This window comes from Trachinotus anak, unplaced genomic scaffold (assembly GCF_046630095.1).
Source record: "Trachinotus anak isolate AG129_WGS33_773 ecotype Australia unplaced genomic scaffold, CSIRO_AGI_Tana_v1 ptg000001l, whole genome shotgun sequence".
In the NCBI taxonomy this organism is placed as follows: Eukaryota; Metazoa; Chordata; class Actinopteri; order Carangiformes; family Carangidae; genus Trachinotus; species Trachinotus anak.
The window spans coordinates 7,552,614-7,772,494 of NW_027273852.1; the positions used below are offsets into that span (position 1 = coordinate 7,552,614).

The 219,881-nt window shown below is 40.3% G+C and overlaps 7 protein-coding genes and 2 long non-coding RNA genes across 16 annotated transcripts; 3 read left to right on the top strand and 6 right to left on the bottom strand.

The window, feature by feature from the left end:
- The first annotated feature begins 249 nt into the window (after window positions 1–249).
- On the top strand, window positions 250–88,491 carry LOC139613581 (uncharacterized). 5 transcript variants are annotated; one of them, XR_011686794.1, is made up of 3 exons: window positions 250–980; window positions 4,916–5,071; window positions 88,265–88,491. It is a non-coding gene; the product is annotated as an uncharacterized lncRNA (long non-coding RNA). The 5 variants fall into 5 exon arrangements; XR_011686801.1 differs by lacking the exon at window positions 88,265–88,491 and adding an exon at window positions 82,709–83,821; XR_011686805.1 differs by lacking the exon at window positions 88,265–88,491 and adding an exon at window positions 59,184–59,591.
- nr4a2a (nuclear receptor subfamily 4, group A, member 2a) lies at window positions 75,311–80,636 on the bottom strand. The gene is made up of 8 exons (XM_071470273.1): window positions 80,342–80,636; window positions 79,727–79,828; window positions 78,664–79,535; window positions 78,064–78,193; window positions 77,705–77,868; window positions 77,112–77,314; window positions 76,775–76,953; window positions 75,311–76,652 (listed from the first exon to the last, which is right to left on the bottom strand). Exons 3-8 carry the CDS (start codon window positions 79,531–79,533, stop codon window positions 76,396–76,398), a joined length of 1,803 nt encoding a protein of 600 aa, XP_071326374.1. The 5' UTR covers window positions 79,534–79,535; window positions 79,727–79,828; window positions 80,342–80,636; the 3' UTR covers window positions 75,311–76,395.
- A 4,437-nt stretch (window positions 88,492–92,928) lies between the features above and the next one.
- LOC139613743 (glycerol-3-phosphate dehydrogenase, mitochondrial-like) lies at window positions 92,929–102,211 on the top strand. Of its 2 annotated transcripts, XR_011686826.1 has the most exons (5): window positions 92,929–94,154; window positions 94,938–94,997; window positions 95,163–95,307; window positions 96,026–96,217; window positions 102,078–102,211. XR_011686826.1 is itself a non-coding variant. In XM_071470631.1 (4 exons), exons 1-3 carry the CDS (start codon window positions 93,707–93,709, stop codon window positions 96,171–96,173), a joined length of 741 nt encoding a protein of 246 aa, XP_071326732.1. In that variant the 5' UTR covers window positions 92,929–93,706; the 3' UTR covers window positions 96,174–96,217; window positions 102,078–102,211. The 2 variants fall into 2 exon arrangements, 1 of the variants encoding a protein (XP_071326732.1); XM_071470631.1 differs by lacking the exon at window positions 94,938–94,997.
- Window positions 96,052–158,894, bottom strand: LOC139613832 (uncharacterized). Of its 3 annotated transcripts, none has more exons than XR_011686840.1 (6): window positions 158,858–158,894; window positions 154,589–154,648; window positions 142,528–142,592; window positions 142,315–142,427; window positions 96,251–96,290; window positions 96,052–96,143 (listed from the first exon to the last, which is right to left on the bottom strand). It is a non-coding gene; the product is annotated as an uncharacterized lncRNA (long non-coding RNA). The 3 variants fall into 3 exon arrangements; XR_011686838.1 differs by lacking the exons at window positions 96,052–96,143; window positions 96,251–96,290 and adding exons at window positions 102,100–102,907; window positions 103,224–103,339; XR_011686833.1 differs by lacking the exons at window positions 96,052–96,143; window positions 96,251–96,290 and having other exon boundaries at window positions 135,530–142,427.
- A 1,285-nt stretch (window positions 158,895–160,179) lies between these two features.
- LOC139613915 (polypeptide N-acetylgalactosaminyltransferase 5) lies at window positions 160,180–167,136 on the top strand. Its single transcript, XM_071470971.1, has 10 exons — window positions 160,180–161,762; window positions 161,852–162,018; window positions 162,915–163,034; window positions 163,814–163,949; window positions 164,079–164,198; window positions 164,328–164,445; window positions 164,553–164,882; window positions 165,222–165,302; window positions 165,801–165,953; window positions 166,168–167,136. Exons 1-10 carry the CDS (start codon window positions 160,621–160,623, stop codon window positions 166,306–166,308), a joined length of 2,508 nt encoding a protein of 835 aa, XP_071327072.1. The 5' UTR covers window positions 160,180–160,620; the 3' UTR covers window positions 166,309–167,136.
- Window positions 167,137–169,040, bottom strand: LOC139613991 (uncharacterized). The gene is made up of 2 exons (XM_071471078.1): window positions 168,230–169,040; window positions 167,137–168,116 (listed from the first exon to the last, which is right to left on the bottom strand). Exons 1-2 carry the CDS (start codon window positions 168,792–168,794, stop codon window positions 167,707–167,709), a joined length of 975 nt encoding a protein of 324 aa, XP_071327179.1. The 5' UTR covers window positions 168,795–169,040; the 3' UTR covers window positions 167,137–167,706.
- Window positions 169,041–170,130: 1,090 nt separating this feature from the next.
- On the bottom strand, window positions 170,131–173,539 carry cytip (cytohesin 1 interacting protein). The gene is made up of 8 exons (XM_071471417.1): window positions 173,276–173,539; window positions 172,861–172,910; window positions 172,619–172,673; window positions 172,335–172,437; window positions 171,995–172,088; window positions 171,812–171,878; window positions 171,556–171,622; window positions 170,131–171,329 (listed from the first exon to the last, which is right to left on the bottom strand). Exons 1-8 carry the CDS (start codon window positions 173,441–173,443, stop codon window positions 170,854–170,856), a joined length of 1,080 nt encoding a protein of 359 aa, XP_071327518.1. The 5' UTR covers window positions 173,444–173,539; the 3' UTR covers window positions 170,131–170,853.
- A 1,498-nt stretch (window positions 173,540–175,037) lies between these two features.
- On the bottom strand, window positions 175,038–191,514 carry LOC139614122 (activin receptor type-1C). The gene is made up of 9 exons (XM_071471316.1): window positions 190,966–191,514; window positions 185,172–185,402; window positions 181,395–181,637; window positions 180,958–181,188; window positions 180,676–180,843; window positions 179,898–180,054; window positions 179,398–179,522; window positions 178,983–179,113; window positions 175,038–177,559 (listed from the first exon to the last, which is right to left on the bottom strand). Exons 1-9 carry the CDS (start codon window positions 191,033–191,035, stop codon window positions 177,434–177,436), a joined length of 1,482 nt encoding a protein of 493 aa, XP_071327417.1. The 5' UTR covers window positions 191,036–191,514; the 3' UTR covers window positions 175,038–177,433.
- A 2,450-nt stretch (window positions 191,515–193,964) lies between these two features.
- LOC139614058 (activin receptor type-1-like) lies at window positions 193,965–219,556 on the bottom strand. The gene is made up of 12 exons (XM_071471193.1): window positions 219,212–219,556; window positions 207,364–207,437; window positions 206,204–206,458; window positions 205,095–205,367; window positions 203,792–204,058; window positions 202,188–202,393; window positions 199,567–199,666; window positions 197,795–197,941; window positions 197,155–197,430; window positions 195,793–195,990; window positions 195,137–195,267; window positions 193,965–194,992 (listed from the first exon to the last, which is right to left on the bottom strand). Exons 2-12 carry the CDS (start codon window positions 207,428–207,430, stop codon window positions 194,858–194,860), a joined length of 2,055 nt encoding a protein of 684 aa, XP_071327294.1. The 5' UTR covers window positions 207,431–207,437; window positions 219,212–219,556; the 3' UTR covers window positions 193,965–194,857.
- Window positions 219,557–219,881: the final 325 nt, after the last annotated feature.

Genomic DNA, 219,881 nt, shown 5'->3' on the forward strand with positions numbered 1-219,881 from the left:
AAGATTTTCAAGATTTTACCTCAAATTTAACCTGTGAAAGAGGTGTTGGAAAGATTTAAGATTAATATAGACTCAACACAGAAATAACATTTCATTATTTTTTTTCACTGTGATCAATCAAATTTATTCTAGAAATATATGCAAAACTTTGTAAATGGAAAGGAAATTGGTATTAAAGTACAGATTCATATATTTGATAAGATATTTTGTGTTCAGTGGGATGGATAGTCGCGACTGTATAATTCACCTTCGAATCATTCTTGGTAAAGTCTACATCCAAACACTGAAATAGTCTGTCTCCAAACTCGCTTTAATCAGTTTGCTGTTGAACCCAAATGTAAAGTATGGCACTTTAATAGAATATGTGGAGAACAAAAAAGCAACAGACTTTCAATATCTTAAAGAACACAGATTTTATTTGAACTTTAAAAGGACTCAAAACGAATGGACTTTGGACTCCTTTTTTTTTTTTTCCTAATGTTTTGGAAAGAGGAAAGGTCGAGGGGTTAGCTGATGTGAAAGCAGTTAGAGACACTGAGTTAGTGAAGCCGGAGTACCTGCGGTTCAATAATCGATGTGAAAGATTGATTACCTCTGTATGACCCCAGCACAGCGAAGCACACACACATGCAAACCAAGAAAGTTAAGCAGAAAATAAACGATAATATAAAATGTAAGTAAAAAATTAGTCAGGAGGTGACCTTTCCATTGATTTCTCTAATATATAAAAAAAAAAAATCGCCAATTTAAATGTTCGGTGACGCATTTTACAACAACAGCGAGGGTATATGTCACTTCCGGATCATATATTGAAAGCTGGGGTCGAAATCATAGACTCAAATAAAAGGCTTAGATTTATAGCTTTTATGTTCCTCTGATGCAACCTGTCGTCAAAATATTCCTTAGTCACACTTTTCCCAGCTGGATGAGCGCTTGACAGAGGAGTGCCTGAGTGGTCTGGAAATGCCTTAAAAACAGCGGTAAGAGATGTGATGACCTGCCCTGCTTTTCAAAGTGAGCCAGATTCGTGTTTGACTCTGTGACTGTGAATTCAACAGCCTCCAAATGGGATAACGCTGCCAGCCAAAGTCAGCCAAGCCGGTGAGGTGGTGGGTTTTAGTTAGTTACAGCCTTCTCTAGTCCATAACTAGGCCCATTCCCCCCCTGTCTTTATGCAAACTTTAAAGCTACATGTTTTACCCATGTAAGATGAAAATAGTTTGCTTTTGTGAACAATTTACAGCGATTTCGATTTGATGTTATTGGTGTTATTGGTAGCCTATATAATTTTCTAAGTGATGATGAGAGTCACAGAATTGTTAAAAAAAAAAAAACGTTTTACAACGTTTTACATTGCGTTTTACAACGTTTTTAACAAAACATCAGTGCTTTCTAATTAAGTACAAATGGCTATGCCACCTGAATATTCAACTTGAACTCCTTAGGTGATATGGCACCTTTTTATTTCACTGCTTACAAGTGTACTATAGCCAAGGCCTTCACCTGCCTCTTTGATACTGTGCCTCTGAGCTTTTTAAAACAATGTTTTTTATCTGCTTGGCAGGCAGCAGCTCTAGTCTCTTCTCCTAGGTCATTTTCAAAAGGCTGTGAAAACTACATTTATTAAGCCTATAATCTGAATGGCTCAGTAATTAACAATTATTGGCCCATACTGTATAAACCAACCTCCACTTAGCAACTTCTCGGCCTCATTTGCTTTCACAATTTTCGATCCTCCAAAACTCCGCAGCTCTTATATTGATCTAAACATTGATTCTGACAAACTTTCAGTTTTAGTGCTACTGGACGAGCCTGCAGAGCCGTGTTCAATATTGATGACTGTAACGTAGTCCTTTATGATGTCTCTGAGTGTAGTATATTGCTGAGTGGATTGGAAAAGTTTGGACTTTGTGGCACTGTGGTAAATTAATTTAGGTTCTCTTAAGCTGTTTGTTAGTTAAAGATGTGGACAGAAGAAAGCAGCATTTGTACGATATACAATCCATACCGTAAGTAGCTCAGCTTCGGTCTTAGCTTTATTTTCAGTAGGTTTACAACAGTATTGAATGAACTGTGTGGGAAATACAGCCCTTTTAACACACAGTGCCCAAATTGCAAGAGTTCCAAGTTAATTAGACACTTGGCTACTTCTTGGACAGCTCAGTGTCTTTTCAACAGTAGTTCATGCAGAAGGTAGGATAATATAATGTTTGTCTATATGGAACTCTTGGTTATTCAAAGCAAAGCAAAGCTATCTGTGTTTGAAAACTGTGGGTCCAGAAGAAGATTCATAAATCCATAATCTAAAAAAAACATGGAGTATATGAAGTGTACCATGTGGATACTGTAGACTACTGCTTGATATATCTGAATTCCATTTAAGCAGCTGTTTATCCAAATCACACGAAAACTCATATTTGAACTCTTTGTGATGGCGATAGTCCATAAGAATATTTGATTCATACCATATGTACTGAAAATGCTAACTTCAGATGGGCCTTTTAAACTCAGCACAAGGAGCCTAGCAGACCTGTGCTGCTTCAGAGGCAGTCTAGAGTTTGTCCACTAGATGTCAGGGAGCTCCCAGACTTCAGAATGAACTTACCTGCTTACAGCTCTCAGTGAAATCACATCTCCAACTTTAGTTTATCCATGATTTAACATGATCAAGCTCAAGAAAATGATGACATCCCATCACATGTTAAATCAAAATGCCCCCATCTCCCAGTGATTTTTGGTGACAATTCAATACCTGAATTCAGTTTTCACTGCTTACACTTAAAATAATATGTAAAAACACTGAGATTTAAAGAATCTCAGGAACAGTTTTTAATCAGCATTCAAATAAAGGTCTGCTATGATGAAAATCCTCCTGTTTTGGACTTCTGATCCAAAGGTTACCTGTCTTTATAAATTGCTCTCTCCAGCTTTCATTCAACAGCGTCCACCAAAAGAGGGAGACATTACATCAAAAATAAAGAAAAATATTATTCCCAAATATGAAGCCTCTACATATGCCTCTCATACGATGTCTCAATTCACATCACTTCAAACTCCATTTGACACAAAGTTTATAAACCCCAGATTATTGGATATGTTCAAATTTTATTTTCTTATTTATTTATTTATTTATCTATCTTTATTTTATTTTATTCATTTTTTTTTGTGCATAGTTCACTTGACACTGGTGCTTGCAGCCCTTTTAAATTGTGCCTTTGCTTTATGTTCTTGTCAATCTCTCAGCAAACGTAATGCCTTGTAACTTTGTACGGGTCCTCAAAAGCTGACACAAAGAGCCGTGTGCGAATACAGTCAGAAGATGGCAATGGTGTCAGGTTATTGCTTGGCTGTCAGTGTTGGTGGGCTGGACAGGCAGCAGCTCCGCGGTGAGCAGGGCTCCTTTCTGCCTGCTGGAGATCTTGTACTGGCTGCTTGAGTCAGCCCTAAGCCGCTCTCCCCACGCAGGGCTCCCTTCACCAGCGTTCACCTAAATCTGTCACACAGATTTGACACTGCGTCACTTGGAGTGCACTCTGAAATGACATGTATATAATGTGGAATATTGTGCACATTTACAGCCTGGACTTCCCTTAGAGCATTAACCGTTTTCTTGTTTTTTGTGATTTTTTTTTTTTTTTTCTTGTGGGGAAAACACAACTGAAGTTTAACAATTTTTTAAATAATAATACAAGTAAACAATTTTTTTTTTTAATGTTGAAATCTAACATATTAAAATACAGGTTAGTATTTTAAGTGTTAACCTATTTGCTTTTTCTAAAATTTTGCATTGATTTTAATTGTTAAATAAAAACATTCAGATTATCATAAAGAACCTACTGTTTAACAGAAAGTGAGATGGAGTAAGATGTTAATTGTTTGTGTAGGTTTTATAAGATTTAATGTTTACTGTGTTGCCATGTGGAGACTTTTACCAATCGTAGTGACCTCTTTACATTTCTGTGCACAGTCAAAATTTTACTGTCGAACAATCGGCATGTTTAGGCCATAAACCTAACAACCCAAATCATCTCAAATTAGGCTCACAGCTATTTATGCATGAGAAATTACCCTAAATACTGTCTTGTATCTATTTCCCTGTGGAAAAATGATTTACACTGATCCTGATTTCAGAATAAATTCATTTCAGCTTCCTATTTAAGATCAGTACTGTAAAGAAATGCAAACTATGAGACTGAAATGTTAAATGAACAATATTAATAATACCTGCAAATCATGTTAACATGTTAATCCATGTAAATGATTAATGTACAATGAACTCAACATTTAAGTCTTTGTGTATTTTATCTTTTTAATCACTGTTTTTGTTGAATCATATTTTCACAGTTAACATACAGGTGTAATCTGAATTATATGCTTGGTTTTGTTGCCTGACAACATTCTCCACTCAGCAACATGTCTTTACACACTGCTTCCTATTGACAGCTTAGTATTTTGAAGATATCTGCAGTAGTGATTGTCTAATATATTTACAATGCATAAAAAGCTCTCTGCTTATTCAGGCCCATGTATCAAACCGTCTGCCTCTGCCTGTCATCACCATGCTTCCTCAATAAGACGCTCCTGCCTGGAGAAAGTTCTGCATTAGGAACAGACAGAAGACAGTGCACTGAGTGCCTATCACTTCTTCCCCTTGTACGGCTTTCGCTCTGTCGCTTTCTTCTGCAGTATTTACTGGATAAAGTGGTAGCAACTGGCCTTGGTGGCCAGTAAGGAGGATTTTCTCTCCCCAGCTGGTGTGGCTTTGTCTGTTTGTGCTGCACAAAGTGGCTTGAAACTGGGTTGTGGTTGAGGGTTCTTGAGGCATATAAAGTCTCAGGTTTAAAAATAATGTAATACAGGATTTAACCGAGTTCTGCTTGATAAAATGATGTTTTCCTGATGTTTGTATCTCCAGCAGGTGTAGGAGGATCAGTATGACTCACTTATCCAGTTGTAAATGAGGAGTCATGGACTTCTGCTCCTTTGGGAATCTCCAGCCCTTTGAAAAGAAAATAGAGGTTAAAAATCTGCTAAACGAGTTAGCAGCAACCTGGATCCTTGTCTTCCACAGGTAATGAGTTTGATTAATTTTTGACCTTTGGAAACTTTTCACTCCTTTTTAAGCCACCTTTTTTATTTTTCCTACCCTGGGATAATAAGGAACTGTGTTCTACACACAGGACCTGGAATGGGCACATTGTTTGCACATGAATTACATAGCTACGTAGAGGGCATAGTGAAAATGGTAATTATATTGCATATATGATCAGCATTTTTCTGTATTTATTGAATATAAGCCATTCATTGTAAAAAAAATAAATATTTATGTATGTTTTAGATACTTTCTTAACTAAAAAAACTTTTTGGCCTATAAATAATAATGCAGGGGATGCTTATTTTCTCACACAGGTGTTTAGAGGTCCTCTCTTTGATAAATCATGATTTGTAAACTTTCCCATAGACAGCAGTGACAGGTTTCCTCTGATAATGTAGAAAAATGGGGAAAGAGAGGGCCGGGCTTAAGTAGAGCTGTGATTTAGAGCAGAGCGATGCAGCATCTCTCCTTTCCAGTGGAGGCCCTCCTGGGTTTGATTTAATTCTCTCCTTGCACTATTAAAAAGGCCTTCCACTCTCTTCACTGCATGCACCTTGCTGTCATAACTGGCACAAAATCATTTATCAATGCCGCTTGTAGGCAGTGCGACTAAGGCCTTTCGCAGTGTATATTTTTCCATTATTGATTGTGTGTGTAATGCATGAAGAAGTACAAAGACGTGTCTCCTCCTGTGTTGGAATGACCATATTAGGCCAGTAGATGAGGGAACTTTTTCTGCCTCATCTACGAATCCATATAGCAGTCATCAGTCCTGCTGGGAAGGGAACTTTGTTTTTGAAATGTTTCTTCATTTCACTGTTGTCTAACTGGCCGCTGAACTCAACAATGATCCTGTGCTGGACGTATGACAAGCAGTTATTTGGTGCAATAAACTGAAAGGCAGTGAATGTCACTGTCCCCCTTTGTTGTTTAATTTATTTTCTTTTCAAAGTGAAGGGAGGTGTCCTTGCTGTGAGAGTTAGTCATTGATGTGGCTATAGTTAGTCCGTCCCCTGCTGTGACTGTCTGTAGGAGATGCTACTTCCTCTTTCCTGCTCGTTCATTGCTTCGTTTGCCTGGGATGATCGCTTTGCTCAGTCTGTTTGGCTGCATTTTGTATGGGGATGGGTGCACTTGATCAAGAACAAAAGATATAAGTGTGAAGTACAGCACAGCCACAGTTCCAAGAGTCTCACTGCTCTGGGGTCAAAAAAAGTCCCGTAACCTTCTCAACAATGCTGTCACTCTTGAGACTTGCACACTGTTGGAAGGCTGCTGAGATCAGTGTGTCTGCATCTTTTTAAAAGGGCTGAATTTAATAAGTGTTGTGTACCATAGCATGTTGCATAACAACCCTTTAGCCCAGAATATTTCCAGAGATTGAATCATTTATATTACACTTTAATGGGCTTAACAGTAGAATAAAGACACCTGTGATTCTTGTATCCAGATTTCAGATTAGTTGAGAAAAAGTTAAATGCTAGGTTTCTTAGATAATGTGGTGTCTGATGCTGATTTTTCATGCATGAAAGTTCCAGCTCCACTTATGATATTGGGGTTGTAAGATTTACAGAGTAGGATGCTGGATAAGAAATAACTCAACATGCTTAAATCTTCGCGATGGTCGGCTCTAGGAATTACACTGAAGTTATTGTGAAATTGAAGGGCAAAGAGGCTATTCAGAGAACATACTGTAAAAAATAGGCAGTGTAATTGCTGGATGTTGATCTTATCTGTTAACATCCCCCATTTGTTTTATTTAGAGTTATAATGATACTAAATTGTTTTATCAACAACTAACTAATGGTTTTATCAGCAATTTACGACCCCCCCCTGCTCAATAAGCTTAAGGTGAATGGGAAGAATCTATTATGGGCTGAGAGCCCTTTATCTCAGCTGTCTTAAATATTGGCACTTACAACAATTTGTCCCCATTTTGTATTGATTTCTTGTTTTGCTTTCAGGTTATGCTGTAAACAGGGTAAATTATGACAGATTTCAGCGTCAGAGATGGTCCTCACCCAGCTGGCTGTGTTGCTGACATAGTTCACTCATCGGCTGTGTGACTAATGAAGGTTCTGTGGAGCGGCCTTCGCAGTCATTTCAGCTTTTCAGTGGAGTCTAGGTCAGTGGTGACATCTCTCAGAAACAGATCAGGCATGTTGTCGATGCTGCAGGAAATATGGCTGAAACCTGAAGATGCTGATCAGAGCTGGCAGGGGATGTGTTGGTGTGCTAATTGTAATTCATAAGTCAGATGAAAGGAGGTGTGGCTTTTGCGGGAGTTTGTTGAGTTCAGAGGAAAAAAGCAACTGGCAGCAACAGAAAACAATGAGTCAGAGGTACAGAGGTATGTTTGTAGAATTTTGCAGCGACAGTAAGCAGGTTTGTAATTATTTTCATTACCCTAAGAGCAACATTTTTCATAGATGTTCTGTGAGGTTAAGTGGAAAGGCTTGCTTAACCATCTTATGTATCCTCTTACGACTGTAACATGCATTTTCTTACACCATAAAAGAACTATTCTTCTAGAGTAAAACTGGAAAGTTTTCAACTTCCTTATTTATTTTGAAGATCTGTGCCTGTGATGTCTTTCCTGGGTTTTATCACGTCTATATCGCCGTCTGGAATGCATTGGTAAGCCTGGCCTCCAAGGGCTAGCATATAGCTCTCTCTGCAGGCTTTGTACAGGATGAAGAAGTCATAATCCTCAAACAGACTTAAATTCCTCCAGAAAGGCTCTTGATCCTGAATCCACTCATTTTCTTCAAACAACTCGGCCCAAAAGAGAAGGGGTATTTGGGCATGGCTGAAATCCTTGATTGAAATCTGCTACAAGTGGGCACAGACACACATGTGCATCGATGCACATGCACGTGCGCGTGCAGGCACAAATAACCCTAAAACGTCTAAGTACACACATATACACCTCCCCAGCCATAGCCTACTGTCGGTGAGAGTCTGGGCCAGGTTGTTGAGAGGGCCTCTCTGAGCTCTTATTAAAAGGTAAACTTCTCTAAGGCCAGGGAATCATGTCAATCACGGGTTGTGTTTTCGCACTGAGCCCAAAGCCTGCTCTCTCCACCCTGTCAGATGCTGTTATCACCCTCAAAGCCATATCAGAATGCTGTTTGTTCTGCGCTTTAGTTTCACCCACACAGCGGATTCAAAAAGGTACAGGTCTATTTGATAGTGTATATTTCATTGCCGGAGAGAGACTGTGTTTGTCTTGCTGTGTTTGTCAGCTCATATTTGAGCTGAGGGTTCCTATTAAAACTAAACACCATATCAGAGGAATATTGCCACCGCCAGGCTCTTTTAAATCGCATATTGAGCCCATGGAGTGTGGAAGCAATTTAGTTGTAGCGTAGTTTATAAGTGAGTCTGTGCTTGTGATGTTTCTGTTTACTCTCCATTCTCATTTATTTAGCGGCAGTAGCCGCCCTCCACATACTTCATATACTTTAATGATTATTTTAGTTATACTGTCGTTTCTAATTTCATAAAAATATTAACTTGTTTGCAGTTTCACTTATTTAATAAATCTCTTTGAGGATATGGCTGTTTTCATTGAGCAGAATTTCTCAAGTCGTCAAGTCAGCTAAGACTTGAAAACTTTATGTGCCTTTACCAATATACTTAATCTTCAATATATATATCTTAGATGACGGAGGAAGGTTGTGTCGTACCAGTTAGACCAGATGCAGGTAAAATAGCAGCACTACCCAAGGTGTCAGGTGATGTTTTTTTTTTGTTTTTTTTTTTGTTTTTTTTTATCTTTTTTGTGGCAGACGCTTAATCCTCCCACTTAACTGCTAACTGAGCTATGAGTGGATGGATAATGCTTTATTTAAGCTTGGGCATTCTGTCAAGACATTTGCATCAGATTTGGGCAAAAATTCAGTCTTATAGTTCACTGCCCTTCACTTGAATCATGCCGTGAGGACATGATCATATTGTGTTGTGTTTACAAATTGCTGTTGTCCAAACTGTTGAAAAACTGTAGTTCAAAAAACAAAGCAAACAAACAAAACAAAAAAAAGAGTTAGTGATGTTTTTGGTTTCCACATTTGAAGAGGTGTGTGAGATGTAATGCATAATAGCAGAGCACAGTTCATCTCATGGGACACCAGTTTGATTATATTATGATTTTTGTATATGCAAAATCATTCATTTTGATGTTATGAATCCTAGTTCTGAAATTACAGTGCACTTCATTTGTTGATATTTAATTATAAAATACTTTATGAGGGAGAAGAACGGTCATTTTCTTTCAAATATGGTCTTACCGTTTGGTAATGATTTTTTTTCTAAGAGAGATGTGTATCTTTGGAAGCTTGGAATATAAATTTCAATTATTTAAATTTTATTTAACCGAAGACCAAACCTTCTGGGAAGGAACACAGATTTTAAGGCTCTTTAAACTTAAATATTGATTTTCTTACCTAGATATTAGGCCACAGATCATGTATGTATTCTCATAAATTTGTCAGTTATTTTAAATACCTCCTAGATCCTCCACATTCACCCACCTATGGATAAGGAAAACAATAGCGAGGCAGTAGGGCTATTCCAGCCATTAGTAAGTTTGCTGGAGGATCTAACACTGTGGGCGGCTGGGGAAATAAAAAAGGTACTTGCGCTAGTGTTGACCTTGTTGCTGGACCTACTGCTGTTTGCTCTGTGGCCAACCTACCACAACACACACACATCCCCATATATACATATACATGTACATTATGAAGATGCTTTGAGGTTCCCAATATTGTCAGGGAGCAGCAGTTGCCTTACATAGACTGTGTAACAACAACAATAACATGCAGGCAGATTTAAACACTGTACTTAGAATCGCATTAACAAACTCAATTATTTTTTCATTGTAGATATGTTGGATTTTGTACATCCAGTGAATGCATTTATATTCCTATGCTGCTGGAAAACAACAAAAAATAAAAAGAACAACAACAAAAAAAAAAAAAAGTTGAATCTGTTCATTAGCATTCTGAACAGTAGTGTACTCCTGTCTGCTCAAGAACCCATATCTGTATATGAGAAAACAGTCCAAGAAGGTTTGTGATGGAACGCCGTGTAAACAACCCATTACTGCAACTCCAGCTGATTAACATATGATTGTAATTCATCATATCATGTGCAGCTGGTGACATCTTGCAGTAGCATTTATTCCATGTTGATACATGCCTTTGGTTCCTTTTTGACAACTCAAAACAAACAGATTGCAAGCTGTCGCTACATTTGCTCAAGATGAATGGAGAAAATGAATCGGGAAATCAGGTGTGTCAGGTGATTAGCACAATCATGCATGAGATCCTTGTGGAATCATAGGAACTTGGTATATTTGGATAAACACTGACAGCGAAACAGACTGTGGCAAGAGCTGGAACCGAGTGAACAAGCTAGAGTCTCGCTTTACAACTGTTATAATACAACTATTATACTGCATATTCTATGGTACATAACCAAGTGATACCCTGATACTATTAACCTTACACAGCAGTATTAAATTCACAGTCTGTGGCCATCTATAAATAAAACGGCCTCCCCACCGCTACAATAAAAACATTGGACTGTAATCTGTTGTGACTCTCTATTTCCCTAACTAAATCTAGGTCCTTAATGTTTACTGTTGCTTTTAAAGGTTTATATATAGAAGTAATATTTATAAGAACAGAATTTAAACTATAGCATCACAGCATCAAGATTTAAAAAGTGATAGTGATAATTGAGAGTTTGTAGAATCCAATAATGATAAACCAGCTGGTATTCTTCTTCTTCTTCTTCTTCTTCTTCCTCTTCTTCTTCTTCTTCACAAACCAACTGTACTCAAGATACTGAGTGTGACTTTTTTGCAGTTGAAAACCATGTAAGTTGCTCTTTGGTGCTCAAAAAATGTAATGAGTTTTTCCTCTGACATAACTTTGGTGTTTTTGTACTGTTATTAATTAAATGCCTATACTGATACGTCTGCAAAAAGCCAGTATTAGCCCCGAATTCAAACGGTACGTTGAAGTATAATGAACTAGGGAATAATAAAAGAGCTTCTTCAATCCACAGAACTCTGTCAATTGTATACTTATATACTGTATGTACTTATGGAACTTAAATAAAATGAGAAAGAAAAAAAAACACTTGGTATTTCATTAAGCTTTGCTCTGCAAGATACATTGAGAATTGCTGCTGAAATGAAAGATGTCTAACATGATGACTTTGAAGGCAACTGTGAAGGTGTTTACTACCCTGTAATTTACATGATTAAACAATTTTTAAGGGTTTTCTCATCCCATCAGTAGCTTTACATATACTGAATGATGGGTCTCGTATCAGTGTGAGTGAAATTTTTGGCCCCTTGAATAACTATTCAGCTATGTTTAGATTGTCATCCAAAGACAGAGCCATATGGACCTTTTAGGTAGTAATGCACTTATGTCGCTTTTACAGCTTAAAACCGTGCTGGCACTTCAAACACCAAACCCTGTTCGTCCTGCGCTCTACTTGACTGGGGAATGTGGGGAACTGAGTGCTATCACTGGGGACATTGAGCTCTGTTGTGCAGCCGTCTCAGGGTAGTAATGGGACGCAGTCACCAGGGAACCCCTTGTGTGTGTGTGTGTGTGTGTGTGTGTGTGTGTGTGTGTGTGTGTGTGTGTGTGTGTGTGTGTGTGTGTGTGTGTGTGTGTGTGTGTGTGTGTGTGTGTGTGTGTGTGTGTGTGTGTGTGTGCTGAGGGAAAACTGACAGGAGCAGAAGAGGGAGAGGAGAGGGATTCAAACGAGTGAGCAATAGTGAGGGAAATAGAGGAGCATTTGTATGGTCTTCTCTGCCACTGAAGTTGTAAAATGGAAACCTATTTCTCCCCTGACAGCTGCAGTAGATTTAACCCCCTGAGTTCAGCTGCTTATGATGTTGTGCGGTGTAGAGGTGGACCGCGGGGGTGTCCCAAAGGCTTGTTGTTTCTTGTCAAAGATTAGATTGAACCAAGCGGCTGTGGTTCACTCTCATGCCTGAGAGAAGCCAAGACTCCCTGTCAGTAACCACAACCTCTGAGCTTTGCTCTGTAGCACTGCATCCAAATTTCTTTCTTATTGCAGAATAATGTATTTGTCACTTTCAAATAGACTCAAGCTTCCTTGGTGGTTTCCATGCTGCTGAATATTTGACTGCACCACACTGTGCACTGAGGCATCACTACATGCATGTTTCTCAGTTTTCTGATTTTATGATGTCAGTGCTGATTTCCAACCTCACGCATTTTCTTATTTCATATATTCATACATTTCTAATTAGTTGGCTGGGTAATTTTAAACCTATACTTCACCAACCACTGAAGACACTGAAAGACTGACAACTGACTATGTTTATTCACCAAACACAATTAGAGAAGGTGACGACAAACTTAAGTTAAAATGGCTCTAAATCATTTTGCCTCATTTATTATAGATTGTATCAGGAAGTAAGTCTGGGTGCTGGATGTGTGTTAAAATATTAGTTGAAATGTAGATTTTTTTTTTTTTTTTCATGTGTTGTGAACTTCTCGCAGTCTGGACAAAGCACGGAGTAAGCACTTAGTCATCATGTCAATTTCAGCCACAACAATGTGACAGGAGCACAGTGATTTGACAAAGTAATTGATTTTCCTTCATCAGCTGGGGGAGGTGTTTTAAAGACCATTAGGGATGTTAGAAAGAGGGGTACAGATTCAGTGTTTTTCAAAGTTTAAGCTAATGAGCAAAAAAAAAAAAAAAAGTAGTATATTGTTCTTATACTGTAGTATGTGTATCATTTATGAATAAATCAAATTTACAATTATCTTCCCCTAATTATTCTCATCATAGATTCAGTGTTTATTAATTTTTAGTTTCCCTATGTAGTATCACTCTGAAGGGTTTTGGGGAATTGTATTTCATGATTGCCTTTAGTCTATACTTGAGTAAATTGCACTGTAATTGTCTGGTAATAAAGATTTTTAGAAATCACCCCCTTTGCAGCAATAATCAGTTTGATGCATGCTTGTCTGCTCTGTGAGGGAAGAGGTTAGCTGTCCCCCTTAGTTTTAGAGAGAAGGTTTAAGGAGGGATCCACTGAAGGCATCTGTCAGTGAGGTAAAGAGCACTGACAGCCATACGTCATCTCTGCCTGGTGCAGGCCCCTGTATTTAAAAGAGTACGGCAGTCAAAAGCCCATAAAAGTGAGTGACTCCTCAGGAGCATCTGCCACTGCATGCAGGGAGGAGATTCAATGTGAAAAAGGGGAGATAATGTGCTCACTCACTAATGGGCACCCGACTAGACACAGGCTCATTTTTCACATCATGTCATCTGTAAGGTTTGAATAAAAGTAATGGCCACAATGAGCCTGGATCTCTCCCAGCCATTATAGCTTTTGCTTCCTCACTTTTATTTGTGTTGACTTGTACAGTCGGAGGAGATGACAGTCTCTGGGCCTGTGGATCAGTCAGAGTGATGATCTGCACTGCTCCCCTCTGCTGCTGACAGGTCCCTTCTCCTCTGGCAGGCATGTGAGGCCAGAATGCCGCACTACGTCATATCAAATGCTGTAATCTGACAGAATAAAGGGATTTGCACACTGGGGACATCACAAACTCTGTCTTTTGTAATTTTCTGACAGAGACAGAAGGGGGAAATGAAAGGGTTTCTACAGTTTCATGTAGTAAGAATTAGTGTCAGTCAAAGTTAAGTGGCTATTTTAAGATAAATAGGGGAGAATTTCTGTGGCATGTTTTGGGGCACTGGGCTTTAAAAGACTATGCTAATGTGAGAAGATACTGATTGGTCTTTGGATGTTTTCATTTCCTGAACATTCACAGTTGCAGGACACAGCTTGTCTAAATATCCATTCTGAAAAGGTTAGTATGTAATTAACGCTTAAATTCACTGCCACTGTCAGCCATGTTCAGTTCAGAGTAACAATAGATGCTCAGATGTTCATCTTTTCATTTTTATGATACACTGTGAACACTAGCTTATATAACTGTATAATAATTTAAAAAAAATAATAATAATAATAATTCTGTCGTATTAGTGCTTCAGACCTCTTGCGTAATGGTCATTTTATGTATGTAAAACAGATAAGGAAAAGCCTCAATATTATATAACACATATTTTCTGCTTCATCAATTACTTTTCAAATAAAGAACTGTTTTGTGTCAGGCCCTATAAAAATAGGAAGACGGATGAGAAAACAAGTGATTTCCTTATTAGGTTCAGGAGTCAAAGGCCTTCTTCCAGAGCTGTGGGCTTCAAGAGCCCAGAAGATTAAGACATATATTGGATTCATGATGGGGGCCACAAAGTTCATTTTCAAAATAAAACAGAATATTATTCACAGTCCTTTTAAAATTCAGATTGCCAGCTGACCTGTGACTTGGAAGTAGTGTATTACATTTTCAATGAGCTGGCGCTATGTCACTAGAAGGAAAAATCCCATTTCTTGCTCCTTTGCCAGGGGAATTATGGGATTAGACCAACCATAGTTTAAGGAACTATGAGAGAAACAAATATATTGTAAATTGTATTGTACATTTTGACATCTCAGATTTCCTTTGTTTTCCTTTCAGATGTATGTATCCCTTTTTACTGCAAGGCGTTAATTCTTTAAAGCATTGGAACTGAGATCTCATATCTCATTTTGAGTCGTACTGAGACAACACTGTAGTGAGGAAAAACGAAAACAGTCCTGCTTTGTAAGGCAGTGAAAATCTCCCACTGGTGATATTATAAGAGACACTTGCACACAGCTCTGGCTGATTTTCATATATATTAAAATCACTACCTACTGTGGCATATGAAATTGTGCAAACCGCTAAGGCCTAAGCTTACCATTCAAACTTCCGCTTCTCTTTGATTCAGATTTTCCTCTCGATTCTTTGACCCTAAAAAAAGGTGGCTAGTAATCTCATTCACACACTGTTTCCATCACAGACCCCCAGTACCCTACATAAGACCATAGAAGTAATATTGACATTGTTCAGCTGCATAAAAAGTTGTCATACACAAACATTATGAAAAGTTAACGCATCCCTCCAAGCTATACACACTCACAGCTCCCAGTATAATAGAAATCTTCATTTAAACCCTCTCCCAGGACAATGGAAATCTGTACTGGCAGAGAGATGAAAATATAATACTCAGTCAAAATTCTAATTTTACCGTTACAGTACTGAGAGCTTTAAGATATTGAGGAAATATGCTAAACATAATCAGTCAACACACCTGGTAGAGGGCTGCACCACACGGTAAGAAAGCCACAACTTCAGCATGGTGAGCTCATTCCTACAGTACCCCCCATCCAACCCCCATCTCCCTGCACCAATGCCTGCCTCATCACTCCACACAAAATATCCCACCCTTAATTGGTCTGTGCTCCTCCAACATGTTTGTAATGAAAAAAGCAGCACATAATTCTTAGTTTGTTGGCTGGCAGAGCCCAATTTACAAAAGTGGAGGTTGGTGATAAGCAGAGACAGTACGGCTGTGGAGTGCTCAGAACAATGAATCACCCCGCTGCCAGGGTTGAGCAGAATATAATTGAGTCCAACATCTCTGAGCACTTTCACCATAATTAATGATAATCTGTAACAGAGGAATCTGAGATTCCAGTTCACAGAACTGTTTAATTAGGCCCAGTAATGAAAGCACAGGCACTACAAGAATATGGCCGGCCTCATGATTAATGATTTGTGCTACTGAACACAAAAGTGCTGCACCGTTAACTCCAACGGATGCTGCTGTGTTTCCCTGGCATTTACAGAACACAAAAATACATATGGAGCTGTTTGCATCCCCTATATAAAACAGGATAAATACTGTGTTATTTTTCTACATGCATATGCTTCTGTTTTTATTGTTCAATCATCTGGTTTAGACAAAACATTGTCAACTCTAGTGGAATTACTAAATTTCAAAATGTACTGATAGATAGGATTTTTACATGATAATGAGGACAGTCTTTCCACGGGTATTAATGTACACTGATCAGTGCTCACAGTTTGGTTTAGTACAATATAAATGGCCGTCTGTGCTCCCTCTAATTGAGATATAAATAAATCCTCAGTCCTATGACAGGATGTAGATTTGTTGATACGCAGCTCATGACAGTCTAATAGTAGGTATGTTTATGACGAGAGGAAATATTTTTATGTTTGATGAAAGGTTACATCAAATCCAATGCAAACCTTAAAATACGTTTAAATGGTAGCAGTAATTGTGTCGTGGGAGGTGCCTTTTCAAACTGAATATAGTGACTATGTAATTTCTTGGCTACACATCCAGTAAAATCACTACTTATTTATACCGTTGTGTGCCAAAAAGATTGGCATGTGGCGGAAAAATAATGTGGTACCATTCACTCAAGTAATAAAAAAGGGACATAAGATTTGAGGTCTTTTACTTAAAAGTATGGATTACATTATTGAATGAAATGCTCCAGCTCCTGTTTGTGCCTCGCAGGCATCTTTGTGGTTATTTCCTGGTGGTATAGCCAGAGTTCTGCGACTTCATAACACAGCAGCAAGCAGGGATCTGCAGTGGCTATGTGCTAGAGTGGCTCCACCTTTTAAATGGATCTCATGAAATGCACAGTAATACAGTCATACCATTACAGAAACAAAATACGATTTTTGTTTGGCATGAATTGGATTTCTACCCAGGAAAAAAAAAAAGCTATTAGTCACTCCCTGTCAGTTTGTTGACTGCTCTGAGTTTGATGTTCTGGTGTGCTAGACCTCTGAAGTTAAATTTCACACTTAGTTGCATATTTTAAACTTAATGCTTCCTTTGGTGAAAATATGGTTCGGCAAATCAAGAGTCATGCTAAGAGACTTAATAGAAAGATCAGACTGTTATGAAATGATAGGAACAATATGCTGTGCAGGAACCTACTATTCATTTTATTCATCACACCTTTCAGTAAAATGCTGTCTCCATCAAGCAGACACATGCCTTAGGAAACGACAGTGTGAAAGGCAATAAGCGCAGAAAACCAGCCACAGGAGCTCAACCCTCATAAATCTATGACAAAACTTTCCAAAAATGAGAAAAGAGGACATAAAGAAAGAGAGAAAAATAGATGTATTCCTGTGAAAGAAATGACTGAAACCGCCCACCCCCTTGCCCTACCATTCCCCATGTCTAAAGCTTGTTTAGTTCTTTAATTCTACAGTTTCTGACCTGGATCTGGCCATCGCTGCACATGAAAGAAATTACAAAAGCCTCTCAGTCACAGCAGCCCAGCTTCCTCCTGCACCACAGCATTTGTCATTGCCAAAACAGCAGAGTTTAATTAAGTGTTGTGAGCAGCCTAGTGAGAAACACACTTTAAATTAAACCTCTGAACATGCTGCTATTGGTTCTTTACCTTCTCAACAATCAGCGGGGTATACGGCATAAATTTCTATCTCTCAAGGGGGAAGGCAGCTGCTGCACCTCTAGCAATTCATAAACGGCTTGCCTCCCCAAGAGCAATCTCTATTACAGCACATTTCATTATAGCCCAGTTTGGAAACAGCAAGCAGATGAACGTGATAATTAATGTCCCTTCCCAACTAAACATTTTATTTACTCTTGATGAATTAACGGTCGTTATCAGGGTTAAAAAAAAACAAAACTGTATGTCGGTGCAGTTGTATAGGTGAAAAGAATTACATGGCAGATTATCTTCTGAGGCATCAAGCAATTCCTGGTGCAAGTGAAGGAATGAATTCAGCCCCCTCTATAATAATGGATTGTTTCAAGTTGGTAAGCATTTTGATTCAGTAATGAATTTATAACGATGTCTACGATATCACAAGATACATCAGAAGAAGAAGACACCAGAGCCACTGGCGGTTACATCTGTAGCAAAGACAGTCCTTTTGTTAAATGGCATTAAATTGGCCCTGGAGATTTTAAGATGCTTATTATTGGATGATTTTAAGTCCACTTAAGCAAAAAGGAGCATTTATACACAGTGATGGCAAAAATTAAAATTAATCTGCAGGTGAAACTTATTCTAGTAATATGCAAATAATAGACTGTTGCATTATTGATGATATTTCATTATGGTGTGTCTCATAAATGTTATGCCACAAAAGCCTAACCAGAAAGGCATTTCAAAGTTACAGCAGATGATATTCAACGTTTTGTTTTTAAAATGACAAAAACAACAACGTTATTGATCCTCCTAACGACAAGTAAAGCCTGATATAGCTTATCCCTCTGTGACAACTTTCATTGTTGTCCCAAAACTACTGAGTGACATGTTTACTTCATTATGATGAACATGGCAAGTTTATTTTGAATTTCTCCCACATAGGTATACATCCTGTAAATACTCATTAGCATACCAAATCTGTGATTAAAATGATACCTAGCTGTTTTGCATTCTGTTGAGTAGTTAGGAGTACTTCTGTGCAACTTCACATACTATTCCTTTGCTCAAGTTGGGTGCAGCACGGCATCTTGGTAATTGTATAGTTTCATGTATAAATGCAGTCTGTATTGGAGAACCAGATTCCTAAGTATGCCAAGTGGTTTAAAAAAAAAAAACAGTCAAGTCTTATGCCCATATAACATCTAACAAGCTAGGCCCTGGCACAAACACAGAAACCAATCAAACTCAGCCCACATGAACCTTAAACAAAGGTGGAGGTACATTTTCTATCCATGTTGGATGACATTTCCTTGTCCTCCCGTTGCTGCTGCTCCTACGTTTGAGTGATCAGACAGCCATTACAAGGTCCAGGTTTATTAGCGAGACCATATAGGCCCAAAGCTCATTGTGGTAGAGGTGTAATTCTCTACAAAGTGTGTCACGTTAACTCTGTTGACTGATCCACACAACAGCTGGTTGAGAAGACCTCTCACACCTCTGTTCAGCAGCCCTGTAAAGGAGCAGCGATGTCTGTAGCTCTCTGCAGGGAAACCAGAAAGAAGCCTTGACATGCTTTTCATCGCTGGCTTGTTCATACTGGAGCCGGCAGTCACTTATACATGGCAATTTCCAAGTGCTAAATTGGATGAAGCGTCTTGTCTGAAGTGTCTCCACTTCACCTACAGTATGTTTAATATATACTGTATGTTTAAAAAAAAAAACTTATTCTTGGAGAAAGGCTTTGATCTCTGTTTACAATTCAAATAAAGTTTGAACAAAGTCCTGTCGTTCTTACCGTTTTTGCATTTGTCATGTTTTTGCATTGACATGTTTCAGCAGCTGATTGTGGCTAATTTGATAGGAACTGTATAATCAGTCCTATATAATACATCTGAGATTAAAGGAAGCTTGGCTTACATTGAATCCTGGTGGTAGATAACTTCCTCTTGTTTCACAGTAACAACGTCATGCAAAATGTATTGGGACCTATTAAGGTCAGAGTTGGATCTCTTTCATCGCTGATCATTTAAGGATGCTCCTCTTTGCAGTGCCAAATGATATATGACCACTTCTACGCCGCTAGTTAATGTACACTATTAGCTCTGTATTTAAACATGATAATGTAATTGATTCACAAATTGATTTATTGATGTTAATTCAAGTGTTTCATGTATTAATCACAGTAAAGAAATTAATTTAGTATATTTTATGAGCTGTTGTGCGATCAACTAATGGTATGAATTAATCAACTTTAATAAGAATTCAAACACTATTGTTAAGCTAATTTGTCACTTTGTTAGAGGGAGAATGAACAAGAGGCTCTTGCTTTACAACACATAACTCTACTGGACCATTTTGGGGAATTACACTCCTTATTTTAGAGGTCTTGGATAAGAAACGTAGCTATCAGTCTATCAGATAAACCTATACAATCTATTACACTCCACAAGAGCAGCCCTGGAATTATTTCAACCTTTTTTTTGCCTAACTGAGTTTGGACCAAATTACATTCAGGTCACTTGTCCCGATGTGGATACTGACCCTAACATACAGCTTAATGCAAAAAATATTTTATCACAAGGATTTTGTTTAAAATGTCAGTTTTTACTGACATTGTTGAACTCAAAGGAAACCCAAAGACCCAAACTCTGCACCTTTTGTGTCTTTTTGTTTGCAGTGTATCATTTGAAGTAGTGGTAGTGCAATAAAACTGTTTCCACTCTTTGCTTTGAGTAAACACAGCAATTGTTTTGCACTCCAGAGAGCCATTTAAGTAGTTCATTAGTGGCTATGTCATGTCTTTAAAGTATTGATCTCTCCAGTCAATGGAAAAATAACAACCTGGTTATAAGCTACTTGTCCATAGCGGTGGGCAACATAAATTATTTAAAAAGGGCAGATTCACTGCGGCCATGGAGCCATCAATCATAAGATATGGCAATGACAAAAAAGCTGTGCTTCACAGGTCCCTCCTATCTCCCCCCAGAACAATTCTATCAGCCAGGTGACTGTGAGGAGGCAGGATGACCTGATGTCACTCACATTGTTGCCTCTGCCTTTGAAGGGCCCAGCTCTTCCCTCAGCCCTGGAATGGGATGGCTAAATAGATTCTCTGTGTTTACCGCTGGCCTCCCTCCCAGTGCACACTTCAATTTGTCTAATAATAAAAGGTGGACAGAAGAGTTGGAGTTTCCCCAAACAATGGATGAATTTTTTATCAAATGGTAGAATTGAGTTGCAAGTGGCGCAATATTTATTCATAGGTGTTTATTCAGAGATGTTCTATTGAAAAGTGAATGATACAACAAGTATGGAGGTTTCTGTGAGTTAGATTTTCCTGACCCTGTGCTAGCTAAGGTAATTAATAAACTAATTAGTGTATTTTGATTTACATGTCAGATTTTCCATCTTGATTTTTTACTCTTTGCACAATATATGCTTAGTGTGGATCTTTACACATTCAGCAATATCAGTGTTATTAATGTAGCAAATATTCAAGCCCTTGTCTGGTCTTTTTTTCCCAAATCAATTATCTGGTTTTGTTTTGTTTTTTCATTTTCTCAAAACTATGCTCATTCACAGATATATGTGATTTATTTCTTTCTTTTTTTTTTGATGTTACTGCAACACAAAAATTCACATTTCTAGTTAGCAGTATGAATGTAGTTCTAGAATATTTTTTATTTTTTATTAAAACATTGTATGTTTGTTGCTGTGTATGCACCTTTCTTGCAATTGTATATTGTAGTAGTAGACACCGCATCTCAATTGTTGATCTAAATTGTTGTGAAAGGCGGAACTTTTTCACATGCCTAAGTTAAATTGCAAATATTGCATATAAAGTACAGAGTTAAAATAGAAACTTAAGTGACTGTATATTTCAGTTTTATTTGTAGCATATTGTCTATGTGGTATGCAGCAGACATTGGCTTTATAGTATTAATAACCAGAACAACCTTTCATTGGAAGCCTGATAATCTGATTGGATGTCCTCTATAGATTAATTTAAACTGCAGTAATTCATGGTCATAATGTGTGTCCTTTGTCTAGTATAAATCACTACCCCAAAAAATGAACCCACCACTGCATGAATATATACCCTAATAGCAACTCATCAGAAACACATAAGAGCATCATAAATAAAGCCATGAAAAGGCGGCCAAGCAAATAAAAAACACAGGGAGATACTTAAGTGTGGCAGGCGTGTCTTTGAGTTTGAGTTTCAAAACGCGACTTTGATTAATAATTGATTATATAAACCCATGCTACATGAAAGGCAGGAAGAGCTGCCATTCTTGTGAACGGCCAGCCAGTCAAACGGCACTTTGTTGTTTCAAATGCTCCCCTGCATATCAGTACCATGGTCAGTCCTCCCACCAACCCAGAGCTGTGCAACAAAGACAGCCTGACAAAGTGCCAGTGCTGCCCTGATGAAACGAGACATGCAGGGATATGAATGACTACATCTAAGGGGTAATTGCTGCAGAGCAGGAGCCTCCTACCTCGTTTCATTTAGTCTATTAGCAATTTATGGCTGGTCTCACTCAGCTCTACGCAGGAGGGGTTTGATCTAAATTCTCATGAGCTTTTAGGTGAGACTGGGACCCAGTAGAGAGCCTTGGGGGGAAGAAAAGGGTTTCACTTACTACTGTTTTAATTCTCTTTGGCTTATCATTAATTTGTTGTCACAGAAGAAAGGTGAGCATTACATAAATCTAATTAAAGTTAATGGGATTATGATGCCATTCTCGGAGTCTCTGAAGTCTGGTGTATAGTTGTTTAGACAACAGAAGGGTTGTCCTTCTTGGTGCCTCTTCACTCTGTTTTCCCTCTATGCTTGAAATATATATATATATATATATATATATATATATATATATATAAATAGAATTAGATAATCCCCTGAACTCTGAGACTGATTATTGTAGAGAATAATGCAGCTGTAACACCAGTATAGTGAGTGTCTCAGCAATAGCAAATTGCTAAAATTTGATATAGCAGTCTGTAAAGATTTAGAGCTGCTCGCACTGGCTGTGGATGTTTGTGGTAGGGCTTTGGCCCAAAGGTGTTGGTGCTATCAGAGGCCCCACTGGCTAATGCCTGGTGTCAGCCCCCCACTGACAAGGATGCAGATCTGTATGTATTGGGGTGGGGGGTTCTGACTGGTCCAACAACAACAGGCAGGCAGAGTGAGCAGGCTAACTCTGTGTGATGGCTTCATGCCGTTCTGGCCCAGTGGCCAGCACACCAAGACATGGTGTTCGTGTTAACTGAGACTTGGATATGTTTTGGAGTCAGCAGTGTTTAGAATTAGAGGTTGTTTGGGTTTAACAGCAGAGTAGATTAAAGGTGTCTGTGCAGCCACACAGCTCAACAATGACTTCATTTTATAAGGTTGAGTGCTGTGAAAACCATCTTAAAAAGTCTCTCATCACCTTTCCATGTAACTAAATAAGCTGCACCACAAATTTGACATTGTATTTTTCTTATTCAACTACTTAATTTTCATTATCTAGCTACTATTTTTATCAACCATACACTGTGTTCCTACTTTAAGTGATTATTTTGGATACTGTACTGAAAACACATAGTCCTATTAAATTAAGTAAAACATGAAAATGATTTGTAATTTGAGAAATACATCTAAATCTAAATCTATCTAAAAAATAAATGACGAAGTTATGTTACATGATATGAGAACATTGTTACATATTTAATCAACAACATGAAAACAGAGAATGAAAAATAGCCCGAGCTATATTCTCCATCCATGCCACTCCCCTCCAGCTGTGCAGGACCATGTGGCTCTGGTGAATGACAGGTCTGGTGTTTGCTCTGAAACTCTCTGTGGCACCTCCCTCCACAGGGGACACTGAACCACCAGCCCACAGGAGAGACTCCCACTGGGAGGGCCAGGGCCTTGCGCTTCCTCTCCTGGATGACCTCTGACACACCCAGTTTGTGCTTGGTGGCCTTGAAGAGACAGTGGTGGGGATTTCTCCCCAGCCAAGCAGCGGGTTGTAATTGATGTGGCAGAGACGTCAGCACTAATCTTTTGCTCTCTGACGGCCTCTCTGTAAGCCCCTCATCCACTCGACTCCGAGACCTGCCGCACCAACCTCTGCAAACTGCTACCTAGTCAATTAGATCTACTCTGTCTGTTCCCTGTTTTGTGTAAATATATCTCCTGTAGACACCCAACATGTTCAGTTATCTACCGCGGCACATTCAGGGTGATTTCTTAATGCCGCCGCATGCCACTATCAGCAAATGGAAAGCTAGGCTGATATCTCTTCCCGCAGTGGGCTGACTGATTATATATGGAACAGGAGGACACTGTTGATTTTCATATTTGTATGGAGGATTCCTATCTTCCTCTACATACCTTGGGCCCCACAGTGCATATGGATATTGTAATCACACACAGTTGTATATTGTGTGCTGCACCTGGGGATACCATTACTAATTTCTTTAAAGTGGTGTGAATAGAGTCCAATGTGAAGCATATCACAAGCACTGGTCTGTTATGTGTTCACTTATCCCTCAACAATGTCAGCAACTTTGCTTTGGAGGACAAACCATGTCATGGGAAGAGGTGCTACTTGTTACTGTCAGGGACGCATAGATGCTCTTTTTAAACAGGAGCAAGAGACACATGGCTGTACCATGTATCAAACATTAGCATGCAAAGCTCATTGAGCAGAGAAGTCGCATTTAAAGATGAACATGATTAAAACAGAGAAAATACTACTTTCTGAAAAGAGAAGGTGATGTCTCAGATCTCATGTTAAAAACACTGAAAATTGTTTTTGATTGCAGGTTTGCTCACTTAAAAGAATGTTGCTCAAGTCTCAAGTGGACATCTATCGAGGGAAAAAGCAATCTGTCACAGTTTTGTTTAAGGTTAACAACAGTACATTTTTGTACATTTGTCCAGTGGGGTTTTAAAAGGTATCCTAGCACCAATGGTGATCTAGCTTTTGTAGTTAGAGGACAAGTCCATCCTAAAATTTAAGGGAAGTGTAACAATTTGGGAAAAATACTTACTTGCTTTCTTGCTGTGAGTTTGAGGAGATTGATAGCACACTCAGGTCGGTATGGTGAATAGGAAGCTACAGCCAGTTAGCTTAGCATAAAAACTTGAAATGATAACAAGCCTGGTTCTGTCTAAAGGTAACAAAATCCACCCATCAACCAACACCAACACATTAAAAATTGTTTGGTTAATCCATACAAAAAACAAAGTGAAAAACCTTTTTGTGAACTATTTCTTGGCCAAGATTATTTTTGGTGAGTTTAGGTACAATCATCTGTAATGGCAGTGGAAAAAGTGGGATTTGTTCCATTCCTGCCTTTTAGTTTTGACGTCAGTATCTATTGTACAAACATGGCTGACTCTTAGCTGAGCAGCACTTTATTAAGTGATGAAATCACACATGAAGTTGGTGTATTATGTATCTTTGTGCTGATAGAATGTTTATTTGAGACATTACACACAGGTCTACATTTTACTCAAATATAAGGCTTACAGTTCAGAAATAGAAATATGTAGTTATATCCCTGTAAAAAGGCTTTGGTTTCATCAGCTTCCATCCATATGGAGTCAAGTCTATGATGATTACCATGAAAAGGTTTAGAGATTGCTTCCTGTTTACATGCTCCACTCTAGGTTATCAGAAAAAAAAGGGTTCTGACGTAAGCAATACGTCAACATCAGCTGTTAATAATAGGCAAACTTTTGAAAAGGATAGACTGCCATGAAGAACATTTATTGCTGTGATATTTGTGGAGTCAACATCTTTATCAGAATCTGCTTCTCAGAACCCCTGTCACTGCACCCCATGATTCAGTCTTCTGGAAAATAGCAAATGTCATATATTTATTTTTTCATTGAGATTTGACTTAGAATCTCATAGTTATTATGAATTATGGACAAAGTATCTCACAATTATGTGGAAACATTATCTTGTAAGTGCAGGAAAAAGATCCTATCATTATCAACATTAATTAATAAGTCAAAATAATGTTGGAGACAGGAGTCTGGGACTGAGAGACTGGAGGAACCTTAAATGGCACTACCTCAGGTAGTGTGGTTTTTACTTGAATGATTCCAATGATTTATTCCTGCACAGTTAATCACACACGCCAAATATAATGCCATCATTATTTACTGAGAAAGAAATACAAGCAAATGCTGTCTTTTAAATATTCATAAATGACAAAGATTGGTAAAACTACATAACAGTTGCATTTTTCTCTTAATTTTGATATGGATTTTTCATATAATTTCTTTTTAAATTTTTTTTTTTCTGAAAAAAAAGAGGTTATGGTTGAAACATCCTTCTATATCTTTCTTTTTACTCTTTTTACTCGTCTTTAGATGACTGTCTGCTGAAAAGTCTATAATATTACATATAACCTATAGTAGAATATATTATTTGTTACTACAACTATGATATTCAGTTTATAAATCTATACAACATTAATTTAGGACTAATGTAGGACTCTCTTTTGAAAGTGTGAGTTTCACCAACTCTGCAGTTATGACATTTTCACACCACAACACTGCAACAAACCTTTCACGTCCCATCACAGTGGGAGCGATTTCAGGCTGAAAATACCCATTTCTCTTATTTAGTGCTACCTCATATGACCTTCTAGTTGTGATTCTTCCTCAACACTGTGGATATGAAGCCCGTACTGTGCAGTATCTTACTAGACAGGTGGCAGACATGCTCCTTGAACATGGTCCACTGAGAATACTCCAACCTCAAGGGATTCATTATTTATATAATTACTATGACTAAATATTCCAACATAACAGTCGTGATTATTTTGCAAGAAGAAGGTCAAGATGGTGAGAGAAAGAGGGAAATGCAATAATTCGCCAAACAGAGTTCTGATCAGGATGCATGTAAATGTATCAAAGAGAGGCCCATAGAAAGCACACACAAGGTTAATCTGCTATGACTGTTGAAATTTCCATGATATGCCAGTTGAATAAAGAATTACGTTGGAATGAACCATGCTGTTTATCCAAACTCTTCTTCCAGAATAACAGCATGAATTATAGACCTTTTGTCAATGCACAAATGCAAGCAAGACTTCAAGGTTTATTCTTGAAATAATGCATTATTGAAGGGGGGTGTAGAATGGATATATCAAAGTAATGTTTGCTCCCACCCTCTTTACCACATAATAAACAATTTATCATTTGGAAGTTGCATTTTATATTTTGGGGGCTTTACAGAAATGCAGCACACTGGGACAAAGTTGAAAGGTTGTGCAATGTGATGCTTTTTATAGTGAATTAAAATCAGCTGCATATAGAGAATTGAAATGTTCATCACAGTCTCATCCATGAGCAAACCCACTGGCAAACATTGACAACCTCTCCCCATGGCTTCACTCATATTAGACAAACTCTGTCAGAGAAGTCTGCTTCATTTAAGTCCTGTTGATTAAACTGAGTCATATTATGTGAAATGGTATTATGCATAAACACAGATATGAATGATAAGCAGAGGATATGAATCTTTTCAGTCGTGAAGGTGTCTGCCAGTTCAACCCATAGGCGCTTTCCCAACATAAATTCACATCTCTTGTTTACTGTGTTTGCATATTTCATGCTCTGGGTTGAAAGCAATGTTCTCAACAATTCAGTGTAAATGTGAGAAATGAAAACTAATAATCTCACTCAAGCATTTTACAGCAAAATATAGCATTCATAGCAATTTCTCTTTCTCTTATGTTATTTATATATTTAGTTATTTATTGTTTGCCTTGGAAATAAAAAACACACAACCTGCTTTTGACACACCACAAGTTTCTTTGGTCTGTAAAGTTGGACCCAAAGTCATAAACAGTGCCTTCTTAATTAAATAGATAATTGTCATAATTATTCTACAATTGATTATTGGTTTATTAGATAATGATGTCTTACAAATTCTGACAAACTTTAGAACTGGTTCCTTTGTAAGCCTCCAACTATGTGAAATACAAGGTGTTTCAAATAGAGACATGCACGCGGTTACCTTGTCTCAGTCTTGTCCATGTCAGTGTTTATCAAAATGTCCAAGTATGTGTCGAGAACATCATCAAATGTCTGAAAATATAATAGGTGCAAAATGTCAGGGGAAATGGCCTGGTGCTAGAGGAAGCGATGCCATTTCCATAAATGTTTAATTGATTGTAATCCTTTGTTGAGGAGACATTTGCACAATGCATTGGGTTCACACAGAGCAGGATATTGAAATATTGAAGTTAAATAATAATTTTGATCCATCTGTGGCTTAATTGTCAGAAAATGCCTGATAATGGCCTTTTATTTAGTGTGATTATCTAGCATACATTTAAAGTGGCAGGAGAAATGAAAGTTGGAACTGGAAGTTGTCAGCGCCCAGAGTCAGCTCCTGTGTTTGTAATTGTACTTTCTCAGATATGCTAAAGCAGCTGCGAAAAAAAGCTTGAATTGTTAACAGCAGAATACCTGCCATGGCCACTCTGATAGCCTTAATTGTTTTCATATGGCCATTCATTAGAGCACATGTGGTTGATTAAGTCGCATGTCAGCAGTGAGCAGGCGGGTGAATTGCTCCTGAGCTGTCAGGCCAGGGGGAGGCTTGTGAGAGGGATGTAGTGATGGTAGTCATTCCCCTTTCCCAGCCGGCCAGCCCAGCCACCTCCACACGGAGCCACAAACTGCCTCCCAGTCAGGTTTGCGGGCAACCATCTTTGCTTGAGCTGCTCCGCTCGCTGCAGCCATGACAAGATTCACAATTCTCTCCCTTTATTTACACACCATCGCCCCGGCTCCACGTCACGTCAGAGTGGAGTGGTTGCGCGGTCGCGGCTGACCCCAGGGTAGGGTCTGTCTCCACTGATCCAAGCTCAGCCTGCTGGGGGACCAGGTCCTGGTCATGTAATACGCAATGTAACAGCAGCAGCTTTTCATGCCTCCATATGGACGTCCTCCAAGAAATTAACAAATCTATAGCATTTCAGCCCGTGCCATAGTGCTCTATCAAAAGGTGATGTTCTTTATTTCTAATAATGTATAAAGTTATATTTAAAATATACTTGTCCTACATATCTGAGGATATTTGGCCTTTTATCATCTTATCCTTTAAAACAGTGGCATCAGGATCATCAGCAAGTGAACGGAAATACAATGCACCTTTATATAGTGATTGCATGGATGTTGGTTACTTTTGTCACAGCTCTACCCACAAGCAAATGTATTATTAAACCAAAAAGCTGCTGGAGGTGTCATGTAAATACCTAACCATAGTTAAAGTAATAGGCTATAAAGTGATCTTTAAGTGGAGTTTTAAGCACCCCCATAATGGCTTTGGCTGCCTTTTAGCAGACCATGTGACTCCTCCAGAGTAGTGATTATGAGTCACGGATGAAGAGGTCTTGTGTGTAGGTCAGCCTGTAAGCATCACTTTCACCTGCCAATCTTTACTTTCCTCAATACTCAGAGAGCCTTTTTCTTTATACTGTTAACTGTCTTACAGCAGGTGGTATCTGGTAAATTATGTCCACAAAACACTTCTACAAAACTTGAGTATAGCCTTGTGGAATTCCTACTGTGGAGAAAAACCTCCAAAATTGAGAGACAGAGGGGAAAAAAAAAACATAAATTAAACATCCATCTTATTTGGCATATTGCAGCCCAGTAAGAGGAATGTACTGTATTATATAATGTAGATAGTCCTAAGAAATCTCCAACAATGTTAGAAGAAGAAAATTCCTGGCTCTGCTCTGGCTAGTTTCTCCTTCTTGCATTACACAAGGACACTGATGCATGGTGCTTTTTGAATTTTGTATTATGTTAGAGGTCAGGGGGGCCGAGTTTCAGGAAGTGTTCTTAATTTCACAGGGTTAAGGAACAGCAGATTCACAGGGAATACAGATCACTTAGCACAAGCCTGCGACCGCCCTGAAGTTGGCGAGCTCTCTCCCCATTTGTTAACCACATCCTTGGGGCCGCTGAACCGTTGAGACTGCCAAGGTGAACGTGCAGTCCCAGAAGGAGGCTTTGCTGTCATAGATCAGCGAAACGGTGATTCAGCTTCACCCGTCTGTTTATGTGAGTTCACTTGTGCACCTTCCTTTAGTGTATTAACCCTTGGCAGTGTGTGCATGTACATGTATGAAACATATTCTGCCTCTCCAGTGCTGCTGAGGTCCGTGAGTCTTCAGGCCCCCGTGATCAAAGCAGGGCCATCTGAACTGTGCAAAAATCAGATGTCAACATCAAATATCCTCATGACAACAGACAGAAATGTTTAAAAAAAAAAAGGGAAAAAAAAGAAAGGGAGGTGGTTTAAACATGGAAATCATCTATGAGACTCAAAATCAAGCCATTATGTCAACTATGTGAGAGAACATTAGCTAGAATAAATAAAATGTAAACTGGGGTAATTTTTGATAAGACACAAGAACAGGGATTCTTCTTTTTTTTCCCCCTCCAAACCATGGACTTCCAAAACAAACAACAGAGAGTTAAGCCACTGGATAGATTGTACCAGAATCCACCCATTATTTGCCCAAACTAAAAGGAATTGTACATGTATCAGTGATAATCCGATAATCATGCTGCTCCTAAGCTTTTAATTTGATTAAGTGTGTGAAAATTGAGGGCAGAGAGTCTCTTGGAGGATAACATCACAGACAGCATCTCCTAATTGGTGCTGTAAATTTACATATGGATTCCTGTTTAATGTTTAACCAGTCTTTAATCCACCCAGCTCTGTGATGTCTGCGGTCGGAAATATCCGCATCTGTCACATGATGTGTGATTATTCCAAATACGCTCAGGCTGCTTTTGATGAGATGGTAACAATTACTGGAGCTTTCTAACAGTTAGATTTAGGAAGCGTTTTAGTCATGGTGGACAAAACCTTCTCAGTGTCCTCCAGGAACTGAATAGAGCGCTGCTTTTAAAGGGATTTTTAGCTGGAATCCACACTGGCTAGATTAACAACAGACAATCATTATCTCCATTATTGTCTCTTTGCAGCACACAGTCTTCCCTATTGAAATCAATCGCCGTCTCCCTTGTGCTGTGCTGAAAAATGACAGATTAAAGTGATCATGTAGTTTATTGTAAAATAAAGATAATCAAGATGCTGCACATCTTTTTCTTTTTTTTTTGTGTCCATTTCTGCTTGAGGATCTATCGACTTAAGTCATATGTGACAATGGTGCTACAGTATTTATTGGAAAACAACCAACACCTCACCTTGCACGGTTCAATTTACGGATATTCTGCAAGCTTACACACATCAGTCAATCAATAGTTTTGGATTAAGTGTTACTGGTGAGTTATATGAGGTAATATAGAGGTGAGAGATTTTTCATTACTGTACATTGTCTATAAAGTTTTTTCTTTCGCTTTTCGTTTTATTTTCTCTAATCCTCATCTCCCCTTTGTTTGTTTTTCCAAAGCCTTATTTTCTTTCCATTTTTAATAAGCTGAACCAAACCATTTTCACTTTTTACAGGCGGTTTCACTCTTTCGGCTCTGAATAAATGGTGACTTTATTTCCATGAAATTCTCAAATGACATAGATTTTACTTTTGCATAAAAGCATGAAGAATGTGCCTAATATCGGCGGCATTCATCTGCTAAGTGGACATTTGCATGGGTGCGAGGGGAAGGGGAGAGGGAGAGAACCGCTAGCCTCCTGGGGTGACAGCAGTGCAGGGGGATGACATGTGACAGCTGTGACAGTACTGAAGGGGGGTGGGCAGGCGACTTGCTGCGCCCCCTGATCCAATTACGCCACACGGCCCCCTGTCAGACCCAGCAGCTTGACTCCAGCCACTCTGAGGACGGTATTGATCTCTTGTCAGGAGGACCAGTTGCCCTCCCTTACAATCCAGCACCGCTGAACTTTCCAACCACCCCGCCATCACACCCCCACTTACACCCGCCATCTGAGCTGCTATCCGCTCTCCTGCCAACCACCCTCTTAAATGACTGGTAAAATCGGGTTATGGCATTCAGGTGAGGAGAGATGCTCTCATAGCTAGTGAGGGAGAGTGCGTAACATCCTGCGAACAGTGGCTGTGGTGGTGGTGGTGGTGGTGGGTCAGTACAGCTCTGAGCTCGCCGCTATACTTACAGTACTTCACTAATGGTCTGAGAGGATGCTGCCTCTCCTGGATTGTATGAAAGCGTTTGATTTGAGATGATGAAAAGGCCATTGCAATTAGCAGCCCCTGGTTCGTTTTGCCGGAGCTAGGACGGAGTGGTTGAGACAGTGGCAGCTGCCAATAACTTCAGCTTACAAAGAACAGACAATTAGGCCGGGGCCTGTTACCACTGCTAGTCCCACATCTCCAGACCTTTGCACCGGCCCTACCTCTAAGCACCTGCGGGTCAATAGGCAATGATATTGTGTGGTGCAACAGCTTGGAGCAGAGGTTAATCAAACCACAACTACACACATCACTTGCATTCAGCTTATTATTCTCACCACAAAGGCCAAGAGCAGGAGAGGGGGAAAGGGAGGGAATATCTGCTTTTTTTCTGCATCACTGGGGGAGATGATCTCACCTACAAGCTTCTCAGGTTCTCATCAAATATGTACATAGACACTCCCATATTGCCTTAAAACACAAAACATATATGTGAGGAATGATGCTTTACTGTTGTCTTCATTTACGTATATTGGTTGGTTCAATAAGTCCTGCTCACAGAACTCACTGTTTAACTTAAAATGCAAAATGCTCCATTGTATTGTTGGCACTGCTATCCATGGGAAGGCAGGCAGTAGACAGTCTCTTACAGTAGTACAGAAAACACTCAGTATCTACTAAATCAGTGTGATCAACTGATGCTGTGTGTGTATATCACCATGAAATTGGGCACAATCTGGAAAGAAGCTCATAGTCACTTTCATGGTACATGCAATGTGTATCCAATGCAGAGTGTGAACATTAGCCTGGTCACTCATGCATTCAGTTGTGACACCAAAAAGGTTTGGTCAGAGGTTATGCAGAGGTAGAGCACCCATGTCTTACTGGGTAAGGAAAACAAAAACAAGGCTTTGCAGTAGAGTAGCTCTAGATTCCGTCATCTTTTTCTATGTAAAGTATCTGGCTGTTTAACTGTTGTGCAAGTGAACAGAGTATAGCTGCACTGTAATTTAAAAAGAAAAATGTTACAGCTTACTTTATTTGATTTTATTTTTTTGTAATGCCTGTCAGCTGAAAACTGATGATCTCTTTGCTTAAGCCACCCAGACTTGCACTTACAACTGAATTATTCAAATTAAACATTTAAAAGAAATGCACACTATTTACATTAGTTTCAACAAACTTCTTGACAATTGATTAACCACCCTATTATATAATCAATAAATCAGTTATTATTTTTGGCTGTTGAAAGGGAACAAGAGAAATGACTCGGTCTTCTACTAATGGTCTTTCAATTTCAGCATCAAATTTCCATGTTTCCCTCTAATGCAAAACTTGCATGGTGAGCAAAAATAGGCTGTGTCTGCACCAGTGAGTTGTGATAGGCTGTTGTGTTACTGCCAGACTTATGTTCAGAAGGAGTGCTGCTGTTTCGAACAAGGTAATCATTCATGTAATTAATGTAGAAGAAACTAGTGAGCAAAATAACCCAGATGTATCGTAGAAACACCAAGTCGCTCCTCTGTGATATTTGATTTAATGCATTCTGGGACAGAGAGAAGGATATGGGCACACTGCTTCTTTGGACTCACAACATAAATCAAGAGTAGTGCTTCATGGAAATGTTGTGCAGAACAGAGCTGGCAGGCAGTTGTAGCTGCTGATATTGTCTTATAGATCATGGTTGTACCATAGACAGTTTAAACCCACTCTGGTTTGCAGTGGTCAGTTTGAAGACATGCAAAGGTGCACTTTCAGTGGTGTTGCACTGAAAGAGTGCATTACTACAGTTTAATGGGTAACAAGGCGATAAAGTCGAACTGAAATTTGGATTTTCCTCACATTTTATGAAAGAAAAGATTAACTATAATGATACTGCACCTACATTATTGTGCCTAATTTTCCATTTTTCAAACAAGGATGACATATTTGTGGAAACGGCATCTGAGGTTCAGACCTCTGGGTGGACATCTCCTATGGCAGCAGTTAATGGACATTTTAGGGGTGGCTTTTTTTCATAGTGCACTACTGAGTGTCATATCCTGCAAACACTGACGGATAAAGTTTTTCAACAAGCCCACATAGCACTGGTTATGCACAGGACCAAACCGGACACTTTATAACATCCCACATTTGAGAGGACTCATTGCACAGTTCGCTCGACTAGATGTTACTTTCATACATTTGTACATGTTATTTCAGCACCTGCTGAGTCATTGGCAGCTCTCACACACTGCCCCCTATTATAGAAAGGAGTGTATGTATGTGATAGTCTAAAATAGTTAAGATGAGATTTCAGTTTGATATTACTCAGGAATGAGCTGACTATAGTCCACACTGTTCTGTAAATTTGGCATATAGTTGTTAATGGCAACATTTAACATTTTCAGCAGAGCTTCAAAAGCAACACTCTGTTTGAATTTCTTTCATCAAAGTGAAATCTGTTCTTCTGGTATGATGCCTCACATATAACAAGGATAACGATATCAGACACAGAGTAGCCTCCTCTCAGGGACACATCATTGCAGCATGGACCAAACTGGGACACTGTTTCCCTTTTGGAAAGTGCAATTATGAGTGTTTTCAGACATCCCAGTGACATGTCATCTGTGAACCAACATACCACTAGCACTTCTAAACCAAAGATATTTGTCACACCTACTGTAATGCACCATCAAGTCGCTGAAGCATTGGGTCCTCCGCAGGGCCCCAGGAGGGGAATCAAGGAATCTGTCGAATTAATACATGCAGTGAAGATTCCCCCTGTCATCTCAGCTCTCTTTTACCACTGGCTTTTAAAAGCCATTTAAAGGCAGCAAACTGAACGGGACAGACAAGCTTGACAGGGACTCTTGAAAGAGCATCTGTCTCCTTTAACACTTAAATAAACTATGATACCGTCTCTTACATATGAGCTTAATTTTAATTAGTGAATTGATTTATTTTGTCAGTGACAAAGCCAAATTGTTCAAAAGATGCCAGAAGCAATCTATATATTTCTTCCTGTAAGGAACATGCCAGGCTTTACATCAATCTGCATAATCCTTTTCTTAATTAGACATGTGCTAGCAATTACAAAGCATCAGTGTAGGTGTTGATCTACGTTGCATTGAGAATCATTTTTACCTCTTCAGAAACAATACACAGTGCTTCCTAAATCGCTGCATTTGCTCTATGTTGTCTGATAGCTACATTCCTTGAAGCAGTGACAGAGCTGTGATAGACATCTGATACATCATGGTTTACACTGGGCAAGACTGAAAGTGAAATGATAAAGTTTCATGTTGATAAGAGCATGGTTCTACTAAGAAACTGTGATGTGCAATCACAGCAGGATTTATCCCGATAAACAAGCTGCTGATGGCTGCTCCTTATTTATCTACTTTAATTGTGCCTATTTCTATACTAAAAAAAAATGTTCTCCAGTTAGAATTGCTTGCTGTGTTTCATATACCAAGACTTCTCTGAAAGGATGTGCTCAAAAAGAATAAAATAATTTTCTCAGATAAGGAGAGAGATCTACATTTATTCCATCTTCCCTGCCTGCTGTAAACTACCTGACAATTGTTCATTAATGATTCCCAGTAAATTCCTTAAAATGGTAATTTGTCATCCTGTCACTTCATTTGTGACCTAAAATTCCTCACTAGAGGCATCATCAAATAAATTAATCACTACCCAGGATCCATTTCTCCCTTGTGTGTGCTATTATACCCGGCTCTCTTGTGTTTCTCTTCATTTACATATATTTAATGGCCCAGTTGTGGCTGGTTGTGCCACGCGACTTGCACAGCTCAAGTCAGGTGAAATATTCCGACTGCCACAGTCTTTAACAGTGCAAACCATGTCTTGTTCATTTTCCTTGAATACCTGAAAACACAGGAGAATAAAGAGAATTAGTGACATTTTAGGGAACTGTAAAAGCAAAAGCACTCGTTTTGCAGGCTTCTGGGGAGACGCATTTTCAGATGCACACATTTGATATTTATAAAGTTTGATGTAAAATTGTGTAGAGAAAAAATTATTAGAAAATTAGATACAGCAAGTTGTTTACACAGTTTGGTTTGATTCAATTTTGTCTTATTACAATAGAAAATGTGTACAGTAGATTACCCATCAGACAGATCAGTTTGCGGTGTTGCTCATTGGAATTCTGAAGTTGAGTGTTGTCCAGTAAAGACAGAGAAGGTTTCATCTGCTCTTTGTTTAACATGAAACTTCAGTTTTCACATTGTACAGTGTATTAAAGACAGATGGATCAAAAACCAAAATCTTAAAGTACAATTTATGTGTTTCTGCCCTTTGTCAGCCATTAAAACATTAAAATAGCCATTGATTCATTTGTCATATAGGATAACTTCAACTAATTTCCAATGGAATGGAATGGAAAAAGTTATTGAGGTATATTGTATTTTTTCCCATACTTAGAACTACATTGAACTCGTTTGCTGCCTATGTTTCAAACACCTTAAACATGTGCTGACAGACATGGCTGCTCCTGTGTTTTGTGTTAAAAATGTAATGTTTTAAAGTGCTCTTGTAAATTTAGTTAGGAATGCATGCAAATGAATTACACTCTTTTCTAGATTTTTTTTTTTTTTTTGACAGATAAAAAAACAGCCCAATTATTTTTATGAGCCGAGAGCATGTCATGTTTGAACTTCCATCCTCATTAAGGGTCCCTAACACCAGAGGACATGTGAACGTGCTAGCAGCGTTACCAGAGAAAACAACAACCTCATGTCGCCAAAGGATCCTCTCTCACCCAGCCACCCTGTTAGAACCTCACAGCCCATTTCAAATGAAATTAGCATAATTAAGAATTAACATGCATTAATTGTTGTGCTTAATGCAAACTGAAACCAAATGTGTCACTTACTGTAGAGGAGCTGCTAAATGCTTTGTCACCTCCTGCTTAGGGGTGTGGGAACATCCCATGTGCTCAGAAAAAAGGAGTCACTTGCACAGTGTACATGAAGCACCATCGGTGATGGATACATAAACGAATATCCCTTCAGCTGTAAAGCTTGTCTGACATGTAGACTGATGAGTTAAAGGAGAAACCGAGGAGTGTATTGATCAAGGAAGTTTGTGATGTTGGAATGATGGATTTATGACAAAGGAAGTAGGGACAGGAGATACAAGAAGTGCAGGAGATTGGTCTAACCAGGCCTCAACCTGGCAATAAAGGATGGCATTTGGAGAGAGCAGAGCACACAGAGGGTTATACTGTCCTGTGCCACTTTGGCTGGTGGAAGAGCTGTGCTTTTTTGCTTTTACTTTGTGCTCTGTCAGATGGAGGGATGATCAAAGGAGATCAAACACACGTTGTTTAAAACCTCAGAAGATGGCTGTCGTAGCAAGCCTACATAACTTCAGCGCAGTTGTCAGTGGGATTTTTGTATGAAAATTCTGTGTGTTGCAGCAAAGGCAGAGTTTGGGGAAAAACTACCCAGGTGGTTGCTATATGTTGTATTATGACATGGATGGCACTGATATGGATGTACTGTTGGAATTAACTTTTAGAATCTGGTCTAGTCTTTGTGTTTGTGAATCATTGTATTACTGATTTCTCTGTAGTTTATTTTTTTTAACTAAGTTATTTATTATTTAGTCTATAAATCCCCTAAAAGTTATTAAAAACCCTCATCACAAGTATTTTTTTGCCATGCTAGCAACATGTCCCCGAACCCCAATGAAAGTTCAACAAAAGAAGTCAACTCAACAACTCAATCAATCTCAGCAACTATTGGACAGATCGCCATTAAATTTTGTACAGATATTTATGGTCCCCAGAGGATGAATCCTCATGACTCTGGTGAGCATCACTTGTACTTTGTGTTTAGTTTTAGCATGCTAACACACTAAACTAGGATGGCGACCATTGTAAACATTCTGGGCTCTATTTTAACCATCCAAAGAGCATGGTCTGAAGCACGTGGCGCAAGTGCATTGCTGTTTTAACGGTGGAAAAAAACAAAAAGCCAGGCGAGCTTGCACCTTGGCGAATTGCTATTATAATGGCGCATTGTTTCACACAGAGTTAGATTCTATTTGCGGTCAGTCGATAACATATTGTTACTGTATTTTACAATTGTTGCCAGTGAGCCCAGTCCTGGCACAGGCACGTACCAGCTCTGTGCAAAGAAGGGGCAAAGAAGAGCCGAGTGAATCCACGCACTGCGCACAGCCCTACGGTGAAGTAACAGCACAAATCAAACATTAGAAATATTTTATGTTATATGATGAGAAGTGTGAATAAATCTTTGGTTCATTATGAAACTGTGGAGGACAAATTAATGTGATGAATGGGAAACACTGTGGCGGATTTACCAGCCAGTAAGAAAGAACACTTCTCTGCAGAGCCTCATGTAAGAGACATCTATGACACAAGACAACATTATACAACACACAACATGTCACAGCGAATGCTCCGACCTTCTGAGGCTGTATTGTAGTGTTCCACCTGACTTATCCCAACATCTAAGTGCACTTTGAGTACACTCTGCTTGTGCGCAACCGGCAGAGTGTGTGTACTCCTTTAAAATAACAGTGAAACACTGCGCCACTGACTTAAGACCAGGTTTTTGCTTGTCATCACGCAATCATAGCAATGCACCAACAATGCACCTGACCACACCTCATTTAAAGACCGACACACTTATGGGCCCAAAGAAAAGCCGGGTGAATTTGCTATTTAACCAATGTGGGCGCTGGTTGGGGAAATGACAACTGCATCGCTCTGAAACTAGCAAAGACACATGCATTGTACTTTGCAGCGGGTGTAAGATGGGGCCCTTTAACTGTCATTGCTGTGAGCATGTTAGCATGCTGAAGTTAGCATTTAGCTCAAAGCATCACTGTGCATAGGTACAGCCTTCTCGGCTTGAACATTTTTTTTAATTGCTGCATGACTTTTCTCTGCTGTCCAGATAACCATGCTCACCATTTATTTTGCCAAAAAAAATAAACTTGTGATCTCCCATTGTTCCATTTAACAATTTCACGCCTCTTGAATTTAGATTTTTTTTCCCCCCCTCAAGTGGACTGCTTTTGCTGTTTTCCCTGTGCATTTACAAAGAGCTGGGAGGTTTTCCACATTAATCTAGATTTAATATTAATTTCAAAATACGTTTTCCCTATTAATTAAAACTAAACCATGTATTGTATGGTACATTATCCCTCTAACGGCCCCATGTGGAGATTATGAAGTGGAAAACTAATGGTGTAGACTTTAGCATTTGGGTTTTGCCTGAATCATTTACATATCTGTAAGGGGATGTCGATGTATGTGCAAATAAGCAGAACTCTGTGTGTCCCATGCTTTCTCTGCCACCACCCCCGTCCCTTCCCTCCCCCTCCCCAGTTTACAGAGGAAGTCAAAGAAGAAGTGTTGCCTCTCTCCCCTCAGCTAGAGAAGGTAATGAGATTCTGTGCACCCTCTATTACGAGGAGGATGAGAAATCTGATTATTAAGGAGAGGCATGTGGCAGTAAGAAAAATCTGTTTGTTTTTTTTCTTATTGTATCACCCCAAGAAACAAAGGTGACCCCCATGTTCCGTTCATTAAATCTTGCCTCCTCTAATTTATCAAGGTAAACTATCACAGTTTCTGCTGAGCTAATCAGAAATGGGCAAACTTGTTAGGTGTGCCTCAAAAGGACACATCACAGGATTTGGATATCACTTCTACATACTGAGTGGGGCCTAATTCATGCTCCCCACTGCACAATGAATGCTTTATGGACATTAGCATGAGTGTGCTGTGATTTTTTTTTTTTGTTTTTTTTTTTTTTTTTTTCTGTACAGCAAAGTTCAGGACAATGAGGATGAATTATGACCTCCATGGCAGCGCAAGTGTAATTATTTCAAGGACACAGAGTTGCTGCAGGTGTGGCTTTCTGATGCAAATATCACAGGAAACATAATTTGTACTGTATATTTTGAGCCCCGAGTTATTATTCTGTATAGTATAAAATTTGAATGGATAAGCATTACTGCCTTACATTAGAAATACAAAAAAATCACCTGTATATCACATGAGAAGACCAATCAACCCTGTGAAGACCACTTTCTCGTGTGTGTTTGTTTCAATAATTTGAGCAATTTCAATCATAAATACAGAGAGACAGTAATGATGTTTGGTTATTTGATTATTGGTTTATACTTATAGAAGTTTGTCAGGAATCATAACACAAGATACATTTTACTTCAAACCCAATACAATACAGCACAGCGCACATGAAATTCATTTTTAAAACTTGTGGCACTTTACAGTTAATAGGAAGAGAATCCCCTTTCTTGTGGTCTGGGAGTTGTTAAGAGCTATTTGGAGCTGTTTGGTGTGAGGGGGTGGGGAAGGGGGTGGGGGGGGTGGGGGGGGTTGCCTAGAGAGATGTGAGAAATGTCCCACACATCGGCAAGCTGAGTCACTGCTGTATGCCTAACCAGCCACGACTCGTGCCCGTCCCTCCTCCCAAATGTCACATGAGCTCATGTCAAAGCGGCACTTGTGGCAAAGGCACCGCACAGGAAACAAATTAAACTGATTGGTTTTCACAACACAGTGACGTATTTTTTTTTTTTTTTTCAAAGAACAGGTTGCAGAGTTACAAAAATGGAAACAAGTGGTGCTACATTAACCCTAGTGCATGTTTTATAAGCATAATTTTCATCCATTTTCACTCCCTTTCTAGTGCAAAATCAGTTTGTATGATATTCTTTTCACTAAATAAAAAAATTAAAAAAAAACATAGGTTTGTGGTATAAGTGGTCAGAATAATTGGGTGTTCTAACTTGCTAATCTGTAATAAACACAGTCTAATAGGCGTAATTTTAATCCTATTGTGAACTGCTTAGACGCATGAGTTCTGCAGGTGCCGACGCGAAATTGGTATTTATTACTGAACTGGTAATCACACCAGCAACCTATCTCTGCAGCCCTTTGCCTTCTAACTGAGACCATGATGTGCACAGCAGGCTCACAAAACTGCACTCCCAGTTCAAATGACCCAGCTAAGCTAGCACGGCTGCTGTGACCCTCACATGACAAAGCCCCTGTGTAATTAATATGCACAGTGAAATGCTCCCTGCACAGCCACTAAAGCGATTGGAATCATGCACAGGAAAAATGTAATCGTGGATTCTGCATGGTGAACATTTTAGTCAAGTGGCATCTGATTGCGAGCAAGTTTTTTTTTTCTTTCTTTCTTTTAATGTTCCTTAAGATTGAGATTAAGACTTTCCCCTCAAAGATGCAAATTAATCTTTAAAACTGGACATTTCCCAACATGGGGAGCTCAGTGGGGTGACACTACAGCCCACCGAGTTCATTTTAATCCCTATGGGCAATTATACTTTCAAATGATATCCTGAAGTTAAATCATGTTCACACTTAATTAATTTTAACCCTAGATTTTAGGCATGAAAGTCTCCTTGTCCTCCTCAAGACAAAACTGTTGTTTAATAGGATACAGTAGCCTCGGTGATAAGGAGAGTTGCGCTTTGTGCTGTTTATTAATTATGTAGTCTTTCTATTTAGTTGGTTATGCTCATATCTGTGTACATATGAGGGGGGTGGGGGGTGATTTAGATAAGACAAATGATCAGACAGTAATACACTCTGATGGCATTTCTTTGTCTTTTCTTACTTAGCTGATGGGATCTCATGTGTGGGCTTTGGCTTTATAAGATCATTGCCATCAGAGAAATGGTTAAATCAAAGACAAGTGGGGTCAGCAAACCTCAGTATCAGTCAACAACTCTTCTCTGAAATCTATATTTGCACTTTTCAGGTGCAACAAAGCACATTTGTCCTCTTTTGGACAGAATATTCAACAATGAACTGACTCTGTGTGTAGTTTATTGTTTATTGACATGGGGACCATAGTATTTGCAGAAATGCTGTCGCTGTGTATTTGTCTTTTCTAAATGCTGAGTTAATTAATGGTATGTGTGGACTATTGTTTCTCATTTTTATAATGAATGCATTACTGTACTGTCACTGAGTCCATTTTGACAAATAGGTGGGTGGATGGATATAAAAAAAACATACATTGGTGGCTGCCAAGGGGTTAGATTTTGAATTAATTGAGGGAAATGAATTCAGCAGTAATAGGCCCTGACAGCAGACTGTGGCAATTCTGATGGCAATGATTGATGGTTGATGCACACACAAGCTTATGACAAATAATGCTTATTTTGCTCCTGGTGTATTTTAAATCCTGTTTGTGTGTTCATTAAAAATAAATACATCAAGCAGGAAATAAATAAGTAGATTAATGGAAATAAATGAATGAATGACATTCTGAAAAGAAATTCTTTTGTCTGATTCTGTGGGTCTTTTCATATATATCAAGCGAGAAGGTAGTGTGCAGTGCTGACTTCTTTCAGGGAGGTGGACCGGCCACCTCCATCTTTGACCCATATGAGAGAGGGGGCCCTATCACAGCTCTCATCACGCTCCTGTAGTCAGAGCCTTCTGACAGTGGCATAATGCTGATCAGATAGCTGTGTGGAGTCATTGCTTACATGTGTCACAACCGCCGTCCATGATCATGTCAGAGTCATGCTGGGCGCCAGAGCCAGGCTCAGGGCTCAGTGGACCTGGCTGGTTTCGCGGCTGACATTTCCCCAGCATGACCAGGCTAGTGGAGCTCCAGTCGCAGCCCCGGCTAATGTGCCTCTCCTGGGCCCCGCAGCACAGCGCTGGCAGCTGGAACGTGGGGGCACAGGTGCTGCCAGTCCCTGTTAGCTTTACAGTACCTCCTGGTGAGTCACAAACAATCCCAGCATGTGTCTGCTCTGATACCTCAGCTTATTAAAAGTGTAATGAATAAACAAGTCTTTTGTGTGCATGACCGCGGAGGTGATAGTGGAAACTTGTATTCTCTTAGCTGTCTCTGATCGTTTTTATCAAGCAGCAATAACAGTTGTGTGGCATCATCAGTAATGACAAATTCATCATTTTCTAATTGGCTCGAAGACAGAGAAATGTTCAAAACATATTAAGATTAGGTACGTTATATAGTGAGATATAACAAAGGCTTGTTTTGAAGGCACATACTGATGTTTTTTGTTGATAGAGCTAAACGGAGGTCTGTAAAACGTGGTTGTTAAACCAGATTGATTTATTGGTTCTTTGGGCTGGACATGATTATCTTCTGACTCTGGGGATCAGCCTGCTTCCCAAACAGGACTGGGTCCTGCCACACAGTCATGACAGCTAAATTGTTATACTCAAGAGGTTGTCCCCTTGTCCCCCTTACCTAAGCCACTTGTTACTAGAGAGATATGGTATAATTGTACCCAGAGGAACTTGTAAGCCTATATTGTGAGTCTGTTTCTCTTCAAGAGCAGGGTCCTTTGTGGCACCTAAAACTGAGAGGTGGAGGAGGGTAGGATCTGTATTCCCTCTTTGTTAGAGGCAATATTGGATCATGGTTTCATAAAGTAGAGCACCGTTTAGAATCACTTATTTCCTCTGGAGGTTTGATTTTTCTCTCGTGGCAAATCTACCGCACTTGCTGTGTTGATTGTATTTAAGCTAACGTGGATCGTATTTCACGTGCATGATGAATGTTTTGTGCTGTGGAATACAAAGCTCAGATTTTCTTGTAATTAGGAGTAAAAACTTGGCCTAATTTTATTCTGAATCACAAGGTTTTATGCCCTTTCTGTGAGAAAATATCACCACTTAGAGCGGTATCTTTGGCAAGTAGAGCTGCACATACCTGAGCATTTCTAAGTGCAGGTGAACATGTTGGCAAGAGGAGACAAGAGGAGGAAGGATCTATAAATTGCTCCTTTGGTGTCTGCAGTGGTGGTGTCGGAGTGGGGAGTGGGGGGGGGGGCTACTCACTGACCATTAGTGCGCTCAAGTGCAGTACATTCTATGGCCTGTCAACTCCTCTACTAATGTGTGAGGAAATAACTCTATTTCCTACCCCAGTGAAAATCACCTGCTCTGACATGACTTGGAGTACACATTGTTCAGAAGATTTTTTTCTTTTTTTTATGGTGAATTTGTTACAAAAGCGTCAGGAAAATACTGTGGAGTTAATATGCTGTAAAAGATGCATGAACTTAATACCCACTGAAAAAATAACATGAAAGGATTAATGCCATGTTATTAATTTTGTTTTTTTCGTAGAGCACCTTTCAAAACAGTCTAACAAAGTGTTGCAAAAAACAAGTGCTAACAACAACATAAGAGGGAGAGAAGCAAGTTTAGGTAAAAATATTAAATAAAGTCACCATTAGTCTTCAGATAAAACCCTCAGAACAATCTTCAAATCCACACTAAAAATGCATAAGTAACCAGTGTAAACATAGTAAAGTGAGGTGTATTTGTCTTAAGGAAAAATAGTAATAATAATAATGATAATAATAATAATAATAATAATAATAATGCATATGTATATATATAAGCGCCTTTCAAGAGACCCAAGGGCATTATTCAAAACAAATAAACCATTCAGAAGCATAAACAAGATAAAACATAGACAAGTAAAAACAGTATATGAATGAATGAAATAGATTTGATATGTATATACATACATATACACATATATATTCACACAAACATACATACACATACGTAAACATTCAAGCGAACATATCAACCACATGAATAGTGACCATAAAGTAAATGATATATGCATAGGATCCTCTTCTCTTCATTTTTGTTTTATTAATATTGGATATATTACATACTCCTATATTCTAGATAAGCACAAAAACTGTGTATTGTCACTGTTTTAGTGCTTATTACTGTGTTGGTACCCACTTATGACATTTACATTGAAAGCACAATTAGGGAGGTTAGTGAAAAGAAACACTGTACAGTGATCTCCATGAACAATCATTTTCTTTAAGTAATGCTGAGTGGTATAGAACTAACAAATGAGCCTTCCGATGCCCGCATGTTGCGTTAAGAGGTGCTGAGAAGAGGTGTGTGTGTTGAGGGGTTAACCCCTGCTGTTTCTGTCTGTCCAACACCCCACCACCACCACCACCACCACCACCAACCACCTCCCACCTCACCCCCCCACCCCAGCCTCCTCCTCTCTTCTCTCCGCGCTCCACTCCTGCATCTGGCCAATACAAACAGCATTATTTATGCTCGGCAAAACACCCCTTAATTACTCATGAACTGGCGCACGCTCCTGAGTCCGCCGCTCCCTACCACCCACCAACAGCCATTAAACACTCCCTAAAAGCTTGCTATTTGATATTAGCACACTTGAGCCTTTGAGAAGGAATTAAAAAATAAATAAATCCGGGGAGTGATTTACATATGCTCAGCAGCTGATATTTATACTCGGCAGTGCGTCCCTGAAGGGCTTGTCTTATTACCTCTGTCCTCAGGTCCTAGCACAGAGACCAGGAAGGCAGGCAGGTGATTAATTCTGTGCTCATGAGACGCCAACAATTCCACAACAAGGAGCAGAGGAGGATTTCTATAGGGCTTTTTGTAGAGAACATTCAGTCTCTTTACTTTATGGTTTTTCTCGGCTGTTTATTTTCATATCCAGTTTTATTGTTCCCTATTAGGGGTAGCTTACTTGTGATTAAGTGATAATGTTGAGCAGGGTACATACAGTATGTACATGCCATGATGGTTTGCACACTGTGTTTTATCTGGTAACGAACAGCAGATTTACTGTACATCGGACACGCTTTATGCCTGAGGATTTACCTGCTCTGTGAATCTCTGCGAACATTATTGCATCTTTACATGTTGCAGAGCATCACTGAGTTCTTGTTGAGGAAGATGCTCTTGAGCAGCTGTGATAAGCGCCAGATGTCTTTTTTTTTTTTTTTTAATTTAAGTTGTGTGTGGAGCTGGTTGTTGTATTCCTATCACACACCACACGTGTCATTTCACCATCTTAGAAATAAGCATCACATTCAGTTTGAAAAAAAAAAAAAAGCGTGTGTAACACTGTATCATTTAACTTCAAAGTTTATGAATTGACTGTACAGGCATCACATGTAAGGATGTTAAAGGCTCACTCCTTACAGTCTTTGGTCCAGACCTTACCCAACAAACACAAGTGCTGTTTTTTTTTTTTTGTTTGTTTTCACTTACCGTCAGAAAAACATTAATTACTTTTACATCTTGCTGGCTAAACCTCCAGCTAGACCTTCATTAGTTGAACCAGCAAAAACACTGTGTTCAACTTCGTCTCTAATTACATCATCAGATTCAAACAGTAGAGCCATCAGCTGCTCGCTCGGCGGGTACTATTTAAAATCCCTCTGTCTAATTACTGCTTTAGTCCCATATCCCTATGACATGGCAGTGATAGATCATTATTTTTCCCTGCAATTTGTTATATTCTTTGCAATATAATTGGATCAGATTAATTATTATGATTAATGAATTCTTGGGTGTAACAATGAATATTAGGGGTTTGAGGCAGGCAACATAGAAAAAAAATGAAGGTGCCAAAGCAATATAAGCTGTTAAGTTAAGGGTTCTTGAATGTCTCACTTAAGCATTTTCATCAGATGTATGAGAGAAAAGTCTGTGTTTCTGTTTAGTTATCTTGCATGTGGCGAAATCATATCACAGTTTTATTCTTAATTTGTTAAATTGCTTCAATACTCTAGAGTAGTTACACTTTGTCCTAATATTTGACTACTAGACTGTACATAATATATAAAATGAAATACATTTTATTGAAATTAACTAAATCGCTGAATTTCTATTTCTTATCTAAATAATTTTCCTGCCACATGTGAAAAACAGCTTCTTCTTATCATGTCTACAAGCATTATAGTAATGTCACTTTCACAATCAGCGCCTCTCTGTTTACTGCTGCAGACATGACCAATCAGTTCAATTTCAAGTTTATAACATGATAGTTTATTAATGAGAAGTGAGACTGTTATCCGACACCCTCAATCTATACCACGGCTGCAATTTAGCTCTTCCAAAAAATACTGTCCAGCTATGGTGGATGGACACTAGTCAATTCCCTGTGCATGGGAATGGCTCATTAACGGGGCGAGGCGAGTGGTGTGCGTTTGTATATGGCTGCCGTTGGTCGACATGTAGAATGGATTTATGGTGTCACTCAGCCCTGGAGAACGACTAATGAGGGTGTGCAGGCTAGCAGCGTCCGAGTGGGGTAATTCCACCCACCATCCATCCAGCAGAGGGGGGTTGGAGCGAGGGAGAAGGGGTGGTGGTGGTGGTGGGGGGGGTTTGTGGAAGGAGGACACATCCCTCATTACGTGAGAGTGTCTCAGGAGGTTCCTTTAATATTTTAATAAATAACATCAGCCCAACAAGAAATTAATGAATAGTATCATTAATAATGAGCCTGAGCCTTGTAGTGATAGGACAGATATTAAATTGAACCACTGTGGGGAGATCTCCTGAGACTCTGGATTTTTCCAGCAGCAAACAAGGCCAGTGAATGAGGCAGCCGTCCCTCCGTGCCAACAGCTTTTACAACAGGTTGAAAGTAATAAAGGAGGATTTTCCCAGCGATAAAGTTAAGCCCTAGGAAATCTGCTCATGTAGATCGCTATGAAAGGCACAGCCAAATGTGATCCTTAATTAAACTTTAATCAAGATAATGCTGTTTGCAGGAGAAGTAGTTTAAAAAAGGTGTCCCCAGCCCCCTTTTCCATCCAGTCAACCTCCCTGCTTCATATTGTAGCGGTCATAACCCCACTTATCAGCTCCTTAAACTTGTGTGTGTTTGTTTGTTTGTGTTTGTTTTGCTTGTTTTCATTTGCAAAGCCTGGCGTTCTTTCGTTGTATGGTTTTGATTCAGGTTTACATTTGTCAGGATTTCTCTGTATTGTCCTCCTTTATCTGCTTTTAGTAAGTTTTGCCCTCCAGATTATGCTGAAGAATACTTATGTACCAGAACGAGCCAATTTCATCATAACACAATGCATCTCAGTAACATTAAGTGATGTAATTCTGTCAAGTTGACATTTTTGAAGGTAAAGGTAAATGAACACTAAGATCCTATCTCTCCTAAATGTTATCACATCAAACAAATAACGTTTAAAAAAAACTATTTTTACCATAGTCGAAATAAAATAAAGAAAAAATGCCATAGAAAATATAAACGCCCCCTTTGGTGTGCTGTGTTTGTACTTGAACTAAGATTATCTCAACGTTAACCGAGGTCTGACTGACCCAGAACTAAATTACTGAGCAGGTTAGTGAAGCTGCTGCACCAGTATTGTGGCACAGAGACCACAGATGAGTAATGACATTTGTTTTGCTCCTTGAAAATACTATTATTACTAATAGAATAATATGAATGTTTTTTTATGGAAATCGTTTAGTAGGAGAATTGCTCAGCAGCTTCATCTTACAGTAATTTATGCCACTTTTTATCTGCTAAATCTCAGCTCTACCTTCTTGTTAACATAATACAAAACCAGCTTTGTGGATGTGCACTTATCTTAAAGGTAAAATACATTAATTTACACAGAGCAGATTTGGGTCATGTCATGTTCATTTACATAATAGTATGCATTATCAAAGCAGGTAAACTATAGTATGAGGCAAAGTGCTTACACTTAATCATCGGTGTGTTACCTTATTACATGAAAAGTTAATGTATGTCTCTGGGTTTCTGAATCATTTCCAGTATAAATAGTTTTCTGCCCTGCCAGCTAACACAAGATGTTATTACACACTTTGAAACTTAACTGTGGCAGTTGGCCTCACTTAATTTGTTAGTTGTACAATCATACAGACTGTGCCTGTGAGATATCTTAAGTTGTCATACATTTATTGGTCCAAATGTGGTTATTGCATTCAAATCTGAGAGCAGTAAAGCTGAAATAAGATGAAAGAGTATTTTTTAAATAAATATAATAAATAATATACTATAATACTAAGAATAAAATTGAACTTAGAATTTCAGCTCAATGCAATTGTGTCTTCCTTACAAAACAAATATCTTGATACTTTATATTGATTAAACAAATATATCCATGAATCCATGAAACTGTTTTGGCTTTATTAACTTAATCATTTGTGTAGTACACAAGAAGTGCTCAATTCTGCCCCTGAAATGTGGCTTGTAATTTCTGTTCTGTTTAGACCATATGTCCCTGCCACGTATAATATTTATTCATTCCCCACTGTATAAAAAAATACCAGTATTTTCTTCATAATAAAAAGTGGATTACTGTGAATCACAGGAAAGCATCACCAGCTGTCACAGAGAAATGAGACCATGCTGGCCCATGTCTATGATGATTAAAAAAACACATTTAGAAATTAATGGTTAATTAGCCGTTATTCTTTTCTTTGCAGGGCAGTAGTTATTATTCAGTTCTTTTACAAAGTTATTTTGAACACATGATTATATGATTATTAGAAGTAGTTGTATTTTTGAGATTGAAACATTTTATGGTTCTTAAAATTTGTTCAACAGGTGGTAGAAATAGCTGGAACAGCAATATAACATTTCTACATTGGTCCATATGCTATAACCGTTAATTCTACAATAGCACATTCACTTAATTGTATTTAACATAAGGCATTTACATATATATATATATATATATATATATATATATATATTAAATGCGATAACATTTATTTATTTATTTATTTGTCTATAATTTCCAAGGACAAATGAATAAAGTTGTGTTGTAACTTTTAGGTCAGAGAGAGGGGTGAGAGATATGAATGAGAGGCTCTCCTACTCTACTTTGTGTAAGAAAAGGACACTGGGACACTACGGAGGTAGAAGTGCTGCACCACCTGAAGAAGTAGTAGTCGGCTTTGACTGATTACAGCACCACCATAGCTTGTTTGGTTGCCTCCTCTAAAAGCAATACTCAGCAGAACATGGCTTTTTCTCTTTCGCGTTGTGCTTTCTGCATGAGTAATTACATCCGTGATTTCTGAGGTGCAGTAGTATCGCTCCCACGGAAGAAAAATCCAAAGATTGATAGAGTCTCCTCCAGTAACTAAATAGTTTTTAAAACAGCCAAATACTGAAAATGCGCTCATCGGACAGTGAACCATAGGACCAAAAACAGTAAGGAGGGTATCACATCTTCATATACATTATTTGTTGTTTTAAAGACCAGAGCTTCCTTGAGCTATAGCTCTACAACTGGCACAGAATACTGTAGGAGGCTGACCAGACAAAGACAAATCACAAGCTCTCCAATTTCCATAGTGCTGTACATCTTTTAATCATAACGACTAAACAATGAACAACACTGGGCTTGTGGCATTGGATGGACAAGAGCAGTGAGGCCCCCCCCCCCACCCCTTCAATGCTGCTGGTGGAATGACTAATGCACAGAGGGTCATGGTGTAAAACCGTTGCCCCAAGGTCAGCGTACTGACACTTAATTGTTTGTCCTGTCATCTGTCACTTCCTTGAAATTTCATATCTGACCCTTGTTAGCCCTGTGTTTCTGTTTTAATCCCCAGTGTGACAGAAAGATCAGGACTGTGCTGTGATCAAGATGTGTCAGATTACTTGTGTTGTGTCCTGTCATTTTGATGCAATACAGACCGAAGATGCTTGTCTGTCCTGTGCAGACTGAGGCATTGTCTCAGTCTGTAATGATATTTTCACAGATTGGTTCCAAGGTATTTGTTGTAGATTATTAACAATTTAACTGAAGAGAGCAGATAGTCTAATGTAGAATCTCTAATTGCTCAGAGGTCACTGAGGAAACCGAATCTCTTTGCTATTCTGATCATTCTAACTCTTTAAAGGAATTACCCACATGTTTAAGAGTTCCACTATATAGAATAAACTATGGTAATGAAATTCACGAAGTATATAATGTAGGTGTGAAACTGCCTTTGCGTCATGTCTGTATAGTTTCTCTTTGTTCATACAGTATGTCTTATTGCTGCACCGGCTGTTGTGCACCTTACCTTTTATCATTTTGAGGCGCTTTGGGAATAAGTGAAAGCCGATACAAATTAGATTATAAATGTGAAGGTACATCAATCACAGCACACATGTAATATAGCTGGTTTTCACTCAACGGGCTGCTGAATTTGAATCAATTTATATGCGTGCAACAGAATTTTGTGAAAAAGTACAGTACATACAGTGCAAAGTGCAGTATTACACAGTGCATGTCTGCGACTGAGTAATACAGCATGAATCAGCATCACAGGCCCTCTGATGCCCTGCCCTTCTCAGTTTCACCTTTTCTTTTTATCTTACCTTACACTAACATCTTACTCACTAAGTGCATTGGAAAAGCTACAACACTGCTTAAAAAAATAGAATGGGGAAAAAAAAAAAAAAAAAATATATATATATATATATATATATATATATATATATATATATATATATATATATCACTATACTGTTGTCACCGCATTCCCATATCTTAACAATTAGCTGTTGAGTATAAAATGTTTTTATAACCCCTAGAAACAATGGCCAAAACTGTGAACACATTGTAATGACCAGCAATTATTGTTTAAAAGAGTTTTAGAACTTTGAGTCCTTTTCTTTCCTGGACACACTCATGTTTGACCTATTTGAATATACTCTCCCAAATCAACTGCATGTATTATTAAAGCTTAACAAACACACTGAATGCTTTTCAAACCAACTTTTATGGTGCATTACCATCTGCACGCAGCAGAAATATTTATCATGTCACGTCTATGCTCATACATGTGAGTCCTTGTATGTTAGAACAGCGGATACGAACAACATACGGACTGGTTCAGCAGAACACCGCTCCTCAGATTTCATCATTTAAAAAAACTCCACAGGTTACCATCTTCTATCTGTTGTGATGGAAGTTGTAACAAACAGAGATTATTGTTTAAAAGAGTTGCAGAACTTTGTGGCCTTCTCTTTCCCAGACACACTCATGTTTGACCCATTTGAATTTACCCTGTTGAGTTCATTGTATGAAAAACACACTCCATTTCCCCAGTCATATACTACAAATTATTCTATTATCTGTAATTTATGGTGTCTTTTTTCTCACTCCTGCAGTTTCCCATGCACAACCGTGTGAGGTTATCACCCAAGACTTAACAAATGATGTGCTTGTGTTTGTATGAATGTATTGATCAGTGCTCTATTTGGGCAGATATCTTTCTTTATTTGGGCTGGCAGGCTTGCAGGCAGGAACGCTGTCTCTCTCCCTCACGCCATGTCTTCTGTTTTTTGCCTCACTGGCTTTCCTAACCGCTCCGCTTTATTGAATAAATTCAAGCTGTCACTTCCCATGCTGGTAGAATAACTCAAACTCAACATATAGTGATACAGGAAAAGTAGGATAAAATAATCTTGTCATGGCTGTAAAAGTGATCGCTTGAAGCCATAGTCGGCAATCAATACACTAATTCCATAATTTATACTCGCAGCAATTGAGGAGGAAGGAAGCTCTGATATGGTATTTCTTGGCTCACTGACCAACTTTGACCTTCAATAGAAGTGAGACTGGGATTATTGTGTTGTTCGGCTTAAAGAAATCACCTGCAAGAGTTGAGAGGCAATGTCTGACATTTTATGTTCAGGACCAAAACCTAAACTGATTAATTCTTGGTAAGCACCAGCTCTTGAGCTTTCACTATCTTTATGACAGCAAATCCCTGACACTCAGCTGACAGCGAAACATAAAAGCTGGTCAGTGATTGTCTGTAACTTATTTTTTTTATCCTTTCTTTTTTATAGAAAGTGGGGGGCGGGGTCCTTCCTTTTTCAACCTTGAGCAAAAGAATTTTTTTCAACAGTGCCAGAATTCATTATCAGTTCCTTATTCTGTCTGCTTCACTTTTCAGTACTTGCCCATCACAGGCTATCCTATTTTCTATTAATCATGCCTTTTTATGGGTCATTCCTGCCTGCACTTTATGAGTGAGGCTGTACCTAAGTAGCTCTCGCTGTAAACTACAATATTCACCTGGATATCCTCAAACATGTTTCAGCAGATCCACTCTCTCAGTGGCCAACAACACTGTTTTTTTAGACGAGATCCATGAAGCTTCGCGTGTAATCCATGAGGAGCAGAATACCAGGAGGCATCAGAAGTTTCTCTGAAAGGAAGAAATTGATTGCAATTAGCAGAGAGATTTTTTTCAAGTGTTTTTCTGCCCCCTCTAGTGATGCTAATAACTTAATGATCCCTAAAAATGCATGCAATTTGCCTCAGTTGGATTTAACCATATTGTATACTTATGTGCTAGAGATTTCCAATCACTGAAGGTCTGATTGAGCGTCAGACATTGTATGGTAAATAATGGCATCAACTGGCTCGAAATACCACAGCCATTCTATAATGGCTGAATATTATGTCATAAAACTCAAGATTAGCCTTGTCAAACTTAGGCCAAACTTTTTGCACTGTTGCTACAAGTTTCGCAGGTTAAGTTGTCAAATAAAGGTAAATAAATTGTGTTTGGCCATAAAAATTTCTTAAGGCTAATTTTAACCCTTAATATTAAGACTCAGTTTTTGCCCTCTCATCTGCTCAGCCCAGTATCCCAGAGATTATGTCTATATTGGATAATTCCACATGATTTAAAGCCAATGCAAACATTTGCCTGTTTATTAATAGTAACCACAATCTTTTCCTAACCTTCATCACACCATAGCTGCAATTCAGAGATACAAATTGAGAATTTTAAATTTGTTGACACTGCTCATGAATAAATTCTTGTCACTTCACATAATCTTGGAATTTGCAGAATCATCCAATATTGACATTTTTGCCTGGTCATAAAATGTGTCTGGTGTATCAGAAATATTTCTGGTTTTCTTTTGCTGTAAAAATGTTGAATTAACTCGGGACAACAAGGGTCTAATAAAGATCCTCTTAGCATGGTAGGGCTACCCTGTCTCCTAGAAATTGCTTTTATATGTAACTAAGCTGCAACAGCATATATATTTTGTAGGAAACACAATTGTGACCGGATTACATTTTCTATTAACGTAATAAGAATATATTGGTAATTTAACATGGTTTGTAAGTTATGGTACGTTGATACTGAATATATCAGTAAAATGTTCTCATTTTAAAACTTTTATGAATATGTTTAGGCAATTACAGCACTTGGGTAAGGTGTGGAAAAGATTGTGGTTTAATACAGGAAAAGCCAAAACCCAACTTCAGACCGGACTGTAGATGTGTACCCTGGTCTCCGGTGAGAAAGCTTTGCCCTTTGTACGCTCACCATCCACCCCAGCAACATCCTGGAGACTCGGCTTCAGTGAAATGTAAATGTAACGCTTTATTCATTTAAAAAAAAAAACAGAAAAGAAACATAGCCTCTGAACGTAACCTAGTCAGCAATCATGTTACCGCCACTTTGTAAATGGGAATTTAGTAGTAGTTGTGACCAAGTGTGATCAACCACCTTACTAAGAAAATAAAAAACCCCTTAAACCTCAAGATCAACCCCCAGTAACCCTACACCAAACCTCAGTGTCGCTGCATCATTGTGAAGCCAATAATCGAACCCAGTGCAATTATAAACCACACACAAACAGTGACTATACAGTCTGTATGATGTCTGTATGTTGGTAGATAGAAGGTGGTCTAACTCAGCAGGGGGGCAGTGACCAGTGAGACCCCTGCCAAGTTATTGGGGACAGAAGGAACTGGGAGTGTCATAATGATCACTAAATGTGTGCGGTGTTCAGTTGCAGCAGGAGATTGGTAAGGAGGTGCATGACCTTTGCTATATTGACCTATTAGTTGACTCCTAGTGGGGAGCTGCAACAACCCAAGAAACAACATTCAACAAGGGAAGAGCGGAAAAAAGCAAGAAAAAGTTTGTTAAATGTATCTACAGATAAACCACATAAACAGATGTATTTATTCACTAAGCATAGCTGCATCTTTGTACATGGATGTGCTCATGCACGTGAGCCTTTTACCGCACATGTGTGCATCGAACTGCAAACCCATGAAGAGTGTGTATGTGGTTTTTGGGCGAGGTGGTGTGGCGGTGGAGTGGAGCGGGGGTTGTGACAGACAGAGGTCTCACCTCACACTTCACGTCCTAAATAAATTAAAGGAATTTCTCCCAGATTCTGCCTTTCCCACTGCTGCCTGAAGCAGAATGAGCACTTGTGAGGATAATTAAAATTGATGATATAGAATGACAGAGACATGATTTCTGCCTGCAGCAAGAGGTCTCCGAAGACAGTCTAACCAAACTGTCATGCCACTGCTATTCTGTTTTACATGACTGTTTCACCTTACTAAATTGATCGCAAGTAAATACTCTCTATTGAATTAAAGTGTGATGTATCAGTCTGGGGACTCGGGGTTACTGTCTTTTGATGGCAGTTGTCCTTTCATGACCCTTTATCATGGTTAGGTTAATGGGAGTGATTTCTTTTGCACCAGTGTGGATTTTAGCCTCTAGTCTGAAGAGTTCACCAGTGTAGATGGGAATATACAGTAAATGAGGGTAACACTATTTTAATCCCACTGATTCCAGCATTTATAAGCAGGGAATAAACATTTTATTAGTTTTTTTTAACATACTTTAATGTATCAACATTGTCAGCAGAAATGTAGAAAGACCTAATGTACTGTATATTTGTAACTGTTAGTGGGGTATAGATACATTATGATTGACAACAGAACACACATATAATCTTACAAAGATATTCCACATGAATATATATGTATTCATTGTATCCTATTTATTGATTATATGATTATTCTGCTGATGTGGCTGAAAGCTGTGGAAAAATCAAGTTAACGGACCTTGAGTTAAGATTTTTTATTTTGGTAAAACTACTATTTTGAGGGTTGTTATACAGTGTTATAAATCATTCATTAACTGTTGATTCACCAGTTGATTCACTGAGTTGCTGCTTCAGAGGGGAAGGGGTGTAAACATCTAAACATATTCTTTTGGGATCATCTAAAAGGAATTATGTTCCAAATTTCAGCTGCTTAAAACCATTTGTGTCCATAATATCAGTTTTCTATTTTGAATAGTTGTAGAACTTGTGATTTAAAAAAAATATATATATATCTGAATATCATTCTAGGAGTACGTGTTGCTCTGCTTCTTCCACTTGTGCACAGGTGAGAGGATAATGTCAAACTAATTATCTGAGTGCAGAGTATCAAAAGAGGAGAGTGCTCAGCTTTTGATTATTCATGAGTTTTGAAAGTTTCATAATATCCAAATGTGTTAGTTTGTGACCAAATTGTGAATGGGCTGTTTTAGGATACTAGTTAATTATTGCAATAATTACACAATGAAGGCCAAGTTAGATAGACTCCCCAGCAAACTGATCTACGTGGTAGTCTGCTGAACTTGCTCAACATGTAATACGCTGGGCTACATGTTAGGGTCATTTGATTATTCACAACACATGTCATTTGAGTCCTGAGTGGGAACAGCTTGCTCCTGTCTCTGGTTTGTTTAAAGGAGGTGAACAGCTGTCAATGAGAGGTGCATGGGGACATGGGGCTAGACATGGGGCAGGGTGGGGGATGGTGAGGCGCTAAACCCCCACCAGGGTCCTTCTAAAGATAAATATTGATTGCGGACAGTTTTAATTACTTCTTTAAATTGAGCAATTTTGGTTTTCCCAGTTGGCTCCCTGTGAAAAATCCATGCAGGATTCTACATTGAGGGAGAGGGACAGGGTTGAGCATGGCGCACCATAAATCACAGCAGATACATAATTCATTGGAAGCATGTGAAAAGGACAAGACAAGATGCTTTGGATCATTGAAAACAGCATTTCCACAGGTCTTTCCATGTAGTGAGATCTCCTTCTTTGTTTGTATTGGAATTTGTTACCTTCTTCAACTTGCTCTGAATAATACCGAATGATAAATGTGCATCCTTCCAGTTTCATTCTGATGCATTTTATTATCAGATTTGATCAATATGAAAAGATACTTGAGAAGAACAAATGTCAATATTTTCATTTAACACAGAAAATGGGTAAAATGAAAGGAACAGCAGTGAAGATTTCACTGCAGTGATAGTGTCACCGCAGTGTTTTTTGTCCCCTCATCTTTAGAAGGGCAAGGTCAGTGCTAATCTCAACACTACTCTTGATCTTTGGTCATCATTTGGCATGTCATTTCTATTACAGCATAAGAAACATTCCCTCTGCCGCTTTTCCAGTATCTCAATGCAGAAAGGGAATCATGTCCTTGACATGTAGGAAGCATTATTGCCCTGCTACTCAAATGGCTGGCTGCTAATAGGTTCAGTGTCAGCCTGGAGGATGTCAGTTCTTTCAGATAAGATATGTATCATAGGATGAAGACTCTGAATCACTCTGAATTACTGTTGGAATCATGATTGGAATTTATCAATTATATTTGGGTTATCTGTATCGCCAGAGAACTTAACTTTATTAACTCTGCCAAGGAGGTTATGTGTTCACCCATGTCTGTTTAATTGTCAGCAGGATTATACAAGAAGTACTGAACCGATTTGCAGGGAACTTGGAGGGATGGGGCAGGGCAGAACCTATTAAATTTTGGTGCTGAGCCTGTTAAAGGGGTGAATTCAGGCATTTTTATTCTTTATTTTTTGACAAATAAATAATTTATGTTTTCAGACCATTTTCTTTTTTCCTCTAATTTATCATAAGAGATAGACAGACATGTGTAGGATTGTTTGGCCTCAGCAGAGGTCTGCATTCTACTGAATGCCATTCTAGTATTTTTTACTGTGATGACTTCATCTTGACCATAACGTGCCGTGTTTTTCCTTTTACCTTCTTATCCTCCGAGAAGTAGTTTAGGTCATGGGGACTGGGCAGAAAAAAAATTTGATTTGTCTGTTTCATTTGTTGTCTTGCTCAATGACACATCAGCAGCTAAAGGAACTTGGCGAGATGCTGGTAGCTTAACTTTTCTTAAGCAGTTGACCACAAGAGCCATGCTAGCAGCTCTGTGAGGCTAAGCACAATGGTGCTTTGAGCTAAATGTTAATGACATCATGCTAACACAGTCACACACTCACAATGCGTACATGCTGAAGTTTAGGAGGTATAATCTTTATTGTGGTCACCATTTTAGTTAAGCATGCTAACACTGGCTATTTAGCGTTGAACACAATGTACAGCAGAGGCGGACGAGAATGTCAATACATTTGTATTTGTATTTACCTGTAAAGTGCCAAAGAAGTGTTCAATGTGTGACGAGTAAAAAATCTAACCTGATGATGGTGCCAGATGAAAAGTCAGGGGATCACTAAAATTATCACAATTCATCCTGAGAGGGCCATGAATGTCTGCACCAAATATTGCGGCAGTCTATCCAACAGTTGTTGAGTCATTTCACTAAAAGCCATAAATGTCAACCTCATGGTGGCGCTAGATTAGAAGTCAGGAGATCACCAAAGTCATTTGAGTTTATCCTCTGGGGACCATGAATGTCTGTGCAAAATCTCATGTCAATCAAGCTAATGGTTGTTGAGATAATTCAGTCTGGACCAAAGTGGTGCCCCAGCTGACCAAGAAATGGTCAATGCCATTCATAAATTCAAAATTCAAAAACAATCTCACTACAGTGTCCATTAGTGGTTGTTTTGGAGTTTTTAATTGCATTACATCAGGTGGAGTTTGCCGAGTTGTTGTGGAAATGTAAGTGTTCCCATGCCCATTTTTCTGAGCACATTAAGGACTTTTGGTCCTAAAACTAAAAGCCTAAAACTTGAAACTGAAAGCAGCAGCACTGGTCTTGTTGTTCTTTCTTTCTTAGGACTGACCTGCAGCATCTCTCTCTCTTACCTGTGGGAGAGGCAGCACACCCCCCCCCCCCGAGACCTAGCTTTCCATATGTCCAAATAGATTGGTCACTAGAATTACACGATTGAGGTTTTCTGAGCAAGGCGTTGTTCTGTTGTATTGTAAAGACCCCTATTCTGACCTGTGCATGGAGGCATAGGAAGACGGATTTTTACACTCTGTTCATCAGAGGTGCCACTAACAATTGGCTCTGAGTTTTTCCTGTCCCTCTTCTGGTATTAAAGAGAGGAGAGTGAGAGGTAGCTGGCTCGAGCACTGACCTTAATCTGAAGGGATGTGCTGTTATAAGCAGAGGTGAGTCTGGTCAGCTGTGCTACACCAGCCTATTGTCCATCTATAACATGATGGAGGCTGGAGAATGCATAGAGTGAAGGATTAAATGTAGATACTCCAACTGTAGCGTCAGTCTCCCTCAGGAGTCAGTAGAACAGTTTCAGACTGATATGGTTTTTTTGGGTACCTAGTCATATTTCACAGTGGTCCCATTTGTTTTTAACACAGACATGTGAAAAAGGTAAAATAATAATAAAAAAAAAAAATTCCATGGGGCAGATATTGCACAAGCAACAACATTACAGCCTGACCGGCCTGAGCACATTTCTCATGCCTTATCCTATGTTATTAGAATACTGCAAACAAAAAAGGAGGGGAATCTTGTGTGGTGTGTGTTGCAGTCACTCATTGTTGTTTGATGTGTCTGATGTGATGTTTTGTGCTACCTTGGCCTGTTTCACATTCTTATTCATGTGAGTGCATCAGCATATATACCATACATCAATAGTGTAAACACCACTCAACACTTTGCCTCACCCTGCAGATGACGAGGAATGTTCTAAAACAAACTCAAATGAATAAATAATATGTCAAGGAAGTGCTGCTTCTACTCGGATCCATAAATTACCTCTGCAGGCCCCACACTGTCCTCCATGACATCAGAGTGAGTGAGAGTCCTGCCTGTGATTACATCCCTCTCCTTCTTATGCACCAGACTGACAAGCCCATGTCGCACAGACAAGCCCCTCGCCTCTGAGCGCTAATGGATGATTGGTGGCAGGATAGGAGGCTTCAGTTCTCTCTTTTATCCTTGCCTGCTTTTGACCCGGAGAGCCAGCAGTAATCGGCCCGGCAGAGGGGTAATCATTCCCCGTGTGCCGACTCTGATAAGTTGGAACACCTTCCCCCGGCAGCGGAGGGAGCTCCTGCAGCCTCCCCGGTTATCGCTGTCCCCGGCACCCCTTCAAGAGGCTGCATTGCCTCCTCTTCCAGGCTCAAAGGCTCCATCAAGAGCGGCTCTCTGCTCCGCTTTCATCTGACAGAGCACATAAGCCGCTGAAAGGGAGGAAAAATAAACTGGGTTCTATCTCTCAAACTGTGATCTTATGAATTCGATTTGGTCACTTTTAAAATGTAACTGCACAATTTGTTATTTTCTCCTGTTTCCATTTCTCTGTTAATATCTGTGGTGATAAATTGCTTCGATTGACAGGCTCATTTTTTTTGTTGTGTGCTTCTGTATTTGTGATAAGGCAGCAAACCGTGGTCACCTGAAGGGGCTGAGAAGTTCTCTGAGGCTTGTGTGCCGCTGCTGAACACCTTTCATGTAAGCCACTGTGAAAATTGTTTGGCTTATTTTGTTGAGGAAAATCCCCATGTTTTGCTTGATTACATTTTGTTATGGTTTTCCTCCCATTTTTCAGAGAACTTCTTAAGCCTGCCGAGATTACTGTTTAATAGGGATGATATTGTGCTGGCTTTATTGGCTATTTGCAGCTGCACCGCCGGTTCATTTAATAGCCCCGTTGGTTGTTAAAGGGATTACACAGCTGCCACACTCTAGTGTGTACAGTTGGCCTCTGGAGGGAAAAAAAAGACTATTGCCTGAAATGGAAAGACAGAAGAGGAAATAATTTTCCGTAGTTTTTCAGAAATGTGTGATCATACATGCAAAGTTTGCCTGCCACATTCAAATTACCTGCTCGCCCCTTTGTGATCTGACTCTGATGATATCCCATTCCATATCTAAGTGACCTTTAGAAGGCCAGAGGCACTACCCAACATTGATTAAATAAATTGATCCCCACACATTCAAAGGATATTAATTAGACATGGAAAACAATTGAATGAACACAAATAGCTCTTAGTTTAAATGCAATAGCAAATAAAACAATGAAGGGGGTGTGAGAAAGCACAGTAACACATAAAGACCTGAGGTCTTTTGATATCATTTAAAACTGTGAAGCGTGTGCAGAAACTTCACTTTGTGGATTGAAAAACTAGTTGGACTGACCATAAAATCATTTTTTAAATGGCATCGTTTTTCTCAATTAATATGATAATTTCATGGCTTCATGTAAATTCCTTTTTTGGGAAATCTTTTTTTTTTTTGTCACACCAAAACAAATCAGTGTGATTACTGATACTTCCTAGTGTTAAGATCAATATGTGGCCGGACTGAATCTGTCATCTTTGAACCAGGATGCATGCTGAGATGTCGTACTTTTGTGGCCTGTGACTTGTCCATGTCAGCAGCAGCTGCCAAATAGGTTTCAGTCGAGAGGGCAGAGTCATACAATATGTGCCAAAGCTAACAGCTGTTAACCACACAACCTGCAGGCTATGAACTGCAGCTCTGTCCATTGTCAGTCTTTCCACAGTTAAATATTCCAGGAGGAATTTGTTACAACAAGGCCATACATAACGGGTGAAAACCCTTTACACCAATATTGCTCTCAAAATTGGCAGCATGAGAAGGAGGGACATGAGGGATGCTTGAGAATGGTAACCTATCCCTCTCAGCCCCCTGGGAGCCACTTGGCCAGCTTTCATCCACATAATTATAATAAATTTGACATTTCATAGATAATATTGATTTCTTTATTTTAGCATTTCACCATAGGTGACAGTCTAGTGTCAAGAATGAAATTTCTATTGATCTTCTGCGCATTAATCCCTCATGTGTATGTGATCATTTTTATAAGACCTTTTACTGCACATAAATCAATATTTCATATTTCCAGCCATGCCAGAGGAGATGTCATATTTGTAAACTGTGTCTTGACACTAGCAATTCCTTTCTTGTTCAGCTGCAACTGTGCAAGACCAGTCAATTTGGGGTAGTGGGAGCAGAGGCACAAGGGAGGAGGGGTGGAGGACGAGGGGCGAGAATTTGCAGTCTGCGGCTTTGGTCTGGCTGGGAGGAGCTGAGCCCTCCTTGAGATACATACTGCAGCACTGATGATGAAATATCATTTTTAGAATTAATTAGCTTCTAAAGTGATGGGGGGCTGTTAATAATGAAAATAAACTGGCAAATCATTTCACATTGATTAGCTCAGTGCGAGGAACAGGATATTGAACACTTCTTTAAATTGTCTGTTAATTTCCCTAATTTCTGGCTATATTTTTTCAAATTTTTTTAAAGAGTATGATTAAATCCCAGCAGTGTGCTAATGGAAATGCACCGTAGATCTGACTGTGCTTAACTTTTGATGAGGTATACAATAAAAGAGAAGGACTTTGCAGTACCATTTTCCCTTAATCAATAAATTTTATTTTTAGTGACATATCTACACTTACTGGCATACAGATTTCAAAGTTAACATTAAAAAAATACAGCCACATGGAATATTTTAAACACGGTAGGAATTTACCTGTCCAGTATCTTGGAAGTGTCAGAATGAGTGACTTGTTTTCCACAATAATTTAAAATAAAATTTCCCCTTATGCAGGAATGTTGCTCTCAGCTGCAGTATAACATGACAATAGCCATGGAGAATGCACAACTGTTTGGTGAAAAATATGATCACCTGAATGGTGCAGACACCTGACCTTTTCTCAGTCTCCCTTAACATGTCCCTTCCATACAATCAGTGTGAGAGCGCCGCACAAGAAAGGCCAGTCCATTAAGAGAATATGCTAATTTTGCTATCCGCTCCTAATTGATGCCATTTTACCAAGTAAACAAGACTTCTGTCTACAATGGATGTGTTTCTGCCAGTTAAAAGGAAATTTCAGATCGGCTTTTTCCTGTAATTTTCTCTCCGAGAGCTATTGGTGTGCCATTATTGCAAATTATAAGTCTCTCCTTTTGAAGAGAGGTGCTATGCTTGCCGTGTTTTTTTTTTTCTTCCTCTCCTTAAAGGCCATCCACTATTTTTTGTCAGTCACTGGAGAATCTTCATTCACGTGAAAAGGTGTCAGTGCCTGACTGTTTGAGCATGATGACAGACACCCAGTAGAAGTGTGAGTGACTGCCTGACACCATAGAGGTTTGTCAATGATGTCAACGGCACTCTGGCAGCTAACACAGTATTGTCCCAGACACTCTACAGGACAGCACCATAATATAGGACGTAGACAGGGCGTGATGTGTTATCTCCACAACCTCTCTCCCATCCTTCAGTCTTTACCACAGGCCATGACTGAAGGTCTGTGAGGATCCTCGATGCGGCCAGTTGCCTAGATTCATCTTCCCTGTCAGCCACGTAATGCTGTATGAGCTTGTTCCTCCATTCAAGTAATGCTGATGAATCTGCTGTCCAGATGCCTCGTGCTCCACTTTGTTGAAACAGGGGGATAGACCCATCACAATGTACCTTTGGGTTTGACCATATACAATCATTTCTCCCCTTCTGCCAAATAGTTCTTTAGCAAAGAGGCTATCAAAGTGTGTGTGTTTGTGTGTGTGTGTGTGTGTGTGTGTGTGTGAGTGTGAGAGCGAGGGGGGTGCAGCTGCATGGCCGTGCAGGCGATGTTGACTGGCATTCAGTGCTAAGCTGTCTCTCTGAGGAAAGGGCTGTTTAAAAGGCAGGAGCTGGCAGTGGAGCAGACCTCTCAGCTCCCTGTCTAAATACTGCCTCTGTGTGACTGACAGCAAAGCAACAGCACACTGGCATTCTCCTTTCAGCCACTCAGCAACCCTTTAACAGAAACCACAGGATTTAACATAAAACTCAGAGCAGAGTGTCACCTAATGCAGCATTGCTGCCTTCCCAGCTCTTTAAATTATTTAACATGACAAGCTGTCCTTTTGTTGTTACTGTTGTGCGTGTGATATGACCCTGTCAGTTACAAAAAAGTGCCGTGGTAACATCACTTAATTAGGATGATTTGAATAATCATGATTTTAATACCTTGTGTAATTTAAAAATCATTCTCCAGAGTAAAATGCTGATTTTTTTTTTTTTTTGAGCTTACGAAAACTCCTTTAGACCTCTCCTTAGACCTCTCCTTAGAAATGATACAAGCTTCATCTTTGATTTATTATTTGTTTAGAGATTGACCTTTGTAAATTCAATTTTTAGATATATAAAATGTTCTTTTCCCATACAAGGGGACAAACAAGAGTCATCAACAGGCAAAAAGAAGACATTGCAAATGTTGCAAAAGCTTAATAGCACAAAATTAACAATCTATGTGGTTTTGCTGGATTCAATTAGAGGGATATCTTGCTATTTCATGATGCACTTAGGAATGACAAAGCACAGATATAAGTATTGATTTTTTTGTATCCATAACCAGATAAACAATATGTATATGTATGTATTTGCAGGACAAATTGAATCAAAATGCACATATTACATTGACCTGCCCTGGTAGACTGACAGCAATTGAATTTGTCAGTCAAGAATTTAGTTAAAGAGTTAAAGACCTTTGATCTACCAGTGGGCAAAATGATATGACCGTCCAGAGTAAGAGATATTTATGGCATCTTGGCTTTGTTACCGTTGTCCTGTCCTGGCTTTTTTTTTTTTTTTTTTTTTTTTTTTTTTTTTTTTTTACTATGAATTATTTTTTTGATGCTCATTTTCACTCACTTTCTGGGGTATGCTGGGTGTGTGGTTGTGTGCATGTTTGTTTGCAATTGTGCATTAGTGGATGTGCATGTGCATGTTGGTGTGTGCCAACAGGTAAATGTCTACATGTATGCATGTATTCTTTATACTGGTATGTGTATGTCTGTGCATGCAGTAGAAGTGTATGTGCGGGTGCGGCGGGGCAAGTGTGAAGGAGATTGTCTCCAAGTGGCAGAGAGGTAGCAGGGAGAACGATAGCTATGTTTGTGGATTAATAACTATTAATTCTCCTTTTGACTGTAATTGATGCTTAAATCTCCGCTCCCCTCCTCCTCTCAGCAGACCTCTTGTCCCCCCGTCAATTCTGTCCTTCTAATAAGGGCATTATTCCAAGGGATTTCATGCATTCTGATAAATCAAATTAGAAGGCCAGTGACTTAGATAGATTGCAGCGAGTAATTAGAGAATCCTCAATGCCTTCCTCGCTGCCACTCATTTACAAGAGTCTGTTATCTACCTATCTGTGCGCAGCATGAGGCGGTGTGGGTTTGCATCACTTTTCCCTCTTAAAATTCCTTCCTTATGTCACTGGAGAGACAGATCCCAGACCATATCTTGTCACCCAGGCTAGCACAGCGCACAACGGACAGCGCAGTGGGACAGCCATTAATTGGAGCAACTTGGGTTGGTAAGTACCCACGTGTGTGTCAGTGACATGCAAGAACAAGGAGATGGGCTGACACATGGAGACAGGGGACACCCTGGGCTGGGCTGCCCCCCCCCCCCTCCCCCGCCCAAACCCCTTAACCCCCCCCACACACACACACACACACACACACACACATGCAGACACACCTTCACATGCCCTCCCCTCCTTTGCCCCTCACACTCTCTCCTTGCCCTCTGGAAACAACACCATGTTCTTGATACTGAGTCAGTGGTCACTATCCATGTCAGCGGAGCAGCCCTGTTCACATGCCGCAAATGTTGCGTGTGCAAATCTGTGACTATGTGTGCATCTGTTTGGAACATTATTACAGTTATTGTGGTTTTTGATGATTAAATATGATTTCCAGCTGTACGGAGCTGCTGTTTTTAAAATGGTATTTATAAATAAATAATAATAAAAATGGGCACTTTGACATAAGTGGCGGAAAAGTAACATTATCAGTGCATTTACACAAGTCCTGTACTTCCACTCCCACTGTTTTATACCTCCACTACATTTATTCGGGAGCTATAGGTACAAATTGCTTTGTCGATTGACCCTTTACATAAAAAACACATAGTGAGCTTATGGGATATAACATAGAGTTATAGGTCAAACTACGCAATAATATATAAAATTGTTAGAGCTAATTCTAACTCCACCAGCTATAGTAAAATGCCACTGATACATCTGATTCTTTAACTTATAATAATACATACATATCTTGACTTAATATTATCAGTGCAGGACTTTTCATGGTGTGATTTTATAGTGTGGTATTGCTACTGTTACTTTAGTTAAGGATCTGAATGCTTTTTCCACATCACTTTGAAATTAGAATAAAATATTTGTCGAACCAAAAACAGAAATCGCTCAATAGAGAGCACCATCTGTGTACCTTACAATCATCTTCCAGTCCAAAGTCCTGACAGCTGCACTCCCTCCTGATCTACCGAATCCCCTCTCTGGCATTTTTCTTCCTTTCTATTCCACTTCCCCTGCACCCTTATCACAAAGCAGTCTGACAGAGTTCACTTTTCTCCTTTAAGAGGATGAATGAAGATAAAAAGCAAAGCAAAATGGAGCACGAGAGGCATCACTTGCTTTGATTCATGATGGCTGGGAGTTTGGCGCTCCTCTGCAGCCTGCCTGCTTGGCTGCCTGCCTGCCTGCCTGCCTGCCTGCCTGTCTGCCTGCCTGCCTGCTCAGCTCCCCGTCTGCTCCTTCACAGGCACTCTAATGGAGAGCCGCAGTCTTCTCACAGTGACACCGTCAAGCCATCAGGAATGGCTGATTATGGTACTAAATATTGATCTCTGCCTTCACATGTGTCAAAATTCCCCCCACCCTTTAATTAGAATTTCCCCTCCGCGCCATACAGGAACTAACTGAATATATTAGAGGACTTCATGAGGAGGAGGGGAGTGCAGCTAGTGGGGCATAATTGTGACCTCTTGTCTTGCCTCTTCCCTCCTGAGTTTTGAGATGACTCCCAACTGTCTGTCTAATGCTCCCAGCTTCTGTGATAATCAGACTTATTTTCCTCATCTTATCACTGGATGATCGGCCTGGCGCTCCTGTTCTCTGCTCCCCCTCTCCCCATGTCTTGTCCCTTCTTTCACACCTCCTCCGTTCTACCGTCTTTCCCTTGTCCTGTCCAGCTCATTGTTAGAGAAGGCTGTCTTGAAACACAATTGTGTCAAGGTTATTTTTGGCTTTGGTAATACAGTACAGAAAAAAGGAGTACAGAAAAAAAACACATTTATAGTGTGTTTCATTTTAGAAGAAAAAAAAAGAGTAGCAGTGCACTCCTATAACACTGTCCGACTCATGATTCAGCAGAATCAGAGATAGTCTTTTTCTATTCCACGCATTCTCCTTCCTCATGCAAAGTGCCTACATTACCCACAATACAACTCAACTGCTGACAGTTTTGTTTGAGATTTGGGTGAATTATGCTAGTCGCAGCTAATATAGCCTTGAGCCAGGCTGTAGGGGTTTGGTCAGCTCTAACTCCAAACCCCCAAATTTTTTTTTTCATTTTCAAACTTGTAGTCATCAGACCCGACCAACACTGACTCAAGTGACATCACTGGAGGCAGATTTTGCACAGCTCTCTCCAGAGACAAAGACGGCTTTATGCAACTTTTTTTATTCACATATGTCTTAGTGCTTCTCAAGATCTGTAAACAGACAGATCTGTTTACAGATCCAAGGCAGTTTTACAGAGCATATAGGTCATCTGTGCAAACAGCTTATTAAGACCCGTAGCTCCATTTTATAGTTAGGCGGCCTCTATCGGCTGTAGTAATAATGACAGGAGCAAAGGAGGAAGTCAAGTGGCGGAGTACACAGAACAACAAAGTTAGTGCTAGGAGAAGGACTGGATCAACAAAACACAGGACTAAACCAAGGGTTTATTATTGTTACCATGAGAACAAAGGCCCAGCACACCTGCTGCTGGTACGGGCCTATGGGTCATATCCGAAGGTAGCAGCAAGCGACGTATTTGGTCATTTAAGATGAAGGACTTGTTGACGTACACTTGTGTAGAATCAGTGGAGTTCCCCTTAAAAGCCTTCTTTTTAATTCACAGTATGTGTGTCTTTGTATTTCTGCTGATTAATATGAAATAAATATAGTTCGGAAGCAGCTGAGTGGCTTTACAGTAAGAGAAAACACCCAGAGATTCGGTGGTTTGAATTTTATTTTCAGTCAGGTCACAGTGTTAACAACCACCATCATAAAGTTGCCCAGAGAGAGAAGCTGTGAGTGCCACAGCAAAGCAGCGATCACGCACTGTTAGTAGATAGTCACAGATTTTTAAAAACGTCATCTCTGCCAGGATTCATCATTTATATTTCTCCTCTCTCTGTACTCTTACACACTTTTACTGTTCAATATTAAATCTATTTTTCACAGGTGGGCTCAGTTGTCACCTCTTCCCAGATTTCAGAGCACTAACATGCTACCTTCTTTCCTAACACTCACCAGCTCTTAATCCATCTTCCCCCCCCCCCCTTTCCCCAGCCCTCTCCTCCCCCTGCCCTCAACCCCTCCTCTCATCTCTCTCTCTCCCCCTCTCTCATACTTTGGATTGGAGGCACTGGTCGTTATTACAGGACGCTGGCAGGCTTGCCGTCAGTTGCATTCTGGCGAGAGTCAAGTGACACAAGGTGCCTTTTTCTATTTGTTTGTTTCATGCTACACTGCACCAGCCACTGACCTGTGCTAGCCATGTCGTGCAAGAGGGAGGCAGGTTCATCCAATCAAAGACCGGCTCAAAATTAACACTGATCTTTCCATTCCTGAAGAGGGACTGTGGCAAAAGGCAATTTCATGACCATCCAATTTTTATTTTTTTATACACTTTTATTAACTGTGCTATACTTTTTTCTGTCTTTGCATTTTAGATGATTTAAATGTTTACACCAAAGGGATCAGGTTTGTGTTACAAATAAAACCATTTTTTCAATTCCTGACTCTGATAGTGTTCACAAACTGAAAATGTTTTCACTCAAAACCTAATTTTGAGTCTCAGTCTTGAGATATGATTTTCTGATATCACTGATTTATTTTTTTTCACAGTGAATTCAATCTGATCCCCTGCAATTCAGTACATGCAATATTCATAGTTGATCCATTGACTGCAATTCAAGCGGGAACTATTTGAAGAGGGAAAGTTCATGTGCATTTTTGATGGATTGTGCATGTCTTCCCCTACTCTATATGGATAGAGAGCTTGTTTGAAGGTCAGTGATTCTCTTCAGTCAGAGTCTTCCCTCCACACTCCTTTTTTTTTTTTTTTTTTTTTGGAGGTGGGAGCATATCTCCAGTCTTCACTCCATATTTTTCAAGTGCTTCTAGGATGACTAGGTTGGATGACCTTGAATCCTGGTCGAGATGAATCTCTTTGAGCCTCCACTCTGTCCTTTTTCTCAGGGAACTGAAGAAAGACAACGACCTTCTCCCATCATGTAAAATATCCACTTTTCCCAGCTCCCAACCTTTCCACGTCTTTGATATTTTCTGCATTTTTTTCACTCTTTGTGCGTTGAAGTATGTGTTCCCTTAACATACTTCAATACTCAAGTTGCATTTGATTTATTCCTCTATTGTCTGACAAGTTAAAATGCTGTTTTCAATTCATTCCTTTTCCTCTAATCAATATCTAGAAATTTGTGTTAACATGTAGAGACGAGGGGTTGAACAAGGGTTGAGTGGATCTCGAGAGCTGGCAGGTGCATTATTGCAGCAGGCTCTGCCTAGCTTGACATGTGTGTGTTCCTAATCTCCCAGTGATATGACAAAGCTGTGTGAGAGCCTGGGCTGGATCTCTTCTGTCTGTTGTGACACAGACACACTGTCACCCCCTCCCCCCTTCCCTTTTGTCCCACACACACACACACACACACACACACACACACACATACACACACACCATATTCCCCTCTTGACCCTTCAAGAATCCACCTCTCTACTATCTACTGGCGCTCTCTTGGAGCACATGTGTACTTGTATGTGCTGTGGAAGATTTGTAAAACCATCACTGCGTGCATCTATTTTGCACTGTATGTATTCATGCACACAGAGTAAAGGCCTCAGACACCCTATAGATGCAGACTAGTGTGAGCGCATTTCAGCCTTGTTTGTTAGTCAACGCGCGGGAGGTTGAGGTAAAAGATGTGGTGAAGCTGTTGAATTGTTTGACCTGAACTTGTTTGAAAAGTCACATTAAACAAATCTCTTTGGCTTTTCGCAAGTTGATTTGACCGCTTTTGAGATTCGGCTCGGGAAGCACAAAATACACTGAGGGGAGGACTTTGGAGCTGAAGCAACATTTTTCCACGTCTGCTTGTTCAATCGAGGGGTGACACTACAGAGGTCTTGGGCTTGACCCTTGTAAGAATTAATTTCCTTGTTGAACTTTCAATCATCTATCAATAGACATAAATTTGTTGTTTATCTCTATGATTGTCCAAATGAAGTACATATCTTCTGCTATTCCTGAATTCTTCCCAATGAATAAAACGATGATTGTAATTTCTATTTAATTCCCAGGAGAATAATGCATCTGCTTTTCAAAGTATTTTGGTGCCTCTCAGGTTCTTTATTTAGAGATGGACAGAAGAGACAAACGTGAAATGAGTGGGGAAGCGAGATGGGTGAATGACATGCAGCATTGTTCCCCAGTTGGAATCAAACCAGCGACGTTATGATTGCGTGGGGAACGTCTTAATCTGCCAGGCTACCAGGCCACCCATGTACCTGCTTTTTAATCCACACTGCAGATGATAGAAGAGCACACATGCACTCACACACACACACATGATTTGACTCAAAGACATGAGCAGATTACATGTGCATGGGTGTGTTTTTATATGTTTCACTTCACATGGTGCAGCGCCACAAACCGTAACACAGGATGAGGGCATATTCATGTGGGAACTGAGCCAGTACATCTGACCATGTTGACATTTTACACACTGACATAAGACGAAGGGATAGTTTGCATCCCTGCACTCAGTCACTATGTCACAGTGGGAGGTGTAAATGAGGGGGAGAGAAAAACAAAAAGCAGGTGATGAGCAGCATTTTCTTCAGACTGGTGTTATTGTGTGATACGACTACGTTTTAAATCCTTGCAGTCTAAGAATAAATGAATGTATGTATAATGTATAGTGATAAAATTATGCAGATAAGACTGTTAGATAAGCAGTGTTGTTAGATGCCGATACCCCCATGTGCGTCATCAAAACTATATTCATCTCCGGTGTGTTTTTACAGTTTGCTCCTCAGTCTCCTCCAGCCTCGCCCCAGAGACCTAATGCATCATTTGAGGCTCATACAATTCATTGCTTCCCAAGCCACTGGCTCCTACCAGCCTGATAGAGGCATTTTTCGCCACTTAGAAACACGCACTGTGTGTCCGATCCCTTCCTCCTTAATATGTCCTCTATTACCATCAGGCATTTATGCCTGTTTTTTCTACTTCAGTGACCACTGAGCACCGGCTTCATTAAAACTAATTGAATCGGAAACACGTCTGCCCGAGGAAACATTAACTCTTTCTATAAGGGAAATTTCCGATTTCATTTTGTCAATAAGGTCAAAGGACTGAGTCCATGTGTTCAATACTGATACATGCTGCGCCCATAAACTTAAACTGCAAGGCTATTTAATTTGGATAGACAGAGTGCTATCTGTCAGCACTGGATGTACTATTTGAACTGCTTTCTGGTGATTTATACAAGATAATTTAAAAAAAAAAAAAAAAAAATTTTTTTAAATCATCATTCTTTTTTTTTCTCCAAATGTATAGTTCACTGCAGAAACCTGAAGAAACCCCACTCCAACATAACGTCCTGTCAATTTCATTGCATTATTAATTTCTTGTGGTTAGCATAATTGAGTCTTGGTACAAGCATTGCATTAATGGTTTTTACTGACCACACTTGAAACAATAATTTGATGGCATCCGTCAGAAATCAATGTGCAATAACAGAGCATACACAGCTGTTTAATATGAAGTAAATATTTATGAGTGATCTGACTGGGCATCAAGTTCAGTCAGTCTTCTTTGAAAGGATCTGTGCGAATGATTAACCTCATTTTACTGGTGCTGTCTTGGCTGGTAATGGCCATTAGAGCTAAGAAGGAGTGAGGCCTTTGATTTTTGGCTCCTCATCATTCACAGCTTGTCGCATCCCTTCATCCTTCATACATGGCTGCTGAATTGATTGTCTGTTTAGTCCTATGAATGATAAAGCTGCTCTGGGCCACAGGCTGAGAGGGACAGGCACGGCTCACTTCCATCTATATGCAAGGTGGATTTCTTTTCCTGCCTCGCCACTTGGAAATCAGCTTTTTGCATTATTTATTGGACAATCATCAGCATTTCAATATGGTAAATCAAATAGTCACAGTAATATAACTATAGACAGTCGTATCCAAAGGGCCATCATTCTCCTCATTATTCATTCATTTTGTTTAGAGCTATAGTCGGCGGGATTCATAAGTTGTGTAATCAACATGTTTTACTGCAGGCTTACACAGCAGCCTGCCTGAGCGGCCAGAAAGGTAGCACAAGAGGAGGCGACTCTAAATGTAAGAGTGGAGCCTGAATGCACTGGATGAATGGAAAGTAGCAGAATTATTGAAAAGCAGTACATAACCGAGGGCAGCAGGAGAGATGGGTGCAATGTAACTTCTGTTGCGTGGGGGGTTGGGGGCTCTTTGAATCACTAAAGAAAGTCAGGTACTGAAGAGCATGGTCTGAAGTTTAGTTATATGGATATATTTCACAAGATTCTCGCCTAATACCTCAAATTAACATTTAATGCCAAGGTAAAACTTTACTCTAATTTACTCTCAGCTTCATTTTATCCAAAGCAGAAAAAAACTGCTGTGTCCTGTAAAGTGTAGATGTACAGATTCTCATCACCGGGCAGCATCTAAACATCTATGTTTGTACAAAGTAGCACAGAATTTTGTAGCATGTGTATTTTGCATCCTCATAATTATTCTCCCACTGTATTCCCCAGTGACTGCTGCTACTCTACTCTACTCTACTCTACTCTTTGCTGCTGCAGCTGAAAAAAAAACAACACATACTTCTCTTTCGAACTGTAACTTCAGTTTGAGCAGCTGTGAGGTTTCCTCTCCAGATGTCTACCAACTTGTCATGTAGTACAAAGGTGAAAGGTCAATTGCTCTCCCACCACAGGGATCAGATGAAGCAAAGGTCCAGCTTATCTCTCCAACATGCTAATTCACACATCAGACCTCCAGTCTAAACTTAAGTCACGACCAATGCCGCCAACTTATGAAATCTTTTTCACCTTATCCCGGTCAAAATAAAGTACACTTTGTTATTCAGCTTTGTTGTTGTGGGAATGGCTCCTGTCCATAACTGTTGATGCTAATGGTCAGTTCACACATCCTCCCGTGGACGGTCACCACACTAAACACACCTACAACACTCCTCACCTCAACTCCACCAAGCACCACGCACGTGAACCTGTCGGATTGCATCACAGAATTAGACAAAAGCGCAGAAATGTGCAGCTGTGCATGCAACACAACCCACCGCAGTCTCAGCGTGCAGCATGCGTCTAATAGTGGTACTGTGCGGATGTGATGGAGCATTCTCTGAAGAAAATGGCTCAGGCTTATAATTTGATGCCTATTCTCACTTTGTGGACAAGCCCCTCTAGCAGCAGACACACAGGGCCGCCCTCACCTGCTGCCTGTGGCCTGTTGTTCTCGGTGCAGGAGCCAAAGACAAGCCAGAACAACTGGGAAATGATTTCTTTTCTTTCCTCCAGTCCAGCTTATGCTGACACCATCACGTCTAACCTTCCACTGATGTCAAGTGTGGGGAGGAAATTAAGTCTTAGACTCTTAATGAATTTAGACTCAAAGTCCTCCAGCATATATAATCATACACAAACACTGGCAGAAGTCTCAGCTACATGTGTCATGTTTTATTGTGTCGAGAATAGACATGTTTAAAAGCTAACTGTACTTTGAGTCAATAGAAGGAACTTGTGACATTGTAATGCACCCTTTCAACAGATCTGCTAAATGTCAGCAAACTGGTTCTGAATGTAATCCCAATTTGCCTTGGAATTAGCACTTTACAGTGACGATCTAATTATTTAGACAATTTATTGCCTGCCGCTAATATCTCTCAAAATACGCTGTTCCCTTCATCTTGATCGTGTGATAAATGTGGAATCACTGAGGATAAGTCCCAGACATGCCTCAGAGCCTGGCGTCACTTCTCCCCCCTGACAGACAAAAGCAAAGGCTTTGTGACAGCGGCGCCGCTCCACTTGGTGCAGGCCACTCACTGGCGCTCCACGCACGTTTCTAAACGACTTTCATTATCCGCAATCACGGGCTATAACATGCAGGCGCGATGCGCAGCAGCATCTCGACGTAGCGAACGGGAGCCTGACTGTAACCTGTGGGGTCCAGCGGTCGGTAAGGCGAGAGCACAGGCTGCAGGAAATCAGAGGCGCGGAGCAGGACTCCCCGGGGGCGGGGGGGGGGACGGTAATAACAAGCTTACTGTTAAACTGCAGTAAAACAAACTAGGTTACTTTATCTTTTCATCAATCGCCGGCTCCGGTGCAAAACTTTAAAATGTGCAGAGGGCTGCGGAGAAAAGTGTGTCATCCTCGTATGTTTCTTGTTCTCGCAAAGTTCAAAGATGTACACACAGGGAAAACGCAGCAGTGGAAAGCTGCGCCACCTGAGCCCAAGCGGGTCTCACATTTCACAATAAAGGCGCTCTCCTCAGCCGCACACTGAACGCGTCATCCTCTTGTTTGCAGCGGCAGGTTGCAGCTATTCGGCCTTTTTCACTTCGGAAAATGTGAAATAGGTGAGTTGTGGTTCCTGCTCTGACTTGTCTTCAGGGTGAAAAGCAGCTTGGGTTAACAGTGCGTTTACACAGTGAAGGCAAACGCAGCGGTTTGGAAAAGGCGCTAATGCGAAATCATATAAAAGTGGATATTGTATTTTGAATCCTTTGACGAACAAGGAAAGTTTATCCAGAAAGACAACCCTCAGCTTTCATTCGCATCAAGAACATTCAGTGGGAAACTCTGATTTATAAAACCCGATGTTCTCTTTTAAATTCAAAAAAAAAAAAAAAAAAAATCTAGTCTGTGTGGGATCCAAACGAAAAATGAAGATTCCTATATTTAATCCGATGTAACCTTTTCATTTGTCAAATGCAAATAGACGTTAGAAAATGGAGAAGGTGTTAACAGCCAGGGATGGACTAATAAAAACGCTTTTTTTTTTAAGACAGTGTTGAAATATTAGAAATATATAGACACGCGAACAGGGAGAAACTTTGAGGTGCTCACCAAATTAAAAAAAAAAGTACTGAAATGACACTTTGATGACTGAAACATTCATACCAGTACAGGCTTAAATAAGAACTTGAAATGATCAAAAAATGAATACGTGCATTTAGGAAGCAACTTCTTTTTTTTTGTCTAAACAAAATAGAGAATTCAAACTTAAACATGAAGAGGCCTGCCCAGTATTTTCGCCATATTTAAAGTCTTCAAAGGCAATAACTTACTTTAGTCATCTGAACTAAACAGCTCTATGCAAGTTCACACGGTGTGTTGGAAATGTTTGCTTTTGCGCACACACGCAGGCCTGTGAGCGCTGACGGCAAAATAAAGTTTGAACTCGTAAATAGCATTTTAGCATCAGCAGCCTATTCCAATCAGGTGGGCCTACATTTAAAGAATAAAATCATTTCAGAGAAATTATTTAGCAAAGAATTGATTTAAAAGTTTTATTTGTAAACATTAAATATTTCTTTCTCTCTAAAGTTTTTGAATTCGGCACCAAATGCGTTACAGAAGTTGTTAAGTACATCATGATGTCAAAGATGTGGGCCTTGATCACACACTCATGAACCTCTTGATATAAGATGGAGCTTTTTTTTTTTTTTTTTTTCCCCCCCCTCATTTCCAAACGTGTTAAAATCATAACTATACCTAGACGTTTATAAGACATAAAACATAGACAACGTGCTCAGCATGAACTTGGATGGTTTGAAATCGTTTAAATTGCACCATGCTTAGTGTAGCTCTTGGCAATAGAAATAATAAATATATAGAAACGTTTATATTCAACAGCAACAATACTTACAGCACATACAAACAAGGAATGTCTGACAGTTTTACAAACACCATGGGTCCCTCATTTTCTATACAGATGAGATATTTTTCCACATATGCGTTATACATAAAAGGAGTGCCATAACTACGAATCTGTATCAAATCTAGCAGACTACATAGTGTCCGGTATATATTATATATAGACATCACCTCAGCAAGTGCCTATAAAAGAAAAGGAAAAAGAAAAAGAAAGTAAACTAGAACATGCGTTGTCTTTTCTGGATACTTTTTGGGATCCTGTCAGAAACACATAGGCACGAGTCAGAAAAGAAAAGAAAATTAACTCTTTTCATTATAACAAACTTTGTACACGTTATAAACAGATGCACTGGAGGCATCACATAATCTATCATAATATACAGTGTGAGTGCGTGTGTGTGTGTGTGTGTGTGCGCGTGTGTATGTGTGCGTGTGTGGTCATATATATAAATGGATATATTACATCTGGGTATGCTGAATCAGTAGAGCCGATGTTAAATAAACAGTAAGTGATTGCAAGACCGGATTAACTCTGTTGACAATTTGTCCACTGGAGAGAAATTCCCAGCGATGATTCACTCGTTTGGCACTCGTAAAAAAAAAAATTAAAAAAAAGAATAAAAAATCTGAATTAAAAGGCCTACACAGCAATCACACGTTCTGTCTCTTATCCTCCTGTTTATCTTTTTTTTTTCTTGAATCATAATAGAGTACTGTTGTTCTATTAGCCTACCGAGCTTGCAAATATTCAGAAATAATAACGTTAAAAATCTGTCAAGTCTGACTCAAAACAGTCTTTTGGAAGTTCTTTGAGGTCTCGCCATGGAGTCAGACTCAGAAAGGTAGGGTGTCGAGGAAAAGTTTGTCAATTATTGCTGGCGGAGGGACTAGATCTTCTAGTTTTAGGTAAAATATACGCTGCAGACCTTGGGTACATAGTGTGCGCAGTTCAGGGAGCTTTCCCAAGAGTTTTGACAAGTAGTTGGGACGATTCATTCCACCGCCATTGAACGTCACTTGATCTTTGAGGCAGTTGACGATCTTGTTTTGAAGATCCTCGACTCTTTTGGGTTCCTTAAGCCCGTGTCGTTCTGAAATAGAGGAAAGAAATGAGCGAGAGAGAGGGATTATTTCCGATGCGTGGGGCTTTCTGGGTTTTGCATGCATTGTGAGGCAGGCAGAGTTTCCAAAGGGGCAGCCGCCCTTTACGCACCTGTTACCATGGCCAGAGCTGCGATGCAGGAGAAAGCTGAGATGTCTATGTTCATGCTCTGCAAGTTCGAGGAAAAGTCCACGATAGCGTCCACCCACTCGCCAAATCCGCGGACGCACTGTAGCCTGTGTAACACCACTCCATTACAAAAAATAAGTTTGCCTTCCACTGGGTTGGACCTGCAATTAATAAGAAAACGCCATTAATTACGCTTGGAAATAAATGGGAATTTAAGAGCCATCTAATTATTGAGCAGCTAATAAAACACTAAGCAATGAAGCTTGAAGGAGGAGCTGATAAAGCCCAGATTGTTTTGTTTAATAATTACGCAGCTTACCTGTACGCCAGCCGCAGGACAAAAAGTTCAAGGAAGGCGGATTCAAAGAGGAGATCTTGATCTTGCTTCGGTAGATCAGAAAAGCCAGGGATCTTCTCCGCCCAGCCCCGGATGATCTCCATGGAGCCCGTCAGGAGATCATAGAACTGCTGGATGTGCTGAGTGTTGTCTCCAGTCATTTGGTAGTCAGGGTTAGCCTGGAACTGGAATTTAATTTAAACAGCGCCTTAATGAGGTCCTTTAAAATATATAATGCGTGAAATTGCAAATGCGCAATTTCCAAGAGAGAGGGTGATTTTTACTGTTAAATTCATGTCTTCTTTTTATTAAGTTCTCTATTTCAGTGCGATTTACTCAGGGAAAAAAACTATGCCACATTAAAAGCCTGGCAAAGTTAGGAATTGAGCGACATATTAAAAAACTTTCAAAGCAATAAATTGTTACCTAAAAGCAGGATTAAATTAAAAAGGTCGTCAATCTTGTTGTTCTTTCCGCTTTCAACCAAAGTAATGGTTACTGCCTTTTTTTTCTTTTTAAGTATTGTGTGTGTGTGTGTGTATGTTTTATTTCTAGGATTGTGGCACTCTACTTACTCTGGAATAGTCCAAAGCAGACATGGAGGGGTTGGAGTCCACATGGGCCCTAACAAGTGCGCTTATGAGGCTCACCGGCGGCGAGGGTGGGGAGGGCTCCTGGGGACTTTTGGGTTTGGATGGTAGGCGTCCTCTCCGACCTTTGAGGTTATCCGTTCGGACAACTGCGTTTGGAGAAATATATGACACATGTAAGTCAACAATATATCAACAATATATACCCTGCTGTCGTGCGTAAATGCTTAAATATGCAAAGGATAACATTCCAACACTCTATTACGCGCAGGGTTTTCCCGGTGTATCAGTGTGGAAATATAAACTACTAGTCTAAAATAATTTAATGCATGGCCTAAACATACCTTCTCTCACCATTCCGACGACAAGGCACTTCTGGAAACGGCAGAACTGGCAACGATTTCTTCGGCGTTTGTCAACAGGACAGTTTTTATTTGCTAAACACACGTATTTTGCATTTTTCTGGACGGTGCGCTGGAAAGAAAAGAAACATAATGTCACTCTGTGGGCCTATTTCTAAAAGCTATATAACATGTAGTACACGGGCTGTGGATTGCTGTGCAATGTGGAGAGAAAAAAAATGAAAAGATGAAAACGATAAAATATCTGCTTCATCTCCTGTTTGGGACTCTGCTGTATGAAGCAACAAGAGGGAATAGACTGTCAGCAAATACACATTCGTGGTCTTTCATATTTTACTTATTCCTTTGAGATCTATGTGTGGATAAGTAGGAGTGGTGCATAAAGTTATTCCATGTTGTAGGTTGAGCTGTTGATAATGATATTTTTGTGTGGCGTGCAGCCTAAATGCTTAGGCTGCGTCATTATTATTTTGAATAAATTGGACAGAAGTTAACACCGGTGCGCAGAGGATAAGGGACACCCTATTTTTTTTAATCTGAAAACAATATGACTGATTCATGATTTCTGTCATGTGAGCCCACCTTGAAAAATCCTTTGCAGCCCTCGCAGGTTCTCACTCCATAATGCTGGCAGGCTGCGTTGTCTCCACATACCGCGCACAGACCCTCGTTTGACGGAGATCCTCGGGACGGGGGCGATGGCACTTGGCTGTCCACCAGCTGGTGCCCGTGGCCGAGCTGCAGGGAGTGGGGGAAGGCCAGGCCAGCCTGTTTCCGGATGGCGCTGGGCACCGCAAAGCTCTGGCCGTCCAGGCCGCGGTGCGCGCCCGGGTTGTCGTGGTTCATGGAGACGTGCAGCGGCCCGTCGAACCGCATCTGACAGCTGGAAACAGGAGTGCCGGGCGGGGACTGCTTGAAGGAGAAGAGCGAAAGCCTTGACACCGGGTTCTTGCGCTGGTCTATCATATGAGACGTGGCCGCAACATAGTTCTGGTGGAAACTGTGGAGGGAGCCAGGGTCCTCCCACATGTGATTAGGCTGAACTTGGAAGTTTGGTGTACTCGGGGCATGAGGCGACGAGGGTTTGAAGTACATAGGCCCAGAGTGAGCCATCATTTCTTCTGACTGAGGTGGCAGGTGGCTCTGCTGATGGTAGTTGTGCATCTGGACGTCCTCCACCTTGATAGAGGACTGCTCTCCAGAGTGGGGCATCTGATACAGACAGGGCGGTTTAACGTCGTAACTGGTGTTATAGTTGTCCATGAATGTACTGAAACTCGGGAGAGAAGTAGTAGCTGTGATCTCAGTGTTGGTCAAGTCCATGCTAAACTTCACAAACTCGGGTGTTAAGAAGTCGCAGCTGTATTCTCCTGCGGTGTGGTAGCTGTAGCTCTGGGAAGCAGGACTAGCTCCTTGAGGTGATGATCCATACTGAGCCTGAACGCAGGGCATGGCTGAAAACCAGACCGGTAAAAATCACATCAGAATTTCTCCAGTAAATGTCCAAACTGTCAATAAAGTCTCACAGTCTAGTCAGTGTAATCTCATTTTATTCTCAATGAAAATCTTATTCGCAGTACTTCATATTAGTGAGTCATTTCAAAATAAAATAACACTCATTTGTAAATAATTTTCCATATCATACCTCAAGTCTTCTGACAGTTTTTCGGTGACACTTGAAATGGGTAATGTCAGGAGTTGTATGGGTGTCAGGATTCAAAAAGGCGGCTCTGTTCTGGATCGTCCCCTAATAAAAGACACAACTCTGACATTTACTAGATGATAAAATAAAACAATATATAAAAAAACCAATGATCAGATTAAGATATAATCAACCTATACAATTGCGCACAAACTATAATCGGTTTCTTAATACGCACCGCTTTTTGGAAAATTTCATGAACATGTTTAATGGATACCGACAAAATACGTGTGTATAGATATTTGACAGCATAAGTGCTCTTTCTCTTTTGTTAATATAGAGTGTAGAAATGTTCAGGATGAGCAGACCAACTTCGCGCACTGGACACTCCTAACAACTTGTCTGCAAAGCGGGACGCTTTAAAAAAAAAAATTATCCTGAAATATCGGTCAGTTGCACAAACCTGAACAGTCTGAGTCAGACTCACTTTTCGTGTAAATTCTGCTGAAGTGGAAAAATGGGTTAAAAGAAAAGATTGAAATGTCTCGGAGAAGTCGGTGGAAGTGAAGCACAGACGCGGATTACGCTGCGAAAAGAGAAGGGACGAGAGAACCTTACCTCTTTCACATCAGGATCGTGGCTTTCAATCCATGCGATAAGCATGCAGGGGGTCTTCATCAATTTCGGTAAAAGCTCCAAATCATGAGCGTCGGTCCCCAACAATGCCAGGCAGGCAAACCGTGTGACTCCGCGCACTGACAGCGACACCAGCTTCGACTACCCAGTCTGGCCAATGTGGCTTTGTTTATGTGAGCTCTGGATACCGTGGCCCACGTGTTTCGCAGCGCGACGTCATCGGCGTCGACACCGACATGGACCAATCCGCATGGGAACTTTCTCAAGCCCCAATTTTTCTGGTGAGTGTGTTTGGCTTGTGCTATGTGTCCTATGTTGCTTCCCACATGGACATTAGCAGAGATGTAGTGGAGGGTAAACCCGCCTAAACTCAGTTCAGACACCTTTGTGTTTGCGGGGACTTAAGTCAGACTTGTTCTAAGCTGACATTAATCTCTGTGATGTAATTTCACTGTGTTTTTTTGTTTTGTTTTGTTTTGTTTTTTTATCACAGGCCTGCAAAGTTAATGATGCAGGTTATGGCGATTGCTCATTTCTGTTCATATAGTTGTTTTTTTTTTTGTTTTTTTTTTTTTATACTGATGGATATTTCTCTTCATGTCATGGTGTCATCACTTTTTTTTCCAGCACTATATCAGCACACAGGACATTCATCTGATACAATAACCTCTATAGGTTGCAGCTGCCAACATGTGGTGATCTTGTGCCACACAGGTGCATTTTTGAAGTTATTTTTTAGAACAGGTGCCACAGGTAGAAACATTTCCACTGACAACTATTGCGTTTATTCATTCCCTGATTGTGGTTGTTTTACTGTAAAACTGGGTGTACACTGGCACATCTGGGCTTAGTTAGGGTATGTCACAATGGGGCTGATATGCCAGACTCACTGCACTTGTATGAAACAGGCCTAATGAAGCGGGGGTCAATATTATTCTTCGTTATCTTCTGACAGGATTTCTGTATTTCAATTGTGTTCCAAATTTAGACCTCAGATGGGGTGGGGTCTGCGGGGTGGCCTGCCTATTCATAGAGCTGGTAGTGTATGTGAGCTTGCTAGAGGAGGAAGGGGGGATAATTAGTGGGCCTGTAGCCAGTTGTCATGGGGGAACCAATTTAGTCCCCAGAGAGGGAAACGTGATAGGAGCGGGTAGAATGGAGAGTGACGCAGAAAACGCTCAAGTTGACGCAGTCGCCAAAATAATCTTCCAGCCTTATTGTTCTGCAGCGATGGAATTACTGATCTCGGTGTTAATCTTACACCAGCACCTTGTAGCCAATCGCGTCGCCCTAAATTTTTCTAGATGCATATTGGCGTGGGCAGCAAGCCAAGGGGAGAGCATACACCAGCTACATGCGTGGAGACTTGGCCCCACATGCGTAAAACAGCAGCCAGAATCGCGCAGCACGCAGAGCCATGTGTTATTTCTAGAGGACTGATGCTTTATTATACGAACCACAGAACAGCCATCAGTCTCAGCAGTTTTTTTTTTTTTCACTGCCCTGCACTCAGAGCACACAAGGACACGGTGTGCAAGGAGGGGGGGGAAAGGAAAACTGTATATCATGGTTGCACTCACCTCTAGAGGACACTATTGTTCACCAGCCATACATCAAACAGCCCCTGTTTCTCACAATTAACCTTTTAATTAACCTAACCCCATTAAGGCTGTGTGGTCCCGCCCAGTCGTTTTCAGGTGGGCTGTGTGGCAGGATGCACTGCACTGTGAATATTCAGAGGCGAAATATTCTGTATGTATGTTGGGAAAGTTTTTGATAAGTTGACCCCACCCCACCCCCTTCACCCCCTGCCTTCATGGCTGCTGCTGCTAATTACAACACCTTTGGCTTGCATCTGTTACAGGGGGCTTCTAGTTTGACAGCATTGCACGTGTGTGTTGAGATCTGCTGACCAGCGTACAGTGTGTATGACGCTCGTCTGCATAACAAAGCACTTTGTGTGAGAGCGGTGCAGTCAGGGCGCTGCATGGTCACACTGCGCGTATTTACCGTTCTCCATTTACCATTTAGAATGAAAATGAAAACACAATTAGCAGTTTAATTGGCCATTTTACTGGAGAATAATTAACTTCCCATTTATATGCACAATTAATTGACAGTCATTTGAAAGTGAGGAGTTAGTTTTAATCACACACAAGTTATTTCCTCAGCTAATATTTTTTAACTTTGTTGATGTTTACTGACATTACCAGTTGTGTGTGGGAGCCAGACCATGCGCCTTTGTTTGTGTGTGTGTGTTACAGAGAGAGAGAGAGAGAGAGAGAGGCAGACATGTTTTTAAATTGGCTTACAGACCGTCACATATCTCTGTTATTAATGTCTCTTCAGGTAGAATCCAGGAATCTGCAGGAAATGCACTTTATTAATGGAGGAGACACTCATCTCAAGGTCACAGAATGTTCATGGATCGCTGTCCTCTGCCTGACTGGTCGAGCCAGGGTGACAGCACCACTTCTAATTTGCACCACTAGCCTCCAGTTTGCAAGTAGTCCATAGATTCTGGGCCTCCATCAGCACCACTTTGATTCTGGCCCACATGAAATGCTCCATTTTCTCTATTTCATCTGGATACAAAGAGATCTGACCATGATGTGAGTTATAAGATTACACCAGAGTGTCTCACTCACAGACCATGTGCCTACCCATGATGCAGCCTCAGCCTTTTGACACCTGGCAGCTGTATCCTAACTTTTTTGTGATTATTTTTTGTGGTAGTGGAGCAAGACTGGAGCTGTAAAGTTGCAGATGATGGAAATATTCAAGCACATTATGTGACAAAATTATGAAAATACTTGAGAAAACTGAGAAAATGTGTTTTATTAAAAGGCTCTCCACTTCTTGTAAAGCCATAATATGTAACTTTCCACATTAAAAGGTCTAAAAACCACTGCACCTATATTTTGGAGAGTTGTGTATTTAAATTATTCAAAATGTTTCAAACTCAGAAAAATCCAGATTTTAAACAAGGTAACTGTCTGTTTCATTTGCATCATATCCCCTTATCTGTATCTGTAACAGTGGTGTGATTTTCTGCCAGAAGCTCAAAAGTGAATAATTTTTTTTCTGTCCAACTTTAAGCCATATACCATTCACTTAGTAGGTCTTGGTGGTTTTAAACTGTATATTTTAACTGGATAAAGGACTCAAGTCATTAGACGTCTGGATCTTAAGTTATCAGAGAAACAAGTTGACAAGCAAACGTCAGTGCCAGCTTGGCTCGCAGCCCCTCCGAGATGTCTCCTGTCCGCCAAACAGCATCACAGAAACACTGACGTCTAATGTAAAACAGCTTTATTCAATGTTTTTAGCAGATTTAGGGGCTAGCAGAGTGCAATGATGGCAGTGATGCTGAACTGGTGAACAGTAACTCCCATGATCTCATGCCAGTTCACAACGTAACCAAAGTCCGTCCCTTGTTTTGATTGCGAGACCCCAAGTGACCCCTTGGAAAATTACATATTGTGTGTTTAATTCCTTAATGAGTAATCCACATATTACCTTACATTAGTTTTATTAGTCTCATTTAGACGTTTTTTTTTTTACCGGATAAAAGCAAGGAAGGAGTTTTTCCATCCTCCTTAAATTGTAGCCTAAGTAGTTTGCAAAATCTGCACCCACAAACCTCATTTCATCTCTAAGCACCAGCAGGTATCAAACTTTCTGAGAATTGAACAGCCCAACCCTGAAGGCATCCCTTTGCTCAGTGTCTTCTTTCCATTTCTAGATTCCTACTTTACAAGCTTAAATGTCTACTTAATATGCTTTAATGCCTGCTCTTTAGAGCCAGGGAGCACTTCATCACTTTTATACACCTTTATATAACACACTGTTAACTAGCAATGCCTTATGGAACAGCTTGTCTTGCAGCTGGAAGGCGCCTCCATGGCATGATGGAGGTACCTGTTCACCATTCACAATGAGACAGTAAAATGGGAATAGAGGCCTCTGCATACTGCTGCTGTCTATATCAGTCAACGATGAATATTCATGAATCACAGTGTCATGACATGCTCTGTAATTGGCAGCAACATTAGCAATGACACTGCTGGTATCAAGTTCCTGCATATTCATGTGGTGGGGCAATATTTCCTCGTGGTGCTGTTTTTTTCTCTCCTCTTGAAAGTGAAAATGTATTCTGAAGCTGCAGGTGTCCTTGGTGCCACAATCAATTGCTGGCTGGATTGTGCCTCAGTGAAAATCAGACAAACCATTAGTTTCTTTGTCAATCTCTTTGATTAATAACATATCTGAATTATAAAAGGCAGAGAGGACTCTAAATCGTGTAAAGTGAATCTCTTTGTAATAGTTATGAATGTGGACCTTAAGGACTCCTCTATACCCTGTCTTTGCCATTGGCTAGTGGGCTTCAATCACTATTAAAATGTATTGATTACTTTAAAAAGTATTGGATTGTTTAAGTATTTTAGTCAGACAGGAATGTGCTTGTGCGTCTTAATGAAATATCATACAGTTTGTCTTTTATCAAAGTTGTTTGAGGTGTGAGTAGATTTTGCAGCTAGCACAGACACAAGCCTGTTCACTGCTCGTCGGCACACTGTGGCAGATTACTTTTGTACTGGAATTTTCTGCGACTCCATTTCGGCCCCACTAAAGTGTCCTAGAATGGATAATGAGGGAATTGGATGAAGCTTTGCCTAAGCTGCAAAGCTTTCTCCTCAAAGCGGCTGGAAGGGAGGATTTCTCTCCTCGTGGCTTCAGTTTAGTGCAGTGCACCATCCAAGCTGTGGTGTAAGGAGGTAGACCTGGTTCTAGACCAATAGAAGAGGCAGCACTGAGATGGTAACACTGTGTACGACAAGGTGAATTTCATAAGCACAGCATTAGACATGTTTCCAGTGTGCTCCATTACAAGTAAAAGTCCTGCATTCAAAATCGTACAGAACTAAAAACACAAAATTTTCTTCAGAACAATGTATTCGAATTCTCAAAGTGCTCGTTCTGCAGTAATATGCTTTAAATTTGGACTGAGGTACAGTACATGAGTTACTTAGTTACTTTCCACCACCACGTTTCCTTTGTAGAGGCCTGAAAACTTTGGAAAAACTAAGAAAATAAAAACTACAATCCATAAATTCTGAATGCAACTTAATTGCCACACAAGACCCACTGTATGCAGTTTGTTTCAGCAATGGACACTGCAATCTCTGCTGTTTCCTCTTTTTTTCTTGTTGATCACCAGCTGAGCTGTGTCTGCACATTTCAGTGGGAGGCATGGCATTCCACGAGGAGGTAATAGAAACTGCTGTCACTGCTAAGGGAGGATTTTTTTTTTTCATTTTATATCCAAATCCAACAATACAAGAGAAGTCAGGTGAGATTCTCTTAAGTGCTGCAGATGAACGCTCAGTGATCTGCTGTGTTGTTGACAAAGTGTTAAAATAATTAGGAGGCCTCAGATTGTGTGTGTTGAATAAAACTTCAGTAAGCAGGGTAATAGCTTTCATATCAATCCTACCTAATCAACATTTGTAAATGAGACTAAGCCTATTGATATGCGTGATATTTGTAACTTAGTTTCATTATATGGATCCTTAAGCATGGGGCAAAAAAATAAGGTCAACTTGGGAAGTAATTTTGGTCACACTGCATCCTGTTTACTACTTCCTCTTCTTTCTAACAGACGGTAGATCATATGGTGCCTCTGTAGTGTGCACATGACTAACAGCTGCAGTGAACTTGAGAATGGGTGTCATTTGTCTTTCTCTGCTTTGCTTATTTTAGATAATCCTGTGCCGTCATCTTCTTTACTAACTACAAGTCTCGCAATTAGTCAACACTGCTTGTTAACATGTCTCTGGACCGTTCGCCTGCGTGCCACATGCAGATTTCGTGATTAATCTAGAAAGACAATATTTTGAAATGTTATTGGGTGTGGAATATAAACAAGCATGTGATGTATTGTTTTTATTGCTTGATGGTGTCTGACAGCTTTGTCACAGAAAATGCATGGCTTCTTTTTTCCTGAATCCATCATGAGGAATATAAAGACATATGCATAATAATGAAACACATTTATTAATATGCACTGTCCCCTGGAGTCATATGACAATGAAATGGATGACTGGTTTTCTTTTGCATGGATGCTATAGGTCTGTGTATGGCATGTGTGGAGGCAGCCGAACAGGTAACAGCGGTCCGCATGGATGAGCTCTCACCCAGACAAGCTCAGACAGTGGCCTTATGAAGCTCACAGGAGTCTGATGGGCTCATTGTTGGAGGAGGAGCCGCTGAGTCAGGTTGTACTTAGATGTACTCACAGGCAGTAAGTTGCTTTTGTGGTTAGAGCAAAAAAAAAAAGATGAAGTTCAGTGTTCCTAATGGTATTTCGTATAAGTCCACTGGTCTACTGGGACCTTGCTTGATAAATACAACCTCATACTTGTACTAACAGAGACCGGAAAGACTCTTTTTTTTATTTAAACTGTACACTTTGCCAGCTTATGTAGAGATTGTGAGTGGACAGTAGCAAATGTTTATTCAGCTCCTTTAAAGATGCATTTAGTGAAATAATTTTTTTTCTTTTCTTTTCTTCTTCTGCAAAACTCATGAAAATCTGAAAATTCTTCCAACACATCAGTGAACCACGCACAGTAGCAGCAGGCGACAAGTTCCTTCATTATGATAAACATGGGCACTGTTGTTTATTTTGACTCCACATAACTCCACATATACCATCCTGCTGTAAATGCTCATTACAGCACCAAAAGTATGTTAGTCCACAACTGAAAATAGTCCCCAACAAATGCGCAGTGCTGTTTATCAAAACGACACTTGTTTTAGGAAATGACCCAGAATTGTTTTAAATGAAGCTGTATATCTGTGACTTGTTCTTCAGTAGGAATGAATGGCCTTGAGCTCCATGGATGAATGTTGGCTTTATTCATTAAGCCACTATTTGTTTTTCCAAATTAATTATGAGGTCATCACCTCATGTAAAAGGAATGTATTTGGGTTTCATGAGCAAACGAGCTGATAAATTACTGTTTTTCTTACAACACAAGCACCATCGGTTTTTGTGAACAGTTTTTTTGAGAGGATCTTTCATGGCAGACTCTTGTTCAGCTCTTGCTTACAACAAATGTGCAGTCTCCATCCTGATGTTGCATAACCTCCTTGCCATTGTGATGGAGCTGCTTCCAAGCTGTCTCTCTGGGGCTTGATCTGTAAGTCTAGAGCAGCAGCATGTTTGGACTGGGAGGATTTCTCTCCTTAACAAGTCTATGGGCTTTAGTCCAATCACCAAAACAACAACAAAAAAAAGATAACTCTTTTATTCTCCTCCAATAAGGGAGAGCATCCTCTCGTGGTTACCATTACATACCAAATCAATTATCTATGCTGCTGGTTGGAGGCTTCTTAAATGTGTTTTGCCCCTTTATTTACTCGGGTTGTCTAATGGTGGTGTAGAGGGGGTTTTCAAACCCTTTCTTCTAATCCTCAGTTATTCTTCCTTTCTTCTTTTCAAAACTGGGATTTACAGACCATCTGGGACAGCAAAGAAGCTTCTAATAGGCAAAGTAAAGAGCAATTTCAGTGTTAAAAAAGCTATGAAAGTCATGTGATTCCTCTCAAATACATTTATTAAAATGTGCTGAAGAAAACTGATGTTTTCTAGATCTCTTTTTGCTTTAGTTTGGTTTAGTTTTCTGAACATGCAGTTCCTTTTTGAGATTCATGCTGTCATACTGGTGGAAATGATTGTTGTTTTTAACCAATGGAATATGTATGGCCTCACAATATTGTTCTCGTCATGAATATTACAGTGGAAGGTTGTGCATATGTGAATAGTATCTTGATCCATTCTAAAGATTTGGGACAATAAGTATCCAAATGTTGATGTGTTTCCTTGGTTCCCATTGTCAGATCTCAAAACTGCCCCCATGCCAGGGAGACAATTTCTCATCAGGCACCAGCAGCCGCAGCACCAAGCTCATTCACGGAGGAGTCCGATATCTACAGAAAGCCATCATGAAATTGGATTACAAACAGGTAAATGCTTCATTTTTTCTCCGCAGCTGACACTTATCCGCAGAATTCCTGGTCCCTCTGGTCATATTGCTTTATTTACCCTCCCATGTTCATTTTTCATTCGTGGAAAGCAGTGACATGTTTGCCTTGAATGACTGCCTGCCTGGAATTTTCCGAAGTTGTTTTAAAGAAATCTTACAACTTAGCAGACCCCTGTTGTTATCATATTGTGAATTAATTCATGAAATTATCGCTCAATAATAGGTAGAATGACGCCTATGTGTCCTCCTTTGTCTGTGAATTGTTTAAGACGAGTCACCAAGGTTCAAACTGAAATGTCACCATCTTCTGTTACATTTCACAGTATTTGAGAAATCTCATTATTCTCAGCTTGTGTTTTCTTTAGGAGCCTTATTTTGCTATCTGTATGAACATACGAGGGTCCTGGAGGTGAGCAGCAGAGGAGACCAATTAGTGTGATTGCAGGAATCGCAACTGCCTAGTCAGCAGCTCGACAGTAAAATGTAGGCTGTACTACATGTCTTGGATGAAACACAGGGCAAATTAAAGCAACAGTGTTTGAGGCAGGGAACTTCATACTTCTAGTCACAATAATATTTACCCCCAAAACCTATATAATCTCATTCAGGTCTCAGAGTCAACTAATAAGTAACAAAACAGTGGGAAATTAAATTTTGGTTGTTTATTACTGAAATAAAATGTTCTGATACCAGCAGGACAAGGTAAACTATAATAGGTCACTGCTGTCATTCAAATATGCACACAGATTTTTTTTAATACTTTAACTGCTATAGGCTGAATTAAAGTTGGAATCAAAAGTAGACCTGAAACAATTAAATCAATTAAATCATTTTTTAAGCAAAAAGCCAAAAATTCACTTGCAACCACTTCCAAAGTGTGAATTATTGGTGTTTTCTTATTCTTCTACTCTAGTAAATTGAATATCTTTGGGTTTTCTACAAAAAAAGAAAAAAGAATGACCTTGGACTTTCATGGTTTTCTCACATTTTATGGATCAATAATTAACAGATTGATTCAATAATGAAAATAATTGTTATTTCAGCCCCAATTAAAACATATTTTATCTCTGAGAAATTATCCATTTCAACTCTCCTCTCCTCCAATACATGATAGTGAAAGGAGCCCATGTCTAGTCTACTTTGTTGTACAAGTAGAACCTATGTTTTTCCCTCATTTTACCTTTTTCTCTGATCATTTTTCACCTCATATACCAGAGAAAGCAGTAAACCTTTCCCTTGATAAAGCCATGGAGTTGGGAAGATGGAGAAGTTCAGCCGAATGGTAGTAAACTTTACAATCACCTTTAGGCTGAGAGGCCCATTGAAGTGTAAGGTAAAGGAAGAGTGGTCCATGGCATCTCTGCACCATCTCGCCTTTGCTCTCTCAGACATGGGTGAACTCAGGGGCCTTGATTTGATTGGTGCAGCCTTGAATCATAAGCTTTAATTGCACCTGACATTTAAAGCTTCTCTCTGGTATTTAAAGCAGTGTACAGGTGTGGCTCATTACTGAGAGGGGGATAGGAGATTTTCTGATTTCTCTCTCATTGCTGAGCTGTGGCAGCGTCTTAAGTCATCATGCTGCCTGTCACCGTCCCAGAACCCCTCCCTCACTCGCACGAAGCAGTATCTGACCCAGCTATCATCAGTCAAAGCAGAGTTCAAGCCTATCATAAAATGATAGGCACCTTTTTAGTGCCGCAAACTCTGCCATAGAGGAGGGAGCTGCAGACAGTATCATGGGGAATAAAAGAGCGTGACTGTGGTAACGTGTGATCCACAGCACATATTACCAGCCCTTCAGGTGTAGAATTTTTCATGGTATTGCAAGGTGGTGACTCACGAGCTCTGCCATGCTGATGAAAGACAAACTGGTGAGAGCCGTTGTTTATTATGATGCTCAAAGCCTCAAACCATGAAATCCTTTCTTGAACAGCATATGGTGTTCTGTGCACATTTATAATGCAGCATGAAAGTGTACAGTATAAATCACTTTGCGCAGTGTTAAAAATTATAGCACTTATCACAGCTGGAGATGCTGGTAGCAGCAATCCGACTGCAAATTGTAGAAATCTAAATCTGTCCTTTTATCTGTGTTGTGTGACTGCAAAACTTGTTTTCTCTTGTCTTTTGTGAACAAGTGTGAGGAATACATGTGAAGTGTTTTAACTTTGAGAACTACAGATATATTGACCACAGTAAGTGCAAAACGTAACACATCTATGGAGCTGCGTTGCGCACTTGAAGGCCTGTGTGTGTTGCCGTTAACACTTGTAACACCCAAACAGAGCAGAAACACTTTTAAATTTAAATGAATGAGGTGTTATTAAATTGAGAGCACTGCAGAACAGATGTCTAGATCACAGTGTTTTTTACCAAAAAGAAAAAATATAATTAAATGCAGGTTTTGAACTGTTATTTGTCTGTTTCTTTTCAGAGTAAAGTATCTTGTGTCTCACACAGCCATGTAATTGCTGTCTATGTGAGCGTAAATAAATTAGAAACAATGTTTTTTTTTAAACAGACAACAGCCAGTGGGCGTCGCGTTCCAACCAGTCCCAGGATCCATTTATCTCGGGGCTATACGTGCCTCGTGTTGGCATCAGAAAAACAAAGCATATGTTGATTGTTAGCCAGGGTGTACATAGCATGTCCTGTTCACTCAAGGTCTCCCTTGTAGCTGCAAACTCCCAACTTTGTTTCTCTAGGCTATCTGTCAGCCTTCATTTAGCATTTGAGGATATGTGGATTCCCATGTAGGCTACCGCAAAAAGGCAACATACTTCTGAGGGAATACGGCCACTATCTGAGCAGTGATCTGTCAACCTTATTCATTTAGCAGAAGTAAGTAGGAGAGGGGGGTATTTTTCATGAGCTATTTATATTTGTTCAGTTTTATACCAGCAGATTTTTTTATTATATTTTTTTTTACCTCTAGAAAGCAGCAAAATCTGAAAAAAATGCATAGAAAACTATGAGTAGAATTTTATAGTATTAATAAAATAATGAATACTATCATAATTAGTGTAGAAAGAACAAAGGGATAAAAAAAAAAACATTAGACCACTTACATGTATTTAATATTTCCTCAAGCTGTCTTTTCCACCCCTTTCCCATACGCAACTGGGTACATTATGGCAGTGACATTTTCTGTCCTGACCTTCTTTACTGGGGATCGGGCTTTGACTGCTCGGGTTCATCTCCTCAGGATTTTTCAAGCCATCATGGTCAGATAGTTTCAACATGTAGACATCCTTTAGTCCTAGAAAACATAGTCTTTGCAAACATATAATTTAGTGAGAAATGACAAACAGATTGTCAGACTCCGTACACATAAATCACACAGACAAATGCTCCATAAAGGGACCGGTGCTATTATATATATGTTAGAAATGCTAAGTTTAATGAGTTTCGCAATTTTGCTCCGTATTTAAACTTTTATACTTTAAAGGCAATATTGCCTCTTGTTGTGTCTTTATATATCATTCAACTGTGCCCTTCATCTTTGTGCTAGAGGAGTAATTGACAAAAGCATCTGGGATAATAACTCCATCTCCCGCTGTACCTGTAACAATTTAATTGGACAAGTCAGCCCAGCCAAGCATCTCTGGCTCTATGACTGGGAGACATGAAATTCATTGTCATTATTGTCCCTGTCATTTTGCAGCATTTTGTCCAGCCGCAGAGTTCCTCTCACTCCACTGAGTTTTGTACCTCCAGGAGGCTGGAACGAGTGGTGGTGTGAGCCGAAACAGAGGTAGGGGCTGGATGGGAGGGAGGGTAGGCAAGAGGAGGAGGATTGGGGGGGTAGTGGGGGGTTGGGGGGGGCTGTTCCTCCAGGGAGCTTTGATGCTCATTTAGCTCTGGTCTGTCATTCGGCCATTTTGGCTTTTAATTGCTGATGATAATTATCATCATCATTATTGTTATCTTCATCAGTGTGTCAGGTTATTATAGCCGTGCTATGCTGTTCATTCATAAATCCTGGTCCCCGCGATCTGACTAATCCTTGAATTCCTGACATTTAATGTAGTATTAATGCTCCTGTTCTTTGCCCAGTGCCAATCTGTGACAGGCTCACAACAGAGAGCTGTGAATCACAGGGTCAGAGGTCATTAGGAGGCTCAGCAATCACCGAGGATCAGACACTGCCTACTGGTGCCGAGCCCCTCTCAAGTCTGAGCAGCTTGTGTGTTCATGCCTGTGTGTGTGTATGCATGTGCGCACACACCACCGGTGGCATAACTTTGCTAACCATATACTATAATGGTCACATTCACCCTACAGAGATGAAGAAGTGGATTCCATGGTCTTCCTAATACATCATGGCAGGGTGCATACTCTTGTATGTGATTCATTCTAAAATGTGGCCTTTAAATCTGTTGTTTTCGTGTTTTTTCTTTTTTTTTACTTTTTGCTTTCAATTTTTTTATTTATTTTCCGTAGTGAAGGAATGGCTTCGAGCATGCCGTAGCATTAAGCAGAGCCCACCAGCTAGCTAGCCTCAAGTCGCTCAAACGTAAAATAAATCAGGGCACAAAGGACCCCGCTCATTCCTGCAAAGTAGCAACATTTTCCCTGGCCAACAATGAGGACTTGAACTTCCCTGGCAATAACAAATAGAAAGAAAGTCACCCGAGACACCAACATTAAAAGTGATTAATCATCTCTATTCTCTCTTTACTTTTGAACCAAGGGATTGTCCAGCAATAAATCTTCAAAGATGTACATAAGAATCACTTCCTAATGAAACCAGGCTTTGTTCATTTGTCACCTTTTAGACCCTTTCATTTAAATTACAAAACTTGTGACCTTGTGACTCTGAATATAGATCTCTGGTATTTTAGAGCTGAAGAGGGATTAATCCATAAATCTTGATACTAGATTTCTCTGTTCATTAAGAGGATTCTGCTGAGGGATCTTCAGCTGGAAAAGCAGATCAGCCGCTGTCAAGAGCGATTTCCTGTCATATTGACAGACTAGTGAATGTGGAGAGGAAGTGATTGTTTTCAGTGATCACGTTTTGTGGTTTTATTTTTGCAACATAGGGTGTCACTGTTTTATTTATTCATTTTTTAATTCTCATTTAACTTTGTAAAATGTGTAAAAAACAATTGGGTTATGTGAACATGTTGGTAAAAGCCCATACAAAAAAAAAAAAAAAAAAGTAAAAATATCTTACTGAGTGTCATCTAAAGGCAGGAATAACACACAATCACATAAGGGCAAAAAACAGCTGTCAAACAGCAGGTTCGTCAGCTCCTACCTCTGCACTCCTGGTATATTTAAAGCTTTGATGCATTTATTCCTTATCCCCACATTCCCTGCCTTTTCCCGAGGACCAGTTCTCCTTCCCAGTGCAGGAGAGGGGAGGGGCGAGGTGGTCGGGGGCCCCACACTCAGGCCAAAGGGCCACTGTGGCTTTAAGTGTGCTCCTTGTGTGGCCGGAGCAGCCATCGCGCTGATGCAAAGTGACAGGGACAGATGTGACATATCGGTTCCGACACACTTCCATACCACCAGTCACAGGCTCGGGGTGAGTCACATCCCCCTGCTCTGGTCCTGTCCCCCCGCTGCAGGACAACACAACGATGCTCGAATGAACCTCGCCATCGCCCTCACTGCTGCCAGGTATGGGGCTGCCATAGCCAATTACACTGAAGTGGTGCACCTACTGAAGAGGGCAGACCCTCAGACGGGGAAGGAGAGGGTCTGCGGAGCACACTGCAGGGATGTGATCACAGGTAAATCCAACAAAAGCCGCTTCCTTCCTTCCTTCCTGCCTCACTCTGTTCCCGCTCTCTCTAGCCCTCACAACAGGGGCCCTCCCAGCACCTCTTACTCAGTGCTAGTTTGCACATAGTCATTGCACATCTAATGCAGGGGCTTTTAATATTTTATAAGCATTTTATGGTGTAGAGGGCTGCTTCAGATCTTGTAGGGAGGAACATAAGACGGAATTAGCGTACTCCAAATGGCCTTACTTACCTTTTAAATGTCATGCATAGGGCCGGCTTTGGAAGAATAAAGCAGTTAAGGGTAAAAGATGGTATTCTGAAACATTTCATGAATAACCAAGATTTGAGGATCTCAACACATGACCACCCCCTGATGTTTTAAAAGATGGAAGTGTGCTCTTGGAGGAGATGTCTCACTTTAATAATGTGAGAGGACGGCCTCACATAGGGAGGGCTTAGACTGAAAGGATAATAGAAACAGTTTTGACATCACTTCTTTTTTCTTTTTGTGGTTTTTTTTTTTGCTTTCTTTTTTTTTCTTTTTCTTTCTGTGCGAAAACATGAATTTCAGTCTTACGGACCTCGTGATTCCATTGCTCCTCTTCCTCTCTCCTATCAGTGGCAGCGTCACACGTCAAATTAGAAAGGGTAGTCCGTCAGTCACCTTGTTGTCAAAACAAATCATTTGCTATCCTCCTGGTATCTTTTGATATGTGTCCCATTATATACTGTAGCTCGTCAACATCAAGCATCACATTAACAAACATTTCCCTTCCACAATTTCAAAAGGCTCCCTCAGTCACTGCCACCGAGCTACTCTGTGACACAAAGAAGCAAGAGGGAAATTAGGTATGTCTGTTTCCTATTAATTACAATCCTGGGAAGTCTCCCATGGACACACTCGAGCCACTCTATTACGGAGAGAGGGGGGCGTTCGCTGATAAATTAATAATCCAGCTTGTCACCAGCCACAGATGAATAGCCCCTGGTGATTGATGCTGTTTTCTTTCATAGGGCAGGAATTTGATGTCAGAGCCAAATGTGTTATCAATGCCACGGGACCTTTTACGGACGTGCTGCGGAAAATGGATGATCAGAAGAACCCCGACATCTGTCAGCCCAGTGCCGGGGTGCACATCGTCATCCCGGGCTATTACAGGTAACGAACGGTGGGCCGCTACGTCTCTGTCACTGTATCACCTGCTCCTTAGCGCTGCCGTCTCATCAGTTCATTAGCCAGCACCAGCAGAGACTCCTCAGCCTCTGGCCACACAAACCAGGCTCTCTCTGGCAGCTCTGTTGGTTTGTTTGGCTCAGAGCAGGTGTTTGGTAGAAATTCAACCACAGCTGAGGAGTGTCATGAAATCATTTTGTTAAGCGGAAGGGAAGATTTACATCTTCTGTGTGTAATTTAGTGGTCCAGCCTGATCAAACATCATTTCATCTTGTGGAGGTTGCAGCTGCTTGGATTTCTCTGCCTCAACCAGAGCTGGGATTTCTGGTTTCTTGTTGATGCATGTTATTTGTGTTTGCAAGGGAGGAAGGCTACTCCCGTGACCCAGCCTTCCCCCTCAGCTATGCCTGTGTTAAATTGAGTCAGAGCCACGTGCATGTGTTTTAAACAGGACAATATGTGCACCCTGGGTTGAGGCTAGGGGAACGGTGGCTGGAATTGAAACCAGCTGAATTAATCTCCTGGAAACAGTGCTGACAGGAGCCTGATTATGGGGTGTCCCTTCAACCAGCCCGGCCCGCTCGTGCCCTCCCCTCCCCAGCAGACCAAAGGTTAATGCAGTCTTCTTGTTTGTCCCCCACCCCCCCCCCCCCCCCCCCACCCCCCACCCCCCCCAACCCTTGCACCCGCCCATGGACATAAGGCGCACACAGACGCACACACACACCTCCACTGCTCGAGCTCCTGGATCTCGTCACGTCATCATCTCACTGACCTGGGAGAGGATGCCCCAACACACCCACACACAGCGAGAGTCATCCCTGTGGAGGAGGAGGACATGGACTTTATAGTGACTCAAGTGCACAACCACCCAGCTGCCACGGCCTGGACATAGGTGATTATCACACAGACATACACACAAACTTACCTGGTAGTGATTGTTCTGCAGATGTGTTTATTTTTGCTGCCTGTGGAATCACAAAACTGAACTTTAGTCAAATTACTAAATATGTTCAGATCAGCATCAAGTTGTCCCATCCCATATATGACTGTGTCTCTGTGTGTTGGTGTATGCAGAGAGCAGCTGTGATGCTAAGGTATAACTAGTACAACGACATCAACATAACATTTCTCACGGGAAAAAAAAATGAGTCATCACTCTGCACTTACACTTGCGGCACTATAGCCTGGATGTTTGAATCAGACCTAATTCATAACAGCCATTTATGATAATAAATACACGTCCAACAATCTCAACACCCCCCAATCCACCCACCCACCCTCTCTGATTTACAAATAGCTGATAGAGCAAGCAGCTGACAGAAATAAATGAGCTAATCTGATGGCTGTGTAGGACTTCCACCAGATATTAATTCATCAGGAGGCCACAGAGTGCAGACAGATACAAATTCCTGCTTTAATTATGTATGGGAGCTGTGCTGGAAACAGGAGACACCTCTACTACCAGGACTATTTCTCAGAGCAACTTTATGAACCCCTCTGATTCCATCGTTATTTTGTTTTCCTTTAGATATAATACATGTCCCTCCTGTTTTCCCCAAACACTCAAGACAAAATAGATTTCTTCCCCTTTATAGCAATGCTTTCACATGAGACATTTGATAATGAACAAGTGGAAAAATAACCTTTGCCACATTAAATTATATTGTTTTCGATTTGCAATTTTTATGAGGCCTTCCTGGAGCCTGTTTGATGTATTTTGTGCCCACTCGGAGCCTCAAATGGCCCTTGTCGACTGGCAGGCTTATCAAAACCCACGGAGGCTTTATTGAATGAGTGACCAGTGGGTATCTAAACAGAATGCAGGGCTATTGATTTTGGAGAAGTGGTCTAATTGTTTCTAGTAGACAAGGGCTTGTCCCGATTATTTGATTGATTAGCTTGATACTGGTCTGCCTCCTCATCCTCCCCCTCTGGCCAGTTAATAGCACTGTAATCCCAATACACTGCTGTATTTCTAATCCATCATCATTATCATGGCTGTACTCAGCACAAGATTAGTCCACAAGGGTTTTTTCTTTTTTTCTTTTTTTTTGCATTCCACAATATTAGCTCTGCCTTCTATATGCTAAAGGTAAAAACTGCCAGCTGATACAATCAGTTGGATCTACTGGGATCTGTGGGGGAGAAATCAGGAGTTATAGATTGATACACACCAGAGAGAAACATGGCAGCAGTGGAAAGTAACTCAGTACTCAGGTACTGTACTTAAGAACAAGATCTACCTAAGAACAACTTAACTGCATGTTGACTTCATTTATCTAACATCTATAACTACTACACACTTTTCAGATTAATTGCAAACAATATTGCAACATTGCAAATTACGTAGAGCGGTTCCCAACATTTTTGGCTTTCTAGCCCTTGTCACATTTCAGATGTCTGAGTTGTTATATAGTCCATCAAAGAGAGATTACCTTCTAAACTTCTCAGATGGTTTAAGTGAAATGACTGTTTAAGGCCCAAAGAGGTGAAAGGATTCAATATTTCACAAATAAAAGCAATGATTAGAGGTAAGACAAAAAAAAAAAATGAATACAAACTTCCATCAAGACTGAAATATGCCAAAAACTACAAGATGGATTTCCTTTCAAGTTTGTACAAACATTCATGGTGCCCAGAGGATGAACCATAAGATTTTGGTGAATCTCTGACTATTCATCTAGCATCACCATGGTTGACATGAATGATTTTAATGGAAATAATCTGGCACGCTCACGTCCCTCTAACGATGAAGTATAATCACTTTGGTAACCCTTAGCTGTTCCCCCTGCGTTATCATCAGCTCAGTTTGTCAAATATGTTGGTTTATGACCCAATAAGTGCAAAACGAATGACATTATAGCATGCTAAACTAAGATGCTGAACATGGCCAACTTCAATACTTCTAAAAAATACAGATACAAGAGAGATCAACCAAAAGCATCCATTTAGCTCAAAACACCAGTGTGCCTATATACAGTCTCACAGAGCTGCTAACATGGCTGTAGACTCTCCTTAATACCTCACAGATTTATCTTGTGGCACTTTGGAGAGGCCCGACTTCTAGGTTGGGAACCATAGAACTAAACAATGTATAATTGTACCTTTATACAGGAGGTAAAACTAGGTACAACACAACTAACTACAGCAATAAAATGCTACTTTCATGTTGATGCATTATGTAATATATATTAATATACCACTGTTTTATTTTTTGTGTATATTTAAGTATATTTTGTCAATAGTATGTGTGTACTTAAGCAGGATTCTGAATGCAGGAATTTTACTCAGGAGTATTTTTTACAGTGCTGTACTGGTACTCATACTCAGGGAAAGGATCTGAGTACTTCTTCCTCCTCTATAAGAGATACAGAATAAGACAGAGAAATGGTTGTTGGGGATGTGTCACAGTAGTTCTCCAGTTCAAGCCTCAGACTACATCTGGCTTTAGGCAGTGTGGCCGCGGATGGCAGGGTGACATGTGGCGTATGTCTGGGCGAGACCCTGGTAAAAGTCCTGTAGTCACAAAATGAGCAGAGAGAGCCTGAAGCCTGAGAAAAAAAAAAGATAAAGGAATGGGACGGAGGAGAGTGCGGGGGATTTAAGTGTGAAGTGATGGAGCGAGAAGCTGTGACTGGTGGAGTCCACGCGGTCTCTGTCCTTGCCTGTGGTAGCGCCTGGGCCAGGGTCTTCACTCATTTGTCTAGGAACATGGAAGGAAGGGGATGGGGGAGTGTGAAGAAGGGTCATACCAGAGGCGTTTGTCACATTGTGTGGAGGTGACACCTCAGAAGACCTACTGGCCTCCATAGTGGACAGCTAGTGTCTCCTGCAGTCCTTCCCTTAAGGGAGCGGGGGTCTCCATGGCTTCTCACAGTCACACCAGAGTCTCTGCATGTCTAGCAGCACATCTCTACTCCACTGTACTCAGTTTGACTTACTGGACTCTCGACTGACTGGACTGGCATATTTAAAGACTCTCTTTGTTCAGTTCCTGCTGCCTGAAGTGGACTCTCTTCTCTGTTTTTGTGGTGAAATCTTTCCACACCACACAACAGTTCCATTCCCCAACCATGAGTCAGCCGAACAAAGGAGGCATCAGTGTCACTGACTCTGCCTCTGGAATTAAAGAATGAAAAAGGTTTTTTTCACTCAATATTTCCAGTCCAATCTCTTAGTCCTCACATCCAAAGCAACTTCTCTTTTTGTTCACTGTTACAATTTACATTAAAATTCTACAAGATGTGTTTAAATGTCTTCATCCAGCAGCAGCTACACACCATACTGACTTGTAAGTATTCAGCAGATGTGTTAGTTGAACCTTTTCACCCATTAAAATAATCAATTGGACTGTTGAATCCATGGTACCAGATCCTCCAGGTTAATACAGCTCAGGAGACATTGTTAATCATGCATAAGTTTCATTTTGAACAACTATAAATGGGCATTGTCTTCATCTGCATGCTTTTTATTGCCCATGTGAGGCCTTCTGCTCCACAGCTACTCAGCTGTCATAAATGTTTAAAAAATGCCCTTTGATAACGAGTTTGTCATTGTTTTATTCAGAAATATCAACCGGCCCATTATAGTGGCAGGTATTTTTTCAATCGATACACAATAGCGTATTAATATTTAATTCTTTATATGTCACTGCAATATAAGAAAAAGTGGATTGTTGAGAAGCAGCAGCTGGAACTCGTTTATTTTCCTGCTGCAGCAGTGAAAAAGACAAGACAGACAACTCACTTAAGGGGTGTGCATGTGCACACAGACACACACACACACACACACACACACACAAAGTGCATATATCTGCAGATACTGTAAGTGTCCACATATTTATGTTTGCCAACACTCCTGTTTGTGCTGCCTTTGAGACAGAAGAGGAGATTCCTGACTACCCTGCGGTGTTTATTGTCCTCTAGTCCTAAGGCCCAACTCCATCTGCAGGAAGAACATACATGACACTGGTGACAGTGGACCTCATTTGTTAATGCAGGACTGAAATATCTACGAGCCAACAACAGTGTGTGGCTGGTGTTGTTCTTACCTTGTAAGTCTGTGTGTGTCATCGTGGCACAATGTGGTGCCGGAGACACCTACTGCAGCAGGAACTGCCACAGAAGTGGTTTTGAATACTTTGGCATCTGTCTGTCTGTGTTCAGATTTTTTGTCATGCATTTTTGGAGTGGCAAAACTTTCCAGGTGTGTAGTTGAGATAAACATGAATTCTGTTTGAAGATGTGTCACAACGTTCCCATGCTGACGAGTGTCATGGCTGGTGTGATCCCATTGCAAGGTGGTCTCTAGTTTGCTGATTATTTTGTTTCAAAATCAGTAATAATATATTAATGTAATTATGATAATGTCAGTCTTCAATTTCACCTGTAAATGTATCAAAGAAAGAAAATTAAAAAATACAAATATAGGTTAAGAAAATTAAATTTTTAGGCTAAATTTCAAGTTCTCTGTTTGACCATTCCGACTATACCCAGGATTCAACACCAACCAAATAATTTGTTCAACTTCATTTGCTAGTACAATTTGCAGAGCTCGGACTGATTTTGACTGAGACTGTGGATATTTTCCTACCTGCTCAGGTGAGAACACATATTATCTGCAAACTATTTTCTGAGCACAAAAATCTGAGAAAAATAAAAATTTCTGACATGTTATCAAATGTCTAATTGCACATTCACTTATTCAGGTCTCTTTTTTTCTGTCAGCACTGTTTTTTTCCTTAAGATTGTTTTTGAACAAACTAGTGTTTGGGCTTCTGTGTGGCACAAGGCTCACCCACCACCACAGAGATGCAGCTCATACAACCCCATCAAACACAAATGTTCGCCAGTGAGGAATCCTGTCCTTCTATACCAGGAACTCCTGCTGTGTAGGAATGAGTCTGACAGCGTAAAATGTGTGCAACGCTCTAGTCTGTTGTGTGTGTTCATTTTTTGTCTCAAGGAGTAATTGAGTGCAAAAAGAATATAACGTTAAGGAGAAAAGCGTTTAAAATGGACCGACGTGGGTCCTGTAACATTATGTGTACAAATCTGGGTGTGGGGGAGGTTGGTTAAAAAATACAAAAAGATGAAAATATTTGGCAGGTTTTAGAGTTGGACAGCAAACATGGGTGATTAGACGTGTGTAGGTGTTGGACTGTGAGTGAATGAGCCACTGGTGTGTGAGAAGTGAACAGATCTACTGAAGTAGTAACAGAGCCTGCTGTCATCCTGCACAGTGTCTCTGTCCTCCTGACAATACACCCATATCACCAGGACAGTCCATGCCATGTTAGACTTCAAATGAACTGTACAATGACCTGCAAATGACAAGCACAGAGAGTTGCAGCCCCCTGCGACTTTGGTGTGAATGAGTTTTAACCCTTTGTTAGCAAGAAAGAGGGGAAGAAAGCATAATCTATGATCCCAATGTTTCTGGAATGTTTAAAAAGGTCAATATGCTGATATTTTTGACAGCGCTTGACCTTTTGTGAAAAAAGTAACAAAACCATTGGAATTGAAATAACTTCTTTGTTTAGTTCTGGCACATAATGTATCACAGTCAAAGCATGCTGTCTCCCCACAGCATCTGCCCATGAGTGACTTGACTGTTAATCCAGTGTATTGATCTAATATCAAAAGGTGCTATTTAAATGCAGCATAACTCCCCAGGAACCATGATCTGTCAGTAGGCTCTGTTTGGAGTCTGGCTGAATAACTAATGCCTGTTTTGTCTGTCGCTGTGTCCAGGTGGCCCAACATCTGGCCCCTACCTACAGAATCATTGCCTGCAAAGTGCTCAGGACAGGGCTCATATAACATCAGGAAGAGTAAGTAAGTTTATTTACACGTTGATCAGACACTGACTGGTGGTGTAGGGCTGCAGCACTGTAGCCATTAATTCACCAGTCAGGTGAATTTGAAGACAAGACTTGGAAATAACATTGCAACAGCATTCTCATCCACTTGTAAGCAATCCAGAGATTTCTTGCTAAGGGAGGGGAGAAGGTGGCCCACTGTTGAAACACAGCTTGGATCAAAACTTCCTTGCAAAGAGAAAGGTAGGCATATTGATACTGGCATTAGAATATATATTCACAATATATATTCATAATACATCTCTGTACCGTCTCACTCTCACACTGTTGATTATGATTGGTCAGGCAGAGATATTTTTAACTTTGCATTGCTCCCCACAACTTAAACTGTTAATTTGTGCATATGTACTTGATAAAGCAGCTGTGAGTCACCAGTGCAACTCCTGATTTGCAGAGGCACAGCATATTAAAGCAGGGTATGTGTTAAGCTAAGCAGACTGTGATTTAATACATAGTGGTTTTGTTGCCTTGTGGTTAAACACAGTGTAATAGAACATACTGAATCTCACACTGCTTCCCACAGTCTGCATCAGACTCTTCACCTGTGTCCATCCTCTGATTCCTCCGATTCTTCAGGCCACAATAAACCGAGCAGTTTTGTTTGATAGTATAGAGCAGGAAAGGGCGTAACCAGCAGCCGGCCTGTCCAGGAGGACACACCCAGCACTGGAGAGCTGGTGTGGTTCCCATCCATTCTGTCCTCTGATGCAGGTGGGAAAGGAAAATAGCCATAGTGTTGTAAGGAGCCTCAATGCATCACACACATACATCCTTTTATTAATTTAGTCACACTGATGTTTTAAAAGTAATAACTTCTAAATGTAAAAGAAATTCTATTTAAATATTATCACCTCTTATTCTGCTCTTGTGTGTTCCTTAACTGCACACTCCAACTAATGAGTTGCTGTACATACAAAATGTTGTGGTTTGTAAAAACACAGTAGAAACACAGGGCAGGGCAGCCTCACAGGTTCAGGTTGTGAGTCATTCAAGTTCCCGCAGTAGAAACAAGGCTTACTGTGTGCTATGCAGGAGTATGTCTGCCACAGCTATTGTGGCAGACACTGCTGGGCTTCCTGAGCATGCAGGCAACAGAGGAGGCTCTTCCTTGAATTGTGGAGCTCATGGGAAGGCCTGCAAAATAAAGCGAGCAGATGACTCGGGTTTCATATTGAAAAACTGGAATATTCAATCTTGAGCACAGGCAGGCCGACTCAAAACTACCCAAAAACAACAAAACTCATTTTTTTTTCTGTCTGGTTTTATAACCTTTGGTGAGCTAAAAAGACGACAATTACTTAGTGCACAAATGTGATCACATTATGTACTGTTACTGTGTCAAATGAAACCTGACACCAGCTTGTGCTACACTGTCTATTTAGGATGGATGTTTTTGACAGCACCATTCACACTGGCAGTAATCCCAGTACACCTCTCCCCGACCAGCTATTTCAATTCCAGCACTGGTATTCCCGCACATGCATTAGATTGACCTCACATTAACCCAGATACATTTGATCTTTAAGATCCATAAATTGGCTTTTGTCATTACCATAGGTTAATTACTGAGATTTGCTCTGTATCGTTGCTACACTGAGATTGCAATAATAAGCACCACACAAAAGCCATTCACACTGCCTGCGTGAGCACTAAATAGGCATTGTTTTGATCTTTCTATTTCTGTCAGGAGTTTTGTTTGTATTGGTCTATTATTAGCACTATAACTAGCAGTACTTTTGATACAGTTTGATTCTGCTGAGCTTGGTTGAAACCTTGCCCTTCCTGTCATTCTCTCCTTAATAAGTCATTGGACGTGCTGCCCAGACGTGGATCTGATCGCTGAATGCTGTGCATTCCTCACAGCACCTTTGCCTGTGAACTTTAAAGTATGCACTGCAAAAGGTATTTCTAAGATCGGAGTTTCACACTGAATTATTATTTATTTATTTATTTATTTTGTATTAGGCTTTTAAAATTCCTCTGATTTTCCCATATTAATTTGTGAGCATTTTATTTAAAATAAGTCCCAGATTCTTTCAAATAAAATCTGAAATAATGAGCCTCATATGTCTGCCATGGTACTAACACTGCTCAGATTAAGATCTCAGTTCCCATTGATCGTGGAAACTTCATAAAGTGTCTTGTTTATATTTAGCTGTATAGTATGTGTTCATGTCCTGAGGGTCATTAGCATTGTCACAGGTTGATAATGCTTTCATGTACTGTGTGCACAGTTCAAGGCCTTTATCCTCTTAATTAACACCCACACTGATGTTAACGTTGTTTAAAGTTACACCAACCTGACTGGATATAGTCATATAAATATGCCACATTCATGTCATATAGAGAGTGCGACAATAAATCAGCCAGCCTGATATTAGCCTGTCACAAGTGTATTGATGTTAGTGTACGGGTGGGCTGATAATTATCAAGAAATTGCAGCACAGAAGAGAGAAACACTGTCACCATTATATAGATATTTTTACCAGAGGGCTCTTACAAGCTAAATTTTCACGTGCAAAATGTCCCACTCAGTAAAGATCTTAGTCATGATTCTTTAATAATCCAATTTTAGCGTCCTCATCAAAAAAAAAAAAAATTTCCATGAAAAAAATAATTACCAGTTCATATATCGTTATCAGATTGTGGAAAATGTAAAATGTAAAATACTGATATCAGTATTCTTTAAAAAATATGAATTTGTTCTTAAAAAATTATTTGAAAACAGTATCCATCAGGCTTTAGACATGCATTTCCAACTTGTGAATACCTTTCAAGATAACACTTTTCTGTAAAATCACAATATATCCCACTTGCTACTTAATAATCATAAGTGAGTGTCTGAGAGTCTCTCCCATCGCCACCAGCCATCACATACGATGTTTCTCTGAGGGCAGGTGTACAGGTGTTCCTCTTTACTCTTCTGACAGGTGCATGAAAAGAGTCTACACATTATTTTCAATAAATCAAAGGTTTGATCAACCATGAATGTCCACAGACTATAACAGGGGAAGATCTGTGTGTGTGCATGTGCGTGCATGGGCTTGTACCTGATTATTACCTGTAGACGATTCTCTGGTCCGTTTCGCACAGTTTTATAGATTTCCAGATGCCAAAAGTTAGTAGCAAATAAATTAATTAATAAATAATAAATTAATTAATTTCAGGCCAAAACCTTTGGTCAGTCTTTGTCAGTCTCACACCATCTAAGCCTTGAAAGTTTGGAACCTTACAAACCTATCTCAGCTAGCAATACCACTATGCAAATTGATATTTGTATAAAACAGTATAACATTACTATTTTGTCAGTCAACTTGGTTCTTTGGCTTTGTTCTACACTGTCTTTGGTTGGTTCTGAATCCTTCAGCTTGTCAGCAAGTACAAATGTACATCAAGACACAATTCGTATTTATGACAGTGGTATAAATGTGAATCGCACTCTGAAACTGTGGGGGCACCCAGACGCAAATAAAAACATAAAAGCATGATAGGGCTTTAATAGAAGCCCTGTGCTGATGATCCTCCTTTAGCTCAGTAACCATGACACTCAAATTCTCTCAGTCTGATGTGCAACACTCCAGATGTTGACTGGAACAGTGCATCCATATTGCCTTATTCATCCATATTTTATGCCGTCTATGATGTGTTTTGTCTCTCCACTGAACTCTGTGATTATGGCCAAACCTGATGTCAACTATAGAATTTGTTCACGAAATTTACACTGTCCTGAAAAAGTCTTTTAAATGTCTGCTTTGCATTGTACTATTGTGTAGTAGTTTACTCAAACAACTTTCAGTGGAAACCAATCAGTTCTGTTCCCAAGCCACAGGGGTGCAACAAAAATTTCAGTCCTGTTGTTAATCCAGGCCAATTTCTCCCAGTTAGACAGAAAACATATGGATTGGCTGTAAACAGAGATTCAGCTGGTGACAGGTCTCTCAAAGTGAACCCTGCTACACGACTAATTGACTCGTGGGTTTGCTGTAGGGGCTTGTGTGGGAGTTTCTGTCAACACAATTTCTAAATTAAACACATTTCAGTAACAGCAAATACGGAAGAGACATATTCATAAGAATTTTTCATCATTTCTGATATGAAATGCCTATATTATTCTGCATTTAACCTGCAGGGAAGGATTTCTTTGACTTGTTGAGATGCGCTCAAGTGTAAAAGACAACCACGCAGCCTCTCCTCTCATTTTCACCTCTTCAGATCTAACTATAGACTTAGATCATTCGAGGTCTACAGACAACAATCAATGAAAAATGTTTTTAGGGTATCGGTGAAAAGACAGTCATCAGCAGCTGTAAATATGTTGCAGCTTGCTGTAGTGAGGATGGTGTGGTTGTAAATGAGACCAAAAGAAAGTTCATGAAGATCAGCGCAAACTGATCTTGGTTCCTTTTTGTGTTGGTGTTACCTTCACTGTACTGACATTGATGGAATTACCTGAAGAAGAAAACAGCTCACCGTCATCTTTTAGCTACACTTATGATGCCCCATTTAGTGTGAAAAAGAGGCACATAGTGTATGAGAGTGAGGCCGGGCTCCATTGAGAGCCTCAAAATGGCCACAGTTAAAGTTTTGCTTGGAGCAAAGGCCATTACGCCAAACCTGACCTTTCAGTTGGAGGCTGTACAGTGTTTAGTTTTTCTGTCTCCAACTTGGTATCATTTACCAGATGCAGGAGGTAGCAGTTTTCTCAAAAGCCCATTGGACACTACCCGACCTACATGAAACTGCAGACAAAGTTACCAGTGACTTGCTGATGAATGCAGTGAAGCCTTTATCGAGTCAGACTTCTGCCGGGGTTTTGGTGCAGACCAAAACAGAGCTAAAATAGAGAGTGGATATTGAACAGGTGACCAGAGACACAACTTCAAATAAATGCTAATGTTGCTACATATCTGCTAGACATGGAAATAAGCACATAACTGTCTGCTAACAAGTTTGTCATAACAACAACACAAAAAGTTATAATATGTCAGTGTTGTGTTTACACCTTGTTTTCTCTTTTCTCAATCCCTGCAATCATTGGAATATTTACATTCAAATACTGATTAATGTCTCCAATAAAAACATGCAAATACAATGGCTTATGTGTTCAAGTAAAATAAAAAAATAACAATATCATGAACTTTGCTCAAGTGAACATAGTGACATATTAGATCAGAAGTGACCAAGAAGGAATAATATAAAGTAAAGTACGAGTAAAGGAAAGAAGCAGGTATGAGACATACTGTGAACTGAACCATGAATTAGCTGTCCACGCACTGGACCAGTAGATTCTATATTAAGAACTGTCTGAGAATTACATTTACAGGTTTTCACCATTCATCTCACAAGTGGAACTGTACACTTCCCGAACAACACCTGTGCTATTATTCTTAACCCGCAAAAAATGTAGAATTTCAGTATAACTCTAATTACTTTAATTCACTTTATATAGGCACAGACATGTACATTGCACACCCAGCTGAAAGCATGCAACACGACCATGTGGTTTGTTATATAATTTACTTAATGTGGTGGGAAGGCTGAATTGTAGAACAGTGTTTGGACAGTGTAATTTGGGCATTTGGGAAGTAATAATTTAACATTTTTATAGAGAATTTCTTTGATTCTTTGTCCACAGGGTTAAAGTTGTGACTTATCTTTTATTATTTTCTACCACAGCATCTGTGCTCAGACTGATGAAAAAACAGTGTGTGAAAAGAAAAAGTGGTAAATTCTTATGGACAAGAAAATAATTTTTATTATTGCTGTCATTATTATTATAATTATTATTACCCACCTCCACACACACATCTTTTTCTCCAGCTGGCTCTCTATACAACACACGCACACAAACACAGCCTCTTTCCTGTCCTCGTGTGATGCTGGCAGTCTTCTCCAGCTCGGTGACAATGATGAATGCAGAACATGAAACACATTAATGCAGCAGATTCTGGTCAATGTCAGCCCTTTCTTCACTGTGTCAAGTTAAACAAACAAGACCAAGCAAAAGCGAATGGTAATTGACCCTCCAGAGATAAGGCCCTTGCTACTGAAGCGGGAGGTCATGGCAATCTCAAGCCACTGTCAAACCTGAGATGGACACACATTCAAAAATATAATCTGCTCACTGTCCAAATGGTCACACTTTCATATAATGCTTTAAGCTTCTCATCGCCCTTCCAGAGGTGAATTATTATGAGAAGGCGGCCTGTGTTATATACTTTCTCTGCACAGTGCTTCATCAGCAATAAGCTGTCATTGTAATAAGTGGATCCTACTTGTATGAGATGTCTAAAGCCTTAGCGAGACGTGTTTAAAGTGTGAGGACTTCTGACATTTTGATGACACATTCTAGTGAAATCGAACTAATTAGGAGAGTTTTTGATTTTGAACTTCTGGTCTTAAATGATGAACCTTGTATACTTACTGTATGTCCCTCAGTGTTACAAAGTAACATGCTGATGCTGTATAATTGGGAGAGCGAAGAAGTGGAGGAGGTTTGCCACGTTGTGAAAGTGATGCATTTAAGGCCAACAGAGAGTTTCATTCTCCACTCCTTTTTCTTATGATGTAAGAAAGTCCTGCAGACAATTTGAAACTCAGGAGGAATGTCTGTTTGTAATAGTTTTTTTTATGTCCTAACCTGGTCCTAACCCTAACACAGGGACAAATTCAGTGAGTGTGACTGGTGTTTGTGTTTGTGTGTGAGCCTTTCATTCAACATGTGATTTTAAATACATGCATATTTCTTGTGAGTCAGGTAAGAAAGGACCAGGTGTTTGTTGAGACCCACTCAGCATTGGGTCGAGTCTGTTCAGCCTTCACCTAAAACTACACTTAGCACTGAGCAACAAACTGAAGTGAGAAGGCAGCAGGTGTACTGGATGTATGAATTTGGTGCCTACATCAAACTGGAATCAAGTTGTAAAAGAGCAGCTCTGCCAAAATGCACACGCACATCACCTGGTCTGTGTATGTGCATGTGTCCAACATAAATAAATGTGTTTGTCAATAGTTTGCCAGTTAAGATGTTTAACAAGTTAATGTTGCAAAATTCTTATATGAGTGAGTCAGTACCTCTGGGCAAGACTGTACTTGTTTTCCATTGGTTGTATTTCTGCTTTGTTTTGCTATTGTTCCAGCTGATAAAGTAAATGCTGAAAACAATAAGTCATGTTTGTAAGCTCACATTGCATCGATTTATTTTTTTTTTAATCTATAAAAAATGGAAACACAAAAAAAAATGTTGCAGTAATGGCAACAAAAGCAGATGAGATTGACGTAGCTGTACAAATGCTAAATCGACAGACTAACAACTAAATCTACAAACTTTTTAGATTATTATAAAAAATGCCCCTTGCTACCACTACCACAGCCTCCATGTCAACTGAAAATGATGTCATAAGGCTGATGCTTCTGATTGGTTGGGACAAAATGAAATAAATGAAACTCTCCAAATTGGCGCAGTTTGCTCAATGTGTTCATGTTCATGTTCAGCAAAATTACAACTCAGTCTGAAGATCAGTGTTTGGTGGCTGTAGTGATTTTAATTACTCTTAAAGCTATAGCCTAGTTTATCTGTAGTAAATTTGCAGGGTTCAGCCAAATTTTTCCCATTTACCCCTGGTATTAACTATCCCAAGTTTTCTGAACACTGTTCCACTACACAAACATTTAATCTGGAATCACTTAAATGACTTTAGGGAAAGTAGATTTTAATGTTATTAGTGTATCATAGTGGTGGGATAGTGGTACAGTAGATATTTCAAATATGTCAAAACCCAACACAAAGCTAAAACATCTGTGTGGCTAAATGCAGCTAGGAGCAAGTGAGGAAAATGTGTTTCTTGCGATTTGTGTGAACTGGCCCTTCAATACAATTGGCCTTTAAGGTGTAATTACAAAATGATAGCTGTCTTCACTCACCGGCATCAAAATCTGTGCAGCATCCTCCCCAAAAGGACCCTAAATGCTCAGTATTTATTAGCTTCATTTAGTCAGTGCTGAGAGAGATACAAATCAACATTAAATGTGTTTAAATATCCTACAGTAGGTGCATGTGATTGGTTCCAAGAAATGTTATTGTCTTGCATTTTATTAAGCTGAATGGTTTGTTGTATTTGATGCTGGCTTTTAATTTCTGTATCTGTCCGTGCAGTTGGTATTTTTATTACTATTAATTTATTACTTGGGTTTTGTCTGCTTGGCCACTTGCATTTATAGAGTAATAAGGGAAAGTGTTTAATGCGCCCTGCTTTCAGCTGCAGTGTGAATTGTTAGCATGAATCAAAGGGGTTGATTAAACCATACTGTCCCAGGCTTTTAAGTGTGCTTAATTTCACGCCATCTATAAATAAAGCAATTATTTTCTTATGCACACTGTCGAATTGAAGGCTTCATATGTTTGGTTCTGCCGTGACAATTGTATATGAAGGCTCTTTCAAAGACTTATTGTGCATCTCGAGCTCTCTTCTGGTTAATCCATTTCTAATGTCGACTATGGGTGTTTTCATCAAGAAACCAGTGCTGTTTTTTTGTTTTTACAAAGCTCAAATTATGAGGGAATTGTATTTTGAATGCACTCATGAAACTGTTAAAGCCAGGGGGTTCTAATGCATAGTTTTGTTGGGCTTAATCTACAGATTGTTGTGTTTAGCCATGTGGGAATTATGCAATGCACACTGCTCAAAAGAACACAAACAGAGAATTTCTCAAGACTGAGTATGTGGGAGGGCTTATCCGAGCGTCTGCTGCCAGTTTCACTGGACACTGGAGGATACTTCATGTTGAATGGATTTATGCTTTTATTTCTAATCGTCATTGTCTCTCTCTTGCAGTTGGGCAGAGTCTTGTCTTGATCCTGACCAAAGCAAAGAGAAATAAAGTAAGCTGCTGTGTTCACTTTTAGCCTCAAACTGTCTTTGGAACAAATTAATAGTGATCATTAGTATTAGTATACTACTAGTTTTCCATATTTCAACCTTTATCTCTTCATCTCTTTTTGGTAAAACACATAAGGACACAAGGCTGCTAACAGAATGCTATTTGGCTTCAAAACTGCTTTGAAAATAACCCCTTTGTGTACACATTCAAATGGAGCTGTGTATAATCATGCATGCTGGAGGACCTAAATGCATTGTAATTAGAAAATAATGGGCTGGTGTTCATGGATGGGAGGTTTCTACTTAACATTTTCACTCGAAGTAAATGGGCTAAAGTCAAAATCAACCTGGACAGAGGCCCGTCAGACTCCAGTATAAAAGTTGATCTAGCCTGTTAAAAGAGGGGGACTGTGCGCACAGAGGTGTAATGGCCACGCTGTCTCTATTAAGGCTAACAGCTCCCGTCTCCTTAAAGGCGGTCATTTAGTAGTGCTGCTCATTCAGCCTAATCAATGGTTGAAGCCGCAGCGAACCATTAAATAAAAAAAAGGGGCCAGAGATGAGGTGCTTCTGATTGGGGTTAATTGGATGTAATTGGAATTTATACTGTACAGTGGACGACTCATTAAGAACACATTTAAAAATAATGTCATTTGAGCTCAGGTCATTTAACCATTTTTACATTGAAAAAGTAGGAAGCAGGACTTGGAAAAAAAAATTGGCATAGCTGGTGTAATTCTCTGAGCATAAATGCCTGCAGACTGTGTACAGCTGCAAAATGTCACTTATTGATTTGTCAGTTTGTGCTTCTTTCTTGGTTCGGTTTCACACAGAAATACAATTAGATTTATTTACATAAGATAATATGTGCTAACACTTACTGTATGTTGCCCTATTTGGCTTTTATAAGCAGCATTGACACTTAACAATGGTTTATAACACATTATAATATAGTTGTAAGAAGGTATAAGGTATTTCTCAATAACTGATGCTCCTCCTGTGGGCGACAATATCTGGAGGTTGCAGACAGTAAATGATAATATCATAAAATATAGTTGTTATACACTGCTTATAAAGGATAAATAGGGCATTTAAAGTAAAGTCTTACCAAACTATGTTTAATTTATGTTTAATTTCTTTCTTTCTTTTTTTTTTATTTTCAGAGTTTTGTCCAGCTAGCATCCTGTGTTGGACAGCTACTTGAAGCCCTGTGCCATGAGACAAGCTCAGACGGATGGATTTCAACACTAATCCGTTTGATGTAAGTGAATTTAGGTTCTAATTCATGGGCTTGTGCACTGTATAACAAGCCAGAATCAGCAACACACGGTCCATAAATTCAAGAGGAGAGAGAGGCAGAGTGTGGGATGAGAGAAGGGGGTAGAAGAATATGGTGTTTAACTGGAAGGCAGTATGTTTTATCAGTCACTGGCACCATTTAGCTGACAAAAATGAGCAGACCCAGCTCTGGGAATAGGGCCTAGGCACCGGGTGTTCACCAAATCCTCACAAGAAGAATATCAGCACTTCTCACATGCTGCTGCCTGATATCCACTGCTGTAGCTGAAAACTATCTCCATTGTCCAGTTTGATTGCCTGAATCAAACTGATTTACTGCAAATCCATCTGAGCTTTGATAAATCTATTACAGTTTCATTTCGCTGATTTCATTAACGTGAATAAAACCAGCCATGCTTTCTGCATAACTGCCTTTTAATGGCTTGGCCCTGTCACCTGCCTCAGTATTAATCCCTCTGACTTATTGCTCCGCAGAGGGAATGAGTAATGGGTATTTGAATGTGATCAGCACAGTACAATGCAATTAAGGAACCAGTACTGTTCTGTGCCTTTAATCCTGAACTAATTTGAATTGCAGTTTGATAGCACTGTGAATCCTGCATAATTATGTAGGGTGCATATTAAACTCTGTGACAAACCGAAGAGGCCTTTAACTAGCCCTGCCATGAGGAGAGCAGCCAGGAGAGCCACAGTAAGGTAGCCAGCCACAGCACTCTGGAAGTCTCAATTACCACCATCTTGGCTGACAGGTGGAAGCTGGGGGTGTGTGTTGGGGGTGGGGGGTGGGAGGGGGGGTGGGGGGGATAAAGCCTTCATCTGAAAATGGTTGACACTGACGCCTGTCTTTATTTTTTCCATCCCCAACCTCAACAATTATGTACTAGTGTCATTTTAGCCTCAAAGAACAGATACATGAAGTTTGAATCTGAGAGGGTTCAGGTTCGGTCAGTGGGGATAAGCTCTGAGGGGACAGTACTTTTCATCAAGGGTCCCATATTCACCACCTCTCCACTGGTACTTCTGCTTAATTTGAAATACTTTTTTTTCTCTCAGAAGTATAAATATGATATAAAATGCCCTGCCTTTCGTGTATTGCCATTACAGTCAGGTCACAAATAATAGTGAACAGCAATTCACACTAACATGTACATGTCATTCATCAGTGCCAAATATAAAGCTTGTTGTTGTACATAGATGTGTAAAAATCCATATATTGTACATAAACACTGTATGTATATAAATTAACTCTCTCTCTCTAACAACACCCACTACTACTGCACTATTGGTATACTTATAATTTTCAGTTTACAGTTTTTGACTTACACACAGACACTGTCATGTGCTGTCCATTGCTGTTTTTTCATTCATGTATTTATATGTGTGTCTGTTTTTGGTTTTTTTTTTCACATACCTGTATGTACAACCTGAGAGCTACCAGAACCTGGAATCAAATTTTCTATATACATAAACAGACTTGCTCCATGCAGCCGATTCCAATTCAGATTCTCCTGAATCCTCAAAGACTCTACGAGCCACCTGGATGAAAAAATATTCCACCCGCTGCATTATCAAAAAGATTTCTAACTCATCTCTAAATTGTGCCACTTTTATCTAATCCAATCAAAATGGTAGCTAGAAATGGTAAATGCTTAAATTAAATTATCTTGTCAGTCATATAGGTATATATTGACATTTTTTTCCAATATTTTATATTTTCACACAAAATAATGGAATGATATATTACTTGTGTATGGGCAAGGACATATGTCATTTCCTGCTTCCTGGCTTCGACAGTCTTTCTTTCATGCAACAGACATAATATTTGTTTATCCAGATGATTAGAAAAGTCTTTAACACCTTCACCAACAGCTCTACGTGCTTTTAAACCACACCTCAAAGCTTTTAAAGCTTTCCAGGTAATTATTTCTTGGGAAAATCAGGTTCTTAGCTCTTTGATTTGAAACTAATGGTAAAACATGAGAGGCATAAACTCATTACAAGGGTTTATAAAGATTGTCATGTCTTTAAAAGAGAACAAGATGTGACTGTTTCTCCATGCGGCAATGGTGGAAAAAAGTAATGCACTTTGAAATCTGCAATAAATACTTCTATCAGGAGTTACCTTGTGCCATGTACCACATGGGGTCTGACTTGGGCATATTTCACACTGCCTTAAAATATTCGTAACAGTGAGCTATTCTGCTTCACACAAGATTGAACCGCAGAGCGAAGAAAAGAGGGATGAGGTGAGGAGTGAGAAAGAGATGCAGAAACAGAGGGGAGAGGAGGAAGAAGACACAGAGGGGGCTGCTGGCTAAATTAAGCCATTGTGACTCAAAATCCTCCTTTAATAAGGTTCATGCTGTCTACAACTTCATCATTTTCTCCTGAATGATAATTACTTTATTCAATCATGTTCAAGGTTTTAGTGAAAGCTAGCATTGATTGATTAACTTCAATTACCATGCTTGCATTTGCATAGATAAAAACTGCTTTTCAATTTGTGAGTGGCACGCGGGTGGAAACCCTGCCTTGATATTTGCATTTCAATGTGAACGGTGAAGGATAAAGGTGGGAGTGGGGTCTGATCACTGCTAAGCCCTTTCTGGTCGGCTGCGCCAGCATCTATTTTTCCATAAACACCCTTTGTTATGATGTTGGTTTGTTCCCTCCATGCAGAGAGAGCCAGCAGTGAGCTCTGTTTGCAGGCTGGCTTGACGGCTCTGTTGGGGGATTAGGCTGCGCTGCACTACAACTCAGTCGAGAGCTTAGGTGAGCTCAGGCTGCAGCAGCAGTGCACTGCTCTCACAACAGTCATACACCCAGCAGATGAATAGACAACTGTTGGGAAATTTCACACTCCAAGGAACTGTACATGGCCATACTATATGTATAGGCTGACTGAGCTAATGAAGCTGCACATGTGTACAGAGCAAGAGGCAGCGGGAGATAATTACAATTATCACATGTCTATATCAGTCATCATTAACCACACTGAAAAACATATATGAAACCGCACACTTTATCTTCACAGATGTCTGCTGCTTTTAATTCATTTGAATTCCCTCAACTTTTGTCGGGCACTTTATATCTTATCTCAGCTACAAAAGCACATGCTCATTTTCAAGTAACAAAATTTCCTCTCACTTGACAAGCTGATTTTTTTTTTCTGCTTCTTGCCAACTTTAAGTGATAATGGAAAAAGCAACAGATACTTGTAATTGCGTTTTTGTAATTGGAAGGCATGAGCACCTTAGTGTGAATTTTTTTTTTTTTTTTTTTTTTTTTTTTTGAAGCCCATAGCCACTTGATCACTGTGAGCTAAAATAAAAATAATGAGAGGAGGTGCTTTCATCTTAATGTATAGAATTTCCATTTTTGCTCCAGTCCACGCAGGTACTGTACAACTATACAGTGAGCGAAATCACAGCTGTGCCACTTATGCATGAGTATTGGGATTACTGTCACCTTTGTCTGCATATTTTTCTTTGATTAATGTCACCCAAATGCTGTGTCTTCCAATTGAGAACCCAGTTCATTTGCATGATTTTTTGTACATGGTGCAAATTTGGGGATAAATTAGTCAGTCTCCCATCTTTGTTGGCATGGCACTGAGTGATTTTTACTGAAGGGAAGGAGTCTCAGAGCAATACTCCCAGAGAATTACACCTGTGAGATATGCTAATCATTAACACAGCCATAATGACCTTATTTACCTTCATATAAAAGACAGAAATTAGCATTAGGTGCCCTAAATGAACGAGGAGTTAATAATCAAGGCACTCACTTTTACCCCCTATTTGTTAGCTGGAGAGGCTAAACGGCAGCTTCAATATGTTTAGTTGCAGGCAACCATAAGTCGATGTCTTTAAAACGTATTATGGTGCCATCTCCTATTGCTGCCTCGGAGGGGAATTCCCAGATGGTGGGCTATGATTAGGTAGTTCACTTAGCTGTTTAGAAATGAGCATCTGGAAACACAGGTTGAATTAACACCACTGGGTCCCTCATTCTCTCTAAATGAGTGTCATTCAATTAATCTAATTATTAGGCATGCAAAAACTGAAGGACTAATAGATTCTTATTATCCCATCATTATCATCTCTTACTCACAAGTGCTTACATTTGTGAACAGGCTCACATGTGCGTGGCGCCAAACGAAACAGCCTCCAGCTTCTCTCTTATGCCTTCAGCATACCCACGGACAAGTTTTAAAAATTGACAAACTTGGTTACTTTTTAAATGATCTCATTTGCATTTTGCTTTCTACTGCGCTGTGAGTTTTAGTTGTTCTCATTCCTGGTCCTCTCGGATGCAGAGCCCTGCTGGTTTTCATTTTTGTCATGTAATCAGGGGCTGATTTAGACCTAGAACACCAGCTGAATGAAATTAGGTATCTAGTAGAACTGAAAACAAGTAGCGCTATGGGTACTAAGGAGGAGGACTGAGAGCCACTTAATTACAACACTGTATCTATGACAAAATAAAATGCACCTCAGAGGCATCATTAGCAAAAAATACACAGATATACTGCTTTGGACAAATCAATGGTATAGGTTTAAAAGTCAAAGAATCAGCTCTTAAAGCAATTAGAAGTGAGAAAACTGGCAATCACATCGGAGGAGAGCTATTTCAGAACAACTTAGCCATTTCCTGTCTGGGACTCCTGCGGCTATTTCTGCTACATTTGTTGCAAACAAAAAGAGGTTGATCTACTGGATTTTGAAGACGTCGTCCTCCTGTCACTTTGCACTATCTGACATAATGGACGGGTGGAACAGAAGATCAGTGTCAGCTCCTCATCAGCCACCTCCTTTCACATGGATCATGTGATGCAAGCCTAAAGTGGCCCATGTCGTGTCTCTCTCTGTGCACCCTCCCCTCCCCTCCAGAGCCCCCGCTGCCCGGAAGGACCCTCTCCCCAGGCTGGAGTGGCTCCTGCTGGGACTGCTGAGCCTCTGGCGAGGGAGGGAAGGAAGGAGGAGGGGTTACACAGACCTGGAGAACATTGTCAACAGCCCCCAACCTCCCCCATCACCCTCCACCCTCTAGCCCATCCCACTCTCCCATCCTCTGTCCCTGCTTACCCTCCCCCACGTATAGACAGACTCTCTACTGGCTGTATGTGTGTGTATATGTGTGTGTGTACATGTCATTTGTCTCCATATGGGCCTCTCTGGTGGATGTATGTGACACAGAGAAAGACAGAGAGAGATAGCGTGTGTGTGTTTTCATACAGGCCTGCTTGTGTGGTTGTGTATGAACGTTTTTTTGTGTGTACTGTATGTCTGTGTGGGTGTGTGAGTGAATGACGGAGTGAGTAAACATGTCCCATGAAAGGATTAACCTCATGAGCTGAAACATCGGGGGAAGACATCAACAATAAATGTCAAATACTGCACAACGATAATCATACAGGAGATACTTGGTGGTAAATTTCAACCAGATGTCAATTTAATCACCAGCTTCTTAGAATAAAACCACTTCAGTTGTAATAAAGCTGTTTGGTTCTAAAAACCAACATCCAAAAAAAAATAAAAAATGGCTTCCGCCTCTCTTCTGTTTCCAACTCTCCAAACAGCATCATTTTATTTTCCCAGTTTCGTGCACTTTTTTTTTTTTTTTTTATATCTTTTTTTTTTTTTTAACCATTCATCTAAACACACTTCAGCCGCCCTCAACAGGCCCTCTATCAGCCACTCTTCAGTCTAGCCCTAGCCCCTCTATAATGTAAACACCCAGGCAACTTAATTCACAAGGAAGAGATACCAATTTCTTCTCAGCAAGAGATATATCAAGGACGTTAAACAAAGCAAACAGCTGCATCGAATTCTGATGGCGCAAAGCTAAGCCTTCAATTTGAGCCTCCTCTCAGAAGAAAGCAGAACTTAGCTTAAAATATTCTCCTGGTAGAAAAGAGAGCGTATTGTGTTATCATGAGAGTCTGTTTACCTAGTGAATCTACATATGGCTATCTAATATCTTTGTGCCATTGAGCAGGTTGGAGGCTGGAGTCCCAGGGGTTTCAAGGCTGGGATTATGCATGGCGGGGGTTGAACTATTGCCCCTGTGTGATTGAAAGACCTCCACCAGCTTAGACCCTGTTTATTGTACATTTGCATTGCTCAGTTCCACGAGGCTGCGGGGAACTATCAGTGGCCAGGCAGCTCATATCTGGGCTGCTATAATTCGGTTTCCTCCGGATCCCCCCTCATGCCTTCCAGCCAGCAGGAGAGGCCGGGTGTTTATAGGCAATCATTTAGTCTGATTGACCAGGATATGCTCTGATCAATATCTCGCACCAGGCCCCACATGGTGAGAGAAAACAAATAAAGTGTTTGTGTATTTCGAGCCACTATTTACACTGGCACTCGGGACGAAATACCAAAACACTTCTCATTAATTTGGAGTAATGAGAGGACACTTACTATGCGCCATGTTGTGCACATGAAAAAAAAAAAAAAAGTGTGATCTGAGATGTTTTGAGACAACTTTTAAATGTGTCACATGTTTTGTGTCAATCAGTTGCTTTCTGAATCATCTTCTACCTCTGAAGAGCAGATCTATTAACAAAGATAATTGCATTTGGATCCATGCCCTGAAGTGGTCAACTATGCAATTTCACTAATTCATCCTGGTGAAAGGTTGACCTTAAGAAATGTAATTACACACACACCTGAGTTACACAAGAGCCCAAGAGGTCCGCAAAACGTTTACTGGTGAAGAAGGTATAATTACCAGAAAACAATTAGCCCATTGTCATGGCAGTTGGCAAGAGAGTTCTTCCAGTGCAGCTTCTGGCTTTACACAAACAGATGATTATGAAAATGCAGTTGCTAAATCACATGCTGTCAATGGTGAAGCAAAACAAAGGTAGTCTGATTTGTTAAGTTGTTTTTAAAATGTAATATTACAAATCAAGAGATTAAAATTTGCGAGGAGCACAATGCCCCTGCCTCTTTTTAAGGTATACAGTGGGGAGCAGCATTAGTTCTACATGACCACGTGGAATTAAGTGGTTTAGAGTAACCTGGTATAAACACAAATCATTTATGAATTTTAATAGGCCCGCCCATGCCTCATAACTATGCATGACTTCATACTTTCATAATTGACAGGAAATATGAACTAGGCCAAGGGTCGCCTATTAGAATGACTTTTCATTTAATTTTTTGACAGCCCAATACACAAATGCAGGGTGGATTTCTTGAGCATATTCATGTAGTGCACAGGAACCTTTCTGGTGAAATCTAGCAGCAATCCCCCGAGGCCCGGACCACCTCTCTTATAATTACACAGTACTACACTTTGTACTAGTGAAGTAGATCTCCCTGAGAGTCGCACAACGTCTGAACTGTTCAAACGGGAATTCAATTTGTCCATTGCAGTATAACACTGCAGATACATTTCAGTGATTAAGAACAAAACTCACAGAGCCTCCAATGCACCCGCCACATTCAGACAGCAGCGAGAGCCTTACAGACAAAACAGTGGCGTGTTGACAGGTGTGTTGTGCACAGTTACATCACTTCTGATCAAGTCAACCATACAGACTGAGCACATATAGAGTGTTGCCTTTTGCCCAAGTTCAGCTGTAGGTCAGGATGACCCCCCCCCCCACCCCACCCCACCCCCCCCACGCCCTTCATCTTCAACACCTACCCTGACCAGGGCTGTTCTGCCGCAGAGAGGTGTTCATATACAATAGAACAATATGCAGTAGGAGGTAGAGGAATGTGGGCCTCTATCACCCCCCTTTTTGCACAAGCTAAAACTCATTGTATTCCTAAGATGTAAATCTACACCTCTGGGCTATAAAAGTGCTACAAAGAGGGTTCTTGACTGAGTAAATTAACATTCATCCCACTCTCAATTAAGCAGACAGACTGACATTGTAGCTCCTACATCACGGCAACACTGGGGGCTTTGTTGACATGGCGTCTGGACAGAGGAAAAACCAGAGGAAAATATTTTGAACTGAGTCATCGACTGGACATTGGTATCTGGAGACTGGAGTCTGAGTACAAAACAAGGCGCTTTAAAACCGTACAAGCAGTTCAGCTTTCGGCTCTCTTGTGGGATACTGTTGACCATTACTAAGATCATCCTCACACCAAAGGGCCCAGAAAGTGTCAACTCCAGTTTGTTATTTTACTGTACGCCATTAACCAATTATGGACTGTACATCAAACAGTTTTTCTATATTGGCAAGCAGAAAAACTGATTTATATCAATGTGCACATGTACCCACAGTTGGACCTAATATGAAAACTGAATTGGTCTAATTCTACAACAGATGGTGCTGGCTGTTTGTGCCATTTATAGCTCACAAAATGGGTCCATAACAAGCACTGAGACACAACATCTTCACATCAAGCTAATAAAATAAAACCTATATACCAAAGACAAAAAGGTAAAATGCCCTCTAAATAAAAAAAAACTATTACAACAATGCATCATATTAAAAACCAACTCTGGTTAACACTGGATGAAGAATACTGAAAGCATGAATACATTACCATCTGCTGCTTTTAATCCCAGATAGTTACAGTAGTGGCATGTTTTGGTAAAAGGATATCATTAATCATGGGTATAATCAGATGACATCAGGTCATGGCCCACTAAGTGTGTTTTCCTCATTATGGTAATATGGAGGAGAGGGGTGTGTTTCCGCTCTTTTTTTTTTTTTACTTTGACACTTTTCATGACAACCTACTCCTGATTGAGAAGGAAGGAAAAGATTTGGAGCTTGGACACAATGCCCATCTCTTTCAAGAACTATCTGATAAATGGCAGCTAAAATCTGTGATTATTAAAGTAAATATCAGATTTAAATACCAGATTTTAGCTGTTGCTACAAATAGATAACAAAGCAAATGCACAAACATGCAGTAGTAAGAATATCTAGAATTATTTATGACTTCTGAATGACTCAGTTAAAAAAAAGGCAAGTTTGCTCATCTCTAAAATGTATTTTTATGTGTCATGTTTATGAGGCATCAGATCTTAATTCAACTCACCACAGCTTGAGCTTATGAACAGACCAAATGCATTTCTGTGGCAGTAGAAAATAAACCTTCAGGCTATTTACTGTCTCCTTGATATATGAAGTTTGTGGTTTTGATTGTGTGTGATTATGTTCTGGGAGAATGACCTTTAGTGGCAACCGTATTGTAATATAATGAGGATGTGTCAGTCGGCGGGAGTACAGTGATGAGACGAGGCCAGGCAAGCGGTGTTTAGAGCATCGATCCACCGGCACCATGAGTGTCGTGGAGAATCTGAAATATTTCAACGCCCTCTTCTCCCAGTATACAGGTGGATATGAGATCTCATCGAGCTGCTCGGAGGCACTTGAGGCAGTCTGAGCCATCGAGTACAATGAGAAACAAGACAGAGGTATATGGACCCTCCTGTCTGTGATTAATGATGAGCAATATATCTGCCTGTTTTTCCTGAATCATACCCAATATCAGCAATCACATTAAGATCAACAGTGTGCTGTGAAGTAATTGCTTTCATTAAAAAAAGTATTTTCTTTATTTATTAGTTTACTCAGTAAAACACATAAAATCTGTATTGTAGATTTTATTATTATGTGTAGGAAAGAATATGACAATATTATATCATACTAATGATGATTAATGTGGAAAAGATTAAAAAAAGATGGAGCGGAGGTGAAAGGAGAGGTGGTGCAGATTGATATGGTGATGGATCCTCTTACCTCTACCTTCTCATTAACTCTGAACTGGGTAATATGACCTGGGAGAGATTTTCTCCTCCTACTTCAGCCCTAACACAGAGTCTCTAAGCCCTGCTTGGTAAGCCCTATCTCATAAAGCACAATTAAGTGGGCCAATCACACAGGCTTAAAGTCACTCCTCTAGTGCCTTAATTCCATAATTAACCAAAATACATCATCAGCAATGAATCAGCCCCATGGATTTCAATCGTAATCACAGTCAATCATAATGTTGTAATTTACTGTGACTTTTTCTTCAAGGAGTACTTGGTGTGATTTGAACTAATAGGATTAAAAATCAATATTTTTTTGTCAAAAAAAAAAAAAATCAAAATTACACAAATAACAAATCTGATTTAGAGTTGAATGCAACTCTCTGGTTGAATGTGATTTAAGTGTGTAGTGAATAGTTTATCTCTGGGGTCTGAACCCTAACTATGGAAGCAGAGCGCCAGTGAAACATTAATCACCAAAGTATTATAGCTCATATCCTTGGACAGCACATTAATTCAGGTGGCTATTAGGCTGCCTCGCAGCCAACCTTCGAAAAAGGTCCGCATTGAAATTCAGTTGACAGTCTACAGTGCGCAGAAAGCTAACTATGGTGTTACTGAATCCCAACTATAAGCAAAACAAATTGCAGATATGAATATAACCAGTATGTAAGTATATTTGTTGGAGCGGGTGCTGCCACATAATGTGAACAGTGGACTTCTGTGGGCAGCAGGTGTAATCACTCTGGACTGGCACAACAGTCTTCCCTGTATTCCATGTCAATAGAGACAGACACTCTACCTGTCGATGGAAAATAAAAAAAAAAAAAGGCTGAAGAAACACCAATTAGAAAGGCTCTCTCTCCCGCACTCCCTCAGAAAAGCCAGGCTCCGCTAAAGGTCAGCCTGAAATTTGAATGACAGGGCCAAAGTCTTTTACTCATAATTTTTGTGTTTGCAATAGATTTCGGAGCAATTCACAGCCTTAAAGGCCTTAAGTGGAACAGCAATTAATTGTAATGAATAATCTGACAAATCTGGTTGACATATGGCCGCTAATACTCCTCCTTTCTAGAGGGAGCAGTGGAGGGATTAGATTACCTCAAATGAAATCTGGGAGCGCTGTGCCATCTGCATGTACAGGGAAAGGCAGCACACGTAAAACAGGACGTGGGTGGAACCGGGGTCTGCTCCCTGCCGCTCCAGTTCCCTCAACCTCATGAGCAACTGATTTGGGAATAGGGCCTGTGTTTTTTTTCTCATCTTATTGAACCAGCTGCCTCTCATGAAGTGAAACGCAATAATGCTGCGGCATTGCCAAAATCGAACACACTGAGAAAAGTAAACAAACATGACAGAAGTGATAAGTGTTGTGCAAACATATCAACAACACCACCACGTCGAGCCATCTGAGCGCAGGGAAGCCGTAACTTTATTAAAAGCATTTAAAAGTATGATGAATTACCATGCCACACAGAGCTTCACATCTGTTCATCATTATATGTGTGAATCTACACAAAGTATCCTGTGGCTTTTGGACATGACAGATGTATGTAGTGAGTGGCCACTTTACCAATGATAGTAAGACATGAAAAGCCTGATACACGGGGAGTGAAACAGGCATTTTTTGCAGAATGGCTCCTGTCAGGGTGGTATTTTTAATTACTTGATGCATTAACATGTAGCTTTATTTTAAAGTTACAGTTGAGGATAATTTTAACTTCTTCATTTCCTGTTGGGTAGTTACAAACCTTATATTTAATGTACATATCATCTGTTTTGTAAGTCAATTCTTTATCTGAAAAGTAACAAGGAGCTTTTAGTTCTTAAAATAAAGTGTAAAAAGAACTGTATTTCCTCATAAAATGTTGTGGATGTATCAGAACCTCAAAATTACTTAAATACAGTATTTAAGTAAAAGTGCTTATTGTAAATGTACACAGGTAAGCCACTAATATAAAATCAGAAACTCAACAAGTCTTCGGGGTGATTAATATGTCTGATGCTTTAAATAGCGCTAATAAAGCAAGAATAGCCTGGCCCTCAGCATTGTGAAACAATGTATTGCTGGGAGTGTGCCGCCGTATCAACAGAGCTGATAGGTGTAATGACGTCATACTGTAAACTCCTGCTACAAGCCTGATAAAGAGGCGGCGTTCTGCAGGATGTCTATTAACAGCCAGCTGACATAAGCAACTGCAGCACATTTCTTAAAAGAGAGAAATCCTGTTCTCATAAAATGCTTTCACCACTTCTCGACCATGTGTGTATGCTACCGTCTAGTGGAGGCCAACAACTGACTATATGCAGTAGTTCATGGCAATATTTGATAAATGCTTTTGTACAACTCCCCTCAAGAGCTTAAAGGAACAGTTTGGCATTTTGGGAAAGAGTTGGATTAATACTGTTCTCATGTGGGTCCGCTAAAAGGGAAATAGTTAGCCTAGCAGTACATCTAAAGCTCACTAATTAACATGTTTCTCATTTGTTCAATTTGTGCAAAAACCGTAGTGTAGAAAAAATATTTGAAATTTTACAGGGGGTTACCTAACCTGACTATTTCTTGGCTGGGACCAGTAATTTCCTAGAGTCTCTGTCTGGGAACTGGTTCTGGCCAAGAAATAGTTTGTCACATAAACCTCCATAAAATGACAAATTGTTCATCATGACTTTAATTTTTGTACGTAAGCAAATGAATTATAGTATATTAATTAGTGAGATTTAGTTTTGTTACCTTTGGACAGAGCCAGGCCAGCTCTTTCCCCATTTTCATCCAGTCTTTGTGCTAAGCTAAGTTAGCCAGCTTCATATTTAGCATACAAGAGTGGTATCTTGGAATATTCTTTTCAAGACAGCAAGCAAGCATATTTTCCAAAATGTCAAAATATTCCTTTAAGTTAGGGGCCGACTCTTAAGCTTGGGTGGCATCATGCCCTGCCCACTGAGCTAACACAACCACAGACCAACTTCAAATACTCACTTGAGATTTTTTTTAGAGGTGTAACTCTGGTCTGAGAAAGAGCCAAATTAAGACCCATCACAAAAACATCCTGTACAGTTGTAGGCATACTGTGCATTTGGAGTAATTCAATGAAAGCCTCTGGTGAGCGGAGGTGGAGATCTAAGACAGTGCATCTGCTCACAGCTGCCTAACCAGCATTAATGTGACAAAAACTCACCTAGAAAACACACACTAATCACCTCATCCAAAGGCAGCGGGTGTCAGCTCGGATATCAGTCACCGCTGGCTGCTTTATGATCATCACTTTAACCCCAATGTAACTCTGATACAGAGCACTGGATTGGCTCCATTTACTCCACCTGACAGAGGGGGAAAAACAACAGTGCATAATCACCCTTTTCTTCTTATAAAATGCATTCTGAGCAGATAGTTCAGGAGCCAGGTCTCATATTTAATTGTAGGAACTGAATAAAGAACGTTTTCCATGAGGTGCTGGTGTGTGGCTAGCATAATTGCCAGGGAACAGGTCTTAATTTAAACCGGGGGGTAATTATCATGCAGAGCATACCCACCCAGAATGTTTGCATAACTATCACAAGCGTTTTCATAAATGATGCTTTAATTAGTCTTAATTAGAATTTGTTTAAGTCAGCAGGGAATGCAGGCCCCGTGAAATGATGTATGTAATAAGCATCAGGGCCCGCTCTGTTTTTTTCCTTACTTGGGGAATAGAGCTGACAAAATCACATCACATTAAATTGATTCAGTCAGAATTAAAATTCTTATGGTATTAATTAAATGGGGGAAGATCTCATTAGCAGGCTGTGTGGTGAGGGAGAGACCCTCTCTGCCAGCAGATGTGACGGTGTCAGAGCTGCTGTACATGCTCGCCATTAGGGCCCCCAGACAAGGAGAAAGTGAGGGAGGAGAGAGGAGGAAAGGAAAGGAAAGGAGGTGAAGGAGAGGAGAGGTGAGGAGAGAGGCGAGCTTAGAATGACAGAGGAGAGAGGATGGCAGGAAAGAGTAGACAGGAAGAGGTGGATAAAGGGAGAGAAGAGAGGGAGTGTGGGGGAGGAGACGTGAGAATGAGAGAGAGAGAGAGAGAGAAAGGGGGAGAAAGCTAGTGTGTGTGTGTGTGTGTGTGTGTGTTTCAGTGGCTCGAGGGGGGAAGAGGTGGAGAAGGAGGAGAGCGGGGTGGCAGCATATTAATGGGCTGTGGGCTCCTCACCCTCTATAGCTTTATTTAGCTTCATTTGGTCTATTTGGTTGGAGGAATTCAATAAGAGAAGAGCTAATGACTTGACCAGATACCCTGTTATCAGCACTGATGAGACACCCTCTCTGCTTGACTCTTTATACAGCTACAGTAGTCTAATGGGCCTCTGGAAGATTGCTACCCAGAGTACAGTACAGACCTCCCCTCTGGAAATATAGAACATGATTGTGCCTCAGGGAGCTTCGCTTCGTTGTTACAGGGCTCACCTGATCCCCTTGTTAGGGAGCTAATAGCTATTGACACACTTCTTAAGGAAGTGAACTGCAGAATAACAATCCAATCCAGGGGTGTTACTGTATAGAGGATTTCCTATTTTATCCTATTGTGTTTTCAAGCTTGGCTTTTCATCCCTCAGGTAGCACATGGTATCAACAGTTCAGCAGATAGTGGTGGAGATGTTGAGCAATAGACACATTGTTGGACCCCGGCAGCAGCTGTCAGTTTGAGTGAACTGCAGCCTTGAGCGGGCAGAAGAATATGATAGGAAAAGAAAAAAAAACACCTAAAGATCATTCCCACTCATAGTAAATCTCTATTTCCTGAGTAGGGCACCACACGGGATGTTATTGCATCTTTCGTGGATGGACAGCAGATTTTTCCGATAGGGTGTCAGTAAATGTGGATCAGAATATATGCCTCATGTGTCCCCAAGATTAAATAATACAAATAATACAACACTGTCGACTTTTTATTGACAATAAAGTCAAAAATTCTAAAAGAAATCTCTCAATATCCAAAACGGCTCTGTAAAACACCTCAGGCCTACAGTATATGAGGCAGGCATTGTAAACACTAGAAACACTGCCCTGTATAGAATCCAATGAAAATGATAATGGAGGAAACAATGGCCCCAGGCAATGTAGCAGCAACCCAGCACTGCCAATGTTACAAGGCATCACTTTCCCTTTATTAGGAGTAAGCATGACTGTTAGTAGGCCCTGCATAAATATTTGGGGTAAATACACAGTATATCATTTTACTTCACACTTGAATTGCATTATGATTTCCATGCAGACTCAGGTGAACCGGGGTCAGGAGACTAAATTAAGTGGGTCCTGGAAGCAGCTGCAATGGTTTCTCTCTTTAACCATGCTTGGCTGGTTAAGCTATCAAAAGCCGCTTGTACATGCATCATAAAAAACACTGTGTGTGTGTGTTTAAAATGGTATTAAAATGCTGTTGACCCTTAAAATTAGAAAGGGAAACGTGCAACTCTTTGCATGGCAATTATTTCATGTCCATCTAGAGCACAGTAGAGTAGGGACATATGACCGAGGCCCCTTGAAAATTTATTGACAGGCAGGTGGAGGAGTGAGGTGGTTCATTTATGACAATGGGGCGTGATGACATCACACCATAAAAGCCCTCTGCAGGGTCAGATGGCATATGCCGCACGGGTTTGAGTCTTTGTGTTTGCTATGCATGAATATATCAGAGGTAGAGTGGGTCAGTGGTTGACATTGCTTTCCGGTGATGTATTGTGACATCTGCTGCGATGCTGTTTTTTTGAATGCCGAGGCTGTCGGACCACGTGAGCAACTGCAGTTCAGAATGATGCAAGTTGGAGATGCTTATCAGCATGAAGAGAAGCAGTATCAATGATCCCTCTTACAAGGAGCTGATTTCATAACATAAATGCTCATTCATTAGATATGTCATTTTTGATAAACACTGCCAATTTGTGTCAGAAAAAATCCTTCGAACTGGTCTTCTAAAGTTTATCAAAAGCATCATCGCAGAATCAAATCCATCACTGAACTGGAATTGCAAATGGACTCTAGGGTTGGACAATATATATATACTGGAAGACAATAGATATTTGTCAACTGGTAGAGATGTTAAAGTGCTGGTTCTGCAGAGGTAGCTACCTCTTCAATATCTCTGGCTGCATCAGGCTATGGAGAGCAATGTTGCAAATGAATGAACAGGACATGATGACAATGCTTTACTGTGAGAAGCACTGTACTTTAATTACTGTGATGAATTGCCTTTGTTTTTTCTGTATTTAATTAAATAGTTTAGCCGAGAACAAACATCTGATTTCTCAATTTAATCTCCACAAAATATACTACATCAGATTATATACTATATTGCTGCAGTGATATAAAATACTATAGCCACATATACTTTATGACAAAAGATCTTATCCACATTTCCCACCTAAGAGTGTACAACAATGCAAGAGAAGCAACACCTTGTTTATTTTGATGCGCTTTTACATGCACAATAACTTGTTCTTTTATCTTACAGTAAATGGCACACATCAATTCATTAGCACCATGTGTGCTCCCTCCAAATTCAGTTACTATTCTCAGTATGTCCAAAGTCAGTGCTGAAACTGTAAGCACAGGCTATTATGATAATTTAGCTTACTTATAATAATTAGCTGTTGTATATTCATTAGCCTTTTAATTGGTTAACTCTGGGGACCGCCAACAATTCCAGTCAGTGAAATACACTAATGATACGCACACACACACACGCATGCACACACGCACACACAGATGCACACAGCAGTTCTCCACACAGAAAGACCTTGCAGAAGTAACCTCCCCCTGAACTTTTGTAGAACACTCTCCCTACAATCATTCCAGCTTTCAATACAGCTGTCAGTTTTGGCCAGAAAAGCAAGCTTTAACTCTGAATTTGCAGCTTTGTCCTCAGTGAGAGGAAGTACCTGTGACATCTGCACTGACATGCTGGAGATAATCCTCCATGTGATTGTCAGACAAATTGGGGGTCAGCGGCGCTGCAGACAGGGGAATGTGGCAAGGGACATGGAGGAAATGTTCAATCACGGGCCAGCCCATTCGGGAGCCTCCCTTTTCAGTTTCTCCAGCCTATGGTTCATCTCTCTTTCGCACTCTCACTCTCTCTTTCTCTGCCCACAGCTGCCGGGCTTCCACTGGGAGGGAGCTGTATTATGGCTGGGTTAATTTACTGATTAATATCCAGCCACTAGATCCAGCTTTCCCCAGATGGCCAATTAAAAACTACAACTGGCAGCGCACATAGGCCTGGCAGCAGGTTGCCGTCGGGCCCAGGGCTGGAGGCTGTGACAGAAGGTGTGGGTCCTGTTTGGGCCCGTATAAGAGCCGCCGACTATCTTACTCTTTGACTCTCCACACCAGAAGGACAAACTACAGCCATAATACTGAGCAGAACTGAGAAGACACTGAGGCTGCTGATAGGACACATACTGTATCTACTGATACTGAGTGGAAGTTCACAGAAGTCCATGAAAACTGAGGCGAACATACAGGTACATCTCCAGTGTAACAGTTGCACATCACTGTCCAGTACAATAATAACATTTTAAATCATGATTATGATGTATGGTTGATACAAAAAATACATTTATAGTTCATATCGTAAAGTGATAATAATCTAGGTATAGTAATTATTGCAACAGTAAGTATTCAAACAAACAGGGAACTACTTTCACCCAATTAAACACAGATTAATGGAAGAACAGAACACAAATAGAATAGAAAAGGAGATAACTAGACATAAAGAATGTGGACTACATGTGATAAAATTATGAAAACTGTGTTCACCTAATCCAACAGTCCACTTTTATTTTACAGACTGCATTAAGTTGTTGCATTTCACATATAGATTACATACATTGTATCTACATATATATAGATCAGAGCTAACTGCAGCTCTGAAGATTTTTTGGTAAACAACAGAGAATCTCTTTGTTATATCACTTTAAGTAGAGAGTTACAGTTACTAACAGTTACTATAATTAATACTTTTTCCACAACTATTAAAGCATACTGTCATAGGAAATGTTTGGTATTTAATATATTTATCACTGCCATACAGTGTTATTCAATAAAGGTTCAGGTACTAAGTGAAGAAGCAGTATACACTGGTTAATTACAAAACTTATCATAAACCTCCCACATTTAAATTTGCTATGATCGTAATTAGTCTGTAAACACTGTGTACTATTGTACTCTAAAATAAAGTGCTCCCATACAATATCTTATGTGTTTTTACATATAATGTAATTTACTCTTCAGTGAGTAGAGTATAATATCGCATAGAAATATTTGACAGAAATACCATCGAAATACAAACCGTGCAATATAACCCAAAAAATCTTTTTTTTTTTTTTTTACATTTCCACTGCAAGCTGCAGCACTGCTGAATATTATCAGTCTGTAATATAATCCAGTCTGCAATGGAGCAGTGTTAATTTCGCTATAATAACCCCCACATTATGAGACACTGCTATATTTAGATGGAGGCCATTTGAATACAGGTCTTGTCTTAAGACTGACACAAACCTTATAAATGGGCTAGGGTCACCATGGAAACACTGTAAATACAATGGCCGCTGCTGCTCTGAGAGGAAGGGTAATTAATAACTGAATTACGGAACGGAGAGAGAAAGCCAGACAGACCCATGCAGCTTCGTAGTCCCTTGATAAAGGAGAGTTTAATACAAACAGTTGTACTTCCACTGGGTCAGCTAAACCAGGGATATCTAGGCCATCTCTGTTCAAAGAGAAAAAGGCCACGAACAGAATTGATGGCCCATTTCATTATGTAATTGCCTCTTTAACTTCCTTGTTCTGAGCAATCGCTCTTTAAACTCAAGCTCAAGGTAATATATGCAGAGATATGAGTGTAGTCTCACAGACAGATAATTCAGTAAATAGCTGTAATCTTTGCATCACCTTTAACCACCCCGGAGCTGGCTAATATGTCATCTTAAAACTGTGGAGTACTAGAAATGAGGTACGGTACATAAAAAACTGATCTGCTACACAGAAGAGTTGTACATCAACACAGAGCTGAGCTGAATCCTCCAGGATCACACAGACCGGAGAAGGAGGTTTGCTGCTGCTGCTGTGGATATCAAAAGTGTGGTCCGGTGGTGGAACAAGGCTCCAGATAGCCTTTAAGCTGCCACCCTCAGTGTCAGGGTACAGGGAGCACAAAGCTGGATATGATTACCTACAAGAGAGTGATGCTTCCTGCCCTCCAACCTTTGAACTTAAGGTGTACCCTACATAGAATCAAAGTAAACACCAAGCCCCTGTTCAGAGCCTCTGAAGTGGGTAGATGTGAGAACACAACATGAGTGACCCGCTTCCTTTCATTTCCCTCTTCATAAAGATCCCACAAATGAAAAAAAAAAATGTGATGCAACACACAAAGCAGTGGTGGGAAGGCTGCGCTCTTATTGAAGGGTCAGTAGTAGGATCACTGGGAGAAGGTCACCAAAGAGTCCAAATTCACACCCCATAATTGAGTAACAGGGGTCGCTGATTACAAAGCAAGCAGCATAGGGGTACATAGGACAGTGATTGGAGCTGTGCATACCTCAGACTGTACAGAAAAACAAGACAGAGCGCTGGAAGAGGGCTCCGGAAAGACAGAATATTGGATGGTCTTCCCAGGTCCACCACTGTGATAAAGAATGAAGACTTAATTAACTGAGCAGCCAGATCTAACAGGAACCACTATATCAGAGAGACAGAGAGAGAGAGAATTCCCTTTATGTAATTAGATCAATTGGGCATGAAGTGAAGAGGCTTCATCCAAGAGCAGTGTGTGGTTCTGAAGTGGGATCACTGACTGAGGTTTGATTACCTTTTGATTGTTAATGCAAAATTGGATTGAGCCACAACAGTATGAATCCCTTATTTTCTAATTAAGAGTTTGGAGGATTGTTTTGTGCCTATTTTTCTATGACTGATATGTGCATGAATCTTAGTTTTAAGAAAAGCTTGACCTTAATGTGCATCATAAATAGTTTTTATAGCAAATGTGCGTGTCACATTCAAATCATTAGAGGTAATTAATGGCTTCTCTGATAATTCACCTGAGTGCTTTATGTCCACTTACTCGGCCTATAAATTACCTTTAGAAGGACTCATTCCTTTGTCATTTTAAAACAGGGCTTTTCAGCTGGGCCCCTGCGTGATGTTTTTCACTATTTCACCATTCAGTACCAGGAGATACAACCCCCTGTTTTGAAAAGTCACATTTGAACAAAAAAATTAAAATGCGCCTTACTTGTAGGGAAACAAAGCATAAAAAGAATGAAATAATTATCCTGAAGGTGCCAACAAAGCAATAAATCTCTTAATTATGTCACTTCTGTTTGGCAGAGAAAATACCTCGTCTCTTAAATAAGGGCCGAGAGTCAGAGGCAGGTCCCACCATGAGGGTCCCCAGGGAGAGGACAGTTCTGTGGCCCAGTGGAGCAGTAGAGTGCTCTGTCTGTGTCTGTCTCTCTACACCTCCAGTCACAGACAGAGGACATGCGTGAGGGATGGGACTCATCGTCCAGGGGAAACGGCTTGTGTCAGCCGCCCACACTGCGCCTCCTCTGTGTGAAATTGGCTGAGAGGATGTAGACATATTCCACGCACTGATCCATGGCTGAGTATAAACAAGAGAGGATCTCGCTTTCACTCCTAGAAGGTCAGGAAGCTTCCCCGTGAAACAGTAAGTGACACTGCCTCTTCCGCGCTCGCTAACAGTCTGACCAGTGGAACTCGAACCCCACCCCCCACCCTGTGCCGTCACACTCCTCCGTGAGGGTGCCCTGTGTACAACCAATTCTTTCACTCTCAGTGGGGTGCACTGATATTTAGTGGCTGGATATGCCAACTTAATCAACAATTCCAGGGACAGATACTCAAATTCACATTGAGGGACCGATGCTGCAGACAAAGCATTCAGACTGTGAGTGAAGATCCATGACCAGCTGGAAACCCCTGCAATCTCTAAAGTCTAAACACTGCTCTGAGCCATATATCATGAGTTCAGATGACAGACGGAAAAAAAGTATTAAAAAAATCATGTTCAATCCCCATCTCGCCACCGACAATGTCCATACGACGGCATAAGATCTGTGCATGGAATCTGATGGCGGCTGCAGTAAAATGGACTGGGGAAGGCATGAATGTAATTAAAGTGGCTGACACTTTTATGCTGGGTAATGGGAGCCCAGGGCCCAGCCATTCCCTGACGAGCTCCCCTCACAGTATGGAGTACATTTTAATACCACCCTGCACTATGACTTAAATGCAACTCTCAAGGCCTTCATGGAGATGTAATATTGATGTGTAAATAGGATAAATGCCAACAACCTGGGGTTTAAGGGACACAGTAAATAAACACCACCTAATACACAAAATATATAAAGCCACTCAACCATCGGGAAACTGCAGACAAAGACGGGAATGAACGAGAGGAGAGTACAACACTCAGGGTCTACCTTCGGTATGCTGCAAAATATTATGTAATGTAATTCTCCATGTAAATGAAATCCAGAATCCAGCACAACATTTATGTGATTGACCAACATTAAAAATTACATCTGTATACCTCTTACTTATAAACTACCTGAACAAAAGAAACAGAACTTCTCTGTCTAGGCTTAATGAAATAACAGTCTGCCCTAAGTAGAGGAAACAGATGAGTTGTGGTACAAACCAGCACTAATGTTGGGAAACAAATGCAGCGTGTAAAAAAACTGTTTGGCATTGTCCAATCAGTAATGTATTTGTTAACGCAGGTAGGAAGGAGGAAGCTTTTAGATCACAGTGGGGCAGATAATGAAGAAGTTAATAAGAGGAATGGTACTTTGAAATGTTCCTCAACCACCCAGGTCCCACAATTTAATCTGTAATAAATAATCTGGCATCATTGCAAGATGGCATCTCATAATGGCAAATGAAATATGCTGGTATGAGAGGTACAATAAATCTGGATTTTCCTATGGTTCCCTCAGGCTAGGACAATATGCAACTATAGTGCTCTCTGTCAGGAAGAGCAGATCTCAGAGCCGTCATAAAATCTAAATGGGCACTAATTAGGCAAGCCTTCCCTCTCACACTTACTATTTCTATTGACATTTTCGGCGCCCCCCACCCCCCTTCCCCACCCCCTCCTCCCCCTGCACTACCATAAGTCACTGAGAGAGGAGAAGAACTCCCAGGATTTCAGAGCACAGGGCCGTTAAAGGGAAGTTCAACTTAGTGGTGATGAAAAAATTTGCCCTCCCATGCAGCACTGTTTCTTTTGTCTTGGACCCAAGCATGTTCATGCTCTGAATGGTCATTTGCTTTCTAACTACCAACACCACTATGGCAGATACCAGAGGCATAAATATACATTATAATTGCCTTTGATTAGCAACAAACTAATTCTTATTTTAAAGAAGATCAGAGGAAGTGTTTTAATTATAATTTAACTTCCTTCAACATAATAATTAGCTAATACATATTTTGAGATAATATTAAAAATGGGATATTAGAATTGTGGTGACTAAAAATATCTTATTACTTTTGTATGGTTTAAAGCCATCAACTAAGAAGCATGATGATATTTTCTCTTGCTGCAGACACCAGTAGAGCCTAGTTAACTTCTCTATGGGGAGCACTGGGGTTGAGGGGTGGTGAGGAGTGGTGGGATCAGGTAAATATATACGTATGCATTCCTGCCTGCTTCAAATTAATAAAAACCTAATGCGTGCTTGGCACAGGACTGCTTGTTGAACATATGCTGCGAGCATGGCTAAGCCATCTGGCTCAGAGTCAAGTATTCCCACCAACTGTAGTCTTATGCTACCTGACAGTGGAAAAGCTTTATTCCCCTGGCATCGAGGGCACAAATGGAGAAATATTATTGAAATGATTATCTGCATCAAGACTCAGATTTGGGCTGACATTTCGCTGGCTCTGTGTAATCCAAAGGGTTGTCTAGGAGAGGGCGGAGAGGGGGTTTGCCGGTAAGCCTTGGCGGGATGATTAATGAAGCCAGGATACTGGGTGGACCCAGCCCACCTCCACTCAGACCCAGGGGCCGAGCCCCGCATATGAAATTGGCCTATGCTGCTCATCTCCCTGGGAGAGAGCCACTGATGATCCTCCCGACACCGCTCTACCTTCAGTCACCAAACAGTACTCCAAAGCCGTGCCAGATCCAGGCTTAGGAGATGCTCTCCTCACACTGTGTGGCTGTAGGGGAGGGCTGCGTGATGACGAACTGCATCCATACACCTGCTCAAGCACATTTCATTCAATCCATATTGTGTTTTATTTTTTTCCCAGCAACTTTTCTGCAGAACTCTGCAGGTGTCATTTTATATTAAAATTTTGTGTTTAAAAATAGGTGAATAGATTTTATCTAAGGATGGAGGCTTTTTCATAATGTGAACCCTCTGAAGTTTTGCAGAAACAGGTGACTTTTGTCACAGTTGGAAAAAAAATACTGTCACCTTTATAAATTTACACAAGAGAGTATCACATAATGTCATACTACATGGCAAGTCTAATGTATTTCTATATAAAGCTGTGCTTACCTTTTAATAACCATGAATCCGTCAGTGCTTTACACCACTGCAGCAGCATTGTCGAGGCTCTCCCTCAACCCCTTAGTCTTGATGGATGGGCCTGTGAAAGCCTCTCAGGACGCTGGTAATCGGATAACAGCAAACCGAATTCTTGACCAAGAAGGGGGGGAAAAAAAGGCAGTGGCGTGTAGCTCATGAATGAACACAGACGAAGGAGAAGCAAGTAATTCAAAAAAGCGAGGAACATCTTTAATCATTCTGTGTCGATGATTAGTCATAGACAATGTCGCTTTGTTAAAAGTGCGCTGCTAATTAATAACTGGAGCAGGACAGAACAATTGAGGGAGCGAGTGTCATGTGTTGTACAATACTAGAGAGGTGATTTCTAAATAGTGTAAATTAGGTGTTTACCTATTGTGATCCAGCCTGTGACACTACAGCCTCTTTTTCCTTGAGAACAAGACCAAAGAGAATGATTAATTGCAAGCTCACAGGTTTTACAGCTTCAAGAGTAAATCAACTTCTAAGAAGTGCTAACTTGCTAAAATATAAACTAATTTTAGGCCCCGATATTAAAATATAATCCATCTTCTTCCTCCACAGGGAAAGCTAATTAGAAAATGTGACTGGCATAAGAGAGGAGAGGTGGAGGAATGGTGGGATTAGGCTCGGGAACAGAAAATCACACCCTCTTGCTAAATCTTGGGATTTCTATACACTTCAAATCAACTATTTCCCATTGTGCCTCGACGTTTGTCACATTTCCAATACAAAAGCTTGAAAGATATTTTATTCTATAAATAGCAAATAAAGTTAAATTGTGTATCGATAAATACATTAACTGACACATGTGATGAAGCACTTTTATTTTTTCCCCCCCAAATACAAATATGTGTGCTTTTTCTCTCTGTCTCTGCAGGTTTTTATTCGAGCATCTACCTGGCACACCTTCTCTTTAATGCAATAACCAATAAACAACAGTTGCCCAAGGCAAAGATGCTACCTGACTCAGGCACAACTGGCACCCAGCTCTTGTGTTGCTTGTATGCAATGACCTTATGCAGTGGAACATCCACAGAATATTGTACAATGAAATTTAGGAACACAGCTGTTCAAAAGGGGGAATAGCTGACAAGCATGATCACAGAAAATATAATAAAACTATAAAAGATGCCGTAATAATTACACTTAAATAAAATCTTAATTAGCTAATTTTGCTAATAAAATTTTAAGTTAACTCGAACACTTCTCACACAGATATTTCGAATGTTAGAGGGGGTATTTTATGTGTAAATCAGTGGAAAATAAGCAGTATGAGAGTACACTGCATGCAACATGACACAGTAGCAGCGTGCACCAGAGCTGAGAAATCCCAGCCAGCCGAGCTCTCTCGAGTCCCAGAAGACAATCCCCCGAGAGAAGAAATGCTCTGAGTGGTGACAGCTTAAAGGCAATAAGCCAATAATAAAGACCAGCAAAGTGGCAATGGGAGAGAGTTCTATTCGTGCTACTCTCAAAACAACAGAGCAAACAAGTGTCACTCAAGAGTCTGCAGCCAGGTATGCCAAGTTAAAGTGATGTCACTTGTTTTTCTTCCATTCTTTAATTAATGAAAATGTTTTAACTGTTCAATTGTGTCATTCTAAATCTCCCCTCTGCAAGCATCTAAGACGGACGTCATTTTGCCAAGAGCGGCAAATTGACAATTCATTTTCAGCAGACCTGTTCCATTAACCCTTTCAGCATAGGACATAACTTCATAATACATCTACAGAAGCACGTTGCAAGTATTTCAGCGCTGTAATAGCTGTCCAATTGCTATCCTGCTGGGTGTCCATTTGGATGCACAAAATGCATTGAAATGCCTTCCTACTGTCTGTAACTACTCAGAAACACTCAAAAGAAAATCTTCTGAGCGCAAATTGCACTTAACCTAGCTAAACTAAACTAAATTTATTTAAAAGCTGAGTTTGTAAAGGACAAAATAATTGCTGTATTCACAGTTACAGAAATTGCTCTATGATAGAACAAAATACTTGCAAATTAGGGAAAAAAGAAAATATAATAGTGAAAATAATACTAAATTCTGATACAACATGCACCTAAAAAGATTTTCAAGAGTCCCCACATCCAGGGAAAATTGCGCTAGGAGACAAAGCACTAATTGGATGCTAAGCAGCACATCCTACATGACATGAGAAAAGTGCATTCAACGATTGTGGCCCAGTTCCTCAGCCTATCACACCAAACTTTGTCTTTTCATCCGTCCTCTATGTAATCAACTTTTCTGGTGGTACTTTAGTGGTCGACTCTAACATTATTCCTACACTTCAGTGCAGATTTATCCTGTGAGGATGACAAATTTCTGGGCTAGTTTGGAAAGAAGAGTGCTGCAGGGGAAGGCAGTGGCCAGTCTGCGATGGTGGGGGGTGGGGGTGTGGGAGGGGTGGTGGGGGGAAGTGGGGGGGTATGTAACCAGTAGAAAAGTCATTTGGAATTCAGCACTGCAACATTGCCATCTTTTGGCCAGACTGTATACTCTAAAATCCCAGGGATACTTCATCTCCAAAACCATACTGAGGTCCTGAGGCGGCTTGAGACACAGGTATGTAATGGCTTTATTCTTTCATTTTATATATTTATTTATTTTTTATCACAGAGAAAGGAGGCATTACATCTTGTCTGGCAATACAATAAATAAATCTGTGTTATGTGTTTGTTACTTTATATTCCATAAGAAATTCCTGATTACATATATTCTGGTTAAACCACAGAAATATTGACAGTCATCCCTTATAAATAATAATAATTTTATCTTTCAAGACTTAATATCATCTGTGAGTTAAAATAATGTAACCTGAAGTCAGGATACAACTAAAGTCAACTTCCCAAAACAAACTGAATATGTTGAGTACTATTTTAATACCATTACTCAAATCTTACACTGACAGAATTGCATGTGATGGCCTGCAACAACAAAGCGTTTCATCTACCATCTACTCTTCTTCTGGGAGTAAATTTACAAACATGTGGTGAACAGGAAAGCTTGAGTGGGTATACTTGTCCTCTACCTGAATAAATATTTGTCTGAGGCGCCCGTGCCGTCCTGTTTTCCCACGGTGGTGAATGGGACATCATGGATAAGGCAGAGGATGGGCTCTGACAGAGAGTGACAATTCATCCCTTCATCCCTCCTAACTGACATGTCACATTCTCTGATGACTTTATTGTGCTCCCTGTCACTGCACTTAATCTGTGTGTCAGTCAAGCCGGAGCAGCCCACACCACCACCTCCAGACAGCAAAGCTAATACCCACCCTTTTAATGACATTAGATTTGGAGTAATGCCATTCAGTATAGCACTGATATTATCTTCTATTTGCATCATTCAGCCAGTGACACAGTCAGAGCTTGGCCGATAGAGAGCTGGTCATTTCCCCATCCATTTCCACTCGGATGACAGATGTCAAGATGGAAACTGGCTATTATTTACTGTAGCCATGTTTTTATCACAGACAGACATGATGTCTCACTTTACACCAGGCTGTCAGCCAATGCATCAAAACCTGTCTTTTTTTTTTTTTTTGTTATATTTCAAGCAAGTAGTACAAAGTATACAATCATTTTGATACTTTTTTTTTCTATTATCAAAATTAATTATGTCAGTCAGGAGGCAAACTAATAGTGCTGATTGCCCAAATCGGAAACTGCATGATGCTAATCTAATACAATATAATGAACTTCGGGAGCAACTGAGACCATCACTTTTATGCCGTGAGAAAGACGCCAAAACTAACAAATCATCATCGTCGTGCACAAAACATACTACTCTATTTGTCAGTCTCTTTAACTTGATAATGTCTTTTATATTCTGGTTTACCTGCTAGGGCATGTCAAATAGCACTCAGGAAAACTGTCCTCCTCTCAATAAGCATCTGTGCTATCCTCCTCAGGTGCTATGATGACTGTGTAATGAACGTGCCACAAACGATTTTGAGTGATTCAAATTCCCTCTGCAGTGTGTTTGGTCCTCCTGTCACTGAGAATGAGTAAGCAGGGTTACCAGCCTATCAGCATTAGAGGTAACAAAATCTTTTCGTTTTTTTCTTTCTTTTACTGACAGTGCATTTTCTCTCCCATCAGAGCACCCAGTGCCTAATTAAATGTATTTAGCATCATAAATATTCCAGGGGGACAGGTTGACACAATGAATTAATGTCTCGCCTCAATACCAGAGCCTCTCTATTGGCTGTGGAGAGAAAGTTAGCACCAATGTCAGGTAAATGCTCCAGCTTGCATGTCTTGTTATAAGTCAGTGGTGCATTTGTTTTCTATTACTGTGGCACTGAATATACATTGATACTGATGAAGTCATGGGACTGTGCGGCCGGAGGAGAGCTACTTCTGCAGTAACCACAAGGGATAGCAACTGATTTTCAATTTAAGGCAATAAAATGTTAATTCTTTTGTATTGTTGTAGCAAGCTTTTTCTTTACTATCTCTTTTTTTGGTTGATTTGTTTGACAGGGTAGATAAGAAGAATGATACCACTCTTATATCTGTACTGTAAATATATAGCCAACAGCAAGTTACATTAGCTTATCACAGAAACCAGGAGAAACAGTGAGCCTGGCTCTGTCTAAAGGTAACAAAATCTGCCTACCGGCACCTCTAAAGCTCACTAATTAACACATCTCATTGTTTGATATGTACAAAAAAAAAAAAGTTTCAACGTGACGCTGCCAGCCAGGCAACCAGCGGAGCCCTCAGGAAGTTACTATGTCTGGTCAAGAAGTAATTGGGCACACAACCCCTGTGACACTGAAACATGATGCCAGGCTAATTTTATCCCCATTTCCAGTTTTTGTACAATGCTAAGCTAACGCTAGTACTATTGATCTTCTCATTTAACTCGCAGCAAGTAAGTGAATAAGCGTTCCTGCCAACACTAACAAAACATGTCTTAACATGGAAAATATTTATGGTCTGAGTAGAAATACTGGATAGAGATTACAGACAGCAAGACTGGCCATTTCTTTCAGATAAAAAAAAAAAACACTCATTCAGGGTCTGCTCGTGTACTGTATCGCAACTACCCTGTATGGCTTACTCACACTGCTGTGCCAGAGCGCACCAGCCATAAGCCGATCATTGATGGTAGCTTGGGGTATTTCTGTGGTGCAGCTCCCCTCACCTTGCTGGTACATTCACCAGTGCCCTCTGTTCAACAATGCCCACCACAAGCCCCTTAGGAAGACAGCGGGGAATTTTGGATGACTTCCTCAGGGTTTGAAGCCCTTCCCAAATTTTCACACTTGAAGAGGGAAACGTTTCACAGCTTATTTGATGCGCTTTTTCCTTCTTTTTTTTTTCCTTGCACAAGAAGCAAGGAAAAGTGTCCTAGTCTGTTAACACGCCACCAGAACAAATAGGTGCATCTGCCGCACTGTGCTGACGGGGTTGGAGAGGATAGAATTACATGTTATTATGTTCATTTTAAATCTAGATATTTTTCCTAATTTTCTCCCATTTTCACTAGCCTATGAAAATGCATAGACATCACTTTTCTCTCCTCAACACGTGTAATTGCAATTTGCAAGAGCTAAACTAATTTTACGACACAGGAACACCTGTATTCATCTCCATATTAATAGAAAACAGGAAGTATAAATCCCAATTTTCCAGCAGCCAGTGTCAGTGAGGATGTTCCTTGAGGGAGAAGGCTGTCTCTTCTCCATTAAAATATTGGTGTTCTCCCCCCGCTTTCTCTCCAGAGCGTCCCTTTTGAGCCGAAATCAGATATCATAATTATGAATGGCACCCAATCTACATCACTGAGCTTGACACTTCTAATATCCATATATGCCAGTGTACATTTAAGTTCCCACTGTGAAGGTGTTCTCTGTGTTGAGTTATAGTGCTGTGTGTCGCCGCTCTAGAGTACAGGCCCCTGTGAGTCTCATTTAGCTGTGAAAAAGGGAGGTTTGACTGATTTGGATTAAGCACAAGCTCACTGTCCCTTAAAAAAAGAAGAGAGAAAACTTTTACATGACTCTTGGAGCCACTAAAAATCTGTTAATCTCACAAAGTCAACCTCAGCTATTAACAGAGCAGGAAAACCAGTCCCCATTATAAATCAACACATCACCCTCTCACATATTAATGTTATAGGAGGCATTTTGCTTTGTCCACTTCAACATATCCATGCACGCTTATATTGTTTATATCTAATGATCACTGTGTATAGAAATTTAACCATTAATGAGTGTGAGCCTCACTCTGGGCTGTATCCACGTTCCTGCATCCCTCCCGGTGTGTACATCATTACACCATAGACAGGAAAGCGCAAGAGCCAATGTCAGGTCAGGCTCTACAAAGCTACGGCCGATGTAGGTGGTCTACGTTGCCTCATTAGTAACAACATGAGCAGTGGTCTAATGAACTTAAGACAATGCTAATTAATGGAAGAGAACAAAGGCTTAACATTTTTAGAAAGTGTGAAGCACTGAGTCTGCTTGTATGACAGCGTTTAAGCCACCTTAATCCGCTTGTGATGCGGAGCATGGTGCCTCAACCACACAGCACCGGGGCAGGTCAGAGGGAGCAGCTCCATACCTCAGCTGATATAGTCACCTGTGACAATCCTTTATGGGCTGATAAAGTAAGGGAAGTCTCTCAAGGAACAGTGCACTGACTTGGCGGAGGGTCTCCCCCGGGAGCAGGTGTCAGGGTTGTCTATCAGAAGGCTGAAAGGAGAAAAGGGACATGTTACTGGGCTCTATTGTATCCCGGTTGTCATTGACTGATCGGGTCCATTTAGCTGGCTTTCACAGTGAATGAAACCACCTGAATAGATGAAAGCGAGACAGCCTTCCCGACAAACAAGGAGCCCTGGAATATTCATGGAGGATCTGTGAGGAAAAGATTAATGTATTAGAAATTAAAATGGGGCCCGCACGTATGATCTTGCTCTAACACTTGGCCAGACCTGTGTCACCCGCCGCTAGCGCCTGAAGTCGGCACATGCTGCTGCCAAGGTGGAGAGGAATCATTAAGCACCCTGCCATTGTGTGAGCAGAATAATCAAACTTCACCCCCCCCCCCCCCCCCCCAACCCCCCCACCCCCCCCATTCTTTCCCGCAGCACTGACAATGAATAATTCTGGAGCCATTTGCAATGTTAACGGCACCTATCTGGGCCATCCATGCCTTTATGATAAGAGCTCCAAATATGCATTTCAACAGTCTGAACAGAAGCTGCTTCACCGGCATTTCAAAGGACACCTGTCAGTCATCTGAAAGAGCTGTCAGTCTCTGTCACGCAACGGTGCCAGTGAAATGGCCCAAAAGATAATCTTTACTCTCTCTCTTTCTCTCTCCCCACCTCTCTCTTTCAGATCAGAGCAGTTACATTTGCAATAGAGTGACAAGTGATTTACACTGGAAAATGGATTGTGTTTAAACTGAAAAAAGGGGGTTTATTCTTTTAGGCTGCGTTATTCTTTGCTGGTGTACAGCTGTATCAAATATGCTATCATAAATGTGATCTGGGCTACACTGAATGTCATTATGTGTGATACCATGAGCACTAGACGGGCTACTGAGCTCAAAGGTGACTTTGATAATTCCTATCTCTCTAAACAGAGCTCTGTGTCTATGAGGAGTGGGAGCTGAGAAGGGTGGGATCAAACAGGTTTGTGTTTCCAAAAAGTTTGACCTTCTGTTGTTTTTAACTGGAAAGTGTCTTCAAATAGAGATCACTGCCGTATGGTTTATCTATCATGTGGGACAACAGTGCCCAACTATCTCTCTATAGATTTTTACTTAAGAAAATCTCTCTGCCAAACACAAGAGATGTGCTTGAATGATTTTTTTTTTTTACTTAACCCCCTAAACTAGTTTGTTGCAGATAGTTTTTGTACGGCCACTTGGTTGGCAAGGAGGCAAGTAAAGCCCACTGCCCCTCCACATGTAGGCCAGTAATTTGTTAAGCACGACTAACTTGTGTGCCACCAGCTGTTGGTGATATTTACAGCTGAGTGCAGAGGATGTGTTTGGACCCAGGCTTGCAGGGCCAGGGCAGGGCTAGGCCCAGTCCCACTCACCTTATGGCCACTCCATGGGCGAGGACAGCCAGCACTCACAGCACAGGCCGCAATATGATAAAATCACAATACAGAGGTGCACAGAATGACACAAAGGAAACATTTTTACATACCCTGGACAGCTCGCTGGCTCGGCCGAGTAAGGAGTAAGCCATGTGCTTGTGAGTATGAATCTGGAGAATGACCTTTATGACAAGTCACCCTCTCTACAATTTCCTCTGTCACTCTCCAAAACGTACAATCCAATAAAGCAGAAGAGACCCTTAGTATGGATGGCCCAGTTGTTTCCCTGCAGTACACCGCTCTTCCAATAATGAAAAGATCACAGCTAAGTTATGGAACATTATATCATGCATACCAGACATGAGTAGCACATTTCGATCACTGAAGTCCACTACAACTGCCTGAAACTGTCTTCAATGTGCTCCTGGGAACTCTGCCAAAAGCCAGAGTCACTTTAGTTCATCCAGCACAAGCCAATACAAAGCTCTGTGGAAACCCCTTATGCTTACCCATCCAAAATTCTTTGTTGTTTTCCAGCGAGTCAGGCCATTTTCACACAGAACAAACAGCAATTCGACAAGCAATTTGAATTTTGGGCACTCCTCTTTGTCACATAGTTTCCACACCATGTCCGCTCCTCCAACAATCTCTTCATTGTGGCTCAGGGAGGACATGGTTCAAGAAGTGAGTCACTCGATGAATGTTCACTTTCATTTCAGAGTGCAGTAGGCTGGCATAATCCCTGATACTGAACCCTGACTCACCAGGTCTTTTTTAGATTGTGCGTTCTGTCCTTCTTCCATTGTGGAAAAAGGACTTGTACTCGCACTTTTGACTAGATAAAGTTCAGCTACACACTCGCTGATGGAATCACATGTGTCAGAAAAACAACAAGGCTGTTGTGAACAAAAACATTACGAGGAAACCCACTGAAGACAAATGAGCGCACGTTCAAATAATTCACAAGTGAATAAAATGTTATGAGTTAATCAAATGAAGTGAGTAAGGGAACAAAAGCAGGTAGTTATCTTGTCTGTAGCCCCCCAAACCCCCAACCCCCACCCATTTTGAAATCCTCACACAAATGAATGTCAATAGATGTGCTTGTACAACAGCTTTCTTACAAATTATTCAGTGACTACAATTTTGCAGTTGAAAAAGTCACACACAGAAAACCATTTACCTGAGTCACAAATGAGTATGTAATTGAGTCCTTAGGGAAAATAACTCAGCTTAACTACTGGAAATAATGTGTAAATTCAATACATTTCCTAATGAGCTCATTTGAGTTTGCTGCAATTATATTTGCTAGTCTAGGTGCAGATAGGATTCTGCAGCTGAGTTGAGGTGAATAAAACCACAGCTCCCTTGTATTCATTAAAATTAGCATATGGACCTGTCAACACTTCTCAGAGGCGCGTTGTAACAATGCCATTTAGCCCTGCATCAAGCAATGCCAATGGAATGAATGCATGTGGTGGGTAAATGCCTCCCCACCCCTAGCGACAGGGGTGGAAAAGGACTGGCAATGCTGGCTCTGACGCACAAAAGAGGCTGCGTTTTAACAGCCAGGCCCTGGCCTCTGACCAGGGGCCATCCACATCAACACTGCTTACACTCCACCATACCTCCCAGCTACCAGCCCAGCCAACCAGCTCTATACACACACTGAGACAGACAAGGAGAGGAGCGAGGCAGGAGGAATGAAGAACGCCAGTGTGTGAGCATGTGTGTCTGTGTGTGTGTGTGTGTGTGTGTATTGTGTATTGTGTGTGTGCGTGGAGGTGGGCAGATAGCAGTGGAGAAAGCAGAAAAGAGGAGATAGAAATAAAGATAAGTAGCTCTCTGCAAAGTGAGCCTTTGTGTCTTCCTTCTAACAGCTGTCTATTGATCTTCTGCTTTTGTTTATCTAAATAACAACACTAAAACTTCAAAAAATAATTATTTCCAAAAAATACTTAGAGTATATCTCTGGATAAACTTAAAAATATTCTTATCAAAAGGTGCCAGGAATGAGAGGCCCGTGAAAAAAAGAGCTCCTTTATTGTTGTTTGTCATCGTTACGCTGAAGCTGCCAGTGAGAGAAGGTATTGTTGCTCAGTGGAGCACACAAGGCCCTAGTTGCATTGTTGTGCCAGGATTTTAAAACAGGCGCGAGTTATCAATAGACCACAGACTATTCGACTCACTCAGCTGTGCCTCTCGATACACTTCAGAACATCGCACGCCCAACAGCCAGCCACGATCTCACACAATTGGGCTCCTTTGCTGACAGACACTTTGTTTCCAGGTGGATCCAGGTCTATGTCTAATGGATAGACATCATCCCACAGCTCTCAGCTTCTCCATTCAGTCCATATATATTACCATTAGACAGACAATACTGTTTCAATTAATGAAATCTCATTAGGCATTTTGGATATCAGTAGCCCCACAGTATTAAGACATAATTAACCTTGTGATTTGCTCATGACAGCAGAAATGGAGACAGTGAATTCAGCCCCATGAAAGAGGACACAGGAATAAAAGACTAAGGCTAAAGAGAAGACAAGGCCTCAGCTGTGCTCTGCACTGATCTACACACTGTGATTACCTGGAGCACAAAACCGAATGTAAAGGCCTTGGGCTGGCTTTGATATTTCCATCGTTCGTTTGTCTGCTATGACCTGGACTACATCTAACAGACCTAGACTGGAGGTCAGTAGGAATCAAGGGAGAGGAGAGGATAGGAGAGGAGAGGAGAAATTCAAATTAGAAAAGGAGCACAGTTGAAAATTTCCACTTCCTGTTTTACCCCAGATGTTGATTCTTGAAATGGCCAAAGACATACGGGGTCTTCCTCTCTCTTTGTCTCTCTCTCTCTCTCTCTCTCTCTCCTCCCTCTCACTCATGCACACACACAATCTTTTTTCTCTCTGCGTCTCCATCTAACTCACACACACTCACACACCAGCACTCATTACAGTTACCTTTTGTCCAGTATTGGGTGCTATTACCACTCCCACCCCAGCACTAAAAGAACCGGAACCAACTTTATTCTGTCAAGGCGCTTATTAAAAGATTACATATTCACACTTCTGTAGAACAGACCCTTAATGAGGATGAAAGGAGACTCATACAGTTTGTCCTCACTTTATGACAAACTATAGCCAATAAGGTGTGGATGAAATAAATACACCCTACACAAGAACTGTTGGACAATGACAGACAAAAATGAGAAAAGATTATTGGATTTTAAACATAGTCTAGTATACATACAGTATTCATACTCTCTTTTGTCTTGGTTGGCATGTCTTTTTAATGACACGTGGAGGTTATGGACAGAACATGGACTGGCAGATGGGGGGTAGCTCCAGCACAATGAGAACTGAAGGTGTCCTCCAATTATCCAGGTATCACACAGCTAAAACTATTAGCACGCCCTGCTGTGTGGCGGTGGCCTAAGTGGAGACAAGACGTCAGTAAGGACAAGACTTCAAAAATTAACTAATCTAGTAGTAGTTTATGGTTAAGTAGGTACATTAAAAAAATCAAAAGTTTAAAAGTTACATTCACAATTAACTCTGTTAAAGGAGCTTTTTGCAAGTTTTCTGTTGCTACATAGCTAGAGTTGGCATTAACAGCCATTTACTTACCAGTCTGGAGGAAACATTACAGGCTCAGTGGTGGAGAGCAACACCAGTGTTAGCTGTTGCCACTATCATGTTCGTCTACTTCCACTATCAGTAATTCTACTGAAGTTAACACGCTAACCAGTTAGCCCCGTCCCTTCCCGTCACTTTCCAATAGCAGCTCACTCTAGCCTCCAATCTGCCCTGAAGACATAGCACTGCTCAGAGGGCGTATTATAGCCTCTTGTGTTATAAAAATAATGATGGCCAAAGCTCTCGTCAAGCAACAATCACCACCACCTGCTCCAGGCAGGAAACCACGTTTGATGGCACAGAAAACGTACAAATAGCCCCTTTAAACCTGGGATTACCAGTGTAAGTGATTTACATGAAAGAGGTGGGATTTGTGATTACGAACCAATCAGTTAAAATAATCAGTGTTTGCTGCTTAAGCTGCAGAGTAACACTAAACAGACCAAACAATTAATGAAAATAACCATTAGCTTCATCCATACTTACAATGTGAGGACATTTTTGTAATAACTGATAACTAAACTGAAAAAAACTGTAGATATACGATCAACAGAGAAATATACTGTCTGTAAAACTGCTTATTTTTATTTCTCTGTATGAGTGCTCTCAAGTTTCCTTTATGTTATTTCACTACATCCCACTAAAATGAAATAACAACAGAATTAGTTCATTATAAGGGAAACTGAAATATAGTTGGATTAATGCTTTCGTATTATTGCAAAAAAGGGGGAGACAGTCAATGTTGATGCAGACTGAAATGCAGATAGCCACACAGTAGCCAGATAGATCTGATCATCATATATCCTCATGATATAATTAAACTGGAGGCTAGTTTGTCTAATGGAATAGATGCAAATAACAAATTAAATTAATGCACTGTTATCAAAACTTTTTAACAGCTATTTAAAGTAAATTCAAACTACATTATGGGAGAATAATGTTAGTTGATGGATCAAGTCCAGCTTCTGCATGGGAATTTAACGCGCATTTTAAATCTGCCACAGCTTTCAATGACAGCTCACAACCGTTTCTCAAAACAGTTTTTTGTGTGTAGAGTAATACAGCCGAGCTCAAATTTCTCTCGTCCCTTCAAGCGCAAAATACAAAAGGCCTAGGTTGCCACTACCCAATTCAATCAAGTGTGTTACATTGTATACCCATGGGCAACAAGGCGACTTGTATTTTAATTAATAATGTAATACCCTGGTCTCAAAGGCTTGGCCCTTGGCATTCTTGCTGCTTTTTTTGTAAATACTCTCAAGATCCCAGCAAAGATGCTGGAAGCATTTTTCTACACTCGCAACTGGATTTGATACATAATGTTAGAAACTAAGACTCTCTAGCATTTCAAGCATTGTGTAAGTGATGGGAGTTGAGTTTTTCAACAACATGTTAAAGCTCAGGAACCAAGTACATTGTGGTACATTGTGGTACATGTCATTGTTTAGGTAAAGATGAATTAAAAGAAGGAAGCAGGAGAGGGGAGAATATTAGTGTAAAATTAATTTAAGAAGACTAGCAAAGAGATGAGAGGGGGATAAAAATTATGTCCCCTCTGTAAGCACAGTACATGGTGTGAATGAAAGTTAGTGTTAAGGGCTATGAAGACGGAGACATGGCCGTGGGTGCTATGTTGTGAGGAATAACAAGCACAGTGAAGGGTAAACGCACGCTTCTTTGGAGATCCTGGACCGGAAAGAAGCCTAAGGGAGCTCAATGGCTTATGGGATATGGGCTGTGTTCAACCTTTCTCTGCAGCCACACACACCAGGACAACAGGGAATGATGGCACTTTTACAGTATGCTATGAGAAGTACTGACTCATTTGTTCGCACATAACATAAATGTTAACCAAACATAAAAGTAAATGAGGACTGACTCACTTTAAGTCATGGAAAACAGCGGAAATGAGTGATGTGCTGCAGTCACATTGGTCAGAGCTTTCGTCATAGCATTACAGATGTAATTTCATACGATAAACTTATTTTCAGAAAAAGATCAATGACCTGTCACCGATTTATATCAATATTTAATCACTTGTTGTTTTAAAAGGAAGTCATATTTTTTAAACCACAGCTGACAAAAAAAATAAAGCAAATAACTATAAAATAATTATATTAGATCACAAATTAAAATTTTAATAGAACAAACACTTTAATTAGCCAACAGGAGCACAGCACACAAGTAAATCTAATGTGATTATTCCTGCCCTCAGAGAAAGGCTGTCTCCCTGCGCTCTGTCAAAAGGTCAATTATGGCCCCAAACCGGCATGCAGTGACAGTGACCTGGAAGCGCTACTGATGACCCCACATCCAGGGGCCCAAAAGAGTTGATCATCTAACATACAAGCTGCCCGGAGCCATGGAAATCTGACATTTGTCCTTATTCAAATGAACACAAACAATATGCATCTCATGCCTCTCCCTAACCTGTGCCAAATCTAAGGCATAGGGACCAGCAGTCTTGATGCATTGTCCTCCAATCCAAGTCCATGCCCTTCCCTGTGAATACAGCCACACAGCAGTCACACACAGAGCCTGCAGTAAGAGCAAGCTGCAAAAAGGCACCATCTTCACCAGCATCTACACTAACACTGCCCATTGTACTTGTAGTCTACAGTGCTGGGGTCACAAAGGGGTTATACAGTAAAAGAAAATGTTAAAACAATTGCTATGTGAACTGTACAGTAAGATATGACAGATTAAGATTGTCTTTTTGAACATTGTTCATATTGATGTTGGCTGTTATTGAAAGATTTAAAGTCTAAAGCCTTAAAATGGCTATAATCAATATTTTTATACTAACAATAGATCAAATGACTGTGTGTAATGAACTTTATAGACTCCTTCACCTCTGTTTTGATTCACTCTTACCACTCACATAGCATCGTCCTGTACACTGCAACACCAAACAGTAAGACAGACACAGGTAGCAACTAGCTATTAGACATAATGGAGGATATAGTAGCTATGTCTGATGGATGTGTGAATAGACAAATGTCTGATAACTAGTTCGGCATCCTAACTTAAAAAGTTCAGCATCTAAATATCTACGTTTAATTCTAAGTTTTAAGATAAGACAGGTGTTATTCTTTATCTCTCTTTCTGTCAAAGAATCCTGTTAAAAGACCAAAATATGTGTTAGTTCATCTCTCAATTTATGACTTCCCTAACCTGCCGACTGCTCTCAGCCCAAAGACCATCCACTCTTAGTGAGGATGTAAATCTTTAAAAAAAAAAAAAAAAAAAAGGGGGTTGGGGTGGGGTGGGTTGGGGGTACACTTTGACTATCCTAATCATTTCCTGGCACTGCATATCTTTACAAATGCACCAGTAAATGTTGCATTTGTAAGGGGACTACTTATGACAGCAGGACGGTGCATGTGTGACTGAGTGTCAATAAAAAAAAGTAAAATACAACAAATATCCTAATCTATACATACATGTGTCGCCTTTCATGCTGAGCCCGACATGAACCGGTTTACTACACTGGAGTGAAAAGCTTTGCAAACACACCTCTGTAAGAAGATTATTGCAGTAACACCGGTATACACAGTAAATTCCCCCTGAATAGCACTTGCCTGGAGCAACACCTACCATAGTAAATGTTTATCCATGTGGACTTCCCATCTCATGCTGTTTTGTCTGTGTGTGCAGAAGGTAGCGGCCTGGCCTGGAACTGTATGACACAGAGCAAGGGCTCTCATGTCTTCAGGGCGTTCCACAGAGCATGATCATGAAAAGCAGAAACATGAAGAAAACTGCAAAAGGTTGAGCCATGGAAACGTCTTTCTTCTGCACGTCAGTTAATTTCCTCTTTTTCCCTTTGGTTCCACATCACTTTTCTATTATGTTTTGAACACAGTGAAAACATAATACAAATCATGCTGCTGGAAAAAAATCTAATCATTACACCCTCAAATGAAAAAATGGATACCAGTGAAAAATGTAAGGGAATTGTTATTTTTCACATTCTAATTCACATCACAAGGAACCGAAAAGAAACACATGCTGTATATCAGATTGGTTTGGTGCCTTTTGCCCCAAGCCATGCAGCACACACTGATATTAGTTTTAAATACAGATTGCTGGCAATAATGGAACAGAAGAGTCCATGCTTGCCACATAGGCCCAGTCTGGAGTGCCTCACACTGCCGCCTTGCCAAGACAGCTTCAATCAAAAAGCTCAAATAAATGTAGTTCTTTGGGCTCTGTCAACTGTAAACTGTTATTGATCCCAACAAATGAAATTTGTTCACGTTGATCGATCAAACACATTATCTGTGTTTTCCAGTCTATTACCAGCAAGTGGAAACTCAGGAGGCATCAATAAATAGAGTTGGGTCACCCCGGGTAGATTCCTTTCAAGCTAGAAGGGCTGTAAAAACAGGCGACCAAACATAAGTACTTATACTTAAAGGTAATGGACCTGCATCATGACTAAACGCTAAGTGCCTGGGGTGTCTACATGTGGAAAGCACTTTTGCAGCACCTTCAAGGTCTAGAGACACTTGTGTATGTACTGTATACTTGCCCTCCTCTCTCCTGCCCCTGCTAATACCCCCCACCCTTGCACACCAACATATGAAAGCCTTCCAGCTGGCACCAGACGCCTGTACTTGGCAGGTCGGGGGTAACATGAGAATTAAACCTATATCGCTACCAGTTCTCAAATATCAGTGGAGTCCAGCACTTCACTAGGGACTGGTGAGAGGAAAGCATGTCAGTGGAACAAAAAGCTCCTTCTGGCACGTCTCCACTCAACTATTCTGCTTACTGCTATTACAGGAGTAAAGTTTTCATGTGGAAGTAGGTACGAACGATCCTGCGAAGGAGGGACCTAACTGAGTGTTGGATGACAAAGCGGTGTATCTATGCTTCGCCTAATGTGCTGTTTTCTTGGACAAAATTTACCTGGGCATGAAGCAGAGTAATCACTAGGGCAACAAACATAACCCATTTAACTTGCTGTTTTGGCATCAAGCTTTTCTACTGAATTATAAGTCTGTATGACTAAGACAAATGCAGAGATCCAGCTCCACACCGTCTCCGTCACTCCTACATACTGTTAAATACACTCACCATTAGGTGCATTTTGCAAAAGCTAATACAGTCTAATGCAACAGACCTGCAACAAATCCTACCATCATGACAGTTACAATGTTTTCAAGGTTTCTGAGTATTTTCGAGAGGTATAGACTCAGCTTTATGGTAAGTTGGGAGGCAGTGGTTCGTGGTGCTGTTGAATTGTGCTGTGTTATTCTGAATGCTGATATAAACAGAGTGGAAAAAATATTAGAAACACCTCATAGGGTGATAACAACTTAATACACTGGCAACACTCTTTTTGGGGATCTATTGGTGTGTTTTCTAACATACCTAACAAACCTAACAATAATGGCCTTTTTTAACCTTCAGATTAGAGAATCATACAACTTATTTATCTCGGCTAGTATTTTAGGTAGCTAGCTTTGAAAGTTATGGTGCTTGTCTAATTTCCCTGCGTGAGGTTCAGAAACCTCAGCTGAACTTGACTAAATCCATCTCCCTCTATCCTTTCACATGTGTTCTGACTAACAGGAGAGTGACAGCTCGTCCACAAACCAGGGGCAGTCTTACTAGAAATAGGAATATCCAGCCCTCTACAGTGATAGAGCAGCTCTGATAGCTCCTTTATTATGGAAAATTATTTTAAACAGCATAAAACGGCAGAGGCTCATTTTTTCCATGTTTCTGCCACTATCACTCCAGCTATTGATAAGATGTCTAAATTTATTGCAGAATAATTCTGCAGGAAAAGAGATAAAAGGTTGCTGAATAAAATATGAGGCGAAGGCTGTAAATTGTAGCAATGCATATCATTTCATTCAAATGTAGGACGCAATTACCATCTGCTACACTCATCAGTCCCCTCCTTTATGACTTAATTATATGTTTAATGCTATCAGATCAAGGAAAGGGCAAAACAGATGAATGAGAGAGAAAGAGAAAAGATTCCGCAACAAGACAAAAGGCAGATGAAAAGTAACATAAAAGGATGGAATTGATTTCATTCACCGGGAAATAGAAAAAGTTAATTTAGATACAATGTTCCCTCATCTCCTGTGCCTTTGTAAGATAATAAACCCAGCGTGTTGCCAATAGGTCTCATACCAGTCAAACAAAAGAAGTCAAGTTCCTCAAAACTGAAAGTCTCCCTGCATTCATTTTGAGAGGGCGGCAAGTTGGCGGATTGTTGAGAGTGTTATATGATCTTTGCAATAATTTCAGTCCATGTCATTCATGCATTATCTACATATAGCTTACAACTGAGCAGTGGTGAGTCATAGAAGGTTACAACATGTGACACTGCAGATTCCCATCTGTTCTTCTCCAGTTTGTTTGATTTAAAGAGTGATCTCTTTTATATGCCGTTTCGTGTGATCTAAGGATACCTGCAGGTTTCTATTTATTCTTTTCTACTGCGTTTTATCAAGATATTATTCATTATTTATGCTCTATTTAAGCACTATAAAACTAAACATAATCTGTTGTCTTCGACTGCCAGGGTAAAATGAAACTTCACAATACTAAAACTTTTTGTTCGGATGCAAATCGTGTACGGCAGCGTTCACAAAGAAAACTGGGGTTGTCCAAATGGCTGTGGGGTAAAAAGCTAGCCAGTGGGCATCCCAGGTGCCAGCGGGCACTGTCCTAACTGTGTACCTTTGGCCAGAACTCATTATAGGGTGACATTTAGGACTGCTGCTGCCCATGCCAAGTCAGCCCTCTGGATTGAGACAAATTATGTAGTTATTTTTTATGTCAGACATTAAGTCATGTCCGGTGGGAGCCAAATCAGTATCACCTTCATGTCACCTGGGGAAAAAAACGATAAAGGCTGTGGACTTCTTAGGCAGGAGCGTTATTCAACTTATTTGGTGAAAATCTCTGGCATTACAAAACAAAACTGAATTGAATCAGGGCCTGATCTGTAATGCACAGGCTTCAACAGTAATAACAGTGAAATGAGAAAAACAATTTACTAATTCTCAAATTATTCATTTAACACACAAACACATGATGATCAACACAAAATCATCGTCTCGTTTAGCTGTTTCTATCTCCTCTCTCTTTCCTGGCAAAGCAGAGATGGTCAAAAAGAGGATTTTCTACCTGTTCACTGCAGAAGGTGCAATGGTTTCCTTTGCTCTGTGGCAGTTATTTTTTCCAAGCCTGAAGAAAAGCAAGAAATAAACAGAATTAGTGAAGAAAATTTCCTATAAACACATTACTAAAGGAACACAAGGGTTTATAATACCAAATAAACAAATAAATCATGAGAGCTGTGTGCTGGAATATAAAACAAAGCACCTACACTTGCGTCATTGATGATATGTCTTATGATTATCATAGGTTTACACAAATTATCTATGTCCATTAAAAACAAATATTTCATAGAGGTAGAGGTCAAAACCCTATAAGCCTGATTTATTATATGTTTTCAACTTACAAACATATATAGATATTGCAAAGGGAATAAAACAACATGAGTCTTTGCTGCAGATTTTTCCAGGAACCTAGGAGGATCATCATCCCAGCAGAGAGCGCACAACATGAGCAGAACTAAAGCTCCATCTTGTGGACTAATACAAGTACAGCTGAGGGGCTGAGGGGTACTCTAATAGCCTCCCAGATTTAGTTTTTACAGGTTTGGCAACAGAAATGCTTGCATTAACATACAAGGACAAATGATAAAATATGTGATAATAAATAATATGTCAATAGGCAAAAACAAAGCATTAATTTAATCACTTTCAGTATAATCGCACATTATGTGTTTGAGAAAAGAGTAAAATCTGCAGTAAAGCAAAATATGCAATAAAGCAATCAATAAATATTTTACGGTGGTCTAGTTCAGAAGGGGAAACATTCACGACTTGAGAATCCCATGAACACATCAAACAGAGGAGATAAGTCGCTACACAGAACAATTAAACACTGATGAAACGGTCACTAAGTGAGCAGTCCACACGCTATAGCTTGCAGGTATCTCACAAAGCATGAAATGGATCAAAGTTGTTTGTCTGCTTTGTATCATTGAGCAAATTATAGATAATTGCTCATTTGATATAGTCACAGTAAAGCAGTCATTTGATGCATATGCTGTGGATATTTTCCACACAAACTTCAAGATGTAGCAAACGGGAAAAAAATGGGATGTAATTGATTATAAGTTAATTGTGCAAAGGTCTCCCTGATGGGAACCATCTGTCAAAACAAGCTGTACATTCACTAGTTCTAATCATAATTAATTAAATGGCTAACAAATTACATATATCATAGTTAGTACTGGGGGGAAACTACCGCAGGAACTGTTATGAAACAAATTAGCTTTAACAATGAAAGAAAATTACATCACATAACTAAATATTATACACGTTTCCGCAAGCCATATTTCTTAATGAATTCTCTAATTAATTTAATTCACACAATGTGCATAATTTGAAGCTGAAAATGTCAGTGGGTCAGACTTAACCATATTGTTGCTGGCTGTCTATTTCAACGAGTCCCATATTAGCACAACATGACCTCTATGTAAATTACACAGACCAACTGTTGTAATTTTAATTCCAGGGTCTAATTAACATGTTCTGAAGATATCATACAAGTGCATTTAACTCATTTTACACATGCTAGTGTCAGTGCAAGATTTCCATTTGCCTTCATTTTGTGTAATCCCTTTGGTGGGAAACGCCACGACAGTTTATGTTACAGATAACAAAAAGGCGATTATTTTTTACATGCTTGTTGGATTAAGTGCTGAACTTTGACTCCCACCACTCTCAAAAGTCAAGGCTATTGGTTCTGGTTCTGGTTCTGTTGGAGGTTTCTTCCTGGTAAAAGGGATTTTTTTCCCCTCTACTGTCACCAAGTGCATGCTCATTGTGGGAATTGATGAGTTTCTCTCTACAATATTATAAGGTCTTGACCTTACCCTGTAAAGTGCCTTGAGATTAATGTATGTTGTGACTGGCGCTATATACAAGTAAAAATGAAACTGAATTTAACTGAGTACTGAAGTTATAAGCATAACAGACACTAAGACTGATCCCGTTCACAAAGTATGTACATTACAATAATATTTCTGATAGAGGAGGGCATTTTAGATAGCTATTAGATCCCCTTATACTCATCCAACTCCCACATTGTATTGAGGTCAACAGGCACAATTAAAGAATGAAAGAATGCTCCATAGTTCAATATGACACAGTTAATGATCTTTAGCCGTGAACTGAACTGTTTTTCAGCTGGTATTTCCCCTCAGAGAACTTCAATAGGCTGCAGGGACAGCATTTAGATGGTTCACAATATATCAACTCAATACACTGTAAGCTGTTGAAATTTACAGATATTAAATCAATTACAGATCAGCTGCACTGCGTACTGGGGCTGCAACTTACAGCTATTTTCATTACCAATTTATCTGCTGATTATTTTACATACAATTTCCCACACACCAAGATGACATCTTTAAAATCTCGTTTGAAGACAAAAAAAAATGTTCAATTTACAATTACATAAAACAGACAAAAGCTGCAAAATCCTCAGGTTTCAGAGGCTTAAAAAATGGGGGAAAAAAAAGGCATTTTTGCTTGGACAATTATTTAAACCATTAATCAATTATGAAGATTGTTGCTGACTAATAATTTTATCAACTAATCATTTCAGGTCTAAAAGCAGTGCAGACACCAGTATGTTTACACATCACTTCAGGTAATGCCGCTGTGGATGAAAATGTATACACTGGTGATTGACTCTCACTGCTCTGTCACCTCTGTTGTGTTTGTCCTCACCCTGTGCCCCACCAGTTTAGAGAAAATACAAATCAAATTTACCAAATGACGGCATCACTGAATGCGAATGCAGAAATGGATGAATAAATTAATAAATTGCCTGGTGGATGGAACATATAAGCTAACACATGCATTGCTGGGCTCGGGGGCTATCCTGAGGCCAATCATTTAGCTAACACACTAATGAAAGCGTGTGTAGTGTGGCTAAGGGCAGCCACCATGGGAGGTACCACTGCCCTCCCTCCTCATGCCGGGGACTGTTAATAGGCTGAATGGAGCCAATGGGACTCCCAGGAGAGGCCTGCTGATGAAGAGGAAAACCTGTCGCCGCCTTCACTAATCACTGCCTAATGGCCACAGTAACATAGGTTTTACAAATGTAATTGTGCATGTGTGCCTGTACCAGTGTGTGTGTTTTATATTGGTAATCTCACTAAAATGTTCACTGGGGAATCGATTGTGTTTCTATTCACAGTCGTGTGCATATTTTGCTACCATACATGTTTGGTAAAAGTACAATTTACTTAACAATTGCATAAATTGTCACGAGTTTAAAATTTGCTCTGGGGTTATTGTCCTTTTTCAGGCATTTTTTGTTTGTTTGTTTGTTTTGGTTTTGGTTGTGTTTGTGTTTTTTGCTTTTGCTATGTTTCATATCATTAAAGGTACAGTCCATAATATAAATGTGGACTCAACTGAACGTTGCTATCACTCTCAAACTAATAAAAATGTGTCTAAATGCTTAAACAAAGAACTATACTATACTATAAGTTGATGAATCTATTCATTTTAGTTATTTCTCAAGCAAAAATTACGACCATTCTAGCTCATCCAATGCAAGGGCCTGCTACTTTTCTCTGATATATGTCATGGTAAAGTGAATATCTTTGGGTTTTGGACTGTTGCTCAGACGGATCTCTCTCTCTCAGGGGATTTGATGACGTCACGGTGGACATGGAAACAGATTTTCCACTGATCAATAAAATGATCTGTAGATTAAGCAATAATTAAAATAATCGTTAGTTGGAGCCCTTTTAGTTTTATAAAGCAGCAGTAAAACGGGCCTAATTCCAATTTTGACCAGTTGTGAAACCAATGATTTTTTTTTTTTTTTTTTTCAATTACTTGAATTCACCGCAGATTTATATGACGAAATAAAGCACATAACTGGGCAATTAACTGGAAATTTTCGGTTCATTTCTTTGCCCCAGCAAAATACGTTAATATGAGAGGATCGACATGACTTGCCATAACTTGTGATGTTAATTTCAACTACAATGTAGCCATTGCGCCAGCTCTGGGTCCGTGTTTTGATGTGCTTCACTGATAGAAACTCACCTGCTCTGTGTATGGTGCGTTTGACGACAGCCCACATTCACTCCAAATTAATCACAGCGGTAAATCAGGTTAAACTACATTTTTAGGTGTGTTCAGTGTCGGTCGCAGTTTGCTTACGACAGTGGACATTATGATGTCAGAGCTACTTTTTTTTTTTTTTAACAAAAAAACAAAACAAACAATCACCTAAGACACTTTTTATGCTCAGCCCCTATCAGTCACTGCAAGCTGCACACACTGCTTGGCTTACCCTGTGGCTCTCCGCTTCACGTCTACACTGGCCTGCCACTACTTTTTTTTTCTTTTCACCAAAGAAAGCGTGAAGCTGTAAAACTACTGAGTTAAGAAAGCGCTTCCGGTTAGAAAGTACAAAGTAAAGTTCTTTTTAAAGAAAGTTGTTTGCAATTGAGCTTGATACGGCGGGAAACTATTAGAACCATGGTCCATTCAGTTGCCAAACAGAGATGGCGTTTGTTCAGATGAATTATGTTGTTATCATGTTGTCATGCCTGTGCCCACCTTGCATGGTTTACAGGACAAAACACATTCATACAAGCCAGACCCAGAATGCGTATACATTTTCAAACATTAGCGCAAACATTTCAATTTCGTGGCTACAAAAAAGTTCATAAATCACTGATAAAACATGACATCAGAATAAATAGCATAAATAACTAATATGCCTTCTTATTAATCCTAAACACATCAAAACTGAACAGTAAGTCCCATTAAGCACATTTCAGGGTTTTATTGAGCCATTGGATTAAAAAACTAAACTCAAACAGAAGTCATCATAATAAAAACATGTTGTTCTGAGCACCTTAATGACTCATACTGCAGTTCATGGTTCATTCTTGACCTTTGAAACTGCAGATGAAAACAATCTCACAAGGTCCTTCAAGTAGCTATTCATCTAATTATGGAAGCTTCAGAGAAGGAAACTCTGATTGTTGTCTCATCAGCTTTAATAATCTAGTTTCAAAGTTCATTTTTACTTTGGAATAGGCAGATAAGTAAAATCAGACCTTGTCTTACCAAGAGGTCCGTATAGGAGCTGTTCTAGGGCTTTTGATCATGTCAAATGGTCTTCATCAGCTGATGGTATCTGTCAATTTGTCAGGGACTTATAATTAAAGACTGCCCATCTGGAAGTTTAGAGCAGGTCAAGAGACAAGAAAAATACCACAAAGAGACATTAAAAAAAATGCCAGAGAACAAAATGATTACAGAAAGACAAAAAATACCAAAAAGATAAACAAAATGACTGTAAATAGATACAAAACCAGTCTTTTTACCAGCTTTATACAGGAGAGGTGGTGGAGCCTTTTACCCATTTTTTTCAAAATCAATCCATTCATAAGATATATTTAGTAGCTGCTGTATTTGTGTTTTGTTTTTGTTTTTTTTCACCTGTTGCAAGAAGATTTGTCACTCCATATCTACCTGAGAAGATAAATGTTGTGGACTTTGAACGTTTTATTTTGAAGGCAAGACACAGCGCTTCCTGTCCCCTGGTGGCTATCTCCGGCTGGCTTGCTGTCAGCTCCGTGCAGGCCGAGACTTTCCTGTCAATCTGTCCAATCAGAGTTTACTGACAAGGTGGAAGTTACGGTCGTTACGTCCTCATACAAAACTCTGTCAAAGTTGTGGCGTGGAGACCCAGGGACGAAACCATAAGCTGCAACCAAGTGTCTTTTCGTCGGGAAGAAGTTGGTGAATCTTCCCGAAACAAACACAATGTCTCCAGGCGGACCTGACCGGGGCGACGCGGTATGGACACATAACATTACATTGTAGCATTGTGCTGGGCCACGGCTGTCAGAGCCCGCTGTGTTTCTGACTGACAACACTGTAGTATTTCTAGCATGCCACGCAGGCAGCTAACTTCTCCAAAGCCGAGAAAAGTTTGCCTTCAAACCAGAAACAGCCCACGCAGTTTTATACCGTGACATTTTCTTCACTTCGCCCTTTCCCTTTTTTTTTTTTTTTTTTTTTTTTAAACATCTGAAAAAAATGATGAAGGTTAGGAGGTACTTAAGGGGGAGTGGGAGGGTACTAGCATTCGTGTTCATCGCCTCTGTCATTTGGCTGCTGTTTGACATGGCTGCACTTCGCCTATCGATAAACGATGTGAACAGTCAGCTGCTGAAGGAGCGGGTGATAAGAGAGAGGGAGATTTTCAAGCAGCAGTCCAGGGTGACACAGCTGATGAGCAGGGGGTTTAAACATCCAGTGCAGAGGGTGGACTTGGGTGTTACACATGCGGGCAAAGGACCGCTTAGTTCAGGCATCAAACTCTCACAAGTGTACAGGCAAGGGGGCAGGAAAAAGGACCAAATGTTGAGGGACAGAAAGGGGGACTCTTTTCAGCAGCAGGGAGATAATCCTCCCAAGGCTACCTCTGTAGTTTCTGAACATCAAGGGGGGGCCGCCCTGCAAAATGTCACATCAAAGCAAGTGGTTCCTGCAAAGAAAAAAGCAGTAAATCTGGAAATGAACGGGACAAAATTAGAGAAAAGTAGAGTAATAGATGCCTCGAATAAAGTGACATTACCTGCAATGGTGCCTGATGTAAACCAGGAACCACAAGGGGTTGAGAAAAACAAACATGCTCCTCTACCAACCTCAAAGAAAGAACCCATTAAAACTGGAGATGTACAAAGCGCTCTGGACAAAATGGATTTAAAGACAAATGAAAAAGTCAAGGATGAACTTTCCAAGGCTGGAACAAAAGTGAGCCAGCATCAGGCCGAGGTGAAACACCCTGTTAAAACAACGACCAAACCTCACAGCAAGGATGTAAAAGAGAAGGAGGTAAGCGTTACTAAAGAGAAGGAACAGGTTGGGAAAATTGACAAGAGCGATCTAAATGCGACGAAGGAACTCCCAAAACCTGTAATCAAGCTCCAAGCAGGAGGGGACTCAAAGGATAACTCCACTGCTGTCAGAAAACCAGGTGTCCACAAAGTGCTTTCTCTGGATGCGACTCTCACTCCCAGAGACGCCAACGCCGTGGGCCAGTTTGGTCAGGCGGCACTTGTTGCCAGTAACGAAGACGCAGAGGTGAGGAAGAGATGGGACGAAGGGCATTTTAATGTCTACCTGAGTGACCAGATCCCGGTGGACCGTGCCATCCCAGACACCAGGCCTGAGATGTGAGTCTTTCTCTCTGAACATTTTACCTCTCAATCCATCCAGCAGGTGATTGCAAAGCTTGAGTTGTCCTTTTCGCTGCGTTTTCCAGGTGCGCACAGAATCTGGTCCATGATGACTTGCCTTCCACCAGTGTGATTTTCTGTTTCGTAGATGAAGTGTGGTCCACGCTCCTTCGCTCTGTGCACAGCGTGCTCAACAGGTCTCCACCGCACCTCCTCAAAGAGATCATTCTGGTGGATGATTTCAGCACCAAAGGTAATAGTGTCCTAAGTGCTTCACAGGTAGAGCATATTACCCTGATTGGTCCTCCACAGGGGGAAAAGATATGGCCAACACCAGAAAACTGACAAGGAGAGGTCTAGATTTTTATTATTAGAGGAAAGTTATTCCCACTATGCCAAAAAGCATCACATTTAATAGTATTATTCATATTACTTTAATACAAATCCTTGTTTGCAGCCTCAACTTGCCAGGCGAACTAATATATACATATTTTATCATTGATAATGATAATTGACTGAATAATAATACATCAGTATTGAATTGGACAGTATTGAAAATTACTCTCCAAATTGTTCACTGGTTTTCCTGGCTGCAGGTGTTTGGTTTAGTAAGTAAGTAATAATTCATAATAAATTCCAATTTTTGGCTATAAACATTAACTTTTCCCATATTTATTTTTTATATTGACTTTTTTGGTTCCAGTCTTTATTTACTCATAACACTAGAGCTGCAGCTCACAATAATTTTTATAATTGATTAATCTGTTAAGTATTTTTCTGAATAATAAGCAAATTCGCTCGTTCACAAAATAGCAAGAAAGGTCCGTCGCAGGCCCAATAAAAAATATTCATTTACAGTTGAGAAAGACAGAGAAAATCAGCTGCTACTCATATTTGAGAAGCTGAAACTAGAGAATTTGTGGCATTCTTACTGAGTAAACTTACAATTATCAGAATTTTTGTTGATTGAGTTATTTTCATTTGATCAGTCATTGATAAATCTACTATTTGTTGTAGTTCTGCATAACAAAGACACAAAACAGTCCCCAGCTGTTATCAGGGATTCAATCCAATCCAGTCTACGTGTACTTTTGTCTGCTGTTAATGGTGTAAAATCATCTGTTAAAACTATCACTTTTTCTCTGGCAGACAATTTGAAGGCCCCACTGGATGAGTACATGTCCCAGTTTCCCAAAGTGCGAATCATTCGTCTGAAGGAGCGGCAGGGTCTGATCAGGGCCAGGCTGGCCGGAGCTGCTGCCGCCAAAGGTAAACACTGCTCTGATGTGCAGTATGCTGCATATATACATATGTACAAAGGTGATTAGGGATCGAATGAGGGGATATTTTTCTCCTAAAAGAAAGATGATAATTCACATGAAAACAGCTGAAAACAGAAGTGAATCCCCTTCCCTATTATTGAATTAAGTTTAATAATGGTGTGTGAATTGTGCATAATATCATCACTGGATGTTTTTAACTATAGGGACAATTGTATCATGCTAATCAACATGATGTGCATAGAGGCACAGTACAACAAGACATACAGCTCTAAGGCCATGTTTTTCCTGTTCTTGTGCTCGCAAATGAGCTCATCAGAAAAGGATGTCGACATATTTTAAGACTTATTTACAGACTTTTGACTGGAAAGAAAAGTCTGTGGACATAAAATAATGTGTGGATTTGCTGTAAAATTCTCTGTTTCTGAAATTCGAAATAGATTAAATGAATGCAGTAATTTTTAAATGCAGAAAGACTGTGACCCAGTTTCTGTATCTTGCAAATCCAAAATCTGTCTGAGCTTTGTGCACAGAATAAGACAGATTATGTAATAACTAGCTTTGTAACAAATACAGCACTCAAACATGAGAGCCGCAGCACCTGCTCTCTTGTGTATTTACTGTGTACTTTTTTGCATAATATTGACATACATCAACAAGGACCTGTCTTTCAAAGACCTCTTTTATGTGTTACAGGGTTGCACTGTTAAAATGGAGATGTGGGTGTTTGTTTAACTGCAGCAGGATGTTTGCTTTCTTCTAATGTAGGTGAGGTTCTTACCTTCCTTGACTCCCACGTTGAGTGTAACGTGGGCTGGCTGGAGCCACTCTTAGAGAGAGTCTATCTGGATCGAAAGAAGGTGCCCTGTCCAGTTATTGAAGTCATCAGCGATAAGGACATGAGGTGACTGAAACCATATCTGAGTAACAGACAAGCCACACATGGGATCATGTTTTCTAGAGTAATACTGAACGTTGAACCAGTAAAAGTGGTTTTGACGTTGGAGCTTATGTTCTGGCTCTTTCTCTTCAGTTATATGCTGGTTGACAACTTCCAAAGAGGTATTTTCAAATGGCCTTTGGTGTTTGGCTGGAGCGCCTTACCAGAGGAGTACATTAAGAAGAGCAACATGACCGTCTCAGATCCCATCAGGTACCTCAGGTTTTTCCATGCTGTTCCACTGCTCATTGTTACTTTTTTATTGATGTCTATCAATATTTCTGTTTCTCGACTCAGACTAATGTTTAGTTGTTGTTTTTATTCATTTATCTTAACTTACAGGTGTCCAGTTATGGCTGGAGGCCTCTTCTCCATAGACAAAAAGTACTTTTATGAGCTTGGTTCCTATGACCCTGGCCTGGATGTATGGGGCGGAGAGAACATGGAGATTTCATTTAAGGTATGTCGCCCAACTAATTCATGCACAAGTATTGACCATAGTGACTTGAGAAGTCCACAGAACACCTCTCGCATGACTCCTTTTCTTGCTTGTTGCCACATGAACAGATCTGGATGTGTGGCGGGGAAATCGAGATCATCCCCTGCTCTCGAGTGGGACACATTTTCCGAGGACAGAACCCGTACAAATTCCCCAAAGACAGGCAGAAGACAGTGGAGCGTAACCTGGTGAGGGTGGCTGAGGTCTGGCTGGATGAGTACAAGGACCTCTTCTACGGCCACGGCTACCATCACCTGCTGGATAAAAATGCCGTTGACATCGGCAACCTCACCGAGCAGGTGGCGCTGAGGAAGAGGCTCAATTGCAAGAGCTTCAAGTGGTACCTGGAGAACGTGTATCCAGACATGGACGCTCCTTTAGTCAAAGCTGAAGGCCTGGTATGTGAATTCCCTACAGCAGCTTGTATTCCTTGTGTGTTTTTGTCTCTTGCAATCACAATGCTCTGTGTTCGCTTCAAATTTTGTTTACTTTTCCCTAAATGATCAGTTAGAAATGAAGGCCTGTCATACTTTCCCCCCATGAAGTCACTGCTATTCCTGCTGGGAACCCCTGAACCAAAATGAACTGAACTGAGACTGTGATTGTGCTCATTTGGAACAAAGAATAGCTGTCTTGTTAAGGCCTTGACACTATCCAGACAGCAGCAAGTAAACAAATGTTTTCAGCACTGTTGTTTCACTTCTGTAAAATGTTCATCATCTTATCTTTACTTGTAGGTCTTCAATCGTGGTTTAAGAAAATGTCTCGCTCTGCAGAAAGGCTCTCTGTCCTTCGAGATATGTGATCTCAGTAAGCAGGTAGGCGTCTTTATTTTATCTAACATATTATTTGACTGCAAACATATATTGTATTGTATTTTATTCTGAATTTCCCCAAGGGATTAACAAGGTATTTTAATCTATCTATTATCCATCTATCAAACACACAATATTTATTCAAGTAATTTAATAAATCAAGTATTTATTATTAACCAAAATATTAACAAATGTTCCACAAGGTTTGGATTTTCTTTTCTGTCATGCAATTTGGGCCTCATGACTGTGGTAATTATGGGGGGTATAACACAAAAAAGATTCAGGAATAGACTTAAACCAGGACAAATGCAGTCAGAGTCCAGAACCAAAGGACCCGAGCCACGATAAACAAGGGTGGAGCTCAAGACGAGACCAAGCCTTTCTTAATGTGGTCTTCTTGGATTCAAAACAGCCCCACTGAGCCATCTTTCAACATCTTTCAGTTTTCATGGAGCATAATTACATCCTTGTCACTCCACTCTTTCGCTCCCTGGTTTACAGAGTCAACACTTTAATTACACCTGGCTGAGGCACATTCGCCAGAAAGACCTGTGTGTCGCTCCCCAAGGCAAGGGCAAGGGCTTTGCTTTAGAATCCTGTGACAACACCAAGCCTGAACTCCGCTGGTTCCACAAATCCTCCAACTCAGCTCTGGTAGGTTGACTTTGGGTGTGCCATCTGCTTTGTCTGCTGTCTTTGTTTTTCTTTCTCCTTTACAACTCTGTCATTGAAGGAATTTGTAGTCAGTGCCGTCAAACAACAGGATTTGCTTGCTTCAAATCCAGTAGAAGCAAAATGTTGACGTTGACGATGTTTAGAGGCTAAAGGTTTGTTCATTAATTGTGTTTCCTGTTTTGTCTTTGCGAAGGCGGAGCACCTCATAACAGAGTTTGTTTCCCACCACATGTGCCTAGAGGCGGGGCCTCAGGGTGACACACTTCACCTCAACCCATGTGTACCCAACAACACCTTCCAGAAGTGGCAGTTCACACACTACCACGCTCAGTGATGACTCGGTGACTGCTGGTGATTTTTCTGTGTTAATCATGCACTATAGAGACCTTCAGTGGCCTCACACCACAGTATTCTCTGTGGTCCAACCTCTAAACACACGACTGCCCAGAGGAAACACTTTGGTTGCACGAATATGTGTGATGTAAAGCAGAGGGTGTGGGGATGTGCAATGTTTCTAATGTCCTTTTAATTCATCAGCATGGACTGACCTTGAGTTTAAACACTTGTACCAGAGGAAAGAGGGAATATTTCTCTGGTCAGGGAGGTATGCCACAGAAGTTTCTAATTTTAGAAAAGATCCTGTACACAGGTATTTGAGGAAATGCACCTGAGATTATTTTTTTTTAAAACTGGGCTACAGGTGAATGTCTATGGACGAACACTCCATCTGATATGTTTTTCAGTACAGCATATCATTTCACTGCCAAAGATTAAACAGTGCCTTTATAGATTTGAAATGTAAAAAGTGTTTGTGCTGTTGGGACTGGGTTAAATAATGAGGTCACTTGCATGTAAAGTAGAATTTCTTTGTTTGTACAAAAAATACCACATATTTTTGGTGAAACATCTACTTTTCTAGATGTTGTGTATTTTATGTTTGATGAGGCTGCTTCTCTAGTTTTTAATTCTGTGTTATTTAGGTGTAGGTTTTTGTAGATTTTTTTTTTTTTTTAATTTTTAATTTTGTCACTAGGGGGAAGTGTTGGTTTAAAACACCCAATAAACCTGTGCTGTGATTTAAAGACGATGTGTTCTATTATCAAACCCTTTAACCACAAACTGATGGAAATGCATCTCTAAAAAAATAAAATGATGATAAAGATTTAATGGCATGAATCACTTTATTATTATTTTTTCCTTATTTACCAGCCATTGGCCACATGTAAGCATGTATGCTTTGTTAATCACTCGAAAATACGAACAGTTTCACTACTCAGTCTCTCTCCAGAGGTTCAGTGCAGAAGCTCTAATACCAAACAACATCTTAGTTATTATGGCAAGTAGGATTATAAATCCCAGAGCTTCTTATTTATTTAATCTGCTGCTCAAATACCTGCCTTACATAACAAGATGATTTCATGCTGAAACCAGATGTAAAACCTTAAGTACCTCTTAGACATGAGATGACGGTTAGGCCTTCCTCTCCAGTGAGATACTACACAACAGATGTAAACAGTATACAGATCATTTAGAAATGTTGTGAGTTAGGTTTGAGTGAACTTGGGAGTTATGACAAAGATCTTCAATACTATTTATAAGTAGATTTTAGCACTGATAAATGTATAAACCCTGTAAAATAGCAAACGTACAATCAGTTTCCATTAATGCTCATTTTTTGTTATGAATCATGTCCAGCAGTTTTTATTTTCTTGAAAATGGCACCGAAACCATCTTATAAATTCATCATCATGCACTCAAACTCCTCTATCTTCTGGCGGGTGTTGCCTCTGCGGATCCTGCGGTAGGACACAGTGCTGTATTTGGAGGAGGTGAGGTGGTCGAAGGATTTGTGTTGGCCGGCGCTGTGACTGGATTTCTTCAGCAGAGGCAGGGTGGAGTAGCCTGGACTGAGGCCCTGATGAAAGCCCACGGGTACATGGAAGTTGCGGTCGTGCTCTGGCTCCTGGTCTACCTCAGGCTGTCTGTTGCCTGATATCTGGAGTTCGGCACTCGACTTCTCTTTTGGGACTTCTGCCTCCACACTCAGCCTTGTATAACTCCCCTCATTAGTTACATCAAAGGGTTTTAGGTTTGGTGTCTGAGCCTCTAGCACCACTTCTTCCTCCTTAACTTGTACGTTTTCTGGAAAGAAAGGACGAGACAAATCGCTTTTTCTCATGATTCTGTACAGAAAAAACCTCACCTGCAAATAAACAAATCTTTTTCACTGCATTATAGTAGTACACTCCTCTTACCGGTTTCTGATGAGGTATTCTGCCCAGGCTGTGTTTGCGTGTCTGCATTTGTGCAGTTAGGTTGCAGAGATTCTCCACTGGGGATCAATAAGTTTTCTGGAGTTAGATTAGCTGCAGCTCCTGGATCTGTCGGCTCTGACTGATTCACATGTTCAGTTTTTGGTGTCTGGAGCTCTTGGCATTCCTCTTCTTGTAGACTCAGAGTAGCTTCCTTCTCCATCTCCAAATCTTCTTTGTCCCTAAAGACCTCTGCTCCTGCATCACCCTCTCTCTGTGGGACAAGTTCTTCAGCTGCTTCACTTTTGACAAGATGCTCGCTCACGTCGGCACCAAAATCACAAGATGTGTTTGCCTTGATGCCCTGATGAGTTTGGTCCTCATCGCTGTAGAACACGGAGTCATCTCCCTCCTCCATCGACCACACATCTCTCTCCTCAGGCTGATCCAGAGTCTGTAGGGCCTCCAGCGTGATCCCACCAATGATCTCCAGTACCTGGGATACCAGTGTATTTTCTTCTTCTACTGTAAGTCTCGGGGCCTTTGGAGACATTGTGCTAGTCTCCATCTCTGTCCGTCTTGTTTTTCTTTCCTCTGTGATGTGGAAAACAGCCAAACAGCAGCTGATGCACTTGGCTGTTTTTTTTTTTTTTTATTGAATCAAAAATTAAACGTCCTCAGATGTTGCATTTTCTCATCATAATCTGCTCTAGCCTTCCAATTGTGTTATCAAAAGATTTGTTTTTATCCTATACTGTCAAAGAGTGAAAACAGAATCAGCGCTCCAGTGCTACTACCATGTCACTGTGTGCGTGCTGAATCACTGAAGAACAGGGGTTTTGTTGTGGACCCAACAAAGGTTCTTTGTGACTCTGGCATCTGCATACAGAGTGATTGTACTCATTCTTTAATCTCTACTGGGTGACCACCTTCCTTCTATAACATTTTGAGTCTGGATTAACATTCTCCTATAGGTTTTCTTTACAGTATTTTACTGCCTGAACCAGCAATGACACTAAGCCCTGTTAAGTCTTGATCCTTAAGTGCATAAAGATCTTAAGTAAGGCACCTGAACTGCTGGTATAGCATTCTGAAAATTAATATTTATTTATACAGTGGATGACAGAGAGTATGTACATTTACTCAATGTGCTAATAATCTTTTATTTTAATTCTTTTTTTGTTGTTGTTGCTATTCTACAGTGGAATCATGACAAATACAACACATTGTTAAAGGTGTTAGAAAAAAGATAAAATTAGAGACAGGTCTAAAGAATCTCACACTCTCATATTTATCCTCTAACTACATGAAAATATAAACTATATATAAAGTAGTTAAAACTAGGTACAAACACTAGGTCTGCAGACTGCACAACTTGCTTTTGTAATTAATCTTTTCTAAAAGAAGTCTTTTTATATTTTTTCATTTTCTTCTTCATAATGCACTTTAAAAAAGAAATGATCTCCTTCTCTTTCTTGGTTTTGTTGCTTCAAAATAAAGTGCATCATAATTTTTGTGAAGAAATAATCTAGTGCGAGAAAGCAGGTAAATTTATCATAATGTGATGATGCTCTCACGCTCTCTTTCTCTTTCTCAGCAGCAGCAGGAAATCAGAGAAGTAAGACGTGTTACAGGAAATGTGTGGTGTTTCTTTTCACAAATTTTACTGCTTCTATCTGAAAACTGTTGTGTTTTCCCCAAAACAACATTGGTGTCTGTCTGTGGGTAAATTGTGTGTAATACCTGCATCATCAACAGAAAACTTTAGCTGAAATTGCAAAATTAAAATGGTTGCATTATTTTCTGGTATCTGACAGAAAACACTGGTGGCTTTATAAAACTCCACAAGTATATTATTTTTGAAAAAAACTTTTGCATACAGAAGAAGAAGCACGAGTCAAAAACACAATCCAAAATAAGTTTCATTTTCTTTCCACTCCAAAGTGAAACATACAAATTTCAGAACATTAGGAATTTACAAGAAGCAGTTTCAGTGCTTGTGAACACCGAAAGCAAGTTGTGTGAAATAATTTTTGAAATGAAAACAGGTAAGTAGTACTCGTGTAGCCACATCCTGTTTTGAGCTGAGCAGACAGGGTGCAGAGTTTTGTAGAGCAAAACCTGAACGTGACAGAAGTGCTGTTTAAATGAACGATTCTCGTTTTGAAATTCAAGATGCTGCATGAATACAGCCACTGCATTTCAAACTGATTAATGCTTATCACACTCTGCGGTTATGGCATGAGAAAAAAACAAACATTTTTTTATTCAAGTTAGTAGGATATGTAATTTCATCTTTTATACATTACAGTCTGATGCATACATTCATTCAAACACTTGCTCAGAGGAAGGATATCTTACATTTTTTATAATGCTTTTGTGCCAAACAGTGAGCCAGGCTCACCATAAAGACTCAGGACCCTCCTGGATAGACTTTCACATTGACAAATGTCAAGTGCAATAATGTCTGTCATTCTCTGTGTCTCCATTAAAGCAAACACTAACTATTCTTTTTGAAGGGTTAACTCAACCTTTTAAGTGTGTGTAAATCCTTCAGAGTCTCAGAGCATGAAAACCCTTGTCAACCCTCAGCATCAAGTAGAAACAAGGAGCATGTGGACAGCAAGTCACTGAGCGTTTGTTCCCGTCTCCTCCTCTTCAACTGATCGTTGGAGTCCAGGAATTAACTTGGAGATGTGTTTTCGAACATTGATTCGCTTGCCTTTCCTGGGCAGGGTACCAAACAAGGAGGAAATCCTTGTCTCGTCCCAGGAAGGAGAGAGGGAGCTGTTGCTGCCTGCGAAACTGGAGCTGCTGGAGCGGCTGAGGGTGTGGTGATGTTGGCTTGCGTTTGATGAAAGCCGGCTGGAGGTGTCCTGTGATGGGAAGTCTCTGGAGAAGAAGCAGCTGTCGTCTGTGGTGCTGCTGGCGCTGCAGGGGCCGGGTGAGCACAGATCCCCAAACACACTGGCCTGGTCACTGTCATCTGTCATCACACTCCTGTAGCTACTGTCACTGGAAAAACGCCGGCCACAGCGCCGGCTTGTGGGGGAGCTCAAAGAAGAGTCCAAGGAGAGGCTGAAGCTGCTGTTGTTCAAGTTACCTGGAAATATAAAAGTTATTTAGTAAAAGCTGCAGGAAGTGAAGATATTTGAAACAGGAAGTTCGTCAGCAGCTTGTACAGTATGTTTATTTCTCAGGGGAACTCCTTCATCTCAATTATCTGGAGTTTACACTTGAATTCACATCATTAACTGTCTGGCTTCAGAGAGACGACGGTGGCTGTGAGAAAGGAAGTGCTGTGGTCTGACAGCTGAGCAGACACTCACCTCGCGTCAGGCGTTTTTCCTGTAATATGAGCGCTTGCAGCTCCATCTGTTTCTCACGTAGTGATTGCTGTATGGGCAAAACACAAAACACCATGTTTACTGTTACACTGTCACTGCAGCTTTGTTTAGCTGATGCATGATGAGATATTAGGCATATTCATACAATAGGTCATCCTGTAATTCACTACATACATAATATACACAGAGTTACAGTATGTGACCAGCAAACATGGGCAGGGTTGAGAGAGAGACACACCTTAAGCAGGTTCATCCTCTTCTCCAGTTCTATCTGCTTCACTACATTCCCACATACAGTCTCCATCCTGGAATCACAGAGTGTCACACAACATTACACACCAGCGAACTGCCTTTATTTCTTTATGCTCTGTTGTGCTTTGTTCTACCAGCATTTTGGGAAGTCATCACTGCTGTCACTCACTTTAGACTGTTGGTTGATTCTCGTATCAGGTCAAGTATGTGCTGATGAGATGATCCTTCGATGCTCACCCCGTTGATTTTGATGATTACATCCCCTACAATAAATGAGAATGCAAAAAAAAAAAAAAAAAGTTGATTGTGAGAAGATTGCTTTCCATTGTGTTTGGGTATCTGTGTTTGTGTGTTTGTGTGCGTGGGCAGCTCGGCAGATAGTTACATGTGTTTGAAGAGGTATATTTGTCAATCTGTGCACCAGAAAGGTGAAACAGGGCCTGGCTGTTTTCTACGTGTATGAAAGCCTGTATAGTGCACATAGGGTGGGGAGGATGTGGGTGGTTCACCTGCGGTCAAGCCAGCACTCTCAGCAGCGCTGTCCTCCTGCACCTTGCTCACAAAAGTGCACATCTCTACTGCAGAGCTGTTCCTCTGCTGCAGGCCATAGGTCTGCAACAAAAGATAAGTTGGTCACAAAAGCTGCCAAAACAATATTTTTCTGCAAAAAAAAAAAAGCTTAAACATTTAGTTTTTAATCACATTAAAATTATTCTAAGATTAGAGCTTAAAAAGCATGACAGCAATACTTACATACTCCATCTTAATGTTTATAAAATGTTTAGAGGCTTACCTGAATTTCAAAACCAAATGTTTCGTTGTCTTGCTTTTCCAGTACAATTGTGGTCCTGTGCAAAAGAAAGTGAAAAAAGACATAAGATAAATACATTCTCTCTCCATGCACATTATTTCTTTTAATTAAAAAAATCAATTGCAATAAAAAAATATGCAATATATAGTATTTTACATGTTGTAAAACTAAAGGAGAAACCTTCTACTGTACGACAAATTGCACATCAGGTTTGATAGATTTACCTTTGCGGGTCGGAGTAGTCAACCAGTGAGTTGGACCGGGTAGGTTTGGGCTGCAAAAGGAGAAATGCAGAGTTCCTCTTTAAAACAATATTATAGGTTTGGGTTGTAAACCTCTCAGGAAGCTATAGAAGTGGTTCAATGTGAGAACACATTGATACTAAAGCATTACATAACTCAAAAGATTAAAATTGTTAGAGGGCTTTTGGCCATTTGCAGGGAGACACAACTGCTACAGTTTGTGGTAAATCAGTAACTTGCTTCTGGTCATAAAACAATATTGTTTGAGAAAAATCAAGCTGGAATCTTTCTGTTATGTCGGTGTTTTATGATATTTGACTTAAATTGAAGAGGTGTAAACATTTACACTATATACAGTATATTCTAACCATATCTTCCGCTTGAGTTATTGTCTTACCTTGCACACTCTCTGCAGAGAGGTTGTGTTCTGCCGTTGTCGATCAATGCTCCCCCTCAGTGAGCGCCGGGACCACAGAGAAGTTTTCTTCCTGGGAGTATTATCCAGAATGTAATTCTCTTGGGTGCCCTGGCCTTGAAGTCCATTGAAATTCATGGTGGACTGCATGGTAGAGTAGTCCTCAAAGCAGCATCATGTCCTGCTGCAGCAGCTCGTCAGTGACTGTGTGGCCCTGCCCTGCTGTGCAGCCAAAAGTAAAATGTGTCAAAGCGGAAATCCACATCATGTGATTGCAGTGGAACCTGCATCTGCAGTTCACAGCCTGACAAACCCACTTTCCTGTTCACCACCTTAACTCTTTCTTCTCTTTCTTGAGAAGTGTTGGTCTGATGTTTTGAAAAGAAAAGGAAGAAGAATGTTTAAGCTGTGCAATTCCCCTTCAAACAGTCCCTTTCCCTTTTTGCAGTCTTAGCAATTCGATTTATGGTCTGTCAGAAATCAGCAATGCATGAAAAACTGCCACCTCATACCTCCACCAGCACCTGCCTCCAGCCTGTCTCACTCTCAGTTTCTCAATGGGCTAAGCTTCAGTCTGATCCTGAGTCCTGTGTTCTGCCAAGCAGGGAGACTTGTCTTATGAAGACAGACAAAAGGTTGATTTAGCCCGAGGCCAGTGTCACGCTCCCCACACAGACAGCATGGGTCATTGGGCTGAAGGCATCAGACATGGTCGGATCAAAAGAAAAATCATACACACACAGGCCAGCAGTCAGGGAGACAATGGCTGATAGGTCAAAGAAAACTGAACCACAGCGCACAAACCCTCTGCGAACACACCCATGCCTTCAAAAGGTACAATGTGAAATCTATGGGTGAAGAATATCATCTTTCACCACGCACAAAAGCCGCATTTCTTTGATGAGCAGAAAATCTGAGAAAATTTGCTGTGCGCCTCAGCACTGTTCATATGATTGCCACACAGCAGTCCCCTCTGCCCCAGTGACCCTCAGCAGAGCCGTTGTCCAACCGACCCCGGCATTTCACACACATTTACAAATCCCCATCCACATTTTTGATACTTTATGTACAGAAAAGTCAGTGGCAGCAGCCCATGCACTCTGGGGAAGGAAGACAAGAGAAAAAACATGGATGCCCTCTCATCATTGCTTTTGTCATATGTGAGACAGTGGCTTAAACAGAATGTTCTTCTAAGGGACTAAAATGGTTAAAAAAAAAACAAAAACTATAATAACTTTGTCACTTTTAGGTAACCAGACTCTTTGCTTAGTGCTGTTACTATGGAAAGGTTCTCAAGAGAAACCAATTACCTTCCTGTAAGTGAAACTGTGTGACCTTAGGTGACAGGCAGCTCAGAAAAATCTGTTAAATCTACTTACAGCACAATCTAAAGGGACTGACTCATCTGTGTAGCGCTGATGGGCTCAGAAGTGGCGCTTTATTTCCTCTGTCTAACGGACAACTACACTTCATAAACAGTGCACATAAATAGAGTGGCAGAGCAGCAAGCACAGATGAGTCATGTCAGTTGAGGTAAGAGTGTAATGGGGAAGATAAAAAGGACCTGTGTCAGATAAGCTGCTCCGGGAAGTTCTGTCCTACATGCAGTAATGTGCACGGCACCGCAACGACTGACCTGCTGATCTCAATTATCTCTACACAGGATAAATAGTGCAAGCAACAACACAGAAAAGTTTTACATAAATCAAATGTATGAATGTAAATGAGAAGTCAAACGTAGGTCTTATTTTATGAAAGCAGTGTCACATTTATTTATATTTAGCTATGTCATATACAATATATATAAAAAAGACACCAGTCAGAAATTGCACATGGTGGTCACTCCTCTTTGGAATGACTGATAAGTCTTTTAGCTATCAGTTCTTCTCTGTGTCACCTGTCTGATTCTTGAAGAAGCAGATTTGACACAATGGACGACACATACTGTAAGCTTGGCTCAGCATTGATTCACCTTAAGATAAGAACTAATTTACATTAGGTATTGTCAGTGGGCAGAGGCAGAGCTAGACACTTAAATACTGCATTTTTAATATTTCCTACTCTTTGCAACACAGTCAAATAACTCCATGACTAATCATTTCACAGAAAGAAAAACATACAAATTTGCACATGAACTGATATTTGCCAAGATAGCAACAGGCTACTGTACATAGCTTATTTTCAAGAGGCAATACTGCTGATGCTACATACAGTATCACCCAGTAATTCTGATACCTTCATGACTTACATATTGTAGTATGTGTCAACACTGATACTAAGCAGCTATATGGAAGTATGTAAATTGCCTTAGCAACTAAAAAACATGAACTTTAACTGAGGCTGTAGAGCTAGACATGAATTTAAAGCCGTGGTGTGTGGGAAACATGGAACGTTTTTATCCACAGCACCAGTTTCACAGTTTCACAAACACTACAATAATCAATCTGATTTGCATCTTTAACTAAAGGGTGACTTCACATGATATGAAACACACACACACACACACACAGACACGTGCACACACGTGCACGAGTGCACGCGTGAGTGCATATGAGTGCACAGGGCCTGCAGATTTACCCATGTGCACTTCCCCTAAGCCTGTTATGATAAGGCTTTACGGGCAACGTCTGACAGTGGCATTAGTAACCCTAATGTGCACCCATTACCCAAACTGTGCTCACCAAGTCAAATGTCTTAAACTGATCTACCACCAGTGCTAATGTACACTATTAACACAGCATTATATTGAACTACATTTGCTGATTACACAGGGATTTTTGTCTTTTTCGTGCATTGTCGTTATTTTCATTCATTGTCATTATTCGTTACTTTTCCCCATAAAAAAAAAAAAAAAAACTACGAACAACCTTCAGCCAATGTTAACAATACTGAAATTAAGTTCGAATTTCCGAAGTGTGAATGGGGTTGTTTACAGCGTATAATTTCAATTTATGTTTCCATTGTGAATAAATAAATTTCAGAAAACAAAGCATACATTTTCAAATTCGTCAATGAGCTCCTGTTGATCCAAAAACTAGCCTTCAGCTGTCAGATGGCAGCTCTTTTCAGCAAGTGAAAGCTTTAAATGTGCAAAATCTCTATCGTAGGAGTTCCTAGTTTTACTTCTCTTTATATTGAGAACAATACATACATGCTTACAGTGCTAGTTGCCCCATGACGCTGTTAAAATGGAGAGACGTGGTGGTGCCAGAAAAGATTCAAGTTGTTTTATAAATTAAAACTTTTTACTGTGACCATTTTAAGACTGAACTCCAGGCTGTTGGGTTCAGCTTTCATTAGTTTAAGCTGTACTCTATGACCCTCAGCTGTACTCTCTTGATCTAGTGCCCATCTGGTGGCACCAGATGAAAAGTCCAGGCGTCAGAGTTCATCTTCTGGGGAATATTAATGTCTGCACCAAAAGGTCATCCAGTAGCTGTGGAGGTATTTGGACCAACAGACTGACTGACCACTGGACCAACTGTCTTATTGTCAAATGACTGACAATCAATAATCAAGACTAGATAACGGTTTAAAAAGAACAAAAAAATCCTCGGATATATTGAGCTAAAGGATCTCTTCCACTTGTAAATGCGCTGCTATAATCCTGTTAAGTGTGGAGCAACCACTCTGGAGCTTACTGGTTTAACTGTATGTGTGTCATTTAAAATCATTCACAACCACTTTGCGCTTTTTTTTTAAATCCAATATCTTTTGATTGTCAGTTAGCACACTACCTACCCAGCAATACTGTATTTGCTACAGGATATGGCACATAAACATCACAATGTGCAATTTCAAGCTTTGGACACTTAAATGTGTGAGGTAGCAAAAACAATGTGTATATACATTAAACATATTTTTAATTCATATGGCTCTTCCTACCTAAAGTTTAGCTGTTTGGTTCAAATTGGTCGATCAGGTGTCTGTGTGCAAAGCAGCTACAGACACCTGCTACAAATACTTTGGCACCAACAACAACAGCCTGACGGGGCACACTGCAGGTGAACAGAGTGGTCTAGTCCTGAAGAGGGCAGCCTCAGGCAGTTAGAGAGGACGGCTTCTTCCTGTTTGCCCCCAGCTCCTCTTCTTGCACCGGTGCCGGCACCAGCGCTGATCTGCAGGGGGCAACAAATCCCACTATTCCTTGACATCCTTGATGACGGACAGCTGAGAGACGGTCTTCTTGACCCGTAGAGCAGTCAGTCGAGCAGCAGAGTTAGCGTACCAGCACTCTCTCATCAGTTTGCCCATCACACGCATGGCCTGGAACATCAGCAAGGAGAGCGTGTCAGTAACGTAGGAGTCAAATACCAAAGAATTTAGACAACAGTCTTAATGTCGGCTTCTTAGCTTGAATAACATAAATAATAAGAGCTTTGGTTATACATTATGTTAGGTTAGAGTGATCCACCTCTTAGAATAATAAAATCAGGTGTGTCAAAATAACAGAAACTGTCTAAGGGGATGAAGCTGAGAAAAAGTCTCACATGGGTCACATGTATATTTGACGTATTTCCTCCAAAGTTTACCTAAGCTTTTTAAGCAAATTTCAGGTTTCATACAACTTATTTCTGTGGCATTCATTTCTTTATTAATAACACTGGACTCATCAAATTAATTACTTTCAGGTTAGTCAAACTTATGGAAAGACAAAAAAAATAAATCAATTAATTAATAAAATTATCACCCTGACATCCTGGTTCATCTTTGATCTACCTTACCTAAGGATTCAGTCTGCTTCAGATGATCTCGTACATGTGAAATTTTCTGTTGTGAATGGCCGCACATGCATCATTAGCCCTAATTCTCTAAATCTCGGTTTTGAGATTAAGTTGAAACGATTCGCAGACACAGACCATCCTAACCACCACTGTTCCATCCAACAAGCACTTGGTTGGTAGCATACTGAGGCCTTTCATGTAGTTGTACTGTCAGCCACAGCACACAATTTTCCTATGCAATGAGGGATGATTACCCAGATTTCCAGGGTGCTTAGATTAATCTCTCTAAACTGTTTTCTGACCACTGGTGTTTCTTGCCCTGCTGTGCTTGATGTCACCATCTTCCCAGAGCTCAGCAGTCACTTCAGCGAGTGACACAAAAGATGGCCACAGCCTCAAAATAGAAGTAAGCAATTTATGAATCACCGTTAATCTTCAGTTCATTTCAATGATTCTTAATCACTGACCATGTAATTCATTTATTCCTAAACTACGGGTGGTCTGTTCATAAAGTCTGTTTTGTTAAGTTCAGCACAAATCAGACCGACAGAAGCCCTGTTCATCATTCTGAAAATCTCTGAAACCACCTCTCTGCAGCACAGTCACAGCATTGTGATTGTTTCTTTGGCTTTTGTGGTCGTCCTACTTACAAGTAAGCTTCTAACGAGGATGTATCATGCTGCGCAGCAGGTCTGATGATACTGCTTTCAGTCAGCATTAAAGAGAGCTCCGATGCTAAAAGCTACTGAATCATTCAGTGGAAATGATGACTCAATGTACTCACCATTGTGGACTAAAAATTATTTCATACATGTACTGCACAGAAACCACAATCATCGCTTAAGCATTTTGCATGTCAATGTTCTTTTGTATCTGACTATGACAGTTTCATAGCCACTGGTTACTAGTGATGAATTGCATCTTTTCTTATATGATCATACATCACAAATATTGTCCCATCTCACCTCACAGCTCTGCCACTGGTTGGGAACACTGGGTCTGAGTTTCTGATCACACACCACCTTCCTCATGTCCTCGATGGATGGGTCTGAAGGCACCAGGTCATAATAAGGCAGCTGGAAATCTTCATGAAGTCCTGTTCAAATAACAACAAATCATGCTTTTTCTTCACACGCAGGACTGAGGATGTGCAGTGTGTGAAAAAACACAAGAGTATAAACAACCTTACATCAGTGTGTAAGAGGGACAGATTGACATAGCACTTAACGACTGACTGTTATTGGGACATTTGCATCAGTGGTGTCACATATGTACTATTAGCGCCACAGTGCAGTTTTCCTGGTGGCTTATTCATTAGATATTCATGTAAATATCAATAAACAAGTGAGAGTCTAAATGTGTGCGTGTCATTTAAGGTACCCCTAACAGAGCATCTTCGGGCCAGTTCCCAGAACACCAGGCCTAGCGAGTAGATATCCGCCCGCTTGAATGACTCAAAGGTGTTCATATTGATTGTCTCATCCAGGATTTCTGGGGCCATGTACCTGCAGAGGACAAAATAATTAAGGTCTAATGTAATAAAAAGTCCAGTACCTCTTTGGTTTCGTTAATCGATTTCAGTGTGTGGGTTTGTTGTAAATCTCATGTTCTCTGAATTCAGAGCTGCAGGACACGTTATCCATTATCACAATATGGAGCAGCTGCAGAAAAAACAAGCTAAATTCATCAGATGTCATTTTAAATTTGTTTGAATTCAGAACATGTTGACTTCAGAGAATTTCAGAGGCTGACTAATATGTAAACCAAGCACATCAAATAAATTGGATCAGGTTTGAAGGTCACTTCAAACTTTGATTTTGTGTTTCCATTGTGTGTGTGTGTTCATTGTGTGTTGCCTCGTGTTGTAGAGTGTATCCCACCTCTTGGTTCCCACTCTGTGGTTGGCCGGGATGTCTATGGTGTTGGTGCTGGAGTTGTGTTTCACGGCCAAACCCAAATCCGCGATGACTGCTGTGCCGTTTTTCTTCACCAGGACATTTTTGGACTTTAGGTCTCTGTGAGCAATAGCAGGCTTCCCTAGAATCAAGAAGGTATCAAATACGGTTTTAAGCCCAAAAAAATTGCAGAAAATTTATCACCATCGAGTTTTAAGAACAAAATGCTAAATATTTGCTGAATTCAGCGTCTCCACAGTGAGGAATTGCTGCTTTTCTCTGGTTTGAATATCTTTGGGTTTTGGACTGTCAAACCAAGATCAGATACCAAGACACAGAAAAAAACTGATTGTCTGCTTTGTTTTCTTTCTGCTTTTGTAATCTCAGTATCATTGAAAATGAGGGTCACCCCTCAATGTATCTCTGAGGAAATAAATAAAGGTTGATGATGATGATGATGATCACCTTTGAACCTAGGAAATATCATTTTTTACTATTTTTGACTTGTTTAGACTTAGGGACAAATGGATTAATCAGAAAGGTCATTAACAAATTCATTGTGAATGTGAATGTGAAATGTATCGATTGAAAACCCACTGTTCTGAGGATACAAAGACAGACCATTAGAGTAGGAATCTGGGTTATGATCATTCTTCTCTTAGTAAATATGGTTTTACTTCTAACACAAGTGTCATAATCCTTTGAATTCTCTGATATGAGGTCATTGTCCGTCATGTTCTTCATTTACTAAATAAAGCCTTACCCTGCGTGCCGATGATTTCCATGTGGAGATGTGCCAGCCCACTAGCTATTGACAAAGCTAGGACAATCATGCCTTCTGTCGAAACTGTGTACCTGTTCAGGTAGTCATACAGGGAGCCATGCTCATGGTACTCTGACACCAACCAGAGCTGAGTCCACGAACCATTATCTGCAGCACACAGCAAATAATACAGTCACATGTTGTCTCATAACTGAGGTGAGGTTAGTGTATCTTAACTCATCGAGATAATACAGCTCATTACAGATCCTGAGGTTCAAACACCTTTGTTGTCAGCAGCGATGAATCCCAGGATGTTCTCATGCCTGAGCATGACAGTCTGATAAATCTCTGCTTCACGGAACCAAGACCTCTCGTCCCTGGAGGAGAAAATCTTCACTGCCACATCCTCTCCACGCCACTTGCCCCGCCACACCTCACCAAATCGACCCTTCCCAATGGTCTCCTGCAGGACAATGGTCCGAGCTATGGTCCTCTGGACCAGCAGTGGCAGACCTGCAAGATGCACACAGAATAATTCCAGCAGCAAGACTATGAGAAGCAGAGAAGATGTTTTTGTCTCAGCTGAAAGGAATGCTGGAATGCTATTATTAAAACTCATTAAGAAATCCTGAAGAGTCTTTAATTCATATGTAATCATTACATTCTACTTGCCTTACTAACCGAGAATCATGTAAGACAACTGTGGGCTTTTCTCTTACCTGATCCAGAGCCTGATGTGCTCATGTCATAGATCAGATCTTTGAGACATTTGTCGGGTGACATGAGCATCTGGTCATCTAGCGGCTCCTCTGGGTCTTGCTTGTGGGCTCGGCTGTAGGCACAGTGGTGGCCCTGCACCACGAACACACCTAGAAGGATCCCCACACACAGGAGGCAGGACGGCACCAGGATCACCACAGCGAGCTGCAGCCTGCTCCAGCCGGGTTCTTCCAAAGGCCTCTCTGATAACATTCACACATATGTAACATGATAATGTAAATCCATCAAATCCAATATTATTAACATACATGTTCCCTGAAATTAATCAGTAGAACGTCTCTGAGCTCTCTATGATTGTTGCACCCTCTGCTGGATGTTGTTGATTATGGCTTTAAGAGTGTTGTGTACAACAGAGAGTGGATGGAAGTCAGCCACTCAAGTGAAAAATATATTTTTATTATTATTATTGGCGTTTTACGATGGCTAAAGTATGCAGACAGCCTTGTCTGATGTACTGTATAACACTTTTCTGACCTTAACACAGACTCAGCAAAAATTAAGACATAGCCAGTTGGCAATCTTAAGATTTAGAGAAAGGGAAATTGTACATTTGGCAGATGTAAAGTTATGTCTGCCAAAAAACTGTGGCAGACATAACTTGTTTCCAGAGTGCTAGAAATTGTAATCACTGCTCATAAATGTCATCAATCAAAAGTGATAAAGAGATACAGAGGCACTGTGCCAAAGAACTGTTCTCCAAAAATCCAACATCAAAATGCCTTTTTTTTCTTACAACAAGCCTCTTCATTTAAATAGGTGACATACACTGATCAAAAGCAGGTGCACTGTGAGGCCTTGTAATAAACTGAGGGTTTAGCAAAACAATATAACCTGGCATTTCTATCCATGACCTTCATTCTGTCTGTGGGTGGACAAAGAAGATCTCAACACAAACAAAAATAGCAGAGCTGGTGGGCACTGTGATAATATCAGATTTGCAGATATGCTGACAAAAGTGTTCACAGTGGATAATGTAATAGCACTGCAGCATAGCACTACAATTAATGAGACATTTGCACTAACAAGACTAACTTTGGGAGATCAATTTAACCAATTTATATTACTGTAGTCTCGTATTAGCTAACAGCAGGAAATAATAACTCTTCCAACATACACATGTGAGTATTGTAATAATACCAAACTTAATACAGTCGTCCCATGTTTCTTTAGCCTTTCCCATTTTTCTCAAATCCCCAAAGTGTGAAATGTCCTCACCAGGAGCCACACACATGCAACATCTGCAGATGACCCAATGTGCAAAGCAACATGTCCTGAACTAAACCACAGTTTCCTAAGACATCTTTAGCCTTTTACCTAAATACATACCCAACTAGGGCTCAGCAGCTATTGTGCAAAACAGGAGTTTACTCTCCTCTGGCCCAGTGGCAAAACACCTTCTACATACTGTAACTGTTTGTTTGTTTGTTTGTTTGTTTGTTTTTTGCCTCTTGACAACTCTGCATGGGACAAGTAGGTAATCTCAGTCATTTCTATTTTTTAACTGTTTGTTTGACACAACATCTAAATCAATGATTGGAAATAAGAGGGACAGAAGACAGGAACCATCCCTGTGAAAGTGTCAGAGGACAATAATCTTAACACAACTGTAAATGCAGCTACACAAAACCACTAACCACTACCTACTATAATTTCAGCTTATAACTGCATATGCGCTCTACTGTTTAGGCCTGCACAGAGGCAATGATGAACATTAAGTTTTTACGTATGAAAAATAAATAACAGACCACATGAGCTCATGTCCTGGTATTTAGCAGAGCAGTGGAACAGATTGATTGTAGTGTCCTCATTCACGGTCGACATCATCACAGCCTCAGGCTGTTGCCCAAACCCATCTCACCAACAGTCTGCAGCGCTTCTCGCTTTAGATCTCCTGCACAACCTCCACATTTTATTATTTTATTTTTAATTCCATTAAACTTAAATTTATTTAAGACAAATAAATCAGTGGAGGAAAACACTTTTCCAAGATTTTTGTTTTATTGTGTTTAGTGATTTTTGTGACTTTTAGTGGCATCTAGTCTGTTGTATTAATTTGACTGTGGAGAACAGTATCCCATGGAGTTCATACTACTGAAATAACGATAAAGAACTTGAACTTGAATTTGACCTTGAGGAAAATGAATTTAGCCAGCAGAATATACAGCAGTGTTTCCCAATCAGTTGTGTTGCCCCAGCTAAACACATGTGTTTTGTATTTTTGCATTCACTATTTCTACTTGTCTAAAGTTGTTTTGCAAATCAAAACTGAAACAATAAGTCGATCAACTGACTAGTGAATCACCAGATAATTAATCTAAAACAATTCCTATAAACAAGTCAATTTAGTGGCATAGTGCAATTTTAAAGTCAGTCAGAAAGTGAGCGATTAAAAGGACTGAGGAAAAATCACTTGTGTGTTTGCAAATTCTGAAATAAATATGAATGTGATATAATGTGTTACAAGTTCACATACAGTGTTTAATGTCATATGACTGTATAATGTCAAATGGAATCATAATTTAAACCAAGCCAGTCAGAAGCCTCTCAATACTGGGCACTACAGTATATGCGTCATTTTTATGATTTTTAATGTTTTTTTTAAAGCTGCATTTATCAAAACATTTATATGAGCAATGGTCAAATGACTCACGGTGACAGATTCAGATAATTATCACCTGGCTCTGCAGCTCTTCTCAGCTATAAGGGGTCTTTAAGCATCTTTCAGCTCTTTTATTTTTCTTTTGCTTTCACAACTTGACTGATTTGGGTCACTCTCATCAACCACATTTCCAGCGGCAGCAGGGAGCTGTTTTCATCAAAAAGCTCTGATATACCCACCGTACTCTACCTACATAGCACCAAACAGTAGACAGGCAAAGTTAGCGGCTAGCTGGTGGACATAGTGGAGCATGGTGGAGCTAGTGGGGACCAAAACAGTGCTACAAATGAATACTGGACTTTTCATCATGACTCCACGTGGATGGTTATGTTCATCATATCAATTTTACAAGGCATAACAAACATGTATTTTCAGCTTATTATGAGGTGCTACTCCCAGCGGCAACTTCAACTAATCGGATTTACATTCTTTATAAATGATTCAATTTACATGAGGCTATAAAGTATTTAAGTACTATGAAGTTAAAGTAGATATACAGATATACAAATAGACATTTAAAAAAAAATATAATACATTGACACAACAAAACTTTCATGAGCCCACATGTAAGTGTGACTCTGACCTCCCTGCATTTTCCACTGAGTCGTATATCCACAGGTGTAAAGTAATCTCCCTCTGCTTTAAGGACAATATCCACCCAGCAGACCCATGAGAGGCTTTTAACTTGCAGTCGGACTACATGCCTGACAAAGTATTTATTTATAAATCAGGGGAGGGAGGGGGAGGATCGCTAACCGCCGTCCCATAGCCTCTGCCAGATTTGTTATGTCACAGGATCTAGTAGGATCAGCATCCGCCTCGTCTAGCCGGGGCCAGAATGAGTGGGAAATCCCACACTTGGGATTGAGCTGGTGCTGGTGCTGCTGTCAACTGAATGCAGTAACTACTGAGCAGTGTGACATTAACTGATGTCTGACTGGATGAATCCATGTTCGACCACAGATAGAAACAAGATATTCAGATTCAGAAGCACCACAATTCAATAAACCCGTCTTGTATTGAAATAAAAAAAAAATCATCATAATATTGGCCGTACCTGGGTGTAGGTGCAGAGTCTCATTGTTGCAAAAGTCAGTGAAGCAGCAGTTCCTCTTCGAGACATTACGGGAACTGTAGCAGAAGACCTGGCCCTTCATCTCAGAGGGCGACAGACAGGACTTTACCGTCTCCTCCTTCCCGTCAATCAACATCACAGAGTTCCAGCAGGCACCATCTGCAGTTGTCTCACAGGTGTGGTTGGCACACAGCTGGCACACACACTTCAGACCTGAAACACATTGTATCACTCAAGATGGTTAGAAAGCAATCTTCTTCACAGACACTTCCCAGTAATTCATTCAGCGATGTGTGAAAAGGGGATATCAGAGAAACAGTTTCATTCACAGATTCTCATTGTTAGTGGTCTTTAACTGTTGTGAAGCAGGATGCTCCTGTTAGGTAAGGAGGTCTACACTCTTAAATGGGTGGAGGCGGAGGAACCAGTGTAATGCCTCTTACTTTAACACCCAGATAATCTTGTGTTCTACTTGGAGCTGCTGTCATGCTTTGTTTGATAACACTGTGAGTGATTGATAAGGAAGGCTGCACCGCCCAAACTATTTTTAAGGTGGCTACAGTTTTTAACCCATAATAATATAAGTAAATGTCTCCACAGTATTCACAAATAAATCATATAATTGTTAAAAATTAGAACATTTAGATACATTTTAATTAATTATTTATTCATTTTGAACATTCAATATTAGGTATAAACCTCAACATATTCTCATGCTGTTTAGTAAACCTTAATGGGTTTCTGTTTACTTTACAGTAAAAACTGGTGGCTGCTGTCTGTCCGTCCTGTGTGTAGGTAGGGGTTTGCATGCCAGATCAGTCTCACTGTAACCAAGACATTAAGACACAAGAAAGTAATTTTTTGTCAGGTTCTTCCTTTTTTCAAAGCACCTATTTACACTGGTTCACATCCTTGTCAGTGTCATGTGTACACCATGCATTCATCATTTATAAACAGATTGGTGAGCAATGCTTTGGGTAAAGTTCTACAGAAGTGAATGAATGTCTCAAACCAACAGCTGAAACTAGGACGTTTGAATACACTTGATCCTTGACACCTGCTGCCGGGGACTCATTGTTTTTCTGGCTAACTGCAAACCTCCAAGAAAGCCGATCCATTTCTCATTGATTTTGTGTTGGGTAGCACTGAATGTGAAACCCATTTAGCCAATTTCCAACATGTCTTCATGAGTTGTGACTGTCTTGAAAGTATGCATAGATGCATAGATTCAGGCAGTGAAAGAGTTTCTCTTTTTTGTTAGAGTTTTAAATTAGTGTCTAATCCTTGAGAGCTGCTAAACAAATCGGTAATGAGGACAGACTGTTAAGGTCATATAGTTTAAATGAAAGATACAGCTATAAGTCATCTATGTAGCAAATTATTACGAAGTTAACAATGTGAAAAGAGAATAGGGGGGGGACCAAGTATTGATCCCTGGGGCACACCACAGTGAAACTTTCCAATCGGACAAATATGAAGAGAAACTGTCATGAAAAGATGCTCTATTAGAAAACTCTGAACACAGTAAGACTGAAAAAAATATAGAAAAATATGCCTTACAATATAAAATAAAATACCTTACAGGACCCAAAATCTCACCTTTTATAGGTTTTCCAGAGTAAAGAAAGTAGAATAGGATTGACCATTTGCCCAGAAACAACCTAATATTAACCAATTGGACAGAGGCCATAAACTAATATAAACTATCAAGATGAACATTGGTCCAGTTACTGTTTCCATAATGACAAACAAATGATTGATCTTAATTTCACGATAACAAAACATTTGAGGGTCATCCTTGAAATACTAGCCATATGGAGTGATAGACACTGATAGATACATAGTGATAGAAAAGGCTGGCATTGTTCTATACTTTTCTTAAAGTCAAAAAATCCATTGAAAAAATTCTCAATGCTGTTTGACCTCCCTACTCTGTTTATTGTCTGTATTGGAGCACTGAAGGACAGTTTTGTTCCACTTTATACTGAGTATTATTTATGGAGAGAATGACAATAAATTGTACCTCAAACTCGTGGCACTAAGGCCTAAGTGCATTTGTGCCTATTGAAGATCTAATGTTTAAAAACCGGTCACAAACAGAGTACATATTTTCATGTTTTTTTAAATGGCTCAGTAAGTAGTATTAGTAAAGTAAAAGTAGTAGTTTTTGGTGAATGCTACTCATAAAGGAATAAATTGGGACTATGATTTTCAGTTGCAGATTAATACACAGGATTGAGAGAAAATAAACAACAGTGCCCATGTTCATTGGAATAAAGCAACATCACCTAGGTGTAGCAGTGTGGTGTAATGAACACGTTAGCAGGATAAACTGTTCATGATTTTGTTCTTTTAATAAGATTTATATACAGTAACTGTAGAAAAAATTGAATATAAAGTGCTTTGTGAAGCAGCTTTTTTGACTAAATCTGAGAGGCAAAAAGAGATTAGGACTTCAGTTCAGCGAAAACCTGACTGGAATACGGCAAAAATGTTTTTCTTTTATAACATATCTGGGAGTTGCCTGGCAACAATTTTCTCAAGGACAATGACTATTAAATAAAGTTTGAATATACTGTAGCTCTGTATCTGAGGAACAAGAAGGTTGACATTTTTAAAGCAGATTAATGTGTTTCAATCATTTCTTTAATCATGTATGGTAGCAGGAAAGTAATTTTTTTTTTTTCCACTGTTATTAGAGACAAAAAGCCTGATTTGGAGAATGGGTGCCATAAACACCAAAACAGAAAATACATGCTCAAATCAGCATAATGACATATTGGTGTCAGAAACAAAAAAGACAGAAAAAACCAACATAAAACATTCAACACATTAACATTTAACATATTAAATCAAATAAAATTAACATAATATTTTGGAGTGTTTACTGCTCCATATGTTGCCTGTTGGGGGATCTACTGTAATATTTTCCCTACTCAGGCACCTTGTATAGAAACTCTTTGTGTCAAATCCAGCCTTGGCATCCATCTGCAGTGTCAGCATGAAAAAGGTTAAGTGTTTGGCCTCTGTGGGAGTGACATAAATTTATGTTTGCAAACCTTCCAATGCCACGCAGAAAAGAAAAATCCACTTTTCCTTTGACAAATTATAAATATAGTGGAAAGTGGATCTTTGAAATCCTTGGGTGGGACTGGAGCCTTACCTGAAGGTTTCACCGTAGCCTGACTGAACCTTTCACAGTCTAATATGACACCATTAACAAAACTGGCCAGCTGTTGTCCTTCGGTAGATTAGTTTCACAGACCCCTACACCTCACAGCTGCATTTCCTGCTCTTTCTGCTACAACAGGTGATTAGCCTGCAGTGATCGGGAATTCAAAAGTCAGAGTTGTGTATAGTTTGGCATAGTGAATGAGCCACAACAAACAAAGCAAACTAAGTGAAGAGAACCAGCAATCAATAAAAGTAACACGAATGCAGTGGAGGTCTTACAACACAGTTCAACAATGGAAAGCTCTGAGGTTCAATAAATGGAATATGTTTTGAAATCACTGTGTTTGTAGCTGTTTGTCCTTGAACGTGGTTATTTTGTGCACTGTGGACATGGTTTTGTAGGTGGAGCAGTTTATCCTGAATAAAATGTATCAGAGATGGTGAACTTGAAGAAGATGGAGAAGCATCTTGTTTTAGAACAAACACATGCTGGAAATGGGTTCACATGTTTCCTATCATTTCCCAACAACTCCTAACAGCAGCCCCCCTTAATCCTGGTCCTCCAAATAATAAGAGTCATTGCCTAAAGGAACAAATTGCATGTACTCCTGAACTTAAAAATTCAACCAAGTATGTGTCACTGAGAATATTGAGTCAATCAGAACTGACTTCTATCTCTGAGATGCTCAGAGAGGTGCTGCTGAGGTGATCTTTGAGGGGGGGAGTAGGTACAATGCTAAAAGGGCAGGTGGAGGCCTTACTTGCCTCATTGTGTGACGTTTGGTAATTAAATTGGACCAAACAGACTCAAAAAGAGTATCAAAGGCAGGGTAGTCAGACCCTGCGGCAGGCAGATTCCTAGAACTAACATTTACATTCACTCCATTTCCAACAATGGAGGAATTTTTGACAGCAGCAGAAGGGGCAGAGTTTGCCAAGTACTGCACAACTCATCATTTCACAATCTAAGCATATTTCCAATGCAAATAATGTAGAAATAGCAAATGTACATTTCTTTCCTATTGTTTCAAGTTGCCTTTTATCCTTGTATGGATAAACAATTTTAAGCAACTTATTAAGTAATTAATCAGATGCAATGACAATTTAAAGTATAGTGCTGAGATACTTGCAAGACAATTTCACCTAAGAGGTCTTCAGCAAAATGAGCAATATGAGAGATAAAGTGCAACCCTTTACCTGTATTATACAACCTGGAATGAGTGCATCTCTAACAGCTCACAGCCGAATTTGTGTGTTCACTTATTTAAAAAAAAAAATAAATAAATAAATAAAGTGTGCAGTAAGTGCACTTCAATTATTGCTGTGCAGGAAGAAGTGTCTGCTGCCAAACTTTTATCTCTTCTCAAATTAACCCAACTACCTGTTTGTCCCATTGAAAATATACTAAAACAGCTCAGTTTTTTCAAAGCCTGAACTAATAGCAGCCAAAAACAAAGGGAAAAGGTCAGTGCACTGCAACCACTGCTGTCTTTACCTGAGCACACACCAGAACAAATCAGGTGGATGGTAACAGTAGGTGCAGAGTGTTGACATCTTTCCTGGGCTGCTCCTTTTTTTTGACTCTATATGTATCAGAGGTGTTTGTTGCCAACAGCTTCATTTACAATATATTTCATCACATAAACTGCAGCATTACAGCCCGGGGACAGCTACTTCAAAGTATGATTTGCAACTTTAACGACTATTTTCATTATCGATTAATCTGCTGATTATTTTCACAATTAACTGTCTGGTTTATAAAATGTCAGAAAATGTGACATGTAAATCAAAACTTCCTAAAGCCCAATGTGTTCCTAACCCTAACCCGTTTTTTTCCAAACCAGCAGTCCCGAATCCAAAGATATTCACTTATATTTACTATCATATTTGACAAGGAAAAGCTGCAAATCCTCACATTAGAGAGGCCACGACCAGAGGAGGGTCTGGTACTTGTTCCTGAAAAACAACTGAAACCAGTTATCAATTATCAAAAATAGCTGCAGATTAATTTTTGGTGGACTGACTAATCAACTCGTTGTTTCAACTCTAGTATGAATTTAGTTAAGCAAATTAGATTTTTTTATTAAAAAAAAAAAAAAAAAAAAAAAAAAAAAAGAGACAACTCTAATCCTTGACACACAAACAAATAAGAGTCCAACCAAAAATGAAATCAATCCTGCTGTATGAAAGTACTAAATTCAAAATGTTGCCAATAAGAACTGAAATAGCAATGAACAGTAAAAGTGACAACGCAATCCCCTTTTCATTATCAAAGAAACAGGTTGCTTGATGGAGGCAACTATTTCTTGTCCTTCTGTAACTGGTCTTTGAATTCAGAACTTAAAACAGCAACAGAAAATAACCCTAATGACAAATGAATGGTGCGTTTGATTTCACTTTTACTGGTATAAAATAACGTCTCCTTCAAAGTTAAATAAACTTCGACTCATGTTTCTTAGAGGCAGCATTTGAAAGTCAATCGAATAAACTACTTAGCAGTAACTGCAGACCGTAGGCACTTTAATAACTCACATAAAACCTTAACACAGTGTCATTTACCTAATGAATGCATTTGATTATAATGGAAGCTGAGCTGCTGTACCTGCAGTGAGCTGGGCGACGGACAGGAAGATCAGCGCCGCTTGAAAGCTCTGCTTCCCGGGACAAGTCATGGCAAGTGCCGCATCTGCTCCCTCCTCCAACGCACCGATTTTACGCAGCTGCTCTACAATAAACACAACATCGCACGTTGCGGTGAAGAGCGTCGGCCGCGCACCCCGCCACAGGAAGCCTCTCAGCGGCAAACGAGCGGGGAGGAAACTGGGAAACGCAACGAGAGGTTTGCTCCGCCCCCGTTGACTGGGAGTTTAAGAGGATTAGCGCTGCGGACCTCTGATGGAGACATGTGAGTGAGAGCCAGAGAGAAAGTGTGTTGCACATCCATTTAAGCGCTGCAGGTCCAGTGAAACACCACCTCCTGCCTGCTGACTGAATATGGAAATGACCTGCTCACCGAGGTGTCACTTCTCACTTATTTGCTGTGAGAGGAAACCGGGACAAACCGTTCAGAGAACACTGAATATGTTGAAGTAATCCAGAGTTATAAAAAGGACTTCAAATGACAGACTACATCACTAAGGAATAATATACCAACGCCGCTGAACTCCATATTGAGCACAGCGGACACATAATCACAATTTCCCAAAGCAAATAGGCCTGGGAATATTGCACACTAGTGCACCGATAAATGTGGGTTTCCAAGGAATGGTGGAAGTGGCCAGATGAACCTGTTTGGGGCGTCCAGGTTATAAATAGCATCTTTATTACAGACTAACTAGTACTCCTATCCAGAAATACCACGCTCAGATTTTGTGTGCCAGAGTGTGGTAATTTTTAGTAAACAGAAAACACACTTCTATAGTTATGAATATGAACATGTAACATGTGAGCCGAAAATAAACTCAAATAATGGAACATCTAGATTTGAGGGCAACCAGATTGGGTAAAAATGCAGGACCCACCTTTGCTGATAATGAAATTGAGAGGTGCAAGTACTTTAACAACTTTGTATTTCATTAAATTACCAAAGACCAATTAATAACTATGTTCTTTCCTGGCAGCTCTTTGCTTTGCCTGTTTGGTAATCCAGCCCTAAGCAGCCTATCTTGCACCCATGTGGCTATTGCAATTTCTCTCCCTGGATGTGAGCAGCACTCAGGTCAGCAAAATGGGAGAAACCAGGCTAGACATACACCACTGCTAACATTTCTCCCAAGCAAAAAGTAAACACTTGCAGGTAGTGAGTATAATGTGAATAGGTCTTTTGTACAGTCACCTGTGTGCAAAGCTCAACTCACCTGTATGCAGTACGTTATTTACAGCAGGCCATGTGGGAAAAAGTCATGTTTCTGCTGCTCGAGCTCCATGGCAACAACAGGTGCCAGTGTCACCAGGGAGAGTGAAGGAGTGAACTGAGCTTAATCCCAAAGACTACACAAGTACAAAATGTAATTTTCCATGCATTCACAGCAAAGTTGAGGCAGACTACATGTTCTGTACAAACAGCACAGCTTTGGAAAGGGAAACAGCCGTCACTCATAAAAACTACTGAATCCTCATTCTGTTGTTTTTTCAGCAAACACCATTAATACCGTAACTTCTGCTCTTATTGTACCAGATGTGACTGTTGAAATGTGTAAAAACATGGTATCCCATGTTGTGGTACATCTTCATCCAGGCACTATCAATATATGGATAACAGGTCACAGTACCCACACAGGTAAGGGAAACAAAATGAATAACTTGTACAGACACAGTGAATAGACAGTTTGAAAATGTCAATTTAACCAATTAAAAATAAACCTGACTTACTCAAAAACAGATTTCTAATAATCGTGTGTGGACCTTGTGCTTTGTACATTTATACTTTGAATTCATTTGTTGTTGACAATATAAAATATCATCTATGTGGAAACTTTTGATAATGAGCCAATAATAATCTTGTTCTTGTCTATCTCAACTAAAACTGGTTGGGTCAAACCTCTGTGCAAGATGGATCAGATGACTCTGAATATGAATACAGTCTGAACAGAAAGTCTGACAGCTGTTGATACATGCAAGCGGGGTGTCTCAGCACCATCAGGCATCCACTGTTGTGTTTCTATCATCTGGCCCATAACCCTTGTAGCATATTAATCAGTCTGCGAACCATCAGGAGCCCTGTTTCTGTTTGACATCTGCCAAGATGTCCGCTGTGCACGCAGTTTCAGTTTACAGCTGGTAGGGAAAATGCCTGGGCTTTAGACCTTTTCCAAATTATTAATTAATTTGTTACATTATGAGTGCAGATGTCAAAATTTTCACAAGACAGAAATAGATTATTGTGCAGAATTTACAGTCTGTAGATGAATGAAATATGGAATTTGGGTTTGAGCTGGAAGACTTTAAGGCTGTAATAGTCCCCACTCTACACTGTACAGGACTTACAAGAGGTCTGATTTGAAACCATAGATGGGACAGACAAATGTGAAATAAAAACTATATGACCAAAATTACTATACAGATTTTAAAGACCCTGGATAATTAAGAGATTCCCTATCAGTATCAATGATACTTTCTCAACACCAAAGCCCTTGAAAAACAAAACTGAAATGAGAGAAATCAAAACACACAGTAAAATATGACTAAAGGTCTACAGCCATGATGCTGTATATTGAGGCACAGTGGTGCTTTGAGCTAAATGCTACCATGCTCCCAGTGACAATGCTAACATGCTGAAATTTGCCAGATAGTTTTTTCCAGTTTTTTCCATCTTCTTTTGCACAAGAGAAGTCTGTGGATGACTAAAGGCAGCAGGAACCATGAACATCTGTACAAAATTCTATGGCAATCCATCCAATAGTCGTAATATATGAGCAGGGACCAAAGTGGTGGATGGACTGACTGACTGTGTGTCCCTGGAGCCATGTTGCTAGCATGGCTGATAAATATACCTACTAAACACAGCATCAAGACAAATGAGACAAATAAAATATTTTTTTTTCTATTTAATTAATATAAATCACTAATTGATATAAAATGTTAAAGAAATAAAAAAAAGGCTGAAGTTTGACTTCATTTACTTGACAATGCACGCATTAAGACAACAATGCACGCGTTAAGACAGTATACAGGCTTTACAGGCTTACTTACAGGCCTCTGGAGAAACAGAGTTCAGCATCAACTAGCAGATATTTTATTTGTTCTTTTAGCATTTGTGTCTGTAAAGCTGAAGAAACAAAACATAGAACAAGTACATAATTCAATGTAAAATCCATGGTGATATACAAAAAGTCTGCAAGAGTACCTTCAGTTGGACGATATATCAGGAAAAGAACAGTGCCATTGACACAGCTGTACAACTAAATGTTACAGGATTGATGAGATCCCAAGAAACTTGTTCTGACAGCACTGTAAACAGAGGTGCATGACACAAAAAGTAAAACATAACACTCCGTTACTGTGTCAGAAAGTATGCTGAACAAATTGGCAAGTTCAATTGGCAAGTTGACCTCTTTTCCAAAAGAATCCACCATAAATCAAACAAACAATGCTTTACAATTACAGAGATAAAGTGAAACTGCTAATATGTTTTGACATTTTTTCAAACTAAAAAAAAGTGTCAAACAAAATCTGCGGTTCTAACAAAAGCAAGCCTACTCAAATGCCCAGGTAACAGTTTCTTCCTTGAAGAACCTTTCTAACAGTGTTATATGTTGAGTAGATATTTTCCTATTTCCAAGACCATTGGCAGTCTCAGGAATGCCCGGTAAGCCATCTTTGGATGCCAAAATGTGTCCCGCCAAGTTTTTTAAAATAAATATAGGTCTGTGCCACTATAAGGGCACTGAACCCATCAGAGTCTTTTGTCTTCTGAGATTTCTCTAGGATGGTCCACCCTCTGGATGTCTTCAAAGGCCTTTAGTATATGTCTGCCTCTTCTTCTCGAGGCAGGCTCAAATGTCTGTTTTGATTTTGTCCAGAGAGTTGTCGATCTTTGTGAGTGTCTTTTTGATGCGTAACGCTGTTAATCTGGCTGATGGATTCTGATACCAGCACTCCTTCATGAGTTTGGCCATGGAGGTTAAAGTCTGAAAATAAATTAGGAGAAATAAATCAATCAGTGTGTCTAATTGTCAACACTAGGCTATTACCGCAATGCTCTCATTTCTGAAAATCAAAAGGACGCAGACTTGAATTATGCGCTACTTAATGGCAGTTTAAACATTTCTTACTGGGTCTGAAAACCATCGATTTGGGATGTTGGGCCTCTGCTGATCCACACACACAACCTTCTTCATATCCTCAAAACTGGGATCACTTGGGACCACGTCATGAAACGGCGGCTTGTAGTCCTCTACAATGCCTAGCATGAAAAAAATTCACATTAGAGGTCACTTCACTTAAGATAAAGTGTAAAATACTAGTTCTACTGATGAATGACTAACATGAAATAAACTGAGGTGTATAAAAAAGGATTTATGATGTGGCATGGCTGTTTTGCTCTTAACTTGCTCTCAAGTGGAGCTGTGGGGCAAATGTGAGGTTACTGTGTTGTGAGGTAAATCAATATCTTAAGTGTTGCTGAAGGCCCAGCTCCTACTACAGAGCAATTATCCTATTTGACAGTGAAGGGAGGAAGTGGGTTTTATTTCACATAAGATGCCTCTGGCTTCTCCACAGACCACAGACTGTAGATGGGGGCACTTGTATTGAGGCCAAATCTTTTTATCAACAGCAGAAAGGCTTTTATGTATTCCAAAGTTAAGCAATGATTCTGTGTTTATTCTGAAGAAAAACATTTGGCCAAGTTGATGGAATTAAGGAAAACAAGTGATTTAAAAGAGACAGGTCCGTATTGAATCCAACATGTTGTGTAAAACATACTAACCATTGCTGACTGTCCTCCTGGCGATCTCCCACAGGACAAGGCCCAGGGCCCAGATGTCCACTCTCTTGTAGGACTCAAAACAGTCCATCTGGATGGAGTCATCAAGCACCTCGGGGGCCATGTAGCGCTTTGTACCCACTTTAGGATTGTTCCCCACATCTAACTCATTGGTGTCTTGAAAATGCATGACTGCCAGACCTAATATAAAAACACAAAAAGACTTTAAAGACATGCTTTAGGATGTGTGTAGATCACAAAAAGTTCAGTTATCCACACAAGATGTCTGAGAAGTCCATTCTCAGTGTATGAGCATTAGAGGCCCAAGGTTTCCACATCACAACTGTGTAAGCTACATATTGGCCCATGATTGTTCTGTGAGCCCAACCATCCTGATACATACATGTCTGGTGAGATGAGGTGAATGCAGGCAATATTTCCCCCTTCAGCAGATGAATGTGCAAACAGCATTGTAGTGTCAAACTGCAAATACGTCATTCTGCACAGTGGCGGTCACAAATAGTCAAAACATAATTTTGAGTCGAAGAGGGTTTTATGTTTCCCATCCCTGACAAGTATGGTGTGGACAAAAGACTGGACTCGCTCTTTCAGCTGAAATGCTACTTGCTCATTGTAAACAGTCCTGTCCACCTCCACCCCACCCTTACAGGATGTACCCCGCTATGAGAACAACTCGCTTGGGAGACAAACAACCGCTTCCATGTTTGTCGGACAGCATAATGCGTCATCCGGAGCAGAATTTATTACATCGAACTTGTAAACATGTCAGGTTGTGGCTCAAACCTGAATTAGTTTTTATTCAAGTATCTGCAAATGGAACATTGGTATATTAGATGAAGTGGTCTGAGTTCTGCCAAATGTGTTTTTGGTTAAGGGCTGGGTGGTACATTTAGCAGTGGTTGTTCTTCCTAAATTAAAAACAAATATGGCAAAAGCATGGATGCCAGTTGAGAGATAATACTGCAGATGCAGCTCTTATGCAATGCCCATGGACCACAACATAGAATTAACAACTTCAGTAGCTTTACTGTGGTTAAAACCATCTGACACTTATGGTGAAAATGTTCTAGTCGTCTTGTACGTCCTTTTATAACCATTTTCCCAAAAACCAGTGACATACTTTGTACCTTTGGAAACTTAATTTATAATCAAGTTTTGCAGAATTTAACTCTGTTCAGAATGACATGGGGAGCTCTGCTTGTGAAGGGATTTGAAAAGTACATCTGATCCACATCTCCAAAGAAAAAAATTTAAGGAACTATTGGAAAGAAAAGTTAGGAAAGTCCACACATATAGAAAAAAAAAAAATAGCATATTTATCATATAGATATGTCAGTATCTCACCGAGGTCAGCAATGCAGCACTGTCCATTCTTTTTAACCAATATATTTTTGCTCTTGAGGTCTCGGTGGGCGATGGCCGGCTTGCCCTGTGTGCCAAAGATCTCGACATGGAGATGTGCCAAGCCACTTGCGATGGAGAGTGCCATGCGGAGGCAGCTGGATGCATCAAGGGTGCTGAGCTGAAGGTAGTCATACAAGGAGCCCATCTCATGGAAGTGAGTTATCAGCCACAGCTGAGTACTGGAGTTCCTCGAAGTCATGTCTGAAGCTATGAAGCCTATGTTGAGAGAAATATACCAATACAATCTATTAAAGGTTTTATCAACACATGCACTATAGTATGTAACCAAGGGGACACTGAAGTGATGTGAATGGGTTTAATTAGCAATAAGTAATGTATATATAGTATGTCAACATAAATTGTCTTTTTATAACACATCCTTCTTAGGAATAAATTGATGTTAAGCATAAAGTTTTTATCTATCTATCTATCTAGTTTTTATCTTCTATTGCTCTTTAGTTGAAAGGAATATGTCCACACACAGGCACATGAGGTGACATTAAAACAATTTCAATGTTGTGTCCTGCTATACACACTCTCACAGCTTGGTAAACCTGATCATGGGTAATATGCTACATACCGAGGATGTTCTCGTGTCTCAGCAGCACTGTGTTGTAGATCTCGGTCTCTCGGAACCAGGACTTCTCATCTCTGGAGGAGAAGATTTTGACAGCGACACTCTCTCCCTGCCACTGACCCCTCCACACTTCACCATAACGGCCCTTACCTGGCAGGCAAAGACACGGAATAAATTAGCACAGACAAGAAGAGACTCATAAAAATGTCTGTTTTATGTTGGTGTAACTGATCAAATGACCAAAACAACATATTTTAAGATATATAAAAACAAGGTACATGATGGACACAGGAGAGGATATAAAATAAATTAGATTATCTTGGATTAAACATGTACTACCACAAATACAGGGTTCATGTATTAAATATATTATACAAATATATTATAAAAAAAAAACTCTCACACTGAATGCCATTTTAAAAAAAATGTCTCTCTCTTATGTGTGGAAATTATGTGTTCTAAATTAAACTACAGTACTCTGGAGCTTTTGAGCCTCTTTTCACTCATCATCTCTCAGTAGGAAGCAGTTGCCAGGAAAAAATAACTGTGATAAGGTTCACTGTAGACCAGTTGCCCTGTTGCAAATAGCAGACAAAGTTACTGAGTGCCTGCTGAGGGAAGCCAAACACTGAGCAGCTACATACCCAGATGTCTTTGTCAGAAGTTGAGGGAAACAGGACTGACAGTTTTATATTTTATTATATTGTATTGTATTGTATTGTATTGTATTGTATTGTATTGTATTGTATTGTATTGTATTGTATTGTATTGTATTGTATTATATTATATTATATTATATTATATTATTCATCAGGTGGCTAGAAAAACAATCCCAATTGAATGCTACTGTAGCTGTGTTTACTTGATGAGTAAATAGCTTGCAAACATTTTCCCCTTAACAACTTGCCAGTGATGTGTGTAAATGTCCTCTTATTTTGTTGCCCCCTAGTGGCCACAAATACACTCATGAGGATTTAACTTGGCATGTTCCTGGACAACGCAAGTGGTGTAAAACAATGACTTCACCTCTTATTTCAAAATAAGTGACTTCACCTCCAGCACCGATAACTATGACAACAACTTTATCCATATGAGAATATGTTTGCTGTTTTCTATGACACTTAACATATTACAACCAATCTCAAAAGTAAAATTTGTGCAATTTTGGCTCTGGGGATTTCATTGCTGAACTGTTGCACATTCATTCTGGCTCAATGTCAGAATATCCACACAGCACTCGCCTGTTTTGCAACCCAAATATTTATTTCAAATTGATGTTTCTTGTAGACAAAGGGCTTGTTTTGCTTGTACTGGATGATCTTATATATCAGATGTACTAGTCTCACAGATGAAGGACAGAAGAGAGTTTACCAATGTACATTACCAGTGTAATGTGAACCAGAAAATCCAGTTTGAAGTATAATCAGACATAGGAAATCATACTCCTTCAAGGAAGAATTTACAAGTCTGGTAAATTATTATGGCATCAATAGTTTGCTCCTCTCTCAATATATGTGTAAACAAGAGAACCCTTTACATGCTACAAAATATTGTAATATATGTCCTTAAACAAACTGTATTTGAATGTCCAACTGTATGTTACCAAATGCTGTTGCTGCTGAGGTTTAAACTGCGCCAGAACTTGACTGCATTTTTTAGCCTGAGCCCCCTGTGTCAGCACAGTGGGAGTGCCTCGTTGAAATGAATGAGGAGGCTGAGTTTTTTTGAGGCAATGCTATTGTAAATATGAAAACAGCCTCTACCAGAACACTTACCCACACACTCATTGAGTGTAATTTGTCGAGCAACAGTTCTCTGGACAAGGAATGGGAGTCCTGAGCCACTGCCCGAAGTGCAGGAATGATCCAGCAAATCCTGGGAAAGAGAACAACAGAAACAAAGAGTAAATGGCTTGTGTATTTGCATTTGTGCGCATATTTGCAAGTGAGCAATCTGAATGAAAACCATCCCAAAGGATTCATGTGGCCTAAAAATGATGAAATAAGTAGCATTTGGGACTCAAATAACACTAATACAAGCAGGCCTCCTTTGATGTGGCACCCACATAGGATGGAGGGGGGTAAGCTTTGTGTGGATCAGGATATTTTGTGTGTATGTGGGTGTGTATCATTGGTGGAGGTGCAGAGTGCCCCCTGCTGAGTAAACAACAGAAGTGCCACCCCCTCCCTGGTGACTGGTGTGGGGGCGCAGGAGATTTTATCTAATCCAAGGGCCAGACTCCAAAACAGGCGCAATGCTGCTAAGCCTTTTATTTTTATCTCAGCTAGAAGACATGCAGCATGCCAGTGCCGACACAGGAGGGCAGTACACAGCAACAGAGTTAGTAGCTGCTGAGCAAAACAAATGACTAAACTGGGAGGGGGAGGTAGAGGATTGAAAACAACAGAGAAGAGTGATGCCTCAGATAAACAGATGCATAATGCAAGAGCTGCCTGAGAGACAATTTGGAATCACAACACAGGAATGCAAGACAGAGGCAATAAAATGAATGAAGTTACACTGCAGAGAGGTTTAATCCCTCTCTCTGGTACAGGAGGATTGTTTTTAGGAGGGTATATTTGGGCCAGGCCGTTAAGCAACAGAATGCAATCAGAATGCTGCAACATTATTATAATCAGAGACGACTTCTGGGCAGCAGGCTGCAGAGGGACAAGCACATGTGGTTCAGTCCGATTTGCTTTTCACAGCCACACCACTTTTGCTAATAACCTTTCTCATGGTGCTGCCAAGCACTTTTTAATTATGCTGAAACAAACATTCTGTGGCTCCATATTTGGGGCGTTCATTGCCAAGTGTGTTGATGGACTTTGGAAACAGCTTGAGAGAGAGCCAAACTCAGCAATTTCTCTCTCTGACACACACACACACACACACATAACTGATCATACTTTAACTGTTGGATATGTTATTTACATGTTTCTTAATTAAAGATAAATTGGATTTGAAGAGTTTAGACATGCAAATAAAAAGAGATCTTCCATGACAGCCAAAGAAGACAAAAAGAAATCCCTACAGATGTTAAGTAAACGCTTTCAAAAATTAAAAACAAACATTATGTTATATTAGTATCTTAGGTGGATACAGAATCACAAAATGAACAGTAACAGCCATGTATTTTGTCAGGGCACAAGCTGGACGGTGAGCGCACAACTTGATTACACAGTGTGTGAGCCAGTGAATGTGCTGGGCTGTCTCTCAGACTAAATGCTAACCACAGGACTCCACCTAAACTCTGGATCAGTTTAGTGGGCCTCAAAACATAAACCACTCTGCAAAAAACTTCAAATCCATGGTTGAGTGGAGAGAAAATAACTGGCAAAAGACATTCCTCTAACAGACTGGAAAAATGACTGAAGATACAAAACAAGTTTCAGAGTTTAAGGGCTTTTTTCAAATTCTAGCAAGAGCATCTCTCTCACTCTCACTCTCACTCTCACACACACACACACACAATGTCTGACAGTGATTGTCTGCACTATTGAACTTAATCATTTTTGGAGACTGATGCCATGCGTGTTGACCAAACAGCCATACTAACTGCTAAAATATATTAAAGCTAAAGTCGATCGATAAATTTATAATATTTACTGAGGTAAGCCCAAGGAGTTAATTCATTTTTGTGCCTACAATTTAGAGTTTTAGTATTTTAATGTGATTTAAAGTTGGTGCTTTAAATTAAAGTGAGGTGCAAAGTCAAAATCAAACCAACAGCACTGAAAAAGCCACTGAACACATAAATGAAGGAATATTTACAGCCTGACACCAATGGCTCAGTGGATCACTTTTATTCTGGTTTGGCCTTAAGTATTCTCCCATTTCTTGTCTTAAAGAATCATAAGTATGGTGGATAACCTTAAGGTTTGTTTTTAAGATTATTTTACAAAAGGAGAAAAGACTAATCCGACAAGCATCAGTTGAGGGAAAAAACACAACCAAGTTGTCTTCAGTTCAGGGTTTGTGCCATGTTTGGTCAATCACAACATATACAACTAAACTCTTGATTACAGTGCCACCACATGACTGCCTTGATTACAAACAATGGCAATGGCAAACAATGCCATTATGTCTCTGTTGTATATCATCTTGTTGTAGATAGTGCAAATGTGTACACTAATCCAACAGCTGAATCCCTCAAGTTAATACTACACAATTTTAGAAGGGGTTTTCCATCTTTGTTATTGGTGCACACATTTGCAATTCAGGGTGACTTTAAAGACACTCTCCATGATTTAGGTGTAAAGAAAAGTATCACTCGACCACCCATAATCCAAAAAGCAAGAGCGGCTCTGCTGTCACTCTCAAAATGATTGATAACATCCTCTCCTTAGCAAACACTGTGCTGAAGGTAACCTCCTCAATAATATCCACTACTCACCGCCAGGGTGCTCTCCCCCACATTTGATGCTATAAGGCCATCGATGGTTCCATATTCAGCATCTCGTGATGTTAGTCTCTCCATTTGATTGTGGTGGATGCGTCTAAACACCAGGATAGCAATAGCAGAGAGGACGATGAGGACGATGATGGGTGCCACGATGACAATAGCCAGTGTGGTCACACTGTAATTTGGCAGCTCGTCAGCTGTGAGGGTAGAGAAAAAAATGTTTTTTTTAAGAACAAGTTAAGTAAATAAGTAAAGTAAAACTTGGCTTTTAATGATTAAAACTGAGTGTAGTTGCTTCAAGTAAACAACAGACAACAGTGTCGGTTAGAACATAGCTGTGATACAAGAAGAGGTGATCATGATTAAATACGCTGACGGAAAACTCTTCTTTACTGTAACATTTAATCTCTGACTAGACAGCACATGCTGAGGCTTGTCCACAGACAATTCACAGGTTTGCAGCAGACGACCTGAAAAAAAGGGTGGGGGTGCACACACAACGCATATGTTCATAAGCATTCACACACACACACACACACACACACATAGTGAATCTCATCAAGTTAGCCTGAGGAACTGACCACTATTCACACTTTCCAAACATTCCAAGGGAAAGAGTGCTCAGCTCTGCCTGCAGCACAGACAATGATCCCCTTTTCTCAACTCACATAATGAACTCTTTCTCCTAAATACACATAACTAGTAACACATTCTAGGAGCTCACTAGACTTGACTCATACACATAGGAAGGGACGCATAAAGATGCATTTACTCAAAAAAAAAACTAAAACATATAAATGTGACAAGACAAGACACAAGGTTTATGGTATAGATCTCTACTTTTTACAATATTAAAAAATTGTTATGCTATTACAAACTGCACCTAGCTGGTGGTCCAAGTAAAGTTAACACAATTTGTACATATATTTAGCGCAAATCTAATCCCCAAATGTAGACCAGAAAAAGATGCAGGTACTTTAGGTTTAAATACTCATTTATAAAAATTATAATAACACAGACTGCGGTAGAGAGAAAAGTTAAGGTGAAAGAGGCAAAAAAAGGCCAACAATAGCTCTGTGTATAGATGCCTGCCTCCCCTTCATTCCCAGGTGGCTTCACCCTCTGGGCTCTCGTCAGCCAGCTCTGACAGCCTCTGAGAGGACAGGTGGGAAGTGGACCATGACTAAATAATATTCAAAACCTCCCTCTAGTTGCCCACTGTCTCCCCCCATTTGTGTTTCATGAGGTGCCAGGAGTGTGACCACACAGAGGTGTAACTGAGGCCAACAGAAACCATCCAGAACAGCCGTGCCAGACAATTTTACAGCCGATGGCGTAGCCCTCTCAGTAGAGAATGATGGAGTGGAATGAATGTGTGTTACTTTGTCTAAACCAGCAAAGGCTAACCTATATGGTCATTCCTATTCTGAAGAGATGAAATCTAGGCAGCACTTTTCCTGGAGGGTTTTTGGCAATTTGGTTAAAAGAGTTCAACGCTGAAATCAACAGATGGAGCTCTTGAGCATCTTTGACAGAATGGTACAGAAACTGTTCTCAGACTGTATTTGTGTTGCATTCTGAGTATAGTACTGTACCTTTGACAGGCAGCTCCACGGTGCTGTTCATGTTACACAGCGGCCCCTGGCAGCACTCCACAATCTGGTCTCTGGAAGGTGGGGTCTTACAGGTCAACGTGCTCTGCTCATAAACCTTAAAGCAGCCTTTCTGGTACACCAGGGAGCCAGCGTTGACGGTCAGAGAAGAGAAACACTGGTGGCCCATGCAGCGATTGCCTGTTACACATGAGCTGCCTTCACACACACACTCGTGCTCCTGTTTGCTCAGGGGCTTCACTTCTTCCTCTGCAAAAGATTCAGGAAAAAGACATGGCTGATTAAATAGGTAAGCCTAAAACTATTTCTGCATCACAGTAAACATAGTTTCACATAGGCAGACCTATCTCCACAGTACCCGGGACTACAGCCATTATCATTCTGCTATTGGGGAGAAAAACACTCTGGCTTTTCTTTCTTTAAACCAATCACAATAATCTTGGGTGGTGCTAAGCCCAGGATACAGCAAAATAGTGTTGAGGGGGGCTTGTTTTGGTGGAAAATTTGCATGTGAAAAGGAGCGCTCAGCCATTAAAATGGGTAATTTCCTGCAAAATAAAACAACACAAATAACAGTAAAAGATGTATATGGACTGCATCATTCCACTGTTACTAATAAATAAGACAAACATGACTTTATAATCAGTGTCCTAGAGGTGTCATGTCCAGCGTATGCTGCAAGTATTCTGCAAGTATCCCTGAGACTGCTGGGTTTTCAACTGGTCCTCCATTATCATGACTAAGGGGGACACTGCCGAAAACCGACCATTTTCACGCCATCTCTGTGAATTTACCCTCGCTAGCTCACTGCAGACGATAGGCCATGCTTGGAAAATGAAACTTTCGGAAAACATGTCCCTGTCCCAGCAAATGTTGTAAACATATACTTTGTAGATATTTACAACCATTCACTGAAAGAACCAAGCAAGCCTGCCTTATTGCACAAGTCAAACATTCATCAAAACTTGTAGTTGCTGCTGAGATTATTGTCGTTGTTGTTGTTTCCCATAGCAAAGGGGATTCTGAAAAGAGTAATACATAGATAGTGGAGGGGGGTGAATGCCATGTAAAACACACAGCCAATGGCAGGCTTATACCCACAGTCTACGTCCAGTGAGTCAGACTATTATAAATATGACTGTTGCTTTTACTGGTGTTTAAAAAAGCCAAATTCAAATACCGTTTTCTCATAAAAGCTCACCTCAACTTTTGCGCAATCTTAAATAACAGAAGGTTTATCATGAACAGTTGCCAAGAAAAATGTGTACAATGTGTACAAAGTCACCTTTCCCGGGAGCTTGCACAGTGACGTTCATGTTACACAGATGGCCCTGGCAGCACTTGACAACATGGGCCGATGAGGGTGGCATGGCACAGGTGGCTCTGCCCTCCTCGTCGTCCCTCAGGCAGCCCTTCTGTTGGACGGCCACCCCATCAATCATCTTCAGAGAGGAGAAACATTGCTGCCCTGTGCATCGATGGTCACGCTCACACTCGCCGCCCTCGCACACACACTCCTGGTCTCTGAGGACTGGTCTGCCAGCAGACAGTTCTACATCTGATAAGAAGAAACAGGGGGAAATATGGGGAAACCCATTAGAGCAATACCATTAGTATCCCATTAAATTAAATGCCATTCACTCAGATCAGAAAACATGGAGGTTGAAAATGTCTTTGTTGGTCAGTTGAGGCTGTTCAATTTTTAATGTATCAGAAAATATATTCCTGTTTGAAATCCAACACTTGCTAATATGGAATGAGTTGTTTTCCACATACAGGATCTATTCAGAAGGCCTTCTGAACAGATTCCCTGCCAGCCAGACTTTTCATTTCTTTTTATGTATTATTTCATGATTCTCCACAGAAGGAGAGGTCTTGGCAATAATTTCTTACATGTAGCTGAATCATAGTGCAATGATAAGATGATATCATGTTATCATTTTATCTGTTCAGTTCCAAACATTCATTTCAGTCGACAAAATGTGATTATCTGAAATGCGACTTTGTATACATCTGTCATCCCGTTACATATCAACGCAGAAAGAATATTTGTATTAATATGGTGTTATTGATTGTAACCACATTCCCCAGTCCTAATGAAAATACAGCTGATCTTGCTGACTGCTACAGTCTACTGAAATGGTCCTTGGGCAGTTGCACAGATTTGTAAAATTATTTCCCAAATTGGTATTAGGCTTGTTAATGAAGCTCTTGAAGAGGTCAGCTACTGCAAATACATTACCAATCTGTGAAAAAAAACTGAGACAGCACAACATATGCAACAATGTAAAGGATGTTTTTTTTCTCCAGTCCTCTATATTTTACAACAATGAAAATCTGTCAGAAGTTTAGGCAGGATATTTTTAACAAAATGTTATGATGCTAATACCACACCTTTCGCTGGTAGCTGCAAGGAGACGTTCATGTTACACAAATCCCCATAGCAGCACTCTATCACCAGCTCAAGAGATGGTGGGCTTCCGCAGTGCAGGGACCCTTCTTCATTACCCACAATGCAGCCCCTCTGAAGGACCGGTGTCCCATGCAGGACTGAGAGAGAGGTGAAGCACTGCTGGCCAAAACACCGGTCCCCACTGCTGCAAGACGATCCATCACACAAACATACAGTGTTTCTCACACTGCCCTCACCTACAAAAGAAAAAAGAAATTATGGAGCACATCAGAATTCATCCTTGAATAGATTATGTGGTGGAGTAGAATACCAATTATTTATATTCCATTTATATATTATATATTTATTGTCATATTAATTTTAATTTACCACAGGTGGACTTACTGTAAGTGTAGAAACATCTCAAAGATGATCAAGAGAAATGGGAGGCACCCAAGTTAAATTTCAAGTGCCATAGCAAAGGGTCGGAATACATCTGTCAATGTGATATTTCAGCCTTTTTAATAAATTTGCTGAGTTTTCTACAAATTCTGTTCTCACTTTGTCATTATGGGGTACTGAGTGCAGAATGATGGATGGAGGGTTGGATGGATGGATGGATGGATTTAGTTAGTAGGTATGGGGACAAATGTGGTTTGCCAGCCTAAAAAAAAAAACCTCCACTTTCCACTGCATTCCACCGCCACTGCAGTTGTTTAAAATAACACTGAGAGACAGCAGATGAGAGGGAGACAGACTGAGGAGGGGTGGTGAGAGGAAAAAATGTGTGAATGTTTGGTCTGTGCGTGAAAGACACTTGAGGGGGACAGAGAAAGACACAGAGGCTGTGTGTATGTTAACTTGAGTAAAAAAAGAACACACAGACATCCTCCACACACCTTTCTAGCTACTGTCTGTACTTAGGACCCCCAGTGACAGTGTGTGACCTACTGTAATTTTGTTCCTTTGCAGGAACAAGGCTGATGGCTCTGCAACAGATAACTCCACATTCAGAGGCAGCAAGAGTGGTGAATTTAACCAGATCCTGTTTATGCTAGCACAAACCTCTCCTGCCTTTAGCTACAGCTCTTTTAGGTCTGATGTGAGAAAAGCTGTGTTTTTGGAAAAGTGTTACATGATGTTAAGAGAGGGTGGGGCTTACCTTCCAAGCTAGAACAGGGAAGGACCAGGACGATCACAACCAAAAGAAACATGTCCCCAGCTGTCATTGTAGACCTAGAGGGGAAAAAAAGAAAACCAAAAAATAAACACCAGGGCTCCGTTGCGATAAAAGCAGTTCATGTGTATATTCCAGTTGATATGATTAATACCTGCAACTATGTCTAATAAAGAAAAATAATGGATGGTGACTTTTATATTGACGGATCTTTTATATTTTTGCAAACAATCTTTTGGGACAGCATTCAGTGAGACAGAAGACCGAGAGAGACAGACAGATAACAACAGGATTAGCTGTCGACCTAAGCATATTAGAGAAAGCAATTTTACAGAGGGAGACCTTTTCTTGTTTTTCAGAAAAAGAATCAACACCAAGTTTAAAATGCTCAAGTAAAGTGGGTCTCATGCCTTCCTGTTGTCCTGGCAACAAGGCATTGACTGGCAAGCAATGGGGAGACTGGTGCTTTCCTATTGGCTGCGCCTCTGTGCGTGCTAGTGTGTGTGTGCACTGATGTCTGTGTGTGTGTGTGTGTGTGTGTGTGTTGGAGGGACAGGCTGCTTGGCAGTGAGGGGAGAGGAGCAGACAGACGTGAGAGGAGGAGGAGGAGGAGAAAGAGGAGGAGCGCAGCGGGGAGAATGAGTGTGGGTGCCCAAATACTATCGTTTAGAGACCTGGAGACAGTCTAATCCTTCAATATTTAATGTGTCTGCAGCAACGTCAACATACGGTGTGTAGTTATGTTTGTTTGTTTGCTTTATCCAGAGACAGATTTTAGCAGACCACCAGTTTAACTCATACTGTAAACTATAGGAGGAAAAAATCCCTCCAAACTGCCCATTTTATAACCAAGATATGCGCGTTTGTGGAAACATCATAGCTTGGAGCATTCCCCGTTTATGCCATACTAAGCACCGGGGGCTGTTATCTTGGCAGCGTGTGTGTGCGCCTCAGTGCATCTGTGCCACTGATAAATACCCCAGCAGCCCCCCCCCCCGCCTCCAAGCCTTTGTGCCCGTCTCCCAGACATAAATGATTAAGCACGTAATGTTAGCATTAGCCCAACGGCAGCGTCTGTACAGGCCACTCACACACAGACCACATGCTGCTCCTTTAATCAGAGCACAAAACAGAGGCTGCCACACAGAGATAATCAGGAGCTCTGTCTGCTCCCCTTGGACCAGGGGAGAGGGGAGCAGCAATGGGGGCAGGGAACGGGCAGGAGGGCATGAGGAGGCAAGGGAGGTATAGCCAGGGGGCAACTGGGGGACAGTGGGTCAGAGTAGGGCAGAGAACAGGGCCAGTGTGAAAGAGACATGTGGGCCAGGGAGGGCTGCAACAGAGAGGTGGGCTAAAGGAAGAGAAGTGGGACAAGGAGGTGTCTGGTGTCAGCAGCACCCGGGGGACAGTGGAAAGAAGGGCACCATGCTGGCGGGAGAGGGACGGCTGGGTCACAGTGAAGCAAGGGGGCCAGAGGAAACAAGACAAAGAGATAAGGAGAGGACTAAGAAACAATAGTCTGGAGCCTTTTTCTAGAGCCAGACATAACAAGTTCTGTCTGACTCGTTATCTCGCTATTGACTCATATATCATTCATCACAATATCCTGGCACAATATCCCTGCTGACAGATCAATAACTCACCTCAATTAACTAAGTCAAGCATGTCACGAGGCTCCACTAACTGGCTTCAGTAAGTGTAGGTAAATAACTTGCTGTGCTTTTGTTTACATTTACTGCTGAAAGACCCTCAACGGGGCATTGAAATTATCTGTCTCAATTCATCTCTCCCACGCAGACACTGTCTTAAATGAGCAATCATAAGCAGTGAGCCGCACAATGACGAACAAGCACTCAAGTTGTTCTGTTATGCATTTGCTGTTATGTTCCGGTCTACGCACAACAAAACCTGCGGGACTTTCGACCTGCCTGGTTTCCCAACATGTGTTTACATACATTTGTACGTAAACACATGTTAGGAAACCGGGCAACAAGGCACTTTAACACGTGTAAAATTTACAGTATGTATTTGTATTTACGCAGGTTATTTTGCATAAGCACTGTAAACAAAAACTACTCCACATCTAGTAAACACAAGAGGCGTGGCTAGCTGGTCTCATATATCATTGAGCCAGCTAACGGCTTCACTTGATGAATACACAGCCAGTACTAGGCTTGATATTGGAAACCTTAGAGGGGATTCTTTGGAAGGAGAGAGGGAGGGCTAGCATCTGCAGAACCGATTGCGATCTGAGCAGTCAACTTTATGGCGCTGTGTATGAATGTGTGTGTGTGTGTGTGTGTGTGTGTGCGTGTGTGTGTGTTGCAGTCCTGCGTATTGAATTCTCTGGCAGTACTCTGCAGTGTGTGTTCACAGAGCTGACATCCTGCCAAGGGTGTGCTCTCATTTCCCCCTTCTATTTGTCTCAATCCCCATCTTTCCTTTTATTCTCTCTTCCTATATCCTCTGATGTGGTGTTGTAATAGGAAACCAGTATGAATACCACATGGTAATTATAACTTTAGATATTTTTTCCATGTTTATTGCTGTTGGATCTCATAAAGTAATGGGTCTTACTCAACTATAACGCAGGACAAAAATTAATAGAAACTTGAAAAGGCGGCCTAATATTAATACACATGAAAATAATGAGTTGTTTGTTTTACCATCTGTTATGATGGTGATTCCTTTCTTTTAACTCTCTCCTTCAGTCTGTGAACTTCAGACATTTCATATTGGTGCAATTAAGTGCAATTTTTAGGTAGCTGACCTTGAATAACAAAGCTTCAATCATGGTTACATTTAAAGGCTAACAACACGCTGAAGCAGTAATAGTAACAAACTAATGTAACATATCATATTTGTGTATAATGCATAACCAGCACTTTAAGTGTATTTTGCTGAAAATAATTATGTTCCTTTTCTTAAAGAAGGCTATACGCAAGTCCTCTCTTGAGTGGTGAGGGTGGTCGTTTGTCAAGAGCTTTGGCCATCATTTTGTTTACAGTACAGGAGATTATAATACGTCCTCTGAGCAGCACTACTTCTTCAGCACAGATTGGACACTAAAGTGACTCACTATTGGAAAGTGATGGTGAAGGTCTGGCAGGACCGGGGCTTGCTGGTTAGCACGCTAACTTTAGCAGAAGACAAGTGATAGAAATAGAGGCAAAACAAGAGTCAACATTGGCGTTGCTCTCCACTGCTGAAGACAGCTCATGACGAGACGAGTAAAGGAATGAAGTTTGATGATGAACTCCCAGCATTTCTTCTAGACTAGTAATTAAACAGCTGTTAATGCTAATGTGGGCTATGTAGCAATAGCAAAAACCAACATATAGCTCCTTTAAGTTAAAGTCTGCGTGCAGGACTTACTTTAAATTGACCAATTTGTGTGTATTTATGGTTTCACTTAAGTAAAGAACCTAAATACTTTCTCCACCACAGGTATTTTGTATGGTGACATCAGAACCACTGAGATGCGTAAGCACTGACCTTGTAAATAGAAACATAAAGACCACATTGAATTCAACACAAAGTGGCCAAAGTGTGTATAACCCCAGAGAAGTGTTTGAAACAGACCTGACCCAGTGAAAAGTATGTTAGAGTTGACTCCCGCTGAGTGCTGCTAGCAGGACTTGAAAGTGATCCTACATATCAAGGCTCCCATTTTATGACACCACATTTCCTCCCCAGACTCTTTCCAGTGATTCCACTCCAGAGGGCTATCTTGATAAGCACTTCTCTAAGAAGTTGAGCAGAGCTTAAAGTGATTAGAAGATGATGGTTAAACATGCCACTCAAATGCTGCGATTGGTACAACTAAACCCAAAAAGAGATACATGTAGACAGTTATGATGATTCAAATACATTTCAGAAACTGGTACACATTCCTACGTACAAGACTACATATTTAAATGTCATGTTAAATTAAATATTTTATTACCATTTGTTATTTCTAGGTGGCATTTTAAAACTGATTCAACAACAAACAAAACATATTAGTCTAGCTGGATGCTTTATTATTTTGGTCTGTTTTGTATTCAGGTCAGGATGAAGGAGAGAATGACAAACACTACTGTCTGATGAGCATGGTGTATCACTAGGTTGAGGAGGGAGGAGGCTGGAAGCCCTGCAGGAGCTGCTGAGTCATCATGCTGGCAAAGAGGGAGACGAGAGGTGGAATCTGTGTCTGAGCTGGCAGGCTGGCACAGTTACCATGGCACAAATAGCCCGAGCACCGAGGAAACTGCAGCAAACTGCAGGACGGCAAGGGAAGAAAGAGGCAGAGACGAGGGCAATGCGGAGCCTGCTGTTCGTGTCCCTGTCCCTGTCCCCAACCCAGACCCAGACAGCCAAAGTGCCAGCATGCCATCAGGGACACACAGATGGTTCGCTCCTAGGTGGATGTGGGTGTAATACAGACCTGAGGGCGAAAGTCGTCCTCTTTGCAGCAGCCCACATTCATATTCACACTACAGCACAGCAAATCAACACATTCACCTCTCTCTGCCTACAGTCAAATACAACACGAGGGCTGACTAAAACTACAGTAATACACAACCTTAACTTTTTACTGGGATATGAAAGAATACACACTCACACTCAATACACCTGTGCTTACAAACTGAGTAAAATGTAAAATTACGATGAATCTTACCTTAAAAGGAGGGATGCACACTAATAATTCAAACATCAGTCATAAATTTAAATTACACCTCTAAAATACCTTGAAACAAACTGTTTTAGGATAAATCTGATGAGCCCTGCTGTCTACGATGCCCGTCATCTCGTGGTAAGCTTGTTGTGTAGTTGGCATTTGGCTTAAAGCCCCTACACACTGAGATATCAGCAATCTTGCAGGTTCATTGCATGTCACACTGTGCAAGGGTCTAATAAAGTCTTGGTAGCAAATCTGTGTCAGGCTGTACAATATCACTTTTGAAGCATGTCAGGTTGTGTGACGAATGTCTGGTGAAATGTAGGTCTATGATGTAAAAAAAAAAAAGAGACATGTCATCAACTCACATCATCCAGACAAAAAAAAACACTTTGGCCTAAGCAGTAGCAAAACATTTTTTTAGTTTATTAAGAAATGCCACTTACAGTGTTGCATTGTCCAGTGGATTCTGCATTGTTGCATGCTGTATTCTGATTTGTTGTTTTGTAGCCTTACATAGCTTTTAACAGCAGCCCCACTGTGAGACCTAATTTTCTGACACCATTTGAATTTTGAGATGAGGCTGTCAAAGCACTACATCCACTGTTAGTCTATCTCTAGGTGCAATCTAGGACCATATTGGGCATCTAATTAAAGGATTTACCAAATTTACCAAATTACTGACATCTGTAGGAAATACTACCTAAACTTATGTAACACTGCATCTCCGTAAGGCTGGCACCCCATGTGATCAGGATATAAATAAAACAATTTCAAATCATTTGTGCATTTCAGTGCACACAAAATTAAAAACTGTGATCAAATTATTTTTGAGAAATTGTAGACTAAAATTTTAAGAATAGGCTTATTTTGTCAGCAAGTAACTCAGAGATGGCCTCATTCGTTTGCACATTGTTTTGCAACCAAGACAAACATCTGTGCTTCATTATTTCACAAGTTTTCAGTTTATTTATCTGATGTGTAAAGTTCATAAGTGGAGAATTAATGAAGAAAAAATGTTGGTTTTCGTTGCACAAAAGATGCGCAAATGAATGAGTCACTACTTTGAAGTCATTGGGGTGTTAATTGGGGTGCTGAGGCCCATGCTTAAAAATGTAGTGTAATATGCAAATTTTGATCTTTCTTTCCTGTGCAAATGTACAAAAACAAATCACAATGGTTTGAATAATATCATGATCATATGGGGTGCCAACTTCAAAGAGGTACAAACTTTGGCTAAACTGGTGCAACTTTGTCCTATACACGCGTCTTGTTAGTCTAATTATTTTTGAATTTTCAGACTGGCTCATTAGGTTTATATTTTTATGCATGTTCAGCCAAAATAGTCTAAGAAACTTTCTGTGCTGAAGCATTTCATTCTTCAGCATTTATTACTACAGCTATCTGGGCCTACAAAGGCCTTCATGTGTCAAAACCCACCAACAAATGAACAAGCACACAACAAGGTGAACATGAATAACCCTATTGACAACCATTCCGAGGTCATTTTAAGGATATTTCCCTATTAATGTGCAAATGCAGGTCTGATGTTGCATATTTGCGGAGAAGCACAGCTCAAAAAAATCCTAGGCAAAGTGTTGAAATATGAGGTTTCGAAAAACCCAGCAGACTAAGATTTTTCTTTATTTTGAAACTAAGGTATTATAATGAAAGCAGTGCTGAAATTATTTTGACTCAATGCAGTGCTGTGATTTAGTCTGGCGTCACGATGAATCACCGGTTGACCCCTTTGTAATATTTTGAGTCATACACTGGAGTTGTGTGTGAAAGATGTATGGCTCTGCTGATGGGAAAGCAAAGCTCATTAACCTTTAGAAACACACCTCGCTGGCCAATGGCCTCATCAAATGGCAGATGAAAGACGGACTTCTGTGGCCCCCTGGAATAGTTTGTGGAATCTGCAGTGCCCCATCAAGTCGAGCCAGGCTCCATCTCTCAGGGCCTTACAGTATCTGAGCAGCTGCCTGCTTTCACAATGTGAGGAATGTACTCAAATGCAAATGCTTATGTTCAATTCTCACTCACACATTCACTGTGGTAGGCAATAACATAGCAGCTTTTTGTTCCTTGGATACAGTGCAACCCAGGGTGTACACTCAGCGTATTCGGCCTAGATCAAATGTAATCAGAGACAATAGTTGCCTTTTCTTCCTGCTGTTGTCTCACCCTACCTTCCACCTCTGCACCAACACCACCACTTGGACACACTCAGACACACTCAGCCAGGCCGAGACAAGCATTTTTCAGTATGATTAATTACTTGTGTTATGACTGAAACTCTATGACAAAGTTTGATTTGTTTGCAGACAGGAAAAGATTGCCCGAGGGTAATAATTGTGAGAGACAGCTTAACACAGAAACAAAGACTTAAGGTCAGGGAGAGTTTAGCTTACAATAGCTGTTCTGTGTCATGATAATGTAGAACATCACCTGCACAAAGAAGCAAAGCCTCAGCATACACACTTATATTTCTACACAAGAACAGCAGTTTTTGTGGTTCTTGCAAAGTTTTACTGTGGATTTGTGTTGCATGAAGTCTCGTGAGACACAACTTGGTAGGTTTTACAGCATTGTGAAGACACCACAAGTGTTCTACGCAACTGTCACCATAGCAATTAGACATTCATTTTCACACAGCCATCAAAACATTTAAAACAGCCAATTCAAACACTGTCTTTATGGCCCTGAGTTATACTTGCCAACAGAGGAATGCACAAACATTCTCCCTCCAAATGACCATCTCACAAAGTTCACTGCTCCAGGGCAATACTTTTCTCAAAAGGACACCTTGATTTGTATCATGGTACACCCTTAAAACAGACTTCCCTCCTTGTGAAACATGTAAATTAGGCAAACAGACCAAAGAACTGTGTGTGCTGATACTCAGGGAATATTTAGTCTTGATTGATTCTGCTCCAACTCTGCTAGAGACAGAACTACAGGAGTCAGGGGGCTAACATGACAACCCTCGCTGTGTGACCCGCACACATCAACCAAAGCATTCACCACTCTGATGATAATCACTCCACAAACAGCTTGCAACAAAACAATGAATGTGAATACAGCACTATGCTCTGTAGCACGACTGACCCGGCCATTACATCCTGCTGCCAATGGAGTCTTTTATGGCTGGGAGTTTCCTGGTCTTCCAGAGAGGAAAGACTTCTAAGGAAAAAGACCAGAAATAAACCGTTTCTCACAAACTGACCTGAATACAAACACTAACTCTTTGGTAATTTTTTAAGATAATCTGCCAAAAATTATCTGGTTTCTGCTTCCCAAATGTAAATAATTGCTGTTTTTTTAAATACTCTTCAATAACCTGGATACCTTTAGGTTTTCAACTGTTGCAAGGCATTTAACATGTTAACTTGACTTGTAAGAGATGGTGATGATGAGTATTCTTTGAAATCTTTGAAACAAATGGAATTATTTGATTGAATGATATTTTCTAGTTAGATATCCGCTCACATTTTTTATGTTCATATTGTGATATTGATCTCAGCAACATTGCCTGGCCCTGCTTGAATGTCAAAACCGATGAATGACCAAAAAATTATAAATGCCCCATTTAAGCTCAAACATGTGGAATATAGACTGGACTAATTCGAGCAAGTCCCATCAATGTGATGCTGAAACACTACCATCATATCAGAACGACTTTAGTTTACGACCCCATGACCCGAGAGATGAAACAGATTATTTTCAATTCGCAGACAAAGTGCCCACACAAAATAAGAGCCCATGCCCGGGACTAGGAATGAGATCAGAGGGAGGCAGCAACTGAAACAAAGCCATAACTTTCCCCCCTAACAGCTGAGCGATAAGACAAGAGCACTGAAGCGAGTGAAGGGCTCATAAAATGTGTATTGCAGACTGTCTCTAGTGCAGTCTGGGGTTAGTGTGGAGAGAGGAGAGGAGCCACGAGCACTGCAGATCTATGTGTGTGTGCATCTGTGCAGACAGCAGTGTCTCTTCTCCCTTCTCTCTGTCTCCACTGGTCTTCATCCACATGTGAACAGAGAATAGGAGGAATCAATAAGTCTGTGCAGAGCCACCAGAAGAACAGAGCAAGCTCTCAAACAGCAAACACTGATACGAGACTAAAATCTGGCAGATACACAGGCGGTCTTTTATCTCATTCTCTTTCTCCCTCGAACTTCCTGTGTCCTGCTGAGACTGCAGTGCCCGCAAGTCCCAGACAGCGCTTCTCATCATGATATGTTTGGGCTACATAAGGCTGATGATTATTAAAAGGCTCAAGGATTTTTTGACTAAAAATAACACTGCAGACAGAGGGCCCCTTTCTAAAAAGCTGGACACGAGCATAGAGTAGAAGCAAATTCAACCCACGTGCTGTGTTCCTCTGTAGCCTGCTGCCTCATCTGATGCCAGGTCTGTTGCTAGTCAAACTTTCTAGTAAGTCAGCATACATGCACACACACACACACACAAAAATGGATAAAATCTGAAGAATGATAGCCGATGGTTGGTTTGCTACTCAGATGCTAGACTTCAAGCCAAATCCTGCTCCCTTTCTGTCCTCCCTCCTTCTTCCTGCCCCCTCCCTCCCATTCTTCCCTAACTTGAGAGCCACCTACGTGGACGAGCAATGAGCCCTAGACTCTTGCTCAGACTTGAAGCAGTCTATCTTGGTCTCATAACTGCAGTTCTCTTGTTAATGACAGACTGTGTAACCTGATTCCACACACACATATGCATATACACACACCACCCAACCCCCAAACACTCTCTCAGGGTTTTTTGGAGTGAGCGCTTCCCTCTCCCTCCACTTGCATATTGTTCCAACCCAAACTGCCAGCTGCTTCTGACAGCCAAATTACTGCGCACAGAGAAATGATTGCTATCGGAGGTCTACCCCCCACCCCCCCACCACAAACCCCTTGCCTGATGCTTCATGAAATGCTCAGACCTCTGTGGGAAAATAATACACTTTATGGCCATCAGAAAGAACAGCTACAGTAATGCACTGATGTACAGAGGCCAGGATATGTGCAAGACAATCTAGATACAATCTTACAAAAACAAAAATGCTCAAATTGGAGAAGCTGCTATATGAATGTACCAAAAATAAATCTCAGATCAGACGCATTTAAGGCCTCTTCAATACAGACTTAAGAAGGAAAATCCTGACACTAGCCAAAACACCCCAAACCAGTTCTACTGTGGGCAATACATTGTTAGTCTGAGAGGCACAGATAACCACGTAACTGGTTAAGGCACAAGTTACCACAGATAGGTTCTTGAAACAATGACACTGAACCAAACCCAAACAATGACATTGTTGTAGACCAAGAGACAAGGAGAGGCTGGAGACAATAGCATGGTGAGCCACCACAATCAGGCTGGTGCATGTTACCTCAGATTGAAGGAACAGGATCCCCAAGATCCTCTAGAGTTGAATCATATCGCAGCCCCCAGACTGACTGACGTCCCTTTATCCGACCACTATCAGCCAGACTTGATGGTTCAAGCCACTGAGAATGCCAGGCGCCCACGGATCTCAGACTGGTCAGATGTGGGGTTACATTGTCCAGATCATCAACCAACCACACAAACACACAGCCACTAATCATAACGAGTAACAGCACCGTCTGAGTCCCTGACACAACCCTTTATGTTATTTCGCCGACCAAAAAGCCCCCAGGAGCTCTCCATCCAATAATTAAAGGAAGAAATAATACATATTACCAACTACTGTCCACCTCCAGCTCTCTTCCTGGGAACAATCACCAACAACAATTCATGTATTACAACTTGAACTGGTGGGGGTTATTAGTGTTCAGATTCCTTTTGAGGGGTTAATCAATGTTGATATTAGCCACCCATGCCAGACACTATTACTGTATATGCTTGACAATCAGTTTGTCATGCATATATATATATATATATATATATATATATATATATATATATATATTCAACTGAATGGTTTAGGCGTGTCACCTTGAATGCATCACAAAATTATACTATGCTATGTTTAGTAACACAGCCTACAACATAAAAAACTAATACACAATCAAGAGCTCCCCAGACATTTGAACAACTAGAGAGGAAAAAACCTGATTAGTATGTGGGAACGTAATTTTGTGGGAGCAAGGATCTAACACAATGAGTTGATTCCAGTAGAGAAACAGTTCTGTTGTGCGAGACATTCCCATTCACACGTCTGTTAATCGGCACAATTATTTCTGAATGTTTTCAGCTAGCGTTAACACCTTAGTAATGAAGTTTGCACCCTCTCATCAGCAGGTTTACTGGCTTTACGTTTGATTGCCCTTGCAATTTTATCACACCACTTCCGGTTTGGTGTGATTGTTCCTCTGCAAGGAAAAGCATGTCAACAAATACTTTCATCTCTTATATAAGAATTACATTGGTGGTATTTAAGTGTCTCTCCAGTGCCAACTAGTTGCTCAAAATTAAACCACAGACAATTGTTAGTCATAGTGTGTGTTCACAAATGCCCCTCCACCCCCCACCCCCCCCTGCAGGACTGCAATTGTGATGTTAAAAGTGCTCAGCATGAGATGATGAGACACACGATCAAGCAGGAACGACCCTCCCAAAAACAGTTTGCATGACAATATACTCCAAGTCACAAGTTGTTGCAAAGCTGTGAGCTTGATTTGATTGTGAAATTGAAATTACAACCAAAGAAAGTCGCAGTAGTAAAAAAAAACACAGACTTTATATTTTCAGTCTTCTGGTCTGGACCACGTCACCATTAGTCAACAAATAACCAAAAACAAAAAAAAAAAAAACAAAAAAAAAAAAACACCTCTCTGACGCGACGACTTATAAAAAGATGGTCTATACTGCGTGAAAGCTATCTCTCCTGTAAAAGTCATATTTATATTGGATGAGTACATACGATTTTATTCACAGAACCTAAGCTGAAAAAGATTACGCTAAATAAACCAGGTTTGGCTGTAATGCCAAAACAGACCCAAGATTTTAGGAAGAAAAGGCTCAGAGGGAGACAGGGTTTCTTGTGAGAGCACGTCACGAAGCTTTTTCCAGCAAATGAGCAAACTTCTCCACGTCTATATACCCACATTAAAAAAAAAAGACGGGTTATTACAGTCCAGTTAAAATGACATTTCAGATAGAAGAATGAATTTAACTTACCTTGAGGGTTATTTGTCAAAGTGCTTATATGAGGGCTCTGTAACTGGCACAGGTCGAACTATTCTGCCATCTCCCGAGAATTCACCGACAATACCCGATTTGTTTTCCAAAGTCCGAAAAGCTGAGCCTACATGACGCCAACATTATGGTCGGTCCTTCGCTCAGTGGAGAAAAAAAAGCGATAAATTCACTCGATACTCGAGTTTTGGAGACAGAAAAAATTAAGATACATTTTGTTACGTTGTCCTTCTTCACACATTAGCACCGTCCGAGCTTCACAACTCGTAGTGCTACGGAGGGAAAAAGCCAGGATTGGAGGAGGAAGTTACCTCGCATCGATTACCGAGCGTTAAGTGAAAAGATAAACACAGGCTCTTCCGGTGAGAAGTTTCAAAATAAAACGAATGTTCTCCTAAGAGTCGAAGAGGGGTGAAGATCTTTTTAGTAAAAGCTGAAATGCTAAATTGTTTAAGATGCTGAATCGAGTCTTGTAATGAAAAATCCATATAATTAACCTGTGTGATTTCTCACAGCCCAAGAAGATGTATCCAAAAAAATTCAACCAACAAGATGCATATTCGGTTTACTATCATATATGAATAAAAAACAAAAGCATCAAATTCTACAGGCTGAAACCATCTAATAAACTATTGTTCCAGCCTCTGTGCAT

Coding starts and splice junctions, on each gene's coding strand:
- LOC139613991 (XM_071471078.1), bottom strand. CDS start 168,794: ATGGAGACTAGCACAATGTCTCCAAAGGCCCCGAGACTTACAGTAGAA. Junction 168,117..168,229: donor GAATACCTCATCAGAAACCG/GTAAGAGGAGTG, acceptor CTTTCTTTCCAG/AAAACGTACAAGTTAAGGAG.
- nr4a2a (XM_071470273.1), bottom strand. CDS start 79,533: ATGCCCTGCGTTCAGGCTCAGTATGGATCATCACCTCAAGGAGCTAGT. Junction 76,954..77,111: donor GTCCTGCGGCTGGCGTACAG/GTAAGCTGCGTA, acceptor TATTAATTGCAG/GTCCAACCCAGTGGAAGGCA. Junction 76,653..76,774: donor AGCTCTGGCCATGGTAACAG/GTGCGTAAAGGG, acceptor CCTCTATTTCAG/AACGACACGGGCTTAAGGAA.
- LOC139613915 (XM_071470971.1), top strand. CDS start 160,621: ATGATGAAGGTTAGGAGGTACTTAAGGGGGAGTGGGAGGGTACTAGCA. Junction 164,446..164,552: donor ACATGGAGATTTCATTTAAG/GTATGTCGCCCA, acceptor CCACATGAACAG/ATCTGGATGTGTGGCGGGGA. Junction 165,954..166,167: donor AATCCTCCAACTCAGCTCTG/GTAGGTTGACTT, acceptor GTCTTTGCGAAG/GCGGAGCACCTCATAACAGA.
- cytip (XM_071471417.1), bottom strand. CDS start 173,443: ATGCAGTCCACCATGAATTTCAATGGACTTCAAGGCCAGGGCACCCAA. Junction 171,623..171,811: donor AGAGGATGAACCTGCTTAAG/GTGTGTCTCTCT, acceptor TTGCCCATACAG/CAATCACTACGTGAGAAACA. Junction 171,330..171,555: donor GGAAAAACGCCTGACGCGAG/GTGAGTGTCTGC, acceptor TTATATTTCCAG/GTAACTTGAACAACAGCAGC.
- LOC139614122 (XM_071471316.1), bottom strand. CDS start 191,035: ATGACTTGTCCCGGGAAGCAGAGCTTTCAAGCGGCGCTGATCTTCCTG. Junction 180,055..180,675: donor GGAAATCATCGGCACGCAGG/GTAAGGCTTTAT, acceptor TCTTGATTCTAG/GGAAGCCTGCTATTGCTCAC. Junction 177,560..178,982: donor ACCAGTGGCAGAGCTGTGAG/GTGAGATGGGAC, acceptor CTGATGTTCCAG/GCCATGCGTGTGATGGGCAA.
- LOC139614058 (XM_071471193.1), bottom strand. CDS start 207,430: ATGACAGCTGGGGACATGTTTCTTTTGGTTGTGATCGTCCTGGTCCTT. Junction 197,431..197,794: donor GAGACACGAGAACATCCTCG/GTATGTAGCATA, acceptor CTCTCAACATAG/GCTTCATAGCTTCAGACATG. Junction 195,268..195,792: donor CAGGAGGACAGTCAGCAATG/GTTAGTATGTTT, acceptor TTTTCATGCTAG/GCATTGTAGAGGACTACAAG.
- LOC139613743 (XM_071470631.1), top strand. CDS start 93,707: ATGCATTTATTCCTTATCCCCACATTCCCTGCCTTTTCCCGAGGACCA. Junction 94,155..95,162: donor CTGCAGGGATGTGATCACAG/GTAAATCCAACA, acceptor TTTCTTTCATAG/GGCAGGAATTTGATGTCAGA. Junction 95,308..96,025: donor GTCATCCCGGGCTATTACAG/GTAACGAACGGT, acceptor CATGGACATAAG/GCGCACACAGACGCACACAC.